General features: G+C 38.7%; 1 protein-coding gene and 1 long non-coding RNA gene across 2 annotated transcripts; both read right to left on the bottom strand.

Annotated features, from left to right (window-relative positions):
- Positions 1–1,334: 1,334 nt before the first annotated feature.
- On the bottom strand, positions 1,335–177,171 carry ELAPOR2 (endosome-lysosome associated apoptosis and autophagy regulator family member 2). The gene is made up of 22 exons (XM_060632367.3): positions 176,875–177,171; positions 87,896–88,016; positions 73,371–73,566; positions 67,550–67,697; positions 64,214–64,300; positions 62,033–62,138; positions 60,882–61,034; positions 60,191–60,279; positions 49,950–50,130; positions 47,658–47,786; positions 42,561–42,651; positions 41,720–41,822; positions 38,426–38,563; positions 36,664–36,927; positions 35,789–35,962; positions 33,565–33,754; positions 32,223–32,319; positions 31,546–31,647; positions 22,265–22,391; positions 17,015–17,193; positions 15,905–16,070; positions 1,335–4,106 (listed from the first exon to the last, which is right to left on the bottom strand). Exons 1-22 carry the CDS (start codon positions 177,061–177,063, stop codon positions 4,047–4,049), a joined length of 3,090 nt encoding a protein of 1,029 aa, XP_060488350.1. The 5' UTR covers positions 177,064–177,171; the 3' UTR covers positions 1,335–4,046.
- A 13,793-nt stretch (positions 177,172–190,964) lies between these two features.
- On the bottom strand, positions 190,965–197,791 carry LOC132674542 (uncharacterized). The gene is made up of 3 exons (XR_009608549.2): positions 197,731–197,791; positions 192,332–192,417; positions 190,965–191,041 (listed from the first exon to the last, which is right to left on the bottom strand). It is a non-coding gene; the product is annotated as an uncharacterized LOC132674542 (long non-coding RNA).
- Positions 197,792–266,536: the final 68,745 nt, after the last annotated feature.

The raw sequence follows: 266,536 nt of genomic DNA on the forward strand, positions 1-266,536 counted from the left end.
GGTTGCTGCAATTAAAACCAGTGGTTAGGGACGCCTGGGTGGCTCGGTCGGTTAAGCGTCCGACTTCGGCTCAGGTCATGATCTCACGGTCCGTGGGTTCGAGCCCCGCGTCGGGCTCTGTGCTGACAGCTCAGAGCCTGGAGCCTGTTTCAGATTCTGTGTCTCCCTCTCTCTGTGACCCTCCCCCGTTCATGCTCTGTCTCTCTCTGTCTCAAAAATAAATAAACGTTAAAAAAAAAAACAAAAAAAAACAGTGGTTAGCCAACCCTAGCTCAGACACCAAATCCTAGTCCGGCACCTGTTTTTGTAAGATCTGTGAGCCAAGAACGTTTCTAGGTTTTTACATAATTGAGACAAGAATCAAGAATGTGTCATGACAAGAGAACTATAAATGACACTCAAATTTCTACGTACATAAAGTTTTATTGGAATGCAGCCACACCCATTTGTTGGCATATGGTCTGTGGCTGCTTTCACGCCATAGCAGCAGAGCTGAGGAGCTGCAACAGAGACCACATGTCCTGCAAGGCTGAAAATATTTACTATCTGATTCTTTACAGCAAAATTTGCTGGTCTCTGATCCAGACAATTGCATTAGTAATATCAATTGTAATAGTAGTATCAGTATCAACTGCAATAGTGTTATCAATTTTCAATTATTTGTCCCCGTATCCAAGTTTTTACTTCCTTCATTTATGATCCTAAAATGAACTCATCTTAAAATGTTAAACTAAAAGAAATAAAATCCAGCAAGAATGTCATCTCTGGCCAGTTACTGGGAGGATGAAGTCCATTTTAGCACTCAACAAATGCATCAAGTATTGGGATTTTTTTTTTCCAGTTTACTCCCCTTAGGATCTTTCCTTTAGGACAACCTTAATTTAGGATTTGGTCTTATAAATCTGAGATAGTATTCATGGTTATGACAAACTAGATGTGAGGGTATTTTAACTTCTCTAAAGAAGATCTATTCTACCTAACTTCTGTATAAAAAAAGATAAATGTGAGCAATACACTGACTTTAAACTTACCAGCTGCAGTCATATTCCCACCCCAACTTCCAGGAAATTCACTTTCATGGGATGAGAGAAATGATCTGCACATTAGCTTCCCATTAGGAATGACCAGGAAGCACAGGAGGTAGTTCTATTTAGAGATGTCCAATGACAGATGCCCCAGAGGGTCTTGAAGAATCACAGTCAATCATGACCCTCCACCTACGAACCTGGAGACTCCACTTAATAAATGACTGGACCCAAGCAATTCTTCCAGATAAGCATTTAAACCATATTTTCTCCTTGGGAAGAAAATAACCACAAAAGTCTACACAAAAATACTACGAAACATTTTTAATCCTGCAAAGGACTTGATTACTAGCAACCAAAAAGGAGAAAAGTCAACAAGCATAAAATTCAGTCTTTTAAATCAAGTGGACATGTATCAAATTGCTCAACAGTGTTAAATGGCATGATGTAATTTATCCATAGAAGACATGGTCTCATCCAGCAGAAAACTGATTTAAATATGTTTTGACAGAGTGCTAAGAGATATTACAGGCAACCGTAGACTTAACGAAGTATTTAAGGCTTCAAAACCTGGGCCTCTTAGAAAAATAACCTACAACTTCTTCTTCTACCATTTATGAGGGGAAAGAAACAACAAATGTCTATTAAAAGTCACAGAAACATGATTAATTTGTTTATGCCTTTCAACATTCCACTGTGTTCTGCAAAGGCAAGACATAAAACTCCAGTAAATTTTATAGCTAAGATTGGTCTGAATATTTTCCTCGTGATACTCTTTCTGTCACACTTCTTCAGTGCTTGGAATAAAATGACAAATCACTGGGATCCAAAGGGAAAAGGCAGCTCCTTTCCAAAGATGGGGCGAGCTGACAAAATCTATTTTATACCTAAAATTAGAAATAAAATAAATAAATTCTTCAATACCAACTACATTTTCAGAGAGTTCATTAAAATTTAAGGCATTTTTTGACATGTCAGAGATTTTAGTCCAGTGACAGGAGAAGAAAGAAGCTACCTGGGAGCAAATCCCAATTATCTCTATGGCTTGGTACATACACACGTGGAGCACAGCCTAAGATGGAGAGAGGTGACAGGTGACTCTGTGGACCCTCCTGACTCTGTGCAGCCTGTATACATTTGCCGGGGTTCCTCTGAAAAGGGGCATCTCAAATGGATTGTCACTCTTCTGTTTAAATTTGGATCAAGTTGGGGAACGTGTTTCATCAGCACGGTTTACCAGGGAAATGTGAGCAAGGCCAAAATAATTTCTTCTAATAATCTCTTATTTAAAAAAATAAGATATAAGAAATTAAACATGGAAAAGGTTTATGCTAAGGGACGCCCTCCCTGAATTTCACAACAATAAAATAATGGCAACCTCATCTCGACTCATGAATCCCGCAGCAAAGATGTACACAAAACAAACATTCATTCAACAATAACAGGATGGTCCAGTGTTTTACCCACCGAATAAGCACCATTATTTATTTTTCTCCCATTTTCCACAAAAATAAAGACATTACCTGCTGAATCAAAAATTACAAATCATACCTCATTCAAAGACTTGGGGCACACAAACACTGCCCCTGTGGCCTGCCTCTAAGGCAATCACCAGTCTTTTTAGAAATCTAGATTAAGATCTACAAAGATTACTGTTTATTGAAAACAAACCGGAGCACCTTAGATCATCAATGATCAATAAACTCCCCTCTTTCCCAGTTTTGAAACAATTAAAGTTTACACAAAATTAGTCAAATCCAATTTCTTCCAAACTTCTCTCAACAGATAACATTCAAGTCGTGCTAATACTAGAAACCCATCCATCAGAGGAAGTATCACGATTACCTGGATCACTTCTGAATAAGAACAACACTTATTTCATAACTACTTATGGTATAACCACATTTTTAGTGTGAATACAATTATATGCAATGGTCCAAAATGGAATTCCTGCCTTATTTGCTCAAAATGAAAAATTTCTATGAAAGTCATAATTCTCAATGTGTTAACAGAAAAATAACCATATACCTTTGATGATTGATAGACAACAAATATCCCACTGCCATTTTCTGTGAACCGTGAAATTATCCCAATACCTCTTCACAGTTATCTGCACTTATACAAAAGCCATCCCCCTTTCTTCTTCATGACTTTGCAAGTGATTTTATAAACAAGCTTTCTCACTCATTTAAAATTATACTTCAAACATTACATAAATGGTTTTAAGCCATTTGATTTCTATGATCGTGTCAGCTTGCTTGTTTTCACGGGAAGTCTGGCTTCTCTTGGCCTTTTTTTTTTATTTTTTCATATTCCTTCAACACCTTCATTCAAGCCCTTCTTACCAGTTCCAACAAGGATGAAATTTCAAAGGCAAATAGAAGTGTAGAAAACCCGAACACGTGTTTACATGTTTACTCTTCCTAAAAAGTTACTTACTCAGGCTTCTGAAATCAAGAAAGACCCTACGAAAAAATGAAAAACTTACTGTCTTTCTTTGTTCATGAGTTTTTAATAGAAAAGATGTTTTAAGGTATGTCAGGAAAATAAATAATGGGAAAAAAAAAAACTCTACCTTAAAATTTTTTCAAATCTTCCCCAAAGAAAAGACATAAATGGGATCACAATGCATACGCTCAAATCTGCCCTCCAAAGCATACTTTTTATGTAGAAGTTATAAAGAATAAAAGTTACCCATTAATTATATGGCATGCATCAGCAGTGCATTGGTGGGCTTAACCTTGGTTTCCAGTTATGTCTATTTACAGATAAATCTCTTCCTGAGTGGAGCTTCATCTTCAGTTGAGACCCAAACCATTTGCTTTCCTATTTTTTGTCAAGATACTTGACCATGTGATAAGGCAATCAAACATTTCAACCTCCTTCCCTTTTCAGCGGCATGGCCCTCCTCTGTGAGATCACCAACGTGCCGGATATGAGGACAGGATCTAAACTATGGTCCTCTGAAACTAGAGATCAGCTTTCTTTGTTCCTTAGTCTGAAGGCTACGGCACTGTCTTTTCATATATTTGGGGATCTTGAGGATTTCAGTTGAACAGATTCAAAATGGTCTTCTTTTTCCTATGAAGAAAAAAACCAAAATCAACTCAAATTCCAGTAAGATTTTAGGATCTTATGGGTCCAGAAGGAAAGTTCTGGATATCATTTCAATCTATATACCTGCCAGTTGTAATTAGGATTTTACAGGAAACAAATAGCATGCCTACCCTAAAGGATGCTTTTGATGTCCAGGAGATAAGACAGACAAGCCAAAATAGAAGCAAACACATTACTGCAATAGATACAAAAAGATGTAGCTGTGTTTTTTGTGAAGAAACCACTGAGACCCTTCCCAAAGGGATATCTGAACTCTGTGCCAAAATAGATGACACTGACATGTGAATTTTTTACAAAAGAGAACTAACATAAACTATGTATTCTCAAGATAATATAGGATAAATAGAAGAAGAAGGACAGCAGAAATAAATGAGGACAGCACCAGTAAGACATAAGATCGTTTGGGTTCATTGATATGTTTTAGGAAAATCTTTTGGGCATATACTTACTAAAGATATTAAAAACAAGTCATCAGGTAATGTCAATAGTTTACTCAAATCCATCATTGCTGGCTTGTGTTATGTATTACATTCACACTGTAGCCTATTAAAATAAGTAATCCTTGGGGCACCTGGGTGGCTCAGCTGGTTGAGTGCTTGACTCTTGATTTCTGCTCAGGTCATGATCTCACACTTCATGAGTTTGAGCCCTGAGTTGGGCTCTGCACTGATAGTACAGAGCCTGCTTTGGATTCTCTCTCTCAAAATAAATAAACTTAAACAAATTTTTAAGTGAATCTTTAATGGGGAAAAAGAGAATTAAGAGAAGAGATTTCTCCCAATGTCTCATTGTTCACGTTAGAAAAAAACTTTCTGAATTCTACTGGAATGCAATGGGGTGACTATGCTTTCAAAGAGAATAGAGATGAAGGAAACTAGCATTATTTTTAAAGTAAAGGAAATAGGAGGCATACCAGTCCTAGGTGCAAACAGATGTGTGTCTGAAGTAGAGAAGTCAAATGAGACAATAAAAGTGAGTAGACACTGGGTGCCTTCCAGAAAGAATAAGGCTGCTTTTGTGCTTTCTCTCATTTGAGTGAAGTCCAAGACTTCAGACAAGCTTTAGGGCTAGAGGGAAAGGATTATAGGAAAAATGTCACCACATGAACACCAACCTATCACTTATCCCTGCCCATGCTGAGATGACATGGCCCTGGGAGGGCAGGATGCACATCTCCTCAGTGCTCTCTGTGGCCCTGAAGAAGCTTGCTTGAAGCCTCCTGTTGACAGGACTTCATTTTATTGAAATAACCACTGATGATTCAAATGTTTATTAAGCACCAATGCACTCCAAGAGCACGACTAGACTTCAGGGATACAAAATGTCTGTCCTCAAGGAGCCTACAGTGCATCATGGGAAAGAGCTTTAGGGTGTCAGCAATAAACTTAAAAGGAAATCCAAGATATTTATGGCCTTTCCTGGAGACAATTTGATTCAATATGTTCCTGAGGGGGAAAGAGGCAGAGGCCTGCTGGTGATCCTCAAGGCGTCACTTGAAATAAAACACTGAAAACAATTATAGAATCATGTTAGCTTCATACGGCTTTAGATGCCATGTCCTCTGTGTTCCCATGGGATTTTGCTCCTATTGGTGAGATGGCGGGGTATATGCATCCAAACACATCCGCGTGTGTGTGGAGTCAGCACCACTACCTGAGACTTACGGATGGCAGAATTGCAGATTATTCATTTTTTTTAATTCCCAAAACATGACTCCAGGCCTACCCCATGGTAGGCTGTCAATCAGTGGTTATAAATATGTACTGAAATACTACATTTCAGAAGGAAAAACACTGGACTGGAACTCAGGAGATGGGGTTTTTAATTCCTACCTAACCCTCCCTTGGACAAATAAGGGAAAGTCTCTAGATATCAGTTTATTCATGCATTAAATAAAGATGCCATACACATGATTTTTTTTAAGTTCTGAATTCAAGAATTTACTCAAAAGTCAACTTCCAGAAGCTTCTCCTTACCTCATCACTACCCATTTTACTGCATTCCCTTCTCCTGTGTTCTCCACGAGACTCTAACTCAATGCTCTTATCATACTGGATGATCATTCTGTGGGTGTGTCTGTGTGTATGTGTAAAATGTGCATGTGTCCTGCACTAATAAACTAGATAGTCTCTGACATATCACCAAAACCGGGCAGAGTGTCTAACAGACAATGCTCCATGAATGATGGTGGAATGAAAAAATAAAAGAAAAAAGTTGAAAAAAATTCCTGAAGATACATTTTTAAAGTTGCTGAGGAAAGTCAAGAAAAGTCAATCTATAGATAAAACCTGACAAGTCCAGTGTATTGGTAGAAAAATACCAAATAAGGTCTGGCCTTTAGGACATGAATAAGAATATATAAGATAAAGCAAATCTTAAACGACATTAAGACAGTTAAGAAACTTACAACCATTTTTACTCTACAAAGCCAAGCATAAAATAAAAAATGTAAAGTAGGACACACTATTAAGATTTGTCCAATGATATACATAGCAGTTTTATTCAGAGCTAGATACTGGAAATGGCACAAGTATTCATCAATAGGAGAATGGGTAAACAAATTTTGGCATATCCATCTAATAGAATACTACTCCTGGATAAAAATGAATCTATTACTGATAAACAGAGGGTAGATAAATCTCAAAAACATTTTTCTGAGTGAAAGAAAACTTATACAAAATACTACACACCGTGTAATTACAATTATATGAAGTTCTAAAACAGATAAAACGAATTTACAGTTTAAAAAGATTACTACAGTGGTTTCCTCTGGGGGGATAAGGATAGGGATCAATTGCATGCGAAAGGACGTGAGTCAGCTTTCAGTGGTGAGGCTAACATCTTATTTCTTGATAGGATTTGGGGTGACACAGCATATACACTTCTCAAAATTCATCGGATTGCATCCTTGTTATGTGGGCATTTCACTCCATGTAAACACTGTCCCTTAGAAAAAACTGAAAATATTTAATTCTCTCATCAGTTATATGTATCCTGAAGTGTTTAGGCATGAAACGTATTGAATTCTATAGCTTACTTTGAAATTCATCAAAAAAAAAAAAAAGATGCATTGATAAATGAAAGAGGGATAGAGACTTAGAAAGATAGGTAATAAATCAGATGTAAAATTTAGGTGGTGGGTATACGACTGTACCACTGTATAATTCTTTCAGTTTTCCCATAACATTTTAAATTTTCATTTAAACAATTTTTAAATTATTCTGTCAATTAGAATTGCTATGCAAAACAGAATTAGGTATACTGAGCCTTCTCAGGGAGAAAAACTTTATCTTCCACTATGTTTCCTGTGATTGTTTTCAGGTACCTTTCAAGATTTCAATTCTCTGGCCATATAACAGCAACAAAGGAGGTCCTGCAATATGAGGAGACACTTAAAAGTTTACTAATACTTGTAATTCCCTCTTTTTCTTTTGCATTCAGCTTAGAGGTCACTCTGTCCTAAAAATCTTGCCTGGCACTAAATGCTTCCTCCATTATAAGACAATGCCCTTACAAATAAGGAATCACAAGATCAAATCAGGCAAGAGAAGTTTAAGTAAACTAATGATGGTGGTAATTCTCCATGGGTCTCCTGTGTTTCTGAATGCTTGGGAGGAATATGTTCAATGTCCGTTACGGTACACAATCTTCGCAAATATGCTTATATTACAAAAAGCCTTGGATGACATAGGTAAAGTCTTCTTCTAGAACAAAAGAATAGTTTGCTTACAGCTCTCATACTGTCCCTCTCTATGGAGCAAATGGCAGACATGCTTCCTGACTGTTATAAAACATTCAGATTCCCCAAGCTAAGGGCTCCTTTTCTATAACATAACCCACTGTGTGTCATCTAGTCTGCTTCACTCTGTAGTAAGTGGGGCTTCAGGAAACAAAGTAAACACTGTTGTTTTGACTACTGCTGTTGCTGCAAGTAATAAACTTGTTTTGTCTCTGACCCAGCAGACTCCTGTCTTCAAAATGTCCAAGAAAGAATGGCAGGCTAATTTGTTGGCTAGCAAGTATAGTGCAGTTTCAGAACCTTGATAGTTCTTCACTGTTTTGCTGATGAGGATGGAAAATTGACAGAAAGGTATCTTTCTGGTTGACCAAATTATATGCTCAACAAGGTAATAAAATCGTCGTCCACTTCACTGCCTACAAATGAAAAGGAACTGAGGAAGTAGTTGTAGACTGAGTTCTGGGAAGTGGTTCCAAGACTTCAAGGGTCAGCTGTCTGAATGGTGGCCTAGATGTTAACACTCTTCCGAGAAGGAGGATTTCCTCATCAATCAGGCCATCAGCTGCAGCTGTGTTCCTTGCTAACAAATAATACTAAAATTCATCGTTATAGGAAAAGGTTTCACCCTCTTTCACACAGAGGTTACAGAGATATGTACCTACGATGAACATTAAAGAAAAAAATGGAACCTACTTAAAGGCAGAAACTAGGTGACTTGTTAGAATTTTTGCTGATTCTCTTTGGAGATGATGTGGCAGGAATAAATGATCATTAAGAATGCACCAGCTGGGGCACCTGGGTGGCTCAATCAGTTGAGTGTCTGACTTAGGCTCCGGTCATGATCTCCCAGCTCATGGGTTTGAGCCCCGCGTCGGGCTCTGTGGTGACAGTTTGGAGCCTGGAGCCTGCTTCAGATTCTGTGTCTCCTTCTCTGCCCTACCCCCATTCGTGCTCACACTCTCTCTCTCTCTCTTTCTCAAAACTAAATAAAATTTTTTAAATGATTAAAAAAAAAAAAAAAGAATGCACCAGCTGGGCCATCCTAGGAATAAACATCTCTTGTACTCTACCATGCCAACTTTATCAAAGATGACTATAAAAAGTCTTAATGGGTCTTGACTGCAGTAACAAAGCTTTGACCTTCTCTGGGAGATTTCCCTGAGACTAATTCCCTCAGGAAAACCCAGTGAGGCTATGACTAGTCATGCCCCATATTGGGTTTACAATGCAGAAGGTCACTGGAGAATGAGAAACTAACCCAAAGGAATCTTCATAAGTTAGTATGATCAGCCCCACCTGAAAACTTCCCCTATCCTTTATTTTAAAACCAGGCTATAATTTAGATTGATGAAAATGAAGGGGTGCCCTGGATAGCTCAGTTGGTTAAGCGTCCAACTTTAGCTCAGGTCATGATCTCATGGTTCATGGGTTCGAGCTCCACATCAAGCTCTCTGCTGTCAGCTCAGATCCTGGAGCCTGCTTCAGATTCTGTGTCCCCCTCTCTCTGCCCTTCCCTGCTTGTGCTCTCTCTCAAAAATAAATAGATAAACATTAAAAAAATGTTTTTAAAAGGCTCCAATATGTGAGTCAAGCCTAAATCAACAAAAGGACATAATACCCTCAGCCTCAGACAGAAATCAATTTTGCTAAGGAGTCGCAAAGCTGAAACAGATGATGTTAGGAATGATAACCTTGCCATTCAACATAGGATTTCACATGGACCAAAATACTGGAAGTTTGGTTGAGCAATTGCTGTGCTGCTTAAAAACAAAAGCAAACGCATGCCTTGTTTGCTGTCACAGAAACTGCCTTTGTCTCTGCACCCTTAATTCCATCCTCCTCATCTACCTTAACTTTAGCTGCTTTAAAGAGAAAGAGGATTAGTTTTCCTGTCACGGAGAGGGAAAGAAGGCTACACACAACCATCTGAGTATGCTAGGGAGTTCTGAGGAGGGAAGGGATTCAAACATTTATCACTCTTTGTTGCAGCCACCAAAGTCACCATTCTACCAGAACCTGTGATAGGAGAGGGACATGCAAATTCAATGAATGGGGTTTAAGCAAGGCTCTCAGCAGGGAAGGTAAGATAATGTGACCTTGTGTGAAGGGCTCTACAGGCCTACTCAAGATGTTGCTGCTTCTACCTCTGAAAAAGTGGGAGGTGAATATGCTTATACATCCTCATCTCCTAAGTACCAGAGGAGATTCTCCTGGTCAAGAGCAGTCCCATGCAGAGAAGAGCTAGCAGAATATACCAAGGGTTCCTAATTCCTCTGCCATTTGCAACAAGTGCCTGTGTCATGACTACACAGAAGTTTCACCACCTTCTGATGCCCAAAGTTGTCACAACCCAAATGATGCACTGTTGGCGTCAAGTTAAAAGTCCCAGTCTTAATAGCCCTGCCTGTGCTATCAGACTTCCGCCAACAAAGATGGTTGATAAACCCCAACAAAATTCAGGAACCTGCTGATTGACTAAAGGTTCTGGAGACTATGTGACTAGATTTGCAATCTGGCCAGCCATGGAAAAGCAGTCCAGCACCTTACCAGACTCTTTGCTATTGGAGACAATATGGCTTCACTTGAATATGCTCCCTGCTGTCTTCTATCAGCTAACCTACAAAGTAGTATCTTTTGAGGCAGGCCCAAACTAACAGGCTATGTTAAGAACTGTCCAGTAAGTTGAATCATGCTCTCCACCTTCGTGGCCTCACAACCCTAATGACCAGTTTGTGTTACAATTCTCAGTCATTAATGTTGCTGCCAATTAGAGACTCCAGCAATGGTAAAGAGCCTTCTCCCAGAAGCATCTTTTGGGATTTTAGATTCATCACCTTGATATGGCTACCAGGTGTAGTCCTTTTGAAAAGCAACTATTTGCTTATTACTGAGTTCTTGACAAAACTTAAAGCCACTGCCATGCGCAGCTTGTGACGCCATAGCCTGATAGTCCCGTTCATGGTGGGTCAGCAAGGTGGAAAGGGCATAATAAGCCTCACTTGTCAAATATAAATGATGTATTCAAGAATATAGCTGATGCTGCCCAGCAGCAACTCAGCCTCACAGGAAAATATGGCAGCATACCCTACGGGGGGAACTTTATCCCCTACTCCACCTCCAAAAATGAAGCCACTGGCTCTGGCCCTTGGTTCACCAAAGTTCTACTACATGATTGGGGCTGCATTCACTGATGGTTTGGTTGATCTGACACCCAACGAGTGTCGACCAGCTGCTGTAGCTGTCCTATCTCAGCACCAGGTATGAATAACTGAAAACCTACAAAATTGTCTGGCTCAGTGGGCAGAACCCAAAGCCACTCTCATGGCTGTGGCCAGTACTTCTCTTGATAAACCTTATTCTATCTCCAGTAACTCCTGAGCTATTGCCAAGAGTCAATAAACTATTTGGTCTGCCACTTGGAAAACTACAGACTGGCACGTTAAAGTTACTCCCCTTTGGGGCAACAAATTCCAGAAACAAATCTTAGCTGATCAAATCATCTGGGTCATTCATGAAGATACTTCCATTAAGGACCCATTGTCTGAAAAGATCAAATGGAATTAAGCACATGATAGAAACTGCACTGGACTGCCAAAAATGCTGCACAGACCCATCATTCTGTCCACCATGGCAATGAATCTGGCATCACACACTGAGCACAAAGTAAAGAACTGTTTTTTGGATGCAGAGGTTACCACAGCATGCAAGACTTGGGATTCATGTCAAAAGTTGACCAGCTTTTCCCTGGAAAATTGATTATGTATGTCACATCTCTGATCACCTCTCTTTGGGCTGTCAGTAGTTCCTTACCACTTGTGATGCCTGTTCAGGTTATGGTGTTCCTCTTTCAGTCTGATCTGTTGACTCTAGCCACACCACTATGGCCTTTGAAAACAATCTGATTAATGTTTGTGGCTTTATGAATCACTTCCAGTCTAAAATGATGCCCTTTTTATCACCAAAGCTACCTGAATATGGGCTGAGAGTACAGGTGTTCAGTGGACGTTCGACACTTCATACTGTTGAAAAATATCATTGACCATTAGAAGGGCCTTCTCAAAAATCAAATCAAAAGATTTCTGACTCTATCTCCCTCACCTCCTCCTAGTCCACACATTTAATAAGATCGTTCAGTTACTAAACATGGCTATCCCCAGAAAGGGATCGTCTCCTCTTGGCTGTGTCACACATAATTATCAGTAAGAAAGTTGAAGTTATATGCACTTATATAAGGTTATATACACTTATAAAAAAATCCAGGTTTCTACCCTGACCACTCCTGGACATGATGTGTCCTTTTTACTCAAAAGCCACTCCCAGAATGGCTGGTAGTAAACCCCACCAGAAGGGAGTCTAGGAGATTCAAATATAATTCTAGTTTAGCCATTTGTATTGTTTTATTGGACTGTCAATAACCCTAGACAGAAAGAATACCAATCACTTCGCTGACTACACAGCTTATCAAGACCTCCTACCACAGCCCACATGGACAAGGGTAGAGGACACACTGGGTCTCCATCATAAGTTTTTTTTAATGCCTTTGTCCCTCTTGCACTTGAATGTTCTGGAGCATAGGTCTGGGTGCCAATAAGGGGATAAGTAGAAATAAGGTGAAGTTTTAGCTGAAATGGGAAAAACTGATTTTGTGGCAGTGGAAGAAGATTAACAATGTAGTCTGATAATGAGGTGCCTGAGAAGGAGATACTTTAGACCCTGAGAGGTATGAACGATGGAAGGATGTTAATGATCATTTGTTTTTCAGAGCCACTCTGTCACCTTTTATAAAGGACAATGCCTTAGTGTTCCTCTCTCAAACCTAGAAGTCTCAAAGACTCCTAGGTCTACCATGCCCATCAGATGCTCTAACCGTAATTCCTCTTCAACTTACTGAGAAGTCGATCCAAAGTAGTACAGGGAATGGCCCCAGCTTCTGCCCCCAAAACATCAACACTACCGTCCTATTGCCATTGCTCAGTCATTCCTTGGAGTGAAGAAGTACCACCTAGTTTGCAGCACGGAAAAACAGTAAAAGTTGGAATGACTGCCCTCAAGCAGTCTCCTCAAAGACAATGAAGAGACAGAATTACTTGAAGTGAATGGGGAACCTTAAGGTTTACTAGCCAGCAAGGAGCTTGCAGGCACCATCAGTCTGAGTTGCTTAACTAATATAAGGTCCTATTTGGTATCTCCAACAACTGTAAACACGATTTTCTTTCCAAAGGCACTGTATGTACCTTCAGGACTGTACTTCTTGTGCAGAATCCAGGTATTAATTTCTCTCCTAAAAACATGGTGGCTTGATTTGTACCCTAGGAATGGTTCTAAGTGGTCATAATTCAATTATTTGTGGAAATAGCCCTAATATATCATTAACCCTTAAACAATTCCAAGTATTTTCAAAATGAGACTACTGTTGGGTATTTAGAGGTATCTGAAGGGATAACTGATGTTACTCACCTTCACCCTAAAGGCAGGTATTCAATTAGAAAAGGTGGTATGAAATTTGTCTCTGACTTTAGCTGAAATAATGAATGACACTATCTCAGCCTCTGATGACATTCATGTCAACATCAACTCACTATTCAAACACTATTATGGATGAAATAATTGACCTAAACGTCACCCTTCAGGGCCAAGACAAAGTCTGTGAAGTCCCTCATACATTCTGTGGTGTCTGGATTGTCATCATCCTAGATCAAAAAGATAGTAACCACTTGGTTGAATATACTACTCACCAAGTTCCTCTGCCATGGTCATGTAGACAAAAGTGGGAGCTTTATTGGATCCTGCAAATTTTTGAAAACGTCTGTGACTCTCTTCCACATGAATCTTATGGAAGAAAGATCCCGGTGCCAATGGAAAGAACGCAGGCTGAGCAGAAAGGTCAATAGAGGGACTTAAAGAGAAAGCTGCCTGGCTTTCTAAGGTGGACCCTCATGGTTTATGCGATTTAATCAGCTAGTTGGATCTGGGACCCTGGGTGTATGTTTGAAGCTAACAATGAAGGTTCATCTCATCTTGCTGTCTGGTGTCCTAACAGTAGTAGCTTTATTTAAATGCTATATGCAGTAAAGTGACCAGATTGAAACCCAGCCTTGGTCAATCAGATTAAAAAGAGTGGTGGATACAGTGCTATACTAATGGGAAAACTGATCAGGAGCCAAGATGGTATAGAAATGAGGTTTGAAGGGGCACCTGGGGGGCTGTCGATGAAGCATCTGACTTTGGCTCAGGACATGATTTCACAGTTAGTGAGTTTGAGCCCAGTGTCGGGCTCTGTGCTGACAGCTCAGAGCTTGGAGCCTGCTTCAGATTCTGTGTCTCCATCTCTCTCTGCCCCTCCCCCACTCATGCTTGCTCTCTGTCTGTGTGTCTCTCTTTCAAAAATAAATAAACATTATAAAAATTTTAAAGGAAAAGAAATGAGGTTTGGATATTTTGGGGAGACAATTCTCCATGGTTCTTCTGGATTTCTTTACATCTTATGAGCAAGGCAGTGATTTCTCTTTATTCAAGATTATCTCTTTAAGGATCTTGGTATAGAAAGCAACCTTGGAAGTTAAAGATACTATATTTTTCCGGAGCAGATGTCAGGAAATCTTGTCTCCCTCTGGATCAATGAACACACATACTACCTGTCTAGAATAATAACAATAATAACTCTCTTTGGAGCAAAGAATAGGCATGCTAACTGCACATTCTAAAATAGCCAAGTAGCCAAAGCTTCGACTTGCTTTGCTGTAATGCAAGCCATTGAGTGTGCAAGGGACATTTGTTCCTGTTCACATAGCCCTGAGAAAAGTAGGATTTGGGGAACTGGTATAAATTCTGACACCCTGGCTAATGCTTCTGCTGTAAGTGCTGAGCAGTCCTTTGTCTCTGACCAGGAGCTTCATGTCTTCCAAACTGGCCAAGAAACAGTGGCAGGCTTATTTGATTTTTTTTGCAAGCAGGGCAACATCTCATCTCTTAATACTAACTGTTCATTTGTTATTCCATAGCAATAGCATCCTTCTTAAGGTACCACATTGAAAAAAAAAAGTTAATCATTAGCAGAAAGTAAATATGGCTCATTCATTTTATTTTTAAATGATACCTTGTAATATATTTACATACTTAAATGAGAGTAAAAGGAAATAGTTATTAAAACATTCTCAATAAATGTAATCTTTTGTCACTTGTCCTTCCTGCTGAAAATTATTTGAAACACATTTTCTTTCCTCTATTTCATTCTATCTTTAATGCTGAGGGGGTAAACTGCTAACTTCTCATATTTTAGGTCAATGGTAAAGAATGTCAATAAAATGTATTTACAAGCAACCTTTAAGGCTTAATAATGTTAATCTGTTTGGACACAGTAATCATTTCAAACCTGACAAATGTGATGGCATCTGATAAGGTACCTTTAATACCTCAACAGTTTATATAACTTTGGCCTTTTCAATGTGAAAACACCTTGTGACCAAATTAAAAAAAAAAGTAAGATCTTTAATTAACCTAAGACTTTTAAAATTAGAAAAGAATACATTATCTTTGTGAAAATCCAAAAAGTACAAAAATACACCATTTCAAAACTTAAAGATTCCAATTAGTTTAAGACTCCCCAAAGCAGCCACTGTTAATGGTTTGATAGGTGAAGACTAACTTAAATGAATATTTAATTACTGTGATCGTCCATGTGTTGTTTTACTTTACTTATCTTGGACCTATTAGCAGATATATCAATCTTCACAGCTGCACAGTTGTATAGTATTCCATTACTTTGTATATGGAAATTCCTTATCTACTCCTTATTCATGGTGTGTAAGGTTGTTTCTGCTTTGTTAACCAGAAAAAAAAACAATGCTGCAGTGAATATTCTTATGTTTATATCCTGGTGTACTTCTAGTGGTATTTCTGTTGGATAACCAACCATGGAGAAAGAGCCAGACCAAATGACAGGGTTGTATGAATGCTACTACTAAGTTAATAAGCCCCTCATCAATAAATGCACAGTCATACCAGCTTACAATTCTGCTCTCACCTTTGTTGCCAAGGATTTGAGTTTTCCCAGCAGTGACTGTTTATTGGAATATACAACTTCTTCCTCATTATCTTCTCCTTCCATGATAGCACAACTGTCTGCAGCTGGGAGTTCACACTCCTTTGAGTTAGTTGTCATCACTAACTTGGAATATTTGTACTCCAGTCTAAGTAGTGATAAATAAAGTGGCTGATTAATATAAATTAATACTCATTTTAGGTGGTCATAAACCAGCTCATTAAATGCTCTTGTAGTATAGTTGCTCTATTGCTAACAAATTTCCCTCGCCTATAGCTAAAGCACTATGTGTTCTCATTTACCTACCATCCATGCACAAATCTTTTCCAGGATTTCAGAGAATAATGAGAATAATGGCAGTACAGTTAAAGTTATCAATTAACTCACATTGATTAACCTGTCCAATTATGAAGAACTTTTGAAAAACAGAGAGAAACCTTGACATCTGAATGCATTTTCTTAATGTAGAAATATTTGGAAGCTAACTCACTATATAATTTTCCAAAGTTTAGTTCATACGAATGAAAATACCATAGGTAAGTGATTTGGTCTTTATTGTTTCTCTATACAACTCATTCCTTTCTATTTACTACCTTATAACAGATCAATATACATTCAGAAAATAGACTCAATATTCAACTCTACATTCTTGGAGTATTGGAGTAAACAGAGGTCATATCTGCCTATAAACTTGGTCTATTTCTTTGCAAGTATCTTTCCACAAGAAACTGAAAAAGAAAACAGTGGAGCAAGAAGACACAATGTTGTCATGAAAAGAAAAATAGAGGCAGAGAGAGACAACTTAACTTCTGATCTCAGCTCTGCTCCCATCTACCTGAGCAAACAAGAGCCTCCATTGCTCTCTGTTTTATACAGATAGGTCTAATTCAATAACCTCTAACATTCTATAATCTATTACCAGAATAATAATCATTTCCATTTCTTTTCTTAAAGGCCTTTCCTGTAACTCCTTCACTGGGAGAAAGTTCTTGTCTCTCTGAAAGAAACTACTGGATGTAACCATAATTAGGTCTACATTTTTCACAAGAAATCCTTCAGTTCTTACATGGTCACTCCAATGAGGTTACTTACTTCCGATTCTTTTTCCAGAAGTAGCAAGTTAGAGCCACCAGCAAAACCGCAGTGAAAGCTCCCACACCTGCTCCCACTTTCAGCCAAAAGTCAACGGTTTCGCAGGTTGACAACTTTTTCTCAGGCAAAGAAATTCCTTTAATGCACCATTTAGGTTCATTCCATACATACAAGGTTTCCTTTAAAAACACACATAGACAGATGACATGTGAAATGAGATTCAGAAGGAGAAGGGTTCTGCTCTTTATTCATAGTAAGCATAGAGGATCATTCAGCACTCAGCTAGTAGAAGCTTCAGAAAGACAAGAAAGACAGGGAATGAATAAGAAAATAATGAACAAAAATACAACAAAACCAAATAAAAACATGGGTCACCAGATCAGAAGGCTGGGTACATGTTGAGGAGGTTGAATAAAAATGACTCTATTTGGACACAGTATTTGTGCTTTTTTCCTCAAACTTCTTATGATCCCTGACTTCTGAGTCATCTTTTTAAATGACAACTTAGGTTGTCTAATACAGGTAACTGGAACGGGTTTCATCCACCTATGATGTTAGTCCAGTTCCTCCAACAAGCGTCTCCCCTGAGAAAAAGAGAAAAATTCAGGACCCAGGACATGTAGGCACACCAGGACTGGCAGGCTTTGGTGACTGGTGTTGGGGGAGTCACACAGACTACACCCTTCTTTCCCATGCATTATTCTGGTTCACCTCCCACAGTAGGTCCTTATTCTTATGCTCCCAAAGTAGAGGACTCAGTGTTGTTAGGGCAATGTTTTTCAAACTGCAACTTGCAACTGACTAGTGAATAACAAAATCAATATACTGAATAGCAATCAGGAATTTCTTTATGAATAGATCAAATAACACTAACCAGAGCCAAAATTAGAATACAGTGCATGCTTCCTTTTATACTTCAACGAATACAATGACCAGCAGCAACTTGCATGATGATTATATTCACTGACATTAAATGACATAGAACACTCAATTTTTTGACCATTGTGTCTGACTAAATATTCTGGTATTTGATGGTCACTTGAACAACACCCTAACAGAAGGATAACACCATGATGTGTAATTTCATTCTACATGCACGCAGGTTTCTGCAATGACACAAAGAACAGGAGAACCATATTTACTTTAAGGAAAAGTTTCAACCAAGTTCTGGATAAAAATTCTCAGCATGTTTTTTAGAAAGGACATTAGTAATTGAAATTTTTTTTTACTGCATGACAACTGTAACATTTTCATTAAATTTAATGTAAATAAACTACATTTCAAAGGGGTCACATTATTTTTATAAGAATGATGAGGTGAGAAATGAGGGGCATGTTCAATCAAATTCAAATGCTGCATCTCTAAGTGTAAATAATGACAATAAAAAGAAAGCTGTTAACTCTGGTCAGCCAATGATGACTTCATTGGAAATACATTCTAACAAAAATTTTTGCCAGTGAAAATGCTAAAGCTCTAATGTCTAATGATAGTCTTATAGCCGAAATGTTAAAATTTCAAATTAAAAAGATCTTTGTAAACCCAGAATACTTAAGTTTTCAATAAACTCCTCAAATTGTTAAAGAAAAAAAAAAAAAAGATCAAGCTACTGGCACAATTCCTCAGTCATCTGTAACTATTAATTAGAATGCCTTATCCCTTCATTCGGTCACGTCATTGGCAGAGGAGAAAATGGCTGACACTGCAGCTGAAAAATTTATTCTTCCAGCATGCTGGGATATTTTGTGAACAGAGTGAGATAAATTTGATGATAAACTTAAAAATATCCCTCTTAGTGATAACACAGTATCTCTTCAAATCTTTACTACTGGATGACATTTGGAAGTAATGCTTACTACATACTGAGAAGCTGGTACAGATTTCTCAGATCCAATCTGATAAGAGCATTTCTTCCCCGAGTTGTGCCACTCTCAGAGTTTACAACAACTCTAAGTGGGTACTTGCTGCAGTGTGTAAATGTAACTTCATACACATCTGGATTCAATAAATTTACAGAATTGGGAACATATGCTCTCCATCAATACAGAGTGAAAAACTGCAAAGGATGGAGCGGGAAATGGGACAGAAACACAGTCCAATTACTAAAAACTGAAATGATACCCACAGCACTATTTTGCAATCACTGTTTTTTTCTATCATAAGGCTGTTGCCACCCAAAGAAATCCACCCTTGCTCATGAACATGCCGTAGTACCTGCCCCCTTACCTGCAGCTTCACTTTCTGGGGGTTCACTTGGGAAGCAGATGACCCTCCTGATAGATCATCAGAAGGTCAATACTAGCCGAACAGTACATCATGATGCCTATGTCATCCACCTCACTTCATCTCATCACCCAGGCATTTTATCATCTCACCTCATCACAAGGAGGGGGAGCTTAGTGCGGTTAAGATATTTTGAGAGAGAGACCACATTCACTTAACCTTTATTACCGCAGATTGTTACCTTTAACTGTGCCTAATTTATAAATTAAACTTAATCATAGGTATGTATGTACGTATGTATAAGGAAAAGCAAGGTATATATATAGTGTTCGGTACCATCCATGGTTTCAGGCATTCACAGGGCGGTTGGGTACATATCCTTCATGGGGGAAGGCGGGACTACCATAACGGAAAACAGGGAAAGCTGTCATTAGTATAATATAAAGCTCACTGAATGGCAGACTTTTTAAAATATTTTATTCAGAGACTGGCAGTAAATACCCACTTCCTGTGTCATACCCATTTGTTTTACTGTCTCAATGGAATACACTAAGGTGCATGAGCTTAAGTGTGGCATTTATATTTTTCTAACTGAAGCCCAATCTCCTATGGCAAATATTTTCAAACTTGACATCTAAGTCTAACAGAAAGGTGTATTTAACCAATTTTGCAGTTTCTCAAGTTACATTTGAAATTTGGAGAGGGAAATTATATATTTCAATATGATTAACACATGAAAGTGTTCCAAAAGTTTATTTTTAGGACAAAAACAAATATCTAAAAACAATCACCTTGCAACTATGTGTTCGTAACATTCTTATAGCATGCTGAACAGAAGTGCTTTTTTTTTTTTAAATAAGGAAAGTTTGAATGAAATTAGAGAAACTGTTGTAATCTCATGGTCTTAAACTTTTAATCATTACTTTCTGGAAGAGAAATGTTGAATATTAAAGAATATTTAGAAAAGAGGTCATCCGACTTTTCAAAGCCCTGGAGTTGAACTTGGTGGCCAAAGAAGGGAATGCATTTGTTTTTTATTTATTCTTTAAAAAATAAGTGTATCGGGGCGCCTGGTGGCTCAGTCAGTTGAGTGTCCGACTTTGGCTCAGGTCATGATCTCATAGTCTGTGAGTTCAAGCCCCGCGTTGGGCTCTGTGCTGACAGCTCAGAGCCTGGAGCCTGCTTCAGATTCTGTGTCTCCCTCTCTCTCTGCCCCTTCCCTGCTCATGCTCTGTGTCTCTATGACACAAAAATAAATAAAAACGTTAAAAATTTTTTTTAAATAAGTGTATCAATTTTTGAGAAATGGTAAAAAAGAATTTCCACTGTGAGACATAAAAAGTATATTATCATTATTATGAGGACTACAAAGAAACCATTTTTTTTTGTAAGCTAAGAATTTCCATCCTTGACCCACTTAAAAATGTTAAAAAGAAACTGGCTGAACAGTGTACTACATGCATGAGCAGCATGGTCTCTGTGTGCTCCAAACTGGAATGAGCTATCCAGAGGCAAGCACACTTGATGAATTAAATAAAACATTCCTAATTTTTGTTTTAGTGTTGCCCATCTGGGAACTTTTCCTGTTCTGTATTAAATCATTTGATGAAAACACATTTTATATTAACTTTACGCTTAGACTTTATCATAAAATATGAAAATAGGTACTGTACCATGAAATTTAATTTCATTTTTAGGCATATTGCTAAGTGTCTGAGTTGGTGTTTGTGTACTACATTTGCTGTACAATGTATTTCTTACTACAGGTTCACTTCCTAAATTAAAGTTAGAAAAATCCCTAGAGGGGAACACTAGTGCTCCTAATACTCTGAATGCAGGAGATTAGGTAGAGCATTCTGATTTCTTCCTGCACTCCTGCCCCCCGACCAGCCAGTGACACGCTCCTCTACATGTTCCTGGACCACACAGCGCTCGCTCCTTGATCCCCTTATGCAGTGAGCACTCCAGCATGCTCCCCACTCCAGGTGACCTGAGCAACAGTCCTAGCCCATCTGTGTTCCAGATTTTCAGAAATCCTATCAGAATCTGATTCTCTGATGCCAATTCCCCAATAAGGTTACCACCCCCAGTAGTGATTTAATATCATTTGTGCATTTTTATTGTTAGTTCAATAGACTTCAGACAGGTTGAAGGGGTAAGTCATCTTGAAGGAAGAAAAGCTTGTGTTTTTCCTATGGCACTACTCAAAGCTAGTGCAGTGAAATAAGCATGCTCAAACACTACTAGCAGAAGCGCAAAATGATACGACCAGATCACGTTAGTAATATGTATCAAGAACCTTAAAAATGTCCATTGCCTTAGATCCAATTAATCTCTTCTTTATGATAAATTCTAAGGAAAGAATCAAATTTCCAACTAGGGTGTTCCTTACAGAGTTATTTACAAAAATACAGTTTTCAATTTTTCTCAAATGTCCATCGGGGGTTTTATTAAATCCCAAATTGTCTCTATAATAGAATATTTGTCAATCACTAAAAATCACGTTTTCAAAAAATTTAATGACAAGAGAAATATATTAAATGGAAAAAGGAAATAAAAAATATAGAGTGGAGAATCCCAACTTTATTTTAAAAAACACATTAGCAAAGATATGATTGCGCAGAAAATACAGAGTAGGATCTTGCTTTTATTATGTGTGTACATGCTTTATTTACTCTTTAGATATGCTTCTTGTAGTGAATCACTTATATCACCCATGTCTTAATTATACCTATAACTGCATTATATAAATCACATCTTCGTTTGATATTTTTATAAACCAGATAAACACCATAGCCTACAACTCCTTTGCATGATTTATTTTTCCCAATGCCAGTGCATACCTTCAGCTACCCCCGCATATGGGAGTTTACATACTAAATTTGATTTTAAATGCATATTAATGCAACATTAAGTTAACTATAAGCTTTAGCCATGGTTTTGAACCTGAGTTTCTAGGATCTGAGTGATGCCAGACTTGTCTATTTTTCTTCAATCACATAGCTCTGTGTAGGTAGATATGACACTTACCTGAAATCCTCTCTTACAGGCTCCCTCAATCTCATGGAAGTCATGTTCTGTGCACAGAGGGCAAGCTTCAGCACTCTCCCACAGAAAATAGAATGTACACCCATCACAGGTGCCTGCTGGGCACTTGCTGAAATAAAAAATGAAATGACAGCTCTTATATTCAGCCAAGTCCAATAAACATTGGAGTGCCTACTGCATACCGGAAAGCAATGTGTGGGTGCAAAACCACAACTCCACACCTATTAGGATAGCTACAATCAAAAAGACAGGCAATAACGAGTTGCAAAAATGTTAAGAAATTAGAACCTATATACACTGCTAATGGGACTGTAAAGAGAGACAAGTGCTTTGTAATAAGGTGGCAGTTCTTCAGACCATTACAAACAGTTACCACATGATCCAGTAATTACGCTTCTAGATAAAAATCCAAGAGAAATAAAAACGTTTATCCACACAAAAACCTGTACATGAATGTTCATAACTGCATTATTCTTAACAGCCCAAAGGTGGAAACAACTCAAATGTCCTTCAGCAGATGAAGAGATAAACAAATGTGATATTACCATTCTATGGGAAATTACTAGGCCATAAAAAGGAATGCAGAAGTAATACATGCCCCAACTTGGATGAACCTCAAAAATATACTAAGTAAAAGAAGCCTATCAAAAGTTATATGTATTTGGGGCACTTGAGTGGCTCAGTAGGTTAAGCGTCCAACTCTTAATTGCGGCTCAGGTCATGATCTCACTGTTCATTAGTTCAAGCCCTTCCTTGAGCCCCACATCAGGTTCTGTGCTGACCATGCGGAGCCTGCTTGAGAGTCTATCTTTTCCTCTCTCTGTCCCTCTCCTGCTTGCTCTGTCTCAAAATAAATAAGCTTTAAAAAAATTCTATATATTAAATGATGCTATTTTTATAGAAGTCCAAAATAAGAAAATCCACAGCAATAGTAAGTTAGTGGTAAGCTTGGAGTATGGAAGGGAGCTAAGGTAAAGAGAAGCAATAGCCAAAGGGTATAGGTCTTTTTAAGGTGATGAAAAAGCTCTAAAAATGACTATAGTGATGGCTACATATATCTATGAATATACTAATAACCACTGGCTTGCCTGTTTTAAATGGGCAAACTGTATGGCACGGGAATTTTGTCTCTCTAAAGCTCCTTTTTTTAATTTAAAGGAGACAGATATAATGACACAAAAGTTCTGGGAGAACTTCTTGGTGGAAGGCATGCCTAAGACAAGTCTAGAATATCCAATAGGAGTTAGCCAGAAGAGAAAGGAAGAAAGTAAAGGAATGCCTGCCAGAGGGATGAAATGGTAGACGGATTGGAAGGGAATTCCAAGCTGGTCATGATCACAATGGCTTCAAGAGCAGGACAGTGCGTGGGCACAAGGCATACAGGCAAGAACTAGGTGGTGGATGGAGGTGCCATTTCTGTTTGAAGTAATGTGTTTAGGCAAAGGTTTCAGGGAAAAGAATGATGAACTAGACCATGGTCTCGACAGTGCTGTGGGGTGGGGTGGGCGGGGGCGGGAGGGGGGGGTGGGACATGAAAACAAAACAACCTGAAGTGAAAAGACAAACAAAACAACTACCAGATCGACACACAGCTGAAGGATGGAAATGACTGTGCACTCCTGGTTTGCCTCAGCCAGACGATGACTTCTTTCAAGAGGCAGTTACTGTCACCACCCGGTGATGACGCAGGGGCCTTAGACACAGGTGCAGGATCGCACTGAACCAACCACCAGGCAGGGCTGGAATGGAGACTTTTTGAAACTGCTTGCTGGTGGGTGGGCCTATTATATCAGTTTGCCTCCTTCCTTTTAGGGACAGATAAACACAGCATGGATAAAATTAAACTGCTTTTACTGTGTGGAGAATCCTTATTGACTGAAGCAGGAAGTTATGTGGAAAGGTTCTGGTGGGAATGGCTGTTTTGTTCATGAATTAATTAAAATGGGGAGAACACTATTCCCTTCATTTGTCTACTATACTTCCCTTAAATTAAGTGTGCAAATTCAGGGCAGTGCCCTGAAAACCTCCTTTAGACCTTTGTTGCTGCTGAGTACAGGTGTCCTGAAACACCTAGGGCAAAAGATAGACACACAATCATAGGGAGAACCCCAAAACACCCCTTCTTAAGTTTTAACTTCAGATGCCTTTCTGATGATAGGCAATCCAAAACTGTAATTTTCGGTCTACCAGCGAAGTAAAATTCCATACCCTCAGTATATATTCTCAGGATACTCTACAATATGAACCCTGACACAGAAGTCTACAATACCTAAAAATGGACTACGTTTTTAGAGGCCTATCCTTCCAAATGCTTGCATGCTGTAGACCAAGTCAACGTGGTGAGATGTAAATAAAAGCATGATTCTGTGTAACGTGCTTCAGAAAGAGAGGCCTGGTACTATGAGAGCTAAGAACAATGATGAAGGGGGACGCTTTGGAAAAATGGCTTAACTCTTACCTGCCTTGATTTGTTTGTAAAAGGGAGTAAAGTATATTCAGACCAAGAAACAAAAAGAGATTTAAAAAAAAAATGGTAAGTACAAGAGATGAAAATCATGCCACTAAAAAAAATGATCCCTACTTCCCATCAGTAAAACCAACTCAACATTGCACTTCTGAAAAAAATTGGGTAACCTATTAGAAATGTTTTTCAAGAACACAATTATTATTTGCATAACAATGAGCTGAAACTTTAAAGGTAATTAACTTTTTTGATCATTTAGCAAAAAGTACCAAAATACTTTCCTGCTCAATTCTCTCCTTCCCAAATTATTTTGTTTTATCTTTCCCACACAGAGACATTTTCAAGGGTGGTGAGGGCTGTTTATCTTGGGAAAATAAAATAATAAGTTTGGTAAAATTCGAGAAAAAAAACTGAACAAATAAAAAAGAAAAGGGGAAAATTAATCAAAGTTGCAAAGAGCTCTGCAGAGAAAACCTGGGTTACAGGTGTGGCTGGACTTGCAAGTGATTTTGTGTTTTTCCACAAGTGATTCGGCCCCTCCCCCATGCTGTTTCAGATCTGTAATTTATCAGAAATGAGATGTCTGTTCCACTGCCTTCACTGGGTTGTTATAAAGGACAAAATGAGAGAACAATTTGGGAAAGTTTAAAGTACTGCAAAATATAAAAGACTATTAACAATTCACATCACTTTCTATAGAACTGGGAGAAGTACAGAATTGGGGGAAGAAATCAAGACATTGATATAACTTATAAAGCTGCCATTAGGTGTCAAAATACTGCAATGATTCAGTGCCTTTCCCCGGTAGACTCCACTTTTTAAAATATATTCTTAGGTTAAAAGCAGTTTAGTTTAGAATCAATTCTTCAATTCTTTGAACCCAACGAATCATTTACAATGTGGAACATCCAAATTTGATTCTTTGTTATAAACGTTAAGTTCCACAGTTGAATCAGCCCTTCCCTGTGAAATGACAAGGATGTAGGAAGCAGTACTAATTTCAATAGTGCTTATATATAAAAGGAAAATAGGGAAAAAAAAGATGCAAGAGTATATATATATTTTTTTCTTCTACTAAGAACAAAAAAGCAAGTAGTAAGATAGACAAACACTTTAATGCCAAATATGTGAAACCTGTTTCCCTTTGATGACCTGTGCCACCACTATCTCTACCCCCTACCCCCTGGCCTTGTAAAGGTGTCACTAATTGTGCTTCTTTTATAATTTTTGATCCACAAGATCACCATAGAAACCAGAGAGAAGATGTCTAAAGAGCCAGTACATAATCCTGGAAAGCTGGGGTATGCAAGGCTAGAATTCCACAAGATGACCCCAGGGCTGTGAACTCTAGGTAGAGAAACCACCATCAACACAAAGGATAACCAGTGCATCCTAATTTGGTTTTACTGTTAAACGAGGAAGACTTTCCAGTTTCCTTATTTTGCTCTGGAACTGCCTTACCACTGCGGATAGCACTGGCCATGTGTAAGAATTCAGGTGAATCTTTTTTTTTTAAGTAAGTGATGTCTTAGATTCTAAATTGGATACATTTTCTGGGGGTAAAGTGGACTGAGCTATGAGTTATTAGCATCCTCTAAATGAATCATCTTACCTAAAGCAGGGTCTACTTGGTTCATCTACTAATTCATGGACAGTAATCTTAATTTCTTATGAACTATTACAACCCAATACTCAAACTATTGCTAATTGTTTAGACAGTTGATAAAGCAGTATAAACTTGTTTTTGCCTGAACTTTATGCAAACTCCAAAGTTAAAATAAATTCATGTACAGTGTAAGTATGTTTCTATCCCTCGTACAGTGGGTCTCAGGAGACTGGGGGGAAAGGCCATAGTCTTATATGCCTAGAACTTTTCTCATTTGGTGTCAGAGCACTAATGTTACTCAGACGCTTTCATGTGAGGCTTTTCTGGGTTTCTTGGGGTTCCCCTATCTCGGAGTTCACAGACGGGCATCGTCTGGCATAGGAGATGCTGACTAGCTGCCAGTAACTCCCTTCGGCTTTGGCTTCTGAGAAAGCTCAACCTTTCTCTGCTAAGAATGCCAATGGGCAGAAAGCCTTCTTGTGTGGGGTCCATAAAATGGCTTTGGTTCTTGCTCCAATTTTGTTTGCCCTGAGGCTGAAGAGTATAAATCACTTATGACTGAGTTTGAACATAAGATTTTTTGACCTATACCTCTTAGATCCAGGGATATAAAATTCTACCAGTCTCCTGCAAAAACCGCCCTTTTTACAGATTCCCCCCGAGGTTAATTACCAAAAGCCAGAATCTGATCAAGATCTGTACAAACTACATTAGCTGACACTCCCCAGTCCCTTTTACCTCCAGGCTCTGCAAAATCTGTCAAACTTTTGTCATCCTTATTTCAAAATGGATCCTTAAACTTTATGACTGTTTCGTGACATTTTTATGTCATGTCTTAAGATTACTCATTAGTGCTGAAGCATATAATTTTAACGATTCTGTATTAGAATTTTTCCATTTCTTAATCATAATGGGTTTTTACTTGTTGCTCATAGTGTTTTATATGCCTCCTCATTTTCATTGTTCTAAGAACATATTTGGCTTTAAAATTTTAAATTCTAATGTCTTTTAAATTTAACTTGTGCAGATTTAGATATCTATTATCTGTCCATAAATAGTTCAGAGGAAAAAGAAAACAAGGAACTCCGTTAACCAATCATTATCCTCTGGCTCCTACCAACTCAAAATGGATAGACATCTTGGCTTCAACAGAACTCCCCCAAAACCAAAGATGATACTACATTAGTGTCCTATAGGTCCGAAGACTTTGACAGAGGAACTCTCAATCAGAGCCTGTGGAATAAAGCCTTGGTACATTCAACCTCTGAACGCCTTCAGGACAGATTTCTGAAGCATCCCTTTTGTGAGATATAATATTCTCAGAGGCTATGCTTGCTTGCTTGCTTTCTTTCTTTCTTTCTTTCTTTTTTTTTTTTAATGAGCAACAGCCCCTCTCCACTTGGCCCTGAGACGCCCACTAGCTTGACTCCATCTCTGAGACTGAGGCTACACTTAAAACTGAAGATGAACTTGGATTTTGAAGGAGGTTTTGGCAAAATAGTTTTAGACTGATTTATGAACCACCCAAGCAGTTAAATATAGTTATAAGTTGAGGGAAAGAGAAAGAGAGAGCACGATGTTTTCCTCTAACTCATACCATTACTAAAGATGACCTTGTTGGAGGGAGGATGACTCATTTTAAACAAGGCACCAATAACTTGCAGATCAAATGAGTTATCCCCCAGATAAATGTGATATTTGTCTCTCTGCCTAGTGTGCTTCTTTGCAAATCTCTACCTGTGAAGAACTGGAGGGAAAAAACAGCAAGATGAAAACATGATGGTAAGAACAGAACGAGACACAGTCAGGACAACATTCCATCCTGAATGTGCCAACACAGTTATACAGCCTGGGTCCTCAGTGTTTCCTACTGTGTGAAATGAATGGGTCTGACTGAGGGATCTCTAAGGTGCTATGACATCTCCATTATCAGAGTAAAAATGATTCCTTTTGCCCATTTTCTAATGATGCGTTTTCAAAACCTTTCCATTAATAGAAATTTCTCACATATTTGAAAGAACTCTTCAAACACAATGCTGGGTCCAAAGTTTTCCTAATGAAAGAAGAACTTCCAAGTTTTCCAACCACCTCCAATCATGACTGGAGGCTGGCAAAGTTTCTTAGGCAGAGGCTGGAGGGGGATCTATTCAGGGATATCAGCAGTCTACTTTGTTACAAATTCGTTTGCTGGCCAAGATACAAACTGCACCAGATAATCCCAAAGTCCAGCCTGGCTCTCAGATTGCATCTGCCACAGACATCATGCTGTTAAATTTTTATCTAAAATGTCTCACACCTTCCAGACACTTTGTAGAATTAGAAACCAACTGCATTTGCCAGACCAAACAGACAGGTTGTAGTTTTCCAATTGCAGATTAGTAGGCAGCCCTGATAATTTGCTGTTCCCTCTAAACTTCAGATGAGATACGTAGAGAATACACATTGCCCCTTTTCTCCTGCCCCACGACTCTGTTAAGACATTCCCATTTTCCCAGGTCACCAAGATACAGAGCCCCAACCAACATCACTACTACTAAAGTCTCCTTTCCTGGTTTGCCAAGATTCTTGGCCAAGAGAGGAGAATTCCCGGGGGTGGCATCCCTTCCAAATTGCCGAAGTCTGCTTTCTGAGATTTTTTTGGTTACAGCATATGAGATTTTTCGAGGCAAGTGCCTGGTTAGCACCTTCCTCTCTTATGGAGATCTTAAAGCTCCCCAAAGAAAACTGCAAAGTAAATCCGCTTCAAAAGTAACGTAAGAAACTGGGCTCTGTTAACAATTCCTTACTGTTAGTAGGAAATCTTTATTCAGCCCCACAGCTAAAAAAAATTCTAATTATTTCAGGACAAGCTGCTGTTTCTCATGTTCTGATCCCAGAGCTCCCCCTTGTGCCCTAATGGGAAACTGATTCAAGAAAGAACTAAAACACACTTAGATTGTTAGGTTCGAGCAGTTCCCTAGAGCAATGGTCCTCAAACCTGGATGTGCATGACAATTATATACAAAGTCTTATCAAATATGGGTGAATGATTACCCTTTAGACTAAGGTATTTTAAATTAGCTTTTCAGAAAATTAAAATGCAGAACAAAGTTTGAGAATTTGTCTCACTAGGTTAAGATTAGTAGCTCCTAAATTTTAATATGCTTAGGAATTGTCTTGCAGGTTTTCTTTTAGGATTTTGTTTTTAAGTAGTCTGTACACCCAGTGGGGAGCTCTAACTCAAAACTCCTAGATCAAGAGTCGCACGCTCCTCCATTTGAGCCAGCCAGACTCCCAGAACTGTTTTGTGTTTAAAAAATATATATTCCTATGCTCAACACTCAAGATATTCTTTATGTTTTTGGAAAGATCCAGAAATTGATTTTTAAAAGAAACCCCAAGGTATTCTGCCACAAGTGATCTTGAGAAACCCTGGCAAAGACAGTTATATTCCTGAAGTAGAATAAACTACTACAGGTTAAAGGAAAAACTACTTTTCCCCTCCCCACAAGGAAAAACTCAGTTTCTAAGTGCCATAATTTAACATCAGGAAACTTTTTTTTTTTTACCTTAAAACATCAGAACCCACCTTGGGAGAGTTAGAGTGGATATATTTTCTCATGGACAGATCTAATCTTTGGTAATATTATCTGCTTGGATGAGAGACCTGGAGAGGCTTTGGAAGCCATCCAGGTAGACTCCTAGAGGCTAGACTCTGAGAGGTTCATTGCTAAGTCCAAGGAAGGATGTTATAAGTGCTACCATTAACAGAACGAGCATCTTAACTCAAAGCTATTTGGGGGGATATCAGGGAATAATTAAAGAAACTCTAAACACACTTTCTCATAAACAAAGGGTGGTTTGCTGCCTTGACTCCAGCTTGGATGCTGGCATAGGGATCCTCCACCAAATGATGCCCTTGAGCATCAGGCTCCCTCTGTCTCTTTCACTGATGTCTAGTAACTTTTATTATGTTCTCCTCTGATCATATACTTCTCTCACCTTGAAAAGGTGAAAAGAAAAATTAATTCCTAGATCTATGAGAACCAGAGAAACACAGTTGGTTAAGAGGTGAATACGAGTGTCCTTTTGTGCCCCAAAGTAAACCCACAATATTGATACCCCTGGAAATACTTTTAAGATGCCGAAGCAATGCTCAGACCACTGATTTCCAATACTGATGTCCTGATATGCATAAGCACAATAGCTTAAAATCTCTCAATGGTTACTGCGAAACTATCAAAAACAAAACTAAGTCAGTCATTTTCTTTTAAATAAAATTTAATATAAAATTTTATTTAAAAGAAAATTATATATGTATATGTGTGTGTGTGTGTGTGTGTGTGTGTGTGTATACACACACACACACACACACACATATATATTTATATTAACTTGAGAAATACGTTCAAGTCAAACTATGATAAAGGTACCTTAATCCAACAAATATTAGAAATAAACAATCTACATACAGAACAATGAATAACTGCAAAAAACAAAAATCAGCAGACATTTAAGTGTCACTCACACCATGAAAGCATTATTTAAGTTGACAGTTCTGAGTCCATGAAATTGCCCATTTTCTCCTAGTGTTTCTACCCAATATGGACTGTAGAAGTCAAATCTAGACTGTGGAGAGCTACTGCCTCAACTCCAGCAAGTCAAATGAACTGTATTATATATTCTATAGATCAGATTCTACCTTGGTGATTCTGCCACTATTAATCAGAAAACGGAGGAGCTGGAAATGGATCATACAAATTATCCACCCTGGCCCCTATTCTCTCACAGAGAAAGAAACCATGATTCAGAGGTTCAATTACTTCAATCTCGATCACCCAGGTGGTTCACTGTTGATCAAGAACTATAAGCCAGGTTATATATAATCCAGCTCTTAAGGAAATTGGGACTAAACAGTAAGAATAAATACAAGGATACAAACACTGTAATTATATGTTGAAATAATTTTCAAGACAATTAAGCAAACAGGAGGCGAATATGTCTTTGAGGAGATTGGGATGTACTGAGATTTGTGAGGACTTGTTCCTCTTAAGAGACACACAGAATATCCCTATAATAAAAACCTACATATTCTTCTGTTCTCTTTCTGCTTTGCATTCATAGGGACCATGTTTTAAAATAGTAAGATTCTGGGGAGTTTTGATTCCTCACAATAAATACAAATGTGAAATAATCACATAGAAATAAGAATACCTGGGGACTGAAATCACTCCTGCTCCTGGTTTAGTAGGATTGCACCTCATTTTCACAGCAGTTGATCGGCCATTAACACAAGATGTTGTAGTTGTAGAAGACCTATTGAAAGGCAAATGTCATTCCACAGAACAGACATGACATAGATCACCAAGACATAAATATCCCGTGTAGAACTACTTCTATACTCTATGAAACAATGAAGAAGAAAAATGTGTCCAAGTTCACTAATTGAGAATTTTAATACAAACTGGGCTCATTTGCTTTCACTGCCAATGAAGAGTTGACTATTTTCTCAGCTAAAGTGACAAGCTATCATCAAGGTGTTTAGCAAAGTTACTATAATTATAATCAAAGTCACAATCAAAAAAAATTTTTAAAGGGAAGAGAAGCCATATCTACTTTTGCTATTATTAAGATGTATGAATTACAAATACTGTCTAGACAATGAAGTAGAGTCTCTTTATTGCCTAATTTAAAAGAATATATATAACAGAAAAAAGACATCTATCTGAACTATAACACTTGCAAAATATTTCATGTTTCCTACTTTACACTCAGTCTTCCATTTACAAATTAATCACTGATTATCTGTTAAGTATAAGCTATGACTCTAGGCACCCTGAAGAGACATTCTTTTGATTAAAATTGTCAAGGTAAGCGGCATCTTCACTTACTTATAAAAGAAATGCACATCTGGTATTTGGCTAGGTGGAAGTGGAAACATATCTTCTTTTATATTAATATTTTGCAATGTAGTTTCAACTGTCACTCCTAGTTAACAATAAAAAAAAGCTATTAAGCAATACAGGAAAATTAGGTTTATTTAGTTTCTGTGTATATGAATAGAAAACAGCTTCACTTTGATACTGTCATTTGACCAGAAATATCGTATTAAATTAATGCGTTCATGGTAAGACTAAGAACCTTATGAAGCTCTATAGAATAAAAAAATAAAACAATCTACTCCCTAGCTCTGTTATTTTGTTTAAGTCACTTCACTTCCCTGGGTGTTATGTCCTAATTTGTAAAATTCAAGAAGTAATTGAGATAATCTCTAAAGCTCCTTCCAGCTCTGACATTTCAATAACCTAACAATATAAAAAGTTAGGTTTTGTAGAACAAGCTGGGTTATTTTGCTAATACAGCTTTCAACTCAGTATAGATATACTTGAGAAAACAAAAAATTTTGTGCCCTAATAATTTCCAGAAAATAACTCCAAAACTTGTTTAATCTAAAAGTCAGGCATTTTTCTCATTCCTGGTAGGCAAAATGAGAGCAGAGCCAAAATGCAAGCAATAACAGCAACCTCTCCTTCAGACGAGGAGTTCTGATGCTGAGCACAAGCTTGGTGACTGACCTTGGTGCTGAAAATTAAAGCTCAATTCCTCTGAAGTCTATAGCAATGGTCCTCAAATCTGCTGTATGTTAGAATCACCTATGAAGCTTGTTAGATTGATATGTAGTTAAATGTTTTATCACCATACCAGAGGTTCTAATGAACTGGATCCCTAAAAATAACTGAGAGGTCATTCTTCAAACTTTCCTATACCTTCCAGTCCACAAAGACAGAAGAAACAGGTAGGGAATAAAACTTGGCACATTCACCATTGCTAAGTGTCACCGGCTTACTTTTCATACAAGAAAATATTATGAAAACTGGTGGTAAATATTATGATTTAGATTTATACATTACTTTTTTTACTATTATTTTGTTTATAGTTTTGGTTTCCAAACTTATTTTGCTTCTTAAATTCCTAGAGAACTTGATGAAAGGCACAGACTCTCAAAAAACATCTTATCACATATGAGTTAATATGTAAACTCAGAAGATACTTGTACTCACTTAGATGGATCAATAGATCTCAATTGTAGGAGCTTTTTAACCATGTTACAAAGGGATTAGAATTACCTATAGCCTTCATCATCTATGGCAAATACCAACACAATGACAAGTTATCAGTACTATAATTTTAGAATAACTGCATGCATGCATATAGGAACGAAATGAAGCTTACCTAAAAATGTATCTGCCAGAATGATGGACTGTGATGATAAGGCTGCTCGGAAACCCTTACTCTCAGAGGGAATAATAGTTGACTGGCATACATATGCTCCTACCAAATTCGTGTAATCATCTGACCCTGCCACCATTTCCTTTACTGTAAAGTCTGTTATATTGTTGGTACAAAGAGCCATCTTCTTCCCCTAGGAAAACAAAGTCATCAAGAGGTTTTACTGAAGAGTCATTCTCTAAAGTGGATCTCAAGAGAGCTAATGACTCTAGTAGAGCAGTGGCTCTCTCCTCACTGCAGAGATTCTGCTTTCAATAAAAGGAAGTGGGGCCCAGGCACCAGCATTTTAAAAAAAAAAAAAAAAAAAAGCTCTTGAGGAATTCCAACGTCTAACCAGGGTTGAGAGTCATTTAAGTTATAATGAATATATACACTCAATACTACACTGCTCATCCAACTACAAGCATCATTTATGCTGATGAAAGCCATCTAATTTAAGGAACTAAAATCATCTATGAAAACGTTGATTCATAGGATAGCAATGCATTCAAAGAGACCAGATAACTCTGAGTGAAGATTTTAATTCCAAAGGAGAAGACTTGCTCTTCCTTCTCCTTTACCGGCCTACTGTGGCAGAAAGGAAATGTGAAGCCTGAAGAAGAAAGCATAAAAGCCATATTGCAGCAAGATCATAGGACCCCCATCTAAGTTCTTAATAGTTGGTCACTACATGTGTCTTTACTCAATGACATGTACCTACTCAACTACACAGTACGTTGAAGAGAATACAGAGATTTACTTTTTTAATCATTTAATCAGTTGGAATATATAAAGTTAAAAGGCTATTTGAATATACTATAGTCCCTCTGCAAATCACCATAGCTTTCTCTACAATTTCTATGAAGGAATATATAAGGGGGAAAAGGACATGATTTTACTGATCTTAGATGTAAAGTAAGCACACGTGAGCATAAAGAAAAGAATACAGATTTATCTTTCTTAATGCAGCTAACAATCCAAACTTAAAAAATTTTCTCCCTCTACCAAGCCTTCTCACACTACAGGTACAATATACTTTTACTAAGCTTAAATTAAATGGCTGAAGCCAAGAAGATGAAAACAATGGAAAAGATGAGAGAGAAACTACTGAGGAAAGAAAGAGGTAAACTACAATAAAAGGAATGAGGACAAAAAGGAAAGAAAGAGGACAGAAAAGAAGAGGGGAAAGATGGAAGGAAAGACAGTGGTAACACAGGCACAAGAACAAAAAGAAGCATAATATAATGTGTAACTAATCTCATTCACTGCTCCACTCAGTATTCAACATAACAGGTATTTAATATTTATTTATTTGTCAAATGAACTGAGTAACTAAGCAATAAAGTGTGTTTGATCTCTCCCTGTAAAATCAGGACAGGACAAACCAAACTATACCAAATAAATTTACAGATCTTTTTGTCTGAAAACATCTGTGGTCATCAGATCTCTTTTTGTTTCCTTTGCACAAAGTGTGGCACAGCATCTCATAATGAAGACCACTGGAGATGCCAAAGTTAATATGGAAAGAAACATGGAGGAAATGCCTTATTACATTTTCATCACTGCTAATGGTGTATATATACATATACATACTCTCCTACCCCAACCTCATAGATCTATAAAAATACTGGGCATATAGTCCTGTAATTCTTCCCATTACCAGCATTAATTGAGGTTCTGCTTCTTCCCATAGAAAAATAAGATCCCATTATTTATTAGCAGACACTACCTGATCAAGCGACATTTGTCTCCTGCTTACCTCCTTTTTTATTGTTGAATAAACTTCCTCTTGGAAGTCTTTTTCTTTTAAAACGGACGACATAAAGAACAGTAAAACGTTCCCAAACCAAAACTGCCAGACTGAAAAATAGGTGGGATTGACAAGCCTGACCCATTTTTACAAAAAATGAAAGATGCTTCAAGTACCTACACCCTAACTCCAAGCTTTGGGCTTCAGTTGGCTAGATAAGTGCCTTGATGAATGCAGAACCAGACAAGGTTGGCCCTGCTGGAGAAAGCTGCCAGCCGGCCTGCTAGGAGGCAACACAGAATTTAAGCAATCACAGCTCAGTTTCTGACATTTGATTGTTAGTTCCCATAGAGATTTTATTGGGCCATCAACACAGAAAATATCAACTCAGGCAAAGCCGAAATACAGCTCCATCTCACTTTGACAGCCAGAACTCACCTCATGCCCACATAAACTAATATTGAAGAAATGGAAGTATTTTGTTCCTTTGGAAGTAAAGCTGGGTCCATTCATTAACGAGCCCACGCTGCTGAGGTTGCTGAAGTCATAGTGCAAACTCTGATTTTCTTTTTCATGGTGGAAAAAGCAGTCACTATAGCAAACTGAGTGGTCCTTTGATTAGAGATTAAGAAATTAAAAAATATACAGCACAAAAGAAAATATTAGCTGCTATGAACAATGTGTTTCAAAAAAGTTCTATGTTTGAAACTCTTTCAGTAATTTTGTCCTAGTTATATTTTACCATAGGAATATAGAGAATTTCCAAACACTAATTAGATTTTCCTAGGTAGAGTTCAGGAAAATCAGCATTTCTCAAAAGTAAGAGTGAAGTTACTCCAAAACTAGTTTCTTGTATTAAGGTATTTTAATAAACAGCCACAAGTCCCTGTTACACCAGTGTCAACATGCCGTAAAACTACCTTCTCTTTCACCCAAAAATGTCATCAACCTTTGCCCTTAAAATGTTCTAAGATATACTTGTTCTCCATATATTTCTATGTCCCACCTACAGAGGTAGTTTACTTGCTCTATCTTAACAGAAGACACAAAATATCAATTTTAATATTTTTGGAAGGCATTCTTATTTGAGTGCTTTCCTTACTATTTTATGCCCCCAGGAATTAGGACCTTCATGGCACATATTAAGTGCTTAAGAAATGTTAAGGGCAGAAAACACACACGCACAAATGAAAAAGCCATTTCTAAATATAGCTAGCAACTCTGTAGTTGCTGGAGAAATATTAAAGGGAACTTCTGAGTTTCTTTATGAAGGTGTGTCTTCCCGGGAACAACTGAAACGCACACTCACTTACCTGAGTGCTTCTACTCCCAGGCCCACATGGAATACAAGCCTCCTTGCCATAGACTTGATGTATGGACAGGTAGGTGTCAGGTGGACACTCCTTGCACTGGTTGGTTTCTTTCTCAATGTAGTGGCCTGGGGGGCAGGGGACACACGATGAGCCCGACTGTTCAGAACCGAGGGCACAGGCACGGCATGAGGACGCCACCCCATCAACTGCATTAGTGGCAGTGATAGAATAAATCTTCACCATGTCATTGATGAACCGTCTATTCTAAAAAGAGAGCAGAAAGTAATGACTTCTGCCTTGGGGCTGAGTTGTAAAACCAGAGTGTTTTGTGTTGATATCACCAAAGAACCAAGCAGAGTGTTCCAGCCGAACAGTTTATAAGTGACAATGGATTAATATGATTTCTTCTCAGTTCTTTTAAAAAACAACCTTCGATCTTAACACTAGAAGCTAATTTCCACAGTAATGGAGTTCCAGGAGTTTAGCCACAATCACTACAAGATCTGTCATAACTGGTACAAACTCAGGCACGTTTATAGGCTTTACATATGGATGAACTGGTATGGTTTAACAGTGGAACAACTTTATCTCCTATACTTGTTTATTCGGATATAAGCCTAAAAGTAATGATACCATAGGATGTTTGCAGTGTGGCAAGTGGAAAAGCTTTGGACAAGGGAGTAGTCTTGGAAGACCAGGACTCTGGTCCTCACCCAAACACTGTGTAATACTGATGCCATCACACCACCCCTTTGGGACTCTCCCTCTCTAGTCCTTTCCCTAGCCTATGACTGATTTCCACCAAAAAGATGCATAGTAGAGAGCAAAACCTGGCCCTGACTATACTTTTCCTTCTTCTGACATTGCATCAAAGAAGATCTAGTTCCCACCAGGCAATGGGCACCACTTTATCAATAGAGAGCAATGCTAACCGAGACAACTTAATGTTTGTTTCTTGTCTGGGGTAAAGAAAAAAGTCAAGGAAGCATTCCATAGCACATTCATGCCCCATATTATGGTAATCCAAACACTGGTCAAGAACAATTAGAGTCAAGTAACATCTGGGAATGGGTTCCCTGATGAAAGTCTGAAGAGAAAAGAGGAAATGTTCTGCATTTGCTACCACAGCTTTAAGTGGTTTACCTTGTTTTCACCTTGGATAGTCACGTCTATGGAGATCCACAAAAATAACAGTCCTGCTACTATTGAAATATACAATGGAATTTACATACGGGAGAATTAAGGTCTACTCTAGCAGGGAAAGTAAAAGAGAATAAATAATTCTGTGTGTTAACCCACTCATGTGTAATACACACTCTCCAGGCTGTAAAAGGAGACACAACTACAATGAAATAATAAACTAACACCAGTTGATGGCTCCCGGACAAATGTCAGATCATTCAGAAAAAGAAGAAGACGGTCACCAGCCTTCTCAAAGTCTCAGAAAACTTTAACAATATGTTTTTAAATAACTACAAAATTAGATTTTGTTTCTCTTAAGCTTTCAGCAAATCTATCTGTTCAGTGGAGAACAATCCAAAGATACACTGTGTTACTCAATTCCATACATTCTTGCTCTCAAAACATATATATATACCATTTTTGTACAAATCTACTCCATAACCAAATGATCGATTCTACATCAATAAAAAAACTAAGTCTTTTCCTCCAAGAGATTTGAATGATCATTTTGTATGAATTTCCATTGGGAGCATCACCTTTGTGTTAAAAAAAAAAAAAAAAAAAAGTGCATGGAACTTACATCTTGGCCCTGATTAGTTCTCTGGAATGCCCATGTAAATGTAAATGTTGCATTCTTGAAGATGATGTGGGTATAAGCTTGTTTTTCTTTGGTTCCACCCCATGATTCCACCACGTTGGTACTTTTTCTATTAATATCCTAAAATATAGTAGAAAAATATAAACAAAAAAGGCATAAACTCAGTATGGATATACATATGTATACACTACAAATATGTGTGTATTTACAGTAATCCCTGTAAGGTTAGTGAATATTTATCTGGAGGGCACATAACTCTAGAGCTCTCAAAACATGCTTCAAGTCTACATAAGCACTCACTAGCTTATTAATTACAATTTTCAAACCACGTTGTCAATGTAACCTGAAAGAGGTCTCAAATTATAGTATATTTAAGGGTGTGTGTGTGTGTGTGTGTCTGTGTGTGCGCCTACAAGCATATGACTCTAGCTTAGGAAATACACTTAGCAGGGAAATGTAATTCCTCAAATTTCTCACAGTAAACTTCTAGAACCCTCACAGAATAGCAAGGTTTTCCATGTTTATCTTTTTTCGTTGAGAGATTCTGCCAGGCAGGTCTTGCACAGGAATTATAAGTTCCCCCTGAACTATACTTGCAACTTCCAGGCTTCCCCAAGTGCAGACTAACCAGAACATTATTTTAAGTTCATGAAATCTTCTCCTGCTTAAACTTGAATTCCAAAGGATAATTTTGTATCATATTTTATTTCTGATTTCCTTAGCTAAATTCAATATTCAGAATAATATACAAAGGTATAACATTTCAACCAATATGCTGTCATTAATGTGGTGAGAAAGCAAATATAGTAAGTCAACCGATGTAATATGCATCTAATTAATTTGAAGTGAAAACTTCAGCTAACCTTGAATTTTCTAATTAGTGTTGACTGCAGAAACCTTAACAGAGGGCTTAGAAATTTGGATGGGCTTCTGTTATCTGGGATGTTGACAATATATGGCATGAGCTCAAAATATGTCTGTTTCTTTCTATGATGTAAACAGAGGAGTCAAACATTATAACATAATCAAATATGGTACAAAGATATGTGTCTTGAGTTCACACCACAGAAAGGAATAACAGGATGTGTTTGTCATACATTGCAGAACTTCCCCAGCTTACTAAACAACCAAACCAGGATACATGCCACTTCCTAAAAGAAGCTCATACAACACAGATAGTGCTTTGTTAAACACTATCTTTCTAGATGCTTATTCCAATAATAAAAGGAACTTATTGCATTATTGCAAATAATACCGTCTTACCTCTGTAAAACACTGCATGATTCTGACAGCATTCCTATATGCTATTTAATGATATCACAAAAAAATCCTATGAGAAAACCAAATCTAACAGAGAGGAAAGGAAATGAGCAGATTCTGCTATGAGCTAAAAACTATAAGGTTGATTCATGAAAATAAATACCTGTGATCCCTACCCTCAAGAGTGCTTGGCCAAGTGAGAGAGACAAAAACATCAATACAGTCACATGACTAAAATAGAGTTTTCTTGAAGGGTTTCAGGAGCACACTGGAGAGAGTGGCTAATTTTACTTAAAGGATTGAAAGAAAGCTTCCCAGAAGAGGTGACGTTTGAGCAAGGCTTGAATTATGAGTTAGAGTTCACCAGACAAAAGGGGAAAAGGAAGAATGTTATTCTGGCTTAGAGTGTCAAGGCATGAGAACTGAAGTACAGGGTGTTCTTGTAACAAATTCAGGGTGTCTACAGAGATGTGAGTAGTAATAACAGTAGGCTTGGTAACAGAGGCTGGGCTAAGAGTACAAAAAGCCATATAGATACCATGCTAAGGAATTTTAAGTGTATTCAAAGGCTGCTAGTTCTTAAAACTGAGTTGATGTTAGGACTACTCCCATGGCTGGTTAAAATACAGATTTAGTCTCATTATAACTAGGATGAAGCTCAGAAAGCTATATTTCTAACAAATTCTCAGGTGATGCTGGTCCAGGGACCATACTTTAATAACCATTGCCACAGGCAATAAAAAAACCACCAAGGGAAAGTAAGTAGATTTGATGTTGAGGCCTCTAATAGTGTTTGTATGTTTATAAAGATAATTTTGATAGCAGCATATATGAGAGAATTGAGAAAAAAGAATAGAGACTGCTGTTGAGAAATAATGGGAGTCTGGATTTCAGCAATGGCACCAAGGATGAAGGGGAATTAAAGGGTTAAAGAAATCGGCAGAGCTGGGGATTGAATATTTATTGGTTATTTGTGGTGTAATAAATGGATGTGTTAAAGATAATTCATGATCTTCTTTTACTACTACAAAGTCAATTTTTCTTTTTCAGAACAAAATAGTCTGCCTTCCTTTAATCTGGTAGTAATCACAAATATTTAAATCTTCATCTTGTATATCATGTAGGAAATTGTTAATAGCCTGTTAATGAGCTGCTAAAAGACTATTGGGGAAAAAAGCAAAAACAAATCATGTCTATGAAGTCACTACTTACAGTGCTAAAGTCCTAGCCAACAACCTAATAGCCATATGAGGTCTTAATAAATTTTGTGTTGCTACTTTTCTCAACCTAAGAAAAAGTAGGTGAAATTAGAACATGCACAAAGTAAAGTCCTTTGTCTACATTTATTAAACTTAACAATGAAGAGTTTTCTTTCTTCCTGATGACTTACACTCCCATTATATTCTACCTTCACTTTATTAATACAGTTTTTTCCCTCCTGATGGTTTGAAGTACTGAATGGTTATTAGAGACGAATTTTTCATTGTGCTGGTGGCATATTTTTAGGAAGGAATTTTTACCAGATTAATATTCCCTGACTTCCGTCAATTGCCCAAGCCCCCTCACTCAGTCTTTCCCATGAAGAACACAAGCTTTCTTTGTGGGTTACACTGCACATTTCTTAGTGTGCAGTGTGCAGACTTCTTTAGACATTTTTTAAAAAAATTTTTTAATGTTAATTTACTTTTGAGAGAGACAGAGTGTGAGTAGGGGAGGGGCAGAGAGAGAGGAAGACACAGAATCCGAAGCAGGCTCCAGGGTCTGGGCTGTCAGCACAGAGCTCAACGCAGGGCTGGAACTCAGGAACCGTGAGATCATGACCTTAGTGGAAGTCAGAAGTCAGAAGCTCAACCGACTGAGCCACTCAGGTGCCCCTAGATATTTTTTAATTTTTTGGAAGGGCCTAAGAATGGGAAGGAAAATGGAATTCTTATCCCAACTTGCATAAATGAATTGACACTTGAAAGAAAACGCTAAGCTTAGAAACCCGCCTTTGAAAGCCTCTCTTTCACTTACCACCATGAAATACAGAACACAGTCAGCCGAACAGAGGGTCTCAAAGACAAATGTTATTCTTCCAAGTTCAGAACCCATGGCTCCAGTCATAGATGTTGGTGGTCTAGTTGACAGATTAAAATTACAATACTTATAGTATTTTGTAAATACAATATGGAACAAAACTAAGTCACTTCTTCTATTAAGCTGAAAGCCATGCTCATCTCTTCTCCTAATCAATGGCTGCCTCCAGCCACAACTTCTTCCTCACTCAATCTCTGCACACCCATACCATTCCAGTAGTCTACACAACCATGTTAATGTGCTTGAATCTCCTACTATAAATACTACCATCCATTCTAAAGCAGGAAAAAGATGCCTTACTAGGAAGCTTCAACATGGGGAACTAAACCCAAATGGGATTTAAAGAGTTTTTAACATACTACTACTTTACAGTACATACATACTACTTTACAGAGAAAAGTAGTACATACATACTACTTTACAGAGAAAACTGAGAGAAAAATAAATATATAAACCAAAGGATACTCCCATAAACTACTTGGGACTAAGACCTCTTCATTAAGCATCCAAGAATCATGGTCATTGTAACATTTGGACAGAATTAGTGTTAAAAGCTTTGAGCTTCATCTAAGTAATATACAACTAACAGTTATAATTTCTCAATCACCAATTTTACAGATATTCTTAAATGTAATACATTATCCTATAACAACCTGTTACTTGCTAAGTCCGTCACAATGTAAGTATATGTTATGAAGGCAGTCATACTTCAACTATTTCTATAGGGAAGCAGGCATGAGGATTCTTATAGAAGGGAATCAGAATTGGTTTTCCTTACTTAAATCCTGGGATATGCAAGTTTAAGATCAGGTAATCATTATCCGAACCTCCAGCCCCACTCTGGATATGATCTCCAGCCACCTCCCAACCTGGAAATGAGATAAGGCATCTTTATCAGTAAAAATTCCGTTAATGATTTCCAACAACCTTTTTAAATAAGGTTTAAAAAACGGACTACTGGTGCTTACGCTCAAAGTTAGAAATACTCCCCCAAAATTCCCTATTTTTACATTGCAGTAGCAATTACATGCAGAGGTAGACTCCTAAATATCAATAGACATTCTATATGATTCCCCAGGAAGAATCAAGTAATACATACTTTTGCATCGAAGCTATTCAATGAGAAAACTAACAAGTTTTCTCAATTAGGCTTTTTTTTTTTTAACTAAAATATATGGTCTTTATCCATTCTAATAAACTGAGATGGAAAATCTTAGTCTTCAGGTAACCAACGGAAACTAAAAATGTCAAATTACTTAATGAAGATTTGGGGTCCAGCGTTCTTTCTTATAGTTTGCTATATTATTGTTCCCTAATTTAAAACTCCTGTTCTGCCTTCATTCACTTATTTATTTACTCAAGTGGCATGCACTGAGTGCCAGGAACCATGCAGTAGGGGTAGAAAGACAAGACTGGGTCTACACTCACTGAGGAGTCAGGTGAATAAAAGCGAGAAAGGCGCATGCTAACTACTGTCAACAGTATAGTTGCAGCTGCACATAGAAGGTGATGGAAGGTCTGTCCTCTGCACAGAAACAATCAATATACTATAGGCTGAAAGGGGCCCCTTGCATAAGGAAAGGAGAAGCATCCCCACACACACCATTATTTACTTGTTTTCAGAAATTCTATTTATATTTATTATAAAATTTTGAAAGCCACAGAAAAATTGAGAAATGAAAATTAAACGTACTTTTAATAAAATAAATAAAACCAGTGTTAACATTTTGAGGAGTTTCTTTTCACTATCTTTTGATGCACACGTTTTTACATCACTGAGCTCTTACTGTTGATAACATTTTGTGCCATGGTTTTATATGGTAACATTACTGCATATGCATTTTATCCATATACTTTACTAACATATTTATGACTGAATTAATAGTTTATCATGAGACAGATATAATTAATATCTATAATTTACCAAATCACACTACTTGATTTATCTCCTTGTTTTTTTTAAGTTTATTTATTTATTTTGAAAGAGAGAGAGAGAGAGAGAGAGAGAGGCAGAGACAAAGTCTCAGCAGGCTCTGCACTGTCAGTACAGAGCCCAACATGAGGCTCAAAACCACAAACTGTGAGATCATGACCTGAGCTGAAGTCAAGAGTCAGATGCTTAACCAAGTGAGCTACCCAGGTTCCCCTGGACTTACCTCCTTTTGACCACACATCCAATTTAACCATTTGGATTGTTTTTACCTTTTAGCTAGTATAAATGACACTATAATACTAAACCTATTTTTGGTAAAGTTTTTCTGTATTTGTCTAGAAAAGAATCTCAGTAAAAGAATTACTAGGTCAAATAAATATATTTTTAAACCAGTATTCTGTGTTGTTACCGTGACTTGGAAAGCAATGTGTGCCAAGGAGGAATGTTTATTAAATATGGTAAAACTATGGGACACTGGGTAGCTCAGTCAGTTAAGCATCTGACTCTTGATTGAAGCTCAGGTCACCATCTCACGGTTTAGAAAATTGAGTCCCACCTCAGGCTCCATGCTGACAGCACAGAACCTGCTTGGGATTCTCTCTCTCTCTCGTCTCTCTGCCTCCTGCTCCCACTCGCATTTGCATGCTTTCTATCAAAATAAACAAACAGGGGCGCCTGGGTGGCTCAGTAAGTTAAGCGTCCCACTTCGGCTCAGGTCACCATCTCGCGGTCCGTGAGTTCGAGCCCCGCGTTGGGCTCTGTGCTAACCGCTCAGAGCCTGTAGCCTGTTTCAGATTCTGTGTCTCCCTCTCTCTCTGGCCCTCCCCCGTTCATGCTCTCTGTCTCAAAAATAAACAAGCGTTAAAAAAAATTTTTTTTAATAAAATAAAATAAACATTTTTAAATAAATAAATAAAGTAAAACTAAACGAAAAAAATGAAACAATTCATACTTCCTTGAAACTTCCCACTTCCAAGTGATGGCCTCTTAACATTTCAATGTATTTCTTTTCAATCATTTTTCTAGTACACACTTTAATTTTTTTTTTTTTTTAACATTTATTTATTTTTGAGACAGAGAGAGACAGAGCATGAACGGGGGAGGGGCAGAGAGAGAGGGAGACACAGAATCTGAAATAGGCTCCAGGCTCTGAGCCGTCAGCACAGAGCCCGACGCGGGGCTCGAACCCACGGACAGTGAGATCGTGACCTGAGCCGAAGTCGGACGCTTAGCCAACTGAGCCACCCAGGTGCCCCTTTCTAGTACACACTTTAAATAGACCTTAGATTTTACTATTTACTCTATTTTCTGATTTTTTCATTAGCAATGTCTTCTGATTTTTCTATTATTATATTAAAAACATTTCCCCATCTAATTTTAATGACTCAATAATATATGGTATGCTTACAACATAATTTTATTTAATTATATCCCATTGTTGAAAATTTAGTTTTTCTCCTAAGTAACACTAAAGTTAACGTATTTTTCCGTAATTTCTCTCTTCACATCTTCACATTGTTTCCCTCATATAAATTCCCAGAAATAGAATTAATGGGTTGGAGAATAGGAACATTCAAAATTCTTGAAACATTGTCAAAGTGTTTTCCGTATGACTGCCATTTTTAATGCTTGTATAACATCTGCTTAGTAATGCTTTTAATGCTTGTATAACATCTGTAATAACATCTGATTAGTACAGCATAACTTTCATAAACATCATCTATCGCCGGATTGACCATTTCAAATTCTGTTACCACAGAAAATGCTCTATGAACACCTTCATGGATAAACAGTAACTTGTCTCTAATTATAGGTAACTCTTAGACAAACTTCCAACACATGAAGATTTACTTCTGCATTATCTCTTCTACGACTGTGTAAAACTCAGACTGACAAGACATGAATCTCAAAGTACTCCAAATCACACAATCAAGCTGGTCAAAGCACATCTATGTGAACCCCATGACTGGGTGACTACCTCATGAAACAGTCTGTTCCTGGGCCTCTCACTTAGGTCCCCGTTCTTTTCAATGCTACTCCTCTCAAAGATTGATATTGAACTGTCCAGACACAAAAATACACATCACCTCTTCATCTTTATTTTTGTATTGTATTTTTCACATTACTATTTGCTATTCTAATATCACATACTAATACGGCAGAGATGTCTATTTCTCAAATTAATAACTGAATATTCCTGAAAATTAGCAAAAATATAAATTTAGCCTCTAAGTAAAGGAGGGAATAAGTGGCTACCAAGTAGTGTCTTGAGAGTTAGACTAAATTCTCTAAAAGATCAAATAAAAGTTCCAGATAGGGTTGCCTGGGTGGCTCAATCAGTTAAGTGTCCAACTTCAGCTCAAGTCATGATCTCGCGGTTCACTGGTTCGAGGCCCGTGTCGGGCTCTGAGTTGACAGCTCAGAGACTGGAGGCTGCTTCGGATTCTGTGTCTCCCTCACTCTCAGCCCTTCCCCCACTTGTATTCTGTCTCCCTCAAAAATAAATAAAAAACATTAAAAAAATTTTTTTTTAAATGTTCCAGAAGATCTTTACAAATGAATACACACACACACACACATACACACACACACACACACGCACACACCCCTATCAATGCTTTCATGAAATCATTCAATTCCCTGGCCTTCCCATCTTATTTTTCCTCCATAGGTCTTAACTTCCTCAACTTAGAATTCAATCCAGGATCAACATACACCTTCATGGTCAGGTAATAACTACTCTATTGTTTCTTCTTCTTAGGATAATTTCCTAGAAATGGGATTAGTAGTCAATAAAGAAAGTATTTCATAATGTTTAATATATATTAAGGCTTTTTCTTTCCCACTCTCACTCATGCTTAACCAACATTATTCAAAGACCTACGGCTTTTCAATCTTTGTATTCATGTATTCACCTCACTTCCCACACCCCAAGTTTATTTATTGCAGATAGGTACTGATTTAAAACAGATGCAACTATAAAGAACCTTTTTAAAACAAAATATAAAATGGAGAAAAAGTGAGCTCATAAAAATTTCTAATGAGATGATAAAAGTAAAAGGATGTATTTTGGTGTAAAACTCTATTACTTGTGACACCTACTCCGAGCATCAAGTTCAAAAATACACACAGGTGGGGCACCTGGGTGGCTTAGTCAGTTGAGCATCTGACTTTGGCTCAGGTCATGATCTCACGGTTTTTGAGTTCAAGCTCCAGACAGGGCTCACTGCTGTCAGCACAGAGCCCACTTCGGATCTTGTGTCCCATTATCTTTCTCTCTCTCTCTGCCCTCCCCTGCCTGTGTTCTCTTTCAAAAATAAACAAACATTTAAAAAAATACACACATAGATACTGTCACTCATTCAACCAGCAAATATTGCAGAACAAATAGGTGCTAGCCTCTCTCAGGTCTTAAAATTATAGAACAAATAAAATTTAGCCACCATCTCACACAGTATTCTGTCACACTTGCAAGTTTTCAATAAGTAGGGTTCATACATATTTTGTACACACAGTCACAGATTTCACAGGGAAGGGGAATTAGAGATGATTTCACCTCTCAATACAGCTCAGTGCTGAGCCAAACTCAACAAATCCTGGCAGAAATGCTGTCATACTACTCTTCAAAATGGCAAATGACATAAGTTTTATTACATCCCTCGGTGATCTTATTCTGGTATTTATAACCATAAATGATGATCATCAGTATCTACTTCAAAACTGACTCCAAAGAAATGCAAAATAGTTCATATTCTTACAGAAAAGTCAACTGGCTCTGACACCACATTTACTATTTTGATGTGAGGGCTGGAAGACAGACACGTAGCCAACTGGTAAGATTGAGGTTCCTCATACCCATATATGGTATGTTTCTCAGAGACCTGGGTCCAAGAGTCTCTATTACCCAAATACATTCATTAGTTAGGTGAATTCTGAACTCACCATTCATTCCGTCACACTTTGAATTCCCAACATTAAAGCAGGAAGTTTTCATGTTGCCAGGAAGGACATTCCACCATTTGTATTCAAACCCAAGCGCAGGCTCCATTCCAGCGGGACACGGCCTACATTCTACAAGAGACAGGTGAAATAAACAATTACAATTAAACCACATCTGGACATCTTCCTCTTCCTCTAAGGACTACTAAACTTTAATTAGCAAAAAGGGAGGTGGGAAGGAGAGATACTAGAGCGCCAATTCGCTTAAGAATTAATAACTTTTTCTAGGGGCGCGTGGGTGGCTGAGTGAGTTAACATCCAACTTCAGCTCAGGTCATGATCTCGCGGTTCATGAGTTCGAGCTCCACGTCGGGCTCTGTGCTGACAGCATGGAGCCTGGAGCCTGCTTCAGATTCTGTGTCTCCCTCTCTTTCTGTTCCTCCTCTGTGTGTGCTCTCTCTCTCTCTCTCCCAAAAATAAATAAACATTAAAAAGAAAAAGAGTAACTTTGCCAAAGAAATCTGCAACAAAAAATATTTCTGCATATAGTTTACCCTATACACTTGACTCGCATGAAGAAAGGAAAAGGATAAATATGAAATATTTTAAAATTACTTTTTCCTTAAATCTGAGAGTAACTGATAATATCAAATCACCCTCCACAAGAAGGGTAATCTGAAACTAGTTATCTTATATGTGACCTTAGAATCAGTTCCATCTACCTTGCAAGCAAGGAAATATTTCAACTTTCCTATTGTTTATTAAACTTAACAGAGTATTATACCATGTAATTATGGACTGATTACTTGAAATTCAAAATACTCACTATGTTGAAAACTGATCATAGTTGTTGAGAGATATGGAAAGAGGCAGGTTTATAAATAAACCTGATTTAAATTAACATCTGCAACAATGAAATGGAAGGATCCTTCCCAACCATTTCCGAATTTGCCCAACACACTTTGCATTAATCACATCAGTAGAGAGAAGTATTTACTGAGCAAACACTTCTTGATACCAAAGTACTACTATAGGACACATTTTTACATAACCTGGTCAGTGATAATGAGCTACATATTATTATCCACAATTTTACAGATGGGAAAATTGAGGTTCAAAAGGGTTAAGTAACTGGGGTGCCTGGATGGCTCAGTCCGTTAAGTGTCCAACTCTAGATTTCAGCTCAGGTCATGATCTCACGGTCCCTGAGTTTGAGCCCTGTGATGGGCTCTGTGCTGCTGGTACAGAGCCTGCTTGGGGTTCTCCCTCTCTCTCGCTCTCTACTCCTTCCCCACTTGTGCTTTCTCTATCTCTCAAAATAAATAAACTTAAAAAAAAAAAAAAGGTTTAAGTAACTTAGATCATACTAAACGTCACCTATAGGATGTAGATTCAAAATGAAGTCAATTAGACTCCTGAGTCCTTCTTATGCTATCTATCACAGGCTCTAGATAGTAAATATACGGCATGGTTATATTCAAGTGAGATGGCTATAACTGAAATGCATTTTAATTTTTGTCTATGAAAATTAAAACAAACTCTGTATACTACTTTCTAAATTATTTGATATACGCTAAAACTTTCCCAACTATACACTCTGAAACAACTTAGAGACTATTTTCACTGCCGTGTGATCAAGCAATTTTTGCTATTATTATAGCACAAAATGTAAATTAGAGGAGGTTATATTTTATGCTTGCATTCACATATGTGTACACTCTCACCAAAAAATGAGTGCTTATCCTTAATCAGTTAATATGGTGGAATTTTTTATCAATATCAAAGGAAGAGTCATCCCATTAAGAGAATATTACACATATTACACAAGATGCCCCTAGAAAGCTATCCTTGGTATGCTAAAGAAGACCTCATCTCCTAAGAGGTTAGAGTGGGAGAGAGCCAAAGCATAAGAGACTGTTAAAAACTGAGAACAAACTGAGGGTTGATGGGGGGTGGGAGGGAGGGGAGGGTGGGTGATGGGTATTGAGGAGGGCACCTTTTGGGATGAGCACTGGGTGTTGTATGGAAACCAACTTGACAATAAACTTCATATATTGAAAAAAAGAAAGAAAGAAAGAAATCGGGTCAGTAGCAGAAATAAAAAAAAAAAAAACAAAAAAAAAAAAACAACAAAAAAAAAAGAAGACCTTATCTCCTAATTCATTATAATATTTCTCAACTCTCCTGAGATAAGTATGTTTTATAAGTCTTCCATAAAAACAGTTAACAAGGTCACAATAGTCCAGCAAGATTATTTGGCTAAAGGTCCAATTCTTTGACCAATTGGCATCCTACCCTTTGTTCCATCCGAAAATGTTCCAGGAGGGCAGGGATGGCAAGAAGATGATCCATTGTTATAAAAGCCAGGGTTGCAAGGTGGACAATCCTTCTTCTCTCCAGAAGGGGGCAACCTAATTGCATCCGTGACATCCTCCCGGCAGATTTTGGGCTCTATCCACTTGTACATAATTTGTGTCTGGGAGGGGGGGAAAGGGGGAGGTAGGGAACAAAACAAAACAAAACTTGCAGGTGATATAAAATTGTATCTTTCCTTTAAATTTCCAATAACAAAAAGTGTTAAACATAAAGCCTAGGAAGAGTCACACAGTGATAGAAGGGCCAGCTGAAAAGACTCTAAAACATTAGTAACAAAATGAGACAAGAAGAAAAACCTTTGGTGGGAGAATGACTGTTACTTCCAAATGTTTTCACTATGAGCTACAGGTGGCCTTACCTCATTCATACAACAAGTTCCTCATTGTGGAATTCCTCTTTAAAATATAGACACATGAGTATAACCCTTACTCTTCTAGCTACTCATTCACTCTATTCCATAACCAACATATGTTTCTATTCAGACACTACTTTTCTCATTTGGAGATCTCCACCACCCTCTTCCTTTCCCTCACCCCCCAGCACATAACACCAGGCTTAGCACAATGTGATCACAAAAGAACAGATTCATCTTTTTAAGAAGACTATGGCATTTCACAAATACATGTGGTTGCTCTCTGAATCTTTGTCTACTTGATGTTAATCTTCAAGAGCCATACCTAAAATATTTCTAATTCTGGGCCCTGTTACAGGTACTTCTAACATTATGGCTAACACAGCCTCTAGTTTAACAGACAGTAATCTTTTAGACCTCATCCTCTCATATTCTCTCACACATACATACACCCTTACACAACACAAAATACAACAAAATAGCTGTAACTCAGCCAAACCCAGAAAGTTGTGATTATAAAATTACTCTCATTTTGAAATCAGAAATATTAAATGGGTTAGCCATTTCACAAACAAAATCAATATGCTCGGTAAAGGGGAAAAAAAGGTATTCTAAATGCAAAGAGAAAAATCATTTCTTTCATAACTATAGTTTTTAAAAAGAGACTCAGTTTCCTTCAATAGGTATATAATCCAGTGAATCTTTCTCCTTTAAAACAATTTTTGCAATAATAAGTCTAATACTGAAGCTGGAGAAACAAAATTAAAGGTACTTGTCTATGGTTATTTCCAGTTAATAAAAAATTATATAGCATATCCTTTAGACTACTCAGTTTTATTCTCAAGTATTCTCTTACAGAAGAGCAAATTACCTGATCTGAAGAAGGACGCTTAAGAAAAAGGTTTAAAAGGTAGCTGTCTCAACAGAACTATAAATAACATGTTTTTCCTTTTACAACTCTCTCTTCCTGCATTCATTTTATGGCCCACATCATGATACAGTTTAACCAGCCACTGCACCCATATGCCTCCCTCTTCCCATCTGTAAAATGATGGCCGCTCCTGCTGAAGCTTCCTCAACAGCTAAAATAATAAACTAGATCCTGTATCCCGCAGGGGTTCTCCACTCCCCCGAAAAAAGGGGGAGTCTAAAATTCTGAGAATATAAGCAAATGAAACATCATTATATTGAGGGATGGTCTTTTTCGAATTCTGGCTCAGCATGTATAGAAAACAAATTTTCAACCCAATCAATTCACAAATTCGCTGACCTATTTGGACATTCATTGAAATTCCATCAAGTTAGGTATGACCTACCGCACTGTTGAAAATAGGTGGGTCCCACGTGAGAGGAGGGGTGGGGTGGTGCTAACCTGAGCATTCGCACTGATTTTGGGGGCTCACCTCGTAATCCTCCCCACCACTTTGGGAGGTCAGTATTATTATCCTCAAGTTCATAAATGAGGAAGCTGTGGATAAGAAGCGTGAAACAACTTGCCCAAGAATTAGACACAGCTAGTTAACAGTAAAGTAACACTAGTCAAGAAAAGCCAGTTGGGTTAGGGTAAAAATAGTAAAATATGCAAATATATTTTTGACCAAGTCAGCTGACCACCTGCATTTCAATCCAAGCACAGTAAATGTTTAAAAATTAGAAAATGTGCACTATCTTTAAATGTAAACATTTAGAAGCCAAATTTCGAATGCTCTATAGGAAAAGTTTTGTTCACAAAGCCTCTTGCTTCACATGGCAGATTGATTCTGTGCCTCCCTTTCTAATGGGGACAGATGCTCTCAAGTGGAGCTGACTGGGGAAAGATAATAATTAATAGAAATGATACCGAGTGCCAGATGGTTCACAGCACAGGTAAAAAACCAACAATCAACTCATTCTTCGGCAAGTTGAGACAAAATCATGAAACATTTTATGAAAAAAAAAAACCCTCATAAAACAAGACTTATCAAACGGGCAGTAGGATTAGAGAAGATCTATAGTGTCTGACTATATTTATATTACGCGGGAATAAAATACTTTTTAGAGAAACACATGGAGGTATCAATTCTCATGTCAAAATAAAATTCAAGACTGGGAAGACTAAATTTAGACAGATTTTGAGACTGGATTTGTCCACAGTTGTCAACTTTCTTCCTGCAAATGTCCCTGTACAGAAGCACCAGGGCTTGGTAGACTGACTGAATTAATTAGAGCCAAATTCCATAGTCTTTAAAAGTCTATCAACCAGTACTCCAGCCTCACTGCCTTCTGCTCCTATGATGTTCTAACTTGTATGTTCCCAACTAGGCAGACTATTACTCTCCTTCCTGCCTTTTCCAACCTTCCATCTTTTCCAGGGGTGAGACACTGAGCCCTCATCACTTTGTCTCTCCAACATGCCCACACCATTCTGCCAAGTTGTGTCCATCCCCTCCTTCAAAGCCATGCTCTAAACTTGTATCAGGTAAAATTTCATGATAGTCTCCTTTAAAATATTTTTTTTCAACATCCACACACGCTCTCACCATGTGCCCAGCTCCCCAACTACATACCAGCATTCACCTGGATTCCTTATCTGTGAAAGTTCTAATGTTTTCTGTTTTCCCTTGTGGTTACGTCCTTGTCCCCTTTCTAAATGCATCCAAGCTTCGGTCCTCTTCTTCCTTTATGTGGAAGACACTCTGGGGATTGAACACTGTACCGGACGTTCTAGCTCCGGCTTTAGAAAATGTTCTAAAATTAGATTGGGGTGAAAATATTAAAAACACTGAACTAAGGCTTTAAATGGATACATTGTGTGATATGAGAATTCCATCTCAATAAAGCTGTTAAAAATATTTTAAAGAAGACTATCATGAAATTTTATTTTATACAGATTTAGAACTCTTTAATCACTGGGAAATGCCATGGTCTTTTCCCGTCATCCTAATTCAGAAACAGAGTTTCCAATTATATTTGACTTGCTTAAGCCATATAGGAAGGAAGGCAGTTATAAAACCCATATCCCTTTATACCCTATTTTTTAATGTCCCCTACATCTTACCCTTGCCATACAATTCACAAGTACTGCGTAAGAGACAGTGAGCATTTGGAATAACTTAGAACACTGAAGTTCATTAAAGGGCAAAGAAAATACTAGACAAATTCCACCAATTTCCTAGCCTCAGAGATGACTAAGTTGCACAGTCTAATGCCCCCTCTCAAGAAGGATTCCTTCTAAAACATCCTGTCCTGCCAGGCACCCTTCTAACCCTGGCAGCAAGTTTCCTCTATGACAAAACATCAGAACAGTATGTGTCAATGGAATTTACCTTCTATAAAGTCGCCCAAATTCTGCCTTATGGAATAACACAGAAAAGTCTATTTCTTCATTTCTACGATTTCCCTCCTAATGCTTTAGCTTACTATTAAGGAAGTTTTCATTAAGTACCTACTGGAAGAAAGTACTGTGGGGAATTTAAATATTAATAAGACAATTATTTTTTTCTGAAGGTGGTTACAGTCTAATAATGATAAGACAGGTTCACAAACTGCTGTAACATAAAAAAAAAAAGAAAGAAAATACTTGAAGAGAATACAAAAGCATTGGATTTGGAAACAAACATGATTAGAATTCCAGCCTTAAAACTTACTAGCTCTGGCTACCTATAACCTTACGGAAATTACTTTAACTTCACCAAGCCTCAGTTTTCTCATCTACAAACTGAGTATAATATGTCTAAATTGCATAGCTGTTGAGAAAAATAATTAGAGGCAATGTTTGAATACACATGCATGCACAGAGTGTGCACACAATTGTGTAAATGACAGATGCTTCTGCTATTAATACCATCATTTCTATTACTATCATTATTGTCACCACCATCATCTGAAACATGAGATGTAATGGATATTCAAAGAGATGAAATCTCTTTGGGACAAGCAGAAAATGTCAGAAAGATGACCAAAATTCCTCCATCCCATGGTGTCTTTTCTTCAACTTGAAAAAATATTACCAGCAACTTCAACCATTATTTCCTATCAAAGAGTTTAATATCCTGACCCCTCTACTTTAGATTCTGCCCATTTTGTCAAAATTATTTTGAGCCCTTTGCCAAGGACAGAACACAACTCTGTAACTGTGTTAATCATTCATTCACTTACTAATTCTCTTATTTATGAATTAATTCAAAACATGCTTCATTATCTTCTATATTCCAGGTACTCTACTAGGCTTAGAGATCTTTTTCTTTTTAAGTGATTAACAACACATTTCTGTCTACAGGAAGCTGAGAGTCCGGCGAAGGAAACAGTCATCTTTACAAGAACTGCGTTTGCAATAAAGTGAACTGATACCAAAACACTAGCAAACCTTCTATGACCACTGATGAAACTATCAGTAGAGGTATGCAAAAAATTCTGTGGCAATTCCCAGTATATGAAGACAACCTTGCCATGTCTATTCATGTTATTTAAGAGCAGAAGAGTTCTGTGAAACTGCACAGAATCACTCTCTTTTCAGTGTGGTAAGAGATATCATCTTTTCCTCTTTAGGAACTGACTTGTGTAACACTGAGAGGAAAAGGGAGTTATACAGTCCAGCTGCCCAGCCACAGGGATCAGTCAGTGAACGAAGCTGTCCAAACAGAGTATCCCACGCTAGTGGACAGAATGGCTGGTCTGGGGTTGGCTCACGATTCAAGCAGGACTAGTAAGAGTGTTTTCTGAAACTTGTTCAGTGCCTCCCTCTGATCAAAAGCTGTGAGGACGATAGTGGAGAAGCCAACAGGCATCTGGTACCACAGGAATGAGCTTGCCTCTGAAGGAAAGCAAACTGTGCCAAGAATACCAATGAGAAGATCAAGAGAAAAACGTCCTAATAAAGCTGTTGGCTCTGGGTTGAATTCCCAGTCATGTGAGTCAAGAGGCTCCTGCCCTCTTCCACTCACCCCAAATGCTGAAAAGTATCTTTTAATTTCATCGACAGAATTGTCAATCATCTCCAAGTGTGGAAGCAAAACTGACACTTTGCTTTGCAACCCATTCAGAAGAAATGTGTATCGCATCCCATGGTCAGAGCATGGGAGGGAACTACCATTTACCCTGAGATAAAAGACCAAAAAAATAATAATAATAAAGTTACTCTATCTAGCTCTGTTACCCAAAATAAACAAAAGCTTAAGCCTTGTCTGTAAGTGGTTGACTCCCTAACAAAATCATCTCATCCCTCTAACTTCTGCAAGCAGACCTGGGACACCCTTTGTGGATAGGATAAACAAGTGGGGGACTTGTTTTTCAACTATGTACCTACTTACCTGAAAACTAAGTACCCTTCATATTTTTGGGAGTTTTTTCCCCCATTAAATTTCTGTTGCATTTTTTCTTTGGTAAGCCAGGTTCTAAAGTTTGGATTCTCTTTGAAATATTTTTGGCAAGTTCATGTTTTCTCTTTTCTAAATACTTTCATATCTGAGACTTTAACACAAATAAGCACCAACACTTGGTCATTTGAGCTCACTGTTCAAGCACACTGAGGTCTCTCTAAATTTTACTTTTGTCATTCTCCCCAGCTTTACTGATTTACAGTTCAACACACTTATCCCTAATATCCTCATGTAAGTTGAGGATTTTTAAATCAAATGTTGAAAATAAGTCACATGTACTCATATTCTTCTTGGTATGACATAGGATATATATAATTAGTTTGCTAAATTTATATTCCTACAGCCAATACATGATACCAACTACACTGCCAGTTAATATCAACTACATTCCTAGTCGATATCCATTTATTAAGTCAGACGTTTACATACAGTTCCTCAGTTAGCCATATATCGTCTTAACCAGATCACTTAGTCCACAATTCCCTATCTTAGCCATTGGAAGATCAGAGAAGCTGGTTCAAATATGTTGCCAAACATTAAAAGATGCCTTCTCTCGATGACTACCTGGCCATTAGCAAGGTGAAGATTTTTTAAGTTCAAATCTCCAGCAATGAATCTGTGCATGGGCTTGCATGCAGCCATATGAGTATATCTCAATATATTTAAAAAATGGGCTCTGAACATTTTGAAAACAAAACATACACAAAAATTTCAAGTTAATTCACCACTATGAAACCTCCCTCTTCTGGCATGAAACTATGCCATTAGCTGCAGCTAATGCAACCCCCTACCACATCCCCACACTCCAGTCTCACTCATATCTCTTTAGTTCTTCAGACACACCATGCTCCCTCCTACATCAGATCTTCACCAATCTGCTCCTCTTCCCAAAATGCTCTTCTTCCATACCTGGGCCTGAGGTTTCATACAGTTCTGAAGCCTTCTCAGGCTAGGTCAGATCCCCATAAAACTCAGACTTCTCTTCCTGTAGCACTAATCACAATTGGAAATAAATTTTTTTTTTTTGACAGACTATCTCTATTCCACTGAAATCCAGACCAGTCGTTCTCAAACTGCTGAGATCCTAGACCAGAAGAATCAGAATTACCTGGGAACTTCTTAGAAATATAAATTCTCTTGTGGCACCTGGGTGGCTCAGTCAGTTGAGCATCCAACTCTTGGTTTCTGCTCACGTAATGGTCTCACGGTTTCAGGAGTTAGAGCCTAGTGTCAGGCTCTGTGCTGGCAGCGTGGAGCCTGCTTGGGATTCTCTCTCTCCCTCTCTCTCTCTGCCCCTCTCAAAAATAAACAAATAAACTTTAAAAAAAAAAAAGTAAATAAAATTAAAAAAACACATACAAATTCTCAGGTCCCACCCCAGATCGGCTGAAACAGAAAATCTGGGATGGGAACCTCGAGGTGAGTCTGATGCACACAAAAAAGTTGACAACCACTGCCCTACAATCCAGGAAGACATTTACCTTCTTCTTCTGCCTGTCCCTGGCTCTGCCCTCATCACCCAGCACTCTGAATATAACCAGTGCTCAGTGAAGATTCACTGAATAAATGAATGAATGAATAGACATTCCACATTTTTCATGATGTTAATCAGAGTCTCTCAATCAGGATTAGAACGGTTTCAGTTACTAATTAAAATATTTCTGAAAAATGTTCCATATTGGAAGGAAGCAATCAAATAACTAAACTTCCGAATGAATAGAGAAACCTGGGCATTTCTGCGTCATATAAATTATCATGTCCAAAAGCTTGTATACATCAGTAGCTGCTTTCCTTGAGGATCATCTCCACACAAGGGGAAAATAAGATCAAAGAGAATACGACAGGACAAAAAGAGCCACAGTCATTGAACGACCTGAAAACATCACTAAACCACCAGCAAATCACCAGGATGAGCCAAGCAAGAATAAAATACCTTTTCTATTTTTAAAAAAACTTTATATATTTATTTTGAGAGAGAGAGCACAAGTGTGCAAGTGGGGTAGAGGGAGAGAGAAAATCCCAAGCAGGCTCCACACTATCAGTGGGAGCCCAATGCAGGGGCTTTAACTCATGAACCGTGAGATCATGACGTGAGTTGAAATCAAGAGTTGGATGCATAACCGACTGAGCCACCCAGGTGCCCCTAGAATACCTTTTTAAAAGATGAAACCAGAACAAATGAAAATGTTGAAACAAAAAACAAAAAAAAAGAAAAAATTCAAATTCACATGTGCAATCTTTATTTCCCCACTAATTAATTAATTAATTGTATCTGTTAATTAAGTTCCTTTTGGTTTTTGTTTACTTCTGAAGTGAGACATTTTTATCTTGAAATAAGTCTCAAATCACTTTTTAAAGATTCACTGGGTTTATGGAGTGCTAGTACAATGTGTTGTTCTACACTGAGAACATGTTCAGGGGTTACCCAGACTCAACAAAGAAAGCAATTTGTGTGAATGTGTGAACACAACATGCCTATGGGTGCATGCATATGTGTGCACAGATGTGTGTGTGTGTTCCGTGCATTCTACATTTAATGTATAGCTTTACTTCCTTTTGGCCCAGGTCAACTAAATCTTGTCACAGTATTCACTGACACAAAAAACTACTTGTTGACATAATAAAAACAGCACTTTTAAATATTTTCATTATAGCCAAGACTAGAACCATTTGTAGATCTCATTCACATAAGCTTCAGTAATGCTGAATTAGTGATTACTATACATACAATAAAGTAAATTCAATTCACCTTACTTAAATAAGTCAAGTTTAGTTTTAAAAAATTTAGTTAAGTACCATTATTTCAAATTACTTTCAACATACATGTAGTTCTCTACATGTATTTTCTAATTGGAAATACCCTTTGTTTGGCCACTATTATAGGGCCATCAAGATATTACTTTATAACTCCTTCTAATTTAAGGGTTGTTTGAGTTACTGTCCTTATTAAAAATAATACATATACTTATTAAAAATAATACATATAATTATTAATATTTTCCACTAATTTAGGGGTGCCTGGGTGGCTCAGTTGGGTGAGCGTCTGACTCTTGATTTTGGCTCAGGTCATGATTTTGCAGTTCAAGGAATCAAGCCCCACAATGGGCTCTGTGCTGACAGTGTGAAACCTGCTAGGGGTTCTCTCTCTGCCCCCTGCCCCGCTCATTTTCTCTCCCCATCTCTCTCTCTCTCTCTCTCTCTCTCTCTCTCTCAAAACAAATAAATAAACTTAAAAAAAATTTTTCAACTAATGTAAACTGGCCTTCTCTTGAATTATTCTAAGTAATGACTCTCCTGTAAATACCAGAATATGCTTGGTCTTAAGTATTCAAAAGTCAATTCTTAAATAATTTTAGGACTAAGAGCAAGAGTAATAATATAAATATAAAAAGTACACACTAGAAACTACGGATACAAAATTAAAAACAAAAGCAATACTGACATCTATGTGTATTCTCCAAGTTAGGTCAAGAAATGAAATTCCATGGGGGAGCCTGGGTGGCTCAGTCTGTTAAGCATCAGACTCTAAATATTGTCTCAGGTCATGATCCCAGGGTCATGGGATTGAGCCCCACGTTGGGCTCTGCACTGAGCATGGAGCCTGCTTAAGATTCTCTCTCTCTCTCTCTCTCTCTCTCTCTCTCTCTCTCTCTCTCCCTCTGCCCCTCTCCCCTGCTTGCACTCTCTCTCTAAAATAAATGTGTAAAAAAATTAATTTAATGCCATTATTTCAAAGATGTAAACAAAAAAAAAATGCTGCATTGCAGCCACTTGAATCCATTTCTCCGAGACATAAGCTAATACAGTCTAACTGTAATAAAGAGAACAGCACATCAACTGCAGGGTTCATGTATGCATTCTTCCTCTGGCTAAGTGCCGTCTGTATGGTAATTACTTTGCGTTTTCTAAATGCAATTACATAATAATCTGCCATAACTGAATGTGCCTATGGCTGCATGGCTTTTATTGATCAAACCTACTGAGGAACCAAATAAGATGCTTCCATCCTGGGAGTCATAGTACACGTTTTAAAGGTTGTGCTCCCCCTGATCCTATTATTTCTTTTAAAAAAATTCCTGTTAAGAATAGCAGTAATTTATTGAGCACTCACTAGGTGCCAGACACTATGCTAAGAACTTTAAAGTGAATACCTCATGCATTCTCTGAGTGGCCTTATGAGGTAGGAATCAGCCCCATTGTACAGATGGAAAAAAAAAAAAAAAAGACTTAGAGCAAGTAACCAGCCCACAGCACTAATAAGTAATAGTGTGAAATCAAAGCCAGGACACCAGGATTCAAAATCGACATTTTTAAACTTCCGCCATACCACTTACAGACATGTGTTATAAATCAACTCATTTAAGTCTCTCACCAACAAAGTAGAGTCTGCTCAAATTGGGAAGAGGGTTGGATTAAAACGGAATGCAGGTGACTGAATACAGCCTGTATACCTTTCCTTCTTCATCGCATGGAGTATGGATCTGGAAATAGTCTTTTGTGGTACAGGGAGGTCGCTCCATACATTCGCTGGACCCTTCCTCTGCAACATAAAAATGCATTTCAGAAATCAGTCATGTATGTTGTGACTCTCAGTAAAAGCAAAAATCAAAGCAAAACAAAAAAAGCAGACAAATAAAAATTAAAAATAACCTTCCTCACTGAAGGAATTTAGGAGGAACTAGCTAGACCTAAGGAAAATAAAGGCCTGTATTTTTATTTACCCTGGAGCAATACATGTTTCCATGATACACAAGAAACATATAATTTTTCCAAGAAGACATTAGATTTCTTCCATTATTATCTGAACACTGTAAATCTGCAACAAATTAAAATTTTCTAAGTACATCTCTATGCCAACAAATCATGTAAAATTACAATCTGATTTTTTTAGATTAGTATAAATATATCCAAAGTAATTCCCTGTAGGGTGTAGAACAGAAAAAATTACAAATGGAAAAGTCATGCACAAAGGGCAATAAGTTGTATTTTATCCATTCAATACTGATTCACTTTAGCACTTGGTTCCTGGCACACCGTTCCCACATTTTACGTGTGACTTCTGGCTCATGACTCTACACTGTAAACAAACATAATTTTAGAGAGAAAGAACAAAGACTATTAACTGGCAAAGACCAGTCCTACCTGAAAACTGGGACTCCTCTTCACACTTGATGCATTCTTTGGCTCCTTTCTCAGAGTAGGTGTTTCTGGGACAGACTTGGCAGATGAACGAGCCTGGTTTGTTGCTGAAGGTTCCTGGCTTGCACGGAAAGCATTCTGATGTGTATGCCACCCCTGTGTGGTAATGAAAACCAGAGCATGGGAGGGAGGACCCACGAGCAACAAGCAGATCAGCACCTTCTTGCTGCTTCTACCAGAAGTGAGAGAAGTAGTAATAGTGAGCCGGGATCCTTTATCCCATTCATGCAACAGCAACGAAGTATTTACCGTGTGCAAAAAACTGGGATAGAAACTATCCTATGCATCCTAAGTAGAGCAGACACTTAAACAAGAGATTGAGATTTCAACAGAGGTATACTAAATTATCAACTGAGTCGTCAAAAAGACAATTCCACTAACTCTAAGCTCTCTATGAGCCTACTTTTCTCTGACCTTTATGGCCACCTGTTCCCTTTTCCTCCACTGATCATTAAGTCACAGGCAAGACATAACAGACCCTAGGGGAAATGGCCTTTTCTTCTGGCTTGTAATTCCAGCCTTTGCCAGCAGATGTCCCCATGACTAATGAGTTAGTGTCACAGGAACCAGTACAGAAAGTAATAAAATAGAAGCCATTAATAAAGGAGAATCACTGCTTTAATTAAAAGTAGCCCTAATTGAGAATGAACTATTCCAGAGTTTATTGGCTTCTCTCCTGGGCCAGAAAATGCCTGACTGGTTCAGAGAGGCATAAGAGGTTTAGGAGACAGTCAGGCAGAGAAGTTTATGTTATTGTTATTTCTACAGATATAACTGTGAGCTGTTATATCCCAGTGAGCTCCATGCCTGGCACAATAGACATCTGTTGAATGAAGAATAGGTTCTTATGAACAAGGATCATTTTATTTTACTTAAAGACACCAAAATTGTTATCATACTTATTTTTTCACAGAGATTAAATTTAGTTTACAGGTATAAAAACACCAGTCAACTTGTCCAAAATAAAATCATGGTCTTTAGACATGTATCCTATCCCATAAGCCCTTCAGATATCCAAAGCAAACATTTAGCCAATGTTTTAACTAACTCTAAAATGTGATGTGTGACCACCAAAACAGATTGCTATGAAATACCTTCAATTGTGATATTTTTTACCAAAACAGGCTTGACTGCCTTAGAACCCATAAGGATGCCGGTAGTTCTCCAGTACAGTATGTTGGTGCCTGACTTCAGCATTACCTGTAAAGAGGAAGACAGGGCACTCACATCAGATAAACCAGGCTCCTTCAACCATACCTGAAAGCTGATCCCATATACACTTTTCAAGACATTTTTATGAAACACCATTAATTGGGAACCTACAACCTTAAGTCTACTGCAAATTCAGACCTAAGATCTGTTGTGGTCACATTCTCTTAAAAAAACAAACAAACAGTTTGCCAATCCAAAAAAAATATGCCAGTAAAGAAGGAAAAGAAAATTCTTTAAGTCTGAACAAAAAGAGAAAATGATTTTTAAACCATGTGCATGAAGTCTTGGCTCATAATTAAAAGGTGCTCATTCTAGACAGTAAAAAGACACGCAGCCCAGTATGTATTGACTGCCACTATTCACAAGCAGATCTTTGGGCTCTGAAAACAAAAGGCAACAGAATGAGTTTGCTTCCTTCTAAAATTATTTAATAGGGGTGCCTGGGCGACTCAGTGGGTTAAGCGTCCAACTCTTGGTTTCAGCTCAGGTCAAGATCTCACGGTTCTGGGTTTGAGCCCCACATTAGTCTCCACGCTGACAGTGCAGAGCTTGCTTGGGATTCTCTCTCTCCCCACCCCCCCTTCTGACTCTCCCCTGTTTGCACCTTCTCACTCTCTCTCAAAATAAATAAACTTAAAAGCAATATTTCAAAATAAATAAATAGAAATAAAATTATTTAAGAAACAATACTCCAACAGCAACCAGAGAAAAATCATGTAAAATAACATGATTTAAATGTGTATCTCCAGCACTTAAATGATCAGTACATCTAATATTTGCTTCCTTTGCCACCAGCACATTGTTCTTTTTACATATCAAATGACTTTTCTGATAAATCTCATGCCGTTTCTGTCAAAGGAACTGATATAAGAGTTCCTTGATTTCTCATTTGCCCCTTTCATTCTTCTGTGTAGTCTCTGGCTGGCCAGATTCAAGCTCCATAAAATTAAAACATGTATTTCACAATGCCAGAGATTCAGCAAAGTTATACATTACATACTTTCCCCTGGGTTAAGTGAAGAAAGCATATTTGTTGCCAAGAGTTACTTGTACCTTCAAAATGCAGCTTAATGAATGCTTAGACAAATGGATCTTAAGTGGTTCTATTACCACTTCCAGGCATACAGATCAAAAATAGTCAGAGAGGGTACACTGTATGAATCACTCAAGGATGGGGCACCTGCTATAACGGAAAGGTGAGGGAAGATGGTCACTTATTGACATAGAGCTTAGTCTACACCGTAGGTACCACATGAGGACTTTCCTGTATAACATCTCATTTAACCCTGCAAGACTGCCCGCATGTCTTCCGTGAAAACTCAGATTCAAAGAGATTAAGCCAATTACCTAAAGAGACACAACTACAGTAAGCCAGAGTTAGATTTTAAATCCATGCCTTACTCCAACGGGAGAGGGCCTCCAATAATAACAGATTCACAGACTGTGTTACCTGATCATTGCTTTCAAGCTTTTGGAGTTGTACTGTGGAGAGTAGGTAGTAACTTTACCAAATGTGACCAGAGAGGGTAGAAGTTTGAGCAACAGGTGACAAATAGACAGGAAGCAGGTTTGGCTTCAAACACGGATGGATTTTGTGAGATGCAGTGCTGTCCAACAATGGAGTCAGTACAGCCCCCAACAAAACAAGTTTGAAAGTCACTTGTTGGAGACACTGCAGAGAAAGATGGAACAAAGGATCCGTCCAGTGCCAAGAGCCACTGATCCTCTCCCACATGACAGGCACATACGCAAACTTACACACCCAGAGGTTCTGTGTATTAGTTTTCAATAGCCTTATTTCTTGTCAATGCCCCTTTGAAAAGGAGGAGAGTTGGAGTCTGACAGTGAAGAGAAGGGAAAGAAACCCAAAGAGAAAGGTAGGAAAAAAACATCTAGAAAGACCCTGTGTCCATGAAACTTTGAGGCAATTTCTTCCCTACCCAGAAATTGTCTAAATTAATGAACAATTTTTTTTTCATAAAATAAACTTCTTTATAAGATTGGGAAAAGGAAGGAGCAGAATGAGGGTTGGTGGGAGAGAAGAAGAACAAAGAGAGACTTACAGAATGAGAGCCCCATTCTCCATTGTCTGTGAGTTTTACCCACTTGTCTGCGGTGGTGTCCATCTCCTGGCACTGATCATTTTGAATCTATGGATAAAACACAATGGCCCCAGTAAAGCTTCTTGAATAATAGCTTTAATTAAAGGCACTACTCAGCACAAGACAGGCTGTAAGAGCTTCTTTCAATACATACTAAATAATGGCTGTGAGTAATTCTCAGCAAGTAAGCATAACCAAGGCCTCTGGAGCCCAAGTGACAACTGTTTACTGTGGTTCTAAGTAAAGCATCCTCATTATTGTAAGAAAAGGGTTAAGAACAGAGAGGAGGGAAGGAGAGAGGATCAGAGCAGTCAACCCTGAAAATTCACAGAAAGGAGAAAAGTCATCACCAAAAACTTATCAAATGTGTCCAAAGCTTGCATTCACCATGCAGGCCCCAAAGTATAAAGTTTATTTTTGTAAGATTTAGGGCAGTAACATTTTAAATTAATAAATAAATGAAATCTGCTTTGTGTTCAGTTCCACAGGACTTATTCCAAAGTCCAAACATAGGTAAGTGGCTACAGCCAAAGCCAAAGCCCTAAATTTTTTCAGGGTGGGGGGGTGGGGGGTGGGGGGAGGAGGATAAATGTTAATCATATGCCAAGCCAATTCAAATGACTACAGCTACTATCTTTAGCACCAAACACTTTGTGTTTTCCAGACAACTCTTACAAAATGCCTCAGAGTTTGCGCACTATTTTTCCAGGCCTGTGAAGAATACACAGACATCAAAAGGTTAGGCTATTTTGCAGTATTGCACAAGAGTCAGCAACAGAGTAGGGTTAAAGGAAGAACTCATCCCCTCTACTTCTGCCAGAATTGCTATTTCTTTCGTCTCTACATCTTTGCCACTGTATTCACCTTCCAGACTAGTTTAAAAACAACATGAAAATGCACTCTGGGGGAGCCTGGGTGGCTCAGTGGGGTAAGTGTCTGACTTCAGATCAGATCATGATCTCACGGTTCATGTGTTTGAGCCCCACATCAGGCTCTGTGCTGAGAGCTCAGAGCTTGGAGCCTGCTTCGGATTCCGTGTCTCCCTCTCTCTCACCTCTCCCAGCTTATGCTCTCTCTTTCTCTCAATAAAAAATAAACTTAAGAAAATTATTAAAAAATGTACTCTGTAATAGATATTTCATAAAGGTTATTAACAGGAAAATAGATCGTTTTAACATCTCAAAAGATCAGGGAATATCACCTACTGAGGCTATTTTTTTTTTTAACTAAATCTAATCGTCATATTTATACTATAAGCATAATGGCCATTCTAATGCAAGTGGTAAGCCATTTTTAAGCAGCTATGGACCCTAAATATACCTTTGATGATCAATGTTTGGAAAAGCTGAAAGCATTTTTTTTTTTCAGCTGAAATCAAACATCATGTGTTTTCAGGACATTCTACTGGCATTTTGAAATCTGATTTCTGTTCTTCATTCTAAAGGTAAGTAGTAAAGCTATGACCTTAGTCCAATCACTTATTCTCTCTAGGCTTCAGTTTTGTCATTTAAAAAGAAGAGTGGAGGAGCTGAATGAAGGTCCCACATAGTTCTAAAATTACTTTATTGCTTTAAATTGTGTAATGTCTCTGGGCGCCTGAGTGGCTCTGTCAGTTAAGCAACTGACTTCAGCTCAGGTCATGTTCTCACAGTTCGTGGGTTTGAGCCCTGCGTCAGGCTCTGTGCTGACAGCTCGGAGCCTGGAGCCTGCTTCAGATTCTGTGCCTCCCTCTCTCTCTGCCCCTCCCCCTCCTCGTGCTTTGTCTCTCTTGTCTCTCAAAAATAAATAAACGTTTAAAAAAAATTTAAATTGTGTAATGTCTCTAGGTACAAGTGCATCTTTCAGTCTTGAGACATTTCCTTTCCATTAACCATGAGCATGACGACTTAAGTGTTGACTTTCTGAGTCAATAAACTTCTCCCTATCAGGCTGAAACATCAATAAAAGAAGGAACATGAACTCACCACCCCTTCTCAGTCTATAACCAGAAGAACAAAGGGACCACTGAAAGGAAGTAATCAAACTTCATGCCTCAAGAGTACCTTTACCAACAACTCTCAAAGGACTTACTTGACAATACAAAAACTAAATGCTTATTCTAACAGTTACATAATTACCTTGCTTCTTAACTTTATTCCAGTTTTAGTAAGATTGCAAAAATGTCCCATGGAGTTGGGAATCATTTACTCTAAGAAGTGTTTTGCAAACAAAATGTAGCTTCAAAAGGAAATCTGTTTGAATGTTACTTAACATCTTAAAGTCATCAAAAGATTAGAACCAGGAGGCTCCTTAAAAGGTCTTGTCATACAATCCACTTGGCAAAAGGGAATGCTGAGGGCTGGAAAGTTAACTTTAATTGCCCGAAACACACAACTAGCCACTGTAGTTGGGGCCTGAGCCAGAATCTCTTGACTTCAAATCCAAGGCTCATACTTCAACAGCAAATATCTCTTCCTACCAAAAAACTTCTGACTAACAATTTCCATAATCAGGAGCAATATAAATTTGTTTTAGCATTACTAGCACATAGGCTCCTGAGATTTGGACCACAGGAACATTTGTAAGATATTTTTCCCACTTATATGTAGAACACACATTTTTTTTTTTTTTGGTTTTATAAGTCAATCCGAAAACATTTTCTCAAGCATCAGAGTGGCTGACACAACAAATATTTCCTAGATTAGATACACTTTATATTAAATGTTTAAATAATTTTAGTGATAACAGCCTATTCTGTCAGACTATTATTTTATCCTATATTCCGTAAGGCTATTTCATCTGTTACCAGAGACATCAACTATCTCATCCACTGATGCCTTTAGATCGTACAAAATTGACAGAATCAGAAACATACAGCCACTTCTATTTTTATAATATTGCCCAAGTTTACACATAAATCAGTCAAATGCTTGAAACTGCAAAGAGGAAAAAAAAAACACAAAAATTGGTGAAAACATATTTTGAATAAAATCGCATCTGTAGTTATAAAAAAAAAAATTAAAATGACTCTCGGTGAAGGTATTTTTCACACAAAAAGTCTAAATCAAATGTTCATCCAATGATCATAACCAAAAATGAAACAAGCCCAATGTTACTCGACAAGGTGAGAGTTCAGAGGTAACAACACTAACCAGAAAATGAAGTATTATAGAGAAATATAAGGTTTTCTTTTCAGATCAAAAGGTTCAATTAACAGGAAAAAATGAGGAGGCATACAATGCAATGGCAACAACTGATTAATGGAAATTTTACATGAATTTCCTCAAAAAGTGAATTCGAGAACATAAAAGGCCTTACAAAGAACTCAAAGAAGATGTTGTTGTCGACATACTGGTACTCAAAGAAGACATAACCCGACTTCTTAAGGTGCACAGCATAGATCAAAGATACTGTGCAGTCATCACGATTTGACTCTATGTAATTTCCACGAGGGACCCAAGAAGAGCTGTGGAAACAAAACCAACAGGCATTTTTACATTAGCATTCAGAAACCTCTTCTGTTCACAAGTTACCTAACTCAGTTTCAGAAGTAGTTCCATCGGCAAAGCACAGCAGAGAAGTCTCAAGCTTCTCTGGAACTCGAAGGCCAACACGTTACTGGGAAAAGGTTCATTTCTTATGGCACAGGACTTCCTAAATTTGTTAAGGTTATGTGATTCATTTGCTAGGAAACTGCTATTTTTCCACCAAAAATTTGATTACCAAATAGATGACCACAAACTACAATCGTCTGAGGTAGAATTATTTTCTCAAACATCATCTCAAGTTTTATTTATAAACACATATACCTGGCAGGGGGATGAGGGAGCTCCTTGAGATGAAAGAAGGAATAGTACTAGTAAAAATCCATTTAAAGTGAATCTAGGTAAAATATAGATCACAGTTTCAGAGTATATAATAGGGGTAAGAGTCTGGTTGGAATTTTTGTTTTAAAAAAGTGAAAAATTAAGAAAACACACTGGTGAATAAAATGTAAGTTGTTGGGGCACCTGGGTAGCTCAGCCAGTTGGACATTTGGCTCTTGATTTTGGTTCAGGTCGTGATCTTACAGTTCATGAGATTGAGCCCTGAGTTAGGCTCTGAACTGACAACACGGAGCCTGCTTGGGATTTTCTCTCTCCCTCTCTCTACCCCTTACATGCTCACACACACACAGTCACTCTCTAAATTAAATAAATATATTAATTAAGTAATTAAATTAAGTTGTAAATCTAACCCTAATTCTTAGATAAACCAATAATGAGTCACTTGTTGACTCTTTGGCCAAAAATATTTCTAACCAAAATGTATGAAAGCACAACTTAACACCCTTCTCTTCAGATGTAACTGTTTATATGGATAAGAATGAGATTTGGGCAAATTCTTTTCTTTCTTCTAACAGGAAAAAAATCTGAAGCCTGAGATTTCCAGATCCCAACATGACTCACTATTTGGTATTTGGATTTGCCCTTTCTCTTTAACTGTTAAACTAAAGAAAAAACATGAGCCATATTCAAGCACTGACAATACACAATGCAGGACTGAGATTCTTGAGAGCAAGAAAATGCCCAAACTGACCCTGACCTCACTTTTCAGGACACTTCCCAGACTGTGGCACCAGGAGACAGCACTCAAGCAGAGCACAGAGTCTCACCGAGCTGAGGAGCAGAAATGAGTCATTAGGGCAGCTGAAGCACTTGGAATTTATAGGCCTGAGAATCAGAGAACAGGGTGTCCAGAAGTCCATATGGAGTTTCTCTGGGCTTGGGGCTGGAGTGTCCAGACATAGCAGAAAACAGCCACTGCAAAGCTGAGACATAATCACAGAGCTCACTTTAATGGGAGTCACTGGAGCTCCAGGTCAGCCAGACAGGAGAAAACTTGATAACCATACTGGGCATTTATGGGAGACCCCAGAAGTGCCACATCTTGGAAAATAAGGGCCATGCCCTAAAGCATGTACTAGCAAACCTTTTCATAATGGGCCAGAGACTAAATATTGTTGGCTCTGTGGACCATCTGGTCCTTCCTGCAATACTTAATTCTGCTGTTGTAACTGAAAAGCGGCCACAGACAATGCATAAATAAATGAGTACAGCTGTCTTCCAATATAACTTTGTTTACAAAAACAAAGAGAGAGCCCAAAGGCCACAGTTTGCCAACTCCCTCACTAAAATAAAGGCCATGACCTAGAACTAAGTGCGAAACTAATACAGAGCCACCCTAAAAAATAATAAAACCAGGCCTGATGAGGTCAAAGTGGTCTTTCAGTACCTAAAATGCCTGCCAGAACATAATTCAGCACTCTTAAAATGAAGAAAAAAAAATAATCCACATTCCCTACACCTTAACATTCACAATGCCCAAGATATAATAAAAATTTACTAGACATGCAAATAAGTGGGAAAATATGACCCTTAATGGAGAAAAAAGACAGGAAAAAAAATCCCAGGCAAGTATTTAAGACAGTTCTTCCAAATAGAGTCGACTATAAATAAAAGATGAGTACAATAAGTGAAGGAATAAAGAATCTCGAGTATTTAAGGGAAATAAGAGCCATAAAATAAACTAGATGGAAATTCTAGGACTGAAACATCATAACATGTAAAATTTTAAATTCACCAGATGGGCTCAGAGCAAGTTTGAGACTGAAAAAAGAAAAGAAAAAAGATAGTTAGTGATAGAGCAATAGAAATCATGCATTCTGAATTATGAGAGAAAAAAATTTGAAAAAAAATAAGGAGCCTCAGTGACCTTCAGACAATATCAAGTGGTCTAACCTATGTGTAATTGGAGTTAAAGAAACAGAAGAGGGAGAGAAAAAGGCAGAAAAACATTAATGATGAAGTAACTGCTAAAATAATTGCTAAATTTGGTGACACTATCAACCTACAAATCCAAGAAGCTCACTAAACTTGAAGTAAAAACAAGAAAACCAAAGCCAGATATGTCATAGTCAAACTGCTAAGTAGCAAAAATATGGAGAACATTTTATAAATAGAGAAATTAAGGCACTTTACATACAAGGGAATTAATCATAAACAATACAGCTAGCTTTTCATCACAAATAAGGGAGAGTTCAGAAGGTAGTAGAACATCTTTAAAGCAGAGAAAGAGAAAAGTAAAGTCAACAGTCCAATGTCCAAGAAAATATTCTTCAAAATGGAAGCCAAAAAAAAAAAAAAGAGAGGCTTTCTTTCTTTTAGGTAAAGAAAAGCTGAGAGAATTTGGGAGCAGCAGACCTATACTATGAGAAATGATAAAGAAAATTTCACTGGTTGAAAAAAATAATCCTAAACATTCAGATCTATATAAAGAAAGAAGGAGCAGCCATAATGGTGACTATGTAGACAAACATATAAAGCTATATTTTTTCATCTCTTTTTCTTTAACTTTTTTCCAATGTTTATTTATTTTTGAGAGAGGGAATCAGAGCATGAGCCGGGGAGGGGCAGAGAGAGAGGGAGACTCAGAATCCGAAGCAGGCTCCAGGCTCTGAGCTGTCAGGACACAGCCCGATGTGGGGCTCAAACTCACGAACCATGAAATCATGACCTGAGCCGAAGTTGGATGCTAAAGGGACTGAGCCACCCAGGTGCCCCTATATTGTTTTTATCTCGTTAGTTCTTTTAAAAACAACTGATTATTTAACATATGTTTCATTGTATTATAGGATTTATAAGATGTTTCTACATATAATACAGGACAATAGCACACAGATGAGGGTATAATTGTAACCACACTGTCGTAAAGTTTTACATATTATGCAAAAGGTACAGTAATAAATAATTATGCTGTCAGAATGCATATTGTAAGGTATAGCCTTTGTAATCAAGGTTAGCAAAGATATCTGAAGATATAAAAAACATTGACCGTAACAGAAAAAAAACCTGATAAATTGTACTTTCTCAAATTTTAAACTTTGGTTTATCAAAAGACACCATTAAGAAAATGAAAAGGCAGGGCACCTGGGTGGCTCAGTCAGTTAAACATCTGACTTCAGCTCAGGTCATGATCTCACAGTTTGTGAGTTTGAGCCTCACATGGGGGTCTGTGCTGACAGTGCAGAGCCTGCTTGGGATTCTCCCTCTCTCCCTCTCTATCTATCCCTGCCCCACTTGCCCTCTCTCTCTCTCTCTCTCTCTCTCTCTCTCAAAATAAATAAACTTTAAAAAAAAATCAAAAAAAGAAAATAAAAAGGCAAATGCCACCAACTGGGAGAAAACATCACACATATATATATATATGTATTTGTGTATGCACGTATATATTAAGTTTTATATAAATATATACATGACAAGAACTCATGTCTAGAATACACAAAGATCACATATAGCTCAATAATAAAATGACCCCAAAAAATAGAAAATGGGTAAAACATGTTGACATCTCACATACACACAAAAAAATAAAACACATGGACAATGAACATATGAAAAGTGTTCAAGGGAAATGCAAATTAAAACCACAAGGAGGTATCATTTCACATGCGTGCACACACATGCACGCACGCACACACACACACACACACAAATGGCTAAAATAAAACAAAACATGACAAAACAAAATATTGGTAAATGTGTAGTGTAACTAGAATTCAAACACACACTGGAGTCTACAGTGATACAACCATTTTGGAAAACTCTGACAACTCCTTATGAAGTTCAGCATACATCTATATGACCCAACCAGTTAAAAAAAATTAAAGCAAGATTGGATGAATGGATAAAACAAGGGAGGGAGGGAGATGATCATAACAATATCAGACTGAAATTCACATTGAGAAAATTACACAATACAGTACATTGAAAAAGTTGTACTCATCATTAAACTTCTTTACTGAATAAACTACATATTCTAAGTAGAAAAAGAAGCGATGTCAACATCTCTCACACACTAAAACAAAGATCTGAGGTACCATAACATCCTACTAGTACCGTCCTCTAAAGAGCTCTTTTGTTTAAAAATATTAAATTACATTTAAAAAATATATACACACATTTATACACATATGTATATACATGTATATATACATGTATATGTGTGTACATATATACATACATATATATACACATATAAATATATATATATTTAGACATTAATGATATCTAATGCCACAACTCTCTATATATAATGAAATAATGATTATCAAAAGAGTAAAAATGTCACTTGGCAGAGAGAGAAAGAGCACTGGAAAACAAGAGGGATTAAGGGAAGGTAGGAAGGAGAGAATGCATCTTAGCTCAGCTAAATTATTCCCCAGCATCCTTAGCTCATGGTAAAAATGTTCAGTTCCTGAGAAGCCATTCTTGTTCAAAAGTAGCCAGAGGCCTAATGCTTAATTATTCTATACATGGCCATATAGAAGGAAATGTTATATAGCGAATACAAGAGAACAGGAAGGATTACAGCCCAAAGATAAACATTTTATATCTTTTTAAAACAATTTAACATTCCACCAGTGTTGTCATTGGCAAAGCTAATAATCCCCTAAAGAAAGGAAGAAATTACAGCATAGGTAATATAGTCAATAACATCTTAATAACTCTGGTGACAGAGGGTAACTATAGTTATCACGAACATTTCATAATATATATAAATGTGAAATCACTATGCTATACGTCTAAAAGTGTTATATCATATGCCAACTATACTTCAATTATAAAATTTTTTTAAAGGTAGAAATTAAGCAAAAGAGCTTTCCACCTTATTTAACCTACTCTCTCTTACAGGAGATCATTGAGTATCTAAATGAAGATTATACATTCTTCCTTTCAGAGAAAAAGAAAAACAAATCCAAAGTTACCCTATAAAATCAGAGAAGGGTTTGTAAAAATTCCACTGGCTTCAATGTTATAAATTTATTATCAGAAAATTAATTTGTTTTTCTAATAGCTTTACTGCATTTTTCAATATGGTAGCTATTATGTCCTAAGAGCAATTATTTTAACCTCATGAAAATTCACCTACATTATTTGTAGTGACTGTCCAAAAAAAAAAAAAAAAAATGACTCTTGGCAATTAGCTTATCTATAATCCCATTCAGTACCAAGATTATCCCCAACTTCTTTCTGGAAAAGAGCAACTATACCCTTCTCAAGCACTTAGTCAAGATCCAGAGACTCCCTTGGATTCTTACTTGTTACAGCCATCTGGCCTGCTGTCAGAAGGGCCGACCACAGTGTCCATGAATGTTGCAACGTTGGAAAATCCAGCTGGCAATTCATCCCATTCATCAAATTTGATGCCACTGCCCAAGGAATAGGTACCTTCGCCACATTTGCTGCATACCTGGTTCTTCATTTCTAGATACTCTCCAGAAGCACAGGAGAAAGCTGGAAGTCAGAAGAATATAGACCCCATTAGTCACTGCACTTCTCCATCAATTTTAGTCACCAGAATTACTTTTATAAAGTTCTGATCATGCTACACCCTAATTAAAGCTTTTTTTTTTTTAAGTTTACTTATTTATTTTGAGAGAGAGCATGCACATGAGCTGGGTAGGGGCAGACAGAGAGAGGGAGAGGGAGAATCCCAAGCAGGCTGCACACTGTCATATTACCGCAGAGTCTGACACAGGGCTCAGACCCACTAACTGTGATCCCATAACCTGAGCTGAAGCAACAGTCGACGCTTAACCGACTGAGCCCCCCAGGCACCCCTAAAGCTTTCTGAAGTTGTCCCTATTACCACATGCACTTCACAATTTGGCCCCACCGTATTTTCCCAGCCTCATCTGTTGCCCCATCCTCTTCCAAAGCTAACAAAATTCATATCATTCCCAAGTTTTTTCATCCTTTCTCTCCCTACTGTGGTCATCTTTCTCCAGAGAGGCTAACGACTCCATCTGCTCCACTTGGAAAACTCCAATTCCTACATCAAAAATGACCTTCTTCACAAGACCTCCCTGCCCCCACCAGGCAGTAGGTTGGTCAGTTGTGCCTCCCTCTGTCCTCCTACAATCCTCTTCTCATAACACCTGCATTTAGGCATCAGGCACACGCACGCGCGCGCGCACACACACACACACACACACACACACACACACACACACAAACTTACTCATAAGGTGATATATATGTGTATCAGTTGATGTGAGACTTTGAGCTTCCAGAAAACAAGTATCATTATTTTTGGATTCCTAAATCTATCTGGCAAATACCAAGTCCAAATAAAAGGTTGACCCAGTGAGTGAGAACTCAACATAAAGGGGTAATAGGAGGGTAGCGTTTCTCATGCAACAGCTACACCAGTATCTCCACTTTTTCAATATTCGCAACTGTGACAGTCATTTTTATAACCTCCATCTTATTGCTGATGACAAGCTCTGTGCTAATTCTGAGAACTAACTCAGAACTGAGAACTAAGCAGACACAGCAGGCATGGGCAATGGGAAAAAGAGTTGGCAGAGTTATACCAAGGAATGCAGTTGTGCTGCTGAGTTATTATTCATTCAACAAATGCAAATCTATGTCCCCCAAATGTGTGGTTCTGTGTTCAAAATGATATTAGTGACTTAAAAGCAAAGGACTTTCTAACCATTTAATGAGGATATTAAAGAAACAAGACCTCCAAATAAAATAAAACCTCCAAATTAATTGATCAATATAAACATATCTCCCAGCAGACTGAAGGAGCAAAGCCTCACATTTGGATAGATTCTCCTTTTATAACATATTTGTATACTTATCAAGATACACAAACAAGTTAATTTTTAAAAAATAAAGAATTAGAGCTAAAACCCACATTCATCTACTTACTTATTCACTCACAAAAATAGAATGTTTTTCTTCATAAAAGCTTTATTTGTCTATACAGTGAAATTCCAACTCTCAACATCCCCAAATTAGTAAAACACCAGAAAATAAGAAAAGGTTAGGCAAAAGGTGTTGCATGCTGGCTACAAAGTCAAAACCATCCTAGAACCAGGTTATACAACTTCCTATGACCTTAAGTGAGTTACTTCACCTCTGTGGGTCCTCAGTTCTCTCTCTGAAAATGAGATAATAAACATAGTATTGCTTCACACGGCTATAGTAATTAAATAAAATATAGTATAAGGTGCTAAGCATAGTGCCTGGCATTTAATAAATGCTCCCTCTGCTATTATTACCACTCCCAGCACTACCAGCAGAGAAACACAGTAACGGAAAAAACTGTATTTCACCTTCTATGGTTTACAAGCCTTCTAGTAAACTGATAACTACTGTAAGAAACCAAGTTGAACGTGCAACTTCAGCTCAGGTCATGATCTCATGGTTTAGGAGTATGAGACCTGCATCGGTTCCACTGCCCGTGCAGAGCCCTCTTCAGATCCTCTGTCCCCCTCTCTCTTTGCCCCTCCCCCACTTGCGCGCGCGCTCGCGCGCGCTCTCTCTCTCTCTCTCTCTCAAATAAATAAAACTTTTAAAGGAAAACACACACACACACACACACACACACACACACACAGAGTCAAAACCATTCATTTACTATTGTCTATGGCTGCTTTTGCACCACAATGGCAGAGTTGAACAGTTGCAGCAGGGACTACACCACCTGGTAAGCTGAAAATATTTTCTCATAAAATAATCTTTCAAGATAGTTTAGTCTAGTGTCCCAAACTGAACTTTTAATTAATGAGAAGTAATATTTTATAAGTTACTATAAGGGACTCTAGAAGCTAAGAAGAAGATTGCCTTGTGCTATTTCAGAGTGTTCACTGCCCTGTTAAAACCATTAAGAATAGCCCCAACTCTTTCAGAGGTGGCTCCTTCTGTAAGACCAGAAGGAAGGCTGAAAGACAAAGTTGACAGTCAAAGTTCTGAGTATTTATTACACAGTCAATTCTTTTTATCCTTGGCAAATACAGGGTTAGGCTCCTGTGAGACTCTGGCCACAATATCTTCAGCAACAGATCAATATGTAACCTTGTTTTATGTGTGTTTCAGTTGAAAAATATCTTATTTAATGTACATTGTTCATTCATTAACATTGAACTTATGGCCAACAGCACTATAATTCATCTTCAAACTAAGCTTATTTAACCCATATATTTTCTCCACAAGGCACATCACAGCCTTCTTGCACTTCAGAACACTAGCCAGCACTTCAGAACATTTGGGAGCCATTTTAGACAGTAAAATAACCAATAAAAGTATAAAAACGCAAAAAAAAAGTGCACTGAATAGACTGTGAAGAGGACACTTGTTGACACCGTAAGAAACAAGGCAGAATGTCACCTTGCTTGACCTCAGCTGAGACCGTGTGATAGGGTGACTCAAATTTTTAGAGCTCTGTACATGTCTGCAAATGACTGTGAAAGTATTATTTGTATTGATGGGGGGGGGGGGGTCACCAACAAATTTTATGAAGCATGTGAATTTTCAAATATGGAATTCACAAATAATTGGGAGCAATGTTTATAACAGACCTGTGAAGAAGGAAGATATTATGCCCATTTACCACATGAAAAAAATGAGGCACAATATATTCAAATAACCCAATTAGGAAGGTATCCATTAACAAGTGGCAAAACTGTTACCCAAATTTAGGTCTGATTCCAAAGCAGCTACCTCAGGAAAACTCAACTTATAATAATAATAATTGACGCAAAAAAGGTCAAGCAATTCCAAATGAATCCATAATTATACTTTACATCCTTCTTCATTTTCTGTCTTGAGTTGTTAAACAATATTGATTATTGTGCATTATGGAGCAATAACCATTCCCCATCCTGAGAAATCTTGTGGAATTTTTAATATATCATTCCTAAAACACACATTCATGAAATATTTTAGCAAGTTACTGACTTCTCTAAGTCTCATTGTCCTCATCTGTAAAAAGGAAGATAATAATAATATCTAACTCAAAGAACGGCTGTGGGATTCAATAAAAGCCTTTAGCAGTGTGCCTGCCATAAATCACTCAATATATGTTAGCAATAATTATTAATAATACAATTCAGGGGTCTGAGACAACAAGAGTTCTGCCACTGGATTGATAATTTTTTATTTCCTCAGAATAATTATGTAATCAAAGCTAGTCAAATGGTTACAGGGCTTCTAATGATCCAGGGGAAATAAAGAGTCTAAACCATTTTTCATTTTCATCATTTGTTGTTTCTCAATCTTTTGTCCATCCTGGAATCCAGCTCTTGAGTCACATGTCAAGGAAGAGAAGAATCACATGTTCCTGTTAAATACAATGTGCTCTATGAGATTATGCCAACACAGCACTGCTGACCTTTAGGCTGTCACCAATAATGACCAGTTTTCCCACTTCTGGTATCATCCATGTTAGCCAAACCCACTTTCCACTTCAACACTGCTTTCTCGGACTCTGGTTTTTTAGATGGATTGTAAAAGTTTTTGTAATCTTAGGCACTAAACTATTTTCATTCAAATATCTTTAGAGTATAACAGGACACTTTCAACAAAAACAGGATGATAGTTATTGTAAGTAGCTGTTGTAACTCTCCTAAATGCCAGTTGACTATGTTTCATTTGAACAGTCATTTCTAAATAAATATGATTTTTCAACAACCTCAAAATCCTAGAGTATCTGAACTGAATTAAAGTTAAGCAGACACCAAAGTTCTGGCCTAAGAACAGAAAAACTTTATTTGCATAAGGTCCCATGCTACTCAACAGTCTGATATCTCACAGTATTTTACCTAAGCACCCAGAGAAACAGTGATGTCAAAAATCCATTCTTTTGGGGCACCTGGGTGGCTAAGTCAGTTAAGCATCCAACTCTTGATCTTATCTCAGGTTTTGATCTCAGGGTCTTGTGTTCAAGTCCTCCACTGGGCTCCGTGCCGGACATGAAGCCTACTTTAAAAAAAGATCCATTCTCTTACAATCTAAACCAAGAGGTCATGTGTTAAACTCAGTGTTCTTTTCCTCAGCTTTATGCCTCTTTTCTGACCTCTATTTCTGCTACTGTGACTCTGTAAAGGTTGAAATATGCATGTGTGAAGAAACAGGGAAAAAAACCATTTATAGTCATCTATCACCAACTAGCAAAAAAGGCTGGGGCAATTTATTTAACCCTCTATACCTTGATTCATTCATATTCCAGTGAGAGATCACTTCACTTTCTCCCTCATAGGACTGCTGTGGTCCCCTGAGACACTGGAAATCACTCTGAAAGTGAAAAGTGACCTGAAAATTCAAAGCATCTCTATGATCATGCAACCACCCAGTACAATGTACTAAATAACAGCTACTGAATTAATCATTTATATGCTGATTATCATCTATGACTTATGCCTAACAATAAAGGCTATCTATTTAATCTTTTCACCACAAGGGCCTTTTAATTTTGCTATTTCTTCCTCCAGAGACCTCATGCTTTGAAAGATGGTAACTATCAATTACATTTATTCATAATTCATTCATTTTTCTATTTAATTCAAGATAATTTATTACTGAAATTTGTTTTCTAAACAGTAAACAGCAATAAAAACTAGTAATAAAAGAAATTTTTAATTTTTAATGAGATGCTGACAAGTTAGTAAGCCTATGTAATGTCATTACAGATAAGTACCTGAGAATCACACTATATTACATGAAGTCATTCAACAAATACTTCCTGAGTACACAGTATTTGGTTGGCAAAGACTACGTACCACGTATATTTTGGAAACAATCCTTATTCTGATGGAGTTTCTATGCTAATCTAGTCTAGACTTATCTACCTCAAAATAGATTCAAAATTTATATTCACTAAGCTAAATTCACTGTAAATTCTATCTTATCTGTAAACCTAAGTTAATAGCTAAATAAAAAGTAATTACATATATTTATGGGAAAATGAATAAATCAATTCCAGAAATAAGACAAGCAAATGTGCCTCTTTTTTCTTCAGTTGTTTAGTTTAATTTAAATAAGATTGATAAGGGGTGCCTGGGCGTCCGACTTCGGCTCAGGTCATGATCTCACAGCTCGTGAGTTCGAGCCTCACAGGGGGCTCTGTGCTGACAGCACAGTCAGAAAACAAAACAAAACAAAAAAAGTAGAAAATGGCATCGAGGAGAAATTGAACACAATACTGAGTCCAGCAAATCTCAGATCTTCTTTTTCCTCCCTCAGGGCTAGTGATGTAGGCAACACGTGAAAACTACCTTTTTATATTTTTACTTGTGAAATTCTCAGAAAAGAAAAAAACTACATCTCATTTTACAAAAATTAAAGTGAGATAGGAGACATTCCAACAAGTGCATGAATACAAACCAGTCCTGGCTAATATTCTCTAATTCGCTCTTCTCTGAAAAAGAGGATTTCGTGAAAGCATTGCCCCTGCATCTCTGAAAACCAATTCCCGCCTCTAACATCCTTTCCAGTGGATGGGTCCTCACACAGCTCTGTCCGTAGGACCATATGACTGTCACTGCACTTCTTGAAGGGGACTGATGAGCCAGAAAATGATCCCCAGCCCCCCCCCCAAAAAAAAAAAAAAAAAAAAAAAAAAAAACAGCTCCTGGCAGGAAAATTGATTTGTTATCCTGGCAGATTAACAATCCCCATTAAATTGGTTTCCAACCTTTTATAAGAAAAAGCTAACTAAGGTAGTTTTCATCTTTAAAAAAAAAATAACAAATGGTTTTTATTGTGGCTTTCTGACTTCAGTGTTTAATAGGGAAGAATACCAGTTCCAGTCCATCAGGCATAAGATGACATAAGTTTTATAGAAAAAAATACAACAGTGAAGGTCAGGGGAAGGAAAACATTGAGAGTACTTGATGAGGTCACCAAAGGGGCCAGAAACCATGCATTTGTGAAATCAGTTTTCTCAACTTCCAATTATGTCCTAACACTTTGATTCTTATCATCCTGAACTTTTCCTCTTCCTTAGAAGGTGTCAGTCACCCTCTACTTCCTAATATGATTCTGCAGTTTTGAGGGCTGATTCCCTCATCTCCTTATAAAACATGTTTTTCAGAGAACCACCCTCAGCCACTTCCCACCGAACACCACAAGTGACCTAAAGGTTGATTTCTGAGCTGTCCTTTTCATAATCCCATTTGCTCAGGCCTTTCACCTGCCTCATGTGTTGCTGAGCCCATGCAACTTCCACACCCTTCCCACCTGGAACTTGATGTGTCAACATTCCAGACAAAGCCTATTGAGGACAAAGTATGTCTCTCCTTTTCCATATAAAACAAATTTTCACAAATCTGATTGGATCTCTGTGTTTTGCCTACAGAATGAAACAGCCAAGTCGGTCTCTGATTTAGAACACCACATTTAATCCACAAACATTCCAAGGTTCTAGAGCTTTCTTAGGAGCCATGAGAGGGCTACAGCACCTCTCTTCTTGACATGAATGAAGAAGGACCCTATTCTAAAATAAGAATTTGTATTGCTGAGGAGCACCTGGTTGCCGCAGTCAGTGGAGTGTCTGACTCTTGACCCCAGGGTCGTGAGCTCAAGCCCCACGTTGAACGTGGAGCCTACTTTTAAAAAATAATAAATTCTACAGTTGAATAAAGTACCAATTTTTTTCTAATAAACATTGAATAATGAAAGTATATGTATTAAGCATCAACAATATTCTAGGCACAGGGAAAAAAAATACTAACTAACCAACTTTTCATTGTATATGAGGATACAACTACAAATGTGCCATAAATTCTGAATGTTATTCTCTTACCTTTCAGAGAAAGAGATACAATTAAGAAGGTAGTGGCCCCTGAATGGCTTAGTCAGCTGAGTGTCCGACTCTTGGTTTCGGCTCAGGTCATGATCTCATGGTTCATGAGTCCAAACCCCACATCAGGTTCTGCACTAACAGTGCAAAGCCTGCTTGAGATTCTCTCTTTCTCTCCCTGCCCCTCCCCTGCTCTCTCTTTCTCAAAGATAAATAAATATTAAAAAAAAAAAAAGAATGAAATCTACAGCAAGATCATTAATGCATTAAAATGACCCATCAATCAATATATCTGAGCCTTTACATGCTTTTTTTAAAATCATTTAGTTATCTGGATATTAACTTGCATTATATTTTACTCAAGAGGTAAAAGTTAGGGGAGCATGGATGTCTCAAGAAGAGGACTAACACTTGTTCAGTATATACTGTAGAATATTCCAAAGAGTCAGGACACCATAGGAGTTAAGAACATGAACCCAGGAACTAGACTGCCTGGGTTCAAATCCCCTTTTTGCCCTTGACCTACCAGTGTGATGTAATACAAGTACCTACTTCAAAAGGTGTGGTGATGCCTAAATAAATTTGAATGAATACATATAAAACATTTATAATTGTGCCCGGCATGTAGCAAATAACTGTTAGCTGTTATAATTCTACATTATTATTTTAATATTATTATTATTGTTGTTACCATTAAGTTATATTATTATGTTACCTAGCACTGTAGATTAGATGTATCAATTCATTTAACTTCCTCAGACATCCATGAATAGCTGTCTCCAGGTCAAAGTCCTTGGTATGACACACAGGAGCCTGTGAGATTTGCCAAAATCTCTGTACCCTCTTGTATTCTCTGACAACCATTCATACAGCTCTCAGAATGCACCTAGGGAAACCCAGTGCTGCCCCCAGTCTGCACCTGTGTCCATGTTTCCTATGTCTCAAAGGCCACTTTGTATCAGTGAATTCAACAACTTCCTTCAGGGTTTGCTTCAGAGATGCTCAGATAATTAACATATATGGCCCATTAAATATGGCATTTATCGACTCAATCCTCGGTATGGACACAATTTTTTGCACGAAGCTGCCAAAGCTTAGATAATTTTCCAAGGTTATTAAGCTGGTAACAGATGATTCCGAACTTCAAACTTCTATCTGCTTCACTGTGAGGCCTCTTCCTGTGAACAGAAGTCATCCATCTTCCTTGGTAAGATCACCTTAGGTGTTTATATCTATCATTCACTTTGCCCCAATACTATAACATGTTTACCCATCTGCTCTTATTACAATGAAAGGTCATAGAAAACAGTCATCTTTGTAAAATTATTTTTGGATTCCTATTGTCAAGAACATAGGAAATGATAAATGCTTGTTCCAGTGAACAAATTAAAGTTCAATAAGTAGCTGTGAACTGAATATTTTGCCCAAGACATACAAGCTGGTTGCAGATCTGGGATTTAACCATATGTGTATATCACACCTGACCATCAACCATGAGAGGTCTTCAAACAAACACCAATGTAGTTAAGTCTGCAAATGTACCTGCAGAGCAAAGAAATCACATGAAATTAGTTAAACCTAGTGCCTGGGTGGCTCAGTTGATTAAGCATCAGACTCTTGGTTTGAGTTCAGGTCATGATCTCATGGGTTCATGAGTTCGAGCCTGCATCAGGCTCCATGCTATCAGTGGGGAGCCTGATTGGGAATCTCTCTCTCCCTCTCTCTCTGCCCCTCCCCAGCTCGTGTGCTCACATGTGCACATGCTCTCTCTCTCTCTCTCTCTCAAAATAAGTAAATAAACATTTTTTAAAAAAAGTTTTAAAAAAAGAAAGAAATTAGTTAAATCTAGTGTAAGTAGAACCATATAAAAGTTTACTAAATTAGCCAGGCACGTGTGCTTACACCTGCGTTTTCCAAAAATTATATCTGCAGAAATTAGCCTGTGGGGTTCAACTACACATTAGATAAAAGAGTCCTGTAATCAAATAAATTTGGCAAACTCTGAGCAAAACAGGATGCACTTAGCACACAGGAAATGTTCTATAAATATGTATTAGGTTTCTCAGAGACTTTAATATGAAACTGTTCACTGTAGCCCTCCATGAAGGGGATTCACCATTTTCTAAACATACTAACTAGTATTTCACCACAGAAAACCCTCCAAACACTTTGTTTACATGAAGTATTTCTTGGGATTAGTATTCCATGGAACAGACTTACAGCAAAGTATGTGACTGACACTTAGTGCCCAGGTACTGTTTGCCCAAGTGCACTTGCTACTGTCCCAGTAATAACTCATCACAGAACAGAAACAGACTGAGTTGAATCCTGGGGAAAAGTCTACATTTGCAAGAGCTGTGATGCCAAGGAATGGATTTCTCAATCTCCCCCCCCTCAGAAAGCTAAAACCAACTCTCTCTTCAGGAGAATCCCTCCTCTTCCTTTACTTCTAAACTGAAATTGAAAGCTGTTCACTGAAACCGTCATGAGTGACTCTGGCTATAAATAGGTAACAATAGAGATCTGAGAGAAATCAAGAAAAAAAGGAAAAAAATTATATTCAATTTCTTTTTCTAATCAGAACATTAACACTTTTTGATCCAAGATAACCAAATATTAGAACTTTATACAGATACTAAAGCACAAGATTACAAAACGCCCACAAGACTCTGACCGAATTGAGGCCAACATATTAAATGGAATTACAGCTATCTTAAATGGTCATCCTCAATTAGAAAACAGTGTGCTATGATTGTGCTCAAAGTCATGACTAATATTTGAAGGGGAAAGCAACAGAAGACACTCCCAGGAGGGAGAGGTATCTTGTAATGTTTATGTCCACCTCAGTGCCTTAGACTTGTCTGAAAATATGTAAGGAAATAAGTAAAGGAATCCTCTGCCCATTCCCAGTAGCCAGGCTTTTATTTTTAAGGTTTGGGCCTTTTCCCCAGTGAGACAGAGATAGAGAGAAAGGGAGAGGGAAAGATGGGGGGGATGGAGGGAAGGAGAGGAAGGGAAGAAGAAATGAGGGATGAGAGAGAAGGAAGGTATACCCCCACCCAGGCAAGCATTCCAAAAAGACTATTGTTTGTGATGATCTAACAAGGTCAAGGAGACCCCAGAGGGTCAAGGCAAGATTTTAGGGAGTTGACCCAACAGTGGAGAAGAGGTGAAGTAGAGATAGGGTCTCTGTCCCTTGCTCTGGGAGAAGACAAGGAGTGTCGTAGTCCAGCAACGGCATGTTGTCTGTGAGCTGGGCCTGAGTGACACCAAGACCTCAAATGACCAGTGACACTCACAAACACAAGTCTCCTGGCACCAGGGCTTTGGAGAAGCAGCATAGTTCTCTGGAGCTAAGCCTGGAATTACCAGACAGAAGGAGGGAAATGAGGGCATCTCAGGGGCCTGCCTGGAGCAGTATTACCTGAGAGACTGAGGAGCTTGCCCCAGCAGACGGGACAGGAGGACAGTGGGGACCACTGTCAGTTAACAACCAGAGGCCTCTCTATGCTGTTTCCTGAGCCCTACAAGCTTCCCACTCGCATACCACCCAGAGTTCTAGCACAACACAGACTTCACCAACTTCACTTACAAGAGTCTCGCAGCCAGGTTTTTTATATGATTTTTTTTAATAAAGATTATACAATATAGCCTGCCCATCAATCTTCTGGAAAAATTTACAATGGTTACCTGAACATTCCTATCAGCCTTTTCCTAAGGAAAGGCCTGTACTGCTTCTCCTGATTAAAAAAAGAAAGAAAGAAAGAAAGAAGAAAAAAACCTACCCAATTACATTCTGAAGCATCTACAGCAATTTCAACTGAGCCCAAACTCTGGGTGTGATTTCATTTAGACATTACGATATGGAGAAATTAAGTCCAACTCAATAATTGCCCTAATACTCTTCAATTATTTGAAGTTGCCACATATCATATTTCTCTTTTCTTTTTCCTTGTGGCCCAACTACTGGGCCACATCATTATGACCTAACTACTGAGTCTAGCACCTATGGGCATCACTCGCCAGCCAAGGTTGTGGTATCGTCCCACGGCTTGCAAGAAGCATGCCAATCCAGAACCGTAACACTTTTAGCCTCCTTTATCCTTGAACCACAAGAGTTTCTAAAATCCTCCCTTGAAGATATCCACCAATAAGCTTTACATCTCCCACGTGGGACCCAGTAAAGTCCCCCATCCTGACGTGGCAGCCTAAATCAGAGGCAGGCTCTGGAATCAGACATGTCTGTACTTGAATCCTAGATCTGCCACATCCTGGTCATATGACCTGTGTAAGGTACTTCACTTCTTTAATTCTGACTTTTCTCATCAATAAAATGGAAACACTGGTATCTATCTGAGAGGGTTGTCATAAAGATACGATGGGAGAATGATATAAAGCCCTCAGCACAATGTTTAGCATACAATCGGTACATGAGAAATGATAGTTATTATTAGCCATAGAAAATCTAGGCCACTGAGCAAATACTCAGTTATTACTATAACTGCCTGCAGGAGTACTTTAATGTCTAGGAATGTGGTAAGCACCATGGTTAGTGCTAGGAATTAACTAAGCTTCTAAGTTACTTAGATATGTTTTTCATGCTTTTTAAAACAGTTTCTAGAGCAGACATAATCACATTATGCGGAAATAAATGAAAATTCAGACTTCAGAGAAAATGCCAAGATTAAAAATGTCCCCAGCCATCATGTCAGTATTGTCATTTTAAAGTCAGTACCATTTTTAAAGTAAGTAGTATCATTTTTAAAATAAAAATTAATAGTGCCTTGATTACTAGTCAATTTTTTTTAGAAAAGTTCTAGCTGGAGTGTGAGATTCATAACATTATCTTTGGAAGACTGGTAAATAATGTGCAAAAAAAAAAAATGTCCCTGGCCTTCTTCAAATAGAAATATTTCCATTTAAGCATCAAATCTATGATAGATTTTTGAACCTTTGGCCAATACCTTTAATCAGTGATATGCTGGTGAATGTTTAACAACCAGCTCTCAGGGGAAAGGAGGCACCTGGTTTGTACAATTTGCCAGTTTCCATGGTGTGAAATACTCCACCCAGGCCTGTTTCAAACTAATAATCAGTTTCCAAAAGCCAGTGCCAGCCAGCACCACCACAGCACCCAGATAAGGAGTAGTGTTCATAATGATTAGGTAGTCTACCCCAACAGGGTTGCTTACAAGGGAACCAAGGAATTAGCTCACAAGTAAAAGGCAAATATAGATTTAAAAAATATACAGATTTTCTAGGAAAGTAACTGAAGCATCTTACAACAGGCTAATTCCACAGGTATTTTTCAGACTGTTTCCCTTTTGCACTCAAATTCCCCCTTAGTGAGAGCTATGCTCTTTCTGCATAGGTGGCTGACAACATTCCAGCTTTATATCAGCTTATTCTGTAGTGACCTTGCTATCCTCTGAAGAATCGTGCCAGACTGAGGGGCACCTGAGTGGCTCAGTTGGTTAAGCGTCCAACTTTGGCTCAGGTCATGATCTCATGGTTCATGAGTTCAAGCCCTGCATCAGGCTCTGTGCTGACAGCTCAGAGCCTGGAGCCTGTTTTGGATTCTGTGTTTCCTTCTCTCTCTGCCCCTCCCTGGCTCTCACTGTCTGTCTGTGAAAAAGAAATAAACATTAAAAAAAACTTTTTTAAAGAGTCTTGCTAGACTAAAGTCTTCACTGGCTAGAAGGATCCCAGGTTCTCTCTTTATTCATTGAGGATCTTCCACTAATTTTCCCCATAAGACTACTGCTGTCTTCCTGTCTCCCTTTCATCAGTAAACCCACCACCCATGCTAATACCTTCTCTAGCCAGTAAGAGAGACAGGTTCTATGAATGGGAAAGAATTAACGATCCTTTAATAATTTGCTTATCTATTTGTTCTTGTATTTGGAAACAGAAAAACTTAGCTTTTAGGAATACCATTTTGGAGACAGCATGAAACCCCCAAAAAAAACCTGTCTGTGTCTTACTTCTGGCTTTGAACTCCAATCTATCCCGAGACTACTTCACTGCAGGAACTCATCACTCAACAAATGAAAGGATTAAAAAAAGGAGAGTTTATAAATGAAAACAAATTTAATAACCTATTTCTCTATTAACTCATAATGCTGCACTTCCAACCTGTTTAATTGCTAAAAGACAAGCTACTGAATGTGACATTCATCAATTCTACCATCTGTCTGTAGGTTACACTAAAAAGGCAAATTACATTACTTCTTTGGCTTAGAAAAAAAACAAACCCAGCGCTAAATGGAGGAGTTTTACGCATGGATGTTGGTGATGATAGCAAAGCAATGAGAATGTACTTAATGCTGCTGATCTGTACACTTAAAAAATGGTTCAGATGGTAGAGTTTATGTCTTTTTTACCCAAGGTTTGGAAAACTTTTTTAAAAACGTAAAGAAAAAAATCTATTAAAGAGAAATTCTGCCACTCCGCCTTCCAGAGTTGCAACTAAGACGGTAAACCAGATTTTAAACAGATTTTCTTAAAAATAAATAAAGGGTGCCTGGGTGGCTCCATCAGTTAAGTGTCCAGCTCTTGATTTCGATTCAGGTCATGATCTCAGGAACCACGAGCCCGGCATAGGGCTCTGCACTGACAGCGTGGAGCCTGCTTGGGATTCTCTCTCTCTTTCTCTCTCTCTCTCTCTCTCTCTCTGCCCTTCCCTGGCTTGTGCACATGCCCAATCTCTCTGAAAATAAATAACTAAACAGGAAGGAAGGAAGGAAGGAAGGAAGGAAGGAAGGAAGGAAGGAAAGAATGAAGGAAGGAAAGAAGGAAGGAAGGAAGGAAGGAAGGAAGGAAGGAAGGCAGGCACCTTCAACACTGCCTGTGTCTAATTACAGACTTCAGGCATAAGGGCACTGAGTATTAAGAAGAAGCTTTTGCTCTGCTAGATGTCAATGCTATATGCTCATTTTTCTAAAAGTCTCTTACATTCATTATAATTAACTTCGTGGGCCAAACGGATACAGTTTAATCAGGAAAACGAACAGTCAAAAATTCAAAACCTACTGCATTCTTTGCCTCTCACTGGGTCAGGCAGGCCAGAGCAGTCCACTGCAGAATTCGGAATGGCGACTCTCCACCGGGAGCCGCTGCTATCACATTCTGTATATTCAAAGTGGTAATCTTTCTGCAAACAATCACAAAAACAAGCCTTTGTTAGAGCCAGTTTTAATGGGATGACTGTGCTTTCTCAATCACCCCCAACCTGCACACAAGTGATTCCAAACAGTACTCTCTGCTTGACTCTCGGTCTTACCCTATTGCCTTCACACCAAGCAGGGCTTTGTTTTTTGTTTGTTTGTTTATCAAAACTCTATCAGGCCGGGCACTGAGTAGGCTCTGAGGATATGAGGAGGAACAGCCAATGCTCTCAAGCTGTGACCATTGACCTTGAGTCTCACCTCCTAGAAAAGCACACTACAGCACACTACCCTCTTTCTTTTGCAGATATTTTTAAGCTCCAAATAAATGATAGATATGATCCTAAGGGCTAAATAACACTAGGAAACTGAATACCACCCCTGTCCCCAGTTGTTCAAAGAAAGAAGAAACCATTCCCACTGACCTAATTCTCTGCTTAAAATTTAACAGCAGGTATAATAATCATCTAAATGTTAGTAAAAGGCAGTTTTTTAAGCACCTTTCCCAGGCTCCATACACACCCACCACAGCAGGCTGCCGTCAATCACAGAATATAAAATAGACATTTATTACAAACACCAAATTAAGACCAAACCCACTTAGCTCTAGCTTTTGGGTGCTTTGATGTTTTCACAATGACCCCTCCCCTGGTCAGAGCACATTACAACTGTGAGGTGCTTGAACTGAGGGAGAACAAGGACACAATGTCATTGGAGCATTTTAAGAATGAAAGAAATTCTAAATCCTCCCCCAAATATTTTCAGTTCAATATCCTCTTTATTCAGTGAATATCTTGGATGTGGCTATTTGGATTCATTCACTCAATTTTGCCTCCCTTACTATATCAGTGACCAGAGAGAACAGAAAACTCAAGTCCTATCAACATCGGGAAAATCAGGTGTGTGAGGTGGAAAGGTGTATGTGTGTGCGTGTGCTTACGCATGCACACGTGTGTACACAGAGAAAGAATATCACTTAAGAAATGGCTCCTGAAATCACAAAGGTGTGGAGTTGAACTCCCATCTCACTACACCAGGTACAATCTGTGTAATACTGGGCAAGCCACTTGACTTCTCAAAGCATCCATTTTTCATGAGTAAACTTAGAATAAGAATATTTCCTACCTTGTATGGCTGTGTGGAAATTGTTTAAGATAATGCATGGAAAATGTTAGCTATATCAGGCTACACTGAGTTAGCGCTTGATGAATGGTAGAGATATTATCCTTACTAAGGATCATGAGGGTGGAGACGATGATAGAGAAAGGAGGTAGTGGAGATGTGGTAAAGCACAAACTGTCTGAGTCTGTTTCCTCTGCTTCAGTTTCTGCATATACATAAGATAAAATGATAAGGGATCAGAAGGTAGAGAAGGTGGAATTATCAGGCTGGAAGCAAAGGTTTTTATGCTGCATTGAGACTCTGCCTCAGAAATAAAATTTAGTATACCTTCAGGCGATCCTCTGTGAATATTATTTTTCTACTCAAATATCTGACCACTCAAGACAACAGATAATTTGAGATGAAGTTGACAAGATCCTGGTTTCAAATATGGCTTACTGTCAGTTAAGGGCAAATCTACATACCTAAAAAAAAATCATTTTTAGCAGCCAAATGGGAAAAATTTTCCAGAAGAAAAGTTGGGAAGAGGGAAGGAAGGAAGGAGGGAGGGGGGAAGGAAAGCAGTAAAAGGTCACTAAATGTAACTACATACCATGGTCAAACACAGAAGTCATCATAAAGTAAAAAATAAACAACAAAACAAATGGGTGAAGAAACAACACACAACAAAGGTTAATTAACAATCCTGGGTTTCTAAAAACTAATCCAGGAAAGGACGAACAATTATTTGGAAATATGGTCAAAGAACATACACAACTCATTAAAGAGCGATACAAACTAAAAAAGTTAAACCTTGACAAAGAAATACAAACAGTTTTCATCAAGTTGGCACATTTTTAAAATCATGTTTAAAAGTTTTCTAAGGCCTGGGTGACTCACTCAGTCAGGCATCTGACTCGATGTCTTGATGTGGGATCGAGCCCCACATCAGGCTCTGTGCTGACAGTGTGGAGCCTGCTTGGGATTCTCTGTCTTCCTCTCTCTCTGCCCTTCCCCCGCTTCACAGGTGTGCACTCTCTCTCTCAAAATAAATAAACATTAAAAAAAAAAAGTTTTCTTAGACTTCAGTGCAGTAAAAGGGGCACTTGTGTGCCTCCCATCACAGAGTAAAGTGATGCAACCTTTCTGGAGAAAAGTGGATCAGTAGCTTTAAAGTGGTCAAAAATTTGAACTTCAAATCCCTCTGGTAGCACCCAATCTAAGGGGGAAAAACAGTTAATGTGGTCAGAGATTTATGTGCAAAAATGCTCCTCACAGCTTCCCTATAACTAGAAGTAGTACCATTAATAGCTGAACATGATAGAACCATACATTATTTATCTGACATTGTTCACATGCATCTACACATGCATCGGTACTCATAACAGTGACATGGTTCAGGAAGGACAGTGAACAATATCGCCATGGTTCAACTGAAACTCAGACTGGCTGAATGATTTAGCCAGAGACACCCAGCTACTATGTCACATAACTAAGAGCAGAAGTCAAGCCTTGTGTTTATTTACCAGAGTTTTCAGTTTAGATAACACCATTATGCTTAAAATAGAAGGTTACTGTTTTAAAATCGAAGGAATGGGAAAAGTTTCTAGTATCAAAGCCTGATGGTTTGACAAGTCTAACAGTGAGCCTGGGGATGTCGTATATTCAAACAGGAGACGAGAGCATGCAGAGAAGCAGAAACCATTGGATTCCCCCCTACGTTTCACAGTTCTGATGGCAACAAGTCCAACATGAGTATCACTGGGCCAAAATCAAGGTGTCAGCCTCCCTCCAGAGACTCTAGGGGAGAATCCACTCCTTGCCTCTTCCAGTTTCTGGTGGCTGCTGGCATTTGTTGGCTTACAGTCTCCACCTCTGCAATCACACTACCTTCTCCTCTTCTGTCTTATCTCCCTCTGCTTCATTCTCGTAAGTACACTTGTGATTACATTTAGGATCCAGTTAGATAATAAAGAATAATCCCCCCATCTTAACTTATTCACATCTTCCAAGTCCTTTTTTCCATAAAAGATAATTCATGGGTTCTAGGGATGAGGACATGCCTATGTTTTCTGGGCAGGGAAGGCATTATTCAACCTACTACAATCCACTCCCTGGCTCCAAAGGCACATGTCCCTCTCACATGCAAAATATATTCACCATATCCCAACATTCACTAAAGACTCAACCCGTTATAGCACCAACTCAAAATCCAAAACATCATCTATATCTCATCAGCTCCAATGTCCCAGAAGTAAACCTCCAAATCAGGTATGGGAAGACTCATTATGATACACATTGAGGCAACATTCCTCTCCATCTGGCACCTGTGTTACCTGCTTCCAAAATACAATGGGTTTGGACCTTAACAACAGTTATAGACATTCCCATTCTATAACGGATAAACTGGAAGGGAGAAAGGGAAGGAATAAGCCAATAGTCCCAAGTAATTTCAAAATCTAGCAGGACAGATTCCATTAGTATTCCATTAGAAACAATCCTCTGTAGTTTAGGGCTCCAACATCTGGGCCCAGAGCCCCACCCTCAGAGTCATTCTTAGGTTGTTTTTTGGTTTTGGTTTTTTTTTGTTTTTTTTTTTGCTTTGTTTTTTTGAAAAGGAGAACATATTTGCAGCTGAGATGGTTTATTAAGCTGTTTCTTGCCTGTAAAATTTTGGGATTCCAATGGCCTTCCTCCATTTCACCCCCCTCTGTTCCTTTCAGTTCAAGCTGGCGGTGTTTCTGCTCACGTTATCAAAAACCTTGTGAGTCTCCTGTGCATGTCACAAGATTCATTCCATTAGATGGAGAATCTTCCATAGATCTTTCCTGGACAGTCCCAGCCCTATTCCTGGCTTCTGCTGAGAGGGTTAAAAAGACCCATGAGTCTGACACCCAATTTCCTCAGCACGAGCAAAAGGTTTTCCAGACACATTCTTGGGCTTCTCTCCTCAGCGTACTTTCATAATGGCGGGTCTCCTGATTTTAGCATTGTCTGCAACCTGGACAAAATGAGAATTTCCCCAATCATCAAGTCTGGTTTGCTTTTTATTTAAGAATTCTTCCTTCAATTTGTCTATTTCCTCTCACATTTTACAACAAGCAGCAAGAAGGAACCAGGCCGTACCTTCAATACTTTGCTCAGGAATCTCCTCTGGAAATATCCAAGTTCATCACTTATAAGTGTTGCCTTCCACCCAAACGTAAAACAAAATTCTTCTGCATTTTCCACTACTATATAACAAGGACCATCTTTCCTCCAATTTCCGATGGCATATTCCTCATTTCCTTCTCGGCCCTAACCAGTAGCACCTTCACTATCTCTACCAACATTCTGCTTAGGGCAGTTCCCCTTTTCTCTACTGTGCTCCTCACCAAGTTCTCACTGAGCCCTCAATGGCAGAGTCTTTGGTACTCACATTTCTGCCAACAGTCTGTTCCATCCAACCCAGGCTTTCCCTACAATGTGCCTTAAACTTCTTTCAGTTTCTGTTCTTTACCCAATTCTAAAACCACTTCCACATTTTTAGGTACGGTTACAGCAGCTCCCCACCTCTGGGTAGTAATCTCTGAATTGGTTTTCCAATGGCTGGTGTAACAAATTGCCACAAATTTAGCAGCGTACAACAAAAGAAATGTCTTCTTACAATTCTGGAGGGCAGTAGTCCAAGCATCGCTGAGGCATCAGCCAGGCCACGCTCCTTCTGGAGATTTCAGGGAAGAATCCATTCCTTGCCTTCTCCAGCTTCTGGTGGCTGCCAGCATTTGTTGGCTTGTGGCCACATCACTTCAGTCTCTGCCTCCGTGGACACATTGCCTTCTTTCTCCTCCCACTGGGACTGCATTGAGGGCCCACTGAGATAATCTACTATCTCAAAATTCTGTCACATCTTCAAAGCCTTTTTTTGTTGTTATTTATCATGGAAAGGTAACATTCACAGGTTCCAGGGATTAGGACTTGGGCAGGGGAGCATTATTCAGCCTATCACAACCCACTATTGTAGAATGGCCTTGACCAGCCATGCACTTACATAATGGCTTCCTTGTGTCTCTTGTTCCCACTTATTTGTATTAGGAAGTCTTCCCTATTTTCACATCCCACTGAGAAGATCCTGGCCCTCATATGTAAAATTCAGGTAATTTGTTATCATCATTGCAAAATAATGATGCTGAGAAGTCTGACACGAATTCCAAAAGAAGGCCTCAATAAGCTAGGAAGCTCAGAAAACTCTCTTTTACCACTGTCATTCAACTTGCCAATTAGGAGATGAAAACATCAATAAGAACAGGTCAAAGGCATACCATATTCTCTGCCCGTAATGGCAGATGTCATATGTCAATTAATTTTCCTAAAATTCTTTATCCTATCTGCCTCCTCCCAGTTACTGACCTCTCAAGGGCCACAGCTACTCTATGTTACAAAATGCTTAGGATTGCAGCAGGAAGCTTTAATGTGTTTATTCATAATTTAAAAATATTGAAATGCAGACGTATTTCATGAAGAGAGCAGCATTCAGGGTCAGGAATTTAGGTTGTAGCCCAAGCCAGATGGGTTTTAAATTATTTAATAGGCTATTTCATCTGGGCCGATAACAGAGAATTTTCTTTAAAATGTGTTTCTGAAGGCAACACTTAAATCCATACCAAAGATGTAAGCAATAGTGTGAAGTAGTAAAATCACTAAAGATACAATATATACTCCTCAAATATTCTTATTGGTATTCAAGGTACCAAATAAAGAGAGTTAATAGCAAATAAGTTTTCAGATTTATACATAATACCCCAAAACTCTAGTCACAGACCCATCTACACCATTGAGCACTTCAGTGATCCCTTGGAAATGGGAATTTCCCAGGTGTTACAGAGCTATTAAAAAGGTAAATTTTTTCTTATACCAATGTAGAATACATGTCAAAGATTTTATGTATCATTAATTAGCAAGTCAATCCGTAACATGTTGTAACAAGTTCCAAGGAGAATTCAAAGAACACCCATTAGCTGGCAATCAGGAAAGCGAAATGAACAAAGAGATGCAGAAAGAGTAAATATCCAGAGGATGATGATGAATTAATTGCATTCCAAAGAATAAGACACACTCTCACCTCCATGGACAAGAGTCATCTGTATTACTATTGGTTTCCTACAACTCAACAGTGTTGTAAAATAGTTCAAAGACAAAGGTATAGGCCCCTAAAGCAACTGATCATTCAAGCAAGGGGCACCACACAGGACACCCAGTCATCTTTTCTGCCTATTTCAGCATGTTTCACAAGTTTTCCTGACAAGTTGCAGGGGCAGAAGTCCTGATAATTTCAGGGCTCCAGACAGTTTATTGCCAAACATAATGACATGAATCAGAGTGTGCTCTAAAAACAATGCAACATCAGCTCGCAGGCCACACTCTCCAAATCACAGACTGGACAAAGCATTTGGACCTACCATACACAAAAGATGGCAGCTACTTAGACATGTCTGCAAATCCCAGAATGCTGGGGCACGGAGACACTGCCCCAAATAACAAAATGATGGTATCCTTCGAAAACTTTGCAGTGTAAATATGTGGGAACCAGAGAACAACCCAAAAAGAAATAGAGCATGGAATTACTACTGATCACCAAACATTTAAGGAAAGATAATCCCTCAGTAGAAATCATGGTACTCCCCCCAGAAACACATGCTCACAAATAAAAACCTAGGCACAAACTCTCAAAAAGCAAAAACTTTACAACTAAAACACAAAATATCAGAATACGATGGAATAAACACTGGAGTCCCCAAGTGCCCCTGACAAACACTCTCCTTGACCAATCTTAAGGCTAGCTCCTCTGAACTCTCTTCCCGGGGAAGCCTTGGCCTTTGGGCGTCTGTGTTCATCTTTGTGTCACCCAGTTTTAGAAGTCAGTTTACCCAGAATCTCCCCCCACTTATACTTGATGGTTTCCCACCCTGCTCCCTGCCTATGAACCCCCACTTGTCCGTGCTATATTCAAAACCCAGCCCATTTCTCTACAACGTCTCTTTTCTGCTATTACAACCGTTCCAGAATAATATTCCAGAATATTATTCCAGAATAATATTACAAACGTTCCAGAATGTTTTTACTCTTTGAACCACCAACCAGTTCTGGTTTCCCCTGACACCCCCAAACACAAAAGTTGTTTATATTTCAAAAGCTTCATGGCATCCACAAAAAGCTTGAGGTATTGCCTCTAAGCATGAGGACAACTATTAGAATTTTACTACACATAGGCTAGCCAATGATTCAAATAAATCTCACATATAAAAATAATATGCATATATACATGTCTTGACAATACACACATTTTATATGAAACATTAACATATATAATGATTTATGCTTATAATAATATGTATCATTTTTTATGTTAACATTAATATATACCATTCTTTACTATGTGGCACTTGGTTTATTAAATAAGCACTATGGCCTAAGTGCTATGGGGAAGATCTAACATAATTACAATGCATAGTCCTTGTACTCAGGCTTATTATTTTGTTGGGAGCAGACAGGACACACACATACCATATGATTTTATAAGAAAGCATAAAGATTAGGGGCTCCAGAGTAGAATACAAGTATCACAGGTCAGTGTTCAAATCAAAACTCCTTCTGGTGAAAATTACCAACAAACATCCCTTAACTCTCCCATAAGGTACAATGTTGTTCCACTTCTCAATAAATTCATCGCAGTCTAAACCCTCTAGCAGATATCTACTGTAGAGGCTGTTTCAGGCAAACAGCCTTGATCGATGGAACATAGAAAGGGCCGATAGTCAACACCTGGCTGAATACAGACAGGCCCATCAGGGGACCCACCTCAAAAAATCCACAGGCCAAAACTAACCAATAGGCTACTTACAACCAGGCACAGCTACCAATAAAGGGGAAGATTCTGGGGTTCCTGGGTGGCTCAGTCGGTTAAGCATCCAACTTCAACTCAGGTCATGATGTCACAGTTTGTGGGTTCAAGCCCCACATCAGGCTCTGTGCTGACAGCTCAGAGCCTGGAGCCTGCTTCTAATTCTGTGTGTGTGTCTCTCTCTCTCTCAGTCTGTCCCTCCCCCGCTTATACTCTGTCTCTCTCTGTCTCTCAAAAATAAATAAACGTTCAAAAAAAAATTTTTTTTAAAAGGGGGGAAGATTCCATATGTCACCATACCTCCTCACCTTCCCCCTTTTAAAACAGCCCCTATCCACGGCCTTGCTGCAGACAGCCCCTCCTCTGCTGTCCTGCTTCCTGCTCTCTTGAGGTGTATTCTATAAACTTCTGTCGCCTTTGTCACTGCCCGCACCACCGACTTCCACCCAGTCAGTCACCCCACATTTGGGGGCCCTCATCTGATCAGGAGAGACACCCCATCTAGACACCACAACTATTTCTTAGCACCCAAATGGCTTGCTTTTTAGGAGCCATGTTTTCTGGAAAAATAAGGGAGAATGTGCATGAGGTGACCTCATTATGTAATGATTTCAGAGTCAGAACAAATTTCTGTGAGCTGGACCACCTGAGCAGCTTTTGAGAAGAAAGCCCTGAAAGACAGCAGGGTTTGTACGCATTCTAGCCCTACCAGTTCCTTCGTGGTTAGTTTGATAGGGTGTGACAAACAGTGACACAAAGCCTGAAGGTAATATGCCTGAAGATATGCAGTGAAATACAGTAGCCTGAGGGTGGAGAGACAGATGAGCCACTGAGTGAACTAATAAAAGAACAAACGAAACTGCCTGGTCTTCTGTGGAAGACCTCAGGGGAACTCTGAAGTTTGTTCATGGCAGTGACCCATCAATGAGAAATTCAGTTCCGAGTAGCCCCTAGAGTCAACTAAGAGGTGACCACGGTTAATTATAGAGACACAGTAGATGAGCACACACTGTATTCAAAAGAATACAGGCAGTTAGAGGACTCAGGCCTCACAGAAGAAGTGCTAAGACCTACGAGAACACGCACACAAGAATGGGACAAAAAGAAGCAAATATAATCCATTTTCTTCATATATGGTTCCTTCTCCTTGAACGTCTTTATGTAAAGCATTGAGAACAGCACACCCTGTATTTGATGAGACTGCAGCTCCTTTGGGAGGAAAGCTCTCGAATCGAAGTGCTCAGCAAACAGCTTGCACCCATATTTGAGACAGCGAAGCAGCAAGAAGGAAAAAGAATAGGAGCCTATAGGGCCTCACACAAATACTTTGACTGCACTCCAGTGAGTGAGCAAACTCATCCTACTTATATGCGAAGGTCAAAAGTGTGAGAATACTTACTGCAGACACACATGCATCTTATAATAAAAACTTCCTTAGCCCACATTATCAAGTACATGTGCACAGTAGCAATGTGCAGTAATATTTATATTCAGATTTTTCTTTTATAAAAGGAACGCGGAGTTACCATGGGAACCTAAGGCTAAGTGAAGTAATAGGTATCTGATCTATTTATGACACATCCTTTTCGCCACATTTGCAGACACTATTGCTTTTGTGAAATTATTTTGACAAAGTTCATGTTTTAAATTGGAGTTCAATGTCTCTCTGTGTAAACAGGGCCTCATAAGCAGTCACTTCATTTTATAAATCAATATATATTTATTGAGCACCTCCCATGTGCCAGGCGTAGACACGTGGATGCTGGGGATGCTGCAGTGAACAAAGCGGCCTAGTCCCTCGTCTCATTGGGCTTACATTTTAGTGTCAGTAAAAAGTGCCCAGGGCTTCTTGGAAGAATCCAGGCTAGACCATTTTCCTTCTATGGTGTCTCAATGCAAGTTTTTAAAGGGACAGGCAAAGAACTGGAAACAACAGACCTAGATCCCAATCTCACCTCTACCAGTGAGAAACTGAGCTAGGGAAATGGACGGGACCCCATCAGAGAAAAAGTTGGGTTTTTTTTCCTTTGCTTCTGTTCCAGCTTCTATTCTTGCTAGGATCTACAGCCCCACCCTACTCTGCACATGTCTTGTAATGCCAATACTGTATGTCCTCCTTGGAAAGGGCAAGGAGTCAATCACTTCTCTAGAAGAGATAACATCTAACAATGGACCAGGTGAGAATGGCCAGAGACAGCTATCATAGGTGTATTCCAGACCACCAGAGCTAGACATCTCCACACCAAGGCCCCCTGGCTCCAAGGAATAACACCTGGGCTCTTGTCTTTGTTCTAAGCGGTTCCTGGATGCCTGAGAGGATATGTGCACCTGACCACCATCCTCAATAAAACCCCCCAAACAAAGACAAGACTCATGCTTCTTTCCTGAGTCTCCCAGATGCTCTGTCCACATCTCCTCTCTCTATATCTTCAATAAACTTTGCTTTTACCTCCTGCTGGCTCACATTTGATTTCCATCCTGCGTGAAACTAAAGACCCTCTGGGCTGGTCCTACAGGATTGGGTCCTTAGGCCCAGCCTGCCTGCATCAAAATGTAAGACCTCAAGCAACTCAACCAACAGTATGCACTCAAGTGCATACTTGATCTTTGAAAGAAAACTGTAGAATTATAGTCTGTATCTCATATTTTCATGGCTCTTAATAAATGGGAACCAACTACCTCCTGTACTACCCTGCACTGTCAGGGAATAATATTCTAAACCAAGTCTACCCATAAAGAAATGAAGAAAACTTCAATTTTCTCAAGTAGTTTATAGCTAGACATCTATAATAGTACCAATATTGGAAATGCTAACTTTAATACTCTCATAGAAGATACTGAGTAAAAGTATTAAAAAGTCTTTAAGGGGGGCGCCTGGGTAGCTCAGTCAGTTAAGCGTCCGACTTCGACTCAGGTCATGATCTCATGGTTCATGAGTTTGAGCCCCGCATCAGGCTCACTGCTGTCAGTGCAGAGCCCGCTTCAGATCTTCTGCCCCCCTCTCTCTCTGCCCCTCCCCCACTCATGCTCTCTCTCAAAGAAATTTTTTTTAAGTCTTTAAACACATGCAATCACTATTTTATTATCTAACTACATTTAAACTTGCTGAATTAAACATATGTTTGTCTTTGCTCCCACAAACCCACAAGAATTTCTCAGGAGAGTAAGGAGTAAAATCCTAACAGTTTAAAAAGACAAAGATAAAAAGATTAGAAGTGAAAATGACAATAGATGCAGATGTCAACAATTTTTTAGAAGACAGAAAGCCTAAGATGAGCTTTATCAACTTACCAAAGCAAGAAAATCTGAAAGCGAAGAACTACATAAGCAGATGAAATGAGAAGAAAGCTGATTTGAGCCGCAGGAAATCTCAGAACTGAAAGTACCAAATATCTCAGAAAGTCAACAAAATCTACGAACAAGACTGGTTGAAAACCTGTTTGAGAATATAGATCCCTTCCTACCAATTCCCTTCCACATCATGACAAGAGATAAGAATTATTTCCTCTGGAAAAAGTGGAATAGGGAGTTTAAAGATTCGGGACATGAGCAAAACAAGTGGAAGGAAAGGCCTCTTGACGAAAATAGGGGACCATGTGAACTAAATACTGAATGATGAGATCTGCCTCAAAGACACTTACCCATCAACACTCAATGCCAACATCCAACCCAGCCACCTCCAACACCAGTGTCTTTTCCACTTGGGCCACCTTCCCTAAACACTAGCAGAACGACCTTCCTGCTCCCAAAGGAGCCCTCAGGGGCTGTGACACCTCACATTATGACAGTCACCCCTATCATTTCAACTGATTTTCATATATGCTTACCTTATAATTGATATTAGCTAGAATCTCAATTTTGTCCCTTGTCCACAAATACGGTAATTATTTTTGTTATTAACAATAACACTCACATTTGCAGAACCCTGTAAGCTTTCCAAAATAATGCTTATAACCTTTTCCGACTCGAACGAGGGCACAGCATAGCCCTATGTAGGAGGCAAGGGTCTTATCTCTGTCATGAGGGCCACTGTCCTGTTTCAGTCACCATCTCGTGCCTCCTGGATGGCTATCACCAGCAGCCTAAGTGGCATTCATCTTCTGCTCTTTCTCCCTCATGACGCTCTGCAGCCAGGTCTAATTATGTCATCCCCGCTCAGAACCCTGCAACAACTTCCATCTGGCTGAGGAAAAAGCACATAAAAGGTCTTTGTCTCTCCACATTTCGTTTCTCAACCTGTTTCATGTATGAAATATCGAAACAGGATATGTGCTACATGCTACACTCTTCCTTGCCTCCAGGCCCTCGCACAGGACTTGTTCTCTGCCTGGAAGGCTCTCTCTGCCCATACCTGGTCATAACCTAAGGACATCTGTACAGTAACAAAGCACCACGTAGCAGCTCTCTTTCAGTCTCATCTGTCACATTTGTGGGACCAAGGGCAAGGGTCTGAGGTGTCCGTTCCTCTTCTATACCCACCCACACCTTAAATAGTCTCCACACATACAAGTGACAATGCCCGCTGCCCACCCAGTCTGTCACCACTGCTCCCACAGCCCACAATCAGGATGCACCTGGGAAAAGCCCATGAAGGCCCTGGCAGCAGACCCAGGCCCTTAAAGCATACAGTTCAAAAGTCACATCATCTAGAGCATGGCATACAAGGGTGGGGGGCAGGACATCCAGGTGGGTTCCTTGGCCAGGTGACTACGTGACAAGAGGAGGAACACACCTGGAAGAGGACCAGAATGACACCCTCTGCAGGTGGTAATGATCCCCACTGTATAACAACATCCACACAAAAAAGACAGAATATCCTAGGAGGGAGGAAGAATCCGATCTAACTTTGGAGGGCTTTCTTGAGTGAAGGTAATATATTTTTTTTGTTTGTTTATTTTTTTCCCCCTAACCTCAATTAAAACTGCACAGTGGTATGTAGAAGGCCAATTTTCCAAACAGGGAAAAGCCAAATCCCTGGAAATCCATCTATTCTGTCTAATTACACATGGCTGCAAGCTTATCTGTGTGTAATAGCAATTATACATTTTTTAAAATATTTTTGAGAGACAGACAGGGGAGGGGGGGAGGGAGGGAGGGAGAGAGAGAGAGAGAGAGAGGAGAATATGAGTTGGGAAGGGGCAGAGAGAGAGAGAGGGAGACAGACAGAACCCAAAGCAGGCTCCAGGCTCTGAGCTGTCAGCACAGAGCCTGATGCCAGGCGCGAACCCACGAATCGTGAGATCATGACCTGAGACAAAGTCAGATGCTCAACTGACTGAGCCACCCAGGCGCACCATCAACTATACGTTTTTTATGTAAACTAGGCTGAAACTGAAAAGTCACCTTTGCTTCTGCAAAATTTGAGCAACTACTTACTATTTAATGAGCACCAAGAGAAACAGCATCAAAAGTTTCAAAAACGTATTAAAGGGGCACCTGGGCTTAGCCAGTTAAGCATCTGACTTCAGCTCAGGTCATGATCTCATGGTTTGTGAGACTGAGCCCCGTACTGGCCTCTGCACAGACAACAATAGTCTTCTTGAGATGATTCTCTCTCTCCCTCTCTCTCTGCACCCCTCCAACACCACCCCCCTCAAAATAAATAAACTAAAAAAAATAAAATACAAAAAACTTGAAAACAATCTAAATGTGCAACAAGAGACTGATTAATAAATTATTGTATACTCACGACAGGATTTTATATAGTCCATTCTAAAATGATAATGCCAATGCCATATTTAATAAAAATATTTCTGACATTTAAGTATAATATAAAGGTTAAGAAACACTATGCCTGAACCCTTTTAAGGTACATGAGTGTATAATCAGTATATGGAAAAGTGACTCAAGGTATATATACCAAAAGGTTGACAATAGTGAACTGAATGCTAAACATAGTGATTTCTATTTTCTCTTTTGTGATTCTGTATTTTCAAGTTTTTCTATAGTTAAAATGTGTTATTTTCTCTAAGTTGAGGTACTTGCTCTGTTAAGACAGAAAAAAGATGCTCATATTTCTCTTGACTTTAGGATAAGGTACCTGGTAGGACGTGCAAAAATTTGAAGGCTTTCACTGAAGGCTTATTCCATTACCATTCATTGGCACCTCAGTCTAGATTAGTTTCTCTGATGAGTGTCAATCACCAAGCAAGGCTTTAAGGACAAAGGTCCCAAGACATAGGTCAGATAAATTCTGTACAAGGTAACATGGAAGAAAAGACCCAGAGCATAAGTACTGGATAAGCAGGCAGATAGAAGGAGGATTCTGCTACAAGGAGGAAAAAGAAAAATGGCAAGAGTCAGAAGGGAGGAAAGAGAACAAGGAGGTACAGGAGTTCTGAAAACACACCTGCGGGATTCATGAACTTGGGCCTGGAAGAGGTAAACTCTACATCTGAATCCAGCTAAGCCATTGGCCAAGGGCAGACAGAAGAGATTTATAAAAATAAATTTTAAATTCAAAAGCTAATAATCATCAACGCTACCACTTGAAATTGAGCTTTACTTGTAAAGAGTGTCTATAGAAATAGCAGAGGTGACAAGTGGCTCTGAACATTTTGACATCTCAATCATGTTTTTGCTTGCAAATTTTGTGAGCTGAGTAAAAATAAGCTGAAGTTCTTTTGCCCTCAACTGATGCTATAAGAATCTCTCAAATAAATAGAATTTTTTAAAATCCTAATAACACCTATTTTCATAACTACACTCCTAGAAAACAACCTTAAAATATCTATTAAAAGGTTTTCCTTTTTAATCAGAAAGAATAAAAGTTGTTCTGTCTGACCAGCATCCTTTTCCCATTTCTATCAGGTAACAGTATGCCCCTTGCCCTAGTTACCTTTTGGGGAACTATTCTAAGATCCCATGCAGTTCTGAATGGGCAGCCTGGAACACCATGCTGTAATACAGACCTGTCATCTGGCCATTATTAGCAAATATTCACTGATGTCAGCCAACGTACAGAAAGCCCACCACAACTTCTCTTTCCCAGCCTGCCCCAAAAAACAAAAGTCAAGACAAAACAAGACACAGCAGGTGGATTGGGGAAGAAAACCAAAACTCAAATGATAACCAGCACACTGGTTCTTTCTTCTTCCTTTCTCTCCTGGCTTTGAGCCAAAGATGAGCCAAGTCGGGGACCTGTCTGGTAGGTGCAAACTTTAAAAGCTCCAAGAGAATCCTATCTTTCTGGCCACAGGACCAAGAAAAGTGAACTCTGTTACCTGGATAATGGCGGACAGGGAGGAGAGGACCATGGGCTTCGTTTTGTTTGTTTGTTTGTTTGTTTGTTTGTTTGTTTTGCCATTGTTTTCCTCTTCCAGCCTTGCCCCAAGGCCAGCCCCAGTCTTAGACCTGCACTGATGACACCACAGTGACCCAGGAAGCTGACACTCCAAGAAAAAACCCATCTCTCTGGATAAAAGAACGAAAACAGGGGATTCTGCTGTGCAGAGTTTGGGAGAAAATCCTTTTTCTTCTCTCCCTTTCTTCTCTTGCCTCTTTACCCTATTCAGCAAGAATCACAGAAAAGTGTGGAGGCTAAAATATGCAGTAATCCCATCTTTCTGGCCATAGGAAGTAGAAAAAGGAGTCCCTGAGGAAATATCCCAAAGTGACAGCGAAGGGGATCGCCAGTTCTGTGTGTGGACCCACACAAGCCCCAGGCTCACCTCCAAGCAGGCCCGTGTGGAATAGAGTGAAAGAATCACAGCCTTGCCACAGAGAACCCAAGTAAGGTATAAACCACCACTCCAACTAAACCCTGAGAGGCTCAAGCAGGAGGCAGAAACTCCAACCACCGAAAATAAAAAATAGACAATGTTTTGAAAACTGAATTAACACCGGAAATGCCACGTACAAAAGGTGGTGGTCTGAACCTAACCATGTCAGCCGTCTGTTAAAACAAACAAAAGAACTCTACAGAGAATTTTTAAAGGACCCAGAAGTCTCATAGCAGATTTTTTTAATGGAAGTATAATTGACATATAACATTATATTAGTTTCAGGTGCACAACACAGTGATCAATATTTGTATGTATTGCAAAAAGATCATAGTTAGTTAATAACCACAATTAGTTAACATCCATCACGATGCATATGTCCAAAATGTTTTTCCTGTGATAAGAACTTTTAAGATTTACTGTCTTAGCAGCTTTCAAATGTGTAGCACAGCATTATAAACCATAGTCATCATGCAGTGCAGGACATCCCCATGACTTATTTATCACTGGAAGTTGCATCTTTTGACCCCTTGTACCCATTTCGTCCACCCCCCACACTCTGCCTCTGGCAACCACCAATCTGTTCTCTGTATCTAGAAGCTCTACAACATAACATTTTAAATATCCAGAATAAAATGCAAAATTATTTTGACATACAAGGAACTAGGAAAAATCTGACCAATAGTCAAAATCAATCAGTATATGGTAACTCAAAATGCACAGATATTAAAATTATCAAAGAATTTTAAGCAGCTATTATAATCATCCCCCACGAGGTTACGATACTCAAAAGCCTGAGGTCCCCATGGCTGTTCCATATTTCAACCAATTCTTGGAGCTACCCCAAAAATACATGCACTCAATACCCTGTTTTAAAGCTGAAACTGATTTGAGCTGGGTTCCTGCCACCTTCAACCAAGAGTGCTGACAGATACCTGAGGTACAGGGTAGTTCCATGAAACCAACTCATATTCAAGACTGTCTCAAATCCCAGGTCAGGTAGATGACTGCAGGGGTTGTGACAGCTGCCAACCATTACTGAATAACATATACCAGTCACAGTGCCATGTTCTTCCCACAAATCTCAATGCTGTCCACAGCCTTTGAAGGGAGAGTTTTTATGGGTAAGGAAACTGGCAAATATTTAAGTAACCTCCCAGTGTCACACAGCTGATCTATAGCAAAGCTAGGAATAGAACCTAATCTAATCCTAAATCTGCCGAATTCCAAAGTATGACATCATGATCATGAGTTTCCATGTTAGGTCCTAAGAGCTAATGACAGATCTTAAAATCTTAGAAGCAGAAATCAACATAAAAACTGCTACCTCACAACCTGTCTCCGTAAGTCACAGAAAGCAGAATTTAGCCAGCAATAATTCCCTTTGCCCAATCCCTCTCCACACTTCCCTGCTGATTCCACCACTCTGTGTCCTGGGGAATCAATGACCTCAAAGTAAATTTAAAAATAATTCTAGGGGCGCCTGGGTGGCTCAGTCGGTTAAGCGTCCGACTTCGGCCTGGGTCACGATCTCGCGGTCCGTGAGTTCGAGCCCCACATCGGGCTCTGGGCTGATGGCTCAGAGACTGGAGCCTGCTTCCAATTCTGTCTCCCTCTCTCTCTGCCCCTCCCCCGTTCATGCTCTGTCTCTCTCTGTCTCAAAAATAAATAAACGTTAAAAAAAAAATAAATAATTCTTCACAAGTTACTTGTTCCAAGATATCTTTAATTTCTATGGTAAGGCTTCTGATGATTCAGCTTTGTCTCTCTTCCTCTTATGTTGGTTTTAAAATAATATTTAATGTTTTGTTTTCTAACTACAAAGCAATACATGTTCAGTGTGACAAGTTTAGAAAATACGGAAACACACAAAGACAATAAATATCTGTTATAATCTCACCAACCAGAAATAACCACTGTTAGGATGTCAGTCATATTTCTAAGCAGGTTTTTATATCAAAAACTGTTATGAATTATATTACCTATTTGACATTAAGTCATATATATATATTTACTTTGGAAAAATTAGAAAATACAGATAAGGATGACTTTCCTTTCTACAGGTTTCTCTTGATTCGTATTTTCATTTTTTTAATGTTTATTTGTTTTTGAGGTAGGGGGGAAGGCACAGAAAGGGAGGGGAACAGAAGATCCAAAGCAGGCTCTGAGTTGACAGCAGACAGCCCGATGTAGGGCTCGAACTCAGGAACCGCGAGATTATGACCTGAACCGAAGTCAGACGCTTAACCGTGAGCCCCCCAGGATGCCTTGATTCATATTTTTAAAGGCAATATACAATAGTCACTTCCAACAAGAAAATTAAACATGTGTCTTTCCAAAATATAATATACATCTCTGTACACAGGAATGAATTAAGACAAAAAAAAATACACAAGGCACACTGTTAGAAATTATAAAGTCTATTTAATTTAATTTATTCTGTTCCCCAATACATACGGGCATCTTTGTGGAAAAATAAATATTTTCTCAGGGCTTTCCACAGCCTTTCCACAGCTATGATACAGCTCAGAAATGTTAAGCAGGCATATTATTCATAGCCTGAGATGACCCTGATTCTAGTCCCAGCACCTCCATTTTTTCAGCTGTGTGCCTTAGGAAAGCCACCTGACATCTCTGAGCCTTGATTTTCTTGTCTACTGGAATAAAGTTGAAATAGTTTCTCTTCGTATCTTATAGGACTGTAAGTAAATTAACGGACCACAATCCAAACATGAGATGATCATTCATACAGAAAAGAAAGTAGTGTTTAGGTTTGTGTGCCTAAAAACTTCTTACTGAATTACTATATTTCAGGCCACACCTTATACTAGGCATACAAATAAGTACTTCAACCTATTTAGCTTACTGTAGTTTACAAAGATGTTTCCCATGTATTTTCTGATGTGATCTTCGCGGCAGAAATGTGCAAGAAGGAGTACCATATCTCTTCAATTCTAATATGCAAATCTGAAGACTGCTGAAATCCCTATCAAAAGAAACTTGTCACTAGCTACACAGAATGGCCTAACTGTCACAGCCGGGGCCTGTAAAAACTTAACAGTAAGTCAACGATCTATTCATTTGATTATCACTTCAGCTGAGTTATTTGTATCCCAAAAATTGAATGTTATCTTTGTGGCTTACAACAGCTGGAAAAAAAAAAATTACACAAGAATACAGCACAGCAACCACAGTGAGGGGGTGTGGTGTGCAAGACCACCTCTCCCACAAGAGGTAATGTAACAAGAGGGGGCAGAAGCTGCCGACTCCCTAAGAAGAAACCACTGATGTTTCAACACTAGAATAAGACCACCTCATGCATCTCGCAGAACTGTCACTAAAATATTATCTGCCCAACAGTTCAGAATAACTCCAAAGAAATAGTGTTTCATTACAAGTGACAAAATCCAGGAGTGTAACTGGTAGGAAAAAAAAAAAAAAAGGTTTTAGGGATATTTATAAAACAGGGCTCAAATTATTTATACCAGGAAATGTAATTTTTTAAAAGAAAGAAACAGTAGGAAATGGGAGACCACAGTCCAGTGTTAACCATAGAATACTCTAAGAACTAATTAAGTATATAAATTGACACATGCCTAAGCCCTGCTGAGCCAGGGCATGAGCCAACAAAAGACAAACTCCATGGTGGCCAGTAAAGTCAGAATATAGAGAGAACTCAAGACGGATGGTAGGATAACAGAGGAAAATGAGGCAGAGACCAATGTCATGGATGGCGAGACAGAGGCTGTGTCAGACCAAGACGATACAGACCAGTATCCCAAGCACAGGTTCAGAAAAGAAACAGTCCACTCCATCTCTGGGACTGCTGCCTGAAGTAACTCGGAAGAATCTAGCTATTTCAGGTGAAGGCACAGACTTAGTCTTTGACAGAGATAGTAAAGAAGAGTGATTTACAATGAAGCGGATACATTTCTACTATGAGTGGTTGGAAAAAATTGTATGCGTTACACAATGAGGATTTCATCATCCTTCTAAAATGCGAATACACTGGGGTGCCTGGGTGGCTCAATCGGTTGAGCATCCGACTTCGGCTCAGGTTATGATCTCACGGTTTGTAAGTTTAAGTCCCACATCGGGCTCTGTGCTGACAGCTCAGAGGCTGGAGCCTGTTTCAGATTCTGTGTCTCCCTCTCTCTGCCCCTTCCCCACTCGTGATCTATCTCTCTGTGTCTCTCAAAAATGAATAAACATTAAAGAAAAAAAGACTGTCAAAAATGTTAATACACTTCTGCTGTATTTTAAAATAAATAGTCCCTTAGAACTGAGGAAATATGGAATTGTGAGAAATCCGAGACCCAGCAGTACACGTAAAACATAGTTAGGAGCCAAAAACAGCACAAGGAAAATTCTGTCTTCACTAGATCACAGCTACTAATGTTGGCCATTTACTTATTAATATGTATTATGGGTACTTCTTCCTTTTATTACCTGCTTTTAGTGCTTAGCACTTCCTGTCTCAGCTGGACCCCCACCCCCTCAGCTGTCTTCTTGTGCTTCTTTTCCACTGTCCTCATGACGATTCTATAATTAACACTATTGTTTTCAAGCCATATACCAGAGCCCGGTCCCTTCACTCGCAACAGATAACCTCACCTCCTACCTCGACAAGAAAATTGAAGCTCTCCAGGCATGAGATTCCTCAAATGGTCTCCCTTCTTCTGTGTGTGCCTGTGCAGGTACAAACTTACCCACCTGCCTGGCTCCCTGCCTTCGGTCTCATGTAGCAATGTATCCTTCATATTTTTCAAAGCGAGTATCTGTTCTTCAAGTCTTATCCTCTCCTCAAACTTGTTCCATTAATTATTCTGCCTCCCTCTCTTCTGGCTCTCCTCTCGGAACCATGTAAATTATTCATGTCTCTCCTATTATTAAAAAAAAAAAAATCTCCTTTCACTCTGCATGCTGGTGACTCATCATTTGCTCCTGAGATCCAATCTCCAATCTTACGGCCCCACGTTAGGCCCAGAGAGGCTGATCACTCTAGACCTTATCATTTGAGTTCCTTTGTCCTCTGGATTCTGGTTATGTTCGTCCAACAGGAGGGACTGACAGGAGACTGCTGGGAAGTATTTGCCTCCCTCCCACCTTCCACAGTCACTGAGCTTCCATAGCCCATTCGTGCTCTCCTGGCCCCTTCAGGCCTATAAGTGCTAACAGTTTCCTAATCTGTTCCTGATGGTTCCTGGTGCCTCTGTCACTGGACCCCTTAAAAACTGCCCATACCTCCCGAAAAAGTTTCTATATTAAATTCTATTCAGTTCAACTTTTTGTGTGAGCTGTTTCCTGCCAGGACCCTGACTGATACACCTCATGTCCCCTTCCAGCTCTTTTCCATTTCTTACCAGGCATGCTTCATGAAAGAGAAGTCTGTGCTACCGTTCACTATTGTCTCTCATTTACCCCTCAACTCACTGCGACCTGGCTTCTGCTCTACTCCATGAATCCACCCAACTGATCTCTCAAGTAGAATATTCAAGACCATTTATGATCTGGCCCTGTCTACTTTCCATCTATGTCTCCCACCAGCTGCCATTAATCCATGCATGTCCCCAACCATAACAAGTGCCACTGGTTGTCTTAGGACTCTTACAGGATTCCCTCCACCTGCTTCAGGCAGCTGGTGAATCCCTAGTCATTGTGCAAGCTTCAACTCAAGAAGCACCTCCTTCTGGGAATCCCTCCCTAACTCACAGCCTCCACCAGCTAGAATTGTTCCTCAGTTGACTGCCAAGTTCCTGTATCCATTTCTTGCACTCATCACATTATATCATTGTGATTTATCTTGCAATACCACCAAACATTTATCTCTTTCAGAAAAGAATGACCCCAGGTTCTCCTTTTGCATCTTGAGGCAAAAGCTTATGAGAAGTCCAATTCCAGGGAAGCAGGAGTGAGGCAGGAAAGAAGAGAAAGCAAACATAAGAAAGTGTGTCACTGAGCTAGCCAAAATTTCCTTTTGAATCCTGAGATTTGTAGAATGTATTCATAGAGGCAGGATTGAGCCACTGGATCTCCAAACAGCCAGTGCAGATGTAGGAATAAAGAAGAAATTGGCCACTGATTCCTTTCTCTGGTTGGTCAAAGCTTGGCCACATAGGATATTAACTCCCCACAACTTGTAGGTTGCACATATGTGAGTGCTGAACAGGTCCCACTGTGTTTTAGTGGCAATAAGGGAAACTTTAGGGCTTCAGTTAAGAGGCACATACCGTGGTCATGAAGATGCTCTTGGGTTCTTTCCTCAAGCAACTTGAGAGATTGCTCCCACAACAGCATAGCCACACTGTGGGAGCAGCAAAGGCTGCCTCAGTCAACAAGACAAATGCCCAGATCTGAGGTGATAAACTGAATGTGGTTCAAGAACCCAATATAGTTCTAGAAAAGTAATAAGCATTCAATATATATGTACTGACTAACTTACTGGGAGAAGAATTTATACCTGTGCCCAATTGATTAACCTCAAGCGAGAAGTCTAAATCTCTCACTGGTTAAGTCCACTAAGCCATTAGTATCACAAACAGTACCAGACTACAGCTAACAATGAGGCTCATGAGAATTCGCCTTCTAAAAATGAGATGCTGGCAGTCCACTGTTGCAAGTAAGTTCAACCTTTTTATAATGTCTTCCCTTTCAGAGACAAATCTAATACCCTAAGCTAAGATGTTTTATTTATCAACCAATGTTTCTCAGTGTTGTGGGACAATCCCCACTGCGCAGGGCTATCCTACTCAGCTGACCCAAATTAATCTTACAGTTTAAAAATTAGAAATGTTGCCATTCAACTGAAGCCATTTTTTCTAATACTAATATAGTGGTAGAAAACTTTTTTAGAAAATGGATTTTCCACTGGATCCAAATTCCACACCACATTAATAAAGACTAATCAGATTTCCATACTTGAAACCATAGTAACCATTCTCTGAAAAACCAGTGCAGCTCTCCAATATCATAGCCATATTCATCTTACCTTCCCCCAATACATTTTACTTGTGTATCACTCACTAGTATCTAGATAAGGCCAAAATTATATACCTTAGAACAAAAGAGCAGAAAGAACTCCCAGTCCTTTTTTTTTTTTTTTTTTTTTTTGATAAGAAGGAATTGAAATCAACTGTGATTATACTTAGTCATATGCTTAAACCAAGTAATAAGGTAGGGTTAACCATTAGCCATTTCAACCTTAAAGCAGAAAAATTAGCCTGTGTCCACAACTTAATTCAAGTACAATCAGGTCTGTTAAAGTCCTTGATCATGACGAGTTGAAATTTAGGTTTGGCCAACATTCACATCCTGTAAGTCAGTCCCCTACAGGAATCTATTGCTGGAAGACATCTTGAAATGTCATTCAATCCTCTTCCTCCCCTACAGGCAATATAATATCAGCCAGATAAGAGGGTTTCCATCAAAGTTGCAGCACCACCTTCAGAACAGAGTTAGTCTCCTCCTCCTAATGCAGAGAGGCTGGTGTCTGTGCCCCGGATCTCCATCATTGGAGGACCTAAATTTCATCATGATTAGCTCAACGTGAGCTAATGATTAGCTCGACCTAAATTTCATCATGATTAGCTCATCAATGATTAGCTCATCATGATTAGCTCAAATTTCTTCTCTAGTATCACATTCTTGACTGACATACTGTTCTAATGAAGGCTCCCCACTCTTTCAACCAATGGCTCATATTTACAAGTACTGTTAAGTAGCTGACTCACAGATGATACTGTGGAAACCATCACCCTCTCAGAAATTAAATTTAAAAGTGAAGTTCTCCTTTAACATTTTTATTAAAATTCTTCTGCTTAAATGCTCGTTTTGATTGCCTTCACATCGAATTTCAAAGTTGGTGTTGAAAGAAACCATTATTTACAACTATTTTCTTAGCTATAGTAATTTAATTCGAGGCAGAATTATGTAGTTCATCTAAGCCCAAGACTCTGAAACTAGACCTACTTTGACGCATCAGCAGGTTGTTTAATGTTTCATCCTGGGTAAAACAGCGGTAATAATAGTATCTTCCCCCACGAAATTGTTTTGACAATTAAATGAGTTAATACAGGACAGTGCTTAGGACATGCCTAGATCCTAGCAACCACTGTGATGTATTGCCACTATTACTACAAAACTTTTAAACACAGTTTGCAAAAAAAGCATGTCTGCATTAACGTCATGACATGTTCTTGTTAAATGCCTGTGTGCACGTGTCTCCCTTCCTCCAGAGAACCTAAGCCACCCAAGGGAAAGGGTCAAATGCCACCTCTATCTTCATAAATCTCGTAAAGCCGATCATGGAGCCTGAAACTGCACGCCCGTGAGTCACAACACAATGCGCTGCATGAAACAATGAACCAAAATAGATTCCACTTACCCCCAAATAAAATTCTCTCCAAAGTTTTAAGAAAACAAAGAGCAGGCCTAAGTGAGTAATTTTACTTTTCTCTCATGCATACTAGCAGTTTAAGTAGAAATTGACCCAACACAGTGTTATAAAACTACTAGTAACTAAAAATTAAAATCACCGGAGCCTTTGGTAGTGAAAGGTCCTCCTGCTATTACGGTAAAATGAACACATGAAGGCGAACCAATCACCTATTTTTGTGAGAGTTCCATAAATAATGAACCGACAGATTGTAGGTATTTTTTTAAATATGCAATTTCAATCAATTTTGTCTTTATTTCCCTTTTAAATTACGCAGGCTATACGCTCTGGGCTCCAACTATCGCTTGGTTTAGCTGTAATGAAGACGGTGAAATATGCACATACAAAACATGTGCCTGTTTAGAAATCAGAGATGCTCCCACAGTGCCTTTGGCTCTGCTGGCTCTCAAATCAGCAGACTGGCTGGCTGCAGTGAGCATGAGACGCCTCAGGAGGCTATGGACTGCTATTGTGTTTTGAAGTGTTCTGAGTATTTTTAAGTGTAAACAAGCACACTAGAATAGACAGCCCATTTTCAAAGTAACATCTGCACATATTTGGGCCCTTCTATTTCAAGAAAAGAAACTGCCATGCCACTGCCAATGGCACTTACCACCACTTACGCAGAAGTGACTGAAAAGAAATTCGTGAGGCACAGTTGATTTTCATTTTTAGCCCTCGCTTTCCCCTCGTGGGGCAGCTCTGACCACCATTTCAGAGACTTCCTGTATGGGCCTGGTTCTTTGCCTCAACTTTCAAGTGAAATGCCCGGAGTCCTGTTGTGTTCACTGAGATCCGAAAGAGTAGAAAACATACACATTCAAAATATACAGAAAAATAGTATATCCTTATTACTGTAGAACAAACTTATAAGCCCCCAAAACTTTGATTCAACCTGGGATAAAATTAAAAGAGAAACCATAGGTCAAAATAATTTTTTAAGAGCTATCACATGAAAAATAATCTTGCAAATCTTAGTTCCCTAAGAATTCAAAGTATTGAGGGGCGCGTAGGTGGCTCAGTCAGTTAAGCATCTGACTTCGGCTCAGGTCACGATCTCACAGTTCATGAGTTCGAGCCCTGAGTCTGGCTCTGTGCTGACAGCTCAGAGCCTGGAGCCTGATTAAGATTCTGTGTCTCCCTCTCTCTGCCCCTCCCCTGCTTACGTTCTGTGTCTGTGTCTCAAAATTAAATAAATATTAAAAAATAAAACTTTAAAGAGTTCAAAGTATTGAAATAGCTGTTAACTCTTCTCAGGGAGACAAAAAAGACGTCAAAGATTATTTGTTTTCCAAGGACCACTAGAACACACTTGAACAAACAGCAAAGATACAGAACTAGTTGGATGGGTTAATGGTTTTATTTTAGTTTTTATCTATATAGTCCATGGCTCTCACCGTAAAATATTACTTTTTTTCAGTATCTGCAGAGAAGAAATAAATTCAACTGCAAACTAACAAAGATTTTATGTAATCTCCCTGGAATATATACCTTCACCATACAGCAAGTTGTAGCCACAAAGCTTGGAAACCCTACTTTCAAAGGAAATGATGTCTGTTCCTTTCATCTATAGGACAAATTTGTCACAAAGAAAAAAATAGAATTTGTACATCTGAGCTATAAATAAACTCACCAGCACTCTTTATTACTCTACCAATGTATGCAATCATAGATTTATTTATAAATGTATCCTATTTAGATCTGCCATACGTCGTATCTGAAGGCAATGAGCACTCAGTTAAAACGCAGTTTAAGTGCTATGAAGTCCCAAGGACTAGCAAAATGCCTGCACATAGTTGGCACGAAGCAAACACTTGGCAAGTGACTTTATCAGGTGCTTGGGAGAGTGGTGATGATTCATTTTATAGTTGAAGAAACAAGAGTGCCATGCTATTAAATAACTATGTTACTGAACAGCTGGTCAGCGACAGAATCAGGGCAGATACTCCAAGGTACCCTATCCCCAGTCTGATGTTTTGTCTAGTACACCACACAGCCTCTCCTTCCAGGAAAATAGGTTCTCACCTCCAGACCTCCTCATTTCTAGGGATTATCATCATCTAGGTGATTGCTGAGAAAAATTTACAGTCTTCTACTTTCAAAATACATGAATGACATTCCCTATTATAAATGTAATTACAGAATTATTGTTGACAGGTGGGAAAATGTGCCCTGGCTTAGCTATGCCACGGTTTGTTCTCTTCGGCATAAACAAGCAAGAAACAGTTTGGTGCTGGTTTGAAGGTTCCATGAAGTCATGAGGCTCCTTCTGTCTTTCCGCTTCAACTATCTTGATTTCCATTCTCAAGGTCACCTGATGATCCAAGAAGGCTACTGAACTCCTGCCATTCTTATGACAGTCAGCAAGACAAAAAGAACCTAAGAAAAAGCGAAGAGAATGTGTGCCCTCTTCTTTTCGAACAGCCTTCCTGGAAATCCCATCTGACACATCTGTTTATAGCTCATTTGCCAAAACTTGGTCCATTGCCACAGGCTGCAAAGAATCTTGGGAAAGCATCTTTTAACTAAGCATGCTTCCCAGGTTTCTATCACTAAGGAAGAGGGGATAATAAATATTGGGAGGGAACTGCCTCATATGCTTTTTCCAGTTTGTAAATAAAAAGAGTGTTATCAGTGAAGGGAAGGGAAGTAAACTACTGCTACAACAGGAAGCTGACTAAAACAAACAAAAAAAATGTTTTAATAAAAGACATTTCTAAAATCTACTGTTCCTAGATTTAGTTCAGGAATCTTCAATCAGGATGAAATCCAAATAAAATGGAGATTTACTATAGCTCATGCTAAAGAAACGAGACTCACATTATTTCCTAAGCTAAGTTCAGGTGGAAAAATTAAGAAAGGCAGTTTTACAGCTAAGCCCTCATAAATATTCTGTCTTTCTTAGCACAAACTGACTAATCACATTAAATGGAAAGGTGAAATTCCTCCTTTCTATGCTGCTATGGGGACAGAACAATGTCATTCTAAACAGAAGTTTATCTAATGTCTTCATTGATGTTTTGATCCAAAATAATTTCAGCATATTATATTCTGAAAACCCTAAATCAAATTGAAAACAACACCTAAAATCTTTTTAATTAAAAATGTTGGGGCACCTGGGTGGCTCAGATGATTAAGCATCTGACTTCAGCTCAGGTCATGATCTCATGGATCATGAGTTTGAGCCCCATAACAGACTCTGCACTGACAGCATGGAGCCTTCCTGGGATTCTCTCTCACTCTCAAAATAAATAAATAAGCTTAATTTTTTTAATGTGTATTATTTATTTTTGAGAGCGAGAGAGACAGAGCACAAGTGGAAGAGGGGCACAAAGAGAGGGACACACAGAATTCAAAGCAGGCTCTGAGGTGTCAGCCGAGAGCCCAATGGGAGGCTCGAACCCACGAACTGTGAGATCATGACCTGAGCTGAAGTCAGATGCTTAACCAACTGAGCCATCAAGCCTCCCCTAAATAAACTTAAAAAAAAAAAAAAAAAAAGAATGTCATGATCACCTATCTAGAGGGCCACTATAAAAACTATAAGAGACTGAGAGTTAAAACAAAATCCTATGAAATGAAGTGATTGGAACCCAGAACTAAGTTCACTCCCACAACTACACAGTGGTCCACACAATAAGTGCTAAGAATATAGTAGTGAATGAGACATGGCCTGCCCTCTAGAACAAATGGAGGAATTCAAGAGATGATGAGTTATTTCAATATAATGCCATAACTACTGAGCATAGAACTTCCAAAGAGGAAAGAAAATAATGCATCTTGGTTATTATAAAATGAGGGGAATCTTACAAATACTTAGAGGACAGCTAATTAGTTACTAACAATGATAAATCTCTCACTTAATAACTGTATTTTTTTAATATTTATTTATTTTGAGAGAGAGAGAATGCACACACGAATGCATGCACAGGGGAAGGACAGAGAGAAAGAGGGGGAGGGAGGGAAGGAGAGAGACAGAGAATCCCAAGCAGGTTTCATGCTGTGAGCCTGTGAGCGCGGGGCTCAAACCCACAAACCATGAGATCATGACCTGAGCCAAAATCAAGAGGTGGATGCTTAACCAACTAAGCCTAGGTGCCCCTCATTTTAATAACTGTATTTTTATATTATATTAGAATTATGTTATTGCTTATTTTCTTTTACAAATCAAGCCTGTTTACAAAAGCAATCATGAATTTAATACTGTAATAGAGTCCAAACCACTTTCCCATCGTTCCAACTCCTCCATAATCTAGCCCTCAAAGTCTTCTCAAAATCCAACTTTTTACACAGTCCCAACATTCCAACCAAACTGGCCTAATTACTAACCTCTAAAGGCACTGTGTGCTCATCTGCCTCCTCTATTAGTAGAAACTCCCTTATCCATCTCCCTCCCTCCCTCACACACACACACACACACACACACACACACACGCACACGCACACATACACAGTCTACTCAGCTAAATTCTTCTCTTCATGCAAACCCACCTACCACCTCTCCCCAACAGAATCTATACCACATCAAAATATTTGCTCTCCTTCAGGTTTTCCACCCATACCACTAGTATGATTCCTCTGACTTCCTTTCTTATTACATATCTTCTGTTCCTGGCCCAAGTTTGACCTCTCATGGGAGCAGGAATTTTTACATCTCTTGTATCATCTGAGCCTAGAGTAGCAGAGGTGTTCAGTGAATATTGATGATTTTGGTAATTATCAATCATATCCCTTTGCCTTATACACAGAGGGAAGGGCAAAAGAAAAATCCTAGAAATGACATGCCCACCCGGGAAATGAGGAAACCACATTGGACTTTTCTTTCTTCCAAACACACAGAGAGTTGCAAAGATAAGCATAAAACATTCCTTTGAATTATGAGGAAAACAATGAGTAAGCCAAAGTCATTTATCAGGTGCTTTGAAATTCCAAGATAAAAGCTATCAAATTAGTATAAAGTCCTCATCAATCACTTTTGATTCCTTAAGTGATGTGGCGAAGCATGAATAAAATGCACATCCCTGAGGAATGGCTCTGCTAATACACAGACTTTTTAAAAATTGAATTGGTTAAAAATCCTTGTCTAAAATGTGATAAAATTTCCTTTTAGGGCTTCCTAATATCTTATAATAAGAAAGACATGTCTAAGGAATTTCCCCAGTCACAAAGCTTTGGTGGCAGGGGTCAAGAGATAGGCACTTTCACTGTCAATATGGAAAAAATAAAATAATAAACTGACTAGTATCTCAGGAAATGAATGGGAGAATAGTGGTAAGACAAAGCTGACTTTTCAGCTGATACAAAAAAGAAAAATGAGTTTCACAGACATACTTGTCAGATATCCCATAAATCAACTCCTCACTGAAGAAAGGAAAAGAGACAGGGCTACACTTCCTGCCCAACACTTCACTCATTTATTTGTTCACTGATTGATTGATTGATTCATTCATTCATTCATTCATTCATTCATTCATTCATTCCAACTTGTTATGTACTAACATATCTGTTAGAATACCTTAGGCTGCAAGTAACAGAGAATGCCTTCTTTGGGCACCTGGGTGGCTCAGTTGGTTAAGCATCTGATGCTTGATTTCAGCTCAGGTCACGATCTCACAGTTTATGAGTTCAAGTCCCACATCGGGCTCTGCACAGACAGCATGGAGCTGACTTGGGATTCTCTCTCTCCCTCTCCCTCAACTCCCCTCTCCCCCGCTCACTCTCTTTCTCTCTCAAAAAAAAAAATAAATAAATAAACTAATTTAAAAAAAGAAAAGAAAAGAGAAAAGAAAATGCCTTCTCAAGAAAATTGAATTTTGTCCTATAACATGAAGCCACCATGGTAGAATACTTTTTAAAGTTCACTGATTCAATGGCTCAAGGATGTCCTCAAGGATATTTTCCTTTCTATTTTTCCCTTCTATCAGGGTTGGCTTCATCCTTAAACTGGCCATATGATGGTTATAGTAGTTCCACATATCACCTCCACACAACACAATGTCCAAAAACAGAATAAAGGAACATCTTTTCAATTTTGCTTTCTTATGGTTAAGGAAACTTCCCCTTGCTTCTCACTAGCCAGGACAGGACCACATGCTCACTTTTAATCTCAGGCAAGGGAAAGAAGATCTCCATGACTGGCTTAGATGGTGCATGAGCAAACTATCTAACTCTGCCACTGTAGCAGGAATAGAGAATACACGAACGAGTTAAGAGCCACTGTATTCCAACCATATTTACAAAATTTGGTAGAGAGCTGGATTTGGCTTTATGTAGTTTGCTGCCTCCTACTTTAGGTTAACCAAAGGTACTCCTATAGTTGTATATACGGTTATTTTCCCAGAAAAGCCTGGTAGACTCGTAAACACAGTTGAGTGGTGAGAAGGAAGACTGAATTGAGCAAATGGCCGCAGCACCCAACTGGGGGTGCTATGACCTGCTCGATGCTCTGCCCTAACGCTGCCAATGTGAGTTAGGCCAGGCTGCCCATTAACCTTTTGGGATTTCGTTTCCTCTTTCAAGAATAATAAAAATATAAAGTGACTTGCCCCAGTGGGTTGGGAATGGGGGGTGAGCAAGGGGAAAAGTACAAAATAAGTAAGATTCAAGAAAAAGAAGGTAACTAGCAAATAAACTTGAGAGCCAGGAGAGGAAATTCTCCCCAGGAATCTATTTTTGTAGATTAATTTCTTTTTTGAACAATTATTATGGATTATATTACTAGTTAAAATTTACTGAGCACTTACTAATGGGCTAAGCATGGTGTCAAATGCATAACATGAATTATGAATTATCTGATTTAATTTTCACAACAGTTCCACAAGACAGATTCCCTGATCTCAGAAATACAAGTAACAACATCACAATGACAGTACAGGGAAACCAGGTCATCTGCCTCTCAGAGCCAAACCCACAACCACAACAAAACCAGCCACTGAGCTAAAATGTGAGGGAACTGAAGGACAAGAAGATGGATAAGAGCCTTGCCTTTGGGAAACCTACTCTCTATTAGAGAGGGAAAAAAAATCAACAACTACAATAACAGATCATTGAGGCTATAATGTAAACTGGAAACAAACAGGGTGCCATACTGCAGATGGGGTGCTCATGGAAGGTGACATTTATGATATGAGCTGAAGGATGAGATGTAGGCAGTCATGGGGGAGGAAGTGCCAAGGATGGGGAGCAAAAGCAGGCCACCAACAGCAGGAACTGGCCACAGAAGGAAGGAGCCTGAAGAACATTCCCAGCAGATCGACCAACAGCTACAAAGGCCCAGAAGGAAAACAGGAGTGGGCTATTGAGGAATACAAAGGAGCTGAATCTGACCATAGTTTTAAGAACCAAAAGAGTGTCATGATGACAGGCAAGGAGGCCACAAAATAGGGTCTTGCAGACCATAAAGTGGAATTTGGATTTTATCCTCAGTACGATGAGAAATCATCAGAGTTTGAAGTAGGAGGATAATGTGAAATAATTCCAATTTCTTCAAGGAGCACACTGGCTGCTACATAGAAGTGGAGGCAGGGAAGCAGGGACACCAGTAGGGGCTAGTGCAATGGTCCAAGAAAGAGAAGAAAGTGGTGTGGATTCCAGATGTACCTGACCTGTTAAAGTTGAGATATAACTCATACCATAAGATTCACCAATTTCAAGTGTACAAGTAGTATTTCACAAGGTTGTGCAACCACCACTGGATCAACTATTGAATCATTTAACAATTAGATCACTGCCCCCCAAAAAGAAACCTCATACCCCTTATCCCTCTTCCCATTCCCTGGCAAACACCGATTGTATTAGTCAGGATTCCCCCAGAGAAACCGAACAAAGAGGATGTGTAGGTAGGGAGAGAAGGGGGTACATAGGTAGGTAGGTAGGTAGGTAGGTAGGTAGGAAAGAAGATGGATAGATACAGATAGGTTATAAGGAATTGGTTCACACAATTGTGGAGGCCACCAAATCCCAAGATCTGCAGTTTGTAAGCTAGAGACCCAGGAGAGCTGATGATGTAGTTCCGGTGAGAAGGCCAGCAGGCTTGGGACCCAGAGAGAACTTAATGTTTCAGTTTGAGTCCAAGGTAGGAAAACAACAATGACCCAGATCAAGGCAGTCAGTAGGAGTCCCCTCTTACTCACAGGAGGGTCAGACTTTTTATTCTATGCAGATCTTCAACTGATGGATGTGGCCCACCTAAATCAGAGAAGGAAATCTGCTTTACTTAGTCTACCAATTCTAATGTTAATCTCATCTAGAAACACCCAGAATAATGTATAACAAAAGTGTGGACATTTTGTGGCCCAGTCAAGTTAACACACAAAATTAACCATCACACAAATCTACTTTCTCCCAGAACAGACTGTTCTGAATGCAGAACAGTCAAGACTCTGAGACCAGCATGCTGAGTTAGAAGTTTTAGCTATCTCCTGAAACAGTTATAATTCTAAATATGGTATTAACTATATTAATATTCAAGCAAAGTCACAAATTTAGCTATATTCAGCATTTACTCTTATAAGGCTTTTAAAACTATCTACGTATGTTAAAAATTTCTCTCTGAGCCTGTCATTAATCTTTCCAAATAGCTATCTATCACTATGGTTAAATCAGTAAGTAGGAAGGGGTGCCTGGGTGGCTCAGTGGGTTAAGCGTCCCACTTCGGCTCAGGTCATGATCTCACAGTTTGTGAGTTTCAGCCCCAGAGTTGGCTCTGTGCTGACAGCTCGGAGCCTGGGGCCTGCTTCGGATTCTGTGTCTCAGTCTCTCTCTGCCCCTCCCCGACTGTGCTCTGTCTGTCTCTGTCTCGCAAAAATAAATAAAAATGTAAATAATAATAATAATAATAATAATAATAAATCAGTAAGTAGGAAAGGAAAGAAAACAAATTTGTATTTTCTTCCATGTTTCACACTTTATACGGGTGTTTAAGACTTTAGAATAAAGAGTATGGAAGGGAAGGTACTGGACTAATACTTTGAAAAGTTGCTGTCCAATGAAAGAAACTGGCAAGTAACTTAAATACATTTAAATTATAGGCTGCCTGCCTGAGTGGGCGGTATTCATATATAAATTTAAATGAAGGCAGATGTCCATCACAAAGAGCAGCCACTACAGTTCTCCAGGGACTTACCAACTAACACTAAATCTGATATCACTGAGAATGAGATCAGAAGCTGCCAGCCTCCACTTGTGCGTCTCCTTTATGGCCAAAGGAGCTCTTCTTCTGTCTCTTCCAAGACACCAGGAGACTTCAATGGTTCCAGGGATGACTTTAATGTTCGACATTAACTATTCCAACCTATTTCTCCGTGCACTTGGAAAATTTAGGCAAAAAACAAATGGCATGAAAAAACATGGAAACATCAACAACACCCTTATTGGCCTGGGTAGCCACGGGCTTTCACATCAAGTCAGGAAGTTCAAATCCCCTCCAAAATTGTTCACAGTCCTCGATCTGACTTGATGCGAGACAGATCTGACCCAAAACTGTCTTAAGTGTCCTTTCCCACAATGGTCACTCGGTCAAGGGTATTTCTGGGTCCGTTTTAGATGACATGTAGACCCAAATCCCTACCAAATACAGAAGTGTCTCTTAATCTAGTGTTCATCTAGTCAGTTGCACTGCAAAGTGATTTGCTCTAGAAACCCTAACCTCCTCAGTTAGTTTGGATACTGAATGTTTATGAAAAAACCTATATAGTATGTGTTTATTTAGGAAACACGTTCTAAGTGATCAACATTTCATCAAGCAAACTAAAGCACCTAGACCCACTATCTAGGAGCTGAAAGAATCAAACAGCACTACACGAGGGTGGACAAAGTATAGATTTTCATTAACAGAGGGTCTGCAATATGCATATGCATAATTAACAAAAATATGATGTTCCTTTATATACATGGCATTTTACTTGACAACATAAAAGAAATTTAAGTCTTACCCTTCAAGAGATCATTACTCAGAAAATTCTGAATTCATCAAAAAAGTACTCTGATTAAACAATGGTAATATAAAAACATCCTTTTTTTTTTACTCTATTATCACACAATTTGTACATAGCCTTCCTTTAGTTTATAAAGCATTTTAACACCCATTAGCTCACAGTGATCAGCACTGTAAGACTTAAAAAACTGGTGGATGATGAAGTATTATCTCGATTTCTACAAAAACAAAACTGAGGCTCAACAGTTTTGCCCAAAGTCTGACTGAGTGGTAGAGCTAGACTTTAAATCCAGGCCTCCTACCTGTGGATCTGGTACAAGGCTTATCAAAAGTGGCACTTTCTGACATTCTGGGCCACTTTTTTTGTTATGGGGGGCTGCCCCACACACTGCAGCATTTTAACAGCATCCCTGACCTCTACCTATCAAATGCCAGTAGAAAAGCTTGCCTTCCCCAGAGCCAAATGTCCCCTGGGGGGGGGGGGGGGGTGCAAATTCACACACCCTTTATTGAGAGCTACTCATCTAAATCTACTTTGTAGGCTTCTATTCAGGCTAAATGAAACTATATATTTATAGTATGTGACAATTCTGATTTATTAAATCCTCATGTTTTCATAAACCAAATGTAAATATATACACAAAAGAATCTATTTTACCAAGTATTTTTTAGGATTCCAGTTTCTTGAATTTTTCCAAGAACCTTGAGGCAACCATAATGAATTCTTATAACAACATCAAGCTACAGATGTAGGAAAGGGACAGTTAATGGAGAGTGGTGGTTCACAGAAAGTTCTTGAACTTTTTTTAAAAAACCTTTTTTTCTTAAATGTATTTACATATTAGTGAGGTTAACAACACCACAAAAATACTAAATTGGTTTCTTTTCCATTTTATCTCTTCTGATATTATCCATATTTTTCAGCGGTGGAAGTGGAGGAAAAGAGAGACACTTAATAAATTACCTAGTCAGTATCAGCCAAGGAAAAACAGCGACAAAGCCCCTAGTTTGGCACCAATCACCTTTCCTTGGCATTCTCCAATGTAGCCACTTAAGAATATCAAGCATGCAATCCTATTTGATTTGTGCAGGGTATTCAGTATTTTGATTTTCTAGTATCTTTTGCAAACACTTTGCTTTCATCTCTACCTCAGGTGCTTTGCTCTACTCCAGGAATAAAGATACCTTAAAAGCCCTAGAGGCAAAATAGTTAAAACGAAAAATGTAAACCCCCATCAGTAAACTCTCTGGGGTAACTTTCGACTAATTTTAGTAAATGATATATTCTATCAATTACCATCTTGATTATTCAACCATAAAAATCAATTGAGCATACAAAATGCAAAGTAAAGAATATAAATGATTTGAAATTATAGCTTGAAGTAAAAAATTAGGTCAGTTCCCACAATCATGTGTCCTGGGTCTCTTTTCTGCTCTGTTCACTAGAATCATGCAGCAGCTTCTGGAGACAGTGTACCCAGCTCTATCAACACCCGCTGAAGCACCAAACCTCCCCAGGGAAAACAACAGTAACAAGCACTGAGTACGGTTTTAGCACCATATTTCACCTGTATTTTAAAAGGCCAAATCTAGATTACAGAGAACAGATTCTGTTCCTCCAGGTGATCTCCTGTGGATAAGAATAATTTGATGGCCTAAAACACTAAGGATAAATTCTGTGCATTTTTGTAACAGAGATCCATGCACTTGATGATACTCATTCGTATTTCATTTGTTTTTAGAACAGACCAATTTCAGGTCTAAAGGTCAATACCTAGGAAAGATGATGAAACAATAAACAGTGCCATATGGGACTTCCTAAATTTGCCTGAAAAACGTCCAAAAGAACCAGGCTAACCTCACAGAGAACACATTAGTGTCCATATGCAAGGCAAAATGCCACATGGACTATCGAAAGCTAAATGTGACATGTGACGACCATCCCTGCAAGCCATCACACCACTCCTTATGAAACTGTCCTGGTTAATACGCATCAACAAAGGCTGTGCTGTCTCTCTGAAAACTACATATTAAAAAAAAAAAAAAAAAAAAAAAAAAAAAAAGGACAGGAAGGGAGACATCTGTGAAGGAAGCCGTGAGGTAAGACTGGCACATCATGGGCAATTGCAGACTTCACAGATGGCTACTTAGGAAAAGCCCCTCCTTGCCCCCAAGGCATTGACCAAAGGGTGGTTTTCTAAACTGAGAGAGAAAGCCACTGGACCCCTCTCCCAGTAAACATTTAACGTGTCCTGTAAATATAATCCATTCCAGAGATGCCTGAAGGAGTAGAGAGAAGGGCAGCCTGGATCCATTCACTGGCCGGGACTCAGTGTCTGACTCAGCCCTGCAACGTCCCTGACTTGCTGTAGGTTCCGAGCCAGCCTTTCATTTTGCTGCTGCTGTTGTCATTACTCTGCCTTTGCTATTAACCTAAGCAAGAGACAACCGCATCCCACACATTGTGCAGAATATACAATAGGAAATGAATCCCACTCATTGGCTTCACATCACAAGCATCAGCTTGGCTAATTAAAAATGTAGGAAAAGCACCATCATTTCAATGTTTTCAATCAAGGGAACAAAACATCATCCACTGACCCATATCAGGAAGTAACCGCACTGCTGAATGCTGGCAAAGTCAGTGTATTCTGCAAAGTGCTGACCTAGAAAAAGTGCATACTCTGGGGAGGAAGCTAGGGGGCAGCATGATGGAGTGAGGGGTTTAAAATCGATTCTGTCTCTTCCTAGATGTGTGGCCTGGGAGATTTCCTTAACTTTTACGAGTATCATCTACAAAAGAGTCTTAATTTATAAACAAATAATGTAGCTTAGATCTGGGGGGACATCAAATGAGATGTGTAACAGGAATAAGAGTGTATTGTTTATTGTTTTCCTCCATAAACTAGGCTTCCTGGAAAACATTCTGCCAAGAAATGACATAAAGGAAAACTTGGTCCAACTGGAAGAGGAAAGCCCACTATGTCAGGCTCCCAAATTACCGTGGGGAGAAAAGGAGGGTGTGCAAAGAAGTGGTGAGCTGGTGTGTCTAAAGCTTACTTGTTGGAGCCCCAGTCCCAGAGGAGTTAGATGCATTGTTAAACAGAGTGAGGAGATTTCATGATGGAAAATGCAGCAGCTTTATTTCCTGTGCACGTCTAAACTTAATGGAGTAAACTGGGATCCACGAGAGCTGCCAGTCACAGCTGATCTATTCTGTCAGATTTGGCTGTGAAGTCTCAACATCATGCTTTTTTTTTTTTTTTTTCATTAAATGTTACCAATCCCAAAGTCAGGGATCTCATCAAGTTGGGTAAGGGTCAAAGTAATTCACCAACTAGAAATATCTCAGTCCAATCCAGGAATGTTGCCAGCCATTTCTACTTTAAAAATTAGTCCAATCCAGTTTAAAGCCAGGGTGTCCTTCCCTTCTAACACAGATTACACCTGTCAGTTACTAGTTCTGGTGGAGATGGAGAGGAAGTGGCCTGCTTCCTCAGGGGCCCCATACCCTGATTCTAATGAGGACAGCAAGGAGAAACCGAGGGGGTGGAGGCTGCTTGGGCAGCAGTGCTCCCCATTCGATTGGCCACTGCTACGTCTCCATCTGATGCCAGCGACAAATAATTAGGCATGGCTTCTTCCCCCCATATGAGTGCTAAATACTGAAGTTTTCTACCAACCAAGTCTTCTTAGTGTAGGCAAAGCATGCAACCAGGCAGTGTTCCCTCCACAAAGGCACACAAGATGCTAAGGGGATGGAGTGGGTCGCATCTCCTCTAGACCCACCAGTGATAACCCGAATGCTCTTCATCAGAGGTGTACATCAGGCATAGCCGAGGAACATCTCGCAGGAAATCCAACAATGCCCCCCACTCAACTATTGTGTCCTTAGCACTGAGGTCCTCCCGAGACTAAAGACCCCCTATCCTTCAGGTCCAGAGGATGTTATGAAGCTCTGGCATCTGGGGCTAGATGCCTCCACCCTCTTCATTCCTAAGGGCCCCTCCCCAGCGACACACAGGGCACTTGTGTGATTTGCCAGTCAACAGTAACTACAGGTGAGAAGTGAACCAAACTCCTTCAAAACCTCCCCTGTTACACTCTGGCCCAGACGTTCTCTCTGGCTTTGGGGCTTAGTTTTGGAAGGGAAGCATGAGGGGTGCCTGGGTGGCTCAGTCGGCTGAACGTCCAACTTCGGCTCAGGTAATCATCTCACAGCTTATAAGTTCAAGCCCTGCAATGGGTTCTGTGCTGACAGCTCTGAGCCTGAAGCCTGCTTGGGATTCTGTGTCTCCCTTTCTCTCTGCCCCTCCCTCCTTATGCTCCATCTCTATCTCAAAAATAAATGTTAAAAAATTAAAAAAAAAAGGGGGGGAACATGATGAATGGCCCTTCCAAGAGGAGGAGGGAAAGAGTTAATTACTACATTGCAAACTTGATCTCCCCAGAGGCTTTCTATTGCTACATGTATGAGTAAACAAGGAGCTACAGAAGTGCTATAGGTCTGCCCTCTCTTGGCACTGCTAACACAGGGCATTTCTGGGATCCAAAATCTATGGACCGCATTTCCTTATGCTCTCAATTAGGAACCATCTCCAGAGCAAAGAAGAACTGTGAGGGGCATCTCTCAGAGTTATTACGCATCACCATGTGACCCAGGAGTCAGGAACTCAGGTTCTTACCTCCAGCCCTAGCATGTACCAGCAGGGTGAGAAGGGTGGGACAATCACCTAACCTCTCAGAGGCTGGGCTTATGCTCCTCAAGAGAAATTAATACCATCTGCATTCTGACATGAAAGCCTTTTGAAAACTATCAAGCTTTAAAAACACATGTGAATATGCTGAGAAATATCACCTTGTTTATTTTCAAAGAAAGATAAGGGAGACAGGAAGGCCTCACCCTGCATTTTTACAAAGACTAACGTTGCAGAGCTCAAATGAAACCACCCTTTCCCAAGGCTGCACATGAATGAATGGTACCGGCCAAGGGCTCCTCTCCTTGAGTCCTGGATTCCTGGAATTACGGCTTACAAATCTCCAGAACCTCGACATTCATTAAAGACTCTAAACTTAGAGCTCAAAAGTGCCTGAAAGCTCATCTCAGTTCAAATGTCTTGTTTTAAAATGAAGGAGCTGGAGCTCTGAGGACAAAGCATTAAATAAGCCATTCTCTGAGAACACGAGCTGTACCGTTGCTGGAGGCAAGAGCTAGTTTTCCTCCACAGCCAGGAAAAGGTATGATACAAAGGAGCTACGTGCAGTACCCCAGAACGCATCCTCTGCCACTCTGGCAGGGTCAGACAGGAATGCTGGTGTTGAGAAAACAAGCTACTTCACTCGGAGTCGAGCGGCTCCCAGGAAGCGTGCTGGCAGCTCCCAGGCTCCTGGTTTTGCTGCGGAGGTTCTTATCTACAAAGCCATCTAAAGAACTAAGTGTGAGACACTGGCTTTGCCATGAGCTCACTAATTAAAACATATTAACAGCCCTGAGTCCTATTATCTTTTCAAAAGGAAGCGAGCCGCGCCAGGCTTCCAGCAGCAGAGAAGATAATTAAGTAAAACTGTTTCTCCCAGATAAATAATGGATATGACAACAGATGCCCCTCTGTCCTGGATGGGCGGGGACAACAAAGGAAGAATGTGCTTCTTGCCAAAATGGATGCAGAAGAGCTGCAGGCTAAGGACCCTTTGAACACCAGAGCAGAGAACAGACCTGGCCTCTGTGCACCAGTGGGAAACAAAAATCAATGTTGCTACACATGTTACTTATTTCATTAGGTACTTGCATTTTGCCTTACAAAAGAAGCTAATACAAATTCAATACGTGTCCACGTTTCAGACATAATGCCGCTGCCTTGTCAGCCATGTGGAGCTCCCACTACAAACTCTAAGCATCTCTGACAGGCTGTTGTATGCAAGATGCTGCAGAGAGCATCTCTTCCTGGGAGCCTTGAGCCTGCCGGCCCTGTCATCTGCCATTACTCTTGCTCAGCTGCAGAGGATTAGACCTAACAACAGTCGCCCAACACATTCTTTTCAAACACACACCATCAAGGTCGCAGGCTGATGGCTACGGGAGGCACATCATCAGCCACACACCCAATTATCGGCAGCACATTCTTACCATGAAGCCGTCGGACACATCGCATTAATGGCAGAGGAAGCCCTAAAACCGCTCTGCGTGAGAGATCTAAAAACAAAAAAGGGAGGCAATTTTACATGTTTTCCACCAAAGGATAAATATTAGGCTCCATCAGAAAATTGCTAAGCTAAGGAAAATGAATCCTAAACAGTAAGCAGTAAGAAGGAAAGCTATCATTTCTCTTTCCAACAGTCCAGAGCTGCTACTAATGAGATCTCCAAGGTAGATCTTCTATCTCTTCCAAGGAGTAGGGGAAGGCACATGCACATGTGTGTGCATATTTTATGACCTCAGCACAGGTACCCAGTATGGCAAGTTTCACCCCTGTCTGTGCTCAAAATGTTACCGAAGTTTTATGAAATGTAATCACCAAAGCCAACTGTCATTCGTCCTATGGGCCCACAGTGAAGCAGCTTATATCAGAAGCTCAATACATACATGCCAAGTAGATGAAGAAAACTAGAAAAGAAAAGCAGGGCACTTGCCTTTATTTATTTACTGTAAGCACCATGGCACATACGTTTTAATAAAAATGAAAGACTGATTGCATTATTACAGTCTGATTTCTTAAATAGGGTGAGAAAGAAACTGCCCAGGAAGCTTTCTATGTTGGCAAAAGGACCATGTGGAGAGAAGCAAACAGTGCACGTGCTAGGACCCCGTGATAGATTTCGCCCCAGAACGAATCCCACCCCAACTTATCCTAACATTTGATGGAAAAGGTGGTCCAAACACAAATATTTCCCAGGTAAAAACTGAATAAAAGTTTTTATGAATGCTGCTCAAAATAGAAAGTAACAGCTCGATGAATACAAAAGTCATGTTTGTAATTAAGATGATTCAGGGAACTCACATTGATATGGGCCACTGATTGCCCAAAAGCGTGCCAAAGTAATTCAATGGCGAAAAAACAGTCCTTTGAACAAATGGTGCTGGATCAGAATATCCATAAGGATAAACAAATAAACCTTAAACCCTATTGTCATACTCACACAAAACAATTCAAGATAAATCATCGACCTAATTTTTTTTTTTTTTAATCTTTATCTATTTTTGAGAGACAGCGTGTGAGCAGGGGACGAGCAGAGAGAGAGGGAGACACAGAATGCGAAGCAGGCTCCAGGCTCCGAGCTGTCAGCACAGAGCCTGACACGGGGCTCAAACTCACAAACTGTGAGATCATGACCTGAGCCGAAGTCAGACACTTAACTGACTGAGCCACCCAGAAGCCCCATAAATTTAAAGTTAAAACTCTAACTTTGAGGAGCGCCTGGGTGGCTCAGTCGGTTAAGCATGCCAACTCTTAATTTTGGGTCAGGTCATCATCTCACAGTCATGAGATCAAGCCCTGCATCAGATTCCACACTGAGCATAGAGCCTGCTTGGGCTTTTCTCTTCCCCTACCCTGCTCACCCTCTCCCTCTCTCTCTCAAAACTAAATAAACATTTTTTAAAAACTATAACTTGTAGAAGAAAACAGGAGAACATCCTCATGACAAGGGTAAAGATTTCTGTGGCAGGATAAGAATGCAATAATTATAAAACAAGAAAAAAGGTAAATTAGACTTTATTTAAATTGAAAAGTCCAGCTCAACAAAAGATAATATTAAGAAAAAAGATTAGGCAAGTCACAGACTGGGAAAGAATACCCCGAAAACATACTTCTGGCTAAGAATTCCCATTCACCATATATAAAGAGCTCCTACAACTCAATAATAAACAACAAATTTAAAATCAGCACAGGACTTCAACTGAAACTTGACAAAGTTACATAAACAAATGACCAATACACATATAAAAATGTGTTTTCATCACTGGCCACCAGGGAAATGAAAAATCTCACAGTGAGATACGACTAAACCCAAACAGCTACAGTTAGGTATAGTGAAAATTCAGAATGTTGACAAGGATGTGAACCAACTGGCACACTCCTATCTTGAAGATGAAAATGAAAAAATAGCACAACCACTGTGCAACAAGTGTTTGGCAGTCTCTAATACAGGTAAATAAACACCTACCCAGTGGTCCAACTACCCTATTCCTAAGATTTTACTCCAAAATATAAAAACAAAATGTCCACAACAAAGATTTATACAAAAAATGTCGACAGCTACTTACTTTATCATTAGGAACAAACCCAAACATCCATCAACAGAAGAAGGGATAAACAAGGAGTGATACCATTACAAAAGGGAGTACTGTTCAGCAATTTAAAAAAATGAACTGCTGACATATGAAACAATGTGGATGAATCTCGAAAACATCATGTTAAGTGAAAGAAGCCAGACACACACATCAATGGACTGTATTATTCCATTTAGATAAAGTTTGAGAACTGGCAAAACTAAACTGTGATTAAGAGAGTCAGAAAAGTTACTGCCACTTGGCAGCAGGGTTAGGAAATGATTAACTGGTAAGGAATACAAGAGAGCTTTTTGAGTGACAGAAATATACTCTGTTCGGGGCACCTGGATGGCTCAGTTGGTTGAGCGTCCGATTTCGGCTCAGGTCATGATCTCTCAGTCCGTGGGTTCGAACCCCGCGTCGGGCTCTGTGCTGACAGCTCAGACCCTGGAGCCTGCTTCTGATTCTGTGCCTCCCTCTCTCTCTGCCCCTCCACAGCTCATGCTCTGTCTCTCTCTGTCTCAAAAATAAATAAAAACATTTTTAAAAATTTAAAAAAAGAAAAGAAATACCCTCTGTTCTTGATAGAGGTTTATGTCACACATTTGTCAAACTTAAAGTGCACACTTAGGAGTGTGCACTTGACTATGTGTACATTATACCTCAAAAAAGTAAGTATTGAATTCTAGCTAGCAGGTTTGCTTTTTGCAGGAGTACAGGCTACTAATTATCCAACTACTTTCTGTGTATTCTAGACTTGAGCAAATGAGTACATACAGTGAGGATAACTGAAACCACATTCTCAGTGATGGAAAGGCAATTACCAATATTTAAAGGAGGAAAACATGAACATACCCTGTGGTTTTATGTTGCGAATGAAGTTACCAATATAAACCTGTAACTTTTAATTTGAAAAGACAGATACGGAACTAAATAACACATACATATATATATGTGCATGTATATATATGAACACAAGCACCCATTTTCCAGCTCTACTAATAAGATCTAGAAAACATGGGTTGGTTCCCAAATTTCAGTTTCTAAATATCATCCTCTTTTAAAGGAATCAGGTCTCCTTGAAGAAAAATCTAACTCAGGGCTGAAGCAGAAAAGTACACAATAAGACTAGAACATGCTATGCCACAAAGGAAGGAAATGTTCAAAAAATAACTGATGTTCAAAAAATGTTCAAAAAATAAAAGTGGCACCACAGCTAGCTCGGAGTGTCTCTGGGCCAATTTGTGCATCAAAATAAATACTCTGAATTACTAAGAATCCATCAATCGATATTGATATAAATTTTTAAAAAAAGTGATTCTTTTCCACACAAGGTCAATAAGCACAGAAGGAATATTGATGTTATTCATCAATGAATGATTAATTCATGCTAAATTAATGGCTTTAACTAATTAATGGCTGCTAAAACTAGCGGGTGAAAGTTCGACAGGAATCAGGATATTCCTACAGCCTAAATGTACAGCTCACAAATGACTAATTGCTTACAAAGGGGAAAAGTACTTCTTTAGTGGAAGGTCTTGGCAGACTTAACAAAATAATCAAAGTTCTCATCAATACCCAGATAAATTGATAATCACGCAACTCCCAGTATGATTTAATCATGAAGAAATATTCTACAAATCCAATTTAAGGGACATTCTACAAAAATAACAGATCTATACTCTTCAGAAATGTGACAATCTAAATGGATGCATGGATGGATGAATGAGACTGAGGAACTATTACAAATCAAAGAAAGCTAAAGAGAAATAACAACAAAATGCAATGTGGGATTTTAGATCATGTATTGGACTAGGGAAAGAAGTTATGAAGGTCGTTACTGGAACTGATGAAATTTGAATACGAACTCTAGAGTTGATAGAAATAAAGTATCAATGTAATATATCCTGACTCTGATCAGGACACTATGGCTGTGTCAAAAAAATCATCTTGTTCTTAGGAAAGGAACAGAAGTTAGTCTGTTTTTGTTTTAATTCTTTAATGTTAAATTTTTTACCTCCAAGTTAGACTTTTTTTAAAATTTTTTAACGTTTTTATTTATTTTTAAGGGAGAGCCAGAGTGCAAGCTGGAGAGGGCAGAGAGAGAGGGAGACACAGAATCCGAAGCAGGCTCCAGGCTCTGAGCTGTCAGCACAGAGCCCAACACAGGGCTCAGACTCGTAAACCAGGAGATCATGACCTGAGCCAAAGTCGGATGCTTAACCAACTGAGCCACCCAGGCACCCTTCCAAGTTACTCATAAATCACACACACACACACACACACACACACACACACACACACACAGAATGAATAAAGCAGTAAGAGCAAAATATAAACTGCGAATCTGTATAATAGTTATAGTTATGCAGGAGTTCCCTGTACAATGTCACAATGTCTTGTGACATTTCTGTGAGTTTAAAGCAATTTTAAAAAGCAATTAGAGAAACATGAAGAAGCATAGAAAAGTTATTTAGTAAATGGAAATCCAGCACTATACAAGTAATAGAATGCTGAATTTAGGACACTTGGAAAGAAAGAGAATATATCTGAATTCTTTGATTTTCATGAATCAAAAAATATTTACAAATGTTAATATTTGTAATGAATGGTTACAAATGTTAAGCATTGCTCAGATAAAAGAGACCTATAAGACATGAGCATGATAAGACGTGAATTCAACTAATCAGCACAAAAGATGAACTGGGATCATTACTACAGTGAAGGTATAACTTGAACGGGGAAGCAGAGAGAGCACGGACCTCCACTTGGGAGATTCAGAGTAGCTTCACGGAGGAAACAGAGACTCAGCCTGTGGATAGTATTTCAACAGAGAAAACAGAAGTAGGGAATGGAGCAGAAAGGTGTCCCACAAAGAGGGAACATTATGGAGAGATGCACTGAGAAACCAACTGTAGTACTTACTGCCAGAATTGCAAGGACACAGTATGACTTGGAAGCAGAGTTTGAGAAGGAATAGTTGAAAAAAAAAAAAAAACAACAACTAGAAAAACAGCTTGAGTACAGATTATATAGGAGCTTTTAATGTCAGAGGTGCAGCAGTTTAATTTTAGTCAATGGAGTGTCCCAGTGCTTTGGGATAACTAAGGATGGGGAAGGAATGGTTATTTCACATATAAAGTCAGACAAGTGCTCATCCAACAGTCCCATAAAGCAGTTCTGCACCAAGAGGAAGTGGAAAAAGACTTGTGTTCCTAAAACTTTTCTCCGGTCTTCTCACCCTTAGCCACAAAAAAAACTCAAGATAACCACTGGTTACCAAGCAAGCTAATAAGCATGTAGGGTACTCACAAAATGGTTTTATAAGTTTATCTGGAAAGCAACCTATTAACACTCTCCACACTAGAATGAAAGTATTTGTACAGATTTATGAGCTCTCATGCTTTTCTTCCAATAAACCTAGGAAAGCTTTAAAGAACACCCTTTAAAATCTCAGTGTATAAAACTGTTTTTATAAACACTACCTTTGAAGGTTCTTTCCAAGTAAGTTCATTGAAAAAGAAAAGGCCCAGGGGTGCCTGGGTGGCTCAGTCGGTTAAGTGTCTGACTTCAGATCAGGTCCTGATCCCTCAGTTTGTGGGTTCGAGCCCATGTCGAGCTCTGTGACAACAGCCTGAAGCCTGCTTCAGATTCTGTGTCTCCCTCTCTCTCTCTGCCCCTCGCAATCTGTCTCTCTCTCTCTCTCTCTCAAAAATAAAGATTGAAAAAAAAAATTTTTAAAGAAAAGGCCCAAATCCAAAGCCTTTCATTTCTCCAAGTCTTTTTTTTTCCCCCAGACTGAGAAATAAAATCTGTGCCTATGGCTACTGTCAAACGTCACAGTGGAATTTGCATTCAGCATTTCCTCCATATCATCATTGTACAGTTACGGCGGGTCCCCGCCTTAGGATGGGGACTTACAATTTCTCAACTTTACAATGACACCAAAAGCGAAACGCCTTCAGTAGAAACCATCTTTGCAGTCTGAATTTTTATTTTTTCCTGAGCTAGCGACACGCGTGATGTCGGGCAGCAGCGGTGAGCCCCGGCTCCCCGTCAGCCTCACCAGCACGAGGGTAAGCAACTGATATACTTACAGCCATTCTGTACCCGTATGGCCATTCTGTCTTTCACTTTCAGTGCAGTATTCAATAAGCTACAGGAGATGGTCAATACTTTATTGTAAAAGAGGCTTTGTATTAGGGCATCTTGCCCAACTGCAGGGTAAACACCTGCCAGCATTCAGACCACGTTTCACGTCGGCTAGGCTAAGCTAGGCTAAGCTACAATGTTCAGCAGGTTAGGTGTATTAAAAGCATTTGTGACTTACGAGATTTTCAATCTATGACGAGTTTGTCAGGAGGTAACACGACATTATGTTGAGGAAGATCTGTAGTTTCAATTCTTACAAATAAATACATTCTTGTGGGGGCGGGAGGGAGAAGGAGAGATTAAAAGCAAGATTCTCAATACTTCTCACCCCTGCCAAAAGTTTTGTCAACTTTGCAGCTGAAAATCTTTGAAATCGGGATTCAAGTAGGGCTAAGCTCATTTTGCAAAATAAAGCTCCAGTGTAGGGAGTAGAAACAAACTATCAGAAGCACCATCTACAATTTTCATCTGTGTTCATATTGACACAGAAGTCATAGGCTACATAGGGGGAGGCAGCAGCATATCGTCACTTCTGTTTGGGAAAAGCTAAACAATGTGGTATTTTACATTTGTTACATTCCTATTGAAGGCCACAGTGAAATTTAGAATTTGAACTCACTAACAATTTCTGTTTTTAGGAGATGACAGGAGAGATGAACCTCAGAGAAGAAAGGAGAAGAGCCTCATTCTGCTACTATCTTTACTATTTCTCTAAGAATAGCACCACTTATAGGCAGGGGCTACTACAGTTTATAAAGAACAAGCCAGTGGGATTTCTACATGAGCCACTACATTAAAAAATCTTAACAGTTGTCAAACTTAAGAGACCATGATTTTCACCAATCTTATCATGTGCCATAATTTGGTAGCCAACACCATCCAACCTGTGATTATGAATTACCGATCTTCATTTGTTTTAACTTCTGGCCATAAAACGAGGACTGAATTTAGGTGATGGTAGACAAGAGCACAGACCTGGAGCAACACAAATAGAGGAGTGACCCCCCAACTCTGCCATTAGCCAGCTCTACATCACTGTGCCAGTCACCTGGCCCCTCAGAATTTCAATTTCTTCATTTATGGAAATCAAAATTCTAAGTGCTCATAAAAATAAATGTTTCTAGTAAAATAAGCAATAGCAGTTGGACTTAATACTTGGGTGGATATAAAATATATTTTAGATTAGATAATATAAGTAAGATACTCCTCAGGGAATCCTTGCATTACTGGGCCATTTGAACACGGTAAACACACCATCCTGAGGGGGACAAAGTAGATGAGGTGTTAAAATTCACCCCTCACTGCACATGAAGGGCACCAGGGCACATGGTGAAAGTTGCACTCAGGCAAAAGGCACCTCCTCCTCCTCCTTCCTTTTTTTAATTTTTTTTTAATATTTATTTATTTTTGAGACAGAGAGAGACAGAGCGTGAATGGGGGAGGGTCAGAGAGACAGGGAGACACAGAAGCAGAAGCAGGCTCTGAGCTGTCAGCACAGAACCCGACGCGGCTCCGAGCTGTCAGCACAGAACCCGATGCGGGGCTCGAACTCACACACCATGAGATCCTGACCTGAGCCGAAGTCGAAGGCTCAACCGACTAAGCTACCCAGGTGCCCCAGTTCCTCCTCCTTTCTTAAGTTTACTTATTTATGTTTGAGAAAGAGAGAGAGCAGGGGAGGGGCAGAGAGAGAGGGAGAGAGAGAGAATACCAAGCAGGCTCCACATGCTTAATGCAGAGCCTGACCTGGGGCTTACACTCAGGAACCGTGAGATGACAACCGGAGCAGAAATCAAGAGTCAGACACTTAACCGAATGAACCACCCAGGCACCCCCCACCTCCTCTTTTTTTAATTCACACAAAGGTACCGTATAGGTTAGCAGTGGTCCCAAATATGCATTCAATAGCAGCTGTAATTCTTAAACAATATAAAGCAATGGGTAGGACCAAAAGAACTGAGAAGCCACTCATCTTCAAGAGTATCTTCTTGTCTGTAGCTACAATATTTTGTTAATGGAAGGAACAAAACTAAACTTTCTAACTTAAAAGATACAGTTACCCAGGCCTCCTAAAAACATGAGAGAATAAATATTCCTGGTTGAGGTTTAGGGGGCAGTTGATGGTGGAGACAGAACACTAATTTTGTGCCAAGTCACTTTTTGCCTAATATAACTAACCAAATCTAAAACCAATCTTGTAAAACAGAGCAATCCAAAAATGACACCCTTAAGCAAAATATTCAGAAGAAATGGTAAAAGTCAAAATAGATCTTTGAGGATAAACACACAAAGAACACTGTAATAATCACTAAATCAACATTAATTCTAGCCAAAATATACTGTTTCCCTCTACAGTCAGAAAGTGTATTAGCCTTTATTACAATTTTTTTTATCACGTGGTACCAAACATTAAATTCACCAGCAAATATTAGAAATTGATTTCCCCTGGGGCGCCTGGGTGGCTCAGTCAGTTGAGCATCCGACTTCCACTCAGGTCATGATCTCGCAGTCTGTGAGTTCGAGCCCCGCGTCGGACTCTGTGCTGACAGCTCAGAGCCTGGAGCCTGCTTCAGATTCTGTGTCTCCCTCTCTCTCTCTGCCCCTCCCCCTGCTCATGCTCTGTCTCTCTCTCTCTCTCCGTCAAAAATAATAAACATTAAAAATTTTTAAGAGAAATTTTCATTGCTCCCAAAAGGTCCTTATACATGTTCAATTACTATCTGTTAAAATATTATATAGCAGTATGGTATATATAGTAGAGACTCAAACGTGATAGGCATATTAAAATTAGTATATACAAATTTTCATTGTCCAAATTCATGTGAATAAAATGTTGCTTTTATAATAATGACTTTAGAAATTTAAAAGTACTGCCACAACACAAATTTGCAAATAAAAACTGTGCTTGATGCTACACTAAGCAAAATAATAAAGAGCGAAACATATCTTGGAGTGAATCCACCTCTATATACTAGAAAATAGCACCCAGCTTTTTAAAATTCATAGTACTAATCAACACCCTGGTAATATTCAGTTCTTAGTGACTGTAGCAAATTTCAAAAAAACTCATTCTTCTTTTTTATTTTTTTAATGCTTATTTTTGAGAGAGAGAGTGCACAAGAAAGAGAGAGAGACACAGGCAGTGGGTGGGGATGACAGAGAGGGAGACACAGAATCCGAAGCAGGCTCCAGGCTCTGAGCTGTCAGCACAGAGCCTGACGAGGGGCTCAAAGTCACACACTGCCAGATCATGACCGGAGTGAGCTTAAGTCAGACATTTAACCCATTGAGCCACCCAGGCCCCTTGAAAATGAACTCATTCTTGAGAGCAAAGATTGCTGATATTTACTTCAAATTCCCTTTAGCAAATTTTCGATAATTTTTTTCAGTTTTGGTGAGTTCTCAAAATTGCCAATTGGCTTAATATTATCAAGTAAGAAATATAAAAATTTAAAATATGTAATTACTCAGCTTTCACTAATTTGATATCTTGGGAGTTTTTACAGAAGTGCATAACTACTACCTATAATGAGAAGTATAGTGGGTGGGTCACTAGGGAGTTGATCATTGAACAAGAGTATTATATTTCTTACCTTCTACCTAACAGGACAACATTACTTATTCAAAGAGGGGAGCAAAGAGGTTTACTCAACAGAGGGGAGCTAAGATCAGAGAAGGAAATAAGAGGTGGGATGTATACATTTTAAACATCCAGCATAACACTGATACCAGTTGTATTCTATCCAAAAGAAATAGAATATAAACTACAGATGTGACTCACATATGTAATTTTAAGTTTTCTAGTAGCCACGTTAAAAAAGGAAAAAGAGGAGTGCCTGAGTGGTTCAGTCAGTTGGTGTCCAACTTTGGTTCAGGTCATGATCTCACAGCTCATGAGTTCGAGCCCCAGGTCGGGCTCTGTGCTGACAGCTCAGTCCTGGAGCCTGCTTTGGATTCTGTGTCTCCTTCTCTCTGCCCTTCTCCCGCTTGCTCGTTTTCTCCCTTCCCTCTCCTTCCCTCTCTCTCTCTCTCTCTCTCTCAAAAATAAACATTTTTTTAAAAAAGTAAAAACGGTAAGATTACTTACAATATATTTTAACCTAATATCATCTTTTAAATACTTAAATATAAAAAATATTAATGAAAAACAATGTTATTTTATTTTTATGGAATCATCTAAATCCAGTGTGAGTTCTGTACTTACAGGACATCTCAGCTTGGACTAGCCACACTTCAAGTGGTCAACAGCCACAGGTGGCCAGTGGCTACAGTGTTAAACAGTACAGATCTACATGCAATCATTAGGTTTTTATTCAATTATATCATGTCTTTCTATCCTGAGCTAGTGACCGTTTCTGCATTGACAACATGTATAACACTCTGACAGATACTTCACTGCAACAAAAATATGATGGGAGCTAAGTCTTAGATAAGCAGGGATTAAAAGAAAGCTTCAATTGGAATAAATAAAGTATAACAAAAGTCATATCTGAAATGGGCCCTTTGGCAGAAGGTAGCTTTAAATCGTCAATTGTTCATAGAAGGAAACAAAGTTCACACAGCCTGCCTGTTGAATAGATTAAGGAGTAAAGCAGTAGACTAAAACCCAAGAAATTTAATAAGCAAAAAATCCTCTAGATCACTGACCATGACAAAATTTAAAGCTGGCCTAAAAAGGAAAAAAGTGAAACACAAAATTATGCACATGTGGTTACAATGTTGTTGAGCACAGGACAAAGAAGTATTTGGCCAACTTCCTCATCAGTTCTGCTATTACTTTAAGATATTTAGCTTGTTTCCAGACCTCAGCATCCAATCTTATAAAATGAAGATAATGTACCTATATGTGGGAATGTACACAAAAATTACCAACAGATAATTGTACATAAACTATCATAGATTATGTACAATCTCAAAAGAAAAGAATAAACTCAAGATATTAACCCAAGCTTGAGTGCTGGTCCACACTGACCTAACAGCAAAAACTCTGCCCTTCTAAAATAGCTACAGTTGATTCTCATTTTTTGCAGATTCCATGTATGCAAATTCTCCTACTTGCAAAAATGTATTTGTAACCCCAAGGTCAATACTAGTGGTGCTCTCGGGATCCTTCACAGACGTGCAAAGAATAGCAAAAATTTGACTCACCAAAAATGCAGGTTCCCAGCTGAGGTCAAACGAGATGACATTCTGCCTTCCTGTATCAGCTCTCACGCTACAAACAAGTATCCTTTTGGGAACATATTTTGTGCTAAGTTTTGGCCGGGGGGGGGGGGGGGGGGGGGGGGTTCTGTTTTGGTTTTTTGTTTTGTTGTGCTTTATACGAGTGATTTCACCCTTTAAAGTGGCCTGAAGCATAGTGCTGAAGTGCTGTCTAGTTTTCCTAGAAGGTCGTAATATGCCTTATGGAGAAAACACATGTATTAGATAAGTTTCCTTCAGATGTGAGAGTGACAGTGTCATTGGTTGTGACTTCGATTATAATGAGCTAACAATATATATTAAATAAGATGTCTTTAAATGGAAACACACATAAAACAAGGTCATGTTTTGATAGGCTGATGAAAATGCTGTAACCAGAGCCTCTTGTATTTCCACTGGAAGCAAAGATTCACTATCGGCTAATTCAGTCTTTATGGCAACTTTACAGACTAAAATTATAATGAAAAACAAGACTTACATGTACATGGTAAAAGCTTCAATGCTTACATAAATGATATTTCCAGAAAATTGTCTGGAATTTTAGATTTAGTTAAAGCGTAGCTGTAATAAGAAGCTAAAGGTAATGTCTGAACACAAGTTTACTTCCAGAATTTCAAGCACTCCAGTGGAACACATTATCTACTCTTTTCAAAAACACCGTCACAATAATACTATTCACAAATAATATGAAGGTAAAAGAAATAACTTAAAAAAAATTTAACATTTTTATTTATTTTTGAGAGACGGAGAAACAGACCACAAGCGGAGGAGGGGCAGAGAGAGAGGAAGACTCAGAATCCAAAGCAGGTTCCAGGCTCTGAGCTGTGAGCACAGAGCCTGATGCAGGGCTAGAACCCATGAACAGTGAGATCATGACCTGAGCCAAAGCTGGACAGATGCTTAACCGTCTGAACCACCCAGGCGCCCCAAGAAACAACTTTTAAAAATTCTGCTGAAGTGAAGCAAACATGGTGTATATTTTAAATTTTAAATACTGATTTATACAAATCAACCACTTAATATAAGAAATTAGCAAACTTTTTCTCTCATCCAATGTAATTAGATGGCTCTTGGTTCCTATAATAATTATATTTACATGAGAAAACAGTAAAATGAAACTGCATATAAACTAAACATTCTTTGATTCACTTCAGGAAGTAACTTCTATGCAAGGAAAGTTTTACAGATGATGAATTCATTCACTACCTTGATTATGGTGGCAATTCACCGCATGAATGCATATTCCAAACTTATCAACTGTATACATTAAATATGTATAGTTTTTTGTCTATAAGTCATATTTCAATAAAAAGAGAAGTGATTCATATGCGATTTCTGTTACCAGGAAATAATCATGTAGTATATTAGAAAGTCTGTCTTCATATTTTTTAAATATGTTTGCAATATAAGCAAAAATACCTTTTGGCTTTAATATTTTATCAAAACAATCTTCATCAATATTCTCTACCAAAATCTAGGACCACAAATAAAACAGATAAATTGGCTGTGAACTGCAAACTGTATCTAATGGTCACTGAACACAAATCAATTACCTGACTGAGAGTTTCCTGACACCAATTTTAATCCCAGGTCTTTGCTACTCTCTGCCTACAGTTTTTTCAATAATTTAATCCTTCACTAACAGAAACTATCAAAGCTGTTTTGAAAGGCCTGTTTTGAATCCTTCAAAAATGAAAAATCTTATTCTGATAATATCCCTACATTTCAGATTTCAGCTTGAACCCTTTACACGACACATTTTCCTAAAGTGGGTTATTTGTCAGTGAATAGGTCTGCATTGGCCAGTTGCTTAATTAAAGCACTGGAAATAACAGCAGCAATTTCCTCTCCAGGCAACAGATCTCTCTCTGAAGGTGTGATTACCTTCACAAGCTCAGGTCTTTCCTAAATTAGTGGCGTGCCATTTCTGCGCTCAATGATTCACAGTGGAAACTGAAACCCGAGACAAACAAATCTAAATGCACAAAAGCAAACAAGTAAAAAATTCTTTCTTACCCTTCAAAAGGTAAAGAGACACAGTCACCTTTTCTCAAAGACTTTGTTGACAATGAAACTGTCCTGTATTTTTTTGTTTATGTATACTGGAATATTTTAGCTCCAATCTGTATCTTTGTTTTCTGAATCAGATCACTTATCATTGATAAAATTATGAAGTTCTAGGCTATGAAACTTTTAAGATTTACAAGGAAGAGAACCCAAAATAGCAAACAGAGCACTGCCCAAATAACTTAATATTCCAATTGCTCTACTCAATTATATAAGAATTGGCCCTAGTAAAGTATTTGTCACATCAGATTACATGACTATTTTGAGAAAGTGAACCTATCTTTTCTTCACCCGCACAATCTTGCTCAGCAACTGAACGAGGTGGGCTCTTGATGTCCATGGAAAAGATAAAGGGTACAAGTTGAAAATAAGGTGAGTTGGGGTGCCTGGGTGGCTTGGTCGGTTAAGCGTCCGACTTTGGCTCAGGTCATGATCTCACGGTCCGTGAGTTCAAGCCCCGCGTCAGGCTCTGTGCTGACAGCTCAGAGCCTGGAGCCTGTTTCAGATTCTGTGTCTCCCTCTCTCTCTGCTCCTCCCCTGTTCATGCTCTGTCTCTCTCTGTCTCAAAAATAAATAAACGTTAAAAAAAAATTATAAAAAAAAAAAAAAGAAAGAAAATAAGGTGAGTAATCCTCAGCAAACAGTAATACCAACGGCAAAAACTTTCCCAATTGTGAAAACAGATCAGGCATGGTCAAAAGAATAGAAACTTCCATTCTAAAAATTTACCCTCAAAAAGTAACCCCCTACACACATACAATCAACCTTCCAGAAAGAATAAAGATAGAATTCTTATCACAATGACCCTTTTCACATTTGTATTCTATAGTCAGGAAAATACATTAGAGTGGAAGATGAATTGCCACAGAGAAATAGAAAGATGAACAATGCCTTTACACTTAAGAGGAATTTTTATTTGATTTCATGTAATAAATTTGAAAAGGTACCCAATCTGTATTTTTCACATTCCTGACAATTTCTAAAAAACAAACAAAACACACACACACACACACACACACACACACACACACACACAAAGAACACTTGTAACATTCAGAAATTGGGAAATTGGAAACATTCCATTTGGGGGAATTTGTCCTAAGGAAATATGTAAGATAAATATCTACATATAGCAAAGACAGAGCTACAATAATGTTTATTACAGGGATGCCTGGGTGGCTCAGTCAGTTAAATGTCCAACTGCAGCTCAGGTCATGACCTCACGGTTCATGGGTTCGAGCCCCGCATGGGGCTTTGTGCTGACAGCTCAGCACAGAGCTTCAGGTTCTGTGTCTCCCTTTCTCTCTGCCCCTCCCCTACTAGCGCTCTGTCTCTCTCTCAAAAATTAGTTAAAATGTGACAATTTTTTTAAAAAAAATAATGTTTATTACATACCTGTAATAGCAAGAAATAGAAAACATTCTACATGATTAACAGTAGGCAATTGCTGCATTCTGTTTTGATACACGCACACAGTAGAATTCTGTGCACTTATTTCAAACTGTATATATCTACTCCTGACATGGCAATATGCTCATGATATGATGCGTATAACATGACTGCATTTCTGTAAAATGCGTGAATGACTACACACATCATGACAGGGATTAGAATGCATCTGTACAAAGGTACCAACAGTAATCACCTTGGCATATTTAGCTTGCTTCTATTTCCTGATTTCCTTCATAAGAAACATGTTTCTTTTTGTACAAACAAAAAAATCAGATCATTTAGAAATAAAATACAAACACAAGTAGATAAACACTAAATGACTTGTCATTAACATCCTCACCCTGAAGTAAACAGATGTTCCATTCTATACCACCCAAAGAGTCACTTCCCATTTTTAATGCAAGAAAAAATGCTGGATGCCTACCTAGGTTAGCACTCATTCATATAATTTGTTTCCCTAAGATATAAAAAGACAATGAATTGGAATGCCTAAGAAAGGAGGTATTCCGGTTAAATGATTTTCAAAGGGTAAAAACAATTTCCCCTGAAAAAGAACCAGCCCAATTTCCTGTACACGTCAACTGGGCATGATGAACAAAATTCAATCTTTCTTTGATGAATGAGGATCTCACTGCCTCAAAAGTCAATGCAAGCTAAAAGTCTCTGGACCCAGAGAAAATATGGAGAGAAGATAAAGTCAATGTGTTCATGGTGCCTGGGTGGCTCAGTCGGTTAAGCATCCGACTTTGGCTCAGGTCACGATCTCACGGTTTGTGGGTTAGAGCCCCGTGTCGGGATCTGTGCGGACAGCTCAGAGCCTGGAGCCTGCTTCAAATTCTGTGTCTCCCTCTCTCGCTGCCCCTCCCCCGGTAGCACTCTGTCTCTCAAAAATAAACAAACATTTTTAAAAAATTGTTTTTAAGTCAATGGGTTCTGACTCAGACATATGCTGTGGAAATGGGTTCCGTGAAAAAATCCCAGATGGGCTCTTGTCTTCTGTGATCTGTATTTGCCTCTTAAGTTTAACACAGAAGATCCTAGGCTGATGGTTCAGGAAGCTCTCAGTTTAACTGCAATTTTGTGTAAGTCACTGGAGAAAATTCTTATACAGCAAATACATACTGAGACAAGCAGCATTTGTAAAAAATATTTAAGTTTTAAACCACATTCATACAAGACAATATAAGGTTTTTGCTCATTATCAAACAAAAATACCACAATCACCTAAGAAAGACTTAGAAAAATGTGTGCACAAAGGCAGAAACCAAGAAAAACAAAGAACAATAGATTTCACTAGATAAAGACAGTTTGATCCCCTGTGACCAAAATACTATCAACAAAATGAGAAGACAAATAACTAGGAACATGTCTGTAACAGATTGTCAACATTTACATCTTCATTACCCATTTTAAAAATTCTAGTTATTTACAAAAAGACAAAATTCACTAAGGTCATGAAGTAGGCATTCACAAAAGGAAACAACAAACATATGGTGACACATTTTATATGAGTAGAAATTTAAAATACAATATAAATAGATATGCTTTTTGTTAAAGTGAAAATGATTATGAATAAAAGAATATGAACAAATAAAAGAAAAAACAGACACTCAAATATTGCTGGGAGGACTGTAAATCAGCCTATTATTTCTGGAGGGAAATTTGGCAATGTGTGTCAAAAGCCTTAAAAGCATATACTCTTTGACAAAACACTTCTATTCCTAGGACTTTATCCTTAAACAAGAATTAAGCAATATTTTCTATAAAAAGATATTCATCATAGCATTAGTTAAATAGAAGCCAAGAGTTAAATTTTTATCAAAAGAGATTGGAAAAATAAATTCTGTTTACTAAAAATCATGACATACCAGAACACTTAAAGACAAGAGAAAATATTTAAAATGGTAGACAGTAGATGGTAAGTACTGACATAAAACAGAATGTAGCTTGTTCATAGTGGGTTTGCCGCCCAAACACAGGTGTCGTGAAAACCATCACTCAATCTATCAGAATGAGAAAGGAAAAGACTCCTATCAATACTGTCCTCATTGGACATGCAGATTCAGGAAGTGTACCACTACTGGCCGTCCCATATACAAACATGATGGGAACAAAAGAACTATTGAAAAATTTGAGAAGGCTGCTATTGAGGTGGTAAAGGGCTGCTTCAAGTATACCTGGGTCTTGCGTAAACTGAAAACTGAGTGTGAGCCTATTACCACCATTGATATTGCCCTGTGGAAACTCAAGACAGCAAGTGTGATGGGACCATCACTGATAACAGAGAACACAGAGACTTGATCGAAAACCTAATTACAGGCACATTACCAGGCTGACTATGCTGTCCTGATTGTTGCTGTTGGTGTTAATGAATTTTAATCAGGGATCTTCAAGAATGGGCAGATCCATGAGCATGCCCTCTCGCCTTACACACTGGGTGAGAAACAACTAACTACTGGTATTAACTCTTCAGCCACCCTAGAGTCAGAAGAGGCACAAAAAAATCATTAAGGAAGTCTGCACCTACATTAAGAAAACTGGCTACAACCACAACACAGTACTATTTGAGCCAGTTTCTGGTTGGAATAGTGACAGCAGGCTGGAGCCAACCGCTAACATGCCTTGGTTCAAAGAATCAAAAGTCACCTGTAAAGATGGCAATGCCAGTGGAACAATGCTGCAGGAGGCTCTGGATTGCATCCTGCCAACAATTCATCCAACTGACAACCCCTTACGTCTGCCTGTCCAAGACATCTACAGAACTGGTGGTATTGGTTCCTAGGGCCAAGTGGAGACTGGTGTTATCACACTCAGCATGGTTGTCACCTCTTCTCCAGTCAACGTTGCAACTGAAGTAAACTCTGTTGAAATGTGCCATGAAGCTTTGAGTGAAGCTCTTCCTGGGGACAATGTGGGCTTCACTGTCAAGAACACGTCTCTCAGAGATGTTCGTTATGGTGATCTAAGCGAAAAATGACCCAATGGAAAGAGGAGGCTTCATGGCTCAGGTGATTATCCTGAATAATCCAGGCCACGTCACTGCTGGCTATGTACCTGGGCTGGATTGTCACACAGCTCACACTGCTCGTGAGTTTGCTGAAGATTGATCATCGTTCTGGGGAAAAAGCTGGAAGATGGCCCCAACGTCTTGCAATCTGATGCTGCTACTGCTGTTATTATGTTTCCTGACAAGCTCATGTGTGTTGAGAGCTTCCCTGACTATCTTCCTCTGGGCCATTTTGCTGTTCGTGACACTAGACAGATCGTCACTGTGGGCGTCACAAAAGCAGTGGACAATTAGGCAGCTGGAGCTGGCAAGGCCACCAAGCCTGCCTAGAAGCTCAGAAGGCTAAATGAATAAATGCCCAATAGCTGCCACACTAGTTTGAATCAGTGGTGGAAGAAAGGTCTCAGAACTGTATATCTCAATTGGCCATTTAAGTTTATTAGTAAGAGACTGGTTAATTTTTTTTTTTTTTTTTTGAGACTGGTTAATTTTAATAATGCATTGTAAAACTTTCAGAAAAGGAGAATATTTTGTGGACCATTTGTTTTGTGTGTGGGTGGCAGTTTTTAGTTACTAGGTTTTAAAATCAGTAGCTCTTAGGGGCGCCTGAGTGGCTCTGCCGGTTAAGCATCTGACTTTGTCTCAGGTCATGATCTCAAGGTCCATGAGTTCGAGCCCCCCATCAGGCTCTGTGTTGACAGCTCAGAGCCTGGAGCCCGCTTCAGATTCTGTGTCTCCCTCTCTCTCGGCCCCTCCCCCGCTCTCACTCTGTCTCAAAAAAAAAAAAAAAAAAAAAAAATTTTAAATCTTAAAATCAGCATCTTTTAAGGGAAACAAGTTGACCAAAAATCTGTCACAGAATTTGAGATCCATTACAACAAAGTTTAATGAGGAAAAAACCCAGAATGTACATGACCTTCAATTTTCTTTTAAAAAGCTTTAGCACTGGGTGTTTTGTGTAAGTGATGAATCACTGGGTTCTATTCCTGAAACCAATACTACACTGTATGGTAACTAACTTCAATTTAAATAAATAAATGTAAAAAGAAAAATAAATAAAATAAATAATTTAAAAACCTTATATTAAAAAAAAATTTTCTACACGGTGTGTTTCTATACATGTGTTTATACATAAATAATACTGAAAGGACCTATACCAAAATGTGAAATGAGATTATTTGCATTTCTACATTTCTTAAATTTTTTTATTTATTTATTTTCATCATGATGAGTGTACTCTTCAATGCCTATTCCCTATTTCCCCCATCTCCCTCCACCCATCTTCCCTCTGGTAACCATCAATTGTTCTCTACAATTAAGAATCTGTTTCTTGGTTTCTTTTTTTTTCCTCCTTTTCTCCTTACCTCATTTGCTTTATTTCTTAAATTCCACATATGAAATCATATGGTATTTGTCATTCTCTGACTTATTTCACTTTAGCATTATAAAAAGCAAGATTTCATTCTTGTTTATGGCTGAGTAATATTCCAGTGTGTGTGTGTGTGTGTACACACGCTACATCTTCTTTATCCAGTTATCTATTGATGGACACTTGGGCTGCTTCCATAGTTTGGTTATTGTAAATAATGCTGTAATAAACATAAGGTTCCATGTATCCCTTTGAATTAGTGTTTTTACATTTTGGGGTAAATAGCCAGTATTGGGATTCCTGGATTATATGGTAGTTCCATTTTTTATTTTTTCTGAGTTTCTTAAATTTTTTATAATAGACCATCACCACAATTATTAAATAAAAGCAAACATCTATTCATATCAGCACTATTCACAAGAGCAAAAATGAAGAAAGAATCCAAGGTCCATCAGTGGATGAATGGATAAACAAATCATAATTATACACACACACACACACACACACACACACAGATATATACACACATATACATACACATACACGCATACAAAATACAATATTAATCAGCCATAAAAAGAAGTCAAGTACTGTTACATGCTATGATGTGGACAAACCTCCAAAACATTATGCTAAGTCAAAGCCTGACACAAAATGTCACATATTATATGATTCCATTTATACAAAATACCCAGAATAAGTAAGTCCATAGACACAGAATGTAGACTGGTGGTTACCAGGCACTGCAGGGAGTGAGGAATGGGAACAAACTGCCTAATGGGTACACGGTTTTACTGTGAAATGAAAGAAATGTTTTGGAACTAGACAAAGATGATAGTTGCACAATATTGTGAATATACTAATTGCCATTGAACTGTTCACTTTAAAATGGTTAATTTTTAAAATTTTTTTTTAACATTTATTTATCTTTGAGAGACAGAGACAGAGACAGAGCGCAAGTGGGGGAGGGGCAGAGAGCGAGGGATACACAGAATCTGAAGCAGGCTCCAGGCTCTGAGCTGTCTGCACAGAACCCAATGCAGGGTTCAAACTCAAAAACCATAAGATCGTGACCTGAGCCAAGGTCAGATGCTTAACTGACTGAGCCACCCAGGTGTCCCTAAAATGGTTAATTTTAAAAAATAGAATAGAATGGTTAATTTTGTGTCATGTGAATTACACCTTAATTATTTTTAAAAGTTAAAAAAATAGAGGGGAGCCTGGGTGGCTCAGTCCATTAAGCTTCTGACTTCCGCTCAGGTCACAATCTCACGGTTTGTGGGTTAGAGCCCCGTGTTGGGTTCTGTCCTGACAGTTCAGAGCCTGGAGCCTGTGTCAGATTCTGTCTGTCTGTCTCTCTCTCTCTCTCTCTCTCTCTCTCCCTCTCTGTGCCCCCCTACTCATACGCTCTCGCACTCTCTCTCTCTCTCAAAAAACATTAAAAAAGAAAAAAGGTAAACATCTAATCATCATATTCCTCTTCAAAGTTTACCAAATTGTTTCAATTTGATATGCTTGACTGCATAAGAGACCATTACCTCTACCACTGAGTTCTAGGTATGCTAGTGTGTCTGTCTGTCCATCTGTCTCTCACTTGCCTACTCACTATTCTTACTAACAAATAATGATAGCTCACATGAATATGGTACTTACTACAAACTTCTCAAAGGTTCATATACATTGAGTATATTGAATCCTCACAACAAATCTATGAGGTAGGTATTATTATTGTTATTTATTATTATCATCTCTGATTTATGGATGAGAAAGAAAGACACAAAGAAATAAAGTGATTTGCTCAAGACTACACAGCCAGCAAGTGACAGGATTGGGATTTAAACCCAGCCAGGCTGACTTCAGAATCCTATCTTAAGTGCTTCACTTGTTATGTTCTACTTATTCTCAAAAGAATGCATGGTCTTGGTGGAAAATGAGAAATAGAGGTTAAGTGTATGAAATAGGAGGGAGACCATCCATAATCTTGCCACCCAAGTAAAATCACCGTTAACCTATTATACAGTTTTCCAAATAAATATACACATTTATATCCCTTTACCAAAGTTTTCATGACATATTTTAGTTTCCGCTTAACACATTATAAACTTCTCCCATGTAAATAAACACACTGCTATGTCATCAAAATTAATGGCACCATGGTATTCCATTTAACACAGGAAACAATTTAACCAGCCTCCTATTAAAATTTGGGATTGTCTACGAATAACGCTGAGATCAATCACCTTAAAAGTACATCACTGTTCACAGAGGTAGAACAAATAATCCTAAAATTTGTATGGAACCAGAAAAGACCCCGAATAGCCAAAGCAATCTTGAAAAAGAAAACCAAAGCAGGAGGCATCACAATCCCAGACTTCAAGCTATACTACAAAGCTGTAATCATCAAGACAGTATGGTACTGGCACAAGAACAGACACTCAGATCAATGGAACAGAATGGAGAACACAGAAATGGACCCACAAACTAATCTTTGACAAAGCAGGAAAGAATATCCAATGGAATCAAGACAGTCTCTTCAGCAAGTGGTGCTGGGAAAACTGGACTGTGACATGCAGAAGAATGAACCTGGACCACTTTCTTACACCATACACAAAAATAAACACAAAATGGATGAAAGACCTCAACGTAAGACAGGAAGCCATCAAAATCCTCAAGGAGAAAGCAGGCAAAAACCACTTTGATCTTGCCCACAGCAACTTCTTACTCAACACGTCTCCGGGGGCAAGGGAAACAAAAGCAAAAATGAACTACTGGGACCTCATCAAAATAAAAAGCTCCTGCACAGCGAAGGAAACAATCAACAAAACTAAAAGGCAACTGACAGAATGGGAGAAGATATTTGCAAATGACATATCAGATAAAGGGTCAGTATCCAAAATCTATAAAGAACTTACCAAACTCAACACCCAAAAAACAAATAATCCAGTGAAGAAATGGGCAAAAGACATGAACTTTTCCAAAGAAGACATCCAGATGGCCAACTGACACATGAAAAAATGCTCAACCTCACTCATCATCAGGGAAATACAAATCAAAACCACAATGAGATACCACCTGACACTTGTCAGAATGGCTAACATTAACAACTCAGGCAACAACAGATGTTGGTGAGGATGCGGAGAAAGAGGACCTCTTTTGCATTCTTAGTGGGAATGCAAGCTGGTGCAGTCACTCTGGAAAACAGTATGGAGGTTCCTCAAAAAGCTAAAAACATAACTACCCTACGACCCAGCAATTGCACTACTAGGCATTTATCCACGGAACACAGGTGTGCTGTTTCGAAGGGACATATGCACCCCCATGTTTATAGCAGCACTATCAACAACAGCCAAAGTATGGAAAGAGCCCAAATGCCCATCGATGGATGAATGGATAAAGAAGATGTGGTGTGTATGTGTGTGTGTGTGTGTGTGTGTGTATATATATATATATATATATATATATATATATATACATACATACAATGGAGTATTACTCGGCAACCAAAAAGAATAAAATCTTGCCATTTGCAACTACGTGGATGGAAATGGAGGGTATTATGCTAAGTGAAGTTAGTCAGAGAAAGACAAAAATCATATGACTTCACTCCTGTGAGGACTTTAAGAGACAAAACAGATGAACATAAGGGAAGGGAAACAAAAATAATATAAAAACAGGGAGGGGGACAAAACAGAAGAGACTCATAAATATGGAGAACAAACTGAGGGTTACTGGAGCAATTGTGGGAGGGGGATGGACTAAATGGGTAAGGGGCAGTAAGGAATGTACCTCTAAAGTCATTGTTGCACTACATGCTAACTAATTTGGATGTAAATTTTAAAAAATAAAAAAATTAAATTAAAAAAAAGTACATCACTGTTAAGTTGACCAATTTAAGATGTAAAATACTTGGTGAGACTATGTGCTTCAAAGCTCTTGACCAATGATACCGAAAATTTCTACAAAGTCTTTAACAGATGATACTCTCATTTGTAGATTATGAGAGTGCCTCATTTTACCACACTTCTTTTGCAGAATTTTACCAGCTGGTCTCAGAACATATTTTATTCCCTACTCCACCCCTCCAAGAGATACATATTCCCAAGGAAAAACACTTTATTTAGATCTGGGGAGATGCTTTCAGATGCATAGATCTGTGGAACACAGACATCTCCAAAATGTTGAGCCTTTCTAAGAATAGATGTCTATTCAGGAATAACTCTTCTTATAAACATCCCTGTGGAGCATGATCATTTTCAAATGAGTAAACAAGGTCTCAGAACTTGAAATAAGGACCACAGGCCAGGGACTAAACTAAGGAGGATTCAGAAGAAAAGCAAATGTCACCCATGCCTGCTTCATGTCAGTAACCTGTGAGTCTTTTCCTACAGAAAAAAATCCTAGACTGTCAGAGATGTAATTTATTACTAAAATTGAGTCCTATTTATTCTAAATCATCCCACAACCCAAGGCAGAATTAGAGAAGGTTAAGACTTTCTAACTCCCCAAAACTTTGTCTTGAGGAATATTAAGTATCTCAGGCTAAATGTCTAAACTCAATTGACTTGGATGACTACATGAAATTATATAACTAGTCATCAACTGGTTTGACATGTCTATGTCAAACAAAAGTAGCACAGGCCCGATTCACCAAGCCTTCTTGTTGACTATTTGTAGACAATGCTTAGTTTCTAGAAACTATCAAGCCTCATCACTCTGCCCAGTATGACCAGACTGGACACAGAAAATTTCACATTCAGTCCAAAGTATCTAATAAGAAGCAGAGACATAACCCCTATTTCTCTAAAAATATATAACTAGAAGAAACGAAGTCTTAAGGCGCTGATCTTGGAAGAGCCTTTATAGATTATCTAAACCAATCTTTTTCTTCTAACAAATGAGAAGATTGAATCCAAGAGAAAACAAGTCACCCAAGGTCACAGAGCTAACTACCAGTAAGAAAAGTCCTGTACCTGGGTCGCTTGACTCCCTGGTCAAATGCTCATCTCACCCAAGTGTGGTACATACACATCCAATTGAACATTAACTCTCTAGCATTTCATTTCCCCCCAAAAATGCCATAAAAATAAAACTTTTCTTCTGAATAATTAAAGTAGACTGTATGATTTTTAAGCTGTTGTAAATTAAGGCCGATTCTGTAAACAATATTTAAGAAACATTAAGCCTCTATCACTAAATAATTTTAATAAATTAAAAACACTCAAAATCCTCAACATTCTTAAAATATACATGTTAAATATATTAATATATTAATCCACTGAAAAATTTTTCAATTGGAAATTTTTGTCAAATAGTGTAGGAATAAAGGTGTGCAATTCTGGCAGGCCAGCCTAGGAAAGAGAAAAAAGCAGCAGCTGGTACAAAGGAAAACCTTAAACAAACATATTTGCCTGTTGTATTTGCTTAAATAAACCAGTCTACCAAAACATAAAATCAAGACCTACGCATATATCTGCTTCCATATGCTCTTTGTATTTCATCAGTACAGTCACTGAGAAAGTACTAAGAAAAAGATGCCTTTCTAGAGTCACTGAACATGAGAAAGTAAGGGAAGAAGTTGATTTCATGAATGCATGAGAATATCAGATCTCACTGAGCCACGGTTATCAATTAGGTACACTGTGGACCTAAAACAAGAATCCATCATAACAAATTGTCTGCTTTAATATACTGAGTATCTGAACTATTTCCAGGCTTAATCTGTGGAAAGCTTATTGAGGATATATTTGCTGCTATTTTACACTAGAGAAGAATTCACTTTCTTATTCAGAGGGGTTTTTTTTTATGTTTAAAGTTGAACGATATGAAAAAAAATATTTAACTATTTAATACCCAAAATTAAATAATTTAATACCCAAAATTAAAAAAACAAATCATGGCTCTCCCCAAGAGATTCATTCAGTGCTATTTCAGAGCACTGCCAAAGGTTAGGTTTCTAAACCAAAAAGTAATAATTCAAAAAATGTCCAGGTAAGTGTTTTATTTAGCACTAATTTTCACCACAGATGTTTTCTTCATTTTAGAGCAGTGTATTCTGCCTTCTAAGGGAGTAATAAGCCCACGAAAAAATATTTGCTATTGCGCAATTAAATTTACATCTCTCCCTTGTTGCGCTAATTCAGAACTGAGAGCTAATGAGTCCATGTGCTGACAACTACAATCATTAGTTACATTCTGTAGTTTAACAAATGCCAAATAAAAGTCATTACAGTCACAAACTGCTTTAGGAGGATACATGTTAATGGGCTATTAGTTGGGTATTCCAACTAAAACCTGCTTCTGGGAATGCAACTCTGTACAGAGAACGGGATGGGCAAACAATTGTTGGAAACTGTTCCTTGGGTCATCCACCCAGATATGCAAATAGGAGCCAGTTTCTATAATGCTTTTTAATGCAACAACAACAAAACTTTTCTTCATAAACAACTGAATTTCTCTCTATAACAAGGCTGATATATTATGGGGTCAGATGTTGGCCTCTATTTAGGCTGTACTTCCATCTTTATAACACCAGGGAGGTGATACCTACACTTAATGTGGGCATTTTCCTGGAGAAGGCACTCTGATTTACCCCTTCTTATTCCCAAGGTAGAGAGAGTCTGTATCTACTGGCTTACTTTTTCTACTATTTTAAACATGAAAGTAACTGAGAAGTCTAAGAGAAGTCTAACCTCGTGTTCACATAAAGTATAAAGAAATCACCTCTCTAACTCATTTTATATTTCTTTTCAAAAAGGCAGTTCATTGAAGTTCCAATTCACCAAGCGCTCATTTTACATCAAGAAATCCACCTCCTGGCCCAAATTCTCTAAAGCAACACCTAATGTCCCCCAAATGACTAAATTAACTGTGCCTAAATGCCACCCAGTAGAAAAATTTTAAATATTAGAATAAATCTTCAGAAATGAGCCTATGAGTAAGTAAAGGTATCCTGTCCCCTCCTCAAATCCATACACTTAAATCCTAATCCACAGTACCTCAGAATGTGCCCTGATATGGGGACAGACTCTCTACAGAAGTAATCAAATTAAAATGAGATCACTAGAGTGGGTCCAATTCCAATATGACAGCTATCCTTAAAAAAGAAGCAAAACTGTACACAAAGGCAAAGAGGGAAGATGGATATGAAGAGACAGAGGGAGAAGTTGGCCATCTACAAGCCAAAGAGAGGCGTGAAACAGATCCTCCCCCAAAAGGAACCCATCCTGTGGACACCTTATTTTGGACTTCCAGAGGGTTTTCTGTTGGCTGGTGGGGAGAAGTGCTCTTCTGGGGGGCTTTTCCGTCCCTCGACGGGGTTTTGGAGTTGAAAGTCACAGGGGCCCACAATTCACCACCCCAGCACTTTGGAGGTTGCTCCTGTGCCAAAGACTCCCAGGAATCCTTCAACTGCCGTACACTCAAAGTTGAGCAGTTTGAGAGAGACTCTTGGGAAGATGGCGGCATAGGAGGATGCTGGGCTCACCGCGCGTCCTGCTGATCACTTAGATTCCACCTACACCTGCCTAAATAACCCAGAAAACGGCCAGAGGATTAGCAGAACGGGGTCTCCGGAGCCAAGCGCAGATGAGAGGCCCACGGAAGAGGGTAGGAAGGGCGGCGAGGCCGTGTGCGCTCCACGGACTGGCGGGAGGGAGCCGGGGCGGAGGGGCGGCTCGCCGGCCAAGCGGAGCCCCCGAGTCTGGCTGGCAAAAGCGGAGGGGCTGGACAGACTGTGTTCCGACAGCAAGCGCGACTTAGCATCTGGGAGGTCATAAGTTAACACCTTATTTTGGACTTCCAGCCTCCAGAACTGTGAAACAATAAATACCTGTTATTTAAGCCACCCAGTGTGTGGCACTTTGTTATTGGAGCCCCAGAAAACTAATGCAAAAAGACATACCCAAGCTAGAAAGGAAGAAGAACAGTTATGTGGTGTAAATAAAATGGCTGAGCTTGGTTTCTAAAAGTCTCAAATTAAACAGGGTAGAAAACTACAGGTGTGCCTCATCTCAAGCAATTCTTAAACAAGGCATTACAAAAAATAAAACCAGGGCCACTAATTATAGAACAAAATCTTGCATTTGTAAGGAGCTTTGGCATTAGTGTGACCAAGTATTTGTACTCCCCCTTTGAGCTACTCCCATTTTTCTCTTCTCCCCTCATTAGCAATACTCTTCCAAAGCACTGTCTGTTCTCACTGTGCCTGCCTTCTTTTTTTTCCTTATTCTTTAATGAACCCACTCCCGTCACATTTTGCCTATACCTCTTGATCAAAATTGCTCTTGTCAAAATCACTGATGACCTCCACCTCACAAAATTGAAACATCAGTGCTCAGCTTCCCTCTCAGTCTAACAACAGAGTATGATTCAGTGCCTGTCTTCTCCCTCACTTGCTTCATCTAGCCTCGGGGACCCCATTCTCCTCCACGGGCTCTCCTACCCCTGACACATCCCAGCACTTGGTCCTGGACCCCTTTTTTCTCTGGCTAAAGTCACTCCCTGGGAGATCTTAGTAAAGCCTATGGTCCCTTTAAAAATATTTTTAAAATATACATATAAAAAATATATACATATATAATAAATATATTTTTTCAAAGAGAGTGCACATGAGCAGGGAAAGGGGCAGAGGGAGAGAGACAGGGAGAGAGAGAATCTTAAGCAGACTCCACACTCAGTGCAGAGCCCAATGTGGGGCTCAATCCCATGAACCCGGGATTACAGCCTGAGCTGAAATCGAGTCAGACACTCAACTGACTGAGCCACCAAGGTGCCCCGTTAAAAATATTTTTTTATATTCAAAATATACACAGAATCCAATTGCTTCTTACCATTCCACCCCTAAAACTTTCATCTAAACTGCCATAATGCCTCATCTAGATTATTGTAATAACCTAATTCATCTGTTTTCACCCATGTCCCAGCATCTACTTCCACACAGCAGCTGGATTGATGTTTTTACATATAAATCATATTATATCTGTATTCAACACCCTCCAGAGCTCTCTCACCTCGTTCAGAATGAAAGTCAAAGTCTTTAACATCCCCTAAAAAGCATCATGTGATCTGTGTTCACACCTCCTGTCACATGCCCCTCATTCATTCTACTCCAGCCACAGTGGGTCACTCTTCTGTGAACATGTCAAGTGTATGACCATCTCAAGGCCTTTGTACTTGTTCTTCCTTGTGCCTGAAGCCCTCTCCCCAGATGTCTGCATAGCTTGATCTCTTTCTTCATTCAGGCACTACTCAAATGCCATAGCATCAAAAGCCCTTTCCTGACCTCTTAGATACCAGACACCTCCTATGTCCCTTCATCTCCTTTACTTTTCCTCTTAGACTTAACACCAACTGTCGCGTGTTTGTGTGATGTCTATACTCTACCATTCTATAAATTCCATAAGAGCAGTAAGTCTCTTTTTGCCCAAATCAACATCATATGGCTTGCCCTAAAGCCGGTGTTAAATAAATGACACTTTGAGAAGTAAACTTTAGATAAGTCATTACAACCATCCATGGATGTACACTGGATATGTTACCTAGACCCTGTCCTCTGAGATTTCTAAAATGGAAATAATTCACTGGTCTGTGATTCTAATCCACAGCCAGGTTGAGAACCACTTCATTAAACTGTAAGCTCCTTCAAGAAAAAAATTTTTTTTCATCTTTCAACCTCCAGCACAGCAGTTGAGAAAGTGAATAATAATGTCGATTAAATGAATGAATCCATGAGAAATGGTCATTTAGTCTTTGCTTGTATAGTTAACTAGTTTAACAAGTCTTTTCCATTGCCGTACATCATTAAAGGTTACGGCTCTTCCTTAATATGAAGAAAAATCTTCCTCACCATAACATCCACTCATTGGTCCCAGGTCAGCTGTCTGAAATATACTTGAAGTCCATTCTTCACAGGTAGCTCTTCAAAGATTTAAAAACATGGGGCACCTGGGTGGCTCAGTCGGTTAAGCGGCCGACTTCAGCTCAGGGCATGATCTCGCGGTCCGTGAGTTCGAGCCCCGCGTCGGGCTCTGTGCTGACAGCTCAGAGCCTGGAGCCTGTTTCAGATTCTGTGTCTCCCTCTCTCTGACCCTCCCCCGTTCATGCTCTGTCTCTCTCTGTCTCAAAAATAAATAAACGTTAAAAAAAAATTTTTTTTTTTAAAGCAATAGTAAGGAGCCCTTTTAATGGGCTTCTTCTCTAGTCAGGACAAATCAAAGCAAATGTAGGAGGTATTAGGCCCTAGATTCATTCCACCTGAGCAGGAGTATCTCAACCACATTATCCTGAATGATATTTAGAGATAAGTTATACCAGAGAGAGAGGAAATGGTTTTTCAGATGTGGCCACCAGCTTAAGCACGTTAGGATAGAAGTGCATGAGAATTCCTGAAAATTGGAATTGTGGTTAGACAGGAGGGTAAGACAGAGGGTTGAAACAGGAGAAAGTTAAGAGCACAAAGAGAGAGCTAAGAAAGATCTCCTGAGACCACGTGATAAAGGACTTTGTAGACCAAATTAAAATGATCTGTTTTATGACTTAGTGACATGGAGTTTACAGACAAGAAGGAAAAGGATCAATAACATCAAGTTGCTATTAGCCAATCAGAAGTGGAAGCAAGAAGAAAAACTAGTTTCAAGTACAAGGAAAAATAATTAATTTGGTTCAGAATGTATTTAATTTGGAGGCATCCAGGATGTCCCACTAGAGGTGTCTGTTAAGGAGTTGTAAATGTGCTTTTGGAATCCAGTGGAGAATTGGGCATTTAGAAGTTGGATTTAAGACTGATTTAAACAAAGGTTTAGGTAAGACAAGCAGTCAGATGAAAAATTTCAACAATGGTTCGCCACAGTGAGACAGCAGGTGATATTCATCATTTGCTTGTTCAAAAGTGTTCATATTATACTCAAATCATGGACTCAAATGTATACTCAAATTGTGTGTAATAAGTAGGTATTACTTTTATTTACATAAAAATAAGAATAAAAGAGAATATGGCTAAGACTCAGAAAGTACATATATAATACAAAGAGAAGGCAACCAAAAGCACAACCCTGGGAAAACCACCACTTTCCAAGAAAAATAAGAAAAGAGGAGCTATCTAAAGAAGGAAAGATATTAATACAGGGTAATACAAGATTTCAGTGTCTTAGAAAGCAAAGTCAGCAGCCTGGAAACAGGGTTAATGCTGCAGAGAAATGGAGTATGATGAAGAATAAAGAAACCACTAATAATTAGGCGATGATTACTGACCACAAAAAGAGATTTAGGAAAATGATTGGGATAAAAGCCAGACTACACTGTGTGGGGAAAAAAAGGTAGAAAACTGAAGAAATAAAGGTGAAGAGTCTGGTTTTGAAAAGAAGGACAGAAAAAAAGGGCAGAAAAGAAGGGTGGGTTTAAGTAATGGTCTTCCTGTATCCAGGTCCAAGCAGAGAGGGCAGAACTCACTGCTATCAAGACAAATGAGTCACATCATTCTCCCTGTCCTGGAAAAGTCATCAGCTACTGCTACAGAAGAAATAAACCCAAATAGGACAGATCAGCCAGTCTCACAATTATAGTTCCTATTAGTACCTTTAGCTTCTTTGGAGAAGAAATAAGAAAAGAAAAAGAGAAAAAAGAAGAAAGAAAGAAGAAAAGGGAAGGGAAGGGAGAGAGCAGGGAGGGTGGGTGAGAAAAAGAGAGAGAGAAAGAGACAGAAAGAAAGAGTCCCCAAAGTTTATGGAACCACTACTAGTCTAAAAGCATTCTTACTTTGTTCTAAATGTTCGGTTCTAGCCAACCGAATTCCTATCACCGGCCACCAAAAAAAGAAAAATGCAATTAAACCTAGCTATCTTGCTGGATTTTTATTTTGAAATATAATGTCAACTATTATGTGAAACTAATGAATATATTTAATTGTCCTTCCAAATGAATACAAACATTACTCTCATCTAGAGAGTACACAAATGCTCATCACCATGATGAACTAAAAAAAAGTTCTCATTTTAGCTTCTGAATGCTTGGTGGGAGGTTTGCCTTCGTCCCTTGCACTCTGACAAACATTAATTGGCAATGAAATGATCTATAGGCAGACAGGCAGGCAAGTGGAAGTAATCCCAACAAGCATATCTAACTAACTGAATGATTAGCTTTTCAAAAATCAAGATGTATCTGAAATAGCACTAAATACTCAGTAAAACAGAAAAATAAATTACCTCCCAGAATATCTCAGAATGTCAACATTTCTTTAGTGCTTACATTTACATTTTGGGCTGCTGCTGGCGAACTTTATAAACAACCCATTTGAAATGCTCGCTAATGAGTTCTTGATATTCATAGATTACATTATCATATTGGAGGTTAAGAATATCAAGTACCATGATTAGAACTATAGTATGTTAAAAATAGATATGCATATGTGGTATAGCCATACAATGGAATGCTACTCAGCAATAAAAAGGAACAAACTATTGAATACACCACAACGTGAATCAATCTCAAAATCATTATGCTAAGTGAAAACAGCCAGTGTAAAAAAAAAAAAAAAAAAAAAAAAAGAGAGAGAGTGAATGCCATTGAATTCTATTTATATGAAATTCTAGAAAATCCAAGTGGATCTATAGTGACAGAAAGCAGATCAGTGGCTGCCTAAGGACAGGGTGGGGGGAGGAGTAGATTATGAGGGGAAGCAAGAAACCTTTGGGGGTATTTGAAATGGCTATCTTGATTTTGGCATTCATTTCTTAAGTGTATACATACATCAAAACTGGCCAAATTATACACTGCATATTTATGTTGTTCAATGTACTTCAATTAATCTTCAATAAAGTTTTAAAAAGATTGAGGCAATTGTTAGCCTTCCGCTAAAATATCTGAATAACACTTTAGAGCAGTATTATTTACATATGTGCTTTTAAATGGGCTAATACGTCTCAAACACTTAGAACAATGCCTGGCCCACATAACTCTGATGTAAGTCTTTAAGGAAAAAGGGAATACAGAACAAAAACACTGAAAGAGTTGTGGTAAAATGATAGAACTATCGCCCATTGATTTCCATTCGGGATTGTCTTTGGTATACAGTGGTTTCTTTCAACAACAGGGTTCGGCCTTTTATGTTTGAAGTTTTACAGGCTTCTGGTTTACGATGTCTTCAGACCCACACCCCTTGCTCTGGCTTAACTCTTCGGCATCCTCTATTCCCAGAACTGCACAGGGCAAGACAGAGGCAGAACATGCACTACGTCCAGGGCCCGTCAGGTGTGTTTACTGGGGAAGAACCAAGAACAGCTCTCCTCCTTTTTTCTGTCTAAAAAAATTCTTCTTCCAAAAAAAATTTTCCTAAACAAGAATCTAGTTTAGACAGGATGAGCTCCCCCTCACTTGATCAGCCCAGCAGGACACAGTTTGCCAAACAACACAATTTGCACTAAGGACTCTACACAGACACCTCGTCCTCGAGACAAGGAGACCAGTGGCCATGGCCACCTACACACCTGTCTATGGCTGAAGCACAGCAGTACAGAGAGCTCATTTTGTTAAAACATGTGCAACACCAGGATCTACCTTGGAGCAGAGGATAGATTTCTAAAACACATGAGAAAGGGATTACTACCCTGAGAAAAAGGAATCTAAAAATGATGGACTAAAGGAGGAAAACATTATAAATAGTTGCTCGGTACACTTGGTAAGATTCCATGTATATCCTGACAGAAGCAGTTGTAAGGAACTAGAGGTACAAGCTCAGGGTAGGCAGAGTGGAAGGCAGTGAAGTTCAGTGGAAAGTGAGATCTCTGAGGACACACACATCCCAGGCTTAGGACTCACTACCTCTGACATCTTTCTCAAGGTATGAATTGCCTTTGAGCTTCAGTTTCCTCAACTCTAAAAGCAAAGGTATGGATAGCTGTGAGGATTACTGTTAATATAAGTAAAGTGCTTCGTACATTTCACTATTCAATAAATGGTACCGGTTATCAAGAAAATCTGGGACGCCTGGGTGGCTCAGTCGGTTGAGTGTCCGACTTCAGCTGAGGTCATGATCTCATCGTCTTTGGGTTTGGGCCCTGCATCAGGCTCTGTGCTGACAGCTCAGAGCCTGGAGCCTGCTTCAGATTCTGTGTCTCCCTCTCTGTCTCTCTCTCTGCCTCTACCCTGCTCACATTCTGTCTCTTCCTCTCTCAAAAATAAACAAACATTTAAAAAAAATTTTTTTTTAGAAAGAAAATCAAAGATAATCAACAAAATACTAGAATTAACAAGACCACTCTATAACAAGATACACAATTTCCAAAAACCAATGGCTTTTCAGCCTATCAGGGGAAAATCAATTAAAAAATAAAATGGTAGGGGTGCCTGGGTGGCTCAGTCGGTTAAGAGTCTGACTTTGGCTCAGGTCATGATCTCCTAGTTTGTCAGATCAAGCCCCGCATCAGGCTCCATGCAGACAATGCAGACAATGCAGACCTTGCTTGAGAGTCTCTCTCTCCCCCTCTGTCTTTCCCTGCTCGTGCTCTCTCTCTCAAAATAAATAAATAAACAAACAAACAAAAAGATAAAATGGTAGGGGAAAGCTGCCATAAAAAAATAGTAACAAAAAACTTACAAATACAAAGTCAGTGCTCATGAAACGTACAGAATACTCCAAGCGCCAAAGGAAACTAGGTCTTCAAATGCGAAGATTACACTACAAAGATGACAGTTTTTCCAAATAAAAGATTTAACAGAATCCAAGAGAAAATTCCAGTGAGATTTTTTTTTAACTTTTCAAAATTATTCTGAAGTTGAACTTGAAGAGTAGTGAGAACAGCAGAAAAATATTTGAAAGAAAAGCAACAAGTATATTATAAAATCATATTACAAAATTCTGTGTGCAATCTTGGTAAAAATAAATAAATAAACAGCATACAAAGTAGCCCAAAAGAAATCAAATACTTTTGAGGATATGTATGTCACTTTTTATACATAAGAGATTAAAAAGAATGTATATACCCACACAATACATGGTACAGAAAACAAATCAATGGAGAAAGGATGAATTACGGGTTGTTCAAAATACTATTTAGGAAACCTGGTTATTCAGAAATAAAGTTAGATGCTTACCTTACATTAAGCACTGAATAAAAATTCTAGAGAAGTCAAAATGAGGGAATAAGTTCACAGCATAGAGTTAAATGAAAAAAAAAAAAGATTACCAAACTATGTGCAGAATATTCCAATTTTGTAAACATACATGTATATTTGCCATGAAATATATGCAAAGACATATGAAATATGTGATAGAGACAGGGTTTCCTGATGGTTACAAATGTGAGTAATGGGGCAGCAGCTGGGGCTCACAGGTACTAATTCTACCAAGCTGGAAGTATTAGGACCAATCTCATTAGAGTCTGGAAGATGAATTCATCAATTAGTAAATGAAATGCCCTAAAATTGTTCCTATTGTTCTTTTTATTAATTTTTCCTACTACAAATGCTAAAATGTTAAAAGTAATGTGCTTATTTGGTAAAATTATGAGTATTTTTATTGCCTCATTTTTCTAGAATGCACACGTACTGCATTTAATTTTCAAAAGGTCAAATGTAAAAAAAAGGCATCGTAAAAAAAATAGAGCAAATAGTGTTAATATTTACCTGCTCTTTAGATACGGAAGCACTTCCCCAGCATACCAAGCTCAGATATGTTTAAGCATCAACAGTTATTTAGTTCAAGTTATTTCCTAGTATGCATTATTGATATGCCCAAGAATTACCAAATAGAAGTCGGCATCAGACTTAAATTTCAAATGGCCAATTTTTTCCACTCTCCATTTTAGGATGTTACATTAAACACCGAAGGGCAATTGTTTTATGTTTACACGGTAGCAATCTTAGGATAAAGTGTTAAATATGACAGCTTAAGAAGGAATGTGTCCTAGAACTAAAGCGTCGAGGATAAAGATTTCTCTTCTTACTTGTTACAAGAGGAATGTATGTAACTTGAACAGTCATTGAACTGTCCCTTAAAGCCACCATATGAATATAGGCACACAGTAGGGAACCAGAACTCATCATTCCCACAGATGTGACCTAGGCCATCAGCCTGCCCAAAAGAGGAAACCTGCAACTTCCAAAGTACAAAGAAGCAGTTCATGACGATACTGACATAAAACACCTTCTCGGATGAACTAAAATCTGCACCCTTTTGTCTACTACCCACCAATCCTAATACCATCCTCTAAAAGAGCATTATATTAATGCTTCTAATACGTGACGGCACATAATGCATTTGAAGCTATCATGATTCCCTCAAGTTTTCTCAGAGCTACCCAGCCTCAATTCCTTTGGTCAGTCATCAAGTATTTGGACATACCTTCTAAATACTTCATTTCCTAACTGGCACGTCAAGTCAACATCGCCATATGTCAATATCCCTCTTCAAATATTACTCCTAAATTGAATCACTAACCTAAGTTAAACGTCTACCTTCTGTGAGCCAAGTACTCTGCTCTTATTAATAGAGCCTAACACACACACCATCAGTGCTTTTAGCAGCCACGTGACATCTGTGGCTTCAAAAGTACTTTTAAGCAAGACTTCTTCATCCTTTTTCAGCAAGACTTCCTCATCCTATGCTTAAACAACTAAATTTCAGAACCCAAAAGGACAGTCTATACTTAGAACAATTATGTTTGCCCATTATTCTAGCCTTTCAAATCATCTTGAATCCCAATTCTGCTTTCCAAGTCATTAGGCATCTTTCCCAGATTTCTGACTTTACAAAATTTGGCTAAGCCTTCCCAAAACCAAAACATCGATTAAATAGTAAAACAACAACAACTCAAAGATTAGATACTAAGACCAAAGGTACACTAGGCCCCCAGCCATGGTTTTGCTTTTGGTGGTTTCAGTTACCCATAAGCAACCAACCCCAAGGCAGACGATCCCCCTCCTGATGTATAACCAGAAGGTCAATAATAGCCTAATGCAACGTTGTCATTCACCTCACTTCACCTGATCACGCAGGCCTTTTATCATCTCACATTATCACAAGAAGGGTGAGTACAGTACAGTGAGATATAGAGAGATCACATTCATGTAACTTTTACCACAATATACTGTTGTAATTGTCCTATTTTATTATTGTTGTTAATCTCTTACACAAAATGTATAGCACTTTGTCACAGGAATGTATGTACAGGAAAAAACACAGTATATATAGGGTGCAGTACTGTCCAGGGTTTCAGGCATCCACTGGGGGTCTTGGAATATATCCCCTGTGCATGACGTGGGGACTATAGTACTACACTGAACACCTCCCTCCAGATTGGCATCAATTCCTTAAATTAATAACCTTAGGGTACATTTGGGTTCAAATAGCCAACAATCTGCCTAGTGATACGATCATTCAGCATACACTTCTGCTTCTTGCCCACAAGGATATGATGTTTCAAACGCCTGATTAAACATCAAGCAACACCACGTGGGTATCATCCTCCAGATTTCCTGGTGGTCAGCTACCCCTTCAATCCTCAACCAGCTTCTGTGCTATCACCGTATCGGCTGTGCCTTCTCAGTTTCCTTCTCAATTGCTTCTGGCTCAGCTTGCTTTTTACATGCCGGCGTTTCCCAGAGCCCTCTCCTCAGCACACTGCTCTTGCTGCCTGCTAAGAGCTCAGGTGACCTCATCAACGCCAGTGGTTTCAAGTACCTCTTATGTGCTTGTGGCTTACACGCTGTCTCTCTGTTGCACTCGCAGACATCCAGCTGTCTCTGGGAGAGCGCTATTTGGAAGTCCCTTGGGCACTTTAAACTCACGATGCCAATAATGAACTCATCCTCTTTCTTTCAGCCACCTGGCCTCCTCCTCCTAAATGTTCAGTCTCAATGAAAGGCTAAGCATCTACCCAGCAGCCCAAGGCTAAAGCCCTAGCAGTCCCTGGAGGCTGCGATGTATCATTGAATACTACCACTACCCCGCTCTGTCAGCTGCCCAGCTCTGACTTCTTGTTCTCCCCGTGGGAGAGGCAGCTGTCCCCTACCTGATCTCCCTGCCTCCAATAAGATCCCTCCTTCCTCATCCTCCATTTACCAACAGAATAATCCTAACCTGATGTCAGTGGCTCCCCATAGCTTTCCTGCCTTCCCCACAACCTAGCCATCTCTTGCCACTCCTACCCACGTGCCTTCACTCTAGCCCTTGAAATGGTCATAGGAGTTAAGTCCTCTGTGCTGTTACACAACCTACTTTCTCTGACCGAGAAATGCTGGCCTCTGTGCATTCCAGAAAGCACTTCGGGAAATCTTTCAAAACTCAGCTCCAACAGGACTTTCTCTGAGGCCAGGGTTCCTTAATCTGATTCAGTCGCCCCTTCTCCTTGCTTCCGTGTAACCCTGTGCACAACTCCCTCACAGCATGTAACCCGTCTGTACTGTAATAATCATAGACTTAGGCATTATTGGTTTCCCAGTGAAAGAAATACAGGATATGAACTCATTACATGCTAGATGAACAGATAAACATATGAATGGCCACTGAAAAAGAAATAACACAGAACGAAGTAGGACGATCTTGAAATTTCAAAAACACAATCTTAGAACAAAAGACTGTCATTCCAAGCCCAAGAATTCTTAGTCATTTTGCAGTTGCTTTAGTATTTTTGTCAGCCAAACACATGATAGACTTCATTTATTGGAGGAATTTAGTAAGGTACTATGTACCAAACAACAGTGTTTTTAAAAATTGAATATTTTCCTAGGGGCGCCTGGATGGCTCAGTCAGTTAAGCATCTGACTCCCAGTTTCAGCTCAGGTCATGATCTCACAGTTTATGAGACCAAGCCCCACATGGGACTCAAGGCTGAGAGACTGGAGCCTGCTTGGGATATTCTCTCTCTCTCTCTCTCCCCCTCCCTCCCTCCCTCTCTCTCTCAAAATAAACTTTAAAAAAGTAAAAATTAAAATAAATAAAAATTAAATTTATTGCTATTTTATGTGTTAAGTAATTCTATATATTTTTAGACCATATATTTTTACAGTCTAAATAACTAATTGCTTTCTCTGGGTATTATATTATCTCAAGACATGTGGACAGGAAAAAATTCTAGAGAAATATATTTTCAGTGTATACTGAATGGTATCCTTACTACAATGAGGAGCTTATATATGTAAGAAAAACATTAAATGAAAATACCTAAACAGAAAATTCTCCAAAAAACTAAGTGATATGAAAAATATTGACTCTCAGTAGTGATTAAAGAAATGTTAATTACATCAGTGAGACAGCATTTTCCACCATCAAGTTAGTAGCAATAAGTAACAATTTCCAGTGTTGCCCAGGATATACTTCACATTCTTTGACCTAAGATTTTTGCTGCAAGTAATGTATCTTCAATAATAAGAAACTCAGATAATGTTTTATGTTATTATAACATTTGTACATTACAAACAATTAAAAACCTCAGCACCCCAAATTAAATATACTCATTCATTCAAGAAGCATTTATTAAGCATTTACTGTCTCAAGCCCTGTTTGAAATGCCAGGGATAAAGTAGCTTATTTTCAAAGAGAAAGAGAGAGGAAGGGAAGAAGCAACTGGCTTGTCTTGATGGAGCTTGCAACTTATTGGGGGGGGGGGGGGTCATAAAAACAAAACAAAAAAAAATATATTATAATGGATGCTGAAAAGTGCTGTGGAGAAAAATGAAAGCACAAAATGAGGATAGAAAGGAGGAGGTTGCTATTTTTAACAGGAGTCCCGAGAAAGCCCTACTGAGAAGATGACAAGTGAGTAGAAACCTGAAGCACATGAGGGAGAAAAGCCAAATAGCTGAATGAAGGAAGTTGCAAGCAGAGCAAAGCAGAGGCCCTGAGACAAGAGCTCACATAACACATTCTAGAAAGAGCAAGGAGACTGGAGAGGCTGAAGCAGAATTAAGAATGGAGAGAGTCCTATGAAACAGGCTTTCTCAAGCATCATTAGAGGCTTAATGGGAAGTTGGACCACACTGGGTCCTATAAGCCACCAGCTTTGGTTCTGAATGAAGCCTTCAAAGAGCTATGAGTAGTAGAATAACCCTTTTTTGGACTTATGTTTTAATGTGATCTCTTAAGGGCTCTGTTGAGATTAAACTAAAGGAGATCTAGACGGGAAGTTATAATCCAGGCAAGAGACGATGGTGGTGTGGCCCAGAAGGTGAAAAGTTCTGACGCTAACTATATTGAAGGAGGACAACAGAGTTTGCTGACAGACTGGATATAGGAAGTAGGAGAAAAAGAAGTCTGTGGAGACTCTAAAGTTTTAGGCCTGAGCCACTGGAAGGGAGGAGTTCTCATTAGAGGAAATGGGGAAAGAGTAGGTTTGGAGCAGTTTCAGGAGCTCAGGTTCAAACGTGTCAGGTTGGAGTTCAACTATCCAAGTGGAGACACCAAGGCTGTGCAAGCTGGGAATCCAGGGAAAGGTCCAGTGAGGAGAGATGTAAATCTGAGAGCTGTCCACATGTAGATAGTATTTAAAGCTAAGAAACTAGACGATACCACCAAGAGTGTGAGGATGACCAAAAAAAAAAAAAAAAAAAGATAGGAGGGCCAAGGATTAAGCCTGGAAAGCCCCAGTGTAAGGCAATCAGGGAGATGAGACAGAACCAGTAATGACTGAAGAATCACAGTGTAGAGAGACACCAAGACAGTGAGGTGTGCCTGAAGCCAAGTAAAAGTTTTAGTGGTGACAGAGCAACCAAGTCCAGGGCTTCTGACAAGGCAGGGAAAGGTGAGGAACAACAGCTGGATTTAGCAAAGAAAAGATCATCGTTCACCTAGACAAGAGCATATGCAGTGAAATGGTGAAGTAAATGACTTACAAGCAAACAAAGGTAGACATTCAAATGATGCAATATTTTGCAATATATTACATATTAAGATATTTATAACTATTATGGACATATTTACAAAGAAGTGTTAGTGGCATTGGAAAATGGTTATAACAAGAGAGGAAAAGACAACACAAGCTCGCTTGTGGTTTTGAAAAGAAAAATAAAAAAAGAAAGAAAATGTGCAAGTGGAAATGTGCTAAAACATTAATACCAGATATCCCCAAGTGGAAGAACTACAGGTGACTTTTTTTATACTTTATTTTCTAAAATTTTCACAACACACAACCTCAATAATTAGAAAAATACCCCTAGGGCCGCCTGGGTGGCTCAATTGGTTAAGTGCCCAACTTCGGCTCAGATCATGATCTCGCACTTCCTGAGTTTGAACTCCACATCAGGCCCTGTGCTGACATCTCAGAGCTTGGAGCTTGCTTCAGATTTTGTGTGTGTGTGTGTGTGTGTGTGTGTGTGTGTCCCTCCCCCACTCATGCTCTGTGCCTCAAAAATAAATAAAATGTTAAAAATTTAAACATGAAAAAAAAAGAATACCCCTATACAATACTTTTGTAAGTTAACAAATTTCTTATCCACCTCCTAGCCCTTTCATACTTCAGTCCATCCCTTCAGAAACACTGTTTTTAACTTCAACGTGCATAATAACTGCTATCTGCATTGCATTAAAATTTACAAAGCATTTTCAAATTCATTAGATTCTCCCAGTAACTCTAATGTAGATAAGGCAGGAGTTACTATATTCATTTTCAGCCAAAGAAAGACTCAAAGAGAATGATTTGCACATGGTCACATAACACGGTGACCGAGTACAAATTTGAATATTGATTGCCCACTTTTGATACTACACCTACTCTAACAAGAAGACACTTTGCAGTTAGAGCAAAGTATACACACCACTCTCCTCCTCTTAAGTAGCAAACATTGGAAAACATTAACCAAAAAGGCTGACCATACTTTCTTTATATTACCATGTTTATCTGTTCCAATGTCTATTTCAGAGAGAAACACTTATTAATTCCCATGTTTCCGTCTTCCCTCAGGCCTTAGGCTCCTAGAGAGGGATGACAAGGTCCTCTGCATCCTGTATTAGCAGCAGCATCCTGCCTAGTACCTGGTGTACAGAAGATAACAGAGAAATGCTTTCTGATACACTTCAGGCTAATGGGAGGAGCTCACGCCCCACTGGATGTGATTATTGCAGGAGTTTCTAAAATGCCCTGCAGAAACAGCAATCAGCTTGAGTTATAGCTGAAGGAGTTTTAACGATGAAACAGATCCCTGGGTTTAAGGCAGTAAACTGTACTCCTCCCCTTCTAACTAGGACAGTTCAGGGTATAACATAACCCTGAAGAGCTGGCTGCAACAAAGATTGCTGGGCCACAACCCCAGGGCTTCTGATTTAGCAGGCTGTGTGCAAGGCCCAAGAACTTGCATTTCTTACAAGTTTCCAGGTAATGTTAACACTACTAGTCCTATGATCCCACTTTGAGAACCACTGACCTAGAGAAAAGACCTATAAAAGTGAAGATGTGAATAAGCAATAAATAGTATCCTGAACTCCAGAGCTATAAACTGAGTTGAGAATAGACTTCAATATATTCTGATCACTGGGTTTTTATTTCAGTGTCTTAAATCTGGTACAAATGAGAGAAGATGTCAATTAAGATTAAATGTACTATAAAGATCAATTTCTTTTTATAATTTAAAAAGTGGAAGCCACCCACACTACTTTACTTTCAAGGCAGTGATCAGTGCTGCCAGAAAAGAGGACCTACATCTTACTCATCTTTAAAACCCCTAAAGTGTCTTCAACGTAAAGATATTTAATCACTGTCTGTTGAAAAAGATGATGAAATCCTGCCCTCAATGAGCATATCATGTACTTGGGGGAGTGGGGGAGGATGTTCCGAGCCTCTGGTAAAGCATATGACCTTTGCATGACTTAGAAAATGATGTCTCTTCTGGACTATAAATTGGGAAAAGGTATTCCTTCCTGCAGATGGATGCCCACCTGTGCCAGGACAGCTGGCTGGCTACATGCACACAGGACAGATTCTAGCTCTTACTTGCCCCCCTAGCTGGGTGCCCTTCTTCAGGGCACAACTTACCCAACCGTACAGGATGGTCCTGTGCGTGCAGAACATTTGTAGAACAGCATACACATGCCCGAGAGTAAACAATGGGCTGCGACTAGAACTCAGAGAAAAGATCCTTTGTCTTTAGCAGTTAAGGGGTTGAGGCGTTAAAGAAGGATACAGGAATTAATCCTGGCCAGGCAGCTTCCTTTGTCTGAGATGTTCTATCGCCACCAAGCACAACCTTCATCCAGCAAACCCCTACCCTTCCTTTAGGACTGGGCTTAAACGTCCTTTCCTCGGGAATCCCCTGACCCTGGACTAGGAGAGCTATACACCCGTCCTGCACACAGCAAACCACACCACGATGGTAAACATGATTGTATGATGGGCTATGTTGTTTCCATTCTGCCCTCACAAGATTATAAAGCTCAGTGTGGGCAGGGCCATATGCGTGGTGCACCATTTCACCACCACCAGTAGCTGGTAGTTAAGTACACAATAAATATGGGTTTAATATTGAAATATTACAGGTAGCTTAGATTAAGAAATGCAAAAAGGGACAAGAAATATCCATGGTTTCTTCAATGGGGAGGAAAAGGCAACCCAAATTTGGCTGGTGTTTTCTGACAATAAAGAAGAAGATCCAAGGCACTTCTGAAGAATGCACTATGATAGGAAAATGTGCCACTCTATACTATGCTCTGCTATTTCCATCCCTTGTGCTAAAATATGACACTTCACAGAACTGTCAACTCTTAGTTTTACATTGTAAATATTGATGGTGTGAAGACTTGTTCGCATTTGCCTAAAACATGAGAAACGGTTCTCAGCGGAAGGACTTGAAATGGAAAATTCACCTCCACAAGCCTCGCAGAAAAGATTATCTCAACTGCTTGAAAACAGAGGCTGGGTCCTAACCCCTTTCCGGGCAGTGTGACTTTAGAATCTCTGACACCCTCCCCCACAGCTCATGACCTTCAGAGACCACCTGCTCAAAGTTTCTCAACTGTTGCCATCCGAATCTGAAACAGAAGATATGGCCATTTGCAATTCTCCTGATTTATGCAGACGTGGAAGACCCAATCTCTTACCTAATCTACAAATGCTGTATAATAAAGTTCTGCTCTATCACCCCTGCCTTGCCTCTCAGTTGATACTCAAGCTATCCCCACCGTTCCACAGGAACCACTCTGGCATTGAGCACCAACAACCTGATGGTCAGATTCAATATTCTATTTAATCCTCATCTTACTGGAGTTTCTTTGGGCAACTGACACCACAACCACCCCTTTCTTCTTCGAAGGCTTTTCTCACCTTCCTCACACTCTGTACAGTCCATTTCCCTCACACTAGCATTACTTACATGTCTCCTTTGCGGATGCCTTGATTTCTACCGCCTTTAATGTTAGTAAAACCTTACCTTTCATCCTCTTTGTTCCCACTCTCTGGACGAGCATCCAATCCAGCAGTTTCAACCATGTCTTTTGTTCAAGTTCAAGTGAACTTGAACAGACCCCTGAGCAACAAGGCCTGATACCCAACTGCCTAATGACCAACTCTACTTAAAGCCAACCTCTCCAGAACCAAGGTCCTCATCTTGTCTTCCTCACTTTCATTCTCAAGGAGGTTAGAGGCACCATCTTCTCCTCAAGCCAGGACCTTTCATTCCCTCACCCTCCACATCCACTTACTGAAAATTCTACCTTCTCCCAGCACACCCGCTGTGCTATCTTCATGGCTGCTTCTTGGCTGAGGTCCATTATCCTTTACCTGGACTATTACAATTGCTCCTAGCAGGTCTTACCCCTTTCTATCTCCTAGCCCTCTAATATGGATTCCATATTGTTGCCAAAGTAGAGCTTACTTTATTGCTGATTTTTACATCCTTCTATTGCTCCCCAACACCCACCAAATGAAGACCAGCTTATTAGCATGATATGGAGTACCCTATGATCAAGCTTCTTCTGCTTGCCTCGCAGACTCATCTCTCACTAAACTCTCCAGAGCATGCTGTATTCCAGTTACAAGCTGTTTTGTCTCTCTGCCCTTTTTCAACCTATATTCTACACCAGAGGTGTCCTTTCTAGCCCACACTCACATATGATCCTTGTCCACTTGGCAAATTCCTCTTCATCTTTCAGGTCTCATTCACTTCCTCTACAGGGCATTTTTATGATCTTTCTCACTAGATGTGACATCCCCTTTCTCCTTTCATGGCACCCAATCACTGCAATTGTTTACATTTCTGTCTCACCCTTACCCAATTAAATTTTTTTTTAATTTGTAATTTCACATCATCTGACATGTCGCCTGGCACATAGTATAAGCTCAATAAATGTCTGTGGAATAAAATCTGTTGGCAGGACATTATCATCCTCAAGATTCAGAGACCAGTGGAATCGTATTATGCAGGATTTGAGAGCAGTGAACTAAGAATCAAGCTATTTTCTGATTTAATTTTCAAAATTTAAATAATGCAAACATAATCCACTTACTTCTGTTCTTTTTACTCTCATAACTCTATCTTCTAATACTTTACTCCAATTCTGAATCATCTGTTGGCCTTTATCATTTTTTCCTCTGGCAGTTCCATTAAGTCCTATTATTCAATGAGTCAAAAATTCCATTCCATTCAATTCTTGGATAAGCCTATCCTCTGAAGAAGCTCTGAAATCTCCCCGTAGACCCTTTCTGAAATATCACAATCTAGGTCTACTAATCCAGCAATAATCAACTCTCACATTTATACAGATTTATTTTTCCTTTAATATATAGTAACTTCATCCTCACAACAGAAAAAGGTAGGTCAGTTTTTATTACTGTCATTTTACAAGCAATGAACTCGGGCCAAGAAATCCATAGGATGCTTATCCTTCATAACTTTCCCCACACACAGGCCTGAGAAATTAATTCTGCACATTCTGATGTCCAGTCTTCATTTTTTTTTTCTTTAAGCACCATTTACCCAAGTCACATCCTGTTGTCCTCCCTCTGCTGGCACACTGACTTTACGTTTTATTTCTGTCTCCCAACCTATAGCTTTCCTGTCGATACCTGTGCTTCCACTCTACTGATCTGATCACCAGCTGAGTATTCCAAAGTAATCTTTTTTCTCCCTTTTTTGGCTCCATCATCCAATGACTTGACAAAGTAAGTTGTATTTTATGAGTTTCACCCCTGAGTCCAATGCTCTGCAAAAATCTAAGCGAAACTTTATCCATAACCCAGTTGTCTTTTTTTTTTTTTTTCCTGAACTCCAGCAATTATAACTTGACTAGTCCCAGGACAATTTTCTGTGCTCTTTTACCTTCCCTTGCTTTCCTCCAAAACCAAGCAAGGAAAATCAGAGTCTACGTAACTCAGTTAATCATGACTACTTTTATAAAAATACTGATCAATGAGGGTGAAACTCAAACTCCTGGGGGAAAAAAATATCAGGTTTAGAATTACAGATTTTTCCATCATTTTCAACATTCTCTCAGATTATTGAGAGCTGGCCTTTGTTTCCAGCCTCTGACCCCACTCTTACAATCCTCCCCAGCTCACAGTTCTGTTCTAGTGCGTGCCATTCACCTCTGTTTCTTTCTTTTTTAAGTTTATTTATTTTAAGAGAGAGAGCATGCGCACACATGGAAGGGGCAAAGAGAAAGGGAGAGAGAGAACCTCAAGCAGGCTACTTACTGTCAGTGCAGAGCCAGATATGGGGCTCAAACTCACAAACCATGGGATCATCACCTGAACCCAAATCAAGAGTCAGTCACTTAACCAACTGAGCCACCCAGGTGCCCCACCTGTTTGTATTACTAAATAGTGGAAAGGGACAAATGGGCAAGACTGAACACAAAATACTTACTTTATGTCTGTGCTCACAGGAGTTTGGCCTACAATTCCACACCTCTACTTCGGAGGACACCTCCCCCCTACCTCCCAGGACAAGCAGACCCTTACCCTCAGAGCCTGAAAAACACCTGCCCTTCTCCCTTTGCTCTCAAAAATAATGTCAGAGAGAAACCGTGATCAATTCTATAAAACTGTCTCAGCTAGTTAGACCAGATGGCCAGGAGCAAATTTAGCCCCTATGATCCTGCTTGGCCCCTCCAAATTCCAAAGAAAACTCTAACTCCCAGTCAGTCATCTTACAAATGTTGCCAGTCATCGGAAAGAATATAAATGGATCTGTGCATCACCATTTCTAAAAACACAACGAGCCACAGGCAAGCTCAATACAACCCTCCTCTATGAGTCATTTATTCCCACTTTTGGGGGGAAAATTCAAACGAGACCTCAAGGAATTGAGTCACATGCAATTTCTAAAGTTAGTGCAACAAAGAGTAGAATTAATTGAAGAGAAACTTCCTCAACTTTTTGGCACCTTCCTGCCTCTCATTTCAGTATTTCTTTGTTAGGCTGCAGACTCCTATTCTGTTCTTTCTAGGTGTACCTGTGTGGTCCGTGTGGTCATCTAAAGGATCAGATGGGACACCTGGGTGGCTCAGTCAGTTAAGCATCTGATTTGGCTCAGGTCATGATCTCGCAGTTTGTGGGTTCGAGCCCCACGTCAGGCTCTGTGCTGTCAGCTTGGAACCGAGAGCCCACTTGAGATTCTGTGTCTCTCTCTGCCCCTTCTCTGCTTGTTCTCTGTCTCTCTCTCTCAAAAATAAACATTAAAAAAAAAAAATTTAAAGGATCAGTCTAGTTGTAGTGACCAAAAAGCATCACTCCATTGGCCATGTCTTTCACCCTGAAGGTTCAAGAAGATTCCTCATTACTAAGAATTAGTGTTACAAGACTTCTCATTTCAGAAAAAAGAAGTATGTTGTGTATATTGAAGCCGGGGGCTGGAGGTAAGGCTTTAGGTTTGTCCTGTTATAACTGTTCAACCTGAGGATATCCAAGAAGCAGCTTCCCATGGAAACGTGGAGGAACGGATCAGTCCCAAGTGATAGGTAAAGTTGGAGAACACAGATTACACTACTAATTATATTGATAAACTCTGAAGTTAAACACAGCTGTTTGTTGAGCACTTGCCCTGATTTCCCCAATTGCAATGCTCTGCGTGCTCCCACACGTGCCTTTGATCTGATTCTCTCTCATTTCAGTCTGTCCTGGGACTTGTACTATGGGAGAGGAAGATGAAAATCCAAGGAAGATGGATGAGGTCCAGAACACAAATACTCTACAGTTCAAGCCTGGGTAAAATTCAGAAGTTACAGCATTCACACACAAAGGAACTGTGTCTGGCCATTCTTCCCAGAGGGGCTATGGGCTAACCTATTTTTGCTACAAAAATTAAAATGACCCATCACCCTGATTCCTAACAATCTTCCTAAAAACAGTATTCAATCCTCATATCCTGCCCAACGTAATCACTCAAAGTAGGTCAGAAATGTTGCTTCCTTCCCCTCATTGATTTTCATTAAGAGGATGGACTTTCTGGAACACTAAAAGGAAAGATAAACACCCAATACAACTACCAATGACACCCCCTGTAAATTTTTGGCACATTAAGTCCAGCTCCCCTCAAAGCAGGAGAAAATCTCATCACCCATAATTATTCTTTCTGGCTGTAAATCAACAATAATCTCGAACCACAAAATAAACAGTGGCAATGCTTCATCCAGATGAACACCTCCCAAAAGGAGCATATTCACTCTGTCTTTTCTAATTTTCTAGATCACCAACCCGCCTCTTCTCTAAGTACACACTCTTTTATTCTCCCTAATTCATATCCATATTTTGCCAGAAGGATGCCAAGTGATACCACACACTGGCTTAGCAAGTCCCCAGGGCCTCATCAGGAAGCTGAGCGCGGGCGAGGGGGAAGAAGGGGTTGGTAGAGACCCCACAAGGTCTAGGGGAAGCCAGGGGACTGGAGAAAGGGCGAGGAGGGGCGGGGAGCGGGGGGAGCAGGAAACCCTCCTGTGGCAGTATCTGGCTCTCTGCAAGAGCTGTGAAGAGACAGGTCTCCAAATCCCAGCAGCGGGGCTTCCCCAGTCTCCCCGCCATCCCACTCGCTGAAATCTCTCCCAAGGCCCCAGGTCCTCAAGCCTGGCACTCTGAAGAGGGCGCCGCAAAGTCCTTCAGTGCCCTGAGAACAGGAGCGCGAACGGAAAAAGCATCACCCAAAAGACAGCAAAGCCACACACCCTCTCTCGGCCAGCCTCCCGGGGCGGGCAACTTCATCCCTGCCACAAACCAAAGCCCCTGTCCCCCAAGGAAGGCAAAAGGCGACGGCGGGGAGGGGGACGAACGGGCACCAGCCTCGCCCCTATCCTCCCGCTGGTCCTCCCCCTCCCCCGCAAACTCCAGGTAAAGGACCAGGTGCGGCTCACCTCCAGGCAAGGAGGAAGCGGGCGGCCGGAGGAGGAGGGCAGGTCCCCAGCCCAGGCCGCCCGGCAGCCGGCGAGCGCCCAGCAGCAAATCCAGGCGGGGCTCCAGGGCGGCGAGAGCCCGCAGCGGGGAGCCCCCGCCCGCCGCCCCCGGCCCCTCCCCCGCGCCGGCCCCGGGGCGAGGAGCCGCATCTCCGTCCCGCTGCGGTCGGCCGGCCGGCAGGAAGGCAGCCTCCCCGGGTGGGGCGCGCTCGGCTCGCCGCGCGCTCGCCCCCTGCCCGTCCGCCCGCTGACAGCTCGGCTGCGCTCGCTGCCGGGCAGCCGGCGCCGGTGCTCCCGTCACGCCGGAGGGAGGGACCGCGGGGCGCGGGCGCGGCGCGGGGGCGGGACGCGGGGCGGAGACGCGGGGGCCTGGGCGCAGGTGGCGCGGGCGGGGGCTGCGGCCCGGCGGAGCGAGTCCAGTCCGGAGGGGGCTGCGCCGCCGCCGGGCCCGCGCCTCGCGACGCCGCGGAGGGCGAGCGAGGTCGGGGCCCCCCTTGGTGTCCCCGGTCCCCGCGGCCCGCCAGGAGGGGCGCTCCAGGGATGGAGCCAGAGTAAAACACTGGACACCAGGATATTGTTTATCCGGCGGCGCCGTTTTAAAACCTCCCAACTGACCCGCATCACACACACTCCCAGATGCGCCCTAGGAACAGCCCTGGGTGAGCATCCAAGCTAGAGGGCGTCAGATCGATTTTTTGGTGATTAGGGTTTGCGTGATATGGCAGGGAGGAAAGGGGAATGAAATATCGATGCAGTTGGTGACTCAGTTTTCTCACCTGCTTAACGAAAACAGTGACCATACCTACCCCCGTAGGGTTGTGAAGAGAATTAAATTAATCGACGTGCATGAAGCACTTAGGGCAGTGCCTGGCAAGCAGTAGATGCGGCACGGGTTGGTAGTAATAGTAACCACAAGTAGGGCTACGCCTCGGGTCATTTCATGGGAACCGTATCACCTTGGGCAAGAAACCCCTTTCGTTTCTGGAGGAAGCAGTTTTTCCATAAGTACGATTACTGGGGTGGTCTTCACGTTTTCTTTCATTGAAAACATACTGAACTGGGTAGTGGACACCAACTGGTGCACGAAACGGGCATGATGCCTTCCTCACTTGGGGGGATCCCAGAGGTCCCTTCTTGGCCTGCAATTCTGTGATTACATGAATCATCCTGTTATTCAACAGGAGCACCCAAGTTTCTGAAAATTGCGCGCTCTCTCTCTCTCTCTCTCTCTCGTCTGGTTGTAATAATAATGCATGTTTATTGTAAACATTTTGGAAAATACTTAAAAGCATCAGGAAGAATGTAAAAATTAGTAGGGATCCCACCAATGAGACAGGACACGGTAATGGTACTAGCATCTCGAAGACGTTTCTTCATGGTCTTTTAACTGCCTGTGTACTACAAAACTAGAATTATAATCCGTAACTTCTATTTTCCCTTAACAAGGTGAATATTTTCTCAAGTCATTGAAGTCTCTGCCAGCACAGCTCTTTTTTTTTTTTTTAAGTTTATTTATTTTGAGAGAGAGAGGAGGGGGGAGGGGGAAAGACAAAGAGAGAGGGAGAGAGAATCCCACGCTCAAACGTGGGGCTCCAACCCAGGACCTGTGAGATCATGACTGAGCTGAAACCAAGAGTCAGATGCCTAACTGACTGAGCCACCCAGGCACCCCTCTGCCAACACAGCTTTAATAGTTGTCTGATAACGTCTGCTCTTTGGAGATAACATGATTTTCTATCAGATATTAGGCATTGTTTCTCAAGTATTTGATGTTATAAATAATTCTAGAATGACTGCCATTGGTACATAATCTGTTCACACCTCTACTTTTAATTTCCTATGATGCCTTTCTGCAATTGATGTCATTGGATAGCGTTGTGTGTGTATTTTTAGGTTTTGATGAACAGTGCACAAATTCCCAAATTCCAAAAATTTTGTATCAGTTGTTTCCAGCAGTTTGAGTATTTCTTTCACATCATTCTAGATTGTAATAAAACTTTAGATATTTACCATTTTGGTAGAAGATGAAAATGCTATCTTATTAGTATTTTTAAATGTATTTTTACAATATGTGACATTAAATAGTTTTTCATATGTATTTTTACTGACTGTATATTTCCTTCTCTTGTCAGCGCACATGAACTTTCCACTGGCACTCTGGCTATTTTTCCATTAAAGTTCCATCTTTTTTTATTGGTTTGTAAGCAATCTCTTTTAATTTTTTTTTTTTTAATTTTTATTTGAGAGAGAGAGAGAGAGAGAGAGAGCAAGCAGAGGACGGACAGAGAAAGGAAGAGAGGAAATCCCAAGCAGGCTCCTCACAGTCAACCTCGAGCCCTATGCAGGGCTCCAACTCGATATCCGTGAGATCACGATCCTGAGCCAAAACCAAGAGCCAAATGCTTAACCAGCTGAGCCACTCAGGCACCCCAGCAATCTTGTAAGTTTTGTGTACCACACCTTGTTTACCACATATGTCACAAATACATTTCTGTGTTTGTAGTCTTTTAATTTTGTTTCAGGTGGCCTTTTTTGCAGAAGATTGTCATTTTTATGTACTCAAATATAATGTTTCTTTTTGTGATTTCTTCTTATGTTTTATCTTCAGAGACACCTGTGCTTCTACAGATCGTGTAAATGATCCTATAATTTCTTATTTAGTTATTTTCTTTTTATATATTTGTTATTCTTTAATCCATCCAAACTGTGTGAGTCAGATTATATATATATATATTTTTTTTTATCTGAGCAAGACTTAACAACATGGCTAATGGATAGTTTCTTTCCTTGTAAAAATAAAGATTGTCCTACTCGATGCACATAGGTTACGTGACAATTACAGATTTTCCAGTGAGACATATTATCACTGTCAATAAACAATTTTCTCATTAATAACAAAGTCACAGAAAGAGAAATTTAAAAAACAATACCATTTACAATTGCACCAAAAAGAATAAAATACACAGGTATAAACTTAACTGAAGTAGTAAAAGACCTGTACTCTGGAAACTATAAAATATTGATGAAAGCAATTGAAGATGAAACAAGCAAATGGAAAGATACTCCATGCTCATGTGTTGGAAGAATTAACATTGTCAAAATGTCCATATTACACAAAGCAATTTATAGATTCAATGCAATCCCTATCAAAATACAACAGCATTTTTCAGCGAACTAAAGCAAATTTGTATGGAACCATAAAGGACCCCAAATAGCCAAAGAAATCGTGAGAAAGAAGAACAAAACTGGAGGTATCACAATTCCAGATTTCAAGGTATACTACAAAGCTGTAGTAATCAAAGCAGCATGGTATTGGCACAAAAATGGACACAAAGATCAATGATCAGGTCAGAATAGAGACTCCACAGAAATAAACCTACATTTATATGGTCAATTAATCTATGACAAGGGAGGCAAGAATATAAAATGGGGAAAAAACAGTCTTTGCAATAAATAATGCTGGGGAAAGTGGACAGCTGCATGTAAAAGAATGAAACTGAGCTACTTTCTAATACTATACATAAAAATAAACTCCAAATGGATTAAAGACCTGAACGTGAGACCTGCAACCATAAAAATCCTAAAAGAGAACACTGACAGTAACTTCTCCAACATTAGCCATAACAATATTTTCTAGATTTTAGGAAATCTAGAAACAAAGGAAACATCAAGGAAACAAAAGCAAACATCAACTATTGGAACTGCATCAAAATAAAAAGCTTTTACACAGTAAAGGAAACCATCAAGAAAACAAAAAATCTTACTGAATGGGAGAAGATATTTGCAAGCAACATATCTGATAAAAGGTTAATATCCAAAATATATAAAGAACTTATAGGGGCGCCTGGGTGGCTCACTCGGTTAAGCGTCCGACTTCAGCTCAGGTCATGATCTCGTGGTTTGTGGGTTCGAGCCCCGCATCAGGCTCTGTGCTGACAGCTCAGAGCCTGGAGCCTGCTTCAGATTCTGTGTCTCGCTCTCTCTCTGCCCCTCCCCTGCTCACGCTCTGTCTCTCTCCATCTCAAAAATAAATAAAACATTAAAAAAAAAGAACTTTACAACTCAACACCAAAAAACCAAACAATTAAAAAATGAGCAGAGAACCTGAATAGATGTTTTTCTGAAGAAACACACAGATGGCCAACAGACACATGATAAGAGGCTCAACATCACTCATCATCAGGACAGTGCAAATCAAAAGCACACCTGTTAGATTGGCTAAAATCAAAAAGACAAGAAACAAAAAGTGTCGGCAAGGATTCGGAGAAAAAGGAAGGAGCGCTACACGGTTGGAACAATGTAAACTGGTACAACCACTGTGGAAAATAGTTTGATGTTTCCTCAAAAAATTAAAAAAAAAAAAATAGAACTACCCTACAAGCCAATAATTGCACTACTGGGTATTTACCCAAAATTGTGAAAACACTAATTTGGAAAGATATATGTACCTCTATTTTTATTGCAGCACTATTTACAATAGCCAAGACATTTATAATAGCCAAGCAACCTAAGTGTGCACCAATAGACAAATGGATAGAAAACCTGTAGAATTATATATACACATATATAAACAAATAATTATATATAATAATATAATTATATATATAAAAGAATAAATTCCATAGCCATAAAAAATGATGAGATCTGTACCATTTGAGGCAACATGGATGGATCTAGAAAGTATTATGCTAAGTAAAATAAGTCAGACTGACTTATACCATATGATTACACTCATAAATGGAATCTAAAGACAAATACCATATGATTACACTCATAAATGGAATCTAAAAAAAATGATAAACAAACAAAGAGCAGAATCAGAAATATAAATACAGAGAATTGAAGGTTGCCAGAAGGGAGGAGGGAGGAGGTTGAGCAAATGGGAGAAGAGGAGAGGGAGATACAGGCCTCCAGTTATGGAATGAGTAAGTCATGGGAATAAAAAGCAGAGGAAAACGAATAGAGTCAATGATATTGTAATAGTGATGTAATGGGACAGGTGGTAGATACACTTGTGGTGAGCACAACATAATGTATAAACTTATCAAATCATTAAGTTCTACACTTGAAACTAATGTAACATTGATGTAACATTGTATGTCAACTATATATAATAATAATAATAATATTAATAATAATAATAATAATAATAATAATAATAATGTTTTTCATAGCAGTCTTACCTGTAGAAAAGATCTTGACTTTAGGCAATTAAAACCACCACAAGATTGACAGAGAAAGGAAAATTAAAAAAAACAAAACAACTCTGGTTCTCTTGTACCTGTTTTAGAATCTAACAGCAGTTTATCCAAATGGTTTGTGACTTTCTGATCAATACCCTTACTTTAAAAAATCGAGTTTATGGAAGTTCTAGCATCAACAATCAGAAGTCAAAGGCATCAAAATTGGCAAAGATGAAGTTAAGCTTTCACTTTTTGCAGATGATATGTTATTATACATGGAAAATCCGATAGACTCCACCAGAAGTCTGTTAGAACTGATACATGAATTTAGCAAAGTTGCAGGATACAAAATCAATGTACAGAAATCAGTTGCATTCTTATACACTAATAATGAAGCAACAGAAAGACAAATAAAGAAACTGATCCCATTCACAATTGCACCAAGAAGCATAAAATACCTAGGGATAAATCTAACCAAAGATGTAAAAGATCTGTATGCTAAAAACTATAGAAAGCTTATGAAGGAAATTGAAGAAGACATAAAGAAATGGAAAAACATTCCATGTGCATGGATTGGAAGAATAAATATTGTCAAAATGTCAATACTACCCAAAGCTATCTACACATTCAATGCAATCCCAATCAAAATTGCACCAGCATTCTTCTCAAAGCTAGAACAAGCAATCCCAAAATTCTTATGGAACCACAAAAGGCCCCGAATAGCCAAAGTAATTTTGAAGAGGAAGACCAAAGCAGGAGGCATCACAATCCCAGACTTTAGCCTCTACTACAAAGCTGTAACCATCAAGACAGCATGGTATTGGCACAAAAACAGACACATATACCAATGGAATAGAATAGAAACCCCAGAAATAGACCCACAAACGTATGGCAAACTCATCTTTGACAGAGCAGGAAAGAATATCCAATGAAAAAAAGACAGTCTCTTTAACAAATGGTGCTGGGAGAACTGGACAGCAACATGCAGAAGGTTGAAACTAGACCACTTTCTCACGCCATTCACAAAAATAAACTCAAAATGGATAAAGGACCTGAATGTGAGACAGGAAACCATCAAAACCTTAGAGGAGAAAGCAGGAAAAGACCTCTCTGACCTCAGCCGTAGCAATCTCTTACTTGACACATCCCCAAAGGCAAGGGAATTAAAAGCAAAAATGAACTACTGGGACATTATGAAGATAAAAAGTTTCTGCACAGCAAAGGAGACAACCAACAAAACTAAAAGGCAACCAACGGAATGGGAAAAGATATTTGCAAATGACATATCGGACAAAGGGCTAGTATCCAAAATCTATAAAGAGCTCACCAAACTCCACACCCGAAAAACAAATAACCCAGTGAAGAAATGGGCAGAAAACATGAATAGACACTTCTCTAAAGAAGACATCTGGATGGCCAACAGGCACATGAAAAGATGCTCAACGTCGCTCCTCATCAGGGAAATACAAATCAAAACCACACTCAGATATCACCTCATGCCAGTCAGACTGGCCAAAACGAACAAATCAGGAGACTATAGATGCTGGAGAGGATGTGGAGAAACGGGAACCCTCTTGCACTGTTGGTGGGAATGCAAACTGGTGCAGCCACTCTGGAAAACAGTGTGGAGGTTCCTCAGAAAATTAAAACTAGACCTACCCTATGACCCAGCAATAGCACTGCTAGGAATTTATCCAAGGGATACAGGAGTACTGATGCATAGGGACACTTGTACCCCAATGTTTATGGCAGCACTCTCAACAATAGCCAAATTATGGAAAGAGCCTAAATGTCCATCAACTGATGAATGGATAAAGAAATTGTTGTTTATATACACAATGGAGTACTACGTGGCAATGAGAAAGAATGAAATAGGGCCCTTTGTAGCAACATGGATGGAACTGGAGAGTGTGATGCTAAGTGAAATAAGCCATACAGAGAAAGACAGATACCATATGGTTTCACTCTTATGTGGATCCTGAGAAACTTAACAGAAACCCATGGGGGAGGGGAAGGAAAAAAAAAAAGAGGTTAGAGTGGAAGAGAGCCAAAGCATAAGAGACTCTTAAAAACTGAGAACAAACTGAGGGTTGATGGGGGGTGGGAGGGAGGGGTGGGTGGGTGATGGGTATTGAGGAGGGCACCTTTTGGGATGAGCACTGGGTGTTGTATGGAAACCAATTTGACAATAAACTTCATATATTGGAAAAAAAATCGAGTTTAAAAAAAACAATATAGAATCCCTAATGAAATTTGATGAAGGAGAGTTTCAACTCGGAAGGTTTAAATAGCTTAAAGTCACTAGATGGTCATCAGTTTTCCACTTTAATTTTTGCAGTAGATACCTGAAAATTGAACCAAACTTTGCTATTTAACAATGCCATTGCTATAGACAAACGATGCTAAACACATAGATTTTTTTAAATTTTTTTAACTTAAATCAGATTATGGTATAATAAGCCCAATTTTTTAGACATTGTCTAACTTCACAAAGGTTAGAAAAAATCTAAATGAATTCAAGCAACAAATTTTCTAAAAATCAATTTTAAACATTCAAAATGAAAAAAATTAGTGAAAAGTGTTTTCTGTATCTAATTAGCAAAGCGATAATAGTTTAAGCAAATGTATGTTGTGCATTATACACTCAAAAGAACAGGTATTTTGGAAACCAATTGGATAATATACATTAAGTACCTTTAGTATATTTACATCTTAATCCAGTACTTTTTACTTTCAGGACTCTAGTTTAAGGAAGTAGGGAATAAGGAGCACAAAGTTCTATACGAGAATACTCACTGGGTGCCTGGGTGCTCGGTTGGTTAAGCGTCTTGATTTCGATTCAGGTCATGATTTCAGGGTCATGAGATTGAACCCTGCATCGGGGTCTGTGCTGGGCCTGTAGCCTACTTTAGATTCTCTCTCTCTTTCCCTCTGCCCCTCTCCCTGACTCCCCTCCTCATTCTCTCTCTTTCTCTCATAAATAAATAAGTAAATAAGTATAAATAAATAAATAAATACTCATTATTGTCTAATACAACTAAAAATGAAATAGTCTACATGTCTCCAATAGGGGAATGTTTACATGAATTCTGCTACTTCCCACGGTAGAGTTATATAGATGTTGAAAATTATGTTTCCCAAAGAATACTGAATGAGTCAAGACAATGTGCTCATATAATGTTAATATAAAAAAGCAAGAAACAAACTTTCATAAACAGCACATTCCCAAATATAGTGTGTAGGGCAAGAGGAGTGTTTAAGAGTGCTTTATAGAAGGACTGTGACCAGAAATCAATATGGCAATAGTGATAATCTCTCAATGGTGGCATACAGATGTTTTTCCTCTTATTTTTACATATTTGTTTTTAATTTTTCCATAATTATCATAGATTATTTTCATAATCATTATGAATTGCTAGAATGTTTATTTCTTTAATCTGTCAATCCTACCTCAAGAAATCATCATATAAAAGGGTAAGGATAAAAGTGTGCACCAGTGTTATTTGTCAAAGAAAATAAATAAAATCTAACTATCTAATACTAAGGAAATAGTTAAGTAAATAATAATATTCAATGGTATATACTCTCAACACAAAGAATTGTTTTATGAAAAATCTCTGATAGAGGGAAATGCTTTTATGAAATGCTTTCAGTTAAAGGGGAAAAATCGTGATACAAACTTATACAAAATAGATCTTTTCAGTATAATCAAAATAAAAATAACATGCACAGAAGGATATGAACCAATTTCAGGAGTGATTGCCTAGAGAATAAAGGAGACTGGGATTGAGAAGAATACAAGGTACTTCACTTATACCTTCCTTACTTTATTTCTGAAAGGAAAGAGGGATAACAGGGAAAGAGAAAAACAAGGAAGTATCTGGAGTAAATATGACAGAATGTAATGTTGTTTCGTTGGTGTTGGGTTGTAATTATTATAAAGGCTAACATTTATTGAGCTATTCATAGATAGAGACCAACACTGTTCCAAAAACATTCAGAGCACTACTTCATGTAACCCGTAAAACAACCCTCTCGGGGAAGTACTCTTAGTGTCCCCATTTTGCAGATGAGGAAATAAAGGCAAAGATTGCTCAGCAGGATGTAGGATAGGCATTCAAACACAAGCAGTCTGATTCTAGGGCTCACCCACTTAGGAAGTTAGTTTTATTACCCCCTGTATTGTTCCATATTTTTAAAATATTCAAAAATTTAAATTATTTCAATGAATATGATCTTTACTTGTTTTTAAAATTCCTTTTTTTAATTTTTACTTATTTTTAGAAAGAGAAAGAGAGTGCACACAAGTGGGGAAGGGACAGAGAGAGAGAGAGAGACACAGAATCTGAAGCAGGCTCTAGGCTCCCAGCTGTCAGCACAGAGCCCCGTGGGGCTTGAACCCATGAACCACGAGTTCATGGCCTGGGCCCATGTCGGATGCTTAAACGACTGAGCCACCTAGGCACTCCCAAAAATTCCTTTTGAAAAGACAGAAGTGAGGCGCCTGGGTGGCTCATTCAGCTGAGCATCTGACTCTCGATCTCAGTTCAGGTCTTGATCTCAGGGTCCTAAGTTTGAGCCCCGCATTAGGCTCTGTGCTGGGCATGGAACCTTCTTAAAAATACATATAAATAAGTAATAAATATATATATATAATATGTATAATTTACATGTATAATACATATATAAATTATATAATATATATAAAATATACATATTATAAATTACACATTACATATGCATATTATAAATTATACATATTATATATAAAAATTATTATATATATTATATATTATTATATTATATTGTATAATTATATTATATATTATAATTATTAATATATATTAATATATTATAATTATTATTTATATATTAATATATTATAATATATTATATTTACAGATAGATGATAGATAATAGACTGAAGGGATAGACTGAATATTTCATAACGATGTTTTCTAGATAATATGTTATGGGTGATTTTTTTCCTATTTCTTTATACTTTTCCACACTTAGAAATGTTTGGAAATTTTTTTACAGAAAATACATATTGTTTAAGTTTTCAAACAAGAGAGCTGAAGTATATTAAAAAGGAGCGTAATTCTCAAGTGATTCTTCTACCATATCCTATATTTTATCCATATTTTATACCTCAATTTGGTATATTTTATATTTTATACCTCAATTTGGTCACCATATCTTAAATTAACTAGTAGGGGAAAAAGAATGGGGGATTGGGGAGGATAAATGGAGAGGATTCAAAAAGAAACAAAATGGTTCTTCAAAAAATGAAAAATAGGTCGTATGAGGAAAGGCTAAATTAGGGTGTTTTGATTTACTGTCTCTAAGTCCACAAAGACTTTTACCAGTGGGATATATGTCCCTTGCTCTCCATTTCTTTCAAGGCTCAAAACAGAACTATTTTTAGTAAAGAAAGAAAAATGTTTCACTTGGGTATACAGTTGAACCTTCTGTAAGAGGTTATGGAGGTACTCAAAAGATTGTGAAGTCAGTCAAACCTGCATTTAAAATCAAAACTCCACTGCTTACTGGCTGTGTGATCTGGGGAACATTACCTAATCTCCCTTGGCTTCTGTGTCTTTATCCATAGTTTAGAGTTAAAAATACCTGACACTGTAGACTTTGTTTGCAATGAATTAATAAAATAATGAGTTAATGTGCCTAAAGCATTGCCAAGGTTATTGGTACATTTGTAGCTCTTTATAAGTGTTTCCTTCTTAAGAAATACCAGTATTTCTGGCACAAAAACAGACACTCAGATCAATGGAACAGAATAGAAAACCCAGAAATGGACCCACAAACATATGGCCAACTAATCTTTGACAAAGCAAGAAAGAATATCCAATGGAATAAGGACAGTCTCTTCAGCAAGTGGTGCTGGGAAAACTGGACAGCGACATGTAGAAAAATGAACCTGGACCACTTTCTTACACCATATACAAAGATAAACTCAAAATGGATGAAAGACCTAAACGTAAGACAGGAAGCCATCAAAATCCTCAAGGAGAAAGCAGGCAAAAACCTCTTTGACCTTGGTCGCAGCAACTCCTTACTCAACACGTCTCTGGAGGCAAGGGGAACAAAAGCAAAAATGAACTATTGGGACTTCTTCAAAATAAAAACTTCTGCACAGTGAAGGAAACAATCAGCAAAATTAAAAGGCAACTGATGGAATGGGAGAAGATCTTTGCAAATGACGTATCAGATGAAGGGTTAGTATCCAAAAGCTACAGAGAACTTATCAAACTCAAACCCAAAAGACAAATAAGCCAGTGAAAAAATGGGCAAAAGACATGAATAGACACATCTCCAAAGAAGACATCCAGATGGCCAACCAACACATGAAAAATGCTCAACATCATTCATCATCAGGGAAATACAAATCAAAACCACAATGAGGTACCACCTTACACCTGTCAGAATTTTTATGTTTTGTATTTGCATTTTGTTGATAATCAGAAATAGTATATGCATATGCATAAAAATATACATTTTCTAGATGACTTGTATGTCACCCATTAACACAAAATGTTAATACCATTGTTTTACTTGACTTTATGATCCCTAGGTTTCGCTCCTTGTATACCAGCCACACTGGCCTCCTTGCTGTTCCTTCAACCTGCCAGATGTATTTCTTCCACCTTAGAGTGTTTGTATTTGTTGCTCCCTCTGCCCAGAATGCTCCTTCTTCAGGACTCAAATGTCATTTTCCCCGTAAGGACCTCCCTGGCCACCTTTCTCACATTGCTGATGCTCCCTATCCCTTCCCTGCTTTACCTTTCTCCCTGGCAGATCATCATCTTGCATGTTGCCTATTTTACCTATTGTCTATTTCTCCTCACTAGAATGGAAGTTCCATGAAAATACGTTTTGCTTTTCTTTTAATTGCTGTATTTCCAGATCTAGTACATAGGCACTCACTAAATATGGGTTGCATGGATGAATGCATCATGAGAGTACCATTAATGAGAGCAGTTAGTTTGTTAGTGCTCACACAAAATATTTCATATTCACAGCAATGAATTTAATCATTTCTAAAATTTATCCAACAATGAATTTGAGGGGAAATCCCCAAATTCTCAATTTGAGAACCAAAGGATGAATTGCGGACAAGGGAATCCACTTTATCTTCTTTAAGGAAAAAAGGAACTTATTACACAGCATGGAGTGCTTTACAGAATTTCTTGAGGGGCCAGGGAACAAAGCTTGGATCTCAGCACATGCAATGCTCAAAGACTAAACATCCAAAAAATAAAAAATATTTCACTTAGCATACAGAGAAAGACAGATACCATATGGTTTCACTCTTATGTGGATCCTGAGAAACTTAACAGAAACCCATGGGGGAGGGGAAGGAAAAAAAAAAAAAAAAGAGGTTAGAGTGGGAGAGAGCCAAAGCATAAGAGACTGTTAAAAACTGAGAACAAACTGAGGGTTGATGGGGGGTGGGAGGGAGGGGAGGGTGGGTGATGGGTATTGAGGAGGGCACCTTTTGGGATGAGCACTGGGTGTTGTATGGAAACCAATTTGACAATAAATTTCATATATTAAAAAAAAATAAAAAATAAAAAATAAATAAATAAATAAATAAAAAATAAAATCCAAACATCCAAACCTCTGTGACTACTAGAGCAGAAGACTCAAATGCCCTTGTTGCCATGTCAGCCGGAAGAATCCATCTACTCTCAGGCAGCTGCTGTCTCATGTTGTTCCCTCCCTCCTTCCGAATCTCATGTGAGGACATTTCCTAGGCAAAATCTAGTTTTAATATACAATCTGGTTTCTAGGGAGTCTGGAAATGTTTTAGCTAGCTGTCTCTCTTCTTTGCTTCAGGAAGGCACACTAAAAGTAGGACAGATTGGGTAGAAGTGAGTTAAAGTGCATTTTTACGGCAGTTCCCCCTCTTGCCACTCAACCTACGTAAACGCTTTCACCTCTGCATTAAAACTTGCATCTCTGAGGGATGTTCATTGCTCTTCTAGCTCTCAGTGACAATCCATCTTGATATCCTGAAATCTATCAGATGAATTATAAAGTTAACTACCACCAATCCACCATATATTAAAAACTAGGAGATTACTATTCGGCAATAAAAAGAAATGAACTATCGACACACATTAGAACTTGGATGGATCTCATAGGCATTATACTAAGGGAAAGAAGTCAGTCTCAAAAGCGTACAAAAGAGTACTGAATGATTCCATTTATATGGCACCCTCAAAAAGATAAAACTGCCACGATAGAAATTAGACCTGTGGTTGTCAGGGATTATGGCGGTAAAGTGGTGTGACTACAAAGGAACAACCCAAGGGAAATTTGGGGGGAGTGATGACATTGTTTTGTATTTTGATTGTGATGGCTGTCACACAAATCTGCATATGCATTAAAATTCATAGAAGTGGACGCCAAAAAGTCAACTTTATGTTAAAGAATAAATTTTTTTTTAAGTTTATTCATTTTGAGAGAGAGAGAGAGAGAACACAGGGGAGGGGCAGGATGAAAGGGAGAATCCCAAGCAGACTCAGCGCAGAGTCTCACCCAGGGCTCAATCCCACAAAATGTGAGATCATGATCTGAGCTGAAATCAAGAGTCCGATGTTCCATCAACTGAGCCACCCAGGCACCCCAAGAATTAAATTTTATTCAAATAGTGCAACCCCATGAATCCTAAAGGTAACAACTACTGAAGTTGACAATATGTTAGGTTTTATAGACATGAAGAAGTTACTAATTTTTGAAAAAAACTACGGAAACAAAAGAGAAAAAAAACAATATATATATTATAAAAATACAAAAACAAGAAAATACGAGTAGGGACAATAATTTTCATTTCTGCAGTTGCTTCTGAGATTACCTTTGGTATGGATGACTTTCTTCCTCCATGTTCCCTTTGTACTCAGGTGGTATCTCAGTGGTCCTGGTTCCTTGGGGAGGCAAGCCACAAATTAATTCCCAAATGGTTTGAACCTTGGTGATCTTAACTAAATGGGGCTGCTGTAGACTCCCATTAACTGTTATCATTGGATATTATAATCCTAGGATGCATTCCAGAGGAATTCCTGAGGTCCACTGTTGAAAATCATAGTAAACTTTTTGTTTGCCTTTGTGCTTCCTGGTCTGTTTATCAGGAGGAGCCCAAAAAGGCCGAATGGTCATCTCAGCATCTCAGTTCTCAGTTCAGTTGTCTCATCTGGTGGAATATTTCTCCACTAAATACTAAGACCTCCAAATTAGCAGAAGCTAAAGTAATGGACTTGGGAAGGGAATTTTTGTGCTTTGTCCATCCAGTATAATAATGAGAAATACCACCCCACTTCCCTCCTTGGTTTCTGGACCAATGCAGCCTGGTTTTAGGAGAAACAGCATCATATATTCGTCACCGGTTCAGAGAATATGCCTTATCCTAAAGGACACCAGCCTAATGTCACAGGGTACTGTTTCCCAGATGACACAGTAAATCAATTCCTTGGGTCATTCTGCTAGACCATAAGCCAGGTCATCTAGGTGAATGTTTTGTGGAAATACCAGTGAAACCCTACAGCACTGGCCTTAATTATGTTACTGTGAAATGAGCTTCTTGATTAAAAGCAATATTGTGTGGGGAAACATGAGGTAATAAGAGATGATGTCAATAAGGCATCAAGGCAACAGAAGCAGTATAATGGACCAAGAAAACAAACCATCAAGATTAGGTGTTTATTTCAGTGAGGATTAATGCTGTTCATTTAATAATGCAGGGGACCCAATATAATCAACCAGCAGTTAGGCTGGTCCCCTCATTATATCATACAATTTCAAGAGCTCACTATCCATCTCTACTGCTGGCAGATCGAGCATTCAGCCATGGTGGGAGATCCAAAACAGTCTTGGAGACAGGCAATCAAGTTTTTACTAAGCCATGTACAATCTACATCACTGTTGTGATGGACCACTGTTTATGAGCTAATTGACACAGTAAAGTAACCCGAGAAAGGAGTTGACTGACATCAACAGTGTGAGTCATCTGGCTCACCTGGCTATTGAACATTTGCTGAAACTTTGCATGGGACATTAATACTCCTACACGCTAGGCTATTTTCAAGAGATTCATTTACATAATTCATCCTCAACCCTCTTTATCAGCAAACCTCCGACCTTGTTCCTTCCAACTCCTTCACCAGATGCCAAATCTTTAGTATTACCCACGAACTGATGTATATTAGACATCATATTACCTTCTTCCAGGCAATGTTTATGCTAAGGGTGTATCCATTGGAAAAATTCCCTTTTCCATCGTCCTTCAGAGACACACATGATTTATCTGTTAATCAATATAAAAGCAGGGAAATAGTCTTTGAGTTTTCCAACATGTAATTGTAGGCCAAGAAGCACAAACTAAAAATCAAAGAAACATTAAACCACTTGGAAGCAGACTATTATGTTGAATGAAATAGTAAATGTCAATACAACTTTTTCCTATGAGACACACTGTTCAAAGAATTCTCTGCAATAACAAGCTTGCGTCTGAACCACATACCCAATATTTGCATGTCTATTAACTAAAATTGACATTACCTGGGACAAATCACTGCTGGCTCTAAAAGCTGAGCCATCAGGAATCCTGTGGCCTGACCATTCTTTAACCATTTTATCAACTGCCCTATTAAAAAGAAAGGCAAGTCTGACTGGCACGCACAGATTCTGCAAATCCATTTACCCAGATACTGGCAGATAAGAGCAGTGAAGGAAATAAATTTCAGCCCTTAAAGGTCAGGGATATGCAATTCTTACTTAGTGTGAGATGCTTCAGTCAAATAGTTTTTTGAAAGAGAAACTGGGTGAGTGGACGGCAGGGTTTTTTTTTTGTTGTTTTTTTTTTTTTTAAAGATTTTAAATGTTAAGCAACTGTAAAGAAGTCAACAGCTGCAGAACCACGGAACCTAAGAAGAGGATTGGCCTTTAAAGATCACTGAGCCAAATCCCATCCCAAATCCCCGAATCCTCTCTGCAAGCCTCCATCAAATGACTCTTCAGACTTAAAAAACTTCCGTCACTGAGAAATCACTACTTTCTCAGGCAGTCATCCTACCTTTGCATCAACTCTCACAGGACGAAAGTCTTCCTTCGGGGGAGCAAAAGGAAAAAAAACAAACATGTCTCAATGCCATAATCCTCACTTCAGGGCCTACACAAAACAAGCCTCTTTCCTTTTCCCACGGTGACCCTTCAAATAGCTTCCTCCTCTCACAACCTTCTCCAAAATAAACATCTCCAGTTTCTGCCATCATTTTTTACCTTGTTTGATTTTCTGTTCACCTCAATTTTCCAATAGTTCTCTCAAAAGTATACATTTAAACTGAAGTAATAGCATAGATTTAATCTCTGATAGAGTAGAAGTATAATTTCCCTTATTCTAGAGAGGCTGTAGTTCTATTTTTGCAATTTAATTCCAGGTAGACTTTCTACAAGTTACACTAATGTTCCCTGTAATTGCTAACACTCATCCACTAGGTGCCACGCACCTCAAAAAGGGCCTCACATCCATCATCTCGTTTACCTCTTGTGCCAGCCAACTATGAGGTAGGTACTATTTTTATCCCCATTTTCAAGTAAAGAAAATGAGACTTAGAAAGAATAAGTACAGGGGCGCCCAGGTGACCCTGTCAGTTGAGCATCCGACTTCGGCTCAGGTCATGATCTCCCGGTCCGTGAGCTCAAGCCCCACGTCAGGCTCTGTCAGGCTCTGTTCTGACAGCTCAGAGCCTGGAGTCTGCTTCAGATTCTGTGTCTCCCTCTCTCTCTGCCCCTCCCCTGCTCACGCTCTGTCTCTCTCTGTCTCTGTCCCAAAAATAAATAAACATTTTTTTTTTAAATTAAAAAAGAGTAAGTACCTTACTCAAGTCCAAATACCCCATAAATGACAGAATTTGGATTCTGCTCCAGGATTTCTGGAAAAGTCGTAGCTAATACCTATTGAGCACTTACTATGTGCCAGCACTGTGCTGAGACCTTACCTCAAATTGCTAAGTAGATAGTATTATTATTCCCATTTTATACATAGGGAAACTGAGGCTTAGAGAGGTGTAGCAAAATGGTTAGAAATTAAGAACTAGCTTATCCCAACAGGATTCCAGATTCAGGATTTTATATTTATCTCATAAAATTTATCTTACTGGATTCAGTCCATCCCTCTAGTCTGTCAAAATTTTTTAGAGATACTGATTTGATCCAAAGTATTTTTATCCTTGCTACTTTTTTACAACTGCAAGTCTCATGAGAAAGGTTTCCATGTGTTCAAGTTACCAACAAATTACACTGCATAGAATGAGGCCTCGGAAAGAGTTATCCACAACCACCAGAAACCTCTCCAGATGCCATAAATCTACTCGTCAGACCATATCCGCACTCATTCAAACTCTAATACACTATCTAATCTAGGCCATATTTCTTCATTTTGTCCACAAGAATGCAATGAGTTTGTTAAGTGTTCTACTGAAATATAGATTTGGTATCCCATCTCAAACTTAGAACCCTATCAAAAAGGAATATCATGTTCGTGGGAAGTAATTTAGAGATGGCAAATCCATTTTGGACCTTAGTGATTACCATTTCTGCTTCTAAGTATTTATTGTGTTTTCAGAAACAAAACACTAAATGAGATATATGTTGTTTTCATACTCGTGGTACTATATTTTTGTTCATGTAATTGGAGATAGCCCTTTCTGCACCGTCAAAATGCAGTTTGAGTTCCAGTGTCTTCCCACTCAGCCTTCTGAGTTGATTTTGGTCAGGCAGCATGACAACATGTTGCTTTTTATAATCCATGCTTGTGATCTTGGCTCTTGGGCATCTTTAAGATTGACAGTATTATTTTAGGGTTTTGTTTGCATTTCATATCTGGTTAAGCTGATACTTTCACTTTTTCCTTAATTGAATTACCATCACTGTAAGTGAATTACCTTCTCTTGAGAGTCTCCAGAAGCTTCTGATAGACAGATGCTTGGCACCTGAGTAATAATCCTTCAGGCCCAAGAATCTGTCATGTACTCTTTCCTGGCTTTGAAAGGCCATAATATGTTCCAGGGATTTGACAGTTTTCTACTATCTTTGATTTTGTTGTTTGGTGTTCAATAGTCTTTCTTTGTATAAAATGTTTTCTTTTACTTCTGTATTATAGTGGTTTTTTTTTTTTTAATTTTTAAAGCAACATTACAGATTCCAACCCAAGTTAATTCAAGCATTGAATCCTACCACATACGACTGTATTATCACTCACAAAGATAATGACCACTAAGAAGTGTAGGAAATGCACCATGTTCCTTTTTGACATTGCTTTTTAGGAAACACCCAGATTTCAAGTATGTCAAAACGTAAAAAAAAATACGTGACTCTGATAATTGAAGAAAACAATAGTTACACTAATTATTGAGGAGTTTAGGTTATAAACTGTGCTCCTATTTCAGAGCAGTACAAAAATGGAGAATTAGCAAGTGTTTTTCTGTCCTCCATTCCCTATCTACAGCCTCTAACAGGAGATAAAGTTGATTAAGAAGTGAGAAAGGTCACACATCTGTCTAGTATTATGAAATGCTTTGTATAACATACTGTGTATCTTTTAACTGAATACCAAAAATCCCCACATATTTTTGTAACTCTGGTGTCCTATCCCAATTAGCCTTATCTTAAATATATCTGTATGGCTATTCCCCTCGAAGAGATACAAAAGGTCACTTTCCTTTTCCAAAATACAGAATTATTCAACAGAGCTTAATAGCTGCACTGCTAATGTAATTCTTACTATACCTGAGAGAAAATACTGCTTGAGATAGATTTGGACCAACTTTCATTTGTAATGTTAATGTCTTTTGCCTGAGAAAACCTCAGCCGTGTCACTCCCCCACAGGCTGGCCGCAGCCTCATGAGGTTTTGGGACTGGAGTGGAGAACGATGCACATTCTCAGTTTGCATCAGTTCTGAAATAAAAATTACATTAGCCATTTGTAGTATGCCTATTAGTATTCCTTTGATCATTTCATGATCCCTAGCGTTTTTAAGTAGACCTTGAATTTCGATACCAGAAATCCTAATTGGCACTTAATGATTCTTTTTCTTATTAGAAAAGTGAGTTGACCTAAGACATTTATAGAGATGCTCTGTTAAACTAATATCCTAACAACAATAATAGAAAAGATAAAATGACTGAAACTGAACAAGAACCGGCCCAGTTCTTTCTCCTTAAAATGAGGGAAATATTAGTTTCTAAATAATGTGTCCTTAGGGTCACAACTCAGGCTTGAATCTTAACTTATGGAAGGAAATACCAAGATGTTGCTTCAAACCTATTCAGAAAATAAATAACATTTTTTCTAAGCTAAGGAAGAAAGTAATTATGTAAACAACATCCCACCATCATCAGAAACCCTGAATAAAATATCTGTATTTTGCTTGTCTCACACTCCCATACTTCATCCCATCCTCATTTACCCATTTATAATTTCAATCGATTAACTAAGTAAGTCTTGATTCCACTCTCAGCCTCCCGTAAATGACACATTTTAAACTGTCTAAAACCGACAGGTATATACATCTATTAATGACTCAGTCCCCCTACTAATTTAAGTTCAAATTGCTTGGCCTAGAATTCATGGCCCTTCACGCTCTGGCTTCAGCCTAACTTTCCATTCTTATCGTTAACCATTTCCTTAAAATCATTTATGATCCAGTCAAGCATATATATATATATATATATATATATATATATAGCCATTCCAAGCTTTTTTATCTCTACACATTTGTACATGCTCTTTGATTCTTCTACCTGGAATGAAGTTCCATTCATCTCTCTCTGTCTATCCTATAGACTAAGATAAAATAGCAACTTCTGTACAGAGATTTGCTTTAGTTCCCCAACTGGGTATGAGTATTTAGTTTATCCTGTCTCTATTGAATTTATCATTTACATCTATAAGTGATATAAAGGATTTTGATGTCCAGGGACCTTTCAATATACTTATTGGTACCTCCTGCAGTGTAGCACAGCATCTCACGGAATGCCCAGTAAATATGTATAAAATAGTGAATAATTGAATAAGTGTTTAGTCTATGATCTTATGTTTATAGTATCTATTATTCATAAAGGATTCCCCCATTTTTTCATGCCAATGCAAATTTATTATAGGAATAAATTATTTTCAAAGACTCTAAGAAATCTATTTTCCAGTAATATGATACACCTGACACATGACCAACCCTCCCACTGAAAATAATTAAAATAATTGAAAAAAATTTAAATACATCCCCATGTTAGCAAGAAAGTAAGGACCCTCAGAAACCCAAAACTATGTGAAAATAGAAATCCAGAGAGGTAACCTGAGCTTTGAATCTGGCTTTCACTTTGAGGACATTTGCCTATGAAGGTGAACTTGAGCTTCTGTATTTATAGGTAACAGGAGATAAATCCTGAGAGGCACCTGACCAAGATGAGGAATCTAACAGAAGATACCTTAATAAATCAGGTACCCCAGAGGCCTAAACCCTCGAGGTATATGTGAACTAGAAATAAATCCAGGAGACAACAAAGAAAATTGCCTATTATAAAATGTGGCATTGGGTAAAAGGAAACATTAAATCCTACCTTGGAATTCATATCCACAAGCTGGCCTTCACCTGATCTCATCCTACCTGGGAATATAAAAAAAAAAAATCTTCAAGCAAGAAAATGTAAAGTGTTCCTATGTTGGTAGAGTTCCATAAGGTTTGGCAGAAGCTAATACAAATAGTCACTGGAGGTATAAATTGCCAATACAGGACTTGAAATATTCAAACAGATAAAATTTCAAAAACTAAGAACTTATAGTTAAAACTTGCAAGATGCATGAGGAAACAGGCCACGTGGAGGGAGAGATAGGAGAAACAAAGTTAGATATGTAAGAACTTCAGATATTGTAATCAGAAGACAAAGAATAAATACTAAATATACCTAATCTATTTTAAAAATTAAAAGGGCCCTAAAGATAGAAAGGAAAAATACGAGAATACTTTTTTAAAGATTAAACTGATTTTAAAAGAAACGGGGGGGGGGGGGAGGAGGGAAAAAGGAACCATATAAGACACTTAGAAATTAAAAATATAAAAATTAAAATTAAAAATGCAATAAAGTCTTCTTGCCCATTTTTTCCTTTCTTTTGTTCCAGCCCAATGATTCAACCTCAATTTTTTTTAATTAGCAAAATTTCTTCACATGATCTACTACTAAACAGCATACTTAATGATAAAAATATTCCATTTGAGATCAAGACAATGACTAGAATACCCACTTTATTCAACTTTGCATTGGAGTCTCTAGCCAGTACCAAAAGGGAATAAAGGAAATAGCCCCTAGAAAGAATGGAAGAAATTAAAATATTATTATTTTCAAGTGGTATGACTATTATGAAAATCCAACAGAATCTATAATTTATAGAATAAGAAAAGAGTTTAGTATATTTGCAGAGTAAAAATCTATTACATTTCATATACCAATAATACAGAGTTGAGAAATACATTTTTAAAATTTTTTAATGTTTTACTTTATATTTTGAGAGACAGAGATAGCACCAGCAGGGGAGGAGCAGAGAGGGAGGGAGACACAGAATCCAAAACAGGCTTCAGGCTCTGAGCTGTCAGCACAGACCCCAACACAGGGCTCAAATCCACAGCTGAAGTCAGATGCTCAACTGACTGAGCCACCCAGGTGCCTCCAAAAATACATTTTTAAAAACTAACATAAAAATTCATGAAATACTCAGAAGGAAATTTAATAAAAATATGTAAAACTATTAGAGACAAAAATATAAAACTGCACTTAAATATATTAAAGGCGTAAGTAAATCAAGAAGTATACGATGCTCATTAACTAAAAGACTAATACCATAAAGATCATAGCTCTGTAACTGTTATATAAATTCAATACAGTAGCAGTAACAATCCATCAGCTGTGTGTGTATACATTAACATGTTTAGTCTAAAATTTTTTAAATTTTTTTTAATGTTTATTTTTGAGAGACAGAGTACAAACAAGGGAGGGACAAAGAGAGGGACACACAGAATCTGAAGCAGGATCGAGGCTTTGAGCTGGCAGCACAGAGCCTGACATGAGGCTTGAACTCACAAACTGTGAGATCATGACCTGAGCCGAAGTTGATGCTTAACCCACTGAGCCACCCAGGCACCCCTTTAGTCTAAAACTTATATTGAAGTTCAAGGGTCAAAAAATTGCCAAGATGCTATTCTATCAAAGGAGAAGGAAAAAAGTTGTGAAAGCTTGCCCTACTAGATATCGAAACTTTTTATAAAGTTATAGAAATTAAAATTAAGTGGTATTGGCCCAGACTGAGAATTAGAGAAATGAAATCTAGTAAAAAGCTTAGAAATAGACTCATACATTTATCACATGATGTATAATGAAGGTGGTATTAAAAATTGGTTAGAGGGGCACCTGGGTGGCTCAGGCAGTTGAGCATCCAGCTCTTGATCTCAGTTCAGGTCATGATCTCACAGTTCATGGGTTTGAGCCCTGTGTTGGGCCCTGCTTGGAGCCTGCTTGGAATTCTGTCTCTCTCTCTCTCTCTCTCTCTCTCTCTCTGCCCCTCCCCTACTTGCATGCACACTCTCTCTGTCTTGCACACTCTGCCTCTCTCTCCCTTCTCAAAATAAATAAATAAACTTAAAAACTAAAAATAAATAAAAATAAATTAGTGAGAGACAAATGGACTTTTCAAGATGGTACTAGGACAATTGACTATCCACAAGGGGTAAAAATGATGATGCATCCTTACCTGATATTGTCAAACAACATTCAGTTTCAGTTGGATTAAAAATCTATACATGACTGTTAAAACGATAATTAGAATACAATATAGTAAAATGTTTTCATGACCTCACTGCACAGAAAAATGTCTTAAAATGTGAAAACATAAAGAATATAATTGAGGGGCGCCTGGGTCCTCAGTTGGTTAAGCCTCTGACTCTAGAGTTCGGCTAAGGTCATGATCTCACAGTTGTGAGATCGAGCCCCACATTATAGGCTCTATGCTGGGCAGAGCCCTGGGCATGGAGTCTGCTTAAGATTTTCTCTCTCCCCCTCTCTCTCTCTGCTTCTGCCCTGCTCACTCTCTCTCTCTCTCTTTCTCTCTCAGAAGAAAAAAAAAAAACAATATAACTGATAGAATTGACTACATAAAAATTAAGACACCTGTCTCAAAAGACACCATAAAAAGATACAAAAACAACAACAACAACAAAAAAAAAAAACCCACAAACTGGAAGAGCTTCCTAGGAGAAGGATTCATATCCACAATATATAAAGAATTCCTATGAAACAATAAGAATGCAGAAACCAAATTTAAAACATCCCTCCAAAAAAACTTATCAATTATGTACAAATACTTTCTAAATCTCTACCTGTATCCTGTGGCCATATCAATTTTAATAAATTTAATATTTAAATAACCTTGCTTTTCCTAAAACTGGAGTTATCCAAGATCAAAACTTACAGTTACGCTTACCACTTATCTTACTTTGCTGTCCATATTCAGTTGTTTACCAAACGCAGAGTTCTTCCTCTGCAACTTTTCTCACATTTTTGTCCTTTCCATTACCATGTCACTGTCATGATTCAGAGCCAAATTGTCTTAAACTTGTGATAAACTCCTAACTGGACTCCCCCGCCTCAAAGTTCTCTTTTACACCTTTCCTGTTTCCTGCTTACCAGATCTAGATTAATCCACCTTAACCACACTTTAGTTTTCAATGAAAACATATATAATCATAATCACATAATATCATGTGAAAATGTCTAAAAATGGAGAGTGGCTTTTTGGTTATATAAGTCATAAAACTTGATATATAAAAGAAAACCCCAATTTGATGGATTCTAATTTGTTAACCACATGGAAAACAAATGAATTACATTTCTAAAACATACCATATATATTCATAAAATCATATACAAAACAATGAAACACTTGTTTTAAGCAATGTTTTCCTTTATTTCATTTTATTGTTTATTTTAGAGAGAGAGAGCACAAGCAGGGAGAGGTATGGGTTGGGGGGGGGGGGCAGAGGGGAGAGAGAGAGAGAGAGAGATTGAGAATCTTAAAGAGGCACCACACTCAGCACAGAGTCCAACATGGGGCTCCATCCCACAACCCTGGGATCATGACCTGACACAAAATCAAGAGACACATGCTCAGCCAATTGAGCCACTCAGTTGCCCCAAAAATGAAACACTTTTGAAGAAAATGTAAGTGACTATCTTTAAAAGCTTGGAATAGAAAAAATTTCTTAACTAAGACACAAAAGTGCAAACTATACAAGAAAAGATGATAAATTTGACAACATTTAAATTTAATACTTGTGTTTACCAAAAAATCCATTTAAAAATGAAATAATAAATCATAAAAGATTTGCATCACAAATTACTGTGAAATGATTTGTGTCCAGAAAATATGAAGAAAAAAAAAGCCACTTGTCCAAATCAATGATAAAAGGTCAAAGAACCCAACTGAAAATGGGCAAAGAGCCTGGAAAGTAACAGAAGTGGAAACATGAATGACCAAAAAACATAAGAAACCATGTTTAATCTCATTATTTTCAAGGATATACAAGTTTAAACTACACTGACCTATGAGATTTGTAAGAGTCAAGTGACAATAACAAGGGTAAGATGTGATTTTGGAACAATAAGACTGTTACATGACTAGAGCATAACCTATAGGCTTGTCCAATCACATTGTTTTATACCTGACACTAATGTAACATTGTGTATTAACTCTCAATCAATCAATCAATCGTGCAGTCCATCAAAACTGTTACATGGCTGTTGAGAGTGTAAACTGGCACAACACTCACTCTGGAAAAACATTATGACATTATCCAGTAAGCTGATACACTCACTCTAGGACCCAGCAATTATACTCCTAAGAATATACATCCCCTGCAGTTGCATTTGTGCACCAGGATACTTGTAAAAGAATGTTCACACCAGAATTTATTTGTTACAGCAAAAACCTGGAAACAATCCAAATGTCTGTCAACAATACAAAGGATTAAAAAAACCTGTGGTATATATGTACAATGGAATTGCATATTCAGCAGTAAAACTTAGAGAACTACAGATGATGCAGAACATGGATAAATCCCAAGAACATAATATCAGACACAAAAGCTATAGAAAATGTATATAATATGATTCCATTTGTATAAAGCACAAAAGCACGTACTACCTACATTGATTTTTTTTTTCTTTTACCAATGTTGTTGGTTCTTCACAATCTGGAGGCAAGCAGTCTATTTAACTAGAAATCTGAAAATAATTTTACTGCATTAATACTTTCCTGGGAGTCAGCCAAAGAATTTACATCAATCATTTTCTAGAAATTGATGAAATATAAATTAGAAAGGGACAGAAAGAGAATGAGAGCATGAACTGTAGAGTCAGAGAGGCACACATGTTTTTCTGTGATGCCAAATCAATGCATTTCAATATTTTACCTTTCTTCCTTTCTTTCACCTTTTTTTTAGATTTCAAATAAGCAATCTTTTATTTTACCTTATATAGCTTTATAAATTGCTCAAAATATCAACCATCTCTGGTTGACAAGAAGCAGTTAAATTTATGTCACCATTAGAATGTAAATCAATGAACCATGTCCAAAGACTTGGTTTCTAGTTCCAATTCCACAATTAGTCATGTGTCCTTCATTAAGTCATGTTCCTTCACTGTATTTCAGTTTTCTCTTCTGATAAAACAGGGATAATCATGCCTGCCTCAAAGCATCCTCATGAGAATTAAAAGAATAAACATTTTTGTTGACTATTTCCTTCACTGTGCAGAAGCTTTTTATTTTGATGAAGTCCCAATTGTTCATTTTTGCTTTTGTTTCCCTTGCCTCTGGCAACGTGTCTAGTAAGAAGTTGCTACGGCTGAGGTCAAAGAATTTGCTGCCTGTGTTCTCATTGAGGATTTTGATAGTTTCCTGTTTCACAAAGGCAGCCTATAGAATAGGAGAAGATATTTTCAAATGACATACCTGATGAAAGGTTAGTATCAAAAATTTATTTAAAAAAACTTAGCAAACTCAATACCCCAAAAACAAAATATCCAGTTAAGAAATGATCAGAAGACGTGAATAGACACTTTCCCAAAGAAAACATCCAAATGGTTACCAGACACATGAAAAGATGCTCGCCATCACTTATCATCAGGGAAATACAAATTAAAGCCACGATGAGATACCACCTCACACCTGTCAGAATGGCTAAAATTAACAACTCAGGAAACCAGATATTGGTGAGGATGTGGAGAAAGGGGAACACCCTTGCACTGTGGGTAGGAATGAAAACTGGTGCAGCCACTCTGGAGAACAGTATGGAGGTTCCTCCAAAAACTAAAAATAGGAGCACCTGGGTGGCTCAGTTGGTTAAGCATCCAACTTTGGCTCAGGTCATGATCTCAAGGTTTGTGAGTTCCAGCTCCATGTTTGGTTGTATGATGACAGCTCAGAGCTTGGAACCTGCTTTGGATTCTGTGTCTCCCTCTCCCTCTGTCCCTCCCCTGCTTGCACTTGGTCTCTCCCTCTCTCTCCAAAAAATAAACATTAAAAAAAATTTTTTTAATCTAAAACTAGAACTACCCTACCATCTAGCAATTGCACTACTAGATATTTACCCAAAGGATACAAAAACATTGATTTGAAGGGGTACATCCACCCCAATGTTTATAGCAGCATTATCAACAATAGTCAAACTATGAAGAAAGCCCAAATGTCTATCAACTAATTAATGGACAAAGAAGATGTTATGTGTATATATATATATACATATCATACATGCACATCAACATACACAGATGTTATGTGTATATATATATATATATATATACATATCATATATATATAGTATATGATATGTATATATATATATATATATATATATATATGATATGTATATATATATGTGATGGAATATTACTCAGCCATCAAAAAGAATTAAGAATTAAATCTTGTCATTTGCAATGATGTGGATGGAGCTAGAGTGTATTATGCTAAGAGAAATAAGTCAGGGAAAGACAAATACCATATGATTTAACTCATATGTGGAATTTAAGAAACAAAATAGATGAACATATGGGAAGGGTGAAAAAAGGGGGAAAAAGGAGGGGGGTGTGGAGAGAGAGGGAAACAAGCCATAAGAGACTCCTAACAATAGAGAAAAAACTGAGGGTTGATGGAGGCAGGTGGGTAAGTGCATGGGCTAGATGGGTGATGGGTATTAAGGAAAGCACTTGTTATAACGAGCACTGTGTGTTGTATGTGAATGATGAGTCATTGAATTCTACTCCTGAAACCAATATTGGACTATATGTTAACTAACTAGAATTTAAACAAAAAAATTTTTTTAAATAGTAAACATCTTTTAAGTGTCAGTGTGTTTCCCAACATATAAGAGGCATTCGATAAGTATTAGTTCCCTACTAATATCATTGGTCTACTTGATTATCTGAATCATTTAAAAATAAGAAGAGGGGTGGGGAATCAAAATTGGACCTCAGAAGGCAAGCAGCTACTTAATTTGCTTTCATCTTATAATTACAAGGTCACCAACTCTGTTGAAAATATATTTGTGTCTGTTGAAGCAAAAAGGAGGTCATAGTAATTTCTAACTTAGGTTTTCTTTTCTTTAGCTATTAACATCATTACATATTCAATAATCACAATGGTTTGCCCCCCCCTTTTATATTACAAGTCCTTACCAATTTGATGACCATGATTATGTCCTGTCACTTGTTTCCTGTTCTTTCATATAGTTTTCTCATGACCCAGATCCCTAGGCCAGATCCCAACTTCCTTTAGGTTGCCATTGACTGCCTAACATGAAGTATCTTTCTTTATGCTTATGCAAAGAATTAACCTGTTACTGGTATACCCAACTGCTTACAGTGTTTCCGCTCATCCTCTTCTGTTGCCTCAGCTGTTGAAAGTAGAGGACTACCCACAATAACTACCAGGGATCTAGGCACCTAATGTTTGAACCCAGAAAATGTATCTGATACACACACCATATCTGATACACACACCATAATTTATATATCATTTCCAGGGTTTAAATATGCCCCTAATTTCTAAAAAAAACTAACTTGCTAAAATGAACAAATCAGAAGACTATAGATGCTGGAGAGGATGTGGAGAAACGGGAACCCTCTTGCACTCTTGGTGGGAATGCAAATTGGTGCAGTCGCTCTAGAAAACCGTGTGGAGTTTCCTCAAAAAATTAAAAATAGATCTACCCTATGACCCAGCAATAGCACTGATAGGAATTTACCCAAGAGATACAGGGGTGCTGATGCATAGGGGCACTTGCACCCCAATGTTTATAGTGGCACTTTCAACAATAGCCAAATTATGGAAAGAGCCTAAATGTCCTTCAATTGATGAATGGATAAAGAAATTGTAGTTTATATATACAATGGAATACTATGTGGCAATGAAAAAGAATGAACTATGGTCTTTTGTAGCAACGTGGATGGAACTGGAGAGTGTTATGCTAAGTGAAATAAGTCATACAGAGAAAGACAGATACCATATGTTTTCACTCTTATGTGGATCCTGAGAAACTTAATAGAAGACCATGGGGGAGGGGAAGGAAAAAAAAAAAGAGGGAGGGAGCCAAACCATAAGAGACTCTTAAAAACTGAGAATAAACTGAGGGTTGATGGGGGGAAGGGGAGGGTGGGTAACGGGCATTGAGGAGGGCACCTGTTGCGATGAGCACTTGGTGTTGTATGGAAAATAATTTGACAATAAATTACATATTAAAAAAATAAAGCCAATTAGATTTTTTTTTAAGGCTGATTTTGGTAGTGAATTGCAGGTGATTTTCACTTTCAATTTTATTGCTTCCTTGTTGGATACAAATTAGAAAAAAACAATAAAGTTATTTTTATTATGATAAATAAATAAATAAATAAATAAATAAATAAATAAATTTTAAAAACTAACTTGCAGTGGAGCATTGAACTCAACCTATTACTAAATGATTTACTTAAACAGAATGAGTCAAAAAAGACTTCTTCCCTGAACCTATTCTCTACAACCATGCATGGGAACTTTTGACTCTCTTCTTACTTTCATGGTGCTTAATACAAAGATATGCACCAAGCTGATCATGAATAAATATTATTGACTGACAGATTCTTATTAAAGAATATGACAGAGTCAATAGGAAGATCATATTTCCCCACCCTTGGCATGTAGGTCAGACTGTGTAACTAGTGTGGGCCAAAGACATATGGCTGGTGATATATCTCACTTTCTGGCCCAACCCTTAAAACATACCGTGTGGTCCTCAACATGGTCAATTCAGGTAAATGCAGTCTTTAGATTGTTATGGTCCGAGACAAGACAATATCTCTGTGTTACAAACATCATACAGTTGTGAGCTTCCTAAGTTTTAGATAGAAAATGTATAAGAATACAAAAGTAGTTGATAATTTGGGCAATATTTGGGAGATATCAAGCCAGTATGTTTTATCCTTGAAAATCCCTAGTTCCTAGTATCCCAAAGCTCTTACAACAATAGTCAAGCCTAGAAGCCTCTGATGATAATTTCTTCCACGATGTAGAAATAACACACCTACCTTTAAGGCTGAGCTGTAAAAAAAGCTTATAGCTTATGGGTTAGGATGTGTGTGTTGGGAGTCAATTCTCCATGAATCATGTTTCTTTACATCTTATAAGCAGAGGCACTGACAGTCTTCTACTCTGGACTATTTTTCTAGGAACGATCTTGAAACATAGAAATAGTATGTCCCTCTGGAGAACAGGGTAGGTTTGTTTGTTATCTAGTAAAATGAAAAAAATGTCTCCCTCTGGTTCCAAGTTTGAGCATATTTGGGGCTTCCTGTGCTTAGAGTTTCTGACATATATCCATTCTGTGCATAACACCCATATAGAGCCATGAACATTGCTCCCATGGGACTTGGGGGAACTGGAGGGTGGGCACAAATATGAAGCTCATACTACCTCACATGCCTTGGGTAATAAAGCCCCAGTCTCTGACTTGGGAGTCTCATGTCTTCTGCCAGATGCCTTAGAAACTGTGGCAAGCGTTATAACTTGTTAGCTTGAGAGCAGGGTAAAATCTCAGACCCTTCACCCTTCTTTTCAACATAATATAGGAGAAATCCACTACAGAAAGGAGGAGGAGGATAAAAGAAAGCCCACACCTTACTGTCCAGGGAGAGTGTAGAAAATAAAAATGACAGGAGATAACGAAATAACATCAAATGACTACACCCCTTCCTCTCCCTCTCAGGGCAGAATGCCTAGACAGAATGGGGGAATGAAGTAGAAATATCCAGGTGAATAAAGGGGGATCCCAAGAATGTCAGTTGGGAGTCAGGAGTGGCTAATGGCATGCTTCCCCCCGATAGTGGATGCTGTGGTGTGGCCCCCAGCTTCTCCCTCCTTCAAGACTAACACACTCATTTTCTTAGACTATGGCAGTATTGATATCTGACAGCTCACAGCTAAATATTTCTCAGGGAACTGTTTTCAGATAAAGAGAGCCACACTGCCTAAGGGAATGGCCCCCAGGGGGTCTAGTGGGCAGGGAGCAATTCTCATCCCGTGACTGGTCAATACAGGTCTAATACTGGTCAAATTTGATCCAATACTGGTCAAAATAGGGTGCCTAGCACCCTTGCCTTAACTCAAGACAACTTTATGGCTTATTTCAGCTTCAAAGCTTTTCCACAGGACTGGCTGAGACTTTGCCACATTCCATCATGCTTCAATACTGCTTTCATCATTCCTCTCACTCCCACCCAGGTGGAGATTCTGGGAGCCCTCCTCACAAACTTCCGCATGCAAATTTCCATCTTGGAGTATGTCTCCTGGTAATCTTATCTGCAACCCTTGAAAGACTGGCGATAGTTGGAGTGTCACATGATGCAGAAGCAATAATGCTGTGTTGGAAAGACACCAAGTGAGCCTGAAGCAGCACTCATGTGTCCTACAGCTCACACGAGGGATACAAGGGACCCAATGGTTGCTGCATGCTCTGTCAAAGGGATACAATGTTCTGAGAGCTGGAGGACTCTCCAGCAAAAGTTTGGAGTTGGGCCTGAAAAGCCACTATATGGGGAGATTTCACCTCTAGAAATATGTCTGGGGCCAGGGTATATGCCAGCATAGTGCTGAAATGACCACACAGGCCTACGTGCATATAAGCAGTATCTGCTTATAGCTCTATTCTGTGTCTTAAAGATTTAGAAGTCTTTTTTTGTATGGAACCAGAAAACACCCCAAATAACCAAAGCAATCTTGAAAAAGAAAACCAAAGCAGGAGGCATCATAATCCCAGACTTCAAGTTGTATTACAAAGCTGTAATCATCAAGACAGTATGGTATTGGCACAAAAACAGACACTCAGATCAATGGAACAGAATAGAAAACCCAGAAATGGACCCACAAACATATGGCCAACTAATCTTTGACAAAGCAGGAAAGAATACCCAATGGAATAAGGACAGTCTCTCCAGCAAATGGTGCTGGGAAAACTGGACAGTGACATGTAGAAAAATGAACCTGGACCTCTTCCTTACACCATACACAAAAATAAACTCAAGATGGATGAAAGATCTAAATGTAAGAAAGGAAGCCATCAAAATCCTCAAGGAGAAAGCAGGCAAAAACCTCTTTGACCTTGGTCACAGCAACTCCTTACTCAACACATCTCTGGAGACAAGGGGAACAAAAGCAAGATGAACTATTGGAACTTCTTCAAAACAAAAAGCTTCTGCACAGCAAAGGGAACAATCAGCAAAACTAAAAGGCAACCGACAGAATGGGAGAAGATATTTGCAGATGACATATCAGATAAAGGGTTAGTATCCAAAATCTATAAAGAGCTTCTCAAACTCAGCACCCAAAAAACAATCCAGTGAAGAAATGGGCAAAAGACAGGAATACACACTTCTCCAAAGAAGACATCCAGATGGCCAACCTACACATGAAACAATGCTCAACCTCACTCATCATCAGGGAAATACAAATTAAAACCACAATGAGAGACCACCTTACACCTGTCAGAATGGCTAACATTAACAACTCAGGCAACAACAGATGTTGGCGAGGATGTGGAGAAAGAGGATCTCTTTTGCACGGCTGGTGGGAATGCAAACTGGTGCAGCCACTCTGCAAAACAGTATGGAGGTTCCTCAAAAAATTAAAGATAGAACTACCCTACAACCCAGCAATTGCACTACTAGGCATTTATCCAAGGGATACAGGTGTGCTGTTTTGAAGGGACATATGCACCCCCATGTTTGTAGCAGCACTATCAACAATAGCCGAAGTATGGAAAGAGCCCAAATGTCCATCAATGGATGAATGGATAAACACACACACACACACACACACACACACACACACACACACACACACTGGAGTATCACTCGGCAATCAAAAAGAATGAAATCTTGCCATTTGTAACTACTTGGATGGAACTTGAGGGTATTATACGAAGTGAAATTAGTCAGAGAAAGACAAATATCATATGACTTCACTCATATGAGAACTTTAAGATACAAAACAGATTAACACAAGGGAAGCAAAAATAATATAAAAACAGGGAGGGGGACAAAACAAAAGAGACTCATAAATATGGAGAACATACAGAGGGTTGCTGGAGGGGTTGTGGGAGGGGGGATGGGCTAAATGGGTAAGGGGCATTAAGGAATCTACTCCTGAAATCATTGTTGCACTATATGCTAACTAACTTGGATGTAAATTTAAAAAATAAATTAAATTTAAAAAAAAGATATAGAAGTCTTTTGATTTTCAAAACCTTTTGATACTGTGAATATCTTCAGGAACGTCATTTTTTTTTAGTTCCTATTACAAAATACTTTATCAGTATTAGCCTAAGACCAGGAGTAAGAAAAGACAGAAGTTTGGGGGAAGAAGAAATAGGACAAGGCAGAGGTGGGGATGGGGTGGATCGACAGGCCAAACAAATTCAATTATAGGTTCACAATTTGCCCCAGGCCAATAAACTGATGAATGGATAAAGAAGATGTGGTATATATATACAATGGAGTATTACTCAGACATCAAAGAGAAAGAAATCTTGCCATTTGCAATGACAAGGATTATATTAAGTGAAATAAGTCAGTCAGAGAAAAACAAATACCATATGATTTCACTCATCTGTGGAATTTAAGAAACAAGACAGATACACATATGGGGCTGTGGGGGAGAGAGAGAAAGAAACCATGAGAGACTCTTAAGGACAGAGAACAAACTGAGGGTTGATGGAGGCAGGTGGGTAAGTGTCAGATGGTGGGAATGGGCTAGATGGGTGATGGCATTGAGGAGGGCACTTGTTATGATGAGCACTGGGTGTTGTATGTAAGTGATGAATCACTGAATTCGACTCCCAGAACGAATATTGCTCTGTATGTTAACTAACTAGAATTTAAATAAAAATTAAAAACTTTTTGCCTCAGGTTAGCCCTGAAAAGAGGCACACAAGAATAGTAACTTCATCCCTGAAATGTATTTTATACTGCAACAGCTGAAGTAGTCAACTAGTATGACTGAGAAATAGCAATGGGAAAACAAAATCTTCCCAATGATTCTGTTCCTTTTCAGACATTATCTACTTTTTTGAGTTCAAGTGTTTGTGGTAGGCAGAACAGCACACCCACTAGAAAGATGCTCATATCCTAATCCCCAGAACCTGTGAACATGCTGCCTCATGTGCCCGATGGGACGTTGCAGCTGTGGTTAAATTCAGGATCTTGACAGGGAGACTATCCTGGATTGTCCCTGGGAGGCTCAATGTAATCACAGGGACCTTAAATGTGGGGGAGGCCAGAGAGTCAGTGTCAGAGTAATGCAATGTGTGAAAGACTGGACAGGCCATGGCTGGTTTTGAAGATAGGTGTGGAACGAAGTGGAAACTGGAAAAAGCAAGAAAACAGGTGCTCCCCTACGATCTCCAGAAAAGAACACAGCCCTGCGGTCACCTTGATTTCAGTCTAGTGAGAACCGATTTGGACTTCTGACCTCCAAAAATTGTCAGCGAATAAATTTGTGTTGTTTTAAACCACTAAATTCGAGGTAATTTATTTCAGCAGCAATAGGACACTAATACAGTGTTTAGTGAAGCGAAGGGAAGCAAAGCTGAAGGAAGAATCAAATCATTATTCAATCAGCATATTTGTTTAGTCACTTGAGAAAAGGTGTTTGAGTACGTCTTCAGACTGACACACTATCGGTTGTTCCTCCAACAGGAAGCATTCCTTCATGGAGTCTCTCTGGAAGACAAATCTGAGCAAGAAGCCGTGATGGAGTTCAACAGAAGCTAGGAAGGGTGGGCGTCACAGCAGCCCTGAAAGGGAGAAGGATCCTAGGGGCTTTTTATGTTTCTATTTCCCCAAGAGATTCTTAAAATATGAACGGTGACAAGGAACACAGCAGTAAATACTCAGACTGGTGGGATAATGAAAAAAATCAGTCATCTCAAAACAACTTCATCTCCAGGATGACTTCAGTAATTTCGGAAAAAATGGCCTGTCCTGGATATGAGCATGCTTGTTGACTTATGGAAAATAACATACAATCTTATGTTCCACAAGAAAAAAAGAGGCAGGTGAAAACTAATTATTTATTGACTAAATATTATATATATATTGCATACGAGGCTAAGCTAGAAACAATTAGAAAATAATGAATGCATCCATTTTTTGTACTTCTTTAGCGTTTTTCAATTAAAATTAATGCTCGTAATGCCCAAAGTAACAATTGACAATGGTTGTCTTTAAGTTTTTGGTCTATACAGCTATACTGAAAGAGGCTTTTTAAAAAATAGAGGGAATATTAACAATTGTAAAAGTAAAGTTATCTCTTAATCATCAGGAGGTATCACCAGTCAGTTAAGTGTCCGATTCTTGATCTCAGCCCAGGTCTTGATCTCAGGGTCATGAGTAGGAGCCCCGTGTTAGTCCGCGCACTGGGCATGAAGCCTACTTAAAATTAAACCATTAAATTAAATTAAATTAAATTCACCTAAGAAAAGGGAGCTCAAGTAGCCTACCTTCTTTAGAGGATCGTCATTCTGTTTGGTCTTCTGGGAAAATTGCCCCATCTTTCCTAGTGACCAGAGAAATCATAGATAATTTAAATCTACAAACATGAAAACACAATATTAGCAAATTTATACAGACAAAAAGAAGAGTGATCACAAAACATTTAAGCTTTATCTTAAATGCTTTTATTTTTAGAGCAGGGGTGGGCAAACATTTTCCATAGAGGGCCAAATAATAAACTTTTCAGGCTTTGCAGGTCACAAGGTCTCCGTTAAAACTGTTCAGCACAGTCTTTGTACCTGGAAAGCAGCATGAACATGCATGCAGCAGCTACGTTAATGGATTGCAGTTGTGTTTTTGCACGTTATGAAATTATCTCATCATTTTCTATCCATAAGTCATATGTGAGGAAGAGAATAAATATGCATGAATATAAACCTGTAAAGCCAAAGTGACCTTGAGTCTTAAAGTATATACAAGAACAAGAATTATGGATTTGGACCTAGTGAGGTTTAATGAAGGAGTCTCAAGCTAGAAGTCAAGAGATATCGGCTCTGGTTCTACCTCTGCTCCCAAAAAACCTAAATTTGAGGAGCCTCAGTGTCTTCCTGCACAAAGAAAGTCAAAGCATCCTGATTTCATCATCCCTAACCTCCAGAAAACAGCTACCATGGTTATGCACTTTTTTTTATAGATGCTGGAGTTCCTCTCACTAATGTATGTCTCAATGCCTTAGTGAATGGGGTAATCGCTGGGCCCTCTCTAGTATGATAGTGAAGAGGGTGGAGCAGTGAGAAGCTGCCAGATGAATAATCCACTCCAAAGTTTGCACCTCTCCAAACCTTTGAATTTCTTCCTCTGCATTATTCCCAGAAACTTTGACATCTCAACCTCGTTGAATGTAGACAACCAAGGACTCCTTGGATTGACTATCAATCAACCAAGCAAACTGTTACAACCACTTTCAGCCGCTTGAGCTAATCCATTAAATCCAGAAGTTCTGGGAACCCGTATCAATAAATTTAGCCTAATCCAACGTTATATTCCATTTCTTAGTCTAACAACCAGAAAACTCATTCACACATAAATTCACCAGGTTTCTGCCAATATGTAATAACAAAAGTTTTTAACTATTTTGAGCATAGCCATACGCTCCTGACTCACACTTTGTACTTGTTCTGACTCAAGTTATAGAGTCCATGAGAGATAGTGTTGATGGGTCTTGACAAGGTGAAGCATCACTTTTTTTTTAAGTTTATTTATTTATTTTGAGAGGGAGGGGAGGGGCCGAGAGAGGGAGAGACAGAATCCCAAGAAATCTCTACACTGTCAGCACAAAGACCAACACAGGACTGGAACTCACCCACCAAGATCATGGCTTGAGCTGAAATCAAGAGTTGGACACAACCAACTGAGCCACCCAGGTGCCCAGAGGCATGCCTTTTTTAAGAGGCTGCTATCAGTGAGGTTATCGTAGGACCTTTCAGTGAGAAAAGCCGGTCTCCTCAGAGTCTCACAGATAACCCCATTCCAGGTCCCACTCCTTCCCAGTCAATGTCCTAACTTTCAAGCAAGAAGTTGATAGGTTATAAATGCAACTGGTATTGTAATTCTGCAACCTACCCAATTAAATTATGGATTAATCTTCAGCAAAGTCAGCTCAGTGGCTACAGAGTATAAGAGATTCTTTTAGGACTGCTACAGAAACTCTGATTATCCAACAGTGTCTTGAGTTGAAAGTGTAAAGGCCTAAATTTACTATTTTTTTCTCAGTAAACCCATGAGTAAATTCAGAAGTAGTTATTCTACCTTCTAGTTTTTGCAGTTTTCATTACTGCCAAAAAAAAAAAAGTATGATAGCCACTTGGTCTCTAAGGCATTTGCTTCAACAAACACATCACAAGAGATCATTTATTTAATCATGATATCAGAGCCATGTCATGGATTATTAGTAACTCATTCTTTACTGCCAAGGAGTTAAGCAGTATACCTAAGGCCAAAAGCATAATTGAACCAATTCCAGAATTCTATCTTTTAGGATATATTTCCTGGGACCATTCCTGTTATTACATATTAGGGTCTAGCCAGCAAGGGAATTAAATATAAGGAATTGGTTACATAAATGCTTGGGGGCCCAAAGAGCAAAATAGAAACACTGAGGTAATGCAGAGATCCTAAGTGCAGCCACCACCCCTTAGGCCAAGGGAATACAAAGTTTAGATTATCAAAGCCTAGAAGCTCAGAGGAGGGAGTCATGGCTGTTCCAGGTACCTCTGAGAAGACAAATAAGCAAAGTACTAAAAGAAGCTGGAGACTGGAACAAAATGCCCATGCAGAGGCCTTACTAACAGGAATAGCAAGCAAACAGGCAGCAAAACTCCTCCTCCTAACTCCCAATTTCTTTGTAGGGCCTTCTACTTGAGCCTAATAGGCAAAGAATTCTGGGAAATGTAGTTTGCAAATGTAGTTTGCCACATCATTGCAGAGGAGAACAGAGAAGGTTAAATTTGGAGTGAAGTAACAATAGCCAAGTCCCTGGTACTGTGTCACATCCCAAGGGAAGATTCCTATTAACCAACCAAATGCCACCATGATATTATACGATAAAAAATCATTGCCATAAACCAGAATGCTTAAAGTCAATGGATCAGCACATTCTCTCCCTGGAGGCAGACCTCCATGAGGGTAAACAAAAAATTTTGACCCTCAGTTCCAATCCAACCTTTACACTTAGAGCTTCAGATATGTGTAAATGCTAACAGCCTCCATGATTCTGATGTCAAAAACCTGGTTTATTTTCTCATTTATAATTAGTCCATCTAGAAAACCACCTGAGCCTTTGCCCTCCAACATCAGGAAAATGGAGACTCCTGCTTCTTCAGTTCTTCAGGTTCCGTGGAAATCTCTCCTTGTGTTTAGCAGGAAAAAAAAATATTTTCCCCAAATTATGTGGCCCGACTAATCAAGACTCTTTCTGACTATAAGTTACAAAAACTTAACACCAATTGGTTTAGGTAAAAAGTAGAAGTCATTAGTCCATGCCAATCAGTCAGTATGTATGTACTACGTGCATGTGTATCAGTTATTCAGCAGTGAACAGATACAGGGAAAAGCTCTCCACTGTTCTGGCCTGTTGTTGACGTCAGGTGTCTGCCCTTAATACTTACGAGTCTGTCTGTAACCATTCCACCTACACTCAGGTTTCTGGTTGGGTAAAATACAACATATATTAAGTTAAAAGACAACTGATAAACTGGAGAAACCTTTAGTGATATCTATAACATTAACTAGGAGTTAATATCCAGATAATATCCTTAAGATAAGAGCTCTCTAAATAAAACACTTAGAGATGAATAACGCAAAAGAATATATAAATGACATGAATAGGCAATTCACAAAATGAGTGAAATATTAAAAACACCAAATTATATCCAGGAGTAAAAGGTATCCACAGATCAATGGTGAAAGCAAAAATTTTGTCAGCTTAACGATGAGCATCAAATCATAAAATCTGTACTTTTTTGGTCCAATAATTCTACTTCTAATCATTTAGCCTGAGGATGTCATTAGACAAGTGTATGTGTATTAAGGTGTTGATTGTGATGCTTTGTATAGCAGTAAAAGCTAGATATAAGCCTAGTGTCCTTTAAGAACACTACAAACACAGTATTACTAATTTTTTCATTTCTTTTGAACCGTGTTCCAATATGCTTAGCACGAAGCTGTTACTGATCCTGTTGCTACTTAAACTTCTGATATTTTTATGGCATTGATTTTTTGCATTACTTTCAATTTTTTAAAACATTGCGTTCAGGTGCTATTTATCTTGATTACTAAGAGAACTTTATTCACTTATTTATTTATTTATCTTGGTGTCCTTTAAATGTGCTGAGGCAAGTGCCTCATTTGCTTCACCCTATTCCCAGCTTTAAGAGAAATGGAGATTAATTTTCCCCACATGTATTAGTTTGCTAGAGCCACAAACTGGATGGCTTAAAAGAAGTTCATTGTATCATGGGTCTAGAATCTAGAAGTCCAAGGTCAAGATGTTGGCAAGCTTGGTTCCTTCTGGGGACTGTGCTACAGGATGTGTTCCATGCTTTTCTCCCAGCTTCTGGTGATTTGCTGGAAGTTTTTGGTGATCCTTGACTCCTAGGATCAAGAACCTGATCGCTGCTTTCATGTTTACGTGGTGTTCTCCCTGTGTGTGTGTGTCTGCCTCCAAACTTCCCCTTTTTATAAGGGCACTGGTTGTATTGGATTAAAGGCCCACCCTATTCTAGTGTGACCTCATCTTGACTAATTCCATCTGCAATCACCCTGTTTCCAAATAATTTACATTCTGAGTTCCTGGGGGGTAGGACTGTAGCATATGAATTTAGGGGTGGGAACACAACTAAACCTATAAAACCATGTTTAGTAAATTTTCTATACGCTTCAGTCTGATAACCCAGAATCTTTGCTCTGCCTTCAGGAAAGAGCAGGATTGACTTATAGCCTCTGGCTTCCTTTTGACTACAGTTAATTCTATATCTACCCAGAAACAAATACCTTATAGGCAGAGAGATGGGTACCACTTCAGTATTGCCTACTCACCAGTCCATTATTGTTGACTCTTACAACTCAGGCTCTGGAAGAAAAGGAAGTGAACAAGAGTTGAAAAGCCAATGAGCGTCATGAACCCTGGGAAATATGGGAAATCCTAGGTACCCTCAGGATGTCTCCATTCATACACTCATTCTCCTCTCCCTGTCACTCATATACAGTCTTTAAGAAAAGAATGGAAGCATCATGATTTGCATTTTCACTTCCACCTACATCATGGAAGCAAGAGTGAGAAGCCTTAGTTGAGTACATTTACAGACACTTTAGAAAGTAATACAAATGTGTAAACTGAGGCTTGGACTTCACACAGAGTAAGTGGCAGACCCAGGATTGACACCAAGATCTCCTACATCACAGCCCTGACAACAAGAAGCCCTACTGCATGACAGATATAGATCTTTGACCGAATTCTAAGGTTCTGTCAAACCAGAGTGAAGCCAGTCTGACCAGGGGCAGACCATTACACAGAAGAAGACCCTCCAAACAAACCTTGCTTCCATCTTTTTCTGCTGCTCACAGAGCCTACCCATGTGCTGACCTCCCACCTTCTTCCAACTACCTGGAGTATAGATTTGAAGCTCTCTGTAGCAACACTTCTGCTGAGTCAATAACTCTCTAACAGAGATACTGTAACAGACAAGCTCTTAGTAGGAAACTGGTACAATATATGTTCCCCAGTTAGTGTGAACATAGTTTTCTAGTGGTGCTCTGGCCACAATCTCACTCAAACTATATTGGTTGGAGTGCTGTAGGGACTCATCGTGAGCCAACAATTATTGTGGAGTTCCTCAGTTGTGTTTGTGCAGAGTCTATAATCTATAGGCTTCTTCTCTTTGTCGGCAAGATCTTTGCACAGATGGTTGTTCATAACTAGAGTTTGCAAGGGTGATATGTATATTAATGAGCGGAACTCACCAATGTTTTTCACCCTGATATAATTTAATGTTCTAATGATGCCACTTAATGATGTGCAACAGATAACAGAACATGTGTCTCTATAAGTCATGATAATTAATTCAAAGGGTAAACAACTAGAGTATAAATAATGTTGTTCCAAGGCCAAGCAAAAGGGAAAAAGAGGAATGGAAGAAAGAAATGCAAACCTTGAGAGATCTCAAACCATGCTAGGGTATCATTCCCTTCTTGAGGGGATTTGCAGAAAGAAACAGCAACAAAATTAAGAAGGAATAACAAATGGGCCTATCTCCTTATTATTTTTTTATGGCTATCTTTTCATGACATCATGAAACTGGACATGGTAGGCCTTAGGAAAATTCGGTCTACGTATTAAAGGATATCCCATGCTTACGCAATTATCTGTGCCATGCTAAAGTGTATTAAGCTTTGTCATCACTGAAGTCTTAATTTTCAGGATAATAGAATGAAATGTCCACTCTTAAAGTAATCTTTCCCATCATTGTGGGCTCCTTACAGTTTTACAATACCTACTCTCTCTTTCCATTATGCTTTTGGTCAAAGTATGAGAATTCTGTGATGTAAATTGAGATCATGTTACCACTATTCGCTGTGATTTCCCAGGGCCTGTCATAATCTTTGACTCTAACCTTCAAGAGATACACAGCTTATTATTTAAGTCTTTTAGTGAAAATCACTATAGAATCATTTTGGAGCTTTAAAATAGACCATACAACCAAAAATTAAGCATAAAAATATGTCTTTGATGTTAAATTTTACTCTAGTAGAGAAGACATTTGTTCATTACAAACTGTGCTCATCTCTGCTCATTATATTATTTCTGATGGGATATCTACAAGAACATTCAGGAAACTAACACTTACATGGAACAGTAGGTCCACCCTTGGAGTATATTCTCTAGACTACCCTTGTTACTTACAAAGAGGGTTACATACTCAATCTACTCCTGTTTCCTGTAATCTTCACCTCTTTACTCCTTCCCTTCTAGGATAATAGAGGTGTGACTACCCACATCCAAGGTGGAATTTACAAAATAGAAAGTAAAATGTGCCTAGCTTAAAAAAAAAAAAAAAGATCATGTGGTATACTAAAAATGGAAACCTACATGAAACAAAATAATTCACTACTGAGCTTTAATTATGATTCAACTATTTATAAAATTATATTTAAAAATAATTTTTCAGTTATTATTAGAAGTAATATATCTATAATTATGGGAGTAAGGTCCTGGACCTTCAGGTCCTGCCACTGCCCCATCAGCAGCAAGCAAAGTAATTGGTGACCTACAGATCATGAACATTAATAATAGGTTGTTTAGAAAAAATATTATACTCATTCTTCCTATTTGAAAGGGAAAACACTACCTCATCATTTATTAAGTGCTGTTTTTAAAAAATTATAAACATCTTGGTGAAAGAATAGCAATTTTCCCGATAGAAAATGAACAAACACCTACAGTCACTAATAGCAGAACCAGCCCTTTCTTCCTAAGTGTCAAGTCCTTCCAGAGTCTTCTAGAATACAACATGAACATAGATAGACTCTGGCAGGTAGAACCTTTGGAAGTATTATGCAGTTCGACCTATTGGCATGAATATGTAATGAAATGCTCAATACCAGCTCAAAGGCACACATTCTTGTAAAGGTTCATATATTGGTCAAGAACTTGTCACCTTCCCACATTCTATTATCTCTTAAAGTTCAATGCCACACTACTTACCATTAGAACCTCCCGTGGTAAACACTAGGATATGAAAAGGTGGGATGGGGATGGGGGCATCTCACAAAATGGTTGCCATCTGCAGTTCTGAGATATTGTCCTGCTTAGGGAATGGGAAGTCTCAGTGACCTCATCTTCTTTCTGAGGTATTCTGGCATCTCATGGAGTCAGCCATTAGCACTGGAAAAAGTCTCCAGAAAGATAAAAATACTCCTGACATCATGTCACAGGTATGTTACTGAGATACATATGTGGCCTTCCCAAGGTTTAGTTTTTAAAAAAATCAAAATCACATAAAAACAGTACAGAAAGACAAAAGGGAGGGGACCACAGACCAAGGTGGGTTCAAAATAGCCCCTATCTTCAGACTTCTGTTGCTTAAACTGAATTCTAGCTTTTCTACTTGGAAAACCTCTCCTTTCAAACTTAATCCAGATATAGAAAAGAAAACACATCTGCCACTCTACCCACCTTATGCCAAACCCTTTCTTCTCTCTGAGGAAAGAGGAATTGCTAACCAGATTGATACAGCTCAAAATATTCATTTGGCCACACTTAAAAGTATGAGAATTCACTGTGCATTTAAAGCGCGTAAAGCACACACAGATTCTCTCTTGGCTTTCTTCTTGGCGCTGGGCGCGTAAATAGGCATGAAATTGCTGCCAAGAAAGGGCAGGCCCTGCCAAGTCTTAGGGAGCTGGCCATTACTGCTCACTGCCATAATTTTTGGCTGCCCAGAGGGTCGTACTGTGACAAGATATAGACTGGGGTTGGGAGCAGCATGTGGGAGACCCTGCTTAGGCTTACAGCAATGCCTTTAAAAGAACCACCGGTAAACTAGTAAACTGGAGTATGCCCAGAGGTACACACAGGTACAAAGGTCACCCTCTGAGAAACACTAATGTAGGATATGAGGATCCGATAAACAGCCCTGGACCACCTACGTCTCTCCTTGTCCTCAGTTCTTGCTGAAAAATGAATTGTGAAGCAGGAAGCAGCCATGTAGTAAGGCAGGGGCTGGTTCTGCGGGCTAATCAGACCTGAGTCTTCCACGGGAACATGCGGTGTAGGTCATCTTCTGCTTGGCCATGGAGCTCAGCGGGAGGCCTTCCCTCTCCCTACGGCCTCACACCAGCCTCAGGCTAGCCCTTCTAGAAACTTTCGCCACCCAAGCTGTGTTCCTCATGACTCCATAGCACTAGATTAACAAGACCGGTGGAGCAGAGAAGGGGACGCACAATACTGCTCCAGGCCCTGTACCCTCCACCCCACCCCAAGGACTGCCCACTTCCTATAACTAATTACAAAGAGTACAATCAATAATGCATTAGCCAGCCTTTTGAAAATTCTTATGGGTCAGCAGGCATGGCTTCTGCTGAATTTTACACTTGAGAAATGAACCAATTCTTGCTTTTATTTCAAAAGTCAGAGTAATAAGGGAAATACTTCTTTCTTTTCTAGGAAATTCATTTAAAAATTGGCATTTCACATATAATAGTATCACTTACAGTAAGTCTGGAGCTAAAGTAAAAAGAACAATGTTCTCTCTCTAAGAATCATCCTGTTGATCTTTGAAAATCCTCAGGTATTAACTGTAATTAATAATATCTCCCCCTGGGGCTCCTGGGTGGCTCAGTCAGTTAGGTGTCCGACTTCAACTCAGGTCATGATCTCACAGAACGTAAGTTCGAGACCCACATTGGGCTCTGTGCTGACAGCTTGGGCCTGAAGCCTGCTTTGGATTCTATGTCTCCCTCCCTCTCTGACCCTCCCATGCTTGCACTTGCTCTCTCTCTTTCTCAAAAAAAAACAACCAAAAAAAAAATTAAAACATAATGATGAAAAATATTATCTCTCTCCTATCAGCAATAACAGTCACATAATATGGTGATTCTGATAAAACGTTGTTCAAATATGTACCCACCTGAAATATTAAAATTTTCAAAGTGGGAGAGAAACAGAAGTGTTCCAAGATACAATGAATATATTCATTGCTGCATTTTTGAAATAGCAAAATCTTGGAATCAAAAGCAAGATATCCATCAATAGGGGACTAGATAAATGAATCACAGTACATGCACAAAGTAGTATTACATTCTCTTAGCTTTTTTCTTTAGCTAAATTTTATATCTTGAAGATCTTTAAGCCATAAAAAAAAAACTATGTAGATGTATGTCTGTTGTTCTGAAAATCTCAAAGACATATCATTAATTTTGTTTTTAAAGGTAGCATGATCCTATTGGTGTAAATTGCTTTGAGTATGTGTGCATGCTTGCATGCATGTGTCTGTCTGTCCGTGTGTCCTCAGGAAGGTATATTCACTCATTCAACAAACATGCCTTATGCCCTCTTACATGCCAGGCACTGCTTTTTTCTAGATATTATGGAAACACAGAGCAAAAAGACAAAGTCCTTTGTCTCATGAATTTACTTGTGCATGGGAGAGAAAGATAACAAACAATTAAATGGATAGATACTTTCAGAGAGTGACCAGTGCCATAAAGAAAATAAAACACACTAATGGATACATTGTATAAATAGGCTGAGGAAAGCCCTGAAAGTCAGATCCAGGAGTCTCTTAAGCAGTGAAACCCATCCAGTGCAAGAACCTCAGACAGCAAAAAGCCAGTGAGGTGAAATGCGCTAAAAAGAGACAACAGAAAAAGTTAAAGAAGCAATCATGATGAGTCTTTCAGACCGTGTGAAGAAGTTTATATTTTATTCTATATGCAGCAAGAAACTAATGAAGATAAGGTTGAAGGGAGAGGGGAGGTGAGTCAAAATGACTTACGTATGCTAAAAAGTACATAAACACTCCCCATGCCAGTCCCCAGGATGCATTAGAAACACCTAATATTGAAGGAGAAAGCTTTCTTTATTTTTTGAACTATATGCATATAATATCTGAATTGTTTTGCAAAAGAGAGACAAAAAGAACGCAAGTGGGGCAGGGGCAAAGAGAGATGAAGAGAGAATCTTTTTAAAAAAATTTTTTTTAATGTTTATTTATTTTTTAGAGAGAGAAAGAGTATGAGCAGGGGAGGGGCGCAGAGAGAGGGAAACGCAAAATCTGAAGCAAGCCTCAGGCTCTGAGCTGTCAGCACAGAGCCCAACATGGGGCTTGAACTCACAAACTGTGAGATCATGACCTCAGCGGTAATCGGACACTTACCCGACTGAGACACCCAGGCGTCCTGACAGAGAATCTTAAGTAGGCTCCACGCCCAGCACCCTGCTTGAGATTCTTTCTCTCTCCCTCTGCCCCTCTCCCCCTCTCATTCATGCACTCTCTCTCTCAAAAATAAAATGTAAAATAAAATAAAATAAATAATAAAATAAAATAAAATAAAAAATATATATTTGCCACTCTGGAAGGTATAAGGCAACATGTCAATGTTAATTTAATTTACATTTTTTAAGGTGTTTTTGTTTTTGTTTTTTACTTTGAGAGAGAGAATGTGCGTGCATGTGTGCACGAGTGGGGGAGGAGCGGATGGAGAGGGAGAGAGAGAATCCCAACCAGGCTCCTTCCTGTCAGCATAGAACCCAATGTGGGGCTCAATCCCACAAACCAAGAGATCATGACCTAAGCCAAAATCAAGAGTTGGACACTTAACCCATTAAGCCACCCAGGTGCCCCTAGTTTGCATTTTTATGAATACTATTGCATTAGAGCATCTTTTAATATATTTATCAGCTGTTTGGATTTGCTTTTGTGACCTGAAGATTTATATCCTTTGTTTATTTCTCTATTGGATTGTCTTTTCGTCAAATTATAAAAGCTGTATATTATAGTTATTAACCCTTACTAAATTCATCATCTGCTTTGTAAATAGTTGTTCCAGATCTAATGACTATCTGCAGGCATAGCTTATAGTTTATTCTGCATGCAAGATTTTTACTATTTATGTTCTCAGCTATGTCAATTTTTAAATACATCTTCTAGGATTTATTATTATTATTATTATTATTATTAAGATCTTTCTCTCTCCTTAGATTGTATGTTACCTCCTAAATTTCTTTCCAAAATTTTTAACATTTTAATTTTTTATATGTAAGTATTTTAACTGGAATTTACTTAAATATATATGAAATATAGGAGTCTGATTTTGTATTCTTACAGATGAGCAATCAGTTTTACCAGCAACCAATTGTTAAATAAATCTTTTCTCCTGAAATTGAAATACTCTTGCCATATGTTAACTTTTTTGAGAGAGAGAGAGGACACAAGTTGGGGAAGAGGGGCGGAGGGAAAGGGAAGGAGAGAATCTCAAGCAGCCTCCACGCTCAGTGTGGAGCCCAGCGTGGGGCTCAGTCCCACAACTGTGAGATCATGACCTGAGCCAAAATCAGGAGTTGGATGCTCAAGTCACTGAACCACCCAGGTGCCCCAGTCATATGTCAAATTTTAATGTTTCCTGCTCTATATGGACGGACAATGTATCTACTCCTGTGCCACTTCCATATTACTTGGGGTTTAGCGCCCTTATACTATGTTCTGATAGAAGGGAAGGCCCTCTCATTATTCTTTTTGATAAATTTCCGGGCTATTTTTAAGATTTTTTTTTTTTTTTTTTTTTTGTCTTCCACCTGAACTTTAAGGTCATTATGCCCAGCTTCATGAAACAAATCCAAATTGGTATTCTAACTGTAATTATATGAAATGTATAAATTGATTTGGGAATAATTACCTTTTAAATTGAATCTTCTCATCCAAGAACATGGTACGCCTCTCAATTTGTTCAGACCTTGGTTTTATGTTGAAATTGCTATAGTCTTCTTCATGTAGAGCCTTCATTCATTTTGTTAATTTTGGGGGGTAAATTGATTGTGTAATGTCATCATAGAGGCAGACTACCTTTCCCACCTCATGAAGCTTGCTTTGACCAAAACAGGGAGGCAAAGGTGATAAAATGCTGGTTTCAAGCCTAGGCCTCAATATTCCTTGCCTATTCTGCTCATTCTCTTCCACTGCTGCCATGGCCATGAAAAAGGGTTTTCTCTATAGCCACTGACCCTCCAACCCAGAGACAGATCTCAGAGCAGAGCCAGTCAGCCAAGCCCAGCCAAGAGTTATGGGTGACATTACCTGTCAAGATGGACCATTCAAAGGTCCTATTTGCCATGCCCACTGTGTTCTTGTGAGGAAAGCAGCCCCCAGCTGTCTCTGAGGTGACTTAAACCATGTACATCAAGAACAGCCAAGCCTGCCACTTAGAACACAGCAGATTGGACCAGATATTCTTGTCTATGCTAAATTAAGCAGACATGGTAAGCTGCACATTAAGAAGAGCTAATCCTCTGAGAAACTTTCAGTGAAACTGCCCAGTTGGGATGTTCTGTATCAGATGGTAACGTACCAGCACACGCTGTGCCTCTTGCTAAGGGTGAAATACCGTGCACACGGGAGTGAGTCTTGCAGGCAGAATGTATGATAACCAATTGCCCCACTCCCCACGGAGCTTGCTCACATGCCAACCAGTGCTGGCTGTCCTCTTTGGGTTTGGCCCGTGAACACCAACAAATCTCTTCTCCCCAACTTTTTATTTTCCGACAACAAAAATAATAACTGGTATAGATTAGTATCTATCATAGATAATACAAATAATACCAAAGAAATCCAGTGTTTTATAACATTTGTATGTCTTATTTTATTTCATCCTAGTAATCCATGAGATAGTCATTATTATTGTTCCTTTTACAGGTGAGGGAACTTAGGTTTAGAGAGGTAAAATGACTAGTTCCGGGTCAGATAACTTGGAAGGAGAGGAACTGGGATACAAATCCAGACCTGTCTGGCTCCAAGGGTGGTCTTGTGTGCTGCTTTAGCAGTGGTTCTCAATATGTGGTCCCCAGACCAGAAGCCTCAGCATCCCCTGGGAACTTGTCGGAAATGCATATTCCTGGGCCCCACCCAGACTTACAGAATCAGAAGCTCTGAGATTGGAGCCCAGGAATCTGTGTTTTAACAGGCCCTCTCACCAGGATTCCTGTCTGCCTGCTTAAGTTTGAGAACCACTGCTCTGTACCATACCACCTCCATAAAATGATTTTACAGGCAGGAAAGAATTCTGTGAGCAGAAGTGATCTGAAAGACTTTCTGAAGAAGATGTATTGTAAGCTGAACTTCAGAGTATGGAAGAATAGAACTGGGTGTAAAAAGGAGATGGAAAAAGTTAAATCTACTCTTACCATATGACCTTGCAACCACTCCTTGTTACTTACCCACATGTGTTGGAAATTCACGTCCCCACAAAAACTGGCACAAAGATATATATAGCAGCTTTATTCATGATGGCCAAAATTTGGAAACAACCACAATGCCCTTCAGTAGGTGAACAGATAAACTGGGGCATTTCCTGAATATTGTCCAGGGCTAAAAAGAAAGGAGCTGTCAAGCCATGAAAAGTCATAGAGGAACTTGAAATGCACGTGACTAAGGAAAAGAAACCAATTTTAAAAAGCTATTTACTTATAGTTGTATGACTCTACTCTAACCGTATGACACTCTGGAAGTGAGCAAACTGTGGAGACAGTAAAAAGACCAGTGGTTGCAGGCTGGGGTGGGGGCGGGGGGTGGGCGGTGAAAGCAGACATTTTTAGTATTTAGTGAAAATCCTCTGTATAGTACTATAATGATAAATACGTATCATTACACCCTTGTCCAAACCTATAGAATGTACAACACCAAGAGTGAATCCTGATGTAAACTATGGACTTTGTATGGTTACAATGTGTCACCGAAGGTTCATCAATTATAACCACCATAACCCTCTATTGGGTGTTGTTGATAATAGGAGAGATTTCGTGTGTATGAAGGTGGAGATATATGAGAAATTTCTGTACCTTCCTCTCAATTTTTCTATGAACTTCAAACTGGTCTAAAGAAATGGTCTTAAATTAATTAAATAAAATACTAAGTACCAAAAGTGCTTTGCCTAGGAAAGTACAAAGTCAAAAGAGTGGTTATTTGGATGGAAAGGCCAACACCAGCTTTGAGAGAGGAGATAATCATTAAAAGAAGCCATAAATAATGTTTAGAATTTGAACAAAGAGAAAGGAAAGGACTGTTTAGATAGGGTTTCTCAACCTTGGCACTAGAGATGTTTTGGAGGAAATAATTCTTTGTCATGGAAGGGCTGTCCTGTGCATTATAGCAGCATCCCTAACTTCTACCCACTATAGGCCAATAGTACCCTCCAGTTGGGACAACCAAAAGTCTCCAGATACTGTCCAATGGCCCTAGTTGAGGGGACGAGAGAAAAAACAAGATTGCCCCTGGTTAAGAACCAGTTAAACAACCAGGTGAAGGGAACAGCACATGGAAAGGCATGCAGACAAAGAGCATAAGGCAAGAGAATGGTTTGGTTGAAATACAGTGTTGTCGCAACTATTCATTATGAAAGATGAAGCTGGAAAGTAATAAAGGAATGAAAGATGGGGTTAGAAAAGTCTTCTGTAAGTCATCATATTTACAGTTTAAAAGTTTGAGGCAAATTCTGTGAACAAAGAGGAACTACTGAAGGTCTTTGATCTGGGAGTAACAGGTACAGAGCACTAAGATTTTTAAGATAAGGTTGTTTGGAAGGGATTCAAGTGACTAGTTAATGTCGTTCTTTGGTGAGAGAATTTTAAAGAATTGTTACATAGTTAAACCATTTATACTAAATATTTACTTCATCAACTATAACGTTGTGAATGTTTTTTGGTCAAAAGTTTATATATGTGCCCCACAAACGTATGGCAAACTAATCTTTGACAAAGAAGGAAAGAATATCCAATGGAACACAGTCTCTTCAGCAAGTGGTGCTGGAAAAACTGGACTGCAACATGCAGAAGAATAAACCTGGACCACTTTCTTACACCACACACAAAAATAAAATCAAAATGGATGAAAGACCTCAATGTAAAACAGGAAGCCATCAAAATCCTCAAGGAGAAAGCAGGCAAAAACCTCTTTGATCTTGGCGCAGCAACTTCTTACTCAACATGTCTCTGGAGGCAAGGGAAACAAAAGCAAAAATGAATTACAGGGACCTCATCAAAATAAAAAGCTTCTGCACAGCAAAGGAAACAATCAGCAAAACAAAGAGGCAACTGACAGAATGGGAGAAGATATTTGCAAATGACATATCAGATAAAGGGTTAGTATCCAAAATCTATAAAGAACTTATCCAGCTCAACACCCAAAAAACAAATAATCCAGTGAAGAAATGGGCAAAAGACAGGAACAGACACTTCTCCAAAGAAGACATCCAGATGGCCAACAGACACATGAAACAATGCTCAACCTCACTCATCATCAGGGAAATACAAATCAAAACCACAATGAGGTACCACCTCACGCTTGTCAGAATGGCTAACATTAACAACTCAGGCAACAACAGATGTTGGCGAGGATGTGGAGAAAAAGGACCTCTTTTGCATTGTCAGTGGCAATGCAAGCTGGCGCAGCCACTCTGGAAAACAGTATGGAGGTTCCTCAAAAAATTAAAAATAGAACTACCCTACGACCCAGCAGTTGCACTACGAGGTATTTATCCAAGGGATACAGGTGTGCTGTTTCGAAGGGACACATGCACCCCAATATTTATAGCAGCACTATCAACAATAGCCAAAGTATGGAAAGAGCCCAAATGTCCATCGATGGATGAATGGATAAAGAAGATGTGTTATATATATACAATGGAGTATTACTCAGCAACCAAAAAGAATGAAATCCTGCCATTTGCAACTACGTGGATGGAACTGGAGGGTATTATGCTAAGTGAAATTAGTCAGTCAGAGAAAGACAAATATCATATGATTTGACTCATATGAGGACTTTAAGAGACAAAACAGATATACACAAGGGAAGGGAAACAAAAATAATATAAAAACAAGGAGGGGGACAAAGCATAAGAAACTCATAAATACGGAGAACAAACAGAGGGTTACTGGAGGGGGTGTGGGAGGGGCGATGGACTAAATGGGTAAGGGGCATTAAGGAATCTACTCCTGAAATCATTGTTGCACTACATGCTAACTAATTTGGATGTAAATTTAAAAAAATAAAATTAATAAAAAAAGTTTATATATGTGCAATATAGTTCATAATAAAATGTACTTCTTAAAAAGGCCATTTAAAAAAGAGAGAAAGATGGCACTGTTTCTGGCCATTTACTCCCATTTTCTCTATCATACTTTGAACCCTAAGAGAACTGACAATTTTCAGCTCAGAACCGGCACCTATGGATACTCAATACATCTGTTCAGTGAATTAAAGTTTTGACAAAAAATAACAAACTATACATTTTATTCTAGGATTTAGGAGAAATTGATGTTTGCACTTCTGCATTATCTATGTACAATGATTTTATTTCAGGGTTGTGTCTTTAGAGTCTAGCTCTGGATTCTTAGACTCCTCAGCACAAAATGTTCAAGTCCTTATTTCTCATGGCTCTCAACATACGTGTCATGTATGTGCCCCTGTAGCATTGTGGTAATAATGTGGTTAAGGATGCTCAATTAGCTTTAGCAACAGGTAGATTGTTGTTGAACAGATCAAAGAGGATGCTCCAAATTTTGTCTTGTTAAACTGAAAACATTCACGAATTGGGGGAAATCAAATCATATGAAAAGTAAAAACAACACATTGTGTAGTACATAACTTCTTAAATTCTAAAGTGGACACAAACTGAAGAAGCAGAAGATTGTAAGTGCCGTTCCATTATAACGATACACTAAACCAAAATGTTACGGCTGTTCATTCTCTTCTATTAGAGGTAGTCCTACTGGTGCAGAGCACGGAATAGAAATGGAATATGTATATTTTTCCATGGCAGCAATTCCCTTGTTTTGAGTTGATCAGCACATTAGTTATGCACTAATACATAAATAATAATACAATTCTGAATTTGTAGAGTTCTCCCAGAATCACATGTCCTGAAAAATGATATACCCAAAGTGACCCTGGGTGATAAAGGTTTTGTGGTGTGACAAAATGTCCTCCATCTTCCAAGAGTAATTGGGAAATAAGAAGCAACAAACAAACAAGAGGCAGACAAGGCACATGAATACAACATGAATACGAAGCCTTAAGTACTTTGCATACTTTTTTGAAAAGACAGTAGAGACTTCTTTAGGAAGATGATTATTTTTATTGATATATAAATGTATACTATGACTTCCTATAGGATAATCTAAAGGGAGATCTAGTTTGATTGAATCCAACCTATTGATAAAGAAGTTGTTCAAAGCTAAGATGAATAAACAAAATAAAAAGGGCAAAGATAGGGGTGCCTGAGTGGCTCAGTCCTTAGGCATCTGACTTCAGGTTAGGTCACGATCTCACGGTGAGTGAGTTCTAGTCCTGTGTCAGGCTCTGTGCTGACAGCTAGGAGCCTGGAGCCTGCTTTAGATTCTGTGTCTCTCTCTCTGCCCCTCCCCAACTTGTGCTCTGACTCTCTCTCTTTCTCTCTCTCTTTCAAAACAAATAAACATTAAAAAAAAATTTTAATGCAAAGATAAATATCTATGGAATTTTAGATGCTTTGAGTCAGCATGCAAAGGCTATAATATCTCATGACTTAGGACGGAGAAGTCCTCTTTACAGTACATCAGAAATGGACTGTCCAGGCAGTCAAGGTTTATAATCCTCTCCCCGTGGGCCTGGGCTGGATTAGTGACTTGCTTCTAACAAATACAATTTGGCCAAAGTGATGGCCTAACATCTGAGATTAGGTTACAGAAAGGCCTTGACTTCTATCTTGGGCGCTCTCTCTCACTCTCTTACACACTTGCTCTGAGGGAAGTCAGCTGACATGTTAACAGCAGCCTTTTGGATATGCATAGCTTGGAACTTGACATACATAGGAAAGAAGTGACCAACAAAGAACAGCCAGGAAAGAGCAGAAGTCCTCAGTCCAATGTCCCAAGAGGAACTGAATCTTGCTCACAACCGCATAAACGAACTTGGAAGTGTATCCTTCCCAGTCAAGCCTGCAATGAGGCCGTGGCCCCATCTAACAGCCTAACTGCAACCTCACAAGAGACTCAGAACCAGAGGCATCTAGCACCTGACTCAGAGCAATTGTGAGGTAATAAACATTTGTTACTTTAGGCCACTAAGTTTTGCAAGCTAAAAGAGAACTCACAGCTATAGCTCAGCATTGGCTCAATGGTTGAAAGAAGGTATTTTTAAAGTGTGTCACTCAGAGATTGATCCCTTGACAAGAGATAAGATCTTGAGACCAAAGGGTAATGATGGCAGAGGACACTGGAGATGATGTATCCAGGTTCTAAATTCCTCTCATGTAACCCACCAAAGTGAGAATTTACTTTTAATTTTGCTTAAAATATATGCCTTGAAATTTCTTTGTGAAATAAAAACACTTAGTTCTACCTTGGAACCAACTGTTCTGGACTGTACTTAAAAAAAAAAAAAAAGGCAGAGAGGGAAACAGGGAACTATCAAAGGAAATGAAAAATGAGGGAGAGATCAGAGCTCAGCCTTTAATAGAGAACATTCCCTACTCGAGGTTTGTCCAAAAAAAAAAACGTCCAAGATCCACTAGAGTCCTTATTCTATACTGCAATTACTGGTTTATCCATCTTCTGTGCATACTATGAGACACTTGGTTCAAAACTGGGTCTTATTTATTTATGTAATCCAGCACATTTTTCCAGGGTGTAGAACATAGTAGGCATTCAACTGTTCAGTGGATAAATAAATCAATGGGATAGGAATCTCCAGTGGATTAAGGTTCTTTATACCACAGTACATAGTGCATTTATATAACACCCAGGAATGGGATTATCTCAATTTAAAAGGTAACTAAAGAGTTTCTGCTTCCATGTAAGTTGTTGTAAGCCCACTACACCCTAATTCTCCTAGTGATTGTAACTAAAAGTCCTACAAGAGAATACAAAGAGCAGTATCTGAGGTCTCTGAAAATAAACAAGAGCAGGCATATTAGGGAAGGAAACCAAAACTGAAGAACAGCCTATGCAACAGTTTCCCAGCTTAGACTTGAGAGCAGCCCAAATACTACTGTGCAGCACATGTGGACGTGAAAATCTCCGAGAAAAATACAGTAAAACCTTGGATTGCGAATAACTTGTTCTGTGAGTGTTCTGCAAGATGGGCAGACATTTCTAATAAATTTTAACTTGATAAATGAGTTATGTCTTACAATACAATTAGCATGTGATGCCAAACATCACATGATCACAACTGAGCCAATGATTCTTCTCTCTTTCGCTGTGGGATTATAGGTGATCGCCTCCCATGCTCAGATGCTTTGTCTCAGGCTGTGGTGTTTGGCAGAAATCAGTGATTTTTCAGAAAGTTGGAAGGTGTCCACAACTGGCACAAGTGTATTTTTTGTCACTTCGAAGCACCTATGGACAGTCCTTTAGTTTTCCATGTAAGAGTAAGCTTGGGAATGCTTTGCTCCTTGCCAGGTCAGGCTGTCTGCAGATACAGACCCTTTCCTCTGCTGCCTTATTGCCACTTACATTAAATACAGTATATAACAAGTTTATTAATACTGTACTGCAGTCAACACCTGTGTGAGTGTATACAATGGCCCCCATGCAGAAAGATTCCATTGGGCCAACAGATAGCAGTGATTTCATTTGTGACAGTGAAAATCATCCTACACAATAACCCTCCTCTTTCTCATCTCCCTCACACCAGCCAAAAAGGATTTCAAAGGTAAGTGCAAGTGAATTTGTTTATTTTTCTTTATATTTTGTATTTTCTTTATTGTTTTGTATTATATTACACTATTGTAATAATATTTATATGAATATTTTTGCCTTGTGGAACAAATCATCTGAGTTTCCATTATTTCTTAGGGGGAAATTTGTTTTGATATACAAGTGCTTTGGATTACGAGCATGTTTTGGGAACAAATTATGCTCACAAACCAAGGTTTTACTGTACTCTCTTATCACAAGATGGGGTAGTAGCCTGATTGAGATTGTGGGAGAAAGCTTTGTTTTATTTTTTTCTTTTTCTCTATCCCAGCTTTCCCTGAAGCAAACTCCAGTGTTAGAGTAGTGAAACTTGAGGTCTTGCAGCAGCTAAAACCCAAAGAGAAACCCTCATCTCCAGGCAGAAAGGGAAGGGCCTGCTCACCATACCCAAAAATGTGAGAGAAGCCCAGGATATTTCTCTCACATTTTTTTCTTTGTTCTTTTTCTCTCTTGCCCCTGTGCTCCAGTTATGGGAAGGGCACAACAGTGTGGGGAGGCTGAAACTCTAGGAGAAACTGCAGCTTTCTAGTGACAGGACTGGGAAAAGGAATCCTTGGAAGATGGGAAATCACAGAAGAGGAAGCTGAAAGAAAATTCACTCAACCTATGTATCCCTGTGTGAACCCACACAGGTCTTAGGTTCATAGCTGAGATGAACATGTGCAATAGAGACCCAAAACAGCATAGTGAAGGCTTTCCATGGAACTGCAGTATAGAGCCCCACTCAATTCCCAGATTGGGACCACACGGCTTTAAAGTTTGAAAGACTTTAAAAATTGAGCCATTGCCCACAGAAGATAGGATTTGTAGTTTGAACCTAACCAGGCTGTCTACTTGAAACAATGAAATCAACATTTCTAAGGATTTTTACAGGACCCAGATACATATAATATTCAAAATGCCCAAAATAAAATCCAAAATTACCAAGCATACAAAGAACCAAGAAAATCTTGGGGTGTCTGGGTGGCTCAGTTGGTTGGGCGTATGACTTTGGCTCTGGTCACAATCTCCTAGTTTGTGGGCTCGAGACCCATGTTGGGCTCTGTGCTGACAGCTAAGCATCTGGAGCTGCTTCGGATTCTGTGTGTGTGTCTCTCTCTCTGTCCCTGCCTCCCCACCTTCTCTCTCTCTCAAAAATAAATAAACATTAAAAAATTTTAAAAGATAAAGGTCTTAACAGCTCCTAAGAGAAACTACAACCATCAGATGCCTGGAAACAGGCAGAAAAGTTAAAGAATGTAGAGGACTCCTATAAATCTACAATTATACAAATGTAAGCAGTTTCATGAACCAAGAACCATGAGATGACTAATTTTGGAAAAGATAGCCTCTGGGCAAAAAGTAGGAACTCCTGGAAACCATCAGAACCTCAAGGTGGGCTCCAAGGACATTCACACTCCATTGATGCCAGCATTATAGACTGAAGGGGGCCCATCCCCTCTCCGGCGATTGTCTGCTTGCCAACTTTGTAATGTTGGCAAGGTTAAGCTTAGTAACTCCTTGGTGCCTGTTTCTTGGTTTGAGAAATGGAGATAAAACAGCACCTGCCTTAAAGGTACTCAAAAGTACCTATTGTGGGAATGAAGGGTGTTAAAACATGTAAAGCACTTAGAGCAGCTCCTGGGCAGACCTCAGACTGTGCAGAAAAGGAGGCAAATGGATGGCGTCGCCTATGTGTTCTTGTGCCTGCTGCTTTCTCCTCCACACCCTCTAAGCTCTTCTAATGCAGCAGGCATTGCACTAAATGCTTTCCATGCTTCCCTCCGTTTAATCTTTACGAGGCCACTGTGAAATAGGTGCAATTGTTATTTGTATTTTTCAGATGAGAAAATTGGATTGACTTTACATATGCACGTACTCACAAATATACACCCAGACACATCACCAATCAGGTCACCATTATGTCTTACTTTTATTCATGAGTCTTTCTGTCTTCCCAGGTAATATCTTAATGTCTGACATATCCACCATATATTGATTTTATAGAAAAAAAACACAAAGGAAAATACATTTTCCTTTTTTTAAAATCTTTTTAATGATTATTTTTGAGAGAGAGATATAGGGTGTGAGCAGGGGAGGGGCAGAGAGAGAGAGGGAAACACAGAATATTGAGTAGGTTCCAGGCTCCAAGCTGTCAGCACGGGTCTCGAACTCACAAACCCCAACATCATAACCTGAGCCAAAGTTGGACGCTTGAGTGACTGAGCCACTCAGGCACCCCACCATTTTCCTTTTTAAAAAATCTCTTGGGTGGCACCCCACTCTTGCCCTCATATACCACCTACCTCACCTTTAAATATGTTATTTTATAGACTTCCATCTGGACCCAGCTCCTTTGGCTTTGTGATGGGCACACCATGATACATGTGCAGAAATCTGATCAACGGGGTATTTGCTGCATCTAGAAGCAGACATTCTTGGAGGCAATGTGGGAACAGTTTTTAGTAGCCATTTCATGTTATAATGACAGAAATGTAGTATTAATAGATCAAACTGTCCCTGGCATCTGAAAGCAGACCTGACTCCCTTAGGATGTTTTCTTTAAAATAAGTTGATCAATTTTTTCTGTACTTAATGCCAATGGCTGTGTCAGCGTTGCTGATTTGGAGGCTAATTACATGATTTCATAGCTATTCTGGGAAAACATGAACTACTGGAAATAGAATGAGGGAGGGTATGAGAGTGTTGACCTAAAAATGGAGACAAGCCAAACTGTTAATGACTTCCATGGTGCTCAGCAGAAATCATCTCTCGTGGTCTCTGTTGATATAGTTAGAATCCAGGAATGACAGATTTCCAGTTACGGATCACCTAACACATGACTATGAGAAGTCATCTTGTCCTGGAATTAAAAAAGAAATTAAGGTCTACTTTAAAATAAATAGTCATTATTCAACAACATTTGACTGACAATTTTTAGCTTGGTCCCTCTATGAAGGAAGTATAGTATATCCATATAAAACATTAAATGCCAAGACACAATAATCTCTGGAAATCCTTCAAAACTAAGTGGGAGAAAGAGGTAGAAGTTAGGAGAGATAAGGGCAGAACTGTTTGTAAGGGTTAATGAGCTCAGATCAATCATTTTATGTGTATTCTTCCCTTGTCAATATTTATATACAGGCGAAATCAGGTAAAACTATATATATTACATACATTCTTAAAACAATTAAATTGTTGAATCCATTAACTATCAGTATATATGAAAGAAAAACCTACTCAGACAGGCTTTAACAATAGCCTGTGTCATCAAAGACTCCGTGTTTTCTCCATCTCTCCACTCTGCCTTTTGTCACACAGGCTTTATCCTCAGGATCTACATAATGGCCTTCCAGGGAAGCCTCAGGGTTTCCCTGCTGGTGACAGTAATATGGACACAATATAACCAACTTCACATGTTATACCTCAACATCTTGGACAAAAGATATGTCATCTCTGCCATTTCCACAATCAAATTTTTTTCTTTACCTTTCTTTTAATGAGATAGTTCAGCAAGTGTGACCTTAAATATCATTGTGATCTGGTTACACACACATGTCTGAAGCAATCACTCAGGTTAAAAGCACAGGATTGGCTTAAATCAGCAGGGCCCACATGTTCCACAATAGATATATGATGTACTCAGCTCTACATTCATGAACCTTCAGGTCTCCATTATCAGGTCGTTTTCTCCTTCCCTAATCTTTAGCAACCCATTGGGGAACTTTAAGGACATACTGACAACAATCTTCCTTTAGGACAAACACCAACCATTTAAAAGGTTTTAATAACATTGGACCTCAAAAGAGAAGGGTTTGATAATTCACTCTCCACTCTCTGAGGATGTGTCTCTTCTTGGTGGCCAGCCGTTCATACCATGGAATCATGGGAGAGATTGTCCTTGTAAGGCCATATTTCCTGCAAAGAAATAGGTTCCTCTTGGCTCATCTTTGTATAACTTGTACTCTGAACAAAAGTTGAGCAACTGTATTTCTTGATCCAAAGGAACCATGCATGTTCACTGTTAACCTTTTGATAAATGTAACAAATTATAAAAAAAAAAAAGAAATGTGGACAAATTATAGGTATACAGCAAAGTAAATTTCATTAAGTGAACATACTTTATAACCAACCTCCAAATCAAGACACAGAACACGACCACCAGCCAGAAGTCTCTCCACAAGCTCCCTTCAGTCACTTAACCCCTCCCCACTAAGACTAATCAGTATCCTGCCTTCTAACACCATAGATTGATTTGTCTCTACTTTTATTTCAATGACATCACATAGTATCTACTCTTTTCTGCCCAGCTTCTTTAGCTCAAGATTGTTGTTTTACGTTGTTATAGTTTTCTTTCATTCTTAAGTTCATACTGTGAGAAGAAAAGTGAGCAGTGAATTTATCATTTTACTCAGAAAAACAAACAAGATGGATTTTCAAGTTATATAAGTTTCTTTCAAAGATGTAACATGAAGTTTGATTCCAGAGTTCTAGAAGACTTCCAGGTAGTGAGACGGTAATGAAGCTACCCACTCTGATTAGATCCTGACAATAATAGCTAACATTTGTAAGTGTGGCCAGAAACTGTACTAAGTGTTTTATATGGATCATTTAATCCCCACAACTTTATGATTCTTTATATTTAGTAGATGAAGAAATTGAGGTCTTATATTATGAAATTTGTCTAAGGTCACAGAGGTAGTCATATTACAGCAGTGCAAGATTCTGGATATGAATCCACGTTCTGAGCCACTAAGCTGTGTTCTCCCCTGAGACACTGAATAAAATAATTCACATTATTCAATGTAATTGTGCATATCTATTTCCAGTACACTACAAATACTACTTCACATTAATAATAATAAGAAAAATATCTTATATGACTTCTCCCTATTTTAAAAAATAATGCTTGTAATTTCAAGGATGATATTATATTAAAGTGATCAATATGGTAAGGAATTTACAGACTTGGTTTGCATCCTATAGTGGGCATTTCCTCTTTCTTTACCCTCTTTATAGAACCACAATTTTCATTCCAGTATCTTCCTTCTCTCATTCATTCCATGTGTTTCATGGATATACATGATGAGTTTAAGTCAAAGAGCACATCTCATCACCTGGTCACAGTAATTAATTCAGGGAAGGGTCCATGATACGATTCACATCAAGGAAATAAGAGATGTTTGCTAGAGGCTTTGGGGAAGAAAGCATACTTATTTTCCTGCTGAAGCTCCATGAAGAAATACTTTTAATGCTTCTGATCAGTGGGGTATGTGGATGTGAGGCCTAGAACTACAGCTGTTTTTCCACCATAAGGGAAGTCAGCATGAAGATGAAACCAAGACACAGAGGAAGGAAAAGCTAAGAGAATTACTTGATGACTGAAGAGCCTGATAAAACCATGTGTAGAATCCCCCCTCAACATTACATTCCAAAGTTTCAAGACCACACTACCATAGCTATATGATGAATCTACCCAACAGACACTAGTAGTCGTGTCTTCAACCATTATCCACCTAACTACCCTGCTGGAAAAATAACGCTCTCCATTTCTTCTATAAAACACACTTAGTAAGCCCCTTGTCACATTGCACAATCACGGCTAATACTCTTCTCCTTTATGCCTACATACTTCTATTCCCACCAGTCAAACTGTGTTGTCATCAAGTCACTCAGGTTCGTTCAAACCTCTTTATCCCAGTTGAGCTTAGTACTGTAAACACATAACTCAGATAAATACCACAAAAATCAATTAAATATAAATGAAAAAGGCAAAGTTGTTTCAATAAGAACTAATGTTTTAGAAATGCTCAGTAATAGAATCATAACCATCTTGTTCACTTTAGTGACTCAGTGAAGGTGAATCTCTAAGAACTACGGTCTTTAATTTAGGAGAAGTTGAACAGGCCCTCAAAAAGATAGGTGAACAAATCCTAAAAATACAGGAGCTTTCCCATAGCTCGCTTCACAAGTGTTTTAAAGTTTCCATCCCGGGCATGCCTGGGTGGCTCAGCTGGTTAAGCTTCCAACTTCAGCTCAGGTCATGATCTCATGGTTTGTGAGTTTGAGCCCACATTGGGCTCTCTGCTGTCAGCACAGATCCCACTTCAGATCATCTGTCTCCCACTCTCTGTGGCCCACCCCACTCGTGCTCTCTCTCTCTCTCAAAAATATTAACATTAAAAAAAATAAAGTTTCCATCTTATTTTCATGAAACAAAACTGAGAATCACAAATGTTAACTATTGTTTATATACATCATGTATATATGAAAGACATTATGAAACTCCAATCACGAGACCCATGTGAAAAAAAAAAGCCATCCTAAAAACTTGACAAAAGCATACATATTTATGTTTCAAGTTTTAATTACACATTGAATATATCGATTTTTAAAGATTCCCTGAAAGAAAAAAGGAAAAGAAAAAAATTTAAGAAAAGATTCTAGGCTGAAGCCACATTGTTGATGAGTCATTGGGTCCAGCTATGTGAGGTAAGGATTTTTCTGCCATTGTTCAAAAACAAGTAAAGTTGCGCAGTGTACCTCTGTCTTCAGCAAGTACCTTGGGCCCAAAATGAGATGTAGAAACAAAGTGTGGATTATCACAAATAAATCCAAGCTTATATTGAAAATGATGATGGCTTACGGAGTCATACTGACTTTTATTACCTTACATGCCTAAGAATTGGAACAATGTCTCTCTCATAATAGGTGATCAAAATATCCTTGTTACATATTTTTCCTGGACGTATGCTATTTTTATTAAATATTGCCATTTCAGCAACTGGCCATTACTAACTGATTATAATGATAAATCATTCCTTATATCATACCCAAAGGGGGTCTGAGGTTATTCCTTACCACTTTTTCAAAAACCTAAAGAACAAGATAAAGTCAACAAAAATATATCCTACTTATTCCCCTCTTCATTATATTCAGCCTCTTTTTTTAGTCTTTTGTCTGACCCAGATAGAATCTTTCTAATGGGCTAATTATTCTAATGTACTAAATGTAGTGATTTCAATGTAATTGTCTCACTTGATATTGAACAAGTAAACAGCTACAGCTTGATTTGCCTATACTTCTAGGAAAATCCCATTTAATTCATTTTCATTTTACTCTAAAAGATAAGGCTACATAAAGATAATGCTACATTTACTGCTATGTACACATTACTTAAATAAAATGCTTTTTTATTTATTGTTTTTTTATCGTCTATTTTACGTGTTTATCTTTTTCAGTTAATGTTATCCATGTTAAATATTCAAGTTAAAATTTAAAGTTCTAGGATAGATCATTTTTTTAAATGTTTTTTAATGTTTATTTATTTTTGAAAGAAAGAGAGACAGAATGTGAGCAGGGGAGGGGCAGAGAGAGATGGAGACCCAGAATCCGAAGCAGGCTCCAGGCTCTGAGTTGTCAGCACAGAGTCCGACGTGGGGCTTGAACTCACGAACCGCGAGATCATGACCTGAGCCCAAGTCGGTCACTTAACTGACTGAGCCACCCAGGCACCCCCAGAATAGATAATTTTAAAAGTAATTATCATATGGGGCACGTGAGTGGCTCAGTTGGTTGAGCGACCGACTTCCACTCAGGTCATGATCTCACGGTTTGTGAGTTCGAACCCCGTGTCGGGCTCTGTGCTGACAGCTCAGAGCCCGGAGCCTACCTCAGATTCTGTGTTTCCCTCTCTCTCTGCCTTTCTTCCACTCATGCTCTGTCTCTCTGTCTCAGAAATAAACATTAAAAAATTTTTTTTTAAAGTAACTATCATAATATAGAATAGAATGCAAATGAAATGCAGTACCCATACAAATTCTAGTACACAATACATGCCTCTGAGGGCAGGCCAGAAAGGTGCAGTGGGCAGGCCTTCATCCAGTTTGGGCCCTAGTGAACTTTCATGATCCTAGTATACAAAAATAATTTGTGACCAGTTGTTACTACTGAATGACTGCTATTTGACATGGAAAGTTTAACTTTCTCAACATTCACAAAATTAGACATCTATCTGCTCTTGAAGTCATCTCATGTGGACTTCTACCTCTCATGCTAATGTTTGAGACTTGTACTTGACTCAGTTCTGATTATAACCTAAGTGTATTATCCCACATGAGTTGGAATGTTATCCTTTCAAAAATCCAGATGATAATCATCAATGAGTTAATCCATCAAACACTTTATTTTACACTTAGATGATGGGAAAGAGAAGCCAACACAATTTAATCATAGTAATATAATGTCATTGAATAGTATGGCAACGTAGCCAGGCTAATTACTTTGGTAATATGGAAAAAGTAAAGATTATGATGCAGTAGAGATTGGGTGGTAATCTACATCGCAGCCATTAAAACAGTTATACATGTTGACTCAGATGTTTCCATGGAGAAACGCTGAAGTATAAGGAAATTACTACCCAGGTTTCTCTTATCAACATGGAGCCAGAAATTTAGCAAAACTCAGGGGAGTTTGCTTAAATTAAATAAATAAACACATTAATTTCCTATTTTCTCACCTAACTTTGTGAGAGACAGTCCATCCCCCAAATCTAAATAGGAACTAGCACAGATCCTTGCTTAGAATAATACTTTTAAGAGGCACCTGGGTGGCTCAGGTCATGATCTCAACAATGTGTGGGTTTCAGCCCCACATTGGGCTCTGTGTTGCCAGCACAGAGCCCACTTCAAATCCTCTGTCCCCCTTTCTCTCTCTGCCCCTCCCCAACTCGTGTGCGGGTTCTCCCTCTCAAAAATAAATAAACTTTGAAAAAAAGAATAATGTTTTTGATATCAAGTGGAACAATAAACTTCAGGATCTGTGAGCTAGACAAAACAAGAGTGGTATCATCAGACCCAGCTCCCTTTTCCCAGAAAAAAAAAAAAAAAAAAAAGGAGCAATTTCAGGCTAACTGGCATCTGAACTCTTTACCTAAATTACATTAAAATTAATATTTAAAAAAAATTCTCAAAGCACACCTGCTAGAAAATCCTTTCTTTTATCTAAAGTCCCAAGTGGTCATAATAGCCCTCTGTTTCCTGCTGACATGTTCACCCCAAAAATGGAAGCAGTAAGGAGACTGTGAAAGTACATAGATATTGATATGCCATTAATACTGACACACTTGATTAATCTGAGTTATCGAGGCTAGCAGTCTGAAGAAAATATGCTTGTGTGCAGGCCGTGGTGGGAGGAAGGCAACGAGGAAAAAGGGGCGGGGTCCTCACTCAGCTCCTTGACAAACTCCTCACAGGCTTGGCTTGCGAGCCATGAAAGCTCGGAAAACTCATTTCTCAATACACCATGCAGCGTCCCACTCATCGAGCTCACGAAGACTGATAAATAAACTCGATTTCAAGTATATTGATTTGCAAAGAAAAGTGTTGACTGCCACACGTTGCCATCGCCCATGCCTTCTTTACCTCCAGGAACACGGTGTGGGAAGCTAGGTTATAATCCAAAGGTTTCTTGGTGATCATAACCTCAAGATGAGTAGCATCAGTTCTATGCTCCCTCCGAGTCATGGTCTCTTGTCCCTCGGTATAGTCAATCTTTGTCCAGGTGATCTTTCTTTTTTTGAAATTTCAGGGCTGGCCAAGGCCCCACGCCATCTGACTGATGCATATTTTCTTCAGCGACTAAATATATTCACTCAGGTTACAGTTCATTGTTACCTGCTGAGCCACCATTCTTTCTCTTCAGAGAAGATTTTGCTATCCTGTCCTGTGATCTTTTTAAACTTTTAATTCTCAACAGACAACCTAAAGTCTTACTGAGGAATGGAGTTCACCTTCACTTTCAAATCTTCACAACACGAAGTAATCTTGAATTTAAAAAATTCCTCTGTAGTTAGCCTTTCTTCACATGTCTCTTAAGTGTCATCTGGCAAAAGACTGTGCCAAGCAGGAGTGCATTTGTGAGGGAGAGGGAGATAACAGAGAGACATTAGTACTTGGATACGTGGATATGGGATACCAGTTTATTTTAGCCATACTCAGCTCCCAGATCAACCTATCAGAAGCTCAAAAACATATCTAAGATGAAAGCAAGGATGAGGGGCGTCTGGGTGACTCAGTCAGTTGAGCGTCTGACTCTTGGTTTCAGCTCAGGTGATGATCTCATGGTTTATGAGTTCGAGGCCCAACTTGGGCTCTGTGCTGACTGCGCTGAAAGCATGGAGCTTGCTTGGGATTCTCCCTCTCCCTCTCTCCCTCTCTCTCTCTCCCTCTTTCCCTCTCTCTCTCTCTCTCTCCCTCTCTCTCTCTCCTCTCTCCTCTCTTTCTCTCCACCCCTCCCTTCCTCATGCTCTCTTTTGTTCTCTCAAGATAAATAAATAAACTTAAAAAAAAAAAGTAAGGATGAGAAAACTAAGATGAGTCAGAAAATAAAAAAGTGAACAGAAATCAAAATTCAGGAATAGTGAAACCTAGAACATAGGGTCAGTCAGAAAATAGGTGCAGGCAGGACCCAAAAGAGTAGAACCAGGACTGTACCACTGGGCATCCCAGGGGGCACTTTCAAATCACTGTCCACATGAGTGCAGCCTGCTACACTCTGGCACATGCACGGCATCCATAGAGGCTCTAGGCATGAGAATAAGATCAGAGGCCCAGATCTCAGGAATAAAGAGCTGAGGGAACAGAATGGGAAGGGCAAAGCAGGCAAGACAGAAGATGGAAGAGGAAGAAGGGGAAGGAGGAGGAGGAGGATGAGGAGGAGGAGGAGGAGGAGGGAAAGAGGAAGGAGATGGAGAAGGGGAAGAGGAAGGAATAGTAGGAAGGCCACTGCAATAATAGGACTTAAAAATTAAAATGCTGTCTTGGTTAGGGAGCTTTTCTAAGTTCTGCCAAGGTAGGGAACACATTCTGTGAATATGCAAACTGAAGCAAACTACATACCCTATTCAAGTGGGAAGGGGTAGGTAGGGATGATGGCAAGTCCCAAGAAGTGTTGTTAAACAGTCATGATCTCATTCCATGTTTCACACTTGATGGAGGATGATGTTTCCAAACGTATATTCCAATCCAGCTGGATGTACCATTGAAAAAATGCTTCGATGCCCCAGAAATATATGAGAAATGAGTAGAATGTATTCCCCTGGTGGGAATTTACAACTCTCAATAATTTATAATGATACACATATAAAAAGCTAAACTGTTTATTTGGATATGGAATTTCTCTTTGTAACATGAACTTTCTGTGGAGCATGCTTTAGGAACAGGCAATTACTGTCATATGAAATAATTATTTAATTTTCCCTCAGGATTGACGGTACATTTAGGTTAAGAAATACTGTACTTCTAACCAAACAGGATGAGAGAAAAAGAGATCAGGGGAAGTGTAGTGGTTAGGAAATGGCTTAGGCTGCTAGAGCTGAAGCTCAACTATAATGACTTAAACCCATTAGGATCTCTCTCTCTCTCTCTCTCTCTCTCTCTCACACACACACACACACACACACACACACACACACACACACACGAGCTACAGAATAGTCCAGGAATGCTGTGTAGTCCTACAAAGTCACAAAGAACTTATACTCTGTCTTTCTTTTCTGCCATCCTTATCTCATGGCTTCCATGTTCGGAAATAGTTGCCAGGCAAGATAAGGCATAGAATCCTCTCTGCCAAGCTAAGTCAGCCCTCCACTAATTTTTTATATTCAGTTAAAATTTACATACAGTGAAATGTACAAATCTTAAATGTACAATTTAATGGGTATACTGTAGAACCAACACTCCACTCAAGAGATAAAATAGTGCCATAATGGCAGCAAATTGCTCTGTGTTCCCATTCAATTCCAGTCCCTAAAGGCAGGAACTGTTCTGGTCAATTGTTATAGTTTAGTTTTGCATGTTCTCGAACTTCATATAAATGGATTAATACAGTGTTCTTGTCTGTATCTGGATTCTTTCATTCAACATAAAGATTTTGAGATTTATCCATGTGCTAGCATGTATCATTTGTTCTTTCTTTCTCTTTTTCCTTTAAATTACCCACTGTGGAGCCCAACACTGGGCTTAAACTCACAACTCTGAGATCAAGACCTAAGCTGAGATCAAGAGTTGGACGCTTACCCGACTGAGTCACCCAGGCGCCTCTCTTTCTTTCTCTTTTTAAAAACTGTTTGCTACGCAGTATTTTATTATATGAATATACCACAATTTTCATGCACCCTCCTGTTGGGAGATGACTGTGCTGTTTCCAGCTTTGAGTTTGTATGAATAAAACTGCATAACTATTCTTATACAGGTCTCTTTGTGAAGACATGTATAAATTTCTATCAACTGAGAGGCCTGGAAACAGCAACGTTCTAATAGTTATAACCACACCTACCTAGTATCCAGTTCTTAATTTCTAAATATCATCCTGCACTAAAATATCACAAATATCACTAAAATATCCTACCTTTGTAGGAAACACAAACGTAATCATGGGTGATGATGTATCATGTTAGCAACTTACTCTCAAATGGCTTAGGAAAAAAAGTTGATTATACTGTACTGGCAACTTTCATGTAAGTTTGAGAATGCTTTTGTTTTGAATAAAAAAATAAAACCAGGGAGAAAATACTATATACATAGATTATATTTAACTCTTCAGAACATTATGAATGAAGAAAGTTTCTAGTGTGAATTAACTTGCCCAAGGACAGGTAACTAGTAAATGACAGAAGATAACATTAAATAAGAGATGCAAACTTCTGGCCCAGATTCATAAAGATTGTTCCCTGCAGGAGACAGCAGTTACGTTATTTTGGGTCATTTAAATTGTCTAGTTCTTCATCTCAAAAATGTCAGATGTTTTCGTCTTTAAAGTTGAGTTTAAATCAGTTTCTGATTCTATTCTTATTGTGTTGTTCAAAGAAGGCACACAGAGATCTTTGATCTCTTTGGGTATAGGTCAACTAAATCCAATTCTCCAGTAGTGATAGGGAGAGGCAGGGGAAGATGACACATAAGTAAGAAAAATTATTTTTCTTCAATTTAATTCTGTCTCTGTTTTTCAGAGCATTCTTCCTACCTTCCATTTATCCCAAGTGAAAACCCAAAGTGACACATGCACCAAAATGTTTTGGGAATGTGGAGTATGGCGGAAGAAAGAGGGAATCATTGTATTTCCTTCTCCCCAACCTAAGAAAGTATAATGACAAAGCCTACATATCATTATATAATTTGTTCACATATGGTAAGAAGTCATTGAAATTATGACTTTTCATGTGAAAAGTGCCACTGTTTCCAGAACTCACTGTGTTACGCAAGATCATGGTTCTAATTTAATATCCTTACATTTTTGTCAACAGCTCATCTAAGTACTGACAGCTCAAACAAGCAGCATATGCTCGTCCGTCATTCTTGTCCCAAATAATTATTTGAGCAAACAATTATTAGTTACTAATTTGCCATTTGTCAGAAGATATTTTTATTCATTCATTTAACTACCAAATCCCTTGCCTGGGGCTCATACGGAGATACTGCAACATTGGATAAGTATGATTCATGAAGCTAAATATCCATGTTTCTCTCTCCCTGTTTCACAGCCCTCTACCTCTGCAGGACACTGTCAAAACTCTCTGTACCTTTAAACTTTTCTAGAAGTATTTTTTTGGCTATGATAATATAGTCAACATCTGGCTTTTCCCTGATGGTATCTTTAACCTTGAAATCTGCTATAACAGGATAATTCTTCTTACTCTCTCCAATTCAAAAGAAAGAGGGGTAAGCCTTTCTTTACTGCCCACCACCCTTCAATTGTCCTCATGCGACCCTCTCTTTCTGCCCCCCACGCCCGAAGCCATCTGTTCCTTATACTTGTGCAGCCTGCCTTTCTAGTCTACATCAGCCTGTGGTTGATAGGGGCATGTCAAAGGAGCATAGGAACCAAGTGAAATAGCTCTTAGTCATCAAAGCTGGAACAATTTGAACAAGAAAATAAAAAGTAGTATTGAATTATAACCCAAAAGCATATGATAAATGCTCATGAGTCCACACTGATACAAATAAATTACTGAATAAATTACAGTTGACCCTTGAAAAATGTGTGTTTGAACTGCGTGGGTCCACTTATATGTAGACTTTCTTTGATAAGTACAATACAGTACTGCAAATGTATTTTCTCTTGCGATTTTCTTAATTACAGTTTCTTTTCACTAGCTTACTTTATAGTAAAAAATATAGTACTTAATACATATGATATACAAAATAGGTGTTAACCAACTGTTACTGTTATCAGTCAACAGCAGGCTATTAATAGCTAAGTTTCTGAGGAGTCAAAGATATGCAGGGATCTTCAACTGTACACCCCTAACCCTCACATTGTTTAGAGGTCAACTATAATACGGGGAAGAAGAAATAAATCTCCCATGTAGAGTAATTCCAAATAATGTATGTAGCTACTCCAGCCTCAAGAAGGGGGAGAATAACGCTCCACTCCATAAGTGTGGTTTGAGCATAGTAACTTCCTTCCAAAGAGTATGTGGTGGGGGGTGTGCAGGTCACAGGACAGTAACTTTACAGTGGAGACACCTGATAAATACTACCTTAGCCAGGTGATCAAGATCCATACTAACAGTGAGAAATAAATTCAAGACGACACAAAGAAATGGAAAAACATTCCATACTCATGAATTGGAACAACAATATTGTTAAAACGTCTATATTACCCAAAGCAATCTACAGATTTAATGTAATCCCTATCAAAATATCAACAGCATTTCTCACAGAAGTAGAACAAACAATCCTAAAGTTTGTGTGCAATCACAAAGACCTCAAATAGCCAAAGGATCCCCTAAAGGAAAAACAAAACCAGAGGTAGAGCAATTCTAGAATTCAAGTTATATTACAAAGCTGTAGTGATCAAAACAGTCTGGTACGGGCATAAAAACAGACACATAGATCAATAGAACGGAACAGAAAACCCAGAAGTAAGCCCACAATTATATGGTCAATTAAACTTCGACAAAGGAGAAATGAATATCCAATGGGAAAAAGACAGTGTCTTCAAAAAACGGTGATGGGAAAACTACACAGTCACATGCAAAAGAATGAAACCGGACCACTTTCTTTCACCATACATAAAAATAAACTCAAAGGGGACTAAAGACCTAACTATGTGACCTGAAACCACAAACATCCTAGAAGAAAGCATAGGCAGTAATGTTGGACATCGGCCATAGCAACATTTTTCTAGATGTCTCCTCAGGCAAGGGAAATAAAAGCAAAAATAAGCTATTGGGACTACATCGAAATAAAAATTTCTGCACAGTGAAGGAAACAATCAACAAAACTAAAAGGCAACCTACTGAATGGGAGAAGATATGTGCAATTGACATATCCGATAAAGGGTTAGTATCCAAAATGTATGAAAGAACTGATACACCTCAGTGCCAAAAAACAAATAATCCGATTAAAAAATGGGCAGAAGATATGAACAGACATTCCTCCAAAGAAGACATGCAGGTGGCCAACAGACACATGGAAAGATGTTCACCATCACTTACCATCAGGGAAGTGCAAATCAAAACTACAAGGAGATATCACCTCACAGCTGTCAGAATGCCTGAAATCAACAACACAAGAAACAAGTGTTGCTGAGGATGTGGAGGAAAAGGAACCCTTGTACACTGTTGGTGGGAATGCAAACTGGTGCAGCCACTGTTTCCACGGTGAAGGTTCCTTAAAAAATTAAAAACAGAACTACCTTATGAACCCATATTTGCACTACTGTGTATTTACCCAACAAATACAAAAACAATACATACAAAACAATACATACAAAACAAAAAATACAAATTCAAAGGGACACATGCACCCCTGAGTTTATTACAGCATTATTTACAATAGCCAAACTATGGAAGCAGCCCAAGTATCCATCGATAGATGAATAAATAATATTGGAATTCAAACTTTCATTTAAGAAAGAATGAAATCTTGTCATTTCCAACAAAATGGATGGAGCTAGAGAATATAATGCTAAGTGAAACAAGTCAGTCAAAGACAAATACCATATGACTTCATGCATATGGGGAATTTATGGTTACCAGATGGTTACCAGAGGGGAGGTGGGTGGAGAGATGGGTGAATTAGGGGATGAGGATTAAAGAATATACTTATCATGATGAAATAAGATAAAATGATTTAAAAAGAAATCTAAATAAAGTATGTTTTAGCTAGTAATACTATATCAGTATTGGTTCATTAATTCTAACAAATATGCCATATTAATATAAGATGTTATTAACAAGGGATATTGGGTGTGGGATATATAGGGGCTCGGTATCATCTTCATTTTTCTATAAATCTAAAACTATTCTAAAAAATAAAACTAATTCTAAAAAATAAAGACTATTTTCAAAAATACAGTTTTGGGTTACATCTAGGATTGACCTCTAAGTCTGTGTCCTTCCTCCCTGTCTACCAATTGAAAGTCCAAATTTCTTAGTATCCAAGTATCCTAGCAGATTGCAAAATATTGTCCCCGATAATGTACAATTCTTCCTATCAAAAGGTGAAGTCCTTTCTTCAAAGTCACATATGGGCTCAGTTAGTGACTTGGTAATGTGAAACAACCAGAGGCTTAGCAAGTCCATGAGCACTGGGTCTTGCCTTTGCTGCTCTTGAAACACTGCTGCTCTATGAACAAGCCCAATGCAAACGGCTGAAGTCACAACATGGAGAACTGAGCCACACCAGCCATCAATCTATCAACTAGACATGTGAATGAAGCCATCCATTCCCAGCTGATCTTCCAGCTGACTGCAGCTACATGAGTAAACCCAAGCAAAAGAGTTGAAGAACTAATGAACTGCTGCCAGTCCCAATTGCCAACTCAGTAAGCAGTAAGTGAATAATTGTTTTAACACACTAAAATTATGGCTTTTGGGGGGTGGTGGCGGGGAGAGATGACTGCCACATGACAAAGCAGCAAAGATGAACGGATGTATGCCTCTAATACCTTACCCAGCCAAGTCACATTTCCACTTTTGTTTTCCAGAATTCCCCTACGCTTCACCCAAATTGCAGGTGTTTTTATTCCCTATAAGTTCTTTTCACTTTCCTGAATATTTCCTCATGAAATTTTCTTTCACCTGAAGTGCCTTTACTCTCACATCTCTGCTTAAGCAAATATCACTCATATTCCCCTTGTACAGAAAGTTTCATATGTGAATATAAAAAGGGGGAGAAATTTTGGCTCACTGACTTCCTCTTAGTATTCTTTTTTTAAAAACATTTTTTAATGTTTATTTATTTTTGAGAGAGAGAGAGAAAGAGAGAGAGAGGAGGAGAGAGATCATGAGCAAGGGAGGGGCAGAGAGAGAGGGCGACAGAAAATCCCAGGCAGGCTACTCTGTCAGTGCAAAGCCCAATGTGGGCCTTGAACTCACAAACTGTGAGATCATGACATGAGCCAAAATCAAGAGATAGACAACCAACTAAGCCACCCAGGCGCCCCTTCCCCTTAGTATTCTTAAGAAATGCCTTGGTGTGAAGGGTGGGAGCTTTAAGGGCATTGCACGATTAGAATATAGACCCAGTGGCAGAAACAGAAACCCAAAATATGAGTGATTTAAGAAAATAAACATTTACCTCTCTCAAGGCATAGTCAGTCAAGGACAGGCACAGGGACTCCATCATGTCAGTACATCTTGTTGCTCTACTGGTCCTGTCACTCTTATCTGCATAGTTCGAGAGCATACTTACCACCACATCCACATTCTAGCCAGAAGGAAGAGAGAAAAGTGAAAAGGAGGAAAGGCTCATTCCTTTATAGGGAAAACCCCTAATGTTATATACTTCAGTTCTGTTTACATTACATTGGCTAGTGACACTCATACAATCATACCTGTCTGTACATGAAGCTAGGAAATGTATTGTTACATTGGCACTCAAATATTCTACTAAACTATGGAAGAAGAGAGGAACAAATATGGATAACAGTAGTAGCATCTACCACAAGTTAGATCAAGTGTATTAGCCTACTAAAATGCTATATGTAAGGCAAGAAGAGAAATTAGCTTTGTCCCTGAAAGATAGAAGAGAATACGAGACAGGAATAGAAGCCAGGGAAATGGTGGAAGGCTATAACTCCTCCCTGAAACTTTTAACTCTCCCACAAAGCCTCTAAACTCTTAGAATGAGAAGCCCTGTGATAACTGGTGAAGAGATTCAATTCTTTTTTTTTTTAATATTGATTGATTGATTTTTGAGAGAGAGAGAGAGAGAGACAGAATGACAGAGGGACAGAGAGAGAGGGAGTGAGAGAATCCCAAGCAGGCTCCGCACTGTCAGCACAGAGCCCGAAGTGGGGCTTAAACTCATGAATCACAAGATCATGACCTGAGCCAAAATCAAGAGTCAGATGCTTAACTGACTGAGCCACCCAGGTGCCCCAAGATTCAATTCTTCAAGGTAAAATAGAGTGTACACTTTGATACAAGAATTAGAGGAAACTTCAGGACCCTATGGAAAGATCTAAACATAAGTGGACTTTGGAAATGAAGCAATCTTTCATTGATTTTATGAGATAGGATATGGGAGGCCTCAACATGTGAGTACCAGAGTACCACCACAGCTCCTTTAAAAGAAAGAAAGAAAGAAAGAAAGAAAGAAAGAAAGAAAGAAAGAAAATCCACAACTTTTAAACAAACAAGGGTGCTAAGAACAGGATTAAGCATAGTTGTTAAAACATAATCAAAAAGAAACCAATGCAGAATTTCTAATTATGCTACTTATAGCAACTATAATGTTAGCAATTTGAGAGAGCTTTTAGTTAGGTCTAAATAATGTTAAGTTTTAGCTACTGGAAATAAATAAGAAGTATGAATCACTTTCTTAACTGAAAAGTAGGCTAAACGTAGCCTTCGCAGATTTTAAGAATTTCACCTAATTTTCTCAACCATATTTTGTGTACTGACACTAACACATCAGTTAAGCAAACAGGATGAACTGGCTAATTTCTGTCTTTCGAAATGGACTCCATATTAGTGGAAATGACCTAGCAGATGGACAACTGTGCATTTCTAAAAGATTGCAATATGCCTGATTACAAAATAATTCATTGGTGAATAGGCCTCATCACCATTAGAAGCTGTCATGGAGAAAGTTTATTTAGAACCAAATAAACACAAATCAAGAGTCATCGGGAAGCCCTATGTGAGTGTCCACCTGTTACTTCTCACAGAAACTGACCTTTCAGATGTTAACCAGGTACAAGAAGGTCTTCATAGAAGAAATTCCTTGTTGAACAAGATAGTCCTGTCCTTCCTATGTAAGCTTGTCAGAGACATCATCAAAAAGACGTGACCACCAACTGATCCATGAGCTAGACCTGGGCACTTGGAGGCTCCTTGCCCTTCTCCTATCCTTCAGATGTGGGTTCTGTTTGCCTTTCAGCTGCCAGAGGCTGCCCCAAGGACATAGCCTTGAGATAGGGATGTGGTGTTGAAAAAACCTACATAGCATATGTAACTGAGCCCAATGAGGCCCTCTTTGTAAACTTTTATGATTTGGAGGGTGAGTGCCTGAATCCATTCATCTTGCTCCCTCTTGCTCAAGACAAGCCTCATATGTAAGCTTCCTTTTGTTTATCAAAAGTGCCACCTACAAACACGTCTCTGGAAGCAAGGGAAACAAAAGCAAAGATGAACTACTGGGACCTCAACAAAATAAAAAGCTTCTGCACAGTGAAAGAAACAATCAACAAAACTAAAAGGCAACTGACAGAATGGGAGAAGATATTTGCAAATGACATATCAGATAAAGGGTTAGTATCCAAAATCTATAAAGAACTTATCAAACTCAACACCCATAAAACAAATAATCCAGTGAAGAAATGGGCAAAAGACAGGAACAGACACTTCTCCAAGGAAGACATCCAGATGACCAACCGACACATGAAAACATGCTCAACCTCACTCATCATCAGGGAAATACAAATTAAAACCACAAGAGATACCACCTTACACCTGTCAGAATGGCTAACATTAACAACTCAGGCAACAACAGATGTTGGCGAGGATGCAGAGAAAGAGGATCTCTTTTGCATCATTGCTGGGAATGCAAGCTGGTGCAGCCACTCTGGAAAACAGTATGCAGGTTCCTCAAAAAACTAAAAATAGAACTTCCTTATGACCCAGCAATTGCACTACTAGGCATTTATCCACGGGATACAGGTGTGCTGTTTCGAAGGGACACATGCACCTCCATGTTTATAGCAGCACTATCAACAATAGCCGAAGTATGGAAAGAACCCAAATGTCCATCGATGGATGAATGGATAAAGAATATGTGGTATATATATACAACCGAGTATTACTCAGCAATCAAAAAGAATGAAATCTTGCCATTTGCAACTACATGGGTGGAACTGCAAGGTATTATGCTAAGTGAAATTAGTCAGAGAAAGACAAAAATTATGTGACTTCACTCCTATGAGGACTTTAAGAGACAAAACAGATGAACATAAGGGAAGGGAAACAAAAATAATATAAAAACAGGGAGGGGGACAAAACAGAAGAGACTCATAAATATGGAGAACAAACTGAGGGTTACTGGAGGGGTTGTGAGAGGGGAGATGGGCTAAATGGATAAGGGGCACTAAGGAATCTACTCCTGAAATCATTGTTGCACTGTAAGCTAACTAATTTGGATGTAAAATTTTACAAAATTAAAAACAAAAACAATACAAAAAAAAACCTTGCCACCTACAACCTGGAGTGATCTGACTCTTTCTTTGGTCTCTCCTTTCCCTCCTCATACAAGGGCCAGCTTCAGATTATACCTGGAAAGCTCCTTAGAGTTTTGCACTAACAAAACTATACAAAAACAGAAGTTGAAAATGTCTGGTCAACTGCAAATGGAGAACATGACTCTGTCCAATTTGAGTTACTGGAGGGTGCTTCAATTTTCTGCCCAGATATTCAGGTAACCTTTATGCTACTAAAAACTGACAAGCAGAATTTCAGGTAATTTGGGACTTTAACAAAGATGAGAATATCTATTAAAATGAGACACCATTCCCTCTCTGCACACACTATGGCTTGCAAATATTTGTGACAGCTATATTAAAAAATATGTTAAAGTAATATAAACAATTTTTTTCAGCTTCTCACATATAAAATATTGAAAATCCTAATCTTTTTAATCTCTTCATCTCCTGTGAGAGGGCTCAACAACTCTGTATCATGCCCTATTACCACTCCTATGCCCTATTACCACTGTCCTATCTCTCCACTACTGTAAAGGACTCAGGTGAATATACCAATTCCTGCTTTTTGGGACCCAGAGGCATCTCTGTAGTCCAGAATGCACTCTGCTGAGTTGCTTGTCTCCTAAGAATGCTGATAATTTCCAGGTACATATTTCCTTTAATCTCCATTTTCCACAGTAGAATGTTATAAATTAGAATTCCAGTTCTGGGTATGAATTCCATATCTCCCAAATTCCAAAATCTATCATAGATAGATAGATAACTAGAACATATAGTTTATGCAAACTTTTATTAATTATGTGAAATCAAATAGCACTTAACATAAATGCTATATGTCAAGTATTCTTTCAGTATAATAACAATTTTGAGCTATTAATGGGTTGCTATTCCATCCTGAACTTTCTCATAGCTGTTATCCTTCATAAAGGCAACTTTGATAGCTTTCTCTACACTGCCTCAGAGGAAGAACATACACACAGACCAGAACAAAGAAGTAAATTAAACTTCTGAATGGACTTTTACAAATTTATATGAGACAATATTGAAACTCAGAGTCTTTAAGAGCCAGGAACTATAGAGGGGGAAAAAAAAGGTTTGGGGAATTCTAAAAAATTTCATTTAAAAACTAATAGAAGGGCCTAGACCACCTAGATTCAGAGTCTATATCATGAACTGGAGCATGGGGAGAATGCTGATGATATAAGAGCTGTTTACGCAACCAAAGGAAATGAAATTTTTGACAAGAGAACAAGCTGTAGTAGATGAGAAGGGCTCCCCTATGCTACTCCCTTCTTGGAATCAAAATCCTAGGTCAGAGGGAAAGAAAGGAATAGAAACCTCAGATGAGTTTGTAGGGTTCCCAGAGAAGAATGAAGTAGCTTCTGGCATTCCAGGGCTTAGTCCAAAAGACTCCATGTTCTGGTTAGCTAAGTGTTAGAAAGAAAGAAAGAAAGAAAGAAAGAAAGAAAGAAAGAAAGAAAGAAAGAGGAAAAGAAGGGAAAAGAAAAGAAAAGAAAAAAGGATAAAGGAAAAAGAAAAAAGAAAAGAAAGGAAAATTACTCCAAAGCATAGTGGCTTAAAACTACAATAACCATTTTATTATTGCTTATAGTTTCTATGGATGAGGATGTGGGGATAGGCTGGGATAATAGTTCCAGCTGACAAGTTTCTCAGGCCTTCACAGTCGGATAATGGCTGGAGCTGTAACAATGGATGAAAGAAAGGTATCTACAAATCCCTTCAAAAGGTAGAGCCAGATCCCTATCCCCCTGAATGTGGTCTGGCCTTAGTGACTCACTTCCAATGAATAGAATAAAATAGAAGTGACAATGTGTAACTTCTGAAACTAGGTCATAAGGGCACTGAAGCTTCTTCCTTGCTCTCACTCTTGGATCACTTGCTCTCGGGGAGGCCAGTGGCCATGTGTTTGAGGACAATCAAGCTGCCCTATGGAAAGGACCCAAGGGTAGGAACTGAGGTCTCCAGTCAGTAGCCAAGGATGAAGCCTGTTGCGAATAGCCATGTGAATGGAGCGATCTTGGGACTAGATCTTCCAGTCCCAGTCTGACTGTAAGCCTCAGCTGACATCATTTGACTGCAACCTCAAGAGATTCCCTAAGGAAATCACCTAGCTAAGCCACTCCTGAATCCCTGACCCACAGAAACTATGAGGTAATAAATCCTTGCTGTTCAAAGATTTGGAGGTAATTTGTTATGCAGCAATAGATACCTAATTTGGAGAGGAGGCTGGAGTAGCAAGGGGCTCTCCAGTCATGTTTCTCTTTTTACATAATGCTTCTTCATATGCCTTTTCTGAATGGGCAAATTTGGGCTTCCTGATGGTTTGGCAGCTGGACTACTTATATGATGGCTGCTTACATGATGGCTGATAGGCTTTTGAGGATCCATCTTCAGAAGTCACATAGAATGACTTTCTTCATACTCTATTCGTTAAAATAGCCACAGAAGCTGTTCCATTTCAAGAGGAGGAGTCCCTCCTCTTGGTGGGAGGAGTATCAAAGTTGTATTGTATGAAGAGCATGTTGGATGAGAAATACCATTGCAGCCATCTTTGAAAAATATAATCGTCCACATTTAGGCCAAGTGCCACATCCAACAGGGCATAGTAGATTAGCAGAATTATACAGGTAGGAGTCATCACTGTAGACAGCAATTGAAGTCACTGGAGTGGATGAAATCACTTAGGAAGAGAGAACAGAAAGAGAAGGAGGTGTGGGCTTGAGAAATCACCACAAAGAACTCTAAAATTGAAAAGTCAGGCCAGCCAAGAAGTATTTAGAGAAACAGAAGGAATTACAGAGTGATTTAAAAGTACCAACAATTGCCATGTTGCTTAAAACTATTTGAGATAAGAGGCACCTGCATGGCTCAGTCAGTTGAGCATCTGACTCTTGATTTCGGCTTAGGTCATGATCTTACAGTCTTGGGATCAAGCCCCATGTTCAGGTCTGTGCTGGGTGTGGAGACTGCTTGGATTTTCTCTCTCTCTCTTTCTCTATCTCTCTGCCTCTCCCCAGTGTGCTCTCTCTCTCTCTCTCTAAAAAATTAAAAAAAAAAAACTTTTAAGATGAAATATAATAAAACTTGAACTTTCCTAAATAAATATCTTGTCTAGAAAAAGAAAAAAAATAAATATACATAGCAGATTCATGCCTACAGCATAAGGAACATCCTATAAGTTTTTAATTCTTTCTTGTTGTTGTTCTTGCCACTCAAGGAAATCTGTACTTATTATAGCCAACAGTATCATTATTGCTTCAAGCATAACCACCATACATCACACTAGGCTAAATATTAGGCATTTAGTCTTGATACAATAAAAGATAGTGTTCTTTATGCCTGGAAAAAAAGAGAGTATTATATCTCAAAATCAAGAAAAAAATAGTATTCAGAGAAAGAAGAGGTCGTCATTTCAGGAGGCAGTGCTGCTGAAAAATTAAGTTAAGTGATAATAGAACATTATTCATTGGATTTAGCAACATGGAGGCCATTAATGATCTTCAATGGCATGTTAGAGGCAGTAACCAGACTACAGTGGTTGAAACATAGAGGAAGGCATGAGCATAGTCCTAGGAGGGAGACAGATCAAAAGCACCAAAGAAGAGATTAGCCTTGAATAAGAGAATGAACATCTCTAGGATTGCAGAGAAGTTAGGATGAACACAGATCAGCATGTTAGTGGGGGAAGCCAACGAGGGAGTTAAAGACTCTGTGAAGGTCATTTGTTGAGAGAGAGGTGGAACAAACGACTATCAGGGTCTTGGGAGCTTCTGAAAGCTTGTTACTGAAGAAATGGCATTACTTGCAAAGCTTTGGTGTATGATCTGTGACTTTAAATTATTCATCAGGATTGAATTTTACCTTTTATTTGTTTAAACATCAATAAAAAGAAGCGAAATCAACCATTTTAGTGGGTTTTTTTAGTTTTTTTTTAAATAAAACATTTAATAATATTATATGTTACTACCAAGTCAATATGAGAATGGTAGGAAAACTCTGGTCACTAGTTACATCCCTACCAGCAGTTATAAGCCACCTATCCTAGCGAAATCTAATTTTTAAATTCTTCATCCAATTTATTACTTTATCAAAGTGTAGTTACAGTGAAGAGAGAGGTAGGAAAGGCCTAAAAGCAAAGAATTCAGATTCATTTTTGATTTTGGCCATTACAAGAGACAGATTGTAAATAGAGTACTATATTTACTGTGACCTTTTCAAGTAACATAGTTATTTATAACATTATGTATGGAATATTGTTGTATTGTATATTTTTCCCACAATTGGTCTACAATGGTAGAGCAGCATGGGTTCATTCTCAGAGGAGATTCTTGTGAAAATTTATTACAGGCTCAAGATCAAGAGTGTTCTCAATAATGATTTCACAGCAGATGGCTCTTTGGCAAAGGAAAAGAAAGAAAAGACTGCAACATCATGTGAAAATGGGCTCCTGTTCAACAAAAATAGAGCTTATCCAATTATAATGGAAATAGAGAAAGGAGTTTCACCTTCAAAGAATGGCTGTAACAGCCTTATGTCTTATTATACCAGGTTGAACTAACACAGACCAAAGTTCAGCCTAAATGTAAACTTCTGGTAAGAAATATAAACAGAGGGTAAAGACATTAGGGATATTGTGACTGTGTGGGAGCCACATATCTTCCTTACTCTAAGTTTGCTAGTATCAATATAATACTGCTGCAATGGCTACAATTCTAAAACAGGATTATATGTAATAATATTATTCTCAAGTCTGAACAGATGGGCCACAGAAGCTCTGCTTTCCTAATCCTGTTATTCTCAATCTCATTAAATTAAAAATTATATATTACATATTTTTACCAGGTCTGCCCACTTAAGATGCAGTCATTATAACAAAGGTATTATGCTCTGGAATTTAATTTTATATGGTTATATTTAATGTAATGTAGATGTTCTTAAAATAGGTAGGTATTAGAAGACTAGGTTGTTATTTCAGGTTACTATTCTTGGAGGAATTGTTTCCTTGATAAACAGTGGTTTCTGTCGAGTTTGGATTTTAAATCTAACATAAAATTCAGGCCAAGAAAGACCTTTAGTTTGCATATGTTTACATGCTTCTGTTGTATACATATTAAAGGTATGCAGTGAACCTCAGTAGAAGGAGATTCCTCAGATAAGTGGCCATGTCACTTTCTCCAATGCATAAAACACTACCCAGAAACATGAAAACAGAACAGTTTCCAAGAAGGAGTTTCAGAGAAACATAAAATTCAAAACAATGGAATTTATAATATTTCTTTCCATACTTATCAGCAATAGGCTGATATTTTGAAAGGCAGTTTACAACAAATTAAAAAGATATCTACAAATAGACTACTGTTAGCTATTTTTATTTCCACATAAATCTTTTTTCTCAATATAAATGTTACGAAATTTTTTATATCCTAATTGTCTTCATGGAGATAGAATCATTACCTAACAAATCTTACTCAACAAATATCACAATTCTCTTCTGCTTTTCAGTTTTTGTGGCTATGATGGGTGAGACAAATAATAATATCTGACATTTTTGAGCACTTACTGTTCAAAGTGCTTTTGACTGGAACAAATATTGTTAAAATGTCTATACTACCCAAAGCAATCTACAGATTTAATGTAATCCCTATCAAAATATCAACAGCATTTCTCACAGAAGTAGAACAAACAATCCTAAAGTTTGTGTGCAATCACAAAGACCTCAAATAGCCAAAGGATCCCCTAAAGGAAAAACAAAACCAGAGGTAGAGCAATTCTAGATTTCAAGTTATATTACAAAGCTGTAGTGATCAAAACAGTCTGGTACGGGCATTAAAAACAGACACACAGATCAATAGAATGGAACAGAAAACCCAGAAGTAAGCCCACAATTATATGGTCAATTAAACTTCGACAAAGGAGAAATGAATATCCAATGGGAAAAAGAGTGTCTTCAAAAAACGGTGATGGGAAAACTACACAGTCACATGCAAAAGAATGAAACCGGACCACTTTCTTTCACCATACATAAAAATAAACTCAAAGGGGACTAAAGACCTAACTGTGAGACCTGAAACCACAAACATCCTAGAAGAAAGCATAGGCAGTAATGTCTTGGACATCGGCCATAGCAACATTTTTCTAGATGTCTCCTCAGGCAAGGGAAATAAAAGCAAAAATAAGCTATTGGGACTACATCGAAATAAAAATTTCTGCACAGTGAAGGAAACAATCAACAAAACTAAAAGGCAACCTACTGAATGGGAGAAGATATGTGCAATTGACATATCCGATAAAGGGTTAGTATCCAAAATGTATGAAAGAACTGATACACCTCAGTGCCAAAAAACAAATAATCCGATTAAAAAATGGGCAGAAGATATGAACAGACATTCCTCCAAAGAAGACATGCAGGTGGCCAACAGACACATGGAAAGATGTTCACCATCACTTACCATCAGGGAAGTGCAAATCAAAACTATAAGGAGATATCACCTCACAGCTGTCAGAATGCCTGAAATCAACAACACAAAAAACAAGTGTTGCTGAGGATGTGGAGGAAAAGGAACCCTTGTACACTGTTGGTGGGAATGCAAACTGGTGTAGCCACTGTTTCCACGGTGAAGGTTCCTTAAAAAATTAAAAACAGAACTACCTTATGAACCCATATTTGCACTACTGTGTATTTACCCAACAAATACAAAAACACTAATTCAAAGGGACACATGCATCCCTGAGTTTATTACAGCATTATTTACAATAGCCAAACTATGGAAGCAGTCCAAGTGTCCAAGGTGTAGTATATATACCTATATACAATGGAATATTATTCAGCCATAAGAAAGAATGAAATCTTGTCATTTGCAACGATGTGGATGGAACTAAAGAGTATTATGCTAAGTGAAACAAGTCAGTCAGAGAAAGACAAATACCACATGATTTCAAACATATGCGGAATTTAAGAAACAAATGAGCAAAGAAAAAGAAAAAATAGTCAAACCACGATACAGACTCTTAAATACAGAGAACAGATGGTTATCAGAGGGGAGCGGGGGGCGGGGGGGGGACACTTAAATAGGTGAAGGGTGAAATAGGTGAATACTCTTATGATGAGCTGTGAGTAATGTGTAGAATTGCTGAATCACTATATTTTATACCTGAAACTAACATAACACTGTATGTTAACTGTATTGGAATGAAAATTAAAAATCTAATAAAAATATTAAAGAACTGCATTATCATTAAAAGAAAACCAAAGTGCTTTGACTAAGCAAGACCAATGAACATTGATCTTTCCTAGTATTTGCAATTTAGAGTAATCTGATGACACCAAGTGATTTGATTCATATTTTGTCTCATTAAGTTTCTAACAATGAGCAACTTTTATGGGCAGTTGCAGTAAGTCAGTAAATTGGTAGTTTAACCAAGGGTTTGTTGTTTGTTTGTTTTTTTACAAAGACATATTGAAAAAAACTAGTACAATGTAAGCTCCTGCATTAGATTATATGTTCTTTGAGGGCAGGGACCTTACCTCTCTTGCTCTCTACCATATTCCTTCTCCCTAAAATAGTGCTCAGCACAAAGTATGTGCTCAGTAATGTGTGATGAATGAAACCAATGAATAGGTGTATCACAGATGTGCAAAGCTATAAAGGTTACACAAGTTCCTTGTTTCTTTCTCTGTCACTCACTGCATATTCTGTGCAAGAGAATTAGCTGTATGCTGTACATTGAATAAAAGAGAAGAGGATACATCAGTGATGAGTCTTTAAATGCTAGAACACCTTTCACATTTAGATTTCAAAGCATATCCCCCTGGTTTTCTTATTCTTGAGGCTTGTCATTGGTCTACCATAGTGTACCACTAACAAATTCAAGCCAAAAAATTCCCATCTACTGTTGAAGCTACTACTCTGGAAAGAAAACAAAAATCTTGCTAAACAACAGGGACATCTGCTGGTTAAAATGTAATGTTTTTATCCTTAAAATACTGCAACTAGGGGGATAAGGAGATTTGGGCAATAAAGTAACACCCAACCTTCTGTTAAAATAACCTCTTTGCACTACAGGAATAATAAGTAGCATTTGTTTTATTCCAGAGTTATGTAAGTACTGACAGTATCTGAAAAACAAATGAGCTCTCCTGTAGTCAGTAACTATCGCCAAAGAAAAGAAATGACTAGCTTCCTGATCTCCTGGCTTAAGATACTTAATTATCTTTGATCTCAACAGACATTTAAGCGTCTATTAACTTAATGTGTCATACCATATGCTGGCAAACTGAAGCTATATGATAAGGCAGAGGTAGCAAATTGTCCAGCCACCTCTGGGCACATGCTGATTTCCAATCTTAGAGAAGTGGACTTAAACTGAATTAACGACTGTGAGAGAGACTGAGCTTACCCCCTTACCAACACTGTGCTCTTTCCCTTTTACAAACATCATGTAAGAAAGCAAACATCATGTTGCTTTCTGCAAATGCACTCTTTCCCATGTTAACTGAATAAATACTCTCCTACCTTTTATCCCCTACTATGGTGATTTCTTCTCTTCTTTCCAGTCTCTGTTCAAATGTCTTCTCAGAATGCCCTACTCTGAACACTCTATGGAAAGTTCCCTTTCAGAGCCTTCCGTTTCTGTCCTCAGAACTTATAAAAATTGGCAATTATTTATTGTCTTATTGTCCTTCTCTCCCCTATGACATACTGTAAAAGAATGGGTCCTTGAATCTGGGTTCAGACATTCTCCCAACCTTAGTAAAGTAACTGTTTTATTTTGCACACACAAAAAATTTCAAGGACAGAATGAAAACTTTTATCCTCACTTGCTGGCATTATCCAAAGCCTTAGTTCTCCATTTGCCTAACTGAAAGAGAAGCCAAATTTTGCTAACGTTCCATTAATAAGTCTCAGTAAAGATCTGTTACAAAAGAAAAAGTGAAGAAGGTATGAAGAGGTGGTGACTATGTTGAAAGATTAAAAGAATGTGGAGAGGGGCGCCTGGGTGGCTCAGTCGGTTAAGCGGCCGACTTCGGCTCAGGTCATGATCTCATGGTCCGTGGGTTCGAGCCCCGCGTCGGGCTCTGTGCTGAAAGCTCAGAGCCTGGAGCCTGTTTCGGATTCTGTGTCTCCCTCTCTCTGACCCTCCCCCATTCATGCTCTGTCTCAAAAATAAATAAATGTTAAAAAAAAAAAAAAAAAAGAATATGGAGATAAGATATCTCCACTGTCACAAAATGGAAGAGGCAGGAAAAGGGTTATAAGATGGAGTGCCATGAGTCTCAGAGAAAAGCCTAGAGGAGAGAAGTGAGACAAAGTAGGACCTGGAAGAACTTGATGTATAGGCCTAACCAGGGACAGTTTGTTCATTCCCCTATTACCGTAGGATTCCCCATCAGATATCCAGAACTTTCCGAAGGCCTTCCAATGTAACCCATAAACTGTACTAACAGGACTCAGAAATGGTGTAGAAAGAAAATGAACCTCTCAATAATTGTAGTTTTCGTGTCCTTTGACAAAAGCCCTTGTAAAAACATCTCTTTCACACCATCCAAAATACAAGACAATTAATCATCCAACAACAGAAACTGCCTCTCAGTATTTTGAAACACTTTTTCATTAACATATCATCCTTTCATAAAAAGAATAATTTCATCAATATTCTATCACTGATAAGGTTCAAGAAAGTGTTATAAAAATGTAGAGTCCAACAGAGTTAATCGTAACTAGCAAATGTAGCAAATACCATAACTGTACTATAAATACTTTTATAATATAGTAAGTTCTATTTGGGATAGAATTATTTCTCATGATTTTTCTACAAAATATTTAGTTCCTAATTAGGCAAATCCTAGGATATTAAAAATCTCTTGCATCCCCTAAGTATACAGTGACTAAGTACTAAGGTGGAAATGACCTAGATGTGCAACTACAGAAAGCTACCCTAGACTTCAAATAACATTATGGATAATCCTTACAATGATTATGCGAGTTAAAGACATAATGGTGTTACTATAATAAATTTAATTTTATTATTTTTTCTTTATTTGTTACTAAAAAAAATTTAAGTGCACCCATTTCTTCCAACTTAAACCCATCACCTCTGGCAGCTATCAATTTGCTGTCTATATCAATGAGCTTGGGATTTGTTTTTTGGGGAGCGGGGCAGTTAATTTTCCACATACACTCATATGGTATTTGTCTTTCTCTGACTTATTTCACTTAGCACAATACCTTCACTTAGCATAATAATAGGTCCATCCGTGTTGTCACAAATGGCAAGATTTCATTTTTTATGGCTAATATTTCATTTTATATATACCACATCTTCTTTATCCATTCATCCATTGATGGACACTTAGATTGTTTCCATATCTTGGCTCTTATAAATAATGCTGCAATAAATATGTGGTGCATATATCTTTTTGAGGTAGTGTTTTCATTTTTTTTCAATAAATCCAGAAGTAGGATTTCTGGACTATATGGCTATTCTTTTTTTTTTTTTTTAATGTTTATTTATTTTTGAGAGAGAGAGTACATGTGCATGCGTGAGCAGGGGAGGGGCAGAGCAAAAGGGGGACAGAGAATCCAAAATGGGCTCTGCACTGATGGCAGTGAGCCCAACATGGAGCTTGAATTCACAAACCATGAGCTCATGACCTGAGTCAAAGTCAGATGCTCAACCAACTGAAGCATCCAGGTGCCCCCGGACCATATGGCTATTCTATTTTTAATTTTTTGAGGAACATCCATACTGTTTTCCATAATGGTTACACCAATTTACATCCCCACCAACAGCGTACAAGGGTTCTCTTCTCTCAGTGACCTCATCAATACTTCTCACTTTTTTGATAATAGCCATTCTAACAGGATAGCTCTTTGTGGTTTTGGTTTGCATTTCCCTGATTAGTGGTGTTGAGCATCTTTTCATGTACCTGTTGGTCATCTGTATCTTCCTTGGAAAAATGTCTATTCAGATCTTCTGCCCATTTTTTAATCAGATTATTTTTTTGCTAGTGCATTGTATGAGTTCTTTACATATTTTGGACATCAGCCCCTTATCAGATATATGATTTGCAAATATTTTGTCCCACTCAATATGTTGCCTTTTCATTTTGTTGATGGTTTCCTTTGCTGTGCAGAAGCTTTTGAGTTTGAGGTAGTCCTGTTTGTTTTTGCTTTTGTTGCTTTTGATTTTGGTGTCACATTCAGAAAACCACTGCCAAGGCCTATGTCAGGGAGGTTATTGCGTGTCTCCTTTTAGGAGTTTTATGTTTTCAGGTGTGGTTCAAGTCTTTCATCCATTTTTTGGTTAATTTTTATATATGATGTTAGATAGTGGTCCCCATTTCATTCTTTCACAGGTGGTCGCCCAGTTTTCCCAATACCATCTACTGATGAGCCTGTCCTTTCATCATTATATATTCTTGGCTCCTCAGTCATAAATTAACTAACCACACATGCATGAGTCCATTTCTGGGCTATTTTGTTCCTTGGATCTATGGGTCAGGTTTTTTTTTGTTGTTTTTTTTTTAACGTTTTATTTATTTTTGAGACAGAGAGAGACAGAGCATGAACGGGGGAGGGGCAGAGAGAGAGGGAGACACAGAATCAGAAGCAGGCTCCAGGCTCTGAGCCATCAGCCCAGAGCCGGACGCGGGGCTCGAACTCACAGACCGCGAGATCGTGACCTGAGCTGAAGTCCGACGCTTAACCGACTGAGCCACCCAGGCGCCCCTATGGGTCAGTTTTTAACGCAAATACCACACTCTTTTAATTCATATAGCTTCGTAATACAGTTTGAAATCAGAAAGGATGATGTCTCCAGGTTTGTTCCTCTTTCTCAAGAATGCTTTGGTTATTTGGGGTCTTTTGTGGTTCCGTACAAATTTTAGTATTCTTTGTTCTCTTTCAGTGGGAAATGCCATTTGAATTTTTAAGGGGTTTTATTAAATCTGTATATTGCTTTGAGTAGTTCAGATACTTTAACTATATATATTTTTTAATAAATATTTTTGAGAGAGAGAGAGAGAGAGAGAGAGAGCGAGCACGAGTGGGGAAGGGGCAGAGAGAGAGGGAGACAGAGGATCTGAAGCAAGCTCTGCACTGACAGCAGGGAGCCTGATATGGGGCTCAAACCCATGAACCATGAGACCACAACCTGAGCTGAAAATCAAGAGTTGGACACTTAACCACCCAGGCACCCCCACACTTTAACAATATTAATCTTTTCAACCCACAAGCACAGAATATCTTTCCATTTATTTGTCTTCACGTTCTTTCATTAATGTTTTGTAGTTTTCAACACACAAATCTTTCACCTCCTTGTTTAAATTTAGTATTTTATTCTTTTTGATGCAGTTGTAAATGGGATTGTTTTCTTGGTTTCTCTTTCTGACAGTGTTATTAGTGTATAGAAAGGCAACCAACTTTTGTGTATTGATTTTGTATTTTGCAACTTTATTGAATTATGAATTCTAACAATTTTTTGATGGAGTCCAGGATTTTACATATAAAATGTCATGTCATTTGCTTATGACAGATTATGAGTTTTACTTCTTCTTTTCCAATTTGGATGCCTTTTATTTCCTTTTCTTGCCTAATTATTGCACCTAGGGCTTCCAATACTATGTTGAATAAAAGTGCTAAGACTGGGTATTCTGGTCTTGTTCATGATCTCACAGGAAAAACTTTCAGCTTTTCACTACTGGCTATGGTTAGGGGTGGGCTTGTCATATATGGCCTTTACTATATTGAGGTACATTCCTTCTATACCCATTTTGTTTTTAACACAAATGGATGTTGAATTTGCTTTTAAAATTATGTATTAAGGGGCACCTGAGTGGCTCAGTTGGTTAAGCATCTGACTTCAGCTCAGGTCATGATCTTGGGTTCTGTAAGTTCAAGCCCCATTGTCAGGCTCTGTGCTGACAGCTCAGAGGCTGGAGCCTGCTCTGGATTCTGTGTGTGCCTCTGTCTCAGCCCCTCCCCGACTTGCACTCTGTCTCTCTCTCTCTCTCAAAAAAAATATTAACATTTAGAAAAAATTATGTATTAAACTGGGGCACCTCAGTGGCTCATTCAGTTAAGCGTCTGACTCTTGATTTCAGCTCAGGTCATGATCCTGTGGTTTCGTGAGTTTGAGCCTTGCATCAGCTCTGAGCACTAAGTGCTAACCGTATAGAGCCTGCTTGGGATTCTCCCTCTCCCCCTCTTTGTCCCTCCCCTGCTCGCACTCTCTCTCAAAAAAAAAAAAAAAAATTATGTATTAAACTAATATTAAAATACATTTGTCCTCCCCAAGTAAATACCAATGGACGTTGTTAAACGTAGTTATGAAAGAAACTCACCAAGAAAGGGAGAATTATGAGGATGGGCTTGACTTTTTCAGGGAATTAACAGTAGAGTGCAGCAGAGCGCAGGCTGCAAAATTTTGCAGAGGGCAATGGACAGCCAAACTATAATTTAGACACCACTCTGTTATGCCTTGCTGAAAAAGAATCCTATATGGTTATGCTTTATGAAAAATGTGGCTAATTAGGAACCACTTCCTCATAAATGTTAATGTCAATGATTTTACATATGTAATTATTATTTCATTAGAACT

This window comes from Panthera onca, chromosome A2 (genome assembly GCF_046562875.1).
Source record: "Panthera onca isolate mPanOnc1 chromosome A2, mPanOnc1 haplotype 2, whole genome shotgun sequence".
In the NCBI taxonomy this organism is placed as follows: domain Eukaryota; kingdom Metazoa; phylum Chordata; class Mammalia; order Carnivora; family Felidae; genus Panthera; species Panthera onca.

Excerpts from the sequence above, each read along its gene's own strand:
- ELAPOR2 (XM_060632367.3), bottom strand. The coding sequence starts at position 177,063 with ATGCGGCTCCTCGCCCCGGGGCCGGCGCGGGGGAGGGGCCGGGGGCGG. Across the intron at positions 73,567-87,895 it reads AGTGAGAGGCAAAGAATGCA|CTTTCTCCTGTGCTTCTGGA; the intron begins GTAGGTTTTGAA and ends TCTGACTTCCAG. Across the intron at positions 38,564-41,719 it reads GTGTTCTGTATTTCATGGTG|GATATTAATAGAAAAAGTAC; the intron begins GTAAGTGAAAGA and ends ACTATATTTTAG.